Source organism: Phymastichus coffea, unplaced genomic scaffold, assembly GCF_024137745.1.
Source record: "Phymastichus coffea isolate CEN01 unplaced genomic scaffold, Cenicafe_Pcof_1.1 PCOF00074, whole genome shotgun sequence".
In the NCBI taxonomy this organism is placed as follows: Eukaryota; Metazoa; Arthropoda; class Insecta; order Hymenoptera; family Eulophidae; genus Phymastichus; species Phymastichus coffea.
Window position 1 is genome coordinate 1 of NW_026706885.1, and position 250134 is coordinate 250134.

General features: G+C 40.0%; 42 protein-coding genes and 1 long non-coding RNA gene across 94 annotated transcripts; 22 read left to right on the forward strand and 21 right to left on the reverse strand.

Annotated features, from left to right (window-relative positions):
- The first annotated feature begins 21297 nt into the window (after positions 1-21297).
- On the forward strand, positions 21298-32005 carry LOC131668112 (nose resistant to fluoxetine protein 6-like). Its single transcript, XM_058941990.1, has 14 exons — positions 21298-21373; positions 21522-21543; positions 22281-22611; positions 26757-26912; positions 27788-28008; positions 28728-28936; positions 29003-29258; positions 29338-29498; positions 29584-29752; positions 29830-30023; positions 30100-30229; positions 30308-30500; positions 30571-30716; positions 30802-32005. Exons 3-14 carry the CDS (start codon positions 22326-22328, stop codon positions 30964-30966), a joined length of 2286 nt encoding a protein of 761 aa, XP_058797973.1. The 5' UTR covers positions 21298-21373; positions 21522-21543; positions 22281-22325; the 3' UTR covers positions 30967-32005.
- Positions 32006-32037: 32 nt separating this feature from the next.
- On the reverse strand, positions 32038-36366 carry LOC131668113 (probable serine incorporator). Of its 6 annotated transcripts, none has more exons than XM_058941992.1 (10): positions 36090-36366; positions 35421-35585; positions 35101-35285; positions 34803-35012; positions 34642-34726; positions 34369-34552; positions 34036-34230; positions 33675-33713; positions 33202-33346; positions 32038-33122 (listed from the first exon to the last, which is right to left on the reverse strand). In XM_058941992.1, the coding sequence occupies exons 1-10, from the start codon at positions 36114-36116 to the stop codon at positions 32984-32986; spliced, it is 1374 nt and encodes a 457-aa protein (XP_058797975.1). In that variant the 5' UTR covers positions 36117-36366; the 3' UTR covers positions 32038-32983. The 6 variants fall into 6 exon arrangements, with proteins under 6 accessions (XP_058797975.1, XP_058797974.1, XP_058797976.1 ...); XM_058941991.1 differs by having other exon boundaries at positions 33202-33358; XM_058941993.1 differs by having other exon boundaries at positions 33202-33343; positions 36090-36365.
- Positions 36367-40729: 4363 nt separating this feature from the next.
- Positions 40730-43382, forward strand: LOC131668144 (sulfide:quinone oxidoreductase, mitochondrial). Its single transcript, XM_058942050.1, has 9 exons — positions 40730-40929; positions 41166-41279; positions 41409-41520; positions 41596-41820; positions 41890-42090; positions 42164-42373; positions 42458-42644; positions 42726-42972; positions 43046-43382. Exons 2-9 carry the CDS (start codon positions 41194-41196, stop codon positions 43131-43133), a joined length of 1356 nt encoding a protein of 451 aa, XP_058798033.1. The 5' UTR covers positions 40730-40929; positions 41166-41193; the 3' UTR covers positions 43134-43382.
- A 91-nt stretch (positions 43383-43473) lies between these two features.
- On the forward strand, positions 43474-48662 carry LOC131668145 (GATOR complex protein NPRL2). The gene is made up of 9 exons (XM_058942051.1): positions 43474-43713; positions 43916-44007; positions 44247-44403; positions 44485-44602; positions 44682-44916; positions 44996-45126; positions 45220-45389; positions 45468-45656; positions 48524-48662. Exons 1-8 carry the CDS (start codon positions 43591-43593, stop codon positions 45639-45641), a joined length of 1200 nt encoding a protein of 399 aa, XP_058798034.1. The 5' UTR covers positions 43474-43590; the 3' UTR covers positions 45642-45656; positions 48524-48662.
- On the reverse strand, positions 45412-48530 carry LOC131668143 (cilia- and flagella-associated protein 45-like). 2 transcript variants are annotated; one of them, XM_058942049.1, is made up of 7 exons: positions 48218-48530; positions 47961-48148; positions 47665-47884; positions 46707-47092; positions 46511-46643; positions 46150-46443; positions 45413-45896 (listed from the first exon to the last, which is right to left on the reverse strand). In XM_058942049.1, the coding sequence occupies exons 1-7, from the start codon at positions 48344-48346 to the stop codon at positions 45699-45701; spliced, it is 1548 nt and encodes a 515-aa protein (XP_058798032.1). In that variant the 5' UTR covers positions 48347-48530; the 3' UTR covers positions 45413-45698. The 2 variants fall into 2 exon arrangements, with proteins under 2 accessions (XP_058798031.1, XP_058798032.1); XM_058942048.1 differs by having other exon boundaries at positions 45412-45896; positions 47961-48530.
- Positions 48663-53330: 4668 nt separating the features above from the next.
- Positions 53331-69050, forward strand: LOC131668141 (uncharacterized). 4 transcript variants are annotated; one of them, XM_058942044.1, is made up of 11 exons: positions 53331-53530; positions 57638-58006; positions 59314-59776; positions 59857-60591; positions 60838-60976; positions 61448-61850; positions 63409-63914; positions 64088-64390; positions 64457-64702; positions 64782-65361; positions 66061-69050. In XM_058942044.1, the coding sequence occupies exons 1-11, from the start codon at positions 53479-53481 to the stop codon at positions 66423-66425; spliced, it is 4161 nt and encodes a 1386-aa protein (XP_058798027.1). In that variant the 5' UTR covers positions 53331-53478; the 3' UTR covers positions 66426-69050. The 4 variants fall into 4 exon arrangements, with proteins under 4 accessions (XP_058798027.1, XP_058798028.1, XP_058798029.1 ...); XM_058942045.1 differs by having other exon boundaries at positions 57641-58006; XM_058942046.1 differs by lacking the exon at positions 57638-58006 and having other exon boundaries at positions 66061-69049.
- Positions 69051-69214: 164 nt separating this feature from the next.
- On the reverse strand, positions 69215-70400 carry LOC131668146 (uncharacterized). Its single transcript, XR_009302243.1, has 3 exons — positions 70235-70400; positions 70092-70157; positions 69215-70007 (listed from the first exon to the last, which is right to left on the reverse strand). It is a non-coding gene; the product is annotated as an uncharacterized LOC131668146 (long non-coding RNA).
- Positions 70401-71275: 875 nt separating this feature from the next.
- Positions 71276-74611, reverse strand: LOC131668137 (uncharacterized). Its single transcript, XM_058942036.1, has 9 exons — positions 74428-74611; positions 73681-73888; positions 73241-73391; positions 73004-73184; positions 72764-72911; positions 72087-72296; positions 71859-72009; positions 71615-71795; positions 71276-71544 (listed from the first exon to the last, which is right to left on the reverse strand). Exons 2-9 carry the CDS (start codon positions 73878-73880, stop codon positions 71369-71371), a joined length of 1398 nt encoding a protein of 465 aa, XP_058798019.1. The 5' UTR covers positions 73881-73888; positions 74428-74611; the 3' UTR covers positions 71276-71368.
- Positions 74612-74907: 296 nt separating this feature from the next.
- LOC131668160 (glutathione S-transferase theta-3) lies at positions 74908-76372 on the reverse strand. The gene is made up of 5 exons (XM_058942083.1): positions 76162-76372; positions 75589-75852; positions 75368-75518; positions 75115-75298; positions 74908-75049 (listed from the first exon to the last, which is right to left on the reverse strand). The coding sequence occupies exons 2-5, from the start codon at positions 75786-75788 to the stop codon at positions 74916-74918; spliced, it is 669 nt and encodes a 222-aa protein (XP_058798066.1). The 5' UTR covers positions 75789-75852; positions 76162-76372; the 3' UTR covers positions 74908-74915.
- Positions 76373-76419: 47 nt separating this feature from the next.
- Positions 76420-82615, reverse strand: LOC131668149 (structural maintenance of chromosomes protein 4). Of its 2 annotated transcripts, XM_058942060.1 has the most exons (11): positions 82070-82615; positions 81663-81920; positions 81385-81576; positions 81133-81309; positions 80762-81054; positions 80402-80681; positions 79725-80321; positions 79289-79654; positions 78874-79218; positions 77282-78804; positions 76420-77206 (listed from the first exon to the last, which is right to left on the reverse strand). In XM_058942060.1, the coding sequence occupies exons 2-11, from the start codon at positions 81912-81914 to the stop codon at positions 76852-76854; spliced, it is 4380 nt and encodes a 1459-aa protein (XP_058798043.1). In that variant the 5' UTR covers positions 81915-81920; positions 82070-82615; the 3' UTR covers positions 76420-76851. The 2 variants fall into 2 exon arrangements, with proteins under 2 accessions (XP_058798043.1, XP_058798042.1); XM_058942059.1 differs by having other exon boundaries at positions 81663-82615.
- Positions 82616-83139: 524 nt separating this feature from the next.
- LOC131668158 (protein rogdi) lies at positions 83140-85101 on the forward strand. Of its 2 annotated transcripts, none has more exons than XM_058942079.1 (6): positions 83140-83381; positions 83788-83859; positions 84124-84258; positions 84336-84614; positions 84681-84890; positions 84964-85101. In XM_058942079.1, the coding sequence occupies exons 1-6, from the start codon at positions 83346-83348 to the stop codon at positions 85036-85038; spliced, it is 807 nt and encodes a 268-aa protein (XP_058798062.1). In that variant the 5' UTR covers positions 83140-83345; the 3' UTR covers positions 85039-85101. The 2 variants fall into 2 exon arrangements, with proteins under 2 accessions (XP_058798062.1, XP_058798063.1); XM_058942080.1 differs by lacking the exon at positions 83140-83381 and adding an exon at positions 83424-83541.
- Positions 85102-86894: 1793 nt separating this feature from the next.
- LOC131668155 (3 beta-hydroxysteroid dehydrogenase/Delta 5-->4-isomerase type 1) lies at positions 86895-90203 on the reverse strand. Of its 5 annotated transcripts, none has more exons than XM_058942074.1 (6): positions 90140-90203; positions 88605-88776; positions 88255-88521; positions 87747-88151; positions 87441-87682; positions 86895-87073 (listed from the first exon to the last, which is right to left on the reverse strand). In XM_058942074.1, exons 2-6 carry the CDS (start codon positions 88639-88641, stop codon positions 86915-86917), a joined length of 1110 nt encoding a protein of 369 aa, XP_058798057.1. In that variant the 5' UTR covers positions 88642-88776; positions 90140-90203; the 3' UTR covers positions 86895-86914. The 5 variants fall into 5 exon arrangements, with proteins under 5 accessions (XP_058798057.1, XP_058798054.1, XP_058798056.1 ...); XM_058942071.1 differs by having other exon boundaries at positions 87747-88184; XM_058942073.1 differs by having other exon boundaries at positions 87747-88148; positions 88237-88521.
- On the forward strand, positions 90118-92691 carry LOC131668157 (ester hydrolase C11orf54 homolog). Of its 2 annotated transcripts, none has more exons than XM_058942077.1 (7): positions 90118-90270; positions 90996-91113; positions 91189-91287; positions 91371-91549; positions 91628-91889; positions 91965-92131; positions 92314-92691. In XM_058942077.1, the coding sequence occupies exons 2-7, from the start codon at positions 91035-91037 to the stop codon at positions 92485-92487; spliced, it is 960 nt and encodes a 319-aa protein (XP_058798060.1). In that variant the 5' UTR covers positions 90118-90270; positions 90996-91034; the 3' UTR covers positions 92488-92691. The 2 variants fall into 2 exon arrangements, with proteins under 2 accessions (XP_058798060.1, XP_058798061.1); XM_058942078.1 differs by lacking the exon at positions 90118-90270 and adding an exon at positions 90299-90457.
- A 48-nt stretch (positions 92692-92739) lies between these two features.
- On the forward strand, positions 92740-94181 carry LOC131668153 (solute carrier family 35 member G1-like). Its single transcript, XM_058942063.1, has 3 exons — positions 92740-93149; positions 93223-93438; positions 93503-94181. Exons 1-3 carry the CDS (start codon positions 92832-92834, stop codon positions 94178-94180), a joined length of 1212 nt encoding a protein of 403 aa, XP_058798046.1. The 5' UTR covers positions 92740-92831; the 3' UTR covers position 94181.
- A 28-nt stretch (positions 94182-94209) lies between these two features.
- On the reverse strand, positions 94210-101998 carry LOC131668151 (zinc finger and BTB domain-containing protein 41-like). The gene is made up of 8 exons (XM_058942061.1): positions 101858-101998; positions 100952-101305; positions 100425-100877; positions 99984-100349; positions 99790-99912; positions 99480-99716; positions 99079-99406; positions 94210-99002 (listed from the first exon to the last, which is right to left on the reverse strand). Exons 2-8 carry the CDS (start codon positions 101266-101268, stop codon positions 97533-97535), a joined length of 3294 nt encoding a protein of 1097 aa, XP_058798044.1. The 5' UTR covers positions 101269-101305; positions 101858-101998; the 3' UTR covers positions 94210-97532.
- A 623-nt stretch (positions 101999-102621) lies between these two features.
- On the forward strand, positions 102622-106673 carry LOC131668154 (uncharacterized). 7 transcript variants are annotated; one of them, XM_058942065.1, is made up of 8 exons: positions 102622-102762; positions 103192-103322; positions 103406-103658; positions 103779-103857; positions 104006-104134; positions 104852-105198; positions 105277-105626; positions 105704-106673. In XM_058942065.1, the coding sequence occupies exons 6-8, from the start codon at positions 104861-104863 to the stop codon at positions 106219-106221; spliced, it is 1206 nt and encodes a 401-aa protein (XP_058798048.1). In that variant the 5' UTR covers positions 102622-102762; positions 103192-103322; positions 103406-103658; positions 103779-103857; positions 104006-104134; positions 104852-104860; the 3' UTR covers positions 106222-106673. The 7 variants fall into 7 exon arrangements, with proteins under 7 accessions (XP_058798048.1, XP_058798051.1, XP_058798050.1 ...); XM_058942068.1 differs by having other exon boundaries at positions 103821-103857; XM_058942067.1 differs by lacking the exon at positions 103779-103857 and adding an exon at positions 104179-104418.
- A 1630-nt stretch (positions 106674-108303) lies between these two features.
- LOC131668159 (uncharacterized) lies at positions 108304-111611 on the reverse strand. Of its 4 annotated transcripts, XR_009302245.1 has the most exons (7): positions 111464-111611; positions 111096-111381; positions 110536-110666; positions 110200-110452; positions 109684-109810; positions 108882-109077; positions 108304-108799 (listed from the first exon to the last, which is right to left on the reverse strand). XR_009302245.1 is itself a non-coding variant. In XM_058942081.1 (5 exons), the coding sequence occupies exons 3-5, from the start codon at positions 110296-110298 to the stop codon at positions 108324-108326; spliced, it is 771 nt and encodes a 256-aa protein (XP_058798064.1). In that variant the 5' UTR covers positions 110299-110452; positions 110536-110666; positions 111096-111236; the 3' UTR covers positions 108304-108323. The 4 variants fall into 4 exon arrangements, 2 of the variants coding, with proteins under 2 accessions (XP_058798064.1, XP_058798065.1); XM_058942081.1 differs by lacking the exons at positions 109684-109810; positions 111464-111611 and having other exon boundaries at positions 111096-111236; XM_058942082.1 differs by lacking the exons at positions 109684-109810; positions 111464-111611 and having other exon boundaries at positions 110525-110666; positions 111096-111236.
- Positions 111612-114059: 2448 nt separating this feature from the next.
- LOC131668152 (uncharacterized) lies at positions 114060-117251 on the forward strand. The gene is made up of 6 exons (XM_058942062.1): positions 114060-114506; positions 114587-114689; positions 114768-114852; positions 114912-114992; positions 115064-115153; positions 115228-117251. The coding sequence occupies exons 2-6, from the start codon at positions 114615-114617 to the stop codon at positions 116931-116933; spliced, it is 2037 nt and encodes a 678-aa protein (XP_058798045.1). The 5' UTR covers positions 114060-114506; positions 114587-114614; the 3' UTR covers positions 116934-117251.
- Positions 117252-117333: 82 nt separating this feature from the next.
- Positions 117334-118565, reverse strand: LOC131668156 (WD repeat-containing protein 74). Its single transcript, XM_058942076.1, has one exon. The coding sequence runs from the start codon at positions 118438-118440 to the stop codon at positions 117376-117378; it is 1065 nt and encodes a 354-aa protein (XP_058798059.1). The 5' UTR covers positions 118441-118565; the 3' UTR covers positions 117334-117375.
- Positions 118566-120345: 1780 nt separating this feature from the next.
- Positions 120346-121347, forward strand: LOC131668109 (histone H1-like). Its single transcript, XM_058941987.1, has one exon. It carries the CDS (start codon positions 120434-120436, stop codon positions 121118-121120), a length of 687 nt encoding a protein of 228 aa, XP_058797970.1. The 5' UTR covers positions 120346-120433; the 3' UTR covers positions 121121-121347.
- Positions 121348-122050: 703 nt separating this feature from the next.
- On the forward strand, positions 122051-128697 carry LOC131668075 (ARF GTPase-activating protein GIT2). The gene is made up of 13 exons (XM_058941920.1): positions 122051-122458; positions 122676-122809; positions 123201-123313; positions 123401-123587; positions 123661-123791; positions 123872-124061; positions 124137-124209; positions 124860-125057; positions 125198-125358; positions 126111-126281; positions 126355-126534; positions 126615-126848; positions 126952-128697. Exons 1-13 carry the CDS (start codon positions 122401-122403, stop codon positions 127150-127152), a joined length of 2031 nt encoding a protein of 676 aa, XP_058797903.1. The 5' UTR covers positions 122051-122400; the 3' UTR covers positions 127153-128697.
- Positions 128698-128848: 151 nt separating this feature from the next.
- LOC131668078 (dynein axonemal light chain 4) lies at positions 128849-130699 on the reverse strand. The gene is made up of 2 exons (XM_058941923.1): positions 130516-130699; positions 128849-130077 (listed from the first exon to the last, which is right to left on the reverse strand). The coding sequence occupies exons 1-2, from the start codon at positions 130573-130575 to the stop codon at positions 129829-129831; spliced, it is 309 nt and encodes a 102-aa protein (XP_058797906.1). The 5' UTR covers positions 130576-130699; the 3' UTR covers positions 128849-129828.
- Positions 130700-131063: 364 nt separating this feature from the next.
- LOC131668076 (probable cytosolic Fe-S cluster assembly factor AGAP009023) lies at positions 131064-133274 on the forward strand. Its single transcript, XM_058941921.1, has 7 exons — positions 131064-131415; positions 131501-131596; positions 131676-131831; positions 131898-132165; positions 132237-132485; positions 132566-132940; positions 133018-133274. The coding sequence occupies exons 1-7, from the start codon at positions 131350-131352 to the stop codon at positions 133257-133259; spliced, it is 1452 nt and encodes a 483-aa protein (XP_058797904.1). The 5' UTR covers positions 131064-131349; the 3' UTR covers positions 133260-133274.
- A 1286-nt stretch (positions 133275-134560) lies between these two features.
- Positions 134561-136080, reverse strand: LOC131668077 (josephin-2). The gene is made up of 4 exons (XM_058941922.1): positions 135689-136080; positions 135191-135405; positions 134922-135102; positions 134561-134858 (listed from the first exon to the last, which is right to left on the reverse strand). The coding sequence occupies exons 1-4, from the start codon at positions 135740-135742 to the stop codon at positions 134589-134591; spliced, it is 720 nt and encodes a 239-aa protein (XP_058797905.1). The 5' UTR covers positions 135743-136080; the 3' UTR covers positions 134561-134588.
- A 237-nt stretch (positions 136081-136317) lies between these two features.
- Positions 136318-139069, forward strand: LOC131668081 (uncharacterized). The gene is made up of 4 exons (XM_058941927.1): positions 136318-136661; positions 136770-137309; positions 137382-137586; positions 137657-139069. The coding sequence occupies exons 1-4, from the start codon at positions 136608-136610 to the stop codon at positions 138964-138966; spliced, it is 2109 nt and encodes a 702-aa protein (XP_058797910.1). The 5' UTR covers positions 136318-136607; the 3' UTR covers positions 138967-139069.
- LOC131668082 (mitochondrial E3 ubiquitin protein ligase 1) lies at positions 139004-141670 on the reverse strand. Of its 2 annotated transcripts, XM_058941928.1 has the most exons (7): positions 141229-141670; positions 140849-141069; positions 140395-140765; positions 140120-140325; positions 139864-140048; positions 139580-139784; positions 139004-139447 (listed from the first exon to the last, which is right to left on the reverse strand). In XM_058941928.1, exons 3-7 carry the CDS (start codon positions 140497-140499, stop codon positions 139120-139122), a joined length of 1029 nt encoding a protein of 342 aa, XP_058797911.1. In that variant the 5' UTR covers positions 140500-140765; positions 140849-141069; positions 141229-141670; the 3' UTR covers positions 139004-139119. The 2 variants fall into 2 exon arrangements, with proteins under 2 accessions (XP_058797911.1, XP_058797912.1); XM_058941929.1 differs by lacking the exons at positions 140849-141069; positions 141229-141670 and having other exon boundaries at positions 140395-140771.
- A 4863-nt stretch (positions 141671-146533) lies between these two features.
- On the reverse strand, positions 146534-166525 carry LOC131668071 (uncharacterized). The gene is made up of 3 exons (XM_058941917.1): positions 166250-166525; positions 151948-152229; positions 146534-148403 (listed from the first exon to the last, which is right to left on the reverse strand). The coding sequence occupies exons 1-3, from the start codon at positions 166365-166367 to the stop codon at positions 148027-148029; spliced, it is 777 nt and encodes a 258-aa protein (XP_058797900.1). The 5' UTR covers positions 166368-166525; the 3' UTR covers positions 146534-148026.
- Positions 166526-178776: 12251 nt separating this feature from the next.
- LOC131668070 (actin-binding protein IPP-like) lies at positions 178777-184511 on the reverse strand. Its single transcript, XM_058941916.1, has 7 exons — positions 184153-184511; positions 183166-183694; positions 182867-183032; positions 182457-182803; positions 182040-182386; positions 181732-181952; positions 178777-181668 (listed from the first exon to the last, which is right to left on the reverse strand). The coding sequence occupies exons 1-7, from the start codon at positions 184220-184222 to the stop codon at positions 181432-181434; spliced, it is 1917 nt and encodes a 638-aa protein (XP_058797899.1). The 5' UTR covers positions 184223-184511; the 3' UTR covers positions 178777-181431.
- Positions 184512-184849: 338 nt separating this feature from the next.
- Positions 184850-187362, forward strand: LOC131668066 (protein CNPPD1). The gene is made up of 5 exons (XM_058941902.1): positions 184850-185083; positions 185174-185270; positions 185374-185579; positions 185657-185785; positions 185930-187362. The coding sequence occupies exons 1-5, from the start codon at positions 185039-185041 to the stop codon at positions 186662-186664; spliced, it is 1212 nt and encodes a 403-aa protein (XP_058797885.1). The 5' UTR covers positions 184850-185038; the 3' UTR covers positions 186665-187362.
- Positions 187363-187381: 19 nt separating this feature from the next.
- Positions 187382-190356, reverse strand: LOC131668067 (transmembrane protein 65). 3 transcript variants are annotated; one of them, XM_058941903.1, is made up of 6 exons: positions 189815-190356; positions 189038-189163; positions 188236-188277; positions 187848-187915; positions 187577-187780; positions 187382-187518 (listed from the first exon to the last, which is right to left on the reverse strand). In XM_058941903.1, exons 1-6 carry the CDS (start codon positions 190143-190145, stop codon positions 187393-187395), a joined length of 897 nt encoding a protein of 298 aa, XP_058797886.1. In that variant the 5' UTR covers positions 190146-190356; the 3' UTR covers positions 187382-187392. The 3 variants fall into 3 exon arrangements, with proteins under 3 accessions (XP_058797886.1, XP_058797887.1, XP_058797888.1); XM_058941904.1 differs by having other exon boundaries at positions 188236-188268; positions 189815-190355; XM_058941905.1 differs by lacking the exon at positions 189038-189163 and having other exon boundaries at positions 189815-190354.
- An 880-nt stretch (positions 190357-191236) lies between these two features.
- On the reverse strand, positions 191237-193774 carry LOC131668111 (pre-mRNA-processing factor 19-like). Its single transcript, XM_058941989.1, has 8 exons — positions 193743-193774; positions 193204-193353; positions 192845-193113; positions 192571-192762; positions 192322-192477; positions 192015-192245; positions 191591-191931; positions 191237-191518 (listed from the first exon to the last, which is right to left on the reverse strand). Exons 1-8 carry the CDS (start codon positions 193756-193758, stop codon positions 191371-191373), a joined length of 1503 nt encoding a protein of 500 aa, XP_058797972.1. The 5' UTR covers positions 193759-193774; the 3' UTR covers positions 191237-191370.
- A 120-nt stretch (positions 193775-193894) lies between these two features.
- Positions 193895-195004, forward strand: LOC131668123 (ADP-ribosylation factor-related protein 1). Its single transcript, XM_058942008.1, has 5 exons — positions 193895-194083; positions 194154-194324; positions 194404-194485; positions 194565-194736; positions 194802-195004. The coding sequence occupies exons 1-5, from the start codon at positions 193991-193993 to the stop codon at positions 194899-194901; spliced, it is 618 nt and encodes a 205-aa protein (XP_058797991.1). The 5' UTR covers positions 193895-193990; the 3' UTR covers positions 194902-195004.
- Positions 195005-195485: 481 nt separating this feature from the next.
- LOC131668105 (AP-1 complex subunit gamma-1) lies at positions 195486-203317 on the forward strand. 16 transcript variants are annotated; one of them, XM_058941976.1, is made up of 16 exons: positions 196603-196723; positions 198318-198441; positions 198602-198663; positions 199162-199354; positions 199434-199580; positions 199657-199972; positions 200188-200205; positions 200684-201094; positions 201172-201402; positions 201480-201701; positions 201777-201904; positions 202028-202301; positions 202378-202642; positions 202766-202932; positions 203007-203099; positions 203178-203317. In XM_058941976.1, exons 2-16 carry the CDS (start codon positions 198422-198424, stop codon positions 203277-203279), a joined length of 2649 nt encoding a protein of 882 aa, XP_058797959.1. In that variant the 5' UTR covers positions 196603-196723; positions 198318-198421; the 3' UTR covers positions 203280-203317. The 16 variants fall into 16 exon arrangements, with proteins under 16 accessions (XP_058797951.1, XP_058797953.1, XP_058797954.1 ...); XM_058941972.1 differs by lacking the exon at positions 196603-196723 and adding an exon at positions 196742-196901; XM_058941980.1 differs by lacking the exon at positions 196603-196723 and adding an exon at positions 196742-196901 and having other exon boundaries at positions 199171-199354.
- A 2007-nt stretch (positions 203318-205324) lies between these two features.
- LOC131668106 (COP9 signalosome complex subunit 5) lies at positions 205325-206936 on the reverse strand. Its single transcript, XM_058941984.1, has 4 exons — positions 206519-206936; positions 206202-206436; positions 205862-206056; positions 205325-205777 (listed from the first exon to the last, which is right to left on the reverse strand). Exons 1-4 carry the CDS (start codon positions 206668-206670, stop codon positions 205334-205336), a joined length of 1026 nt encoding a protein of 341 aa, XP_058797967.1. The 5' UTR covers positions 206671-206936; the 3' UTR covers positions 205325-205333.
- A 1836-nt stretch (positions 206937-208772) lies between these two features.
- On the forward strand, positions 208773-210151 carry LOC131668053 (CDK-activating kinase assembly factor MAT1). Its single transcript, XM_058941887.1, has 2 exons — positions 208773-209222; positions 209315-210151. Exons 1-2 carry the CDS (start codon positions 209099-209101, stop codon positions 210148-210150), a joined length of 960 nt encoding a protein of 319 aa, XP_058797870.1. The 5' UTR covers positions 208773-209098; the 3' UTR covers position 210151.
- A 24-nt stretch (positions 210152-210175) lies between these two features.
- LOC131668054 (DNA-binding protein RFXANK-like) lies at positions 210176-211578 on the reverse strand. Of its 2 annotated transcripts, none has more exons than XM_058941889.1 (5): positions 211324-211578; positions 211076-211178; positions 210756-210976; positions 210462-210609; positions 210176-210392 (listed from the first exon to the last, which is right to left on the reverse strand). In XM_058941889.1, exons 1-5 carry the CDS (start codon positions 211558-211560, stop codon positions 210322-210324), a joined length of 780 nt encoding a protein of 259 aa, XP_058797872.1. In that variant the 5' UTR covers positions 211561-211578; the 3' UTR covers positions 210176-210321. The 2 variants fall into 2 exon arrangements, with proteins under 2 accessions (XP_058797872.1, XP_058797871.1); XM_058941888.1 differs by having other exon boundaries at positions 211046-211178.
- Positions 211579-211710: 132 nt separating this feature from the next.
- Positions 211711-212743, forward strand: LOC131668058 (biogenesis of lysosome-related organelles complex 1 subunit 5). The gene is made up of 4 exons (XM_058941892.1): positions 211711-211787; positions 211932-212014; positions 212312-212500; positions 212576-212743. Exons 1-4 carry the CDS (start codon positions 211769-211771, stop codon positions 212741-212743), a joined length of 459 nt encoding a protein of 152 aa, XP_058797875.1. The 5' UTR covers positions 211711-211768.
- Positions 212744-212765: 22 nt separating this feature from the next.
- Positions 212766-213645, forward strand: LOC131668055 (transmembrane protein 199). Its single transcript, XM_058941890.1, has 2 exons — positions 212766-213174; positions 213290-213645. The coding sequence occupies exons 1-2, from the start codon at positions 212766-212768 to the stop codon at positions 213538-213540; spliced, it is 660 nt and encodes a 219-aa protein (XP_058797873.1). The 3' UTR covers positions 213541-213645.
- A 39-nt stretch (positions 213646-213684) lies between these two features.
- LOC131668056 (chromatin accessibility complex 16kD protein) lies at positions 213685-214867 on the reverse strand. The gene is made up of 3 exons (XM_058941891.1): positions 214680-214867; positions 214298-214515; positions 213685-214219 (listed from the first exon to the last, which is right to left on the reverse strand). Exons 2-3 carry the CDS (start codon positions 214436-214438, stop codon positions 213854-213856), a joined length of 507 nt encoding a protein of 168 aa, XP_058797874.1. The 5' UTR covers positions 214439-214515; positions 214680-214867; the 3' UTR covers positions 213685-213853.
- A 437-nt stretch (positions 214868-215304) lies between these two features.
- LOC131668115 (cell division cycle-associated protein 7-like) lies at positions 215305-217177 on the forward strand. Its single transcript, XM_058941998.1, has 3 exons — positions 215305-215529; positions 215614-216312; positions 216487-217177. The coding sequence occupies exons 1-3, from the start codon at positions 215467-215469 to the stop codon at positions 216640-216642; spliced, it is 918 nt and encodes a 305-aa protein (XP_058797981.1). The 5' UTR covers positions 215305-215466; the 3' UTR covers positions 216643-217177.
- A 1108-nt stretch (positions 217178-218285) lies between these two features.
- LOC131668161 (probable elongation factor 1-delta) lies at positions 218286-225633 on the forward strand. Of its 8 annotated transcripts, none has more exons than XM_058942085.1 (9): positions 218298-218444; positions 220369-220486; positions 221040-221453; positions 222615-222713; positions 223341-223434; positions 224148-224323; positions 224696-224765; positions 224840-224965; positions 225032-225633. In XM_058942085.1, the coding sequence occupies exons 2-9, from the start codon at positions 220394-220396 to the stop codon at positions 225184-225186; spliced, it is 1227 nt and encodes a 408-aa protein (XP_058798068.1). In that variant the 5' UTR covers positions 218298-218444; positions 220369-220393; the 3' UTR covers positions 225187-225633. The 8 variants fall into 8 exon arrangements, with proteins under 8 accessions (XP_058798071.1, XP_058798068.1, XP_058798072.1 ...); XM_058942086.1 differs by lacking the exon at positions 218298-218444 and adding an exon at positions 218454-218597; XM_058942087.1 differs by lacking the exon at positions 218298-218444 and adding an exon at positions 219125-219260.
- Positions 225634-227301: 1668 nt separating this feature from the next.
- LOC131668064 (splicing factor 3B subunit 6) lies at positions 227302-228659 on the forward strand. The gene is made up of 3 exons (XM_058941900.1): positions 227302-227544; positions 228090-228208; positions 228300-228659. The coding sequence occupies exons 1-3, from the start codon at positions 227512-227514 to the stop codon at positions 228523-228525; spliced, it is 378 nt and encodes a 125-aa protein (XP_058797883.1). The 5' UTR covers positions 227302-227511; the 3' UTR covers positions 228526-228659.
- Positions 228660-228666: 7 nt separating this feature from the next.
- Positions 228667-232899, reverse strand: LOC131668063 (serine/threonine-protein kinase tricornered). Its single transcript, XM_058941899.1, has 2 exons — positions 231331-232899; positions 228667-231019 (listed from the first exon to the last, which is right to left on the reverse strand). Exon 2 carries the CDS (start codon positions 230873-230875, stop codon positions 229346-229348), a length of 1530 nt encoding a protein of 509 aa, XP_058797882.1. The 5' UTR covers positions 230876-231019; positions 231331-232899; the 3' UTR covers positions 228667-229345.
- Between the last annotated feature and the right edge of the window lie 17235 nt (positions 232900-250134).

A 250134-nucleotide genomic window follows, 5' to 3' on the forward strand; every position in this document is an offset into this window, starting at 1 on the left:
TGGATCGAATCATGGCCAAAGCGATTTGCAACGAGGCATTCGCGGAAGAGACAAAGGCAAACTGTTGCGACGATTGAGACGAAAGCCCAAAGCAAAAGCAAAAAATAAAAAAACCAAAGACAGAGACTATCCGGCATTGAGAGCAAATATAATACCGTGGTCGTCCTTTGCCTCGACGACCACGCACAATGTACTTTGATTCCATTGTGCATAGTTTGCGCTATTGAGAAGAAAAAAACGAACGAGCAGGCAAATAAACCGAAGGACTTTTGGATAATTACGCTCCAGTTGCCGATACAATACGAAGTGTACTCGTACGAATCGAGCGACGAGAGCGAGAGAGTAGCGTGACGAGAGAGCATAAAGACGTTCAACGAGCTAACGAGGAATACACCTAACGTCACGGCACTGCACAGCGGCCCTCGCGTACAACGTAACGGCAGAATTGCACGAGCACACGCGCGTATCAATAGAGAATACGGGACGAGTCGAACAGCTGTTCGCGCGCGGAGGACGCATCGTGCGCGTAAAAATAGACGTTCGCGCGCGCTTCCAGTAGCGCTCGCCCGCGAGATCACCCGAATCCACTTCTCGGTGTAACGAAGGCGAAAGACGCCCATGTTCGGGCGCGCGCACGATCGATATTTCAATTCGACGTTGCGGCGAAGATTAGCGAGCAGCGAGCGAACGAGCGAGAGGGAGAGGGTGACGAAAAAAAAAGAAAACAACAAAGAAAAATCAATGAGTAATTATCCGAACGCTCGAATGCGCGCTTCCGGAACAATGAAATATTCACTATCGCCGCCAGCCCGCGAGGGAGAAAGATGCGGTTAGTCATCGTTTTAATGACCTCGCGTCGATCGAATTCAAGAGAATACGAATAATTTGTCGCGCTAATGGCTTTCTTTTTTTCTTTCGTTTCGATAGCCTCGTGCAATTGATCCGCGAGACAATGGCAATATCTCGAGTTCTTTTCAGCCGAGTTAACCGCATTTGTTTTTCTCGCGGGTATATGCTATTCGCAATAGCTGTGGCTTAATCTTCGCATGCAACTCACCCGGAGATAGCGTCGCGTCGACTCGGCAGTTGTCAATATACAATCGCAAACATTGACTGTGCGAGAGAAAAGAACAAGCAGTGACCGATAGTTCGCTGATCGGATTGTGCATTACGCAAACGACGCGATTCCACGAATGTGGGTGCATATAACTCTATAGTGCTCGACGAAGAATAGTTTGGAATTAACGATGCACAAAGCGCTATTGTTTGAGTTACAGTCGAGTTTTTTTATGAATAAAGCACTGCATGGTAGCGCGGCACGCCGTGGTTATCTTTTTTTTATTCTTTCTTTATTGATCGCGATACACATTTCGTCCGCTTTACTAATTCAACATGACGAGGGTTAGAAACATTCAAAATTATAGGCTAGAAGATAACAAAAGGCGAGAACCACCCTTAAACTACCGGCGCTACCTTTTTTCTCGTTTGTCACCGTTACGGACTGTCTCTGCACGATGTTTTCAAATTTTTATTCGCGGTGAATTTAAATATGTCCTACAAAAAAAAGCTCATGGAAAGAATAGTGATTTAGAAAACACGATGACACGGTTGAAAACAAAAGTTTTGCAACTGAAGCATTAATGTACAAAACAAAGAAAGTATAACGGGTTGGTAGGTAACCTAAAAAAATAAGTTGTAACCGTTACACCACAGCAAGTAACTAGCGACAGCGAAGAAAAACCACACTCGAGTGTGCGTGCAGAGAAGATTGCCGCACAACACTTGTAAAAAAAGCGCGCAAACCAGGCATCACCGTCGTCATTATATTTTTTTTTCACGGTCAAATCTCATGAATTTGTGCGAAAGCACATGTTCTCTTGCATACGGACTCAAATCGACGAATCCCCTGTCTCCCGAAAAATTCGAAACGACTTGCCGGCGGTGACGTTGGTCTGTGTACGTGCCGATGCAATGTACTCGCGCGCCAAAGAAAAAGGCCTTCGAAACATTGCCGTATCGTATATCTCGCGCTTGTCGTCGCTTTAATCGCGCGCGTCCGTTAGATCTAACCTCCAAAACGCTTTTGAGAAGGCGAACGTGCATATGTGTGCGGACATCTGTGTGTATACACACGTATACACAATAGGGAAAGGAGGGAGAGACAAAACTGCTGCCGGTACACATCTTTGCCACGCTCTTCGCGGCGAAAACTCACCATCGATCTAGTTGCGCTCGCCTCACGTTCTGCCCGATATATTAGCACTGCACTGTTAATTTTTCTTCTTGTCGCATGTGACGAGCGACGACCACGAAAAAATAGTAATAACAAAACTCGGTCACACACCACGGCAAAATATTTTAGGCTTGCGTGGTCAAACACACATTGGCGCACTGATGTATTTCGAACCCGAGAGCTATCTCGATAAAAAGCTAGCGGACGATTATTATATTCGTCTTTTTTTTTCGTCTGCTAGAGACGAGGCTCGTCGGTAGCACCACGCTCACGATCTGCCACACTGTGCCAGTAGAGAGAGAGACGGCTACATACTGGCTGCTTTCGGACGAGAAGAACCTGTATACGGCGGGCGCTGCTGGCGCGACGCCACCGGGCGCTCGCTGAATCGATATATACCGCCGCCACCGACGACGCTGCCGCCGCCGCCGCCGCCGCCGCCACGGCCGCTTTACTTTCCCGAGTGCAATCATCCGTGACGACGACAACGATTTCAATGAGGCGCCGTCTCTTGTGCAGATGGGGCTTGTTCTAATACGGATATCGCTCAATACTGTGCGTCATCAGAAAAGGGACAAGTTTCGAAAAATGGAGCACTTCGCATTGCAACATTTGAATTTGGTTGGCCGCGGCTGTAGTTCTTCTGCTGTAGATTGATGAGATGATTGGAAGAATGCGCACGCACTCGGACTGGCATGGGTATAAGTCTCGGGAAAGAATGGGCTTTACCAAAAAATACGAGTTCAGATTGATTTGGTAGCAATTATCGACTATCTTGTAATCTTCCATCAATTATCCATTTAATCGCTCTAATCTAGAATAAAAAATTGGTACTTCCGTTACACGTCAAAATCACTTTTTCTTCTTACTGTTGTCACAGAATTATTAATCAACTTTACTACCGTTTACTTATAGCGTTTATATATATATATATATATATATATATATATATATATATATATATATATATATATATATATATATGTGTGTGTGTGTGCCAAAACTTATGTCTTCAATAAAACATGCACAAATACATTCTCTTTCCGAGACCATTCTGTAATAGAGCTATAAAAGTTGACGTGGGTTCAATATCAATTACACACGCGTGTATCTGTCAACTCTTAGGAAAAAAAAATTTTATTAGCGTTTCGTAGGTGATCTACAGTTATATCTCAGTATATCCCATGAAAAGCTATTGTTTTTGCTTTTCAAAATCACGTCAATGAAGATAAGGCACGGTATGTAGATGAAATATTTGGTGCGGACAGCTCAAATGAAAAGCTTAGCAAAGGCAACCTCACCGTTTAGTTGGATGTTTACTCGACTGTAACCGATAGCTACCAGATAAGTAAACACGCATTAACGACAGTCCCTCCCTCCCTCTCTGTCGAAAAAAAAGCGATATTAAGCACATCCGTCAAGTGCTACTTGAAGAGAATTGTAGAATCGAGTTGACGTCAAACGGGCAGGTTTAGATTGAAGACGGGGAAGGTGGCTGTGACACTGGCAATGCGTAGCTCCGTGATAATTCTATTAGCATTAGTTCGTGCGTCTCTTTTGCCGTCGAAGATTAGATAACAAAAAGCTCTGTCGCGCGAGCGGCTTCAAGTGGGTCAAGTTCGCCGTCAAATGCATTTCGCGTGTGTAGCGTTGCGGAATATCGGAGCAGCCGTAATGTCGTGTACGCACGCAGCGCGTGCAGCAGCTAGCTGGATCGCTTAGTCACTGTCTCGTCGCCGGGACGTGCGATTGTTCATCGGCGAGTCGCGCGTGCGCGGCTCATACATTCTCGGCATTTGGCCGCGACGCACGCCGCGCGCGCGCGCATCCCTCCGTCGACGCGGGGATCGCAAGCTTGCCCGCCGGTATTCACGTAGCGACGCGCGTGTCGCGTTTTTTCACACCCGTCGAGCCGACGCCCGGTTGCGTCCGCGGAAGCGCGCGCCAAATAAAACTTCCGTTCGTTCGAGCGCACAGGTAAGCACACTCGATTGCCGAGACCGTTTCCAGCTCCCAATTGCTCGGCGGCTGGGACTAGCTCTCGCTATCTCAGTTCGCAGCGTTGCTATTCTTTTCTTTCGCGCCAGGCTCGTCGCTCTGTCTGCCAATAGAATTGGAAACCTCCACGGTGCGTACAACGGAACCGAGACGACAGATACTCCGCATCCAATTTACATTTCACTTCGGAGAGCACGCGCGCGGCCCTAACGAAACGGTCTCGAATGTCACGTCTGCGCGACCGTCCATACATATTAGTTATATACGCCACGCTCGAAGGCAAGTCCAATTTCGTTTCGTTATTTTTCTTTGTTCGACTTTGTTGCTCGGTCGAGCCGCAAATCTAATTACGCGCCAGTCGGCAGCTCCGCCGTCAAAACAAAGCCAAATCCAATTTTGCAGCTTATTAATTGCCGGGCTGGCGCGCGTTCGTCGCCTGTCGCGGCGGAGGTGCGAGGCTCGCCGTAATTTACCGATGGACGCTTAGACAAGAGCGCGCTACTGTCTTTGCCTCGCTGCGTCATTCGGTTGCATAGTGGCAGGCGTCGCTCGACCTTTTACAGCGCGTGGCTACCGTGAACACGAACTTGACTACATCCACCGGCTATCCCGATTTTAACGTGTCGACTAATTCAACAAGGCCTTCGCTGGATTTTCTATTTATTTTTCTTTCTGAAACTAGTGTAGCAACTTACGACCACTGGTGGGTCCAAAAATCATTGAGCTGGACTTGGTATACTCGATTAAATGCAAATTAATAGGGACCTAGTCCGCGTCTAATTATTGTCACTTGCTCACCGACGCACTCATGAGAAATTCATGGGAACCGACACACGGGACGTATAACGTTATAAACTTGGTAATTGAGTTTTTGTCTGCAGTTCAGTCTGCATTATTTACGACTGAAACTGTCGTCGTACATTTTTCACTTTCTTACAATGTTTGCGGCCATTATCAAGCTTAAATTCAATGCAATCGTCGCCCCCGCACTAACCAAATCAAACTTTTCATTCGATCCGTTATATTCCACGTGCTTGTCCCTGAGAGCTAATTTATTCAGCCTATTTGCACGAAAACTATTTTGCTCAAGCACATTCGCAATTACTTTTTTGTCACTCGATTAAAATCCTACGTCACATATGGCAGCATTTGACGACGAGATCAACAAAGTATCGAAAATTACGCTTCTTTGCAAAAACAGCTTTCAACGGTGTAAAAAAAAACCTACCAACTGCATTGGTGGATTGCTTTCTTCAAGGTTTATTAGGAAATAATTTTTATACAACCCGTACAATGGCTTTTATGATTTCTTTAATTTTATTATTAATATTTGTCGTAAATATTTTTCATCGTAACGGAGAAACTTCGTAACTAATAAACTACTTACATTACCGTTCTACCTATTCGAAAAATACGATCCTGCTCATATATTCCAGTTAACTATTTCAACAGCTAATGCCGCCTTGTAACTGTTGCATTTCAAGATTCTTCACTGCCGAATTCTGACGCATGATGTTTGAAGACTGTACACGATACCTTAGATTTTTGCCTGTATTTTGTAGAAGCTTATTTGTTTGTGGATTTACGATATTAATTTCCTGCGGTTTAAAAGTTACAGTGCGATATCGTAACTTTCAGACGACGCTTGCAATAATTGGCGTATGCGTAACAACGCAATCTTCGACGGAAACGATCAGAACGAATTTCCGAACAGGTGCTAATATTATTGCCTTCAAAAGATTTTTCCTGATTTTGACGTACGCTCCCGCTCAATAATCTTTGCTCACCCGAGAACAAAATGACTGGAACTTTGAAACTTCATATCTTGGCTAGAAATGATTCTAAAGATCTATGCGAGAGCTCATTTGAAAGGAGATATTCTTCTTGCGTATAGCGAGGAAAAAATCAAAACAAAAATTACGAAATTTTTATCGTATCTTTAACCGTTCGCTATTTCGAGAAAAAAAAATAGGGGAAAAATTAATAATAACCATTTTGTAGTTGTTTCCTTGTAACGCATTTGTTCAAAAATATTTTTTACCCAAATTCAACTATCATATCAGTGTTTTCTTCAGAAACAATGTCTATATTCATTGCTCTTGATTTCGAAAAATTATAATCGTAGAAAAAAATTTTATCGAAAGAAATAGTTCTATTTTGTAAGAAAAATACACAGAAAAATTTTCATATGAAGACATATGAAAACATTTTTTTTCAGTAAAGCGGTCTAATTTTTTTCAATATTTCATTTTTCTTCACTTTGGAAGAATAGAAAAGATCATATATTCTTGAAGCTACTCTTTTTATTATAGGCAAAATTTAATTGTATGCATATAATTATAATTACGTTCTCAACGAAATCAACGAAAAATCTGACTCAGTATAACACATCTTTAGTGTAAATAGAATAGACAATTTTTTTGATTGGTTCTTAATATTTGTTACATTGAGTCAGATTTCTCGTTTACCGAGAACGTAATTACAAACATATAATTAAATTTTACCTATAATAAAAAGAATAGCTTCAGGTATATTTATGATATAGATATTCTTCCAAAGTGAAGAAAAATGAAATATTGAAAAAATCAGGCTACTTGATATTATGATTCAAAAAAACATGTTTTCATACGATTATGAAAATTTTTCTTGCTGAGCTTTGTACAGTACAAAAAAAAGAACTATAAAGTAGTTTATTTAAATTTTTTCTATAATTTTTTTCTTGAACCAACGAGCGGTTAGAGATACGACAAAAAATTCGTAACTTTTGTTTTTATTTGTGCCTTGCATGAGAAAAATATCTCAGCTTAATTTTAATATACACTACATAATAGGGCTTGAAAAGATCTTTCAAGCGAGCTCCCGTAGAGCTCTATAGGTTTTTTTCCGACCGAGATATGGAGCTTGAAAGTTACAGTCGTTTTGTTTTCTGGTGGGCAAAGATTATCAGGCGGGAGTATATACGAAAAATAAAAAAAAGATTCACTTCTGTCTTTTATTAACACGTTGTCGTAACAATAAATTTCAAGCCAAAATGCATTCAATTAAATATTTCATTAAATTATGCACATCAATTTTGAATAAGAGAATTTAAACTTTATGGAAATGTCAGTTTTATACGCACTCGTATAAAACTGATTAAGAAATAATAGAAAAAAAATTTTGCACCTTTATAAAAAAATTATTAATGTGCGGAAATTCCTACAGTAACGAAAAATACGTCACTTGAATTTTTTACATGAGTAATTATATATACATCAAATTTAAACAAAATAACAAAGAAATTATTATGAAAATGCCAGATAGATAAGACCTTACATAAAAATGAACAGAAATTTTAAGTAATAGGATAACAAGAGGAAAACCAGATTTGAAAGCTTCTCATTAATGGAAATGAAATAAAACTTCAAAGTAATTCTGCAGTATATTTGTATATTACTACATCTTGTAAGCACAAAAATAAAAAGAATAATTTTTAATTAATTACCGTAAAACTCCTCTGTAAGAGATGAAACGGATATGCGTGAAAGCATTCGCGAAGAAAATATCTATAAAATGAATGAATCCTAGAAAAGGTCAATAAATCGAGCCATGCAAACCTGACGAAAAATCCTATGAGTCATGTTGATTTTATGGCTAAAAGCAATTTATATGTATACGTGACGTGACGACGAAGACCTCTCACGTGCTAATAGCCAGAAAGGAAAAAAAAGACTACCGGGAGAATTGCCTGACTACTTCCTCGAAAATCAAAAAGAATTATTTAGTTTTCTTGTAATGCTGTTTCGTTGTTCAAGAACGCTACATGTTTCTTTATGATAAGTGTTATTCATTTTCGAGGCCATTCAACATTTATTATACATTATTTTTTATAAAATATTGTTGATATCGCCTCTCACAAGGACGACGACTATGCAGGAACCAGACAAAGCAATGCGTGACAGTTGTATTGATATAGCGAGATGCTACCCTTGAATGATGATGCCGAAAAATAATGATTTCTATATTTCAAAGTTATGAAAATCGGAATTTACGTAAAATTGAACAATAGAACAGTAGCACACTGATCGAACAAACACCGAAAGAGCGTGACACAAAATTTATACATTTTATAAAAAATTGTTAAAAAACGTAAGTACAATTTTTTTTTTCGAGTTTGGAAACTCAATTTATTTTGAGATACGTGTGTGACATATTGAAAATATAAAATTTGACGTTGTTCGAGCGAAACAAATTATATTGTCGATAAAACAGAATAGAAAATGAACATTGAAAAAAATAAACTTTCTTGAAAGATATTTAAATAATTTTTTATTCTCTACCGTTTTTGGTAATTTTTCTTTGGTGACCTACTAGTGCCAATTTTATAAAGTTTAAAAGAAATTTGTAGTCGTATACGCGGATAGTGTCATATTAAAAATTTATGCTTTTTTCAGTATCATGATATTCAGAAAAACAAGATCGTTGAAATTAAACATCTAGAAAACTGTTTCTAGCCATTACTTTGAAACGATATAAAATTGTCTAATGTACTAATTGAATGTCTAGAGTAAAAATCAGCATTGGCGAAAATCGAGCTCAAGTACTTGTGTAATATATAATTTTATATTATGCAAATGAAATACCTTTCACTTGCAGCTTTACGATACTTGTTTTCTATGATACCAAAATTGCAGTGAAATAAGTCCACTTCTTTCTTTCATTAATATCTTCCTTGTAATAAAATAACATTGCCTATAAAAAATAACAATATAATTCGCGAAACTTTGACAACATACAGTTTATTCAATTCTGAAGCAATTGCCGCGTTGAAAGTGATGGGTCATCAACAGATATGTTGCCAACAAGGCGCAGCGCCGATTCACTAAATTGCTTCTATAATTTTGTTTAATGAATTTTAAGGCCTTAAAAAGGACACGCACAATTTTGGAGCGTTGAAAAATATTGTAGTATTGAAAAAATAGGATGTTCGAAAATTCGCACAGATCTTTATCAAACGAAGTTCCAGGTTTCTTCAGTTTTAAGGTTACAATTTTTTCTCAATAAACAAAAATACGACTACAAGAAATCAAATACTACAGGAAGTCCTTCAAATTTTTTCGCTTCGGTTCATTAATAAATCGTTTTATTACGAGTTGGCAGATGAACACGAGTAGCTTTTTCTATTGCGCGAGGTCCTCTTCAACTCTATCCTGAGCTGAAGAATCCCCTTAAGCATCAACTACAGTTCATATGTAAGAATTAATTAGATACATCTGATGATGTAACAGTTTTATTCTCGGAATCATTTCAATTTTTTCTTTTAATTCATATGTACTCTTTGACGAGGAAACTTTGTCTTTGTGATAATTGACGAAGTGATCGGCTTTAGATAATATGCAGGATTGAAAATTAAATGTGTAATGTTTGTTCTCCGCGATTAACGGAATTACTGATCAAAAGCAACGTGACACTTGCGTCAAATGTATCAATGGAACTACAAATCTGTTTTGAACTAGAAATTACATGTCTTTGAATGTCACGAATAAATCTATGCGACATCAAAGCGACATGCGTGTACTGACATTTTCCAGCAGTATGCCAAGTTCCGTGTTTGATAAGATGCCCTTTGAACTAATAATAGCGCAAATTTCTATTCGTTACACGTTGATTATCGAACGAGGAAAAAGCGCACGATAATTTTATCTTTTATACGCATCGTGCACCTTTATGTTACAGCTGTTGTTCTTCAAATGGTTGTATGACGAGTGGGCAGCAATGACCTTAACACTCAAGTATAACACGATGAATGAATTATATTATATATATTAATTATGTTATATTTATAACCATTTGAATCTCAGATTGAAATCTGAGCTAGAAATCAAATGCTAGAGATTGAGCGTTGAGACGATACGGCTAATCGACGGTAGTCGCGTAACTCGTCAATTTTCCATTTCCTAGTGTGTACACACATGTGCCATCGTAGTCACGACGATAAAGTATAACATGATGGCAGTTACTGTGAAAATGGAGGAAATCGCACACTACGTTGGCATGATAATATCTACTTCTGCGTGATCAGCAGATCGCAGTCACGCGACGAACGTTACGTGAGAAGCAAATCAATGTTTCGCATCAATCAATTCACCTAACAGCATCCATGGAGGTGCTCGTCGGAAATCTCCGCTTGTACTTACGTACTCGTGCTGCCAGCTGCGAAAAGGATTAAAGATGTTTGCTGCTTTTATTTTTCCGATGCCGTATTTCGAACGGCTTTGTAATACGCAAACTTGTAACGCAGATTATGTAAACAAGGCATCAAACGCGAAATACTAGCTCCAAATGGAATACTTTTAATCTCAACAACGAATCTCTAAAAAAAAGGTCACCGATCAGCTTCAAATATATCACTCAAGTGATATACCCCTTTACGAAAATTTGCCGAGCATAAGCAACAGGATTTCAACTCATGATGTTCTCGTTGTAATATGCTAAAATTGGCGGTGATGGATATATATGAGTGTTCAACGAATCATTTGTTATATATCTCACATATCTAGTCCTTGCCCTAAGTGAGTCTGCTCAGGCGTCGAACACAAACGTTGTGTAAAATGTCCATGTCTTGGCAACGCTCGATACATCCGTAACAGCGAGTGGGATTTTATTTTTTGTTTCTCATTGCGTAGGCTAGTCACGCAGTCGGTGCGAAGCTTAGGAAAGCTTATTTTCTCCGTAGATAATGCTTGGTCTCTTCACCGCGCTTTTTTCGTAGTTATGACGCTGAAAAATCAGAACGCAGCAGCTTGCGGTCAATAATTCCCGAGAGAGAGAGAGAGAGAACGCTTATCAAACGTTTAGGTTATTATAAAAGGAACTAGATCATTTGTAATTGTTTAAAAAGTCGACAACGCTCCGAGATAATTACAACAAGCAACCACTCACCTACTTCAACACCTATGACCTTCCGCTTACTCGACCAAAGAAATGATTCGCTGCAGAAACAGAGAAAACCGAAACCACAAGCAAGCTTTGTTTTACCGTTAATTCCCTTCGTTACTGCAGACAGGCAGACGATTCTGTTCCCTCTCTCATTCACCCGGAGGTGTCTATTTCGAAGAGCGTCGTCCACCCACGCTTCGTTCCTAACGCGCATATCAGCAGATTGTAAATACGTCCATGGGACCGCGCATCCTGCGCACAATTAACAGATGGAGGCGCACACGCACACAAACATGCCCTCGAGGCGATCGATTTTTCACAGAGGGCTGCGCAAAGTGGATTCCGCGTAGGCCGAAAGCTTGCGGAAAACGAACACCACGGAGCACCGGGAGAGGAAGATAAACTTTGCTTTTCTCTACTCGGAAGACTTCGTACCACATGGCAGCTGCTATCAACAATTGACAGAGTGAAATAATTATGAGCGTATATATATCTTTCCCTCTTGTTTTCTCGCTGTTGAAGAGCTATATTGTGGTTTTTGCCCATCATCCGGCTTAGAGATAGTGACGCATTACTGGATACAATGACCGCCACCATGCTAGGACAAAATGATTTATTGGCAGATAAACTTTTGCGTGGAACTTGCGACATTAGACACATTTGCACGACTCTCTCGTGCAGATGGAAGTGATTTCTTTTTTTCAGGCGTCATGTCCACGGACGGCTCTGTGTTTGAACGAGAAAAAGAAGCGCGAATCATAAATTTAGTTCAAGTTGTTCCGCGAAGGAGAAAGAAGTCTTCCCATAGTTCCTTAGATTGAGAATGCACGGAATCAATGCGCGACCAGACTAAATATTTGCCGAAGAGAAAGTACGTACCAACTAACCAACCGGTATAACAAGATTCGCGATCCATTGTACGTGTTCGCGGGCGTTACACGATCATAACTGTGTTACGAATGATTTTGACGCGTCCATGTAAGCGACGATACTTGATGGGGTTCCCTCGAGTGCGAGCTTATATTCTATGAAGTGTTTATCTATTGGCGCTTATGACGTAGCCATCAGAGTCAACGGCAGTTAAAAACGAGTTTGAATCTTCCTTTCTTGTTGGAGCAAGGGTAAATAAAAGTCATTTTCGTCAATATATATTTATACGAAGAATAGATGTTTAATATTGTCCGAGCGTCACTCTTTTAAATCGGTGCGTCAGGGGAGAAATCCGTTACAATGTGATGCATTCGGTACATTGCAGCAGTATACAGTTATACCGAAAAATTTCAATGGAAACCGAAAATATCTACGTGTTGCATGTTTCGAGGGAGAAAGAGAAAAAGAAACACGTTAACCTTGTCGTTTGACCTTACGAATCTAATTTTTGACTTCTTTAAAGACCAAGCGATTAAATTGCGATTATTATCAATTTTTTTATTTCAATGTAATTGTATTGTTTTTATGTATTGTTTATGTACAGATGTACAATTATATGAAAAAAATTTATTTGAAATGTTATTTTCAGTTTTTTTTATATAAGTGTACATTTGCACTCATATCAAAGAGAAAACCACTTTAATCGAGCTATAAGAAATCACTCATCCGCTTTACTAAATTCAAACAGGTTGCCTGTTAATCAAACAGGTGCTTAGGCAGAGTTTCAAAGTGTAAATACAAATCATCTCTTTTTGACGCTCTTATTCGTAATAGCTTTGAATAATAAACGAGCTGCGGTATCTGTTTTAATCGAGAAAATGGGAAAAATAGCCAGCAGCGAAAATAAATGAAGGACGGTGTGAGCTACGAGGAATAAGGTCAGATTCGACGTTCGAGAGCGAATCGCGAATCGCGAAGAACCGCTCTCGGCGGTCCAGCTATCGAGCTTCACCTTCAACAACAGCTTTGGAGAGCTTGGGAAAGTCGTTTTCTTTCCGAAGTACCGTGGGCGTTTGACGACTCAGCCCGCAGACCGACGAACGCGTGAAATTAAGAAGCCGCAGCACTACATCGAGACGCGAGAACTGACACTTGCACTTTGCAGACGCGCACGCGCGCCGCTACAAACGATGATCGATTAAAACTTTTGCGCGGCTAGATAAAACTTTTCGACCTCGTTTGAAAGCTCAACGAACGACGAGAAAACGCTGTCGCCGCGCGCGGGGGTTAAAGCCGAAAAGCCGCTCCCCTCCGTCACCTTTCTCCACTCCCTTGGAGCACGGAGAAGACGTCACGGAAGCAGAGACACCAAAGTTCGCGCGCGTCAGTCGAGCTGCGATTCGTTAAAGCATTCGCCAAATGGAAGAAGCCGAGCGTGCCGGCCGGCGCGCTTCTCCTCGCAAGCGGATCCCTCTTTCATTTCGCCACTACCGGTGTAGGAGTTCTTGGTCAATCAATGAATAAGGGCGCGTCGATCGGTCTTGTTCCGAACAAGGACAAAGCAGCCGTACGGCTGAGCGCAGACGACAGCTTCCGACGCTGCCACCTGCGATCGACTTTTCCTCGCGGTGTCGCCTTTATTTTCTTTGCGTCAGTTGCGCCAGACCCGTTATCCCTTAGGTGGAATATTTATCGCTGCTCGAATGCCAAATTGTGGGTTTCGCGTAACCGAAGGGGCCGTTGCTATCCATCCGTAATTACGCAAAATACGAGTGCACGGTCCGCGTTTTCCTCCTTCTGTACGATAAATTATCTTGTACGTTAGCTTCCATCGCATATTTTACACGGATACATAAATACGCTAAAAGTACAGCAATAAGCCGTGAAAAACGCGCGCTTCTGTTAATAACCCATCGAACGTCCAATCTCGTTACATCGAGCAAGCAAGCGCGCTTGGCGCATTTGCAAGTCACTTTGTTCTCTCTCTCCCTCGCGCCTGTCTCGCCGATGCGCGCGCTTCCATTTTTCAGGGCTCTCGTTTCGCCGACTTCCATTTGATAGTCATTGTTTCGCGCGGATGTTCTCCTTTTTTCTCACTCGGCTGATGAGAAACGTCATCTGCGTGACGCGCGTCTCGATAGCCCTGTTGAGAGATTTTTTTTTTTCTTCTTCGGTGTTCGCCTTTCGGCCTTGAAAAACTACGAGGAAGAATCGTTTTGCAGGTTTATTGCCATCGCACGGGCGTTTCGTGGATCAATCATCTCGCGTTACAGTTTTTAGTGCAATCCATTAGCCAGTGGGACCGGAATCGTTCATTCCACGTTGCGGAACGAAAGTGATAAAACACAAGCGAAAAGAAAAACTCAATGAAATAAAGAATCCGCGGTGTGCGGTAACGGGCACAAAGGCAATAAACGTAAAATTAAAAAACAGACGGTTATGAACGAACTTGTATAATGTCTCGCTATATTCTGAACCGCATACTAGCTATACTTGCGGTCGCTTCGTTAAACCTTTGACGCTGGGAGGCCAATTAAACTCTCCATTCTAATAAAATCTAGTTTGTTTTTCAGTCGCTTGCAAAAAAATCACATGTGACCACTTTGAACGAGCCGATCAATCATGGCGATGATGTTTTATTATAAAAACAAAAAACGTTCTTTCCAGTCGGTTTCAGACGGAATAAGCGAATTAGGGAGAGCGATGGTTAACGTATCAACAAGGGGCCCATTATAAAAATGAGTAGCATCTAAAAAGACCATGCAAAAATAAATTTTTTTCAACGTCAAGGTGTCTTTCGTTTTCTATACACTATGCTACTAATGTGAGCCACCTAGCGACGTTGCTTTAGTGATTAATCAACGGATTGGTATGCGAAGACATACACTGTTGTGTCTGCGCATGTTGATATTATTTAATTAATTCAAGTGATATTTTCAACGGCAAACATGCCTTACACTTGAAAAGATACTGTCTGTAGAGTGGATTTTTTATTTTTATCTAAACAGCTGCTTAATAACATACAAAATTCATTGAAATTTAAAAAATTGGGTTAATAAGAATTTATTAACTTACTCCTGTACGATATTACCACATCTCACGGGCATTCGCAAGGGTGCCAAAAATCATATGAGCTAATTTTTTTTACTTAATAATTGAGTTGTCCATATTTTTCACGTCAACATACATTTATTTTGCATTCATCCAATTTTTAACGTAAAAATGTATAAACCCATTTATTGTAACAATTATCTATAATAGTACTCCAGGCCTTTTTTCCGACACTCCCCCATACAGCTCCATGTTAAGTATACTAATGTTAATTATTAATTTTTTCAATATTTTAACGAAAAGCCAACATTTTTTTGACGCAGTAGGAAAGTACGAATATTATTCTATTAATACATTAAAAATGAAAATATTTACGTATTTATTGAAAATCGCTGAGGCCTCTTTAAAGGCTACCAAGTTAGGTTTGCAAAATCGATGAAATCCAATTGGAGTATGACACGAAAAAGCTCGATAGATTGTCAAACTACATCTATAAACATTAAACGAAAACAGATCGCATAAGCACACTTTTCCTTTCGCGTAAGCACACGACAATTTTTTGAATTTTGTGTTTTCAAATCTGTGCGGGAAGTACAGTTCATGACAGAAATAGGAGGGAATTTCGCTTGACACCGATGTATGTCGTGTATGTAGCAAGTGCGGAGCTCTGTATACTCCTGCTCTGCAATGACGCGCATCCTGCGCTTCCATCAATTATTTATAAAACGCCCACTCTCTCTCTCTCTCTCTCTCCCTCTCTTTTTCTCCTGTTCGTGGAAAGACTGTGTCTTCAGTCTCCTTTTTTCTTCCACTTCGTTGACTTGAATGCTAAGCAATACAGCGATTTTTCTTCTTTTCATTTTCGACAAAATTAGAATTCTGTTCGGAAGGTTTTTTACTCAGATAGAAAGAAGACAGCTCCTCGAGAGTGTTTTTTCGACAACCGCGTGAATGACATCAGCATATTTGTATGAATATATTTCAAACTGATCAATTTTTTTTTTTTTTTTTTTTTTTCAAATCTATACGTTTTCTTTTCATCGCCGTGGCAACGTGAAAGGTCATTGAAACTCGTGTCAACGTGTATTTTTTCGAAGAGGAAGTCGAGTCCAAGAAGACAAGGAAAAATGCATTTTTCGTTGAGAGCTTGATGATTCAACACGTTCGCGTTCTCCTCCCAACGCAAGCTAACTGCAGATGTCGACCGCGTGAACGCGTCAATATTTCAGTAACTCAAGCTCTAATAAAACGCTTGAAATCCGTCAATTGTAACACGCACTGTAAAAAATACACGCTACACGCGACAGCTGCGAAATTGAGAGAATTCACACTTATTGTAACGCGTCGAGTCTGTTACGGTCGAGCTAGGCACGGGATTCCAATTGTACGCAGCGAGCTGCTACGAGTTTCAAATTGAATTTCAGAGTTTATATCTTGAGCTGCGCAACGAATTTTTAGCACTGAAACAGTTGCCACAGCGGCAATGCCATATCAATTTTGCTCTCAGTAGATACAGAAGACGATGTGGTCAGACGGTTCGTCCAAGCGAGCGCTTCCGCCATCTAGTTTTCTATTACTTCGTCAAAGGGATAAGGAAGTTTTCCGAATTGAATTTTCATGCGAATCAGTACCGCCGGGAATTAAGGAAAAGGAGCAAAAGAGCGGCCAATTGATGTTCGAAATATCAATCGAAAAGTTTGTCGTCGCATACGTATACGAAGGCGCGCCATCGGGCGAGTGCGTGTAACATTGAACGCGGGATGCACGTGCACTTAATCATCGAGCAGCAGTGTATTTCTATTAATGAGCGACGCGCATGCGCGTGCCGATTGATATTTCGCAACGCGATTACAATTGCAAAGTCGTCGTCGATAGTGCTCGGCACGCGAGATTTAGCACGGTCGAGCGCCCAGTTCTACGTCGCGCTAATGATGACTCTTTCTCATCTTTGTTTCACTGCACAGTTTCGCGCGATGGAAGTGGCGAGCGCGCCAGGATAAAAAACGATCGAAGACTAGGTTTTTGGAAATCCCAAGGAGGGAATGTCACCGACGGAGCACTCTTTGCGAATTAAAAATACAATCAAGTGCCCGCAGGCGGACGTCGTGCAAACTTGGCAATAGCATCAATTGAATTACTCAAGCGAGTCTTGTCTTGTCCGAGATATTATTAAAGGTCAAAGTTCGAAGCTATGAGAACCCATCCGTTCATCTTACAAGTTTCGCAAGACGCATCTCATCTGCGAACGATCAGCATACAAAGCGTGGACGGGTTTGGTAATTTCATCCGCTTTTCGATTCTTCTGAATGTTCAACGTGCCCCCATTGGCGATTCGTATTGTTTTCCCAGACGCGCACTGACAAAGACATTCTTATCCTCAAATAGACTATACTTTTTTAAAAAAAATGTCAACGGCAAATTAACGACCAAGCTGTCGGCTTGCTATCTTCGAAATTCCAAAAATAATCCTGCGGTATCAGTCGGCCAAGAAAACCACGCTGTCTGCGAAACCTGAATTCAATGCATACGATGTAAGGATAGATTTAGTCGCATAAATTGTAGCCTCGCACAAAGAAATAAAGATCGGCGCGGTCAGACACGTGGGATTCGATGTGTTTCGATAGTGTTTTTCAGGATTCGGATCACGACGTGCCATCATTCGTTACGATGGACGTGTATACGTATAGGTGCATAATATCTCTTGACGTAACCAGAGCGTACGTTTTGAATTTACTGAATTAACCTTTAGATCTTTCAATTTGGATTATTGGTTGTCCATTTACTCTCTGTCGTGACGTATGTTCAATGACTTGATTGATTTTCGATTATAAAGCATTAGCAAAATAATCATTTGCAAATGAACACAAATGATACGTTTCATACTGCTCTTTTAGTTTGATACTTTGATTTGTGACAACAATTATTATTTTGATTGGAAATTCCACGCCTACCCCGGAAGTAAGTATGTTATCCAAAACAGTGTCGCTTATTAAGAAGGAAAGCTTCCAACAGCAATAAAACTGTTTTTACGTGCGACTGTCCATTCCGTATATTTGTGAAATCATTATATCTAGGAATAATTCTTTTCTAATTATAAAGCAGATCCGTTCATTCATTATCAAATTATATTTACAAGGTCACTGTTATATTCAAAAATTGGAATTTGAATTTTCTGTCACACGTGTACTAATTATTCGACAAGTCCATTCGAGCCCTAGAGTTTTTCATTCTTTCTTATAAAAAAAAATTCTAAACGCTACGTAGATAATAACAAAAAGACTCGGTACAGTGACATAAAAGAGCGACATAATTTAATTAGGCAACGCGGACTGTGAAAACTAAGTGAGATGTTCGGGCGACAAGTGTCCAAGACGATTGTTCTGACCTCGCGGACGCGTACATCGATGTCGAAACAGCAAACGCGTTGTATACGCGCATCTGCCTTTTTGCGCAAGCTCGTGGCAAGGAGAATCCTACTTGCCCGAGATTCATAAATCCCAGTGAGTATTCTTATCTGGTCGCCTAAAATCGACTTGGTTGTCTGTCTATCTATTTTGTTAATAGGAAATCACATCGTTTTACTCTGAAAAATTGCATAAAAATCGTGTGTCGTGGGTGTGACCGGCAATAACAATAATTATCGCTTTCGACACACTTCCAAAACGGATTCACCGCAAGACGACTTTTATTGTTGAATTTATTAGCTCGATTTGTTGATATAAACATCGGGTGTTGTAATTGAAACGGGTCGACGGACTTCGACAATTAGTTTCAGTGTTATTCCTGATATCATTCAAGGTTAATTACTCTACTCGTTAAAATTGATTATTGTTTATCAAGTATCACTCATATGCGATGAATTTTTTAAATTTAAGCCATTTGTAATCTTTGACAGCTTTCGTACATTCAAATGAATAAGTCAGTTCGAGTATTCTCCAAATAATTATGATACTTACGATTAATTTACTTTTTTTTTATGGGTACAAAGTCTATTCTTTAATGTTCTAGGTACATCAACAGTCATGGATCTCATCGAGGTCAGTGATGTTATACAAAATGATTGGTAAATCATGAGCGACGCGCAAAATACTTCAATTTAGTATTTGCAGCGTCTTCTTATATAAATTAACTAAAAAATGAATAAATTATCTATCATATCCAAGATTATGTCAATTGCATGATGGCAGGTAACAGTAAATAAGATCCGTAGACGTTACATCACAAGATTCGTGGCTTGAAAATCAAAATCCATTTACCTTGAAACCTTTTTTCTCCTTTCTTCAATGAACTAGATAAATGATTTTACAAGGTTTGTGTGCAATTCACCTCATTCGACTGATACGCGTACGCGCACGCGCATGCACGCACGCATGCAGGCACTGACGTGCGCGTATATATAAAATTTATTAAAGAAAATGTTTATCGATATATTTCGAACGAATAAGTTACTAATTAAGCCATTTACGCATGCATCCATTAAAAAATATGTCAATAATATAGTAAACTCTCTTTTGACATATTGTGCATAAAGCAATATTTACTAACTATGATTAATTTTTTATTTTCCTTCATTTATATTTCTATGAATACGAATAATTAGGAAATATCGAGCTATTTAAGTCCAAAGCTTAGTCGCATCGTCGCACGTGTTTTGGCAAATATATATCTTCTCGGTCCACACCAAAGATTCGCTACCTCGTCTTTCACTGGCACGTTTTAGATGGTCACAGAAAAGAGAAGGAAAAAAAATCCTATCTTCTGTAGACTGGCGGAATATTGTTCTGTTAACGTTTTTTGCCAACCAATTGCGGAACTTATTGTTCACATATTATCTGTAGTCTGGGTTTATGCTAAAAGAAAATCATCTATCATCATAATAGCCAATTTCAAGTTATTCTTATGATAGTCAGATTAAAGACTCGCGAGAAACCATCAAAAATTACAAGTACAGGTTATTGCTCAAAGTAACGTGATCCGACAAACAAAGATTAATGAGTATTTAATGAGTATGTTATTTGTGGTATAGAGGCGCTGAAAAGCGATAACTAAATGACCTGGAACTCGTGATATTTTTCAAACAAGGAAGAACGCGGTCTACGCGATGACCAATACGAGTTGTAAAACTTTGAATTTGTCTAAAATTTGAATTTGTCGATCTATCTAAAATTTTTCTGTCATTTTACACATTTTTATTCTCATTTCAGTTAGTCGGTATACGTATTTGTAGAAAAAAATAGAGTAACGTAAAACCGTTGAGCGTAGACTTTTTTTTATGACATCGGCTCATCTTTACGTGGAGGTGTGTCTTTCAGCTACGCCTGATTATTTCATTATTACGTAAAGTCGACAACCTCGCACGTGTTTTTCCGATTCAAAAATAAATTTATATCTTTTTAAAACAAATAAAAAATGTTTTTATAAACGTCGAGTCACATCATTGATATTGCAATTACGGCGGTAATTCTGTGCTGTATGTGTCAAATGGCGATCGCAAAATAACCGTGCATGCGTGGCGATTACACTTTTTATATTCAGCTATAAAATAATGACCTTCAATTCTTCCTTAATTTTTCTCATAAATATTTAGTTTTTTTGATTAAGTTTCCTTTCCAATCTAAACGCAATAGTCTGAAATTTATAAATGCCCCAAACGTATCTTTTGTAATTTCTAAAAAGGAATTTTCGTTGCGTCTCGTAGGAATAGTTTAACGCATACTTCGTTACAGTGATGCCGTAGAACATTTTTCTATCAGTTAAAGCTGATGATATTCAAACATTCAAATTAAAAAATTAGATTCAAGCTCTATGAAATTCGAATGCACTATGAATATAAAAAAAATGAATTATTTCAATAGAATTTTAAGAAATACTTGGTAGTAGCCGAAATAACAAATAAGGTTAGAAACTGCTGTCCATAAAAGTATATAAACAGTATGTATCTACAGAGGAGAAATGAGACAACAGCACGAGGAATACAGTAACCAGAACGCGATGATTTTAGGTTTATTGACCACACGTCAGCGATCGAGAGACGGCATGACAAGCCGAAAAACCGAGTAAATATATCGCGGCAGCGGGAGCGGGATGGGGGGGGGGGGGGGAGTATCAAGGGGATAAGCGCGACAATCCATACTCCCTCTGCGCGCCAAAGGCGCAGAGATTCGAGCGAGGAACCCGCGCACAGGTGAAGCCTGATGATCAGCGGGTCTCTCCGTCACTCGCCGTATCGCGCTCAACTCGCGCGCTACTATAAACGAAAGAGCGGCCAGTGCATCGCCATAGTTTCGACATTTCGCCCGACCAGTGAGAACCCAAACGTGCTTCGCCTTCTCATGCCTCGCAGCCAGTGCTTTTGTGAATTGTTGCTTGTTGCATGAGGCGGCGTTCGTCTTGTGCGACGATTATTTATTTTTTTGTTTCTTTCCTCTTTCTTCCGTTTTTTTTTTATCAGTTTCGTCGAGTTTCGACAAGAGGTAAGTGTCTTCCAGTCTTGTATTACGTTCGGTAGGAACTCGTCTGTACGGCGACTGCTTTACACGATTGTTTTCGGCTCTTCACAATTAGTGTCCAACGTTTGCTTCCCTTAGCACAGATTTTGCTCGAAAAACTACCGAGAAAAAAATTAATAAGTGGCCGAGTAAGCGAAGTCTCGTGGTTGTGCCGACACCGTCAATGCGTATCAAAAAACGCGAATGGTGTTTACTTTCCGCGATACATTTTCACGCGCGACATGTGTTTGTACAAACATACGCGATTGTCGACGCTCCGAAATGTTTCAATGCCTTTTCCGGTCAATTCCGTCAACTCTTCGAATGCCGTCCTATCGCGTATACTTTTTCCGCGATCCTCGCTGCACTTCAGACTTTATTTTACGCGTGCTAATCAATAGCGTTTGCACGCTCTTAAAAATAGTTTACGCTAGGACAGATTTTCAAAATCACAGATCCTATCTATTCAGTGTACGGTACAAGAGAGCATGAAAATAATTTTTTTTAATTGGAAATTTAGTTATTTTAACCGCTTTTTCTCAACTTGTTACCCAAGATAGGATTTCGGAATCGAGAGTTTTGCGTTTGTTTTTATCGGAGTGTAAAAATAGTTTGACAGCAAGAAGTCAACAAGTTGTATCGTACAATGAGAATTGTAAAAAGTAGCCCATTTATCCATCCGCTTGGTCAACTGGTTAATTGATCAAAAATGCTAATTGCAGACAACGAACGACGGTGATCCTGAACCATTTGGAAGAGGAAGAAACATGGGCGTTTATCGGGACTACCTGTTGGTCTTTTTGACCTGTTCGATCCAAGTCTCGCTAGCTGGCCAATCGGTGGATATACTAAGAGGAAATCTTGGCTCGAGTATCGAGGAAAATGAGATTCTTCGCGTGCTAACCCACAATGACAGCGACACCGGCAGCTCTGAAAACTTTACTTTCGTCGGGCTTGTCAACGGTCTGTTTCAGCAGTACAACGACACCCTTGTCACGGACGAAGTTATCACTTACAAAACTCTCGATCGCTACACTACCAATCCTTACTATAGTGAGTACCATCTCCATTGCAACGCTGTCGATTAGTCGACTTTCGGAAGATCTTGGGAAATCTTTGCTCTGTTTTGCCTTATCAAGCAATTAGAGATGACAACCTGATATTTTCTGAAAACAACGCCGATAGGCACCCTCTTTCAATGTGGCGTTCGACAATCCTTCGGTACGCGCTATTCAAATGTCGTCCGAGCTCTTATATAATTGGTCCGTCCAGGTAGTTTGCCGAAGCTCTTTTTTCTTTCATCGCGACCTGAAATCAACGGGTATTGCGCGAGTCGTGGCCACGCGGAAAGCTAAAAGCTAATTACGATTCGCACCGCGGGCGAAATCACCGTTGCCCGACATCGATATCCTTTGTCGACACTTTCATTCAACCGTCAGAATTACGGGCTTCCCATCTTGTTCTCGCGCGCTCTTCGTTCATCCGGCTGCGATTCGCGGCAGTTTCGCCGTCGATCGAGTTCATCGAAGCTGCTTCCGAATATTACGCCATCAAGCGAGTACAGCGACGATTTTGCAAAGGTTTTGAAAGTGCGCGAGGTAAAGACCAGGTGGAGTTATCATTTCTGTCCCTTTTCTTTTTTTTTTATTATTTTTTTTTCTTTTTATTGTTTTCAAGTGCACCACTTGAAGAATACAATGAGAAAGAGAAGAGAAACAATTACGTCGGCTCGAGCGAAATGGCCGTGGCCTATACAGAAGCTCACAGCAGTCGAAAAATCTAGCCTCGTACGCTCTTTTTTTTTCGTAAAACTCATCAATCTCGTTACTGCTTGGTTGTACCGTCATTTGCAAATAACTCGAGTCTCAGCCTTATATTTATATCGTCTTGCACAATGCGTCAAACCGTTTAACCTAAATAATGTTTTTTTTTCTCGGCGCACGCAGGCTGGAGGCCCTCGTCTTCGACGCGGAAAAATAGTTCAAACAAACGCGCGAACTTATCGGAGTCTCGTTATCTCTCGTTCGATGAGCATTTGCATCGAATGACAATATTGGTACATCCATTAACGTTCGGCTTTTGCTTAGATTTCTTCGCTCTACCGCTCGCAAGAGCCTCGTTTAGCTGATTATACACCGGAAATCGCGAAACTCCAGCGAAACAGCTGTTGCGCCTGCTTTATATTATTGTTTGTTGGAAAAAAGAAAGGAGACAGCAGACTGGCCAGATCATTGTAACTGCGTCCATTTTTAAATAACTATTCGAAGCGAATTGTGGAGCAATGATGATTCATACCTCATGCAGAAGTGCAGTTGCAGAATGAAAGTTATTCATGAATTTCACTGGCGACCACGCGCTTGCAAAGTTATAAATCTTGCAGCACGGAGGGACATTTTCGAAATCCGTCTGTCAAATCAGCTTATTTGAGTCGATGATTTAAAACTAATGTAGAAGTTGTCGCTTCCATTTGTAAAAATATTGCAATGGAATGATGTGGTTCGTGTCGCCTAAATTCTAGTTTACAAATCAACTGTAGTACTGCTGTGTACCTCCCAAGGATTCTTCGCAAATCACTTCGTAAGCAGATTGCCAATGTGAGATCCAATCGACAAGTTAGATACGTAAAGCTCGAGTGAGAAATCAAAGCTGCAAACTAACAGTCCTTTCTGCACTCTGGACTCCGATCTTTTCTCATCGATCGGTCTTTAATGTTTTCTTCAAAGAGCATTTCCTCCTCGATTGTTAATGCAGCTGGCGTGCATTCGACTCTCCATAAAAGTCAAGTAAATTTTGCATTCCACTATTGCGTAACGCAATTATATGATACTCCCCGTGAAAAAAAGGAGAAAGAAAAAGAATTGTCTTCCGCAAACATTTGCAACATTGTGAATTTGAAACCGAAGAGTTGCTGTCTTCGATTACTGAACGAGATGGCAAAATCAAGACAGTGTACATTCCAATAAATTAGCGACAATACAGTGACAATTGAAAAAGACAAAAAGAACAGTAAAAGAGAAAACAGGTGCAAACATCCTCGTGTGGTGAAAAAAGTTGTTAATCATTGGCTGTGGCGTGTCCAACGATTCTTAACTGCATTGCCGTTGCGAAAGTGATATAGCCAATTGCGTTAATAAGCTCTCCAACCCTGGTACGAATATATCAATCTTTCGGCGAGACTAATCGCAAATTGGACACGCGTTGCTATCATCAATAACGTAATAATTTTTCAACAGCCGGTCAACTCGAGGCGACGATTCATCGATTAATTCGTTCGCATGCCTTGTTCTATCTCAATGCAGTGCCACATTCTTTGAAAACTGGGTTGCAGTGCTCTTTCGGTTCGTGACTGCCATTAGACTTCAAATTTACGGGGCAATAAGTCATAAAGTCTTAGCATGAATATTTATCTACACCATAATTTTGAGAATGACGTTCTGAATTTATATCGCTTGTGTTGTTTTTTTTCTTTCTAATGCAAAGTGATGCATCAATAATGTTTCGGGCATTTTTCATCGTAAATTAAAGGGATTACAAAAGTTCAGAGTAAAAAACTAGCCATGCAAAATAAACTTCATAGAGTTTGCTCGTGCGCCTACAAGACATTCTTCCGTCAATGATCGAAGAAAAACGAAAGTTCGTAGAGATCAAACTAAACATACTAACAGTAGAATAGTGTTCAACTCCCAACCAAGTTAAGATTTTTAAGTCCCTGAACAGATCCGAAAGCAAAAAAAAAGCACGGATTACGTGAGTAGTCATGAGTGTGATATACAGACAAATATTTACGGTATTTTTCTATTGTACATTGCGATATATTCATAAAAATAATGCCAATGTGTTTTCTCACGCATAATTACGTTCAACGCTGAACACATCAGATATTACAAGCAAAATATGTATTATTTTCGAAAGTAATTGATTGTATGTAATTTGGAATACTAAAAGTGTGACATAATTATTGCGAATACATGATCAAAATGCGCGACAAAAGGCATTCCGCACGAGATGTTCAGCCGTGCAGATCCACACACTGCACTAACAGACGTACCATGTCAATCCATCCAACATTTGGTAACTTATACGACGAGAGAATTAAACACAATGACAAAAAAATGCACTTTGCGTTCCCTTTTTTTTTTTATTTGCATTCCGTATACAGTACACGTTCGCGATTCCGAGGTTACTGCGGAGGTACGTCGTCATTGCATGTATACAATGTGCGTCGATCTTCATATTTTTATTTTCACGCTGCAAATTATATTTTTCGTTTCATTTGTTTACGCAGGCGATCTCGACACACTCGACACTCGACATAAAATAAAGAAAGAAAGAAATCGGTGCGAAGAAAAAATCAATTTCGACAGAAGGAAGCTCATATAAACGTTCGCGCATAAATGAATGTTTTAAAGGTTTTGAGTTTTGATAATAGAGTACACACAGTTTAAGCTATTCATACATGAACTTTCGCCGTTACGTTTTATTTTATTTTTTTTTAGTTTCAGAGAAAACAAGCAGAAGAGGCGTCCTGTACAAACGTCATTAGCATTATCCGGTTGCTCAAACGCGTCTACGGCAGCAACCGTAACTCATTGAACTATTGTAAGAAAAAAGAAAAGAGAGACGCGAAACAAATTGCCATTAACCATTGTACACAGTGTTTTAAAAAATTCGACACTCCTTTGAACGTCAGACGCCACGCTACGCGTTCCTATTATAATACGCAGTGGAGTGTTGCAAGCGTTAATGACATTTGGTCTATTATTAGTGATGAATTAGGTTGCTGCCGGAGAGAGTTATTGCGCTTCCCTCCTTTCTCATAATTCAATTATGATATGTGTGTGTATATATATATATATATATATATATATATATATATATATATATGTATGTATGTATACTTGGCGCTGCTCGCTCAAACCTGAGCGAGATGCAATCGTTGTATTATCGCTTGTCGATCAATCTTCATGAACACTGTAACTGTTCGCGTGAAACTCGGTATATTGTTTCATTCGGAAATTCATACCGTGTAAAATTGACATTGACTCGAGCATTTTATGAATCGCAACACCTCAGTGGCGAGGATTATTTATTTCCGCAGCGATTATTACCGTCGCAAAATCTGAATAATTATTCAAGTGTACACAATGGAATCTCCATAATGAGGAATATTGATTTTGGCATTCTCGTAACATTTTCAGACGCCTACACCGAGGAAATCGACCACGAGGCAAGGAAGTTGCTGCAAATTGTTCCGACCTTTGACCCGGCGGCCGGACCAGTCAGTGCCGAGTGCAGAAGACAATCCGACATCTTCCGCAGGGAGCTCAATAAATTCAGCCTTTGGGCTTTGAAAAGTAAGCCTGCAAGTGCAGTATTGAATTAGCGAAGAGACTTCTCGTTCGAATTGTACGCCAATCTTCATTGACACATTTTAGCATGCGCGTCTACGTGCCACGCGAGTAAAATGTTTACACGTAGCCAAGCGTGGCGAAGTTTAGATTATCGCTCTTCAATAATACATGGACAGCTCAGGCACATCGCAACATCCATTATCGCTACTAAGATGCCTCGATTGTTATCGCTCCCGCGCGACCAACGCCACGGCCCGCAGTTGAATATAAAGAGCTCGACAGTCAGCAACGCCAAAAGTCATTAAAGCGTGATTTATCACTGGGCCGGAGAGCTGAGCCAACGAGGCACCGAGCACCGGCAGTCGTTTTTTGTCTCATCCGACATGCGGCGCGAGATAACCGCGAGGAGCATTCAATTTCTTGGCTCCGACGTGGCCTTGGCCATGATGGTTCCTCGAGATTTTTCGCTTGTCGCTGCCAAATCGCGGTGTTTACATCGGATCGACGACCCGCATAAACGCATAAAAGCTTGCGTATCGCTAATTCGATCTTATATTACTGACTGACAGCGCTTTCCCTCATTTCGAGGCATAATACCCTCTAAACAGTAATCAAATAGCTCGCAGGGTTATGCGTAATATTCAAGACTAGATGCTGCAACTGCTCATTCGTCCGATTCGGCATCATATAAATCTATTTTTTTTTCTCGTGAAACTTGCTAATGCGTCGGCCTTTTTTTCAGAGACTGGTTTTAAAAAATACTTAACGGCGGTTGAAAACCAGGTTTTTGTTTTAAAATTCGCAAGCCTGTTGCAAAATTCCGGAACGGTCAAAACGTTATTTCCAGCAGAAAGAACTAATCCGAAGGTTATTTGCAGTGTACGACGCCACGGCGAAAATGCCATCGGGTTTGCTGAGCGGCAACGTCAATCAATTCGGTGACTTTGACGAGTGCATGGGTGTCGAGGGTTCGGCTGGCATTCGTGGCAAATATTGCCTTGCTTACCTCCAACTCGATGTCGACCAGTCGCGCGCTGATTTGCTCCATCTACATCGCCTGGTGCATTCGCATTACGCCTTCCGCAGTAACATAACCGATGTGAGTATACTTTTTAAAGGATGTTCGTAAGTTCGTGTTATTTGATGTTTTTTCGTTTGCTTTGGCCTGAGTTTGGACGCTGCAGTAGGGTATCGCGATGAAAATTCCTGTAAACGAAAATTGGATCGTGGAAATCTGTCTGGCGGCTAGGCGTTAGCATTTGAACAGACACGCGGAACCGCGACTGAATCGCTGATGCGTCGATATATGTTGCGTTAAAGCTGATTCCGCATGAAGCTCGTGAACCGAACGGTTGTAATTGCGTTACATAGCTACGCGCGTAGCGAGCTATAATCTAATTGCTCGTTTAAGAGTCCGTGAAAAGATTCGCCAAAGAGGATTGTGTTGCACGACGCTCGTTCCATCTTGTTTCTTTTCGTTTCTTTATTTTTTTTTTTTTTTTTTTTTTACTTCGTGCGTCGAATCCCAGGTGTCGCAAGGGGAATTGCCTCATATAGACGCGTTTTGTAATGGATCACTTACGAGTTTCATGACGGCGGCATCGATAAATTTCCAGTCGCATAAATTGTTTGATGATTTGAACAAGTGACATGAAAACTTATGAAAATTGACGTGCACTAGCGAAGAACGTGAGCTCGATCGCGAGTGATAAGCTAATTGATCGTGGACGATCTCGTTTCGCAACCGTGAGAGCCGAGCGAGATGCGCGCGCGCGAAAGCGAGGCCGGCTGATTTTGGGATTATGATCTACTCGACAGCCGGGGCATCGGGTTCCGCGCTTCAGCACGGTCAGCTGGGCGGTCTGCGCGCCGTCCGGCTGCAGCGCGCGCGACGTCGAGGCGTCGCTCAAGCACAGCCTGGTCAGGCACACCGAGGACACGGGACTGAAGATCACGGTCAGGGTCGACGCCGACATGTGCCAGGTCGAGAGCGGCGAGCCGCTGCCCACGGAGACCATTGCCGTCGGGTGAGTCGATCGCGGTATCTCGGGCGCCCTTATCGGTCGCAAGCAATCGCTCGATGAAACGCGCAGGCTGCTGTTCATCGGGATCCTGGCGCTCTCGGTGTTCGCCGGCGTGTGCGACCACTACCACGTGCCAATGAAACCCGCCGTCCGAGCGTTCTCGCTCAAGAGGAACGCGCTGAAGCTCGTCTCGTTGGAACGCGCCGACGGCGACATCGCCATCCTGCACGGCATCCGAGCTTTGAACGCCTTCATGCTCATTCTGTCGCACAAGAGCATGGCAATATTCTTCAATCCCTACGTGAACCGCACGAGCATGACCGAGGTGGCTTGCCATTACTGTCGCTCTATTTTCTTTCGCGTCAGTCGCGAACGTTGCCTGACGGCCGCTCATTTGTTGCCAGTACGTCGGCAAGCCGTGGACGGTCATTGGCCGCGCTGCCAGTTTGTACACGGATCCCTTCATAATGCTTTCCGGACTGCTGACCACCTACTCGTTCGTGGGCAAACTGAACAAGAGTGGACGGCTGAACGTGCGCAGCGAGTACTTGAGCCGACTGTTCAGGTATGTTCGATGTTCGACTCCGGGTCCAGCGTCGTCCTCGTCGTTCTCCTCTCGCGAGTCGCTTGACGATCGGAGCATTTTCCAGGATTGTGCCGACCTTGGCAGCCCTCGTATTATTCTGCACCTACGTAATGCCATTCATCGGTTCCGGGCCGCAGTGGAACCTCGTCGTATCTCAGCACGCGGATATCTGCAAAAAGACAGCTTGGCGCAACTTCTTGTTCATCCACAATTACTTTGGGTTTGAAAATATGGTATTTATCGAACCAACATTTCACGCCTGTCCGAAGAGTCACGACGAACCTCATGGTTTTTGCGTTGACTGCCGTAGTGTCTCACTCACACGCATCACGTCGGCATCGACACTCAGCTGTTCGCATTGTCACCGCTGATGGTTCTGCTGATCTACAGAAGGCCCAAATTAGGGATGGCTATCCTCGCTCTCGTCGCTACGATCTCGACTGCTCTTCGATTCTACGTAACTTACGCTCGGCGCCTCAACAATTACGTGTTCTTCGGCACTTCGTAAGTACTGCCGTTCTTATTCGTGCATGCCTACGTTGGCCGATGGAATTTGCTGGATATGTTCGACTGCTCGCAGGGTGAGGCAGCTATTCGATACAGCCAATTATTCCTACATATTGCCCACTCACAGGCTCACCGTCTATACTTTCGGAGTACTTTTAGGATACGCTTTGAAGAAAGTACCGACAGATTACAAGCTTAGCAATGTGGGTTCGAAATGCAAATTGCCAATTATATTGCATCGTGTTCAAAGGCTCATTTCTGATTTTCGACTGTGTTCATAGACTGCGCTGAATATTGGATGGTTCTTGAGCATACTGATGGCAATGGGCGCATTTTTTGGTCCAGCTCCAATGGGGACGGTCGACTACGTCTACAATCCTATTCATGCAGCATCTTACAATGCTTTCGCGCCGATCGGTTGGTGTGCCATTTTCATCTGGATGACTTTCTTGGCGCATACTGGAAACACTAACGGCAAGATTATTAGGTCACGGATTACTCGTAGACCAAGAACATGCTTCTATGTCAATTGCTATTTTTACAGGTTGGCTGACAAAGCTGTTCTCTTGGAAGGGTTTCCTCATCAGTACAAGACTGAGTTACGCGATATACCTCACGCAGTTCCCCGTGTTCTTCTTTAACGTTGGAGAGACCAGAAGCGCCGAGTACATTGGATTTATAAGGACGATGGTACTTATTGCGTTCTTTCAACAAGCTCTGCCATGAAATACATGATCCGGTCATTGTTGTAACGAACACTCCTTTGCTGTTGCAGTTGAACATCAAAGAATTCCTGTGGATCCTACTCACTTCCGCGATCCTCACTTTGCTCTTCGAAACGCCGTTCACTAACATTAAAAATTGTTACTTGAAGGGATCTTCGTCAAAAGACCAATCGAACTCTGCAGTGCCGACAATCAAAGAAACGAAAGTCGAATAATGCATTTCTTGTTAGAGAAACTGGTGAAACCTTGTCTTTTCTCTTTTTTTTATACTGACTTGTTTGAACGTCTACGGTTTTATATAGATGTATATTAACGGATATTAGCGAATCTTGTCATTTTTTAAATATGTCGCTCGTGCGAACATCAGTCTTTTCTTTTGTAAATAATCGTGAACGATTTTAGACTTTCGCTTGGCTCGACGAACGTTCACATAAGATGTTAATTTGAACGACGAGCGCAAGTGCATATTGATTGTAAGCGATTTTTAATAATTATCCGTAGTCTCTTATAATGATGATTATTTAAGCGTGTGATCAATAATGCTGTTTCTTTTTTACTTTTGGTATACGATATATCTGTACATAGAATGATCTGTTACGAATGACATATAACAGCCAAATTTTTAGCGACACTCCGTAAAGTTCATGAAATAAGTGATATGTAGTTTTTAAGAATTCGATGCAAGTATTGAGATTAATTATTTTTTAATCATGATTTTGTATACGTGATATTGGACTTCATTGACCGTGTGAATTTTAACTTATATTTTACACTGCGAGAGAAATTTGGAATAACTTGTAAACTGGTTCACAGGTATCCAAACCTAATAAATACGCAAGCCTTGACAAGTGTAATTACTTGCCCTCATATACAATGTATATGAAAGTCAAAAGTATGCCTTATCATAGTACGTATCAAATTGTTCCCTGCATACAAATTGTAAATAATTATTATAATTCATAGAAATAATTTTTTCCGCACTCTAATCTCCAAATCGTATCTTCGGCGTTGGTTTCCGGTTCTCATGCGAAAAAATATTGTCCCTAAATGATGCGAAAAGGCTTTTTGACGAAGTCGTTACAGCACTCGCCTTCGACTCGTGCCGTAAACTTCTCGTTTCACCAAAAAAGCTTTTGCGAACCTGTTAGGAAATGTACTATTTTTTTACAGCAACGGATTACTTGTATAATTTTATAATTACGACTAACACGATTATTTAATACTTATCTGATATTTACAGAGAATAAAATTCTATTAAATGAGTAACCTGTCTTTTCTTTTTTAATATTTTATTTTTGAACAATGAATGTTACAGCTTTATGATAAATACAATAGAAAAAAAAACAATACATCAACGGCATTGTTCGTTTATATCACATGAACGAGGAAGAGTTGCATTTTGCATCTTCGTGAAGTTACGATAAATACGTGTCTTTTACATACTTACAATCTAGATAATATAATTAAAAAAATTAATTTTTTCTCAAATTAACAAAGTAATTACAGATTATACGCTACGCACACTACGTTATATAGCGCTTACACATGCAGTAAATAAAGTATATTCTTCGGTTTAGCATTGATAAATAAAATTGACGGCTGTATTTCAAATGAAAGACAAGATCGATACATCTTTAGTGCTTTTACAAGCACACACTCAACCGAGCTTAACAATGGAAATAAATGTATAATTGGTATAAGAACTTATTGAAAGATTTCCTTTTCTCATCGGCATACATGTAGCATACAATAAAACTGTTTTGCTTTCAAAAATTTAAGTTGATCGAGGTAACATGGATTTCGAATTATCAATCTATTAACTATCAATTAGTTCAAATATATCACGTTTTGAAATGTGACAATCAACGGAAATTCTTACTTGAAAGCTATCAGCAGCGTAGTGAAGTTTTTAGAAACTACATTTTAAATGCATGCCGGTACGATTTTTTCTTAAGTGATATTTTATTACTTTTTCAATCGTTACTTTAATTAGCAAATTTATCGTAAAATCCAATTCAATGATTGTACCTCTAGTAAAGCACAAGATTTTTTTAATCTTTTTACGTTCGTTATGTATTACAAAAAACTTTACACTTTAATTCAATAGTATAGACTTGAAGATACATTTTTGTGCAGAAAACATTTCCCACAAATGAAATATTAGCTTCCATAAAACTTTATACAAGATTTTTAGATATTTGCGAATATTCATTTAAAAATAAACGATCAAACTTAAGAGAAATCTCGGTCAGTTAAGATAGCAGGTGCAACCATAGACCAGGTATAGAGTCCCATGCAAACCCATGATGAGATAATCTTGACCCACATTGAAGCTGCATTTGCATTTAGAGATTTCAAAGATGAATTAGGCCTGAGAATTGAAAATAATGTTATAAAATAAAAATATGGGTGAAACGATGATTAACTTCTTAGTGGTTAGTTTAACTTACTGATACCAGTTGGTGAGCGCCATCATCACGTACAAAGTAGCAAGAGCAAACATGAAGTGGAAAAAACTCCAATTATAAGCAACAGTGTCCTCCTCGTTATCCCAGACTTTGGCACCTCCTTCCTCGTCGTCACTGTGGCGTTCTACTGGAACATAATCTGAGTACGTTCGAAAGAAAAATGCCAACAACCAAAAACGATGCGGAAACAAAACAACGAACAATAATAACGCGGCAATAAGCCATAATGGATGATCCATGTGGCGAGAAAAAAGAAATCTCAATAAGAGCAGGCACACACTAGTTCATTCCTAATGAATGTGAATCGTCACGAATTGGATATGATGAAACAAAAGTAAACAAAGACAATGACAATAAAGTTTTTTCACATGTTAAAGAAACAAAGGATGTATTATGATTTTAACAAGGAAGAAGATAATCAATTGTGTAAAGTTCTAAGAGTGGTGTGTGCCTACCTTCATTGGCGATAAGAGACTGGTCGCCAGTGCTCCGCACTGTACGGAAAAAGCAGTGTTCATTAAGAATATGTTAGAGTAAAGTCAAAAGTAAGATGACTTTCCAAATTTTCAATAATTTTAGATATAAGATGCATTGTCGATCGTATCATTTACAATTAAAATACTACATTTATTCTAATAAGAGTCAATAAATTGTCGATGCATTATATTTACAAATTTTCTTAAATGATATTGATAATTTGGACCATTATCTTATAAGCATACTAACATAAATTTAAATTATTAGACAGAAAATAAGAAGCCTAAACAAAATTGAAAAAACACACACACAAATAGTAATGACAAATTTGATACTTACCAGCTCCATTATCTTGTATAAGAACTTTTTCCGTCATTGTTATTCTATTAGACTTGGACACAGTGCGAAGAGAACTATACAAAACGCAGCTGAGCCAGATAATCAATCCAATAATACTTTCTTTGTCAAATGCCATATTACTTTGATCAGCTACAGAAGAAGCAGTGTTAAAAATACCAGGATTACAGTCATGGTCTGAAAAATCATGTGTGTACATATATATATATATATATACATATATATATAACTATTTGTACTAATTATACTGTAGTACATTTTATAGAAAAGGTTATTCAATGGACAAAAATATATAAAATGAGTAAATAAGCTTACCTGGGCTGTTTGAAACACCACTCCATGTTAGATAAACGATGTACAATGATAAGACAGAAGATTGCAACAAACCACTACGAGGTTGATATTCTTGTACTTTGGGCAGAATAGAGACTACACTAACAATGACACAGAGAATTAAGTTGATGGAAATGAAGAATTTGTTCAATGAACAATCATCAGGCTGTAATAAAAATGAATAACAGTAGAACACGAAGTTTTATTAACAAATTATTAAAAAGTCTTATTATTTACGAAAAACAAATTAGTTACCTTAGTGGCATAAACATAAAGTAGCACTATACCAGTAATAGCCAGAATATAATTAAGAAAAGTGGTTCCAAGGAGAGCAACATACCTGTGCATTCATTAGCATATATATATATAATGAAAATTTTATTATTAAGCAGTCACATAAAATATGCTGTATTTACCATCCTTTGTTTTCAGTTTCTTCATAATTTCCAACCCATGATTCAGCCCAAGTGTGAGCAAAATCAATAATAAGAATCAATTGAATTAGTATAAACATAAAGCCACCGATCATTCCAAAATACATCCAAGTTGGGCCAAATGAATTTTCTGGAATGAAAAATGCTCCAATAACGCCACCAATAACCAGAAGATACTTAATAGCCCAAAATCTGCAACAAAATTTATCATTGTAATAGAATATTGTGTTATTGTTGCAAATACATAGTAGAATATAGAGAACGTCCTACAAATATTTACCCATTTTGTATAGGAGCTCTCGCATCTTTTGAACTCTTAACTCCAATCATCATGACTGACATAAGGACAAAGAATAGAGTCATGATAAGACTAATTCTGTATACAGCTAAATATCCAACTGCTTGTTCACAATCAATTGTTACAGGACTTAACGCAGAGTTGGAACTGTTTGCACAGAATGGCATCTGTTGGTAAAAGAAGTACATTTATAAATTTTATATAGTAAAAATATCAGTCATACTTGTTATATATACAAAAATATTTTATAATTAAGAAAATTATATAATGCTAGACCTGCCCAATAACAAAATTTATTTTACCTTTTTCAAAGTACTTTGAAGTCCAGGTGATAAGGTGATACATGATACTATTGTACCAAGCACCAACATCAAAGCATACATAATCCTTGAGCTGGTACTGTTGCGACATGAAGGACATTGTGAACAGCAAAAACTGCATGCTGTACTACCACACAGGCACGCCAGCTAAAAAAAGGATTATAAATTAGAATAATATGATTCATGTCAAGTAATAATGTATAAAGACATCCTATAAGATTTTGTTACATTATCAATTTGAAGAGGATATTGTATTTGGAGAGTGAGTCATACAAAAGTTAAGTTGACATGTCATTCAGATGAGCATTCTCTTTAAAAAATCTTGAGAAGCATATTTATCACTAGTTAGGAATTTCTTTTATTAAAAATAAATAATTAAATTAGAAAGCGTTGTGAAAATAATTCTTTAGTTACACATTTACATAAAACAAATATGCGCATTACTAATTGTTGTGATACGATGAATCACTCAATGAATATGATGAAATTACTTTTTTGAGTTCACCAAAAAAATAAATATAAATTTACAATTCCAATGAAAAGAAATATAAAGAAAAATAATGCAACGTAAACAATTTTCCAACATGTCAGACATAGCTTTAGAAAGAGTCGCAGATAACGTGGTACCTCGAATGAAAATCAGTAACGTACCTGTGCCGTCGAACAAACTAAGCCCATGATGAAATTTTACTGCTCTCAATTATAATTTCAATAAAATTGTCTTTTGCAACGAAAAAGATTTGACACAGACGTAGAACAAAGGAAAATTCCGTGACTTTGCTGAACCGAGGTTCTCGGAAACGAACTCTTCCAAATCCCTTTCTTGATTGGACTAAATATACAGAGGTAAAGATAACAAAACAACAGTTTATAGATAACGGTCAAATAAACGGTTGTAACTGTCACGATGATCTGTTTTCTTTCTTTCACTCACACAAATTATATAAACAATGGAAGAAAATGGAAGAGAGAACATAGCAGTTAAAGACGATCAGCAACGATTTGACCGTCATCTAATATTCTCGGTGTGGCGCATTTTTCATCGTCGTTCAAAATGATTCCGCATTATCAACATGATTAATTACAAAAAAACCTATTTCAAAATTGTTTTATAGATAACATAAAAGCTAAAAAATATTGAATAAACATAGTAAATTAAAATTTATTAGAGCCGATTTATATAAAATATAATTTTAAAGAATGTAAGTGGAACTGTTATAAAGCTTTAAGGTTATAACATAGGCAATTTTGTTAGTAGATATAAATATAAATGAATAAATATAATTATTTGATGCGAAAAATAATAAGTATTTTTAAAAGATCTTCGTGCCCATGCTGGGCCCGTTTCATTTCGTATACGTATACTATTTCTACACAAATTATTCTGCACGGCATAATCGTACTTAAACACGTATAATCTTTTCAAATATTTATTTGTTTATGAAGAAATATTTTATATAGAATAGTTTAGGCGATAATTATTTCCTAAACTAATTTTCTGTAGAAAGTTTACACATCTAATATATGATATCTTTCTTTTCTATAATAGTCACATTATTTTATGTTTTCCGTTCAATTAAAAAGGCATTATGTTAACTAAATTCGTGTAAAATATAAATTGTGTAACTTTGGTATATCGATCTGTACGAAACGAAACCGACCCTATATTCTGTGTATCGATTTTAAATAGTACATTACGATACAAGTGCGGGAAAATAGATTCTTGTCTCGTGTGGCGTTTACGCCCCAGCGAAGCGAAATATATATATATATATATATATATATATATATATATATATATATATATATATATATAATAAAACAGCTTTAAGACTTCAGTATCGAAACGACCCTGACAGAAAAATGATTGATTTAAAAAAATATATACCATTAGCTTCGTCTTAAGATTTAATTGATTAATTAAATTTAATTAAAGATTACAAATTAATTTGTACCACCCGAAAATTGCTTTTTTTGGAATTCGTACCCCCCCCCCCCCCCCCATTTTAAATAAAAAAGCGTAAAGAACGATATTTCGGAAAACTCAATCAAAAGAAAAAAATCAATGAAATTGAAAGTTATAAATAACTTTTGCTGTCTTCGTTAACCACGCGCAGTTTTTCTATAATTTTTTTCGATCGTTTTACGTTAACTTTTACATTTTCCTGTGTTATTTCAGAAAATAACCCATTCCTATTAATGCAGCTGTTATAACTTCAATATAATTTTGGATTTGGAATTTGGAGGGGTACAAAAAAGAAAATTTAGATAATTTTGAATAGTCCAAATAGATATAAAGCTATTTACTTAAAATTTTTTAAGAAAATTCATCATTTTTCTGCCAGGATCACAAATTTTATTATTTTTTTCCATTTTACTGTGTTTCTATGAAAAACGCTGTATAATTCAAATTCTACAGTGGTACAAATTATATTTTTGGATTTCGTAGATGGTATATGGGTAATTCTAGGCTATTTCGATTGACTTGTAACCCTTAGGTTACGGATTTTTTTTTAATTTGGCACAATTGTTGTACACATAAAACTGAGATTTTTCCCAAATTTTGGAGTCGATACATTAATTATATCAAAAGTTATTAACAATTAAAGAAAAATGATAAAAAATTTTCAAACAGCTATATTTTAAAAACTAATAAAGATATCGAAGTCGGATTTTTTTCAAAATACTTATAATGCCTTAAAATTTCGAAATAATTACAACAATAAACAATAAAAATTTTTTTTCGAAAGTTATTAACTTTTTGTTTAAACAATTGCTAATATCTCAAAAAGTATATTTTTTTTTTGAAAAATTCTTGCTCCTACGTATTCCTGAGGATTTTTGCTATCGAAATCAATCATAAAATTCAAGGGCCCGACATATCGGAAAGCGTAGCCCTAATCAAAAGAAGACGCCTCGGCGTAAGGCTGCGGTAGCGCTCCAGGTCGAAAGGTACTTTAGCTTTAATCTAAAAAACTAATAAAGATACCGAATCGGAGTTTTCCCAAATTACTTATAATACCTTGAACTTTCGAAATAATTACAACAATAAACAATAAAAATTTTTTTTCGAAAGTTATTAACTTTTTGTTTAAACAATTGCTAATATCTCAAAAAGTATATTTTTTTTTTGAAAAATTCTTGCTCCTACGTATTCCTGAGGATTTTTGCTATCGAAATCAATCATAAAATTCAAGGGCCCGACATATCGGAAAGCGTAGCCCTAATCAAAAGAAGACGCCTCAGCGTAAGACCACGAAGACGTCCTGCTGTCGTTGCGACGTACACTGAGGCATCTTCTTTTGATTAGGGCTACGCTTTCCGATATGTCGGGCCCTTGAATTTTATGATTGATTTCGATAGCAAAAATCCTCAGGAATACGTAGGAGCAAGAATTTTTCAAAAAAAAAATATACTTTTTGAGATATTAGCAATTGTTTAAACAAAAAGTTAATAACTTTCGAAAAAAAATTTTTATTGTTTATTGTTGTAATTATTTCGAAAGTTCAAGGTATTATAAGTAATTTGGGAAAACTCCGATTCGGTATCTTTATTAGTTTTTTAGATTAAAGCTAAAGTACCTTTCGACCGTGAGTCCGCTGGAGCGCTACCGCAGCCTTACGCCGAGGCGTCTTCTTTTGATTAGGGCTACGCTTTCCGATATGTCGGGCCCTTGAATTTTATGATTGATTTCGATAGCAAAAATCCTCAGGAATACGTAGGAGCAAGAATTTTTCAAAAAAAAAATATACTTTTTGAGATATTAGCAATTGTTTAAACAAAAAGTTAATAACTTTCGAAAAAAATTTTTTATTGTTTATTGTTGTAATTATTTCGAAATTTTAAGGCATTATAAGTAATTTGGGAAAACTCCGACTTCGATATCTTTATTAGTTTTTAAAATATAGCTGTTTGAAAATTTTTTATCATTTTTCTTTAATTGTTAATAACTTTTGATATAATTAATGTATCGTCTCCAAAATTTGGGAAAAATCTCAGTTTTATGTGTACAACAATTGTGCCAAATTAAAAAAAAATCCGTAACCTAAGGGTTACAAGTCAATCGAAATAGCCTAGAATCACCCATATATTAAGAAGAAGGCATTCATATATATATTTTTTTAAATCGCATATTTTTCTGCTGGTAGATAGATTTTCCGCCGCGCATGCACAGTAATACGTTAATTTGAATTGCTAATCTACCCTACGAAAATCTTTTTTTTCTCTATTTTTAAAGAGGGTACAAATTCCAAAAAAGCATTTTTCTGATGGTACAAATTAAAATCAAACTAGTGGTATTTTTTTCTTTTAAGATATCAATCATTTTTCTACCAGGAGTATAAGTTTTACGAAATATCGTTTTTTCGCTTTTTTTCAAAATTCCAAATTCCAAAAAAGCAATTTTCGGGTGGTACAAATTAAGACGAAGCTAAGACCCCGGTCCCATAGCTACGTATGAATGCGGACGGAGACGGACGCGAATCGCAACTCTAGTAACATCGCTAAAAATATCTAGTTCAGTTATTTAGTACCAACACTACCGGTAGTGAGCAAAAGTAACTGTTGTTTAAAACTGTAGCGCCGAACGTACCACATTTAATGTTCAAATGTCAGGTCTACAATTTACTTTTCAAATTCTCATGAATATTGCTTATTGATGAGTATGCTAATGTAAAAAAAGCTTTTGGGATGATTAATACATATCATTTATATATATTTTCTTCTTCTCATATATTCAAGTACTTCCATAAAATTAAGGCCTAATTCCATTAATTGTAGTTGAAAGTCTATCAATTCTCTATCATTTGCCATCTTATAGACTGCAATAATGTAAAGGTTAGATAAGCGTTCATTAAATGTGGTACGTTCGGTGCTACAGTTTTAAACAACAGTTACTTTTGCTCACTACCGGTAGTGTTGGTACTAAATAATCGAACTAGATATTTTTAGTAATGTTACTAGAGTTGCGATTCGCGTCCGTATCCGTCCGCATCCGTATGTATCTATGGGACCGGGGCCTAAGGGTCTGTCTCCATAGGGCCTGCCTGAGTCCGTCCGAGCCGGCCGAGATTTTTTATGGGCACGCCATCTCTATAATTTCGTGTTCATGCGTTTCTCGTATTGGCTGCGTCCGATCGGGCTCGTTTATGTAAACGCAGCCATTCACTATGAAACTCGCCATTGGATACGAAATTATAGAGATGGCGTGCCCATAAAAAATCTCGGCCGGCTCGGACGGACTCAGGCAGGCCCTATGGAGACAGACCCTAATGGTATATTTTTTTTTTTAAATCAATCATTTTTCTGCCAGGGTCGTTCCGATGTGATTCATTGTACAAACGCTCATGTAAAGCGTACTCGCGACGACAACAATAATTGGAAATAAATTACAACTTATTTTTCAACATTAATACGTTAAAGCTTTGATTCAACATCTATTCTTAATAATGTGTTGAAGTATCAACTACGAATATATGCATTAAAGCTGATGGTAGGCCGAAATTCACCTTAATTATAAATTAGTTTTTTTCATGAGATTATATTTTTTATCGTGAATGTAATGAAAATCTACAGTTTTGTGTAATAGTTTTTTGATTATCCAAAAGATAGCTTTAATGCATTACATTTTCAATAACTTGTCTTTAGTATACATGTGATAATATGTTGGAAATCATTGTGTTATTAAAAATAATAACCTGGATTTAAAGTTTTTGATTCTACTTTTAGGATAAAAATATATTTTTAAAAGGTAATCATGCTAAAGACTGTGACTATAAACAACACTTTGTTATCAGTATTAAGGATAAACAATATTTATCCTGTTAGATATGCACATCATATGTAAGTATATTTTTAATGTTGTGAATAACACCATAATTTCCTCAAATCTTATTCTTTTTTTTCAAAGATTACAGCTACTTTAAAATTAAATAAGTAATGTTTGTTGCAAGTTACAATTATGTCTTGTAGGTGTAAAATTTTGGTTGTTGGTGGTGGAACGGGAGGTTGTACAATGGCTGCCAAATTATCAAGAAAGTTTGACAAAGCACCAAATCATGTTATCGTTGTTGAACCAAGTGAGGTAAACGAAGATTTTTATTTTCTGTATGACTTCGGATATGTTTTTGTATCTATAGTCATATTATTTGCGATTCAGGTTCATTATTATCAGCCATTGTACACCTTAATAGGAGGAGGGATCAAGAATTTTGATGCATCAAAGAGATCAATGAAAGATGTCTTACCAGTAAAAGCTCAATGGTTTAAAGAGGAAGTTATATCATTTGAACCAAATGAGAATAAAGTAACAATTAGCAATGGAGATATTGTGCAATATGAACACATGATTGTAGCAATGGGCTTACAACTTTATTGGGATAAGGTTGGAATTAGAGTTTTAATTATTTCATGTAAATGATTATAATATTTCTTTAAATTTCTTATTATTTAGTTACCTGGCTTGCTAGAAGGTCTAAAAAATTCAGAATCTCAAGTTTGTTCAATCTATGGGCCTGATACTGTTTCCAAAGTATTTGACAAAATAAAAAATACAAATGAAGGAAATGCTATATTTACATTTCCAAATACACCTGTCAAATGTCCAGGAGCTCCTCAGAAAATTGCTTATCTTTCTGAAGACTACTGGAGACGAGTAAATTACATTTTACAGTAACTATTGATTGATAATTTAATTAATAGGGTCTTAAGAACAATTTATTTTACAGAAAAACAAAAGAAATAAAGTAAATGTTGTTTATAACACAAGTTTACCAGTTATTTTTGGTGTTAAGAAGTATGCAGATGCTTTATGGGAAGTTTGCAATAGAAGAAACATCAAAGTTAATCTTCAGACAAATTTAATTGAAATTAGACCTGACAAAAAAGAAGCTGTATTCCAAAATTTAGCTAAGCCAGAAAATAAGTATACAGTACAAGTAAATAAATTTTAGAATTTTATTTATATAGTGTAAAAATTATAAAGTAAAGAAGTGTTTGTTTATATTTCATTTTATTTTCAGTATTCTATGATACATGTAACACCACCCATGGGGGCACCAGAGATTTTGAAAAAACATACAATGTTGACAAATGAAGCTGGTTTTCTTGATGTCAACCCACAAACGTTACAGCATACTAAGTTTAAAAATATATATGGATTAGGTGATTGTACAAATTCACCTAACTCTAAGACAATGGCTGCTATAGGTATATTGAATTTTTCAAAAGCCTAAAATAATGTCAGTAATATTTTACATTAATGAATGCGTTATTGTTTTTACCTTTCAGCATCACAAAGTAAAGTTTTGTATAAAAATATTTTGTCTAACATAGCAGGAAAAAAAATGAAACATGCATACAATGGATATGCATCATGTCCTTTAGTAACGGCACCGGGAAAATGTATACTTGCTGAATTTGACTATAAATTGCAACCACAAGAATCTTTCCCAGTGAATCAAAGCAAAGAATTGTATTCCATGTATCTTCTGAAAAAATATTTTTTTCCATTTCTCTACTGGCATCTAATGCTAAAGTTGGTAATCATTTTGTTATGGCCCGTAATTTTATTATTTTATTAATTGATTAAATTTATTTCTACACTGCAGAGGATATTGGAATGGACCTGAAATGTTCAGAAAAATATTTAGTCTAATAAAAAAGAAAGATGCAATATCTGGAGCTATGAAACAGTAATTGTGATACTAATTTATGATCAGTAAAAACCAGAAGCATGAAAATGATCCACATTAGATATTAATCAAGTTACTGTTTAAGACTAATCACCATGATATCATGTAATTTATAATTTGCGTCCTGTGGTAGCTTTTACCAGTGATTATCTCCAATTTGTATGAATATTTTATATGAATATATATTTTATATCTTAATGCAAATCTATTAAAGCTTTTAATGTAAACAGTTTACAAATACATTTAAAAAAGTTTTATATATTTAAATAAATAAAGATTTTGAAGTTAATTTACAATTATTCATCTGGCCTTTAAATACTCGAATATATCGTTGGTTGTTTAAGAATAAAATTTTTCGCGCTCGTTGCGCGCGCAGCTAAAAAGCGTGGTAAACGAAACTGGAGCACTTGTCAAACGAAAAGATTGCTCCACAACAAAAATTATTTCCTCGAAGGAGTTAAATGACAAAGGAAAATATGTCTTTTCCCGCTACAAAGGCGGACGATACGGGTCAGGAAGGGCCAATTAGATGTATTTTCTTTTCGGAATTCCATCCAACGGCTGGTCCGAAAATTACTTGTCAGGTTAGTTTCTTGTTTACAATACTTTGATTTTATTTATTCGATCAATTTATTTAAAAAAATTATAAGAAAAATCATATATTTGCTACATTTAAAAGGTTTATGTTGTCTTTTCGTTTGTATTTGTAACTTATTCTTTCTGAAAACGAAATCAGCTGCTCGGGTCAAAGTGAACTTTTCACTACTGTTTATATTGTTTTTGTAGGTCCCAGACAATTTTATATCGAAGGATATTTTTGATAATGTCAGTGTTTACATTATTCCAAAAGCTCAACTTCAGAGAAGTACAATTACAGTGTAAGTAATAATTTATATATTAGGATGAATATCTGGAAATGATCGCGTCGATGAACCTATACATATAAGTACTCTGTGGAACGAAATGCTCCCCTCCTTTCCAGTTTGACCAGAAAATTACGTGCAACCGTACAGTAGCAAGATGATTGAACATTTACGTGATCCTTTTACGATCATTTTCCTCTTACTTTTATTGGTTTACGGTTACTTTTACATCACTCTCTTATATGCAATTCTAGAACGTTGAAGGACTGTAAAATACTAGGATTTCCCATCAAAATAGATAATAAGAAATATGCAAGAAATGCGTTCTACTTTAACCTCTGTTTTGTTTGTGATGCTGAGGCGAGAACAGTACATTACGAGCCGGTAGTTAAGAAAATGTCAGATTTTTTGGTGAGGATTTAATTTTGTTTTATTTAAAGAAAAGAGTTTTTTTGAATCATTTAATTATATTCAAATTGATCTTTGTTAAAGATGGCACTGGAGATAGAAAATTGCTTTTTGTCTGGCTTGGATGACAAAACAAGACTTTCTGAGATGTTGAAACAAGTAATGCATGATTTGAATCTTCATAAAATGTGCACTTTAACAGGTAAGAGAGAAAGTTAAAACATGAGATTATTGTAAACTTGCTTTATTTGATATTAAAAGTTTGATTGTGAATTCTTCAGAAGGTACAATGACATCGCATTTAAAAGTTGTAAGGCTAGCTCCAGAGCCCAAGCCAGTGCTTGATCATCAAGTACCAATATTTCTAGAAGGTAGGGAAGCATTTAGAAGCGATCAATGGGACTTAACTACTCAACAAGTGCTACCGTACATTGATGGTTTCAATCATGTTGCTCGTATAGCAGCAGAAGCAGATGTTGAGAATAATCTTGTGAAAAGCTGTGTACAAAATCTTGTGTGAGTGCAAGCAAGCCTTCTTTATTTCATGAGTTATGAAATAAAATGACAATTATCAACATTTTGTTCTTAATTCTAGTTACTATGGTGTAGTCACACTCATTCCAATATTTCAGTACGGTAATGTATACGCGACTACGCCGAAGCTGAGAGAGCTCGCTGAAAAAAAAGAATTGCAAATGCGATGCATAGAGTACACTTCGAAAACGCGTAAGTACAATGTCGAACTATTAAATATGTACGAGTTTTCTCCGATCGTCCAGGTGGTTGTATTGAATTGGTAATGTTGCTTCTCTCACATAGCCAGACAGCCAGCGTACTTGCGAGACATTTACCGCATGTACGCCTCTATGACACACGGAAGTAGCATGAGAGATCTGTGTCAACGACTGAATCCACAAAATTTGAGGATAAACGAAAGGAGGCTCGTACAATTTGGACTCATTGAAGGACTTATACGTCGTGTATACAAGGTAGCTCTAAATCGTTATTGATGTTATTTTGCGGTTGGATAACTCGAAGTAAATAATTTGTATCTCTCTGTTGCGCAGTATCCAATTCTATTGCCGGGTAGTACGAGCGAGGAAGGCCGTAATAATCCAGTTTACAAGCATTTCACAGGCACGAATAACTTGGATGAGATCTGCTGCAGTACAGGCCAGACAACTGCGCAAATCGAGGAAATTGTCGAGCGCGATCCCAGTGTAGTGATGTTGTGGAAGTAATCGTAGTGGCTTCAGGTACTAATGAAAGCTTGTTCATTGGCGCAGTACGTGCTGCTTTTATTTGTCGCTCTCGATCATGCGTTTGACCTCGTTTATGTAAACGTCTGGCACTTTATTCTCGCGCATCTCTTGACATTTGCGTTCCATCGCCTCGCGTAGGCGTCGTTTTCGCATCTCGCTCTCCGCTCGGATCGCTATACCTTCCTCGAACATCTTCTGTCGGGAAACTATCCTCTCTTTCTCTTTCTCGTTCACCTGCAATTTACGTCAAAGAACTTAATGAATTAATCCCCGATCGAACTCGTCCGACCGCCAGTCGCCAGCGATAAGCCGCGCAACGTTGGAGCACGTGAACCTCGACGATGCCGTGAAAATACACACGCAAGTCTTAATTGCAATTCCATATGGAACACTTGTTCGAAAACCCATAAAAATTTGCTTCTAGAGCGGGAGAGGAAGCACAGGACAACGACGCGAAAGACAATACAATTGATAGAAATCTCATCACCTGCTTGAGAATTTCGCTGCGATGGTCGAGCGCCTGCTTCCTCTTCTTTTCGCGCTCCTTCTCCTCGCGTGAGAGCGCCTCCTTCTGCATCGCCACGATCTTTTCGAATTCGCACTTCTCGCGCTCGATTTCCATTGCCTGCAGCCTGATCTTGTTATTGATCTGCTCGTCCCTGGCGCTCTTGAGCCTCTTCTGCGTTTCGGCGCGCCGTAGCGCCTCCTGCTTCTCGCGGCGTCGCCACTCGCGCTCGACTTCCTCCTGGACCCTCGCCGCGTTCAGCTCGTCGATCTGCGCCTGTCGATCGGCAGCGAAATAAGCGGCTGGTCGAACGAAGCTCGTACGCACTCGCCGCCTCGCCCACCTGCACTTGCCCGGCCAGCAGAGCTTGCTCGGCAAGTCTATCCTTCTCGCGCTCCTTCCTCAGCCGCTCCTGGCGCGCCTCCTCGAGCATGCTGGTCTGTCGCTCGGCCTTCTGCCGATGGAACTCCTGGATCCTGTCGGAGCAGCGGCGTCGAGTCAATGTCTCGGCGGAGGCGCGCCACGACAGCAGCACCTACCTGGCGTCGATCAGGCGTTCCTCCTCTCGCTCCATCCGTTTAACGTGCCTGAGCTGCTCATTGCTCTCGGCAAACTCGCGCCTCATCCTCTCTTGCTCGGCTTCGCGCTCGCGAGCCCTGGCCAGCTCCGCCTCCTGCTGGGCGACGCTGCTAAGATTGGCCAGTCGGCTCTCCTCGCGCTTGCGCTCGTACGCCAGCAGCCGCTCCTCCTCGTTCTCCTCGATCTGCTCCTTGAGTAGTCGAGCGAAGCGATGCCGGCGGGCCGCGCGCTCCTGCTCCTTGCGCTCCTCGGCTCGCAGCGCCGCCACCCTCTGCTGCTCCATCAGCTCGTTCGCGCGACGCTCCTCGTCGGCGTGCTCGCGCTCCAGCAGCCTCTTCTCGGCTATCTGCGCCGAGTCCGCTCCCGTCAGATGGCCACGCTCGCGTCACGCGGCCTCCCCGTCCTGCCTAGCCGACAGCTACGACCTTCGAGACGTACGCGATCGCACTCCGGGGGCCGAGATGTGTCTCTGGTCGAGATTTGCGCGGTTTTCGATCAGCGCGCAGCGTCCGAAGTTACCGCTGATTTCTGCTGTCCCACGCTCTCCGCCTCGCGTTCGCAGTATCTCGTGTCATTTCATCGCGTCAAAGGTTCAATTAGAAAGTCGGGCGTATCCGATCAAGCTCACTTTGCGTTGATTACCAGAACAGCGACGGCCACTTTCGACGCGAACCCCCGCGTGGCCTGTTTTCAGTTCGCTCTCAATTACCCCTTTTTGCAGTATCTCAATTAGTCGAGGAATTTAATAAAACATTCCGCGTGCGTACGCCTCTCTCGCTCTCTGTTCTCTCGTACTTTGTGGGTCGAGAAAAAACTCGGATATTAGTTTCGGCTGGCTGCGCTCGGTGGACGGAGGAGGGATCGACGAGGCACGCAGCTCGGATCAAAGAACGCGGATTGTCGGCCGCGCGGCGATACCTGAGCGTCGCGTATGGCACGGCACTTGGTCTCGAGTATGAGCTTGTTGCAGCGCTTGACCTCGTCTTGCTGCTCGAGCTCGAGGTCGCGCGCGCGCTGCAGCAGGCTCATGGTCCGGCGCCTCGCCTCCTCCTCGATCTCGTCCAGGCGGCCGGCTTGCTTCTCCCGCGCCCTCCTCAGGTCCATGCGCCGGATGCGCTCCTTCCGCGCCATGCTCTCTCTGCTCCGGCGGACAAACACACAGACCCGCGTGATCATCGAGTGAGCCGAGGGCGCCTCGCCCGGGGCGCGCGTACCGCAGCAGGCGCTCCTTCTCCCGTTCGGCGACGCTCAGGGCGGCCTGCCTCTCCTGGCGCGTGGGCTCGTGACTGCGCTGCACCAGTCGCGAGAACTCGCCGCTCGCGATGATGGCCGGCCTGGGCTCGGGCTCCGCCGACGGCACCAGCAGCTTGCGCTGGCCCTCCTTCTCCAGCACCCTCGTCACCTGGCACACGCCGGCGGCCGCGTTAGCTCGGCACTCGGCACTCGGCCAGCCCCGCACCCGCTCGCTCACCTCTTTGCCGTCGTAGGCGCAGCGCCTCAGGTGTATCGGCCGGCAGTTCAACACCTGCCGGCACTCGCCGGGCTTGTGAATCGAGTACTCGCCCGCCGGGAACAGCGAACCCGCCGATTTGGTCGACATCCTCCGCGAGGTTCGGCTCGCTCGCTCGCTCGCGCCCGAGAGACGCTTTCTAACCCCCCGACCGCGAGCTCGCGCTCTTTGTTTGTCGCCTAACCTCGCGGCCACGTCGACGAGCAGCGGCGACTCCTCGTTCAGCGCGAGCAGGCGGAGACTCAATGGTTGTTTGTTTGTTTGCAGCTGGACGCGGGACCACGAGCTGGAGCTCCGAACGCGGCTGCCGGCACTCGGTGTCTCTGGCACATTCAGGCGCAGCGCGACGCAGCGGGCTTGTCGACTGTCAGCGTCGCACGTTTGTTCGATACGAATCGGGCAACGTTGGAGGGACGATGCCACCCCGGCGCGAATCAGCCCGCGCGTCAGCCCGGCGGCACGGTTGGCATCGCTAGTCAGCCTCGGTTTTCACTCCCCCCCCCCCCCCCCCCCCAGGAGGAACGGAGTAGCGCTCGAGAAGCAACGCGCGCCTTCGCGAATATTAATTTGGCGCGCGCCGCACCGCTCTTCTGCGTTACTCCTGACAATATTGTACCAGCCTCGAAGACTCTCCAATAACAAGCCTGCAACAGTCGTAAATTATATATGTATATATATATATATATATATATATTCTGTAAATATAAAAAGAAGCAAGAAAGAGAACAAATAAAGCTGTGCGTATTAATTTTTGATACATGCAACCGAATTGACTTTATTGATGAGCGGCAGATCGACGCGCAATTTGCTTTCTCTGAGAAACCTATGAAACTATAAGAAGAGAAATAAAGGGCTGAAGAGCTGCTATGACATTACCTGAAAGCGGCGAGGATAGTCGATCAAAGTCGCAATTGGTATGCGTCTAGATTCTATGCTATACACGAACAATTGCAGCTTTCGCGCACTTGTCGTTCGAGACATCGTTTCGCGTGTCAACTGTAAAACAAAAAGAAAAAAGAAAACGCAGCACGAACGGAGCGATTTTCTGGGGAAGATGGCGCTAATCGCGCATCTATTTTTACAGTGATCGTGGCGAGAGAGGAACCCTGGGCGCACACGTGACGGGCTCGGCGACGGAAAGAGAAGCCGAGCGATGTGCATGGGTAATTATCTTATGCGCGCGGCCGACAAATCTGGCTGGCATTGTCATAGCCGCGACGAGAAGCGAGAGCTTGCGGGGAGCTTGGGCAAGGTGAGCCGAGGCTGTTCTATAAATAACCCTTGTGAATTATACAACTGCCGGCTATAGATCGGGCAGAGGGCTGTGTTATTCTTTTCTTTTTTCTTTTTCGCGGGTACACCGCTCGATACGTCGTGTTAATGCACTTGAAGCCGATGTCGATGACACCTCTTTCTCTCGCTCGCTCTCTCGTCGCTCTAAGCTGCGAGATCTCGATGCGTCGCGAGTTCGGTGGTTTTGGCTTCACCGAGCGAGATCAGCGCCGTACTTTTCGTAAGCTTCGGCAATGAGCTCTAGCTCCGGAGGAGAAGCTCCGAAGCTCCGGCTGGATTAGTCAGAGGCAGAAACCGAGAGCGAGCAATCGGCTTTATCTGCGCTAGAGTGCAGACAGGAATAACACGGTACGAGCACGGGAGGAGCAACGTCGAGCCGCTGCTTGGATTACCCTTGTCGTTCGTCGGGTCGTAAACCGGCGGTTTTTCACGAGAGCATGCAGCGGCCCCCGTATGAAAAGAAAACGCACGTACAATACGTAAGACGATGTTTCGCGCTGCATTCTCTCGTAAAGTTTGTATTTGCCTGCATTTTTAATAAAACCTGGCCTCGCGCTCACGTGAGCTTTACGATTGCATCGCGCGTGTGACGAAAAGAAGAAAAACGTTGTTGTATTTGTAAACAGAGCGCGGGATGGTGTATTCGTGTCGCGGATCGTCTGTAAATGCGCTTCTTATGTACAAAATACGCGGTGAAAGTTTGTAATCGCTCGCACGCGATGTCATTATTCTCGAGTTGTAATGGCAGCACTGATTTGCGAATGTAAGTACACTTGAGTACTATACATTTGCCAGCGTCGATCGAAAAGTAAGAGGTGAGTAATCGAGCTGTCCGTTTCTTTTATTGTAATGCACATGCGGAATGAGACGTAGGGCAAAGTTAGAGAGAGAGAGAGAGAGAGAGAGAGAGAGAGAGAGAGCTCGCTTAATTGAAATCCGTTATTACGCGAAGGGAAGATAACCTATTCGGTGATCGAACTACGGTAGATATCGCGTATCGTATAGCTGAAGTGCTATACGTGCCCGGCCGGATGAATAAATAGCAGTTTGATCCATTATGTGTGCGTAGTTTCGTCGAGCCGCGGCGCGTCGAATAAAGTGAATAGTTAATGAGCGAATTGATCGACGAGCCTGTGTGTCCGTGCGTACGTGCATACACGCACGCGCGCATTACAGGAACGAGCACTCGAACGCGCCGTGAGGTGCGCGTATCCTATTAATTTCTCGCGGCAGTGTGTATACGCGAAATCAATTAACCAGCGCGTAATTAGGCCTGACGAGCTGGCATCGCGCACATTAGCATCCATTATGTAGAGACGGCCAAACAAACAAAGAAGGCGCAAGGAGCGCGAACGACGTTGCGAGTCGATAATGGTGCTCGGCGCGCCGCTGAAAATGACGAGGTGCGCGGCTAATTAAAATCAGAGGAACGCGAAGTCAATGTTGCCGATTCGACGTGCGAAGCTCGTATCCGTTCGCGCGAGCCGTGGGGATGCTCGTTACTTCGATGCCAGTCGTTGCGTTTGCATTCGGATCGCCGTCGGGCTCGTACGAGTCGCGAGGAGCGCACTGCTGACGTCGCGTTTCGCGCGGCGACGACTATTCGATTGGCGCGCGACTCGCTCTCCTATATCGAGAGACGACTGCGCAATTACCGCACGCGCGAGCACTTCTGACTTCGACCCCACCGAGCACCAAGTCGATCGAATAAGATTTGTTTTGCGCTCCGTCTCTCTCTCTCTCTCTCTCTCTCTCTCTCTCGTTTGCTCGCTCATTTCTTTCGGTAATTGCGCACAGCGTTGATCTCTGGAAACTAAGCACGCGCACGATCGAATCACCGTTCGACGCGAGCAAACGAAGCGCAGATCGTACCTCGTCAAACAGACGCGAGGCGTTGCGCGAAAAGCATCGTTGCTCGCGCTGGAACGTCCATAATTCGCCGGTAGCGCTACGAATGTTTTCCGTCCTCCTCGCGGCTGTAAAATGAGGGCTCGTCTTCTTCCTTGAAACTAATCGTATTATTATCGGGTTCGCGTTTCCGAAGCAGCTCGTTTGTCTTCCTTCGAACGCTCGGGGGAGTTCGGCCGAGAGAAACCTCCATACCGCCGTACGTTTAATTGATCTCGCAGGAGCAAACGTAATCTTCGTAGAAGTTACTAACTTTTGCGAAAAAAAAAAAAATTGAACTGCTCTTTTTGGGATTCAATAGGACAATAAATGCGTTGTCTCTTTGCGCTCCGCTTTCGCATCTCGAGAAATTCATATAACACGTTTGAAAATTGTAAGTAAACTTGAGCTTAATCCGGGAAAGAAAAGAGGCTTGCACGCGTCTTACGATATGCGCCTAAGCGTGCATACATAAACTTCCACGCGAAAACGTTATAATTATCAATTCTACCGTCATGTAATGAATTTTGAATTCAACGCACGTGAATTACCAGAAAGTAATTAAATAACAAAAAACGCCTACATTTCGTGGCCAAGACTTTCCTGTAAAACGTTCTGTTTCATCATCTTCTAATCACTATCTTTCGCGCTCTTATCGTTTCTCTCTCTCCCTCCTCCCTCCCTCTCTGACCCGGAAGCTCCTCGTCGAAGTATGTGTGCGCTTCTCGTCGGCGATAAGTCGCAATTAAAATTAGCTCGATCGGCGTTGAAACGGAGTGAAAAGTCTCCCTGATTTACCCAATTCGCGCGACCTTTCACCGAATAGACAACGAGGCGCGATAACGCGTCGCAATAAAATAAATGCCGACCAATCGCGCATGATTCTGTAACGACGTACACGCGCACGCCAGCGAGGATCGCTCGTTTTTCTTCCTTCAGCCGATAACAACAGCAGCAGCAGCAGCAACATCAACAAAAAAGTGATTGCGCTTGTACAAGCTCGACGATCAATATTTAACCAGGGGAAAGAAAAAGTCTTCGATATCTGTCTCGGCGTCGCTCCCCTCCGCGACCCCTCGCCGACGCGCACAAACACGCGGCTCGCGCGCAGAAGCGAGTCGCGATCGTCGAAAAATCGTCTTGATTCGACATGTGCGCAATGTTTCGGCCGTGCGTTCGCTTACGTAAGGCGCTCGGAGTGAATGGAGCGCGTTATCGCGCGTCGGCTTTTGCGACGCAGGCCGCGGTCCGACTCGTCGCCCGCGTCGTCGTTGGGACTCGCCGAGGCCGACGGGCACGGCGCGCGCCCGAATCCCAGCTCCGCCGCGTCCCCGCGGAGATCTCGCGGCGATCGGATGCACCCGGTGGCGGCGGCGGCGGCGGACCGGGGCAGACGAGCCCGCCACGGGGAGAGAGAGAGCGAGGCGACCTTTGACCACCACGTGGCGCACATGGATATGGGGGAGGCGTCGGCGGGGCGCTTGCGCGCGAGAGCTCGCGAGTCAGTCCGGCGCGCGGGCTCGGAGATACGTCAGTCGAGCTCGGAACGCGGCTGACATTCGCGTGTCGCGCGCCGCACTCGCCGCAGCGCCAGCCAGCCAGCCAGCCAGCCAGCGCGCGATCGACGATACGATGATTTGCACTGTGCCGAGCAACATACGCCGAAGCATCGCAGCCGCGCCGAGCAAGAGCCACAGCGACACGCCGCGTTCGAGCAACGACAAGAGCGACCGGCTGCACCTGATCGTGGCCGTGCTCAAGCTGCGACTGTACCGGCGCCGCTCGTACCGCCTCGACGAGTGAGTCCGCGGCGGCGGTGGTGGCGGGCGCGCGCGCGCTGGTGCGCCGGTGAAGTGCGCGCGATGACGACGGGCCGCCGCGAGCGCGCGCCCGAGTGAGCAGCGAGCGCCCGCCGAGCAGTCGTAGCGCCAGCCAAGATTGCGCGGACGAGGAGCGGCCGGAGCAGGGGCGCTCGGATGAGGCCCCTGGTCAGTGCGACCGAGCAGCTGCGGCGAGTGAGGCGCCAGCCCAAGTGACAGGACATGGTGGAGCTGGTGGTCGCGCCGGAAGAGAGCAGCCAAGTCTGCGCCACAGGTGAGCTTCGACGCGTCGCGCGCGCGCTGTCGGCGGGGATTGGCGTGCGTACCGAGCGGCGCGCGCGGTCAAACGAGCGCCCGTAGCCGAGGGAAGTTGACTTGGTCGCGCGAGCGCTCGCGAAAGTCCGAGAGGAGCGGCCGGGACCGGACGCGCGGGAGGCGAGCGCCTCTCGGGCAGCGAACGCTCATCCGTCCGGATATTTTCGTCGTGAAGTCAGCTCCGATAATCTACGAGCGATAATAAAGCTGGCGACCGCATCCGCGCGAGCGCTGTTCTATCGGGCGCCTTTGCGCCGTCCGTTCCTTCTCCGAAGACGCAATGTTTTACGTGTTCGCTCTCGCAGGCCCCGCGCTCACGGGAGCAGGCCATTAAAATGCAAATGTTTCGATTGTCGAGGCAGATCGATCGGTTGCATTTCGTTGCTCCGCGAGCAAATCAGCCGGCACGGCAGACGAGGGATGAGGAGCGCGACACGTGGCCGCGAAAGCGCGCGGACCCGTCGCGAGCGGCACGCTCGAGCTCTCGACGAGAGGTTGGCCGCGCGACGGCCTAGATTTTTCCCTGTCGCCCTTGTGCCGCGGGGCCGTTCGTCGCCGTTCTTGCTTGGTGCGCCGCGCGTCACGTGTACGCGCGCGAGTGCGCACGTCGCTCGCGCAAAAATGTGAGTGCGCGCTCGCGTATCTCGGCTCTTTTGTGCAGGCGCGCACGATAGAACACGCGCGCGTCCCGCACGGACGCGTAAAATAACAATACTCATCGATTCACGTCCACGCCGATAAAACTCCGCGTGGATATCGGTGCTACAGTGCGCGTTATTTTATACCGCGTCGATAATTTCACGGTAGCGACACGCGATCGTCCTGATCCAAAGTTAATCGCGTGTCGCCAAACAATTGGCCCGCGCGCTGGAAGAATAAAAGAAATGAGGAAGGAAGAGGGAGGACGGACGGAAGAAAAAAAAAATAAAACAAGCCGAATCAATCGATCGGCTTTATTGTATTTTCATTAGCTACAAGAACTTTCCTAGTCGTTTCGATAGTCAACAGAGTGCAACTTTTTCCCTCCTCCGCCCCTCGAACGACGCGCAGGCAAGGAAACTGAGGCAGCTAACTTGCTCGCGTAAAGCTATACACAGAGAGCGATAAAGAGAGAGTGAGAGAGAGAGGAGTTTATCATTTATTCACGGCACACGGGTTATAGCCGCTCGGATCTACCGACGAAGAGAGCGAGAGATAAAAGCTGCGCGCACTTGGAAAGGCGAGCTTGCGCGCGATCGCTAGATTTTCCGCGTAAGCGGCACGACCTCCGCGCGAGATGTTTCCAGCAAGATGCTGGATCGCATCGGCCGAGCTGTCGCGGAATAATCGAGCGCGGGCAGCAGAAGGATTCGCAATTAGAGCTGCTCGTTATCGCGACGCGAAAATGCCGAGCGGCTAGAGGCAGAAGAACTAGGCTGACGCGCTATCTGCAAAATTGCAAAATTGCGCTGACGTGGCCATCGCAACGGGGTTAATGACGTCACATTCTGCCGAGCGACGTTCGCCAATTACGCGAAATTGTCGCATCGACGAGCGTTCGACGTTTTTAGCCTTTCCCGCGCGTACGGAGTCGCGCGATGACCCGAATGATAGTCCAATGCTAATACTTATTAAGGGATTGAGATAAGGGTAATGGCCCGAGATAACGCGAGCGAACGAGTGCAATTACGCCCGATAGCGTATATTGCCTACGTGTGTATTTTATATAATGGCCGACGGGTCCGTTGCGCGCGCGTCGAGTGCGCTCCGTTCGAATCGTCCTCGCCGTCCTCGTCGACGCGCAACCGACTCTCGCGCCCGAGCGCGACGTTACCTCGTCCTGGCGACGACTCGCCTCCACCTGCGAACAACAGTTGCCTCGCGCCGATCCGTCGGCTTTCCGTTTTTCTTTTATTCCTCTTTTTCAAACTGCCGCGTTATTACGAAGCGCTCCCCGTCGGCTCTCGCGCGTGAGTCCCGCTCTATAAAATTACTCGCTCGAGAGAGCCAATCGGACCGCGGCGCGTGTCGCGTCCAATTATTCCGGCTCACGGCGACTCCCTACTCCCCGACGATCGAGCTTCCGATTTTAATTGCCGGCCGACTGTAAACGCCCAAAATAATTATCGAGGAAATTCGATGCGGCTTCGAATAACCGTTGCGCGCACGGCAGACAAGAAAAAAAAGAAGCAGGAGAAAAATCGAGCGATATGCTTATATACCTCGAGCGCCGTAACTACAGCCCGCAGAGAGAGAGAGAGACGAGCCCTAATTGAGCATGATTGCATCGCATTAAGCCGATATCATTACGCCCCGCCGATAATTTCAGCTTATCGTCTGTATTTTTATTTTCGTCTGTATATAAAGAAACGCCAGTTTGGTTCTCTGCTTAGACGGCGCGGGCCTGTTGACGGCGAGCAACGCGAGAGATCGACTGCGATCCGAATGCGCGCAAGTTTCAGCGATCGCAGCGTCTCCGTTATCTTCCGCCGTGATCGTCGCCTTGCAGCGAACGAAAGCTTCCCCCCCCCCCCCCCCCCTCCTGCCCCGACATCGCCGCGTGACTTACAAATAACCTTTCGCGTTAGCGCGAAAGCATCGTGTTTTCTCTGGGAATTCATGAGGCAAACACGCGGCTGCGCTCGAGGATGAGTAAGTAATACCGAAGGTTTGTTTGTATTTCACGGCGACGCGCTTAGCGATGACACAAGTCAATAGCCGTCGCGCGCGGCGAGATATAAACGCGCGGCACGGTGATCGTTGTAGCCGCGCGCGCGGCGGAGGGGCCGCCGCTCGAATCTCAGCGGGAAGCAAGCGTTCGCGTTCCGGCGGCGATAGTCGGGCGCGGATGCGCTTCGTTCGGCGCGACGCCCGAGAGGGAGAGCAGTACTCCGGCTGCGCCCCGACCCGGTTCGAGGCGGTCCCGGAGGCCGCCGTCGTGCGCGAGTCATAAATAATTGCAGGCGCCGCTGAGCGCTGCAGCGCGCACTGCATACTCGCGGGCGTTTAGTTGCAATTGCGAGAAACGTGAATTGTTAACCAGGGCCGCGCGCTCGAAGGCGAACACGTCTCCATTATTCATCCGTACGCTGGTTGTAACGACAACGACGTCTAGTCGCCGGGGCAAGAGCCAGCCGAGACGCGTCCGACGGCGAAAATCGACGGAAAACGCGTGGCTTTGCGCGCGACTGTCCCGATCGGCGCCGCACTCGACTTCGTCGTCTCTCTTCCGCTCCATGGCTACTTTTACCTCGCGACTTCGCGATGAGCGGCGGAATCACGGCGACCAAACAAGCAAACAAGCCGTCGAGAGATTCGCGCGCGAAGTCGTTCCTAGGACTAGTCGGAGCGTCGTTCGAGCGTGTCCGCAAAAATAGAAGAGGGATCGCGTCGATCAGCGAGATTCGCGTGAAATCATTTGGCAAATAAAAATAGAGAGAGAGAGAGAGAGAGAGAGAGAGAGCGAGCAGACCGTCGCTGTTTGCCGGAAGAACCAACAAAGCGCTCGCGCGCGGCGCGTATGTAATCGGGCTTAATAGAGCGATTACGTGGCGCGAGCGGGGAGGGGAGCGCGGGGCAACATTTGAAAAATACATTGGCGCGGGGCTAAAAACAAAGGCCGCGCTCGTGAATGATTGAGGCGGGCGCGGGCGAAATCTGCGGAAGAGAAGACGCGCGCGTCAATAATAAATGGGCCTGGGTCCGGGGAAGACGAGCGGACAGAGCCCGCGCGGCGCGTTCGGCGCGTTATACTTTAGCGCGGCTCGGTTAATGCATTTATGAGAGAGCGTCGCGACCGCGCGGCCGGCTGCCGCGACGGCCGGAAGCAATTACGCCAGGCTAGACGAGGGGCGGCCCCGAGGAGCAGCCGGCCGCGAGACTAGGTGAACGGAGGGGTGCCGACGCGATCGTCCTCGTCCGCGCGCCCCCACCCGCGAGCGGCGCACCGCCGCCTGACGTCGCTCGGCGCGCGCGCCCCGCGCCACAAGCCCCGGGAGCCCCGTCCGCGGTCGCCCGGCCGCCCGCGATGCTCGACCCGCTGCCGGCGACGAGCCGCCGGGCACTGACGAGCCACTCGCCTCCACAGCAGACACGCAGCACGGCGCCGGCCGACGGCGCCAGCCCTCGACGCCGGCCACGACGACGGCGACGACGACGACGCCGACGACGACGCCGACGACGACGACGACGACGACGACGATGCTGCGGGAGCCGGCGGCGCGCCTGCCGGCAGCGAGCATCAGCCACGCCGCGACGGCGCTGGACTGCTCCGTGCAGCCGAACCGGAGCTTGCCGCTGCGGCCCGCACCGCCGGTGCCGCGCCGCACCCACTGCCGACCTCAGCCACAGCAACAGCGTCGCCTGCTGCCGTGCGACGACCGCGGCTCCGGTGGCGCCGCAGCGACCGCCGAGCTCCAAGACCATCGACGGAGGGAGAGCGCCGCTTCGGACTACGGTAAGCGCGCGCGTTCGCGGAGACAGCGAGTTCGCGATCGGACGGCCGACGCGCGGGACGCCTCGAGACTCGGATCTTCGGATCTACGCTCGGCGGACCGGCTCGCCGGGCTTAGGCGGGCGACTGAGGAGGTCCGCGCCGCCCGTCGCGGCTTTTATACGAGCGCGAGCGAATCGCTTATCGTCGCGGCTTATCAGCGCCTCGGCCGCGCTCCTCCCGCCTGCGCCTCGGCCCCACTCGAGCGCCGAGCGAGGCGCGCTCCCAAACGTACGTACACGCGCGGCGCTCGCGGGCCGCGCGGCCCGCTGCAGTTTTTGCTCGGGCGAGCCGTCAAGAGGAGCGTGTCCTCGCGCTCGTCGGTCGCCGCGACAAGTGCCGCGGGAGCGAGCGATAACGCGCGGCCACGTAACCGCTGCTGCGATCCGTCCGCGGGGCACGTGCGCGCCACGAGGGACACAGCCCTGCCGCCAGCTCGCCTCCGCGCCACGGCCGGCGTCCGCGCGGACGCGGGCGCCACGTCCAAGCGAAGGTGATTCAGGGTCGATGGCGCAGGTGACGCGTGAGTGGCCGCCCGTCGCGGCATTACGTAACTGCGCGCCAAGGCGCCAAAGCACGTCGCCCTCGTGCACCGACGCGGGTGTCGCTTCCGAGGTCGCGCCTCGCTCGGGGAAGCCGTTCGTCGAACAATTACGCGGCCACTGGCGCGGAATCAACGCCAGCGCATATTATCGGGACAACCTCCCCCTCCCCTCGCCCCTCGCGGCCCGCGCACCATTATCGTACGCGCCGTGCGGACGTGTGTGGATGTGTGTGAAGCACGCGTTCGCGGAAACACGACGTCGTGACTCGCTAACAGCGACAGCGGCAACACTAGACCGACGCGACGATCCAAACTTTCTTCATTTTCCCGCAATAACTTTCGTCGGCGGGCAGGATCGAGGCTGGGCGCCGATCGAAAATCGATCGTTCGTTTGGCCGCAATTACGGCCCTGATCGTCGAACGATAGAAGTTAGCGTTACCACAACAAACGCCCGTCCCGTCGGAAACGCCCGCGCTCAACGACCGCGCTCAACGACCGCGCTCAACGACCGTTCACACTGGCAGTACATTAATCAGCGGTACCGGGGCGATTTACCCGGGACGATGCCACTGTTAGCCCGATCATCGCGGCGACGTCGCTGGCAGTCTGCTCGAACAAACGCAACGGACGCGAGCGCTAATTGGCCTTTTCACATTGCCGACACGGTCACGCTGACAGTCGTGCAACGTGGCAACGATGTTTAATCGCACTGCGTATGAATTTCAGCCAAAGAGCCGAGATACCAGCCGAAGAGATACCCGAGCCAGAACGCGGAGAGTTGCTCGTTGTCGGCAGCGGCGCGCAACGGCGATGGGCCGCGCATCATCAAGGACATCGTCGTGGACGCCACCAAAATGGTACCGCCGCTGAGACTGAAGAAGCTAGCCGCGGCTGGTCAGCAGCAGCAGTCTCAGCCACAGGCAGAGCAGAGGCAAAGCGAAGACGAGTCAAAGTACTGTATCGTCAAGGAGTCGACGAGTGCGTCAGGTGGCGAACCGACGACGCTGAACGAGCTGAAAATGGGCGGTGAGAGAGTCGTCGGCGACGAGCCGAAGAGCATCGAGATCGTCATCCCGTCGATACCCGAGCTCGGCATCAAAGAGACGCGGACCGACATGAGGATCAACGTGGCGCAGGACAGTTCGGCCAGCAGACCGTTCATCGTCAATTACGTGCTCTCCAACGACTGGTTGGTATCGCGTCGATCGACCGGACGCCGCTGCTCGCCCTTGATCTCTCTCTCTCTCTCTCTATCTCTGCCTACTGCAGCAAGTACCCCACGATAGTGCCACTGAACGCGAAGATGCCGGGCCAGACCATGCCCACGCCCGAGCCGGCGGGCAGCGGCCGCGGCGGCGGCAAGTCCGAGCCAGTCAACCTACCGCCGAGCCCGGCGAGCAGCAGCGACAAGCTGTCGGTGCGCTCGATGCCGCTGCTCGGCCTCGAGGACGCCGACGAGGTGCAGATCATCCTGACGACGGCCTCGCACGAGAGCAGCCCGTGCAAGTCGAACGCGGCGAGCAGCCACAGCGGCAGCGAGGTGAGCGTGTCGGAGCGCCGGCGCCGCTGGTACGTGCGGCGCGAGCAGCTGCGAGAGAAGTTCCGCGAGCTGCGCGCCCAGGCGCTCGAGATGCGGACGCAGATCGACGCGTCGCGCAGCGTGCTGCCCGAGGACAGCGCCGACCGGCCCAAGTTCCAGACTATCATCGACGACTGCGACGCGCGCATCAACGACCTGTCCGCCAAGCTGCGCAAGCTCAGCGAGGCGACGTCGGCCGAGCGCTTCGACGCCTACTGCGAGGAGACCGGCGAGGACAAGGTCTACGACGATGCCGACGACGGCGAGGACGACGTCGACGACGACGACAACGACAACGACGACGACGAGAACGAGGCGGCCGCGCCGACGCCGCCGCCGCCAGCGCGCAGGCGCTCGTCCGCCGACGAGTGCCGGCGGGTCGCCGAGGAGGCTGCCGTCGGCCCGAGCGACAAGATAGCCGCGCGGTGAGTGTCTCTTATCGGGCGCGATTGCGCTGCACTGGCTCTCGCCCTGCTTCTCGCCCGCGCTATCGGAGGCAGAGCCACTCGCTCGCGCTTATCAGTCCAGCGCGGCGCGATAGCTAACACGTGTAGCGCTCCCGGCGAGATCGAGTAAACAGCGCCCGAAAAGCGCGTCCGAGGACTGGGCGCCGAGGACTCGGCGAAGCGTCGGCTCGCGATAACGCCCCGTGCTCTTCTGTTCGAACGCAGCTCTGGCGAGGCGGGCAAGGCGTCGCAGGCGTCGCAGGCGTCGCCGCTGGCGGAGCCGCAGAGGAGGACGCCCAACGGCTACTACGCAGCGATCCCGAGGGAGCTCGACAGACCGACCGGCTACGTCGTCCGGCCCGCGGTGAGTCTCAACGCCGCTCTCCTTATCAGTCCTCCGCTCACTTCTGCGTCTCCTCGCCCGCAGCTCGACCGATCGAGCCTCCGATAAGACGCCAGATAAGATACATCCCGAGGCGAGAGTTAAATCGCGATTCGCGCTCTAGAAAGATGCTTATCGCGAGCGAGCGCTGCGTGCCGTGCTTCATCTCGGCTCTTTGTGCCGCGAGTTTAATCAGCTGCCGGCTTTCTAAGCGTCTTCTTTCTTGATCGTCGATCGCGAGTACGCGCTCGCTCGATTGCGCTCTTCGTTCACTGCTCTCTCTCTCTCTCTCTCTCTCTCTCTCTCTCTCGCTCGGCCACCAATTACACTCGGTTATCTGCCTCTTTGGCGTCGCAGCTTCGTCTGCCCGCGTCCCAAGTCATTCGAGTCGCAATTGACTGGCGCAGAACCCGAGCGTGATCAAGGAAACCCGGCCTTTTTATCTTGTCGCAGAAAGCAGTGAATGGCGTAATAGTGGAGCCACGAGCCTCGGCGCAACAGCATTATCAGCGTCAGCAACAGCAACATCAGCAGCAGCAGCATCAGCAGCAGCAGCATCAGCATCAGCAGCAGCAGCAGCAGCAGCAGCAGCATCATCATCAGCAGCAGCAACAACAGCAACAGAAGCGCGGCTACTCCAGTTTTCTGATAGACGAGCTGAGCGCGGCGCCGCGAACCAGCGCCGCGCGGGTGCCCGCCAACAGCCCGCGCGAGGCTCTCGTGCCGGGGGCGTGGGTTGAGTCGCAGCCCGGCGCCAGTGCCGTCGACGCGGACAAGAGGCCTCTCGATCTGGCCACCAAGAGATCGGCCTCGCAGGAGGAGCTGATCAAAGAGGATCGCAGGAAACGGAGACGAGGTTGCCCATCCTCTCTTTACCGCCCATGCCCTTTGGAATTTGAACGCCGAGCCGCCGCGGCATCGCTGGGACAGCGCGCGAATATCCGATATAGGAAGGCCTCCGACGAATCTCGAAATTAATAGCGAAACAATGAGGGCCCGCCGATACCGCTCCCCGTAGCCCTCCCTGCCCCTTAATTGCTCGTCCGCTTGAATGCGCCGGAGCAAAATAATTATGTATCGGATTACCGGGGCCGTTGCATTACGTCTTCATGCGGCGCAACGTTATTACGACATGCGCATCTCCGTACATAGGAGAAAGTATGACGTCGATGCGGAAAGCCCTTGATCCGATTTCCTCGCTTTCTCGTTTCCTTTTGTCACCACTGTATCATTGATAGCGCGTTTTATATTCTTTTTTTTTTTTTTTTTCAATTTCGCGCAGTTCGACACCGACTCCGTTGATTTAATTAAAAGAAGAGTATTCTTCACTCGGAAGCGCAGCGGCAATTAAAAAGAAATTAGCCACGAGTGGCAATATCGTTACTTTACCCCCTCGTGCAGGAAACAATACGAAGCATTCGCTAGAATACTCGATTAGCATGTCGAGCCCTCCCTACTCCCTACGTTGCTCTCTCGTTCTCTCTCTCTCTCTCTCTCTCTCTCTCTCTCTCTCTCTCTCTCTAACTTGATTTACATCCAATTGAAGTAGCCATGGCTTCGAAGTTTAGCACTGCTGCTGATGAAAGTAGAGAATCGTATACATTAATTTAATCAAAGTTTGAATCGACTTGTGACCGCCGAACACAATTGAACTTATGCGTTTGAATTCATTCGATGCCTTCGTCCGAGACGAAAAGCAACGCGGCTCATTTGATCGCGTTATTTATTTATTTATTAATTTTGGGAATGAAGCTTGTTTAAATGAAGAATCGAATCGACCGCGTACCGGAAATAATGCTGTTGAATAGCGCCGATACATGCTATACCCTGAATAATACCTATTGAAATTGCCGAGCGGGCTTCGCGAAGTGAGATTAAAGGAAGAGCACAATACACCAAATAATAATAATACGGCCAGCCCTGCGCGCAATTTCCACGATGAATTTTCAAATCAATGCGCGCGAGCGCGAGCTCGAATATACTGCTAATTAAATTCCGATTTGATCTGCAGCGGATGTTTTTCTCTATTCTAGGCCAAACGCGAACGCGATTCTAAGCCAAACGTGAAACTGGCGCCGCATCGGGATCGCCAATTACCTTGGCGAAGCCCCGAGCGCGACTCTCGCGTTCCGTGAAAAGCAGAATTGCGCCGCTGAAAACTTATTTACTCATCTTTCGCGAGTGCAATCTCGACAATCCAATCTTCGGCCGTGCAAGTCGACGAAGCCGCACTTCATAAAGTGCAATGGATCCCAACTGTTGTTCGGGCCAAACCGAACTCGGCCTGTTTCTGTCTTTTGCGTCATTGCCGACCGACGCGATGCATTTATGCGCGCCGGAGCTTCGAGACGGGGCAAGCGTTTGGGCTCGCTCGGCCGGAAGACGCAAAACCAACTCTGTCGTTCGCATTTCAGTGTCGGACGTGTCAAGTCACTGGCCGGCAGCGGCAGCATTCCTGCCCGCTCAACCGTTGATCCATCCGCAGCAGCAACAGCAGCAACAACAGAATCAGCAGCAGCATCATCATCAGCATCATCATCATCATCATCATCAGCAGCAGCAGCAGCAGCAGCAGCAGCAGCAGCAGCAACAGCAACAACAGCAACAACAGCAGCAGCAACAGCAGCAGTTGCCATCGTCGCCGCAGCGCAGTAGTCGCGAAGTATTCCCATTAGCTCAGCAAGCGCCACAAATTTATCCTTACGTACCGGAGGCAACGATTTGGTCACCAGGTGGGATAGTGGCTCAGCACCTCGAGCAGTCGACAAATCTGACCGAGCGTATCGTTCGCACTCACGACTACCGTGCGCTGTGGCACGACAAGTCGATGTCGAGTATCGTCAACGAGAGACAGTCGCTGCCAGGCGACTACGCGCTAGCCGTGCAGAGGGTACACGAGAGCGCCGTGACGCCCGATCAAGTCAGTGCATCAGACACCTCTCTAGAAACTAGCCCTCACCGGGTATCCGTCGCTGCCGTTCGTCTGGCACGTTTCATATTGCACGCGACGCGAATGGGCACGTCGAACGCAGCGAAATTCACAATCGACCGAGTGCTCACGAAATCCATGTCCGCGTGTGCCGACGCAAGCAGGTGAAGCCGCAAGATATCGCAGCGGCCAAGTCCCAGCCAGCGCTGATCCAGCACCAGGCAAAAGTGCTGAGCGAGATAAAGACCCCGGGCCTGAAGCTGCTGGAACAGGCGGCGGCGAGCGTGAACGGCAGCGTGGACCATCAGAATCAGCAGCACCAGCAGCGACTGCTGGCCGAGCAATTCCCGAGCTTGCGCATGTGGGTGGACGCGATAGTGAAGAGGCAGACGAGCGAGGGGGGCGTCGCGCTGAACAAGAACGAGGCCGGCGACGGTCGGCAGCACTCGCAGCAGGCTTACTACCAGGTAGGTGCAATCGCGCGGCCCCCGCGCGCGCGCCAACGTTTCTCACCAACCTCGGCGATGCCGCAGATCGCCGTGCCGACAGTGTATAAGCCGATGCCCGTGGCGGCCAGCAGCGAGTTGCCGCCCGCGGTGCCGACCAGTTACGCGACCAACGGAGTGCCCGTGCGAGGCTGGCCGCCGGCCGGCGGCGCCGAGACGCCCGCGCGACAGGTACATCAGGCGCAGCCGAGCGCCAGCCAGGTCGCCGCGGCGCAACGCCACCAGCCCTACTATCCGACCGCCATGGCCCTACCCTATCCGCACAAGTTCCCGGTAAGGTCGTCGCGCCTACGGGGCGTCGTTTCGTTTCGCCCGCTCTTGACCGCCGCCCTGTCGCTTGTCGCATTGCCAGTTGGAGCTCTACCAGAAGGCTCCGGCGCTGAGCTTCCCGAGCGCCTATCAGTACGCCGCGCCGATCACCTACGCGCGCCTGTCGGGCGGTGCGCTGGAGGCCCCGGCCACCATCACGTCGCAAAGCCGCGTGCCGCCGCTCATCCCGCTGGCGCCTAACCAATCGCCGTTGGCCAGAGTGCAGCCGCAGTGGGAGCCGGACAAGCGCGGCGCGGCGCTGGCCCTACCGACGCCCCAAGCACCGGCTCAGCGCCACCACCACCACTTCTACTCGCCGCCGCCGGGGCCGCAAGCCACCACCGCACCGGATCCCCGGTACGGCAGACGCGCCAGCCTGGCCGACTACGCCAATCCGATGTTCGGCGCCGAGCAGGCCGCGCGACTCAAAGAGGTTTACGAGCAGCAGCAGAGGCACTATCGTCATCAGCAACAGCAGCAGCAGCAGCAGCAGTCGGCGGCCGAGCAAGCCACCAGACAACAGCAGCAACAGGCTGCGGCGAGGGCAGTCGCAGCCCCGAGTAAGCCCCAAGCTTACGTCCAGCAGCAGCAGCAACCGCAAGCGCAGAGCGCGACGAGGAACGGTGAGAGCTTCGTTCGTAACGCGTCGCCCTTTCATCCTTCCGCCGCTTCTGGCCCCAGCTACGCGTTGCCACATTGCCGCACGCCCGTCGCTTCCACGTCGAGCGCCAATTGCATTTCGCTTCTCTCAGCGTCGTCGTTGCCGTCTTCGCTGCGACTGTCGTTCGATCGCTTGCGTCACGGGATTCTGCACTTCACTTTGAAGCGCACCGGCCGTCGCGATTTACGCACGCGTCCGCCTCTCTCTCCCTCTCTTGCTCGCTCTGTCTTCTCTCTTCGCGCAATTGTTTTTTCACGATTTCTCGCGCACTCGTGAATCCCCGAAAGCTGTTGGCGATAAGGAAACGGCGTGAAAAGTATAAGCTTCGCAGGAAAGTAGGACACGCGCGTTTAAACAGCGGAACTTATTTTTCTTAATAGCTTTTCTTTCTTCTTTTTCTTCTTTTTCTTTTATTTTTTCGTTTTCTCTTTTCGTTGGTTCGTTGAAAGTAAACGGCCGCGTTTATCGCGTTGGGGAATGCGGACTCTTTGCCCGGCATATCGCTGCTCGGCAAACACACTTTTGTCGAGAAAATGACGTTTTACCCAGCAGCCAACGAAGGCGGTCGTTTTCCTCGTTCGGCCTGCGTCTCTGCTCGACTCGAGTTCTCCCCGTGGAAGACGGCGTGAAAGAGATAACGAGGGAGCTTGCCCATTTCTAGGAACGTCGACGCCGTCGGCGATCCCGATCAGCCACTACTCGTCGTCGTCGTCGTCGTCGTCGTCGTCACCACCGGCGGCGGCGGCAGCGGCGGCGGCAGCGGCGGCGGTGGCGGGTTCCCACGCCAAGCAGTCGAACGGCAAGTACGCGCGCGACTGTCTCACGCCGAGCCTGGGCGAGGTGAGTCGCAGCCCGAGCGGCGCGCAGAGCCTGCGCTGCTCCAACTGCGGCGCGCCGGGCTCCAGCTTCGAGTGCCTCGGCTGCGAGACCAGCTTCTACTGCAACGAGGCCTGCCAGGCGCAGCACTGGTCCGTCCACGGAGCCCAGTGTCCCAAGATCATGCCGCGACTGAAGAAGCTCGCTTGAGCCCAGCGCCTCTCTCCTCTGTCTTTTCCGTATGGATATTACCTGTAGGCGTGCCTGCAACCTGTCTGTTTTTCTGTCCGTCTGTGTCTGTCTGTCTATCCGTGTGCGCGTTGACTCATAGATGTGGCTTTGGACGTGCGCGCGAATACGTCTATCGAGCGCTGGAGCCATACGATTGTGTTCAATATTTTCCCCGCGCCCCCCTGGCCCACCCTTTTTCCCGTCGTTCAGCGCGAGCGGCTTTAGCCGTTGAATATCGTAGTTTACTTGTTCCTCGTCTGCTCGTCTGTATATAAATGAAAAAAGTTCGACACGCCGGTCGGAAAGTGCAACTGTGCCGAGCGCTCGGCGTAAAACGTGCGCCCGTGGTCGTCCTTGACGCGCGTCGCACTCGTAAAGTATCGCGAGGCGACGTGTTCGCCAGCGCGATTCCTCGTCTTTGCCGCGCAATCTAGCCGATGAACTACGATGACGAACTATTTTCGTTTCGGTGTATATAGTTTCGAGTTGATAAGAATTCTGTTGACAGCTGTGATTTCTCTGCCAATGAGTTTAAGCTTGTAGCTCGTATAGACACTCTCGGATATCAGTCAATTAGTAAGAAAAAAAAGCGAGACGCGCCAGAGCCCCGTAATAACATGCTATGGCCAGCTGCGCGCCTCCTATATTGTATAAGGCCTATATATACTTGCAGTGTGCGCGAGAGCTGACGGTGATTTAACGAATTTTTGACACGAGGCCTTAAGATATATATTTTGTGATGCGACGTCCTTTTATTAAATGCAAGTCGAAATCAAAAATAAAGTAAATCAAAAGAAGTTTATTGTACATATATTTATCGATGAATAGAAAATGATATTTTTCTATATATGATGAGTTTTACTCGAGTATCGACAAAAGCTGTGAGCAACTAAAGCTCGTATACACATATATATTTGTTCAAGGCCTACGTTGATGACAAGACGAAAATTTTGTTGGTTTTCCTTGATCTTTTTTTTTTTTTAATTATTGAACAACGTTTAGGCGTTTAGAATTTAATTTTAGATCTTTTATCCTTCTTTTTGTCAAGCTTTGAAGGTCGCGAAGAGCTTCTTCGGATAGTTGAAATATAGGATTATATGCGGATAATGTAACTTATCGTCGATATTCTAAGTCAATTGAATAAGTAGTTTTAAGCGAGAAGAAAAACAAATTTGTGATTAACAACAATGAATCCTCAACACTTCTTAGTGATCGTTCAAAGTTTAAGTGTTTTGCGTGTTCGATGTGCACCTCCCCGCGCGGAAAAGCAGAACGCAATGTAGAACGTGAGAGAGAGTGAGAGAGAGAGAGAGAGAGAGAGAGAGAGAGAGAGAGAGAAAGGGACGAGAACAGAAAATAGAAAAAGAAACGTAAGGAAAGACGTATTAAATATTACTCAGTTTAGCTAGACCAATGTTTCAAAGACAAATGATGTGATACAGAGTTAAATGCAATATTTAAAGTATACCCGTTTTATCTCCATGATGTGTTTAGTCCCTCCTGTAAGTGTATGACCAAATACAAAGGCGATATGCAACGTGGGTGTCCGCTGATCGAACGAAGTAGATGAGATGTCTATACGTGCCCCGCGTTTCCGGTCGCAAAAGCCTCGCAAAGCCGTAAGGAGTTGACGTGCCCTCGACGAAAGTCCAAGGCTACTCGTCCCCCCCTGCCCCATCCATCCCTACGTAATTCCTGCATTTCAATAGATGTTGACATTTTTCGTGTGTCCGTGTGCACTGTAAAGCGCTGTCACCGTGGTAAGATCCGTCGCTTCTTACTTTTCCTCTCGTCGACCATTACTTTTCCTTTCCTATATACAAATTCTATACGTATCTTTATATATTTATGAATCATACGCGAACATGTGTGTAACTTGATATTTTTGTACTATGGATAATTTATGTAAAACTTTTCGTACTTAAACGTGGCTCTTACGATAAGTTGCGATAGATTGTCAATTATTTATGATGATGCCCGGCGCGACAACGCCGCTGGTTTCTTTTGTATTTTCATCAGAATGTTTACTTTGAAATAAAGATAAGAATGCGCTGACAGTAAACTTATTTGCTTGTTCTTCTCAACGTCTCGCACGAGTGCTCTGCATCTTTCACCCCAGGACTACTCGCGTTTATACCACTTTTACGCGCGCTGATGGCGGCTTACTCATGCGTGCGCGCATCGCATAGTTAAAGAAATATCGTCGGGAAAGTTTGATATACCGCGCATACGAATTCGCGCCGCTTTTCGACGAACTACGTGCAGCAGCAACGAAGCGAGCTTCGCGCTTGTCGTACACCGTTTGCTGACCCATGAAACGTAATATCACGCAATATATGCCGCATCGATCACGGTGGCTCTTACTATCTGGTCAAAATTAACGTTTGTTCGTTGCCATGGCTATAAATTGCGAGCGGGGTTCGACACGGGCATAATGTTCGTTGGATCTCGTTAAAACCATTTTCAGATGATTGCGCACTTGGGCAATAACATAGCACCGACGACTGGATTCGCGACGCAATGTTTTTCATCTCTTGGAAAAATTCATCTATTCGGTTTTTGGCAAGTACGTGTAAACGTGCGCAATGTTTGATGCGCGAGCTCGGTAAAAAGCCATGAAACTTTTCAACATTTTCATACTTCGACGCACGGAGCCTTGTGCGATAACTGCAGGAGGACTGATGAGTAAAATTTCTTATCGTTTATCCGCCGGATCTTGTTACATGCAAGTTCTTTCGATGTTACACATGGCAACTTAATTGAATTTCAGATTATAAAAACATCTATAAAAACATGTCGAGTGTCCGTTTTACGTGCTTTTCGAGGTTTCAAATGCTCTGATTCATTAACTACGCTTAGCGTTAATTTTTCTCAATTATCGTCATTATAACAACTCAAATGTATCAAATATTTATAATGACTTGCAGATTGTTAGAAGAATAATGTTATGTATCAAATTTATGGTATATCGCACCTTCCCTAGATTAGGAATGTGACAACCAGCAAAAAGTACGAGTGTTTTTTTTAACACAAGTTTGAAAAAGATTATTTATCAGATCTAATTTGATTATTTTTCATACGGATTTGCTCGAAGTAAGTTATACGCTCCTTGCAATGGTACAACTATCATCGAAGCGCTTTAAAGTTATGTGAATTTAAGTTCTGTAATGGATGTGTCTATGTGAATAGAACCGGGTCGAGTATGTGAAGAAAAACAAGTTCGATTTTCTCGCATACTCAATAATTGAAGTCCGCGGTGTGTGGTTTCCATCAGCTCGCCTAACCTTAAAATGGCAAACATCTTCGAAGCCATTCGTGCGATCGAGGGTAGACTAGTTTCACTACGATTATAGGCAGGTTTGCGCTTCTTCTCAAACGACACGCGAGTGGTACGGCCAGTCGAACAAGTCGTCCCTTGAACAATTCAACGGCCGGCTGATGGCATGAGCTTTAGCGAAATGATTTTTTTTCTCTTTGTGCTGCCATACATCACGTATACGTCAACGGCGAGCGAATATTGCCTCGCGTAGCTGCGCAGCGAGTAGAATGACGTACATCCAGCTGCAAGTTCAACGAAAGAAATAACCGACGATTAGTTGAGATCGTGGAAAATATGCAGTTCAATATAATAATGCATCTCCATACCCTTGTTACAAGTTCGTGTCAATCGCCGCCGACAAATTGATGACGTACTGTCGTTTGCCGTTGCACCTACGTTGTCAGCGAGTCGCGTTTAAATGTGTTAGTTCTCACGAAAAATGCAGATCTCAAGAACAGTGGTGTCTTACGTTGCGGCACCGCCGTCCTTCCGCCAGGAACCTGGTTGAGATTTTAGGCGGCTAACGCAATATGCTGCTAATGATGGTGGTGACAGTGACCGTGTACGGCTTTCCCCTGTAGAGCTTGAACAAGCACGTGCAGTGACTTTGAACATTCTTGTTGTGAAAAATGTAAGCGAACATTTACGACGCAATAACACTGCGCGTTCTGGCGCGTACTGTTGTCGCGAATAGCGCACGGACGTCATCGAGGGATTCCCCTTGGTTCGCAACGAAGCGGACGCACCAAGCCCCGATGAAGAATGAGCGAGGGGCTTGCGACTGTCGCGGGTGCCAGCATTGTCACGAGAAACGTCCGAATCCCGTTGTCTTCCTCTTTTATCTTTATTTTATTTATTTTACTTTTGGTCGCGTAAGCCGAGAACAGGATGATGCCGCCCGTCATCGATAGCGAATGGTACTTTCGGCTTTCAGTGCAGCTGGAAAATTGACAGCATGGCGTCCCGAATCGACACTCCTGGGTACGGGATGCTTCGCGTACGCGTGCATGACCATGAAATATCGTAAAATCACGCGTCTAAGACAGAATAACAAGTGGACGCTATCCGTATTCGAAGCGCGCGGTAGAGGATGCTGTAGCTTTTGCTCTTGGGAAAGAACTCGCGAGCCGTGTTCCCGAAGCCCGAGGTGTTTACATCATATCCTGTTCGAGCTGACCACAGGGAGCCAAAAAATGCCTACACGTCGCGTTCGGCGTTCGCCAGTGTGCTGTTTACTCGTTCGACCTATCGCTGCGCAATTGCCATGTCGCGCTTGGAGCTTTGTCGGAATAAAGCAGTCGCGTGCAATAAAAACAGCTAGCTGTCGTTGTTGACGCTGGCATCCAAGGATTTTGCGCGTGCAGGTTGCAATCAAATCGCAAACAGCGCGATCTTCCATTGAGAACATTCGTGCTGATTTTCGAGAGTTTTGGACGAATAAATTAACTAAATTTGACTTGGGCGTTTTCATTTTCATCGGAACACAGTGAGGTGTATTCAAGCAATAGTACTTTAAGGGTTTAGTTTGTCCCCGTACCACAGTATTTTTATTTGCAACAATCCCAAAGCGAGGTTTGATAGCACGAAAACATTCGAAAAATCATCACTGATACATTTCGGCAATGGCGCAAGTGTGAGGTGGTCTTCCTGCAAATTTAGCGATAACGTTGTCGATGTACGTGTGTGCTTCAGCGTAATGGGGCGACGTTCGTTGAGCTACCCTCTCCAGCCAGTCGGTCAATTTGGGGCGATTCTTTCGTGGGTCGTAACTTGCCATTCCTGCATCGATTTAAATGTTCATGTTTGACCAGTGCTCGTCAACGAGGTTCTTGTTAATGCGAAAACTTACTTGTTTGCTCGATCTCGCAGGCTGCGAAAATGTCGGCCACGCTGATCTCGTTGCCAGCGACGAATGGCTGATTGTTCAGCCACCTGTTCTCGATCGCGTCCAGACTTTTCACCACGTCGCGTTCAAATCCTCTGACTGCTTCTGGCTTTGCTGGCCTTTGTCTCATCATGGGGTATAATACCTGTGTTTGACGAGTTGGAAATTAGCCTCTCGATAAACCGTCTATCTTACGAGACACACTTACACCTCCTAAGAACAGGCGGGAACAATGGAGCCGAGTGTTTAAATGTTGCCAAGCGAGGTACTCGTCAACTCGAGCTTGACCTATCGACGAGTTCGGATACCAGTGGTCGGGAATGTTGAACTCACGACTGAGGTAGCGCACGATACCAACACTGCAATAATGGTGCCACTATGCGTTAATCGATTTAAACTGAAATCTCAGTTTGACTCAATGATTCAATGACCTTACCTTTCAGTAAGTTTGAATCCTCTGTGAGTTATGACTGGAACTTTGCCGAATGGATTAATCTTTAGATATTCCTCGGTCGTGTTATCTCCATTGACTATTTGCATGGCGTGCGCTTTGAAGGGTATGTCACAGGTCTTTAGAAATATGTAAACTGCTCTGGATGGCTGGGATAAAAAATCGAAATACAACTCCAGCTTCATAGTCACGTATTAATCTGTAAATGAATGGTCAAGACGCTGTTAAGAATTCGCATAAATTTTATCAAATCATTCTTTAGATTATTTTTCTTTTAATATTAAAAGATCATAGCTATACACTTGGGGTATGAATAACAGGATTGCACACAAATCAAATTCTTATTATAGATAAGATCAGAGCTGTAGAATAAAAAATAAAGTGAATCTAAATCAAGTAGATATGTTGGTAAGTATTTTAATATAAAACTAGAAATAATAGCTTGACGTTGTATCTTAATCTAAAAGTGCGTTCATGCACGCAGGGAGAAAAAAATGAAGTCAAATTCACTTTCATTCTTATGATAGATTTATTGTTTTGTATGAAAAGTTAAAACGTAGAAATCACAAAAACACAATTCTTAAAACGGCAAAACAGCCGAGCTATCGATACAAAAAAATACAACGACGCGTCCCTTCCCATATTACACTGTGATATTTTACAGTCTGCTACGGCTCTCCTTGGCTTTATCGACGACTTTGTTAAGAATAACTTGAGCCTCCTGGTAATACGGAGCAGTTTCTCGAGAGACTCGATCCAGCCATGCGGCAAGATGCGGCCTTCCATCTCTTGCGTCGAAGCCAGCGATGCCTGTTGTAATAATAATCAAATTAGAATGCAAAATGCAAAGTCAGCAAAGCGGCGGAAAGACGAAAAAATAGCTCGATCTTGTTGTTACTCACGAGTTTGTTCTATCTCGCAAGCACCGAGGAGATCGGCAATTGTGATTTGATAGCCTGCGAGAAACATCTTATCGTATAGCCAGACTTTTTCAATCTGATCGAGACACTCGATCATCCGCTCCTCGTATTGTGCCACTTTGTTAGGCTTGGGCGGCTCGCCCTGCATCTTCGGCAACAAATACTGCAAAATAAACGTGTATCAACGTGTGTGGGACGCAACAGCAATAGAGTAATTACCTTGATCCAGAAGTACGACGCACAGTGCAGTCTCGTATTCAGATGTTGCCATTCCAGATACTCATCGACTCTCGCTTGAGCCTGCGAGTCTTTTGGATACCAGTGGTCGTCCACGCGAAATTCACGGCAGAGGTAACGCAATATCGCCACACTGCAAGCCAACCAATCGATTAATCGATTGCAGTTTACGGTGGAATATTCGTCTGATACTTGAAAACCCGCTGAAAACTGTGATACTTCCAAAAGATATTTTATGTAAAATTAGAGTTCGATTTTGTCGATACAAACTGTTTATTTGCCAGCGATAAACGCTATGTCATGCCTTTTAATTGGCAATCTTATCGCTGCTTTTACGTAAACCTAATTTATTTTTGTCCGTATCGGCGTCGATGGACTCGTACAGCTCGATAACAATTGAATACTAGGGGCATTTCACTTACCTCTCAGTCAGATGTAATCCTTTGTGCTCAATCACCGGAACTTTCTTCATCGGATTAATTTTCTCGAATTCAGGCTGCAAATGCTCGCCTTTGCCAAGATTGACCAGTTTTTGCTCGAACTGTATGTGGTTCTTTTTCAGAAATATGTATAAAGCCCTCGACGGTTGGGACATGAGATCGAAATAGAGCTTCAAACTCATCTCCGATTCTGGAACAGAACGTCTCACGTCAGCGTTCTGCATGTTTGAAATTTGCGCGCCACTTTATACGCTATAGTTAGTCACCCCGAACACTGAACTCGGTATACAGTGTACAGAGAGAGAGAGTGTATGTGTCGTTGATGCATCTCCGTTCGTCTGAGCGAGACCCGTTTATTAACGATGTCTTTCAAAAGAAAAAAAAACGTACGATCAATATCTTCCTAACAACGTAGCTCTTATTAAATTGCTTTATGCGAAATTATTGGAGCGATTTTTCGTTTACTCGATTCCTATTTCATTGAAGCAGATTATGTCGAATCATTATATTTCTTTAACTAGCAGTTATTATTGCCTACGTAATAAATGAGGCTATTGAATGTTATAAATGTTATGCGTCGAAGAATTCTCAATGTGAAAAAAAAACAAAATTTTATTTGGATTTCCATGACAGAACACTAAAGTCACCGAAACAGTGGCAACTTGTTTCCGGAATAATTCATCCTAATTACAAGGCATAACTAGTAGCTAATGACCAAATGACACTTACATTATTGCTCTAAGTGTCAATTGAATTAGTTTGGATAAACTGAGGTGGCCACAAACTACTAGCCGAAGTTCGTCGGCACAGTATGGTTATTCTTGTACCGAAGCAGCGACAATAAAAACAAGCTTCCACACTGCACTGTAAATATGTGCTCACACTGGTGAGTCTACTAGATTACTAGCACTTACACTTATTCTTCGCGTTCTTTGACGGCTCATTCCGGCGATGCGTGCGCACGCAAGCCGGCATCGCATACTTGCTCGATGTGTTTTCATGTTGTTTACCTTGATAACCTAACGGCTTATATAGCAGCATACACGTATCGTCGTGCTGCGACTCTCTATGGTTTTGGAGTTGGAAAAAGATATACTTGAGGCTAGCGAGTAATTTATAAAAAATGAATGATTTATTGAAACTCGTTGGGTGAAAAATTGGACGTTGTATACTGCTCGTCTAACGGGATTTTGTCTATTTTAAGGACAGTTGGTTGGTTACTTATATTTGCTGGATACTTCGTTCACGCCAGCGTGTGCATGGTTGTAATGGGGCGACAATTCCTTAGATACGCGATCAAGCCATGCGGTCAAGTTTGGTCGGCCTTCTCGTGGATCGTAATCAGCAAGTCCTGCGATAAAAATGAAATTATGGTGTGTATTGATAAATATTATTCAAGTGCAAATGAAGACTTACGCGGTTGCTCGATTTCACAAGCAGCAAGGATATCGGCTATGCTTATGCTGTCGTTCGCTATAAAGGGCTTATTATCTTTCAACCAAATATGTTCAATGTGATCCAAACATTCGATCATCGATGCTTGCAAATCTCTTGCAACGTCCGCTTTGGCTGGCTTACCAGTTCTCAAAGGGAGTAGATACTGTCATCGATAAGTGTTATTATGAAAAGTAGTCTCACACGGAATAACAGTGTATAAAAGAAGCAGTACCTTGACACGAAAATACGTTGTGCAATGCAGTCTCGTGTTCAAGTGTTGCCACTCCAAATATTCGTCAACTTTCGCTTGCAGTTGCGAGTCTTTTGGATACCAGTGGTCATCTACTTTGAATTCACGACAAAGGTAGCGAAATATACCTACGCTAATAATTCACCGGTTATTAATATTTGAAATTATATCTTTTTCAATGTATGCTATTTGGATTCAAGTACCTCTCTGACAGAAGGAATCCTTTGTGTTCTATACATGGAATTTTCTTCCATGGATTAATTTTTTCAAATTCTGGTTTAAAATTCTCCAATTTCCAAAGATTCACGAATTGGGGTTCAAAAGGTATGTTACATTTTTTCAAAAATATATACAGCGCTCTCGAAGGTTGAGAGAGAAAATCATAGTACAATTTTAATCTCATTTTTGAATTGTAAGATTTTGCAATGTCTAAAGGATATCGAAGTTCCGTTTTTGAAATTCCCGCTCTGCGAAAAGAAAAACGTCAAAGTAGTCCAATCGGGATCGAGCTTGGAAGAAAAGCAATTCAGTATTTACTGAATAATGGATCGTAATATTCTAAAAATCATTAAGTTATAGCCATCATTGCATCATAGACGATATTGTTAACTTTGAATTTTTCGGTATACTCATTTTTATTAATTAACACCGCCCAAAGTCTAGTGTAAACATTATTATCACAGGGCTTTTTACATACGTTGTATAATATACTTCTACGAAAGTGTTACTATAATTTTGAGTAGAATAATAAAAAATATAAGTTGACAATTACTTACTTTATCAACAGTGTAAATTTCGGTATTTAAATGAAAACATTGTAGACAAGACGAAACTGTTACGATCGGTATATGGTGTAATATTTGGTATGTGTCGATCTACCTCCTTTACTTACATGAGAATCAAACAAGTGTTTAACGCCGAGTGCAGTCAGCTGTGAATTCGTGAAACGAATGCGTGCGCATCTATGTCTGCTATTAAATTTGTTTTCAGAAAATTATTTGTTTACATTTTTTTTATTAAAATATACAAGGATATTGTTACAAATATAAATTTTATTGCATATTTTTACAAGTGCCGTTTCACGTCAAATTATCAAATATTTCTAACGCATGTTAACAGTGAACTTTGTCCCGAAAAAATTGCAAGTAGTTTTCCAACAGCAAGAAAAGTACATGCAAGTTTGAAATGAAGTCTACTTATAACTACTAATTTTATTATGAAAGTATTCCAATCATATATTTAAATTCATTTAAGCACATTACGTGCATCTTGTGTTAACATCTGCGCAGAGATCTCAAAAGTAAGTTTATATTAATACTATAAGTAATCGTATAAAATATTTTTTTACCCAAGATTTAATTTAAAAAAGTATAGTACTGTACAGTAATAAGCTTTATAAGCACGATAAATGAGAATTTTTAATTCATTCCTTAAATATTAATAAGTAAATCGAAACTCAATAACTTTCATTGCTTACGACGTTTTCGTAACGACGATGTTCGACTCTGAGCTTCTTCCACAAATTTATTTTTTTTCAAATTTCTTGGCGTTTTTCTAGGTGTTTGAAATTCATCGAGTGACTTACTAGATCTTCGCAACATTCTAGAATTTGTCGATTTTCGAGATTCTTGTAAGTTTGGCTCTGAAAGTGTCTCGAGAACTTCCGATACCTGTTGCAATTCAGTATCGATGTTTCGTCGCAGGCTCTTTTGTCTTCGAGGTGATGGTGTCGATGAGGGTGTTTTATCCATGTTCTTGCGTTTTTTCATGGATGAGGTCGGGGTTTTCACAGGAGTCACTGGTAAACTAATATCACCCAACCTGTAAATATAAAAATCATCATTAAATTATAAGTACGAACAAAAAATCGGATCTAATCATATTTTAATACATTACCTCAAATCGAGGTTTGTTTCGCTCTCGTTTTCTCTATTGGAATCCTTATTGTCAGCTTCTCTGTTAATTTTTTCCGGGCAAGTAGCTGGTATTACAGGCCCAGCATGGTGTGACATTGAGCCTGGTCTACTATCTGAGTTTTGGTTAATCACTGGAGTTGGTTGTGACAAGAAAATTGATCTGGTATTGTTAGATTGATTGTTATTGGTAGTGGTAGTAATGTCCGGTATTCCGACTATTTTATTAAATTTCTTAACATCAAGTACTGCGCATTTACTGCAATTGTATATCTTGTAAATGCCTACAAGATAATCTGCAAGCTCGAACATATCGGATCTGTGTGAAATGACGATAAATTGAGCGTTCTTCGTTCGATCCTTAATGTAATTTGCTACGATGGAAACGTTTTTAAAATCGAGAGCCGCGTCAATTTCATCCATAAAGTAGACAGGGGTAGGTTTATAATGGTGAAGAGCAAAGACCAATGCTAAGGAACTTAGAGTCTTTTCACCTCCACTCAAGTTCTGGATGTATTTCCAAGATTTCTTGGGCGGACGAACGCTAAACACGATACCTTCGCTAAATGGATCTAATGAATCGACCAATTCCAACTCAGCATCGCCTCCCAAAGTAATCATTCTGTACATTTCCTTGAGTTTACCGGTAATCAAATTAAAGCCAGCATTGAACTCTTGCATTCGTTTACGCGTAGCTTGGTTATAAGTGTCACGCATTTTGTTTCTCTCTTCCGTGATCTTTTGTAATTTCTCAGATCTCTTCAGATACAAAGCATTCTGTTCTTTGTATTGCTCGATAATCTGCATGTTCGGTATTTCCTTTGGCAACTTTTCCTTTGCTTTCTGTACTTGAACAGCAACAGTTTTACTGTCGGTTTCTTGAAGTTCTATTTCGTTAAGTTCTGTAAGAGTTTCGGACTCTTCATTTGGAATCTCTTGAAGCTTCAATTTCTGTATAGCAGTCTCGATTTCAGGCAGTTTGGTTCGAAGATCTTTGAGAATCTTATTTTTTTCGCTCATTTTTTGATCTAAATCAATCTTGACAGCTTTCATTTTGTTTTCTCGAGACTGCATTTGCTCTAGTTCAGTCTTCAATGTTGCAGCCAACTCATCTCGTTCTTCAAGTTCTTCACCTAACTGTTTAAGCTCTTCCAACATGTCTTTAGCTACTTCTTCAAATCCTGTCTTCTCTTTCTGTATATCGCGTATCCTTTGTTCACAATTCTTAATATCTGTCTCCAAAGTTTCAATTTTTTGTTCTATCTTCTTAGCATTTCTTTCAGCAGTTTTAATGGCCACTTTTAATCGGCAGATTTCTGCTTTCGTCTTGTCAATAGATTTGGTTAAAGATGTTATTTTCTTTTGTTGTTCCTTGACGCGATTACCTGATATTTCTTCTATTTCCAAATTAATTCGTGCGACGCTATTTTCCGTTTCTTTTGAACCTTGCGAAACTTCTTCGAGCTTTGCCTCGGCATCTTTGACAATTTTCATCAATTGCTTAACCTGAGAACAAATAATAAGATTTTTTTTTAATTCTACTTTTCACATTCTTATCTTAAAAAATAGTCATACTTTTGCTGGATCACAGATAGTAGACGCAGCTTTCTGTTGTTGTTCTTTCAACTGTTTTCGAAGAAATGGTTCTTCCATGCTCAGTTGATTAATTTCTATTTGATACTTTTCCTTATCTTCAATCATATCCCTCAAAGCCATATTAAGGGTCCGAATTTGATTTTCAAGTGGTGGCTGTTTAGCTTTGATTTGATTATACTCTTCATATACTTCATCCAATTCCCTTTGCAACTTCTCAATATCGTGAGCGGTGGGCTCGCTTCGCGCTACTTTTTGACCCATACGACCACGAGATACGTGTTTACCACCACCACTCATTGTACCTGCTATTTCAATCAATTCACCCTAAAGGAAATCATTTTACTTGATATATGATGAAAGATATGTTTATTTAAAAAGATTTTTTGTTATGTACCTTGAGCGTGACCACTCGATATCGCTTGGCTCCATAAGCAATACGAGTCGCTTGATCTAAATCCTTAGCAACTAGAGTATCGCGAAGAGCAAAGTAAAAAGCAGGTAGAACTCGTTGGTCCTCTACATTGATCAAATCAAAGAGCCTATGGACGTTCTCTGGAGTATTAATTTTTTCTCTGCATTGGCGAAGTAAGTGTTGTTGCTTATCCAAAGCTATAAAAGTGGCTCGACCAATGTCATTCTGTTTAAGGAATTTAATGCACTCTCCTGCGGTATCCGCAGTGTCTGTAACGATAAAATCCAAAGGACCACAAGCTGTCGATACGGCTATGTCAAACTGAGCGTCGATTGCGCCAAGATCACCCTAAGAAATATTTAAATTATAATTTAAATGTATCAAGGATATGTGACAGGGGAAATTTTTAAGTACTTACGAGTCTGCCAAAAATTCCAGGAAGCCGACCTTCTCTTTTTTCACGCATCAAAGAATTGAGTACATGGTTCCTAGATGTGCCAGCGTGCATGGCTGACTTCTGTTCATCATATTTAACTCGAGTGCTTCTCAAACGTATATTTGCTTCATTTTCACGAGCCTTGAGAGCGTCTAGTTCTTTCTGAGCATCTTGAAGACTCTTTTTTGTCGCTGGAATTTTTGGCTCTATAACTGCTAACTTGTTTTTACACTCGGCTAATTTCTCACCAGAAGCTTTCACTGCTTCTTGCAGTCGTTCTAACTTGTTCTTTTCATTTTGCTCTTCAGACGTGTATAAATCTAACTTTGATTTGGCAATATCAAACGCAGATTTAGCTTCGTCTACGTACTTTCTTTGAGTTACAAGTTCTTTTTCTAATACAGAACGCTTTTTCATTAGAGGCTCAGTCTTTTCTTTTAAACCACTCATAAGAGTTGATAATACAGTTTCTTCTTTCTCACGATCAGCTACTTGCCTTTCCTGTAAACGCTCATACTCTGCGATATCTTTTGCATTTTTGGTTGGTACTCTTTCCAAATCTTGTAATTGAGTTTTTTCCTATAATTATTAAGTACATAATTGATTTTTTATTTTATGTACAACGTTGTAGAAAAATATTAATTGATTTGAATACCTACAGTTTTTACAGTAGCAATGTTTTCTTTTCTACGTTTGTTTGTTGCTACAGACTCAGCATGCAATGCTTCATCTTTTTTCCTAATTTCATTAAATTTAATAGTCAATGTATCTTTTTGCTGTTGTAATTTATCCCACTTTTTTGATTTGTCCTTAAAATCTTTTGTCTTTTGATCCTTATTAGTTTGAACTGTTTGCATTTCTTTCATGAGTTTATTATAATCTTCATCTAATTCTTTTTTACTTTCCTCTTCTTTATTCAGGTCTGCAGATAATTCATGCCTATAAAAGGTAATTACTTTATTAGTTCATTTAAATTATTGGATTGGTAATTTAATTTATTTTGATTATGTTAATGTTACCTTTTGCATTGCAAGTATTTGTGTTGGAATTTAATAATAGAATTTTCCAGTCTTAAATACTGAACTGCTTCTTGCATGGGTTTTTCCAAATCGGTTCTTGCCTTTTCAACTACTTTCAAACGTCTTAATTTTTCTTCTCGTTGTTCAGACAAAAATTCTACTTTCTGAAATAATTTTTCCAAAGGTTCTTTGTAGCGATTGGTACCAATAATATCTTCTAAAAATTCTAACATTCCTGTATCTCCATCAGCTTGACCTTTTGGTTTCATCAAAGCTATTTGTTCAACTTCACCCTGTAAATGCAATATTCAGAATACAGTTCATTATTAAACACAGCATTCATAATGTTAAGCAATGATAATACACTATACCTGAAGAATTAAAAACCGATTATGATCTAAATCAACATGATGAGATCTTAGACATTGAGCAATCTGTTTAAATTGAACTTTCCTACCATTGAGTTCATAATATGCTGAGCTATCTTTGAATGCTGTTCTTGATATTACAAATTCACTATTTTCAACCACATCAAAATCTGCCCCAGGCTGGTTATAAAGAAAATTGCAGTTAAACTACATAGTACTTTTAATTAAATAAAATCATTTAAAATAAAACCATACTTTATCAATAATTTGTTGAAAATGAACAGAAACTGTACAACTTGAACAATTTGGATGCTCATTTGAATTGTGTATCAGTTCAGCTATCTTCTTTGATCTGATTTTGTTTGCACGATAACCAAATACAAATAACATAGAGTCTATAGCGTTACTCTTACCATTTCCATTTGGACCGACAATAGATGAAAAACACTACAAAATAGAAATTTTAGTTAAATAATTGTTTACTATTTAAGGTGAAACTATATAGCAAATATATGTTTCATTGATTGACGAACTTTATGAAATGGACCAATTTCTACAGTTCCAGCATAACTTTTAAAATTTTTGGCCATAATTTTGACGATCATTAATCTCGGTCCTTTTGTATCATATTCACCAAATATCACAGGTGGTGGTGGAATATAAATTTCATCAGATACTCTCCATCCTCCTTCTTCATCATTTTCACCTCCTGCATCTTGTTGTAGAGCATCAACTTCCATATCATCATCAGAGCTCTTACTATTTGGTTGCTCTTCCGCAGTCATTTTTTTCTGAAAATAATTAATAACAAAATACACTTTGTAGGTTAGAAGTTTTGACATATCGAAGCAAAACAATAGTAGTAAAAACAAGATTGATTCGGAACGATAATAAAAATAGATCTTGTTGAATTGAAAAACAAATGAAAATGTATACTTACTTTTTAGATCAAAGTAATAAACACACTAAACAACAAAATACATCGTATTTAAATACAGAGAGTGAACAAAAGTGGCGGGCAAAGCGACGCTTCATTGAAATATTTGAAAATTAACGATTATTTGGGAAATAATAATCATGGCGGACGCGCGTGAAATGAATTTCGAACTGTAGAAAGCTGACATATTTACCTTTTTTAATAATTTGAAGTCCAATTACTTTGCGCATGTCATTCTAATTTTTATGTAGCTGTATATAATACACGAAGATCTGTTCATATTATTTTCATAAATTATAATTAATCAGTAAAATTGTTTTTACAGTCATCTGACGTCATGTGTTCGCCATTGAAAGCTTCGATCAATCGTTTCATTTAAAAATGATTTCAAAATTACAAAATAAATTTGGTGAAGTAAAATAGCTCTATAATAGTAAACTGTAATTCTTGTATAATTTTACAATTTTCATCAATTTGCCTGTCACTAGGTATTTTACCACAAAATTTACAGTGAATCGTGAAATTGAATGAAAATTGCAACTATCTCGAATCTCGATATAAGGTTGACGTCGATTGCAGGCGGGTCATTTAAAATTGAAGGCTATTAGGTATGTTGAAATTATCGCTGTATAGTATTGCAAATTAATTCAAAAGTATTATTACAAATAACATTTTTTCTGGCTTAATTAAACAACAAATTTTGTTAACATATAATTTAGCTTAATAAACTATCGTACGTGGAAAAATATGCAAAAATATTAACATATTTTACTAATACGATTGCTTTTATCAAATTCTTGGAAAATTTTCGTAATAAAACTCTGATATATTTTAGTTAACTTATTATAGTTATCTGTATAATTGTAATAATTTTTATTTAATTAAACAACATTAATCAGCTAAAAGAGCCCAGATAGTCAGTGACTGCTCCAAAGTAATAAAAAAAGTGAATACTTCAATTTACAAGAACAGAGAAAGCTCTATCCTGCAGCTATACATAATTTTTTGTAATGAACGATAAAAATTATTGCAGAGTGAAATAAATTTAATTAATCATTAGCAGTTATAACATCTTTAATTGAAAGTTGACGTGTATCATTGATCTCCTTGCGCACGGCAGTCCATCTACCCACACATACACATACCTATCTACTTTCGCATATCATAATAGTCTGCGCAGATGATATTTTAGGCGCACGCGATACAACAATAGGGCGCATTGATGAATAGGAGGTCAGCAGCTGTGAGAGTAGCAGCACAGCAGCACTGCTGACTGAAAATGGCTGACTGCGAGAAGGAGGAGGCTCACAATCTCGTAAGCAATTTGCTTTTGATCAGCTTTTATCTAATCGTCGGTCGCTCTCACACGACTTGTTCCCCTCTCGGTATTTAGTCAATTGATAACTCAGCCCCGCTGACAACTTACATTATCGCTAGGGTAGTAGCGCGCGCTCTTGACTATGACAGCTCACGAGGTTAGGTGCAAGTGTTTTACTGACAAATGATTATTTCTCTTACATATTTTGATCTTTTTTCGGGACTGATTTTTAGGTTATAGACTAGTAAATTTTCAATTTCTCAATTTCTCCGTGTTTTTAGATACAATTTTCTGTTTGTTTTAACAAGATCGGGCCGAAAGTGATACTTATCTATTAATCGCTTAGAACTTGTGTTCGTTTAGTAGATATAATAATAATGGTTTGTTTGATATGTTAATATAGCAAATGGAATTCGAATGGGTCCTCCATGAAGAGGTACACAATTCGCTGTCGCAGCTACGCAATATTCTAATGGTAAGTTCGAATGTTATTATGACAAAGGTAGTTTATTATGGAAATTTTTAAGTCATTAAAATAATAAATTAGGTTAGATGAAAAAGTAGTTTTATCTAAATTTTTTAAATATTTTTTAACATTTTGTAGACTAATTGCAACTTGTAATATTTTCTGAGTATTTCGATTTGTTGAAAAAAAGGGTATTTGTAATATACGTTATTTATATTTTATTTATATTGATGCTAAACATTTATACTTAAAAAAATACATTTTTTCCTAAAGGAATGTGCGCAGCGATTCCCATTAACACTCTTTGGAAATGATCAGCAGAACAAGACTGACAGATTTGTATTCGCTGCTCCCCATGACCAGGTTAAGTGTATTGCAGTTCTCACAGGCGACAGTATTACAAATGCTGTGAGTATTTCTATCAGAACTAAATAACTAATGTAGGCTTGTTAAGCTTAATAAACTGTTAAATATTGAAATTGTAGGAAGTGACCTTCAAAGTTCAACGTCAGCAAAACGTGAACATGAGAACCATGATACAAAATGATCATCCTTGGAAATTGCAACAAATTCAGGATGCTGCCAATCACTTACAGCAAGCAATCGCACACATCGACAATGTTGACAGACATTACTCTTTCAAAACTTCTGACGAAGTCATGCATGTCTTGGGTAATATTTTAGGTTGCCTTCAACGCAGTAGAACTAGTTTAATTGTTCCCAGGAAAAAAAATTTAGATGATCTTATCAAAAGTCGCAATATGGTAAGCAAATTACTTGCTTTTTCAAATTGTTATAAAAGCCATAAAAAATTATTTAATTTCTTTCAGAAATCCCTCAACCCAAATTTGCCTGAAAATTATGCTATTAGTTTTTATATTCAAAGCTACAAACTGGTACTTGCAGTTTACCAGTTAGAAAATGCCCATGGTAATGTAAAATATGAAACTCAGCAGGCTGAGTGCAGTGTTCCTTGGCTAAATGAAGCTTTGGTACTCGTAACAATTTCACTTCAGCTTTGTCAAAGATTAAAAGATAAGGTATAATATATTTTATATATTCATTTTTTCCCGCACTTGCATCGTGTATAAATGTCGCTATTCTATTTTATAGATCTGCGTATTCTCTCAGTATAAAGACTTCACCGTAGGATCGCGTGCTCCGTCAGTGATGGGGTTACAAGAGTAGAGACGTCCAATAAATTAAATGATTTGACGCCATAACGGCCATAATAACTAGTCGGTAATTCGCACCGTGACAGGAAGAAAAAAAGCAAGAGTGTACTTTGCCAACTACGTGCCTAGTTTCACTGTTCATTTTTTCGTAGTGATTACAATACGCAATTCTACAGACGAGAAAGAGAGAATTACGTCTTAAAACGTGCCGGTGCAGCCGATTCGTTACGTTTATGTATTCGTATATATACACCAACGATTCGGATATCTATATTTAAAAACGAAAATATAGAAAAATAAACGAGTAATGCAAAGTATGCATCGATTGTTGGAGCAGTTTATCAGAGAGACAAAATTTATCGATTTAAAATCATGCCATTAACTATTCTTTTTATCTACGATTTTATCTCTATGTGTTTAATGTTAATCTCTACTTGGTAATTTTTACGGCGTAGCGCGTGTGCTTGTTAAGTTATTGAATATTTATAGTTTCTTTATGTATATGTATGTTTTATTATTTAGTTGTTTTAACGTGTCGAAAAGAGCTGTGGTCCATCGTAATGGTAAATTGCTTCAACAAAACAAAAGCAGCAGTAGGCTAGATATAAGTAATTCGTAAATCGATCTCGTAAGAGATTGTTGTTAATCGATTATTGTTACGCCAAAGAGGCAAGCGATTATTATCGAAGTAATAGCATTTTAGCGGGGCTTTTGAAAAGAAAATAATAAAAACCGTAGAAAGTGTCAATTAAATGATTTTCCTTGTCGGTTTTTGTCAGATATTTCACTTCTAACGATAATTTTCGGTGCGATACTTTTTCTATATAATATTATTTGAGACTCATAGATTTTGCTTGATGCAAAATGCATATTATAATACGTACGAATATATATATATATATAATTTCCGAGTGCATCCTATAGCAAGGCTACATGTGAAAAAAGTACTTATATCGAACATGACCTCGCGCACTGCTTGAGTTCTGAATATTATAAGGAAATAGACGAATGTAGGAAAAGAAAAGAAGGAAAAAATTGAAATTTGAAAGATTTTATTATAATTCTATATATTGTAAATACACTTTTTCGCTATTGTTAACTAAATGATTCTGATTTAGAGGAGAAATTTCATTTGGAAAATCAAAATTTCTCAAATCGGTGTTTAACGAGTAAAAAACTATATGTGATACTACACCCCCCAAGTATTTATAGCATTCACACTTTGAAAATAACAAGCACTATATTGATGAAAAATAAAAAAGACAGTAAATAATCTCGCTCAGAGTATCGGCTGCACGCAAAGAAACAATTAACCCTCGTGTGTGTATAAGTATGTGTGTGTGTGTCTGCGTAGTCGTTGCATGCTGAGAGCGACCCTGTACTTTGTTCTCCACGTTGACTTTTAAATTTTCAAGTTGAACTATTCGTCGTTTTATTGAAATATATAGTATATTATTGCTTTATATACCTCGAGCTTGTAATTTATACAGCTTGTGAAGAGATACAGCACATCAATATCTTTATGCGAACAGTTACAAATTGTATGATATTTGGAAGAAAAATGTCATGCTAGGCGCTTTTTTTCCTCAATCAAAAGTCGTCTCGATGATTATCGAGGAAGAAAAAAAAACTTATGAAATCCGACAATAATAATGGTGTAGAGGTGCATCGAGGTGCTAGAAGCCAGATTGCACTCTGTTTTCATTGTTAACCAAAGTATTCCACGTTCGTGTAATAAAATTCCGATTAAAAAAAAACCACAAGGACATTGCTTTTGCTTTCGGAACGACCTCTTTCCTTTTCTTTATTGACAATTCTGACGAGCCGCTAATAAAAGCTCTTATTTCTAATTTTAATATCGCTCGTTGGTATAAACGTTGATTTATGGCTCATTGTTCGCGAGCGTAAAGCTCGGAATAATACTTGGCGGCGAGTGCAACAGCCTCGTCGTGTTTGTATTTAGGCCAGTAATTCATGTGAATGGAGGCGCGAGCTCGATTGTACAAAAGAATCGAGCCCAGGAACGCGTAGACGCTGCTCGTCGGTGGCTGCAAGCAAATCAGTTTTGGTCAGCCACGAGGCTTTTTCAGATTTAAAAATATCGACGAATCGCACTGTCTCCACTTTAAAAGCGCGAAATGTCTTTGCAACTGTCGAAAATAAGCGTCATTGGCGCTCACGTCTATTATTCGATATTAATTGATGTCGCCCAACGCGATTTCACTTATCGCTACAGAACTTTATCCGAGATAAGGGGCAGTTATCGAATAACGAATAGAAAATTGAAGATGATAAAATATTTGGCGAGCCGAGGGCCTGTTTCCGTAATTCGACAATAGGCGATCCGTTCGGAAGGCTTTCCGTTGCGACAGCAGCATAATGCATACGCGAAGAGTGCACGTCGCACGCACGCACCTGGATTTTGGAGATAAGACCAAAGCGAGAGAGAAATTCAAAGAGCAGCGCTCCGAGGTAAGACAAGGCTAGCGGCAGCGGCCACGACGAGACTCGCACCTTGCCGTCGGTGACGTGCTCGCAGAACAGCGCCAAGTAGTCGACCACCGTGTCGTCCGTCACCGTGACCGGCAGCCCTGCTATCGCCAGAGGCGTCTCGCGCAGAGTGTCCTTAGCTTTGATAAATGCCCAGGCAGCGTTGCCTGCGGGAACGAATTCGGTGGTTTCCCAGGTGTGTCCTCGCTTCCAGCGTAATTGCAAACTCACCCACGTAAGTGATCTGCTGCTTGCCGGTCGTACCCCAAAACCTGGGCAAACGGCCGCCTCGGCTCTTGGCGTAACTGAGTATTTTGGGCAGCAGGTGCGGGTCGCCTTCGCCGTACATCAAGGTGGGCCTTAGCGCACTCGTCGACAGCGTGCCCGCGCCGTTCCTCAGCGGGCTCCCGTGCGACTCGAGCACGATCTGCTCCGCTCTGAGCTTGGTCGCCGCGTAGTCGCCGAATATCAGCTTGCTGTCGCTCGGCACCTCCAGCTTCGACTCCTGCTTGTAGATGCTGATCGCCACGATGCTACCCGTGAAGCATGGCTGCAGCGTCACCTCCGTCGTGCTGCAGTGAACTAGTCGCGGCACGTTCTCCTCGATGCACAGCTTTATCACGTTTTCCGTGGCTGCTTGCAGACAAGCGAGAGCAAAAATTGCCAAACCTGCCTGGCGGAGGCAAAGACTTTCGATCGAAATACCTCTGCTCTATCTCACCGAAAATATTGTTCTTACGAAGCTCGTCGACGTCCGGCGGGTAATCGTAGTCAACCAGAGCGGCGCAGTGCAGAACCACGTCGGCGCCGCGAAAGGCATCTCGGCAAGATTCCGCGCTCACCAAGTCGCCGTGATAAAGCCTCACTTTGCCCTCGCTCTCCTTGTAGCCGAACACGTCGTCGTCGTTGTCGTGCGGTATCAGTTTGTCCACGGCTCGGATCTCGCTCACCTGCTCGTCCTCCACGAGATACCGCAGTATCCGACTGCCGAGAAAACCGCTCGAACCTGCGTGGGAACAATCATCGCGTTATTTTATTTATTTTTTAAATGTTTCGGCGAATAACTAAAGTGACAAGAAATATGAACACCTGTGAGAACGACCACTTCGCCTGTCGAGTGATCCATGTCGACGTCAATACTGACGAATTTGCTGACGCTTCTGGCATTTTTAAATGACCAACATTTAAGCAGCTTAACCGTGCAATTTTCGTGGTTACGACGCAACTTCGACGGGGAACCGAGGCTTGGTAATCTAACGGGCTGAAAATTGTGCTGCCGCTCGTATAAAATATTTATAGCGTGGGTTGGATTGTTTTTTTTCTTTTGGGAGGGAAAAAGCACAGTTGAATATTTTTTAGTTTGGTTATTATTTCAATTTGCATTTATATTTGCCAAAAATTCTTTTCTTTGGCATTACTTCTGACGTAAAAAAATATTACTCACGTATATTTGATCAGGGTGTTTTGAATCTTATATTGCGGTTTCCATTGATATGGACAATTAATCTTCTACAGCTTTTATAATAATTATTTTTCATTGTTTATAAAACAGTTGCGCAAAAACATTCAATGTACGAGCACATTTGTACAATATTCACGTGATGAAATCATGTTGCTCGTCCGAGGCAGTCAATGAGTCGTGGAAAATGTGGGGAAAGCTCGATACGCGAGCGAAATAATAAAAATAAAGAGGAGAAAAAACACTAATTGTTTATTAGGTATGGAGTATCTGCTATATAACCAAATGATCTAGCATCACTTTCTTTCATTTAACGATTAAAAAAAATTTATATTTAATTTTAGATTAAAGTTGCTTTATTAAATAAAGAAGAAGTCTTTGACTATATGTATAGATATCCATCCGGAAGCAGATGAAAAGAGCCAAAATGAAAGATCTTACATGACTGTGAAAATCGAGAGCTCAGTCATTTTTGTGGAGCGAGTGGATGTTTTTGCCAAATTTTTCGGCAAAATCTGTCATCGCATTGTAAATTATATATATTTCAAAAAACTTTATTGAGAAAAAGTTAATCAACAAAGTAGCAAAACACTCGTTAAAATCCATGAGTATATATCATTTCTCGTGGTCAGGTCACTACATAATTTTTTTACTCAAGCTTGGATGCATCAATTTATTTATTTAGTAAGCGAATTTTTATGAACATGTTTACCAGAAGTTAAAATTTTTTAAAACGTCGACAGGAATCGAAATGACGTGGCATAAATTATAGGTCGATCACCTCTCGTCAGTACGTCCACCGTCATTTAATTGCTTCTATAGGTATATCCGCTCGCAAATTACCAACCGCGGATCAAGAGTATGACGTCCGTTTGACAAACGAACAATATTTCTACAAGAACGATATGAATCATTAAGCGGATAGATCAAGTTTGTTACGTAAAGTTATTCGCAGAAATACGAGGTTACGATCAATTTCTTGTTTCTCGGCGATCACATTTTCATCATTGCAAGCGCTTCTCATTTGAAACTCTTATAGAGAAAACATTTGGAGAAAAATGAAAAACGACCGCATCGGCAAATTATTTTCGAATGTTTTCTACGTCTCCCGCCGTCCGCGCCTATATAATTCGAGTGTGCGCACTTGCCTTGTTGTTCTACTTACATTCACATGATATGTTCAACAAGTGTGCCTCCGTGCTACTGCATTCCAACACTGTAATTTTGCTCTACAACAAAAATTGATATACTCATCTGCTTAGGTGTCTCGTGCGTCAGGGTGTTTTTCTCTATTTGGTAATACCAAACATTCATTTTGTTTGTAAATAGCAATTAATAAGCTTTCGATAATATAATTTGCGATTAATCAAAAAGCTACACCGTTTGAACGAATGATTCGTTTGCCCGTAACAAATTACAATTACTGATAATATTGTTTTTCTCCTGTGTGTAAATGCTATGTGACAGCACGTGTGAGACGAAGGTAAACTGTCAAAGATTTTACATTTCTTACTAAACGTAAAAAAGTGAGAATTCTTTCCTGTTTTAATTGGAGTGAAATGAACTGGAGACTTTATATGTAGTAAATTTGCAACGAAAAATTGTTTTACTCGTGTGATGAGAAATAGACTAACTGCATAATGGTTCTGCGTGTTCGCAATATTATTGCATAACGTTAATTTGAAAAGAAGACAAGTAGTTATATTGTTGAGGTAGTGCTACATCTTCAATCACATAATGGCCTCCACTTTTTTTATGTAATTACTTTATCGACACAAAGACAAATATTCTGCTCTAATAAGAGATAAAAATAAAATGATGTGATTGGCTACGTTGCTACACCCTGAAATATTCGCGAGTTATCAGTCGACATTTTTTCCTGTCAAAGCCACAAGTGCAAGAGAATAAGATAACAAACTCTTGTTTCATAAGTGTTTCTCTCTCCCACTAAGTCACTCCTTTCAGCTACCAGCAGCATATCAATCAAATTCTTTATTAATTAATTATTTTACTTGTTCAAGGAACGGATTATTGCGTAATTGATAGAAGATACAGATATCATGACAACTTTAGATCCGAGTGACATAAAAGTTCTGAAAAGAGAGCTTCACATTCCAACTCTTGATGAAGTGAAAAATGGTGAGTCAATTTAATTACATATTCATGATGTTATATAAATACAGTAGAATGTGTTCTAATTAAAAAAAATTATAGTGTTCATAACTGCTTTGAAAGAAAATTTTGCCGAGGCTGAAGTTGAAGTTGTTGATTGTCCAGATTTGACAGAAGAGCCTTTCACCTTGGCCTCGCAAGGTAATTTATTACAATAGCAATTTTCTGTCTTTCCAGTAAAACAGTAACTGAATTGAAATACTGTAGCATTTGATATATTACAGGTTTGGGTGGTAGATTAAATATTGTTGAAGTTGGTGGACCACCTTATCTTCTTCCTAAAGTTAACAAGACTAAAGTCTATGATATTCAACCTCTACTCAAGCAGTTTAAGTATGGAGATAGAGCATTTATTGCTGGTGCAGGTGCTGGACCTTGGCCTTACTTGAACTGTAATAGTGAGGTAAACATTTTACAAAAATAATATTATAAATAAGACTGAGAGTAGAATGTATTGTCTTTTTTTTCTTTACATTCTTAGTTGATGATGAATGTCATGATTGACTGTGCTAAAATTAAGAATGGTACACGAGTTGCTTCAGTAAACAAGAAAGATCAAACTTGTGTCCTGGGAACATTGAAAGGAAATGAAACCAGATTTGCTCTTCTTGCAAATTTGTTTATGTGTGAAGGTATTCCTGGTAAAGTTTTAAAAGTATATGCCAAAAAAAGAATTGGCAAGAAAGACTTTATCTCTACTATGCAGGAAGCTTTAGCAGAGCATTACCAAGATAAACTTGTTGGTAAGATTTCAATTCTTGTGATTGAGTGACATTTTTGAAAGTAACTATTCAATTAAAATAATTTTTATTGAACAGGTTTGGGAGGAACTTTTCTGATAAAAGAAGGCAAAGCCAGACAACATGTAATGCCAAACTTTTCTGATAAACCATTGAACAGTGTAAAAGAATTAGACAATTGGCTACAATTTTATGAAATGTCTGCACCACTTGTTGCAGTTGGTACTTTTGTCTCTGCAGAAACGGTAAGTTGGAATAATTTTCGAAAAAAAATATACTTTATATCAAACAAATATTGCTTAATTCCTTATTATAACGACTAATTATTTTTGTTATCAAAACGCGATAAAAGCAAGTAAATATAGATAAAGTTTTAATGTTATCAAAATGGAAGGTATATCTAAAAATTTATTATTTATCATTGTAGGATTTAGATTTGAGAGTACAACACTTTCACAGCTTTTCTCATCATGGTGAAGGTGGACACTATCATATTGATACAACACCAGATGACGTCGAATATCTAGGCTACTTTAACCTTGGTGAATCCTTGTACAGAGTAGATCAACCACCTAACACACTCCAGTTTGGAAAAGACTAAGCACCTTGTATTATTAATATGTTAAGTTTTTTAAATTTTATCTCATAAATAATTATAAATGGTTCAGGTGATTAGGTGATACAAATCTAAAGTGCCTAAAATGTCATTCCATACACAAGAATTCTAGAAAAACTGTGATTATACCAGTCTGAGGTGTTATATAACGCCAATGTTTGCAACCAAACGGAAAATAAAATTTCTTATTCATGTATTCATGCAAAGGTCTTGTTAGATTTTCATTATATAAATCCTTGTCACCTCTCATCCTCTAGCAATCCAGTCAGAAAATACATAGCTAGTAGTGATGTTTCAGATGCTCTTGAAGTATCTTACTGTGCTACAAAATGAAACTTAAAATTTATAGAACTGTTTCTTATGGAACTGTTGATAGTGAACCACCTGAAGTTCAAACAGAAGTTTTTAGCAATAATGTAGAAAATTACCGTGAAGGTACTAAATGGAGTGGAATATTCCTTGCTTTTTTGTCAGGCACTTTTTTTACTATCAGTGCAGCACTTGTGAAAAGTATTAAAAATGTGGATCCCATGGTAGTGTTATCTATTCGTGCATTTATACAAATTATAGTTATGACAATTGTAGGATATATTTCATCAATAAATCTTATTGGACCAAGAGGCAGTCGGTTATTAGTTCAAACACAAGTAGGTTCACAAATAAGATCTGATATAATTCATCTGGAAGTTCTATAAGCAAAACTTTTTAAAAAATTTTTAGGGCATAGTTGGAGGCATGACCTTATCTTTGCTCTACTACAGTTTTAGAAAATTACCTTTAGGAGATGCAACAACAATAATTTTTAGTTCTCCAGTCCTTGTCATGGTATTATCATTTTTTTTTCTAAAAGAACCTTGTGGAGTTTTACGCATCACTGTTATTGGTGCCCTCATTACTGGAGTGATTTTAGTTGCACAACCACCTTTCATTTTCAGAGTAAGTTCAAACACTAAACAAGGTAACAATTTATTATAAAATTACTATATATTTATCATTGTAGATGCATCAACTGGGATATGATATACCTGGTTACATCTGTGCAATTTTGGCCACTTTTTTTACTGCTATAAATCTTGTAGTAATGAGAAAATGTTCAGATATTCATTATTCTGTCATAGTTTTGAATTTGTCAGCATGGACAATAGTTTCAGCATCACTATTATTTTCTATCGCACCAATAAATCCAACAGCTAATCCATTGATAGAACCAATCAATCAAGTTACTGATCAACCAATTATTAACGTCACAGATTTACCAATATTTCCTGTGACAGAGAAACCATTAGCAACCATCATAACAGAAAACCCAGTCAAAGCAACAACAATGTATACAGGAGTAGACATTGTTCCACCATGGCCAACAAACCAACCAGTGTTAACAGAACTGAATAGCAGTATATTTCCAAAAGATGGATTTACTTGGCTAATGATACTGTTAGTTTCAATAACTGGACTGATGGGTCAAATACTGGTTGCAAAAGCTTTGAAAATAGAAGGAGCCAGTAAAGTGTCTGTTACGAGATCACTGGATATGATTTTAGCTTACATTATACAAGTCTTTTTCTTTGATGAAATCCCATCCACCACTAGTATTGTTGGAGCTTTATTGATTTTCTTCAGTGTGATTTGTATGGGTTTTGAAAAAGAGATCTATTCAATATGTGACTACATACCGTAACTTTGAAAATAAATATGAACTGCTAATATTTTCTTTCAATATTAGTGAAAATGTGTCATCAACAGTAAATGAATATCTGCATATATATTCAAATCAAGCATAATCATGTTTTAACATTACTATTAGCAACTTGCTACTGTTAACAAGTCATTTGACTATGATTCTGAAAGTATTTCTACTTTTTGAATTCACAATGTTTCAATTAATGAACAAATAAATTTTTTTTTTAAATTAAACTATGCTTTTGACATATCTAATAATCATTTATTCAAAGGAAAATACAACTACAGTTAACAGTAAATGACGCCACCATATCATATATCCATAAGATAATATGTACAATGTATATTTTTTCTTTCTCCTTGGCAAAATATTCATTTTACTTCAGATAAAGATTTTTTTTCAATGCTTAAATATATTCATGTATATCTAAATATACAATGTATTTTAGATTACAACTGAAATGGTACATGTAATAGAGGGTTCTTTCTTAGAAACGACTTAAATTTGCTTATATTACGCTACAACACATTATTTATGCTGCGTGTGAGACTATGTATATTTAGTTTATATAATCTTAAGACAAGACCACCATTACTTACACATTTATACTCTGCTCCACAAGTTTCGATAAATGGTTTAACTATATCACTCCAAACATCGTTTTTTTTCTACAATATTTCGTTTTTTTTTTCAACAATCATTTGTTACTATTTACTTCATTTAACATCCAAATTATTTTTTATATGATTCAAATGTTGAATAAAAATATTTATGCTGAAAGATTTTCGTGAATACATGTCATCAGACAAAAAGGATCATTCCATGTAAATATCTGTATTTACATAGTAATTGAAACATACACTTATTATTAAGTGGTTTTTCATTTCAATTTCAATTCTTTTTGCTATAATATAAATTTCTGACAGTATTTACAAGGTATAAAGTAGTTCTAAGTAGATTCTTGTTTAATTTTTAATAGTTCTTAGCAGATTCATGTTTTAATTTTGTATTTTAATCATATTTGTTTTTTTCTTGGTTTTTCACGAAACACCATGTACTTATAGTTAATCAAAGAAAAAGTTATTTTTGTGTTGTTGATACATAAAAATAAAATATTTCGTTAGTAATAAATGACAGTAATTTCCGTTTGTTGGAGATATTTTAAGAAAACAACGTTTCATTGAACTAATATGAAATATTGTTCAAGTTACATTTTCTTTAATGATTTCCCTATACTTAGATTAATAACAAAGTACAAATAGTACAAAGAATCATCTGTTGCCAGATAAACAGTTATGCCTTTTTTTTTATCTATCTATGATCTATTTAACAAAATATTGTACCAAAATTTTTATTAGCTAAAACTGTACATTTTTGTACACCTACATTTTTGTAATTAAAATAAATATTTATAGAATACGTTAGTTTTGAAAAATTTTGATTTAGCAGATTTAAAATTATAATTTCTAAACTTACCATTGATAAAGAATGAAAATAAATTACAACCATTTTTACCTAAATGAAAATTTTGTAGAATTGACATTGCTAAAATTATATTTTCATATTAACGTTTCTATTTTTGCAAACCACGACGTAGTCTGAAAATGCAGAGGTCAACAAATAGTTTAATTTTATTCTAAAAATGAGTTATTTGTTAGTGGAATTCACTAAATATGGTTGTCTATTTTTACACGATTTATTAATATAAAGGTAAGCAAGCTGTTTATTTGGCTCATTGGTGCGCAAGGAAATATCGTGTGATTAGTACGTAAATATGGATACTTTGAATAAAAAAAAATTTTATCTTGTTATTTACAGATTTTTTATATAATTAACCAGGATATCATATGAAATTTACATTTCACATATTAAATATTTTCAAATTGTACGCGTGTTTGAAAACGTCAAACATATTATATTTAAAAAAAATGTTCATATATAATACATGAATGCAATATATACTATTACTATACTATTGAATCATATTTTCTTTTATCCGTTATATAATTTGTGCAGATCATGTACTTGCTTAAGTGAAATTTGATTAAGAATTTTTTTAATGGTCGCTAAATTGTTCAAACACTTAAAAAATTTGTACAAAATTTTGTCCAAAATACAATTATAACGATGGCGTGCCACATATAGTTCAGACACTTAGCATCGCAAAATACACATACTTTTTTGTTCACTTTAAAAATTATGCATTGGTCGTTCTGAAACGACAACACCGTTAAAATTCGTACGTCATAAACTGACGGTTTACGCGAAATCTTGCGATTAGTGTACAATCTAGAAGCTCGAAGCAATTAACGTGTTACATGCGTATGCGTTTAGTTCATTGGTGTGTGGCATATTAGGTGCGAGGAAATAGTTGTCTCTGTATGTTTTGTACACTTTGTAACGATTCTCGATTATGCACATGACGGGTATTGCTTGTGGGAGGTATTGGAATAACTTAAATCCTATAGCAGCAACTTAACTGATTTAAAGTGCTATACGATGATAAAATATATAATCGTAGAACATGCTCCAACCTATAGCTACTGATAATCTAACTATGTAACTTGTATAATATAAAACGTTTACCAAAGTTTATAAATATAGCAGTACGATGACTGTGTGTATGTATATAGTCAATAATCAAACCCGTTTATCAATGCAATTAGAGCTGTGGGATAACTATGTCTCTCCCTTTTTACGTACCGTTACCTAATTATTTTGATGCCAGCACGAAACATTTCTTTGATAAGAATGAATAAGGAGAAAACGTAAATACGGCCAAAGTAGAAAAAAATTGCCAGTAGACAATTATTTGACTCAACTTTAATTAAAATTGACTTAAACTTTAGAAATAGAAAAGTTTTTTGAACGAAAAAATAGGGTATGGTCAATGTTTCTACAAGCGAATGACTAACATTCGAAAACAATACATAGGAAATTAATTGCAGTTAAATTCGACGTTAGATGATAAGAAACTGCTTAGTTCGCGTGCCGAAAATGCAATCAAACATGAGCACTATTCAAGATCATAATTTACTGAATTAAAAAATCCGCAAGTTCCTATAAACTGTCAGTCCAAAGATTTTCATCTATTCGGTTAAACTGATTCGCGTACTTGCACAAAGATCAGTGTAAATACTGAAGGAAAAGTAATTCTTAAAGAAACATTTATCGCTGGAAATATTCAATCGCCGCTAAATTCATAAACAGTACCCATGTGAAATTGCAAAAAATCTCGAAGTTTTCTAAGTAAAAAGATAATCGCGCAGGTTGCAATTATGTATCTCTGTCTCTTTTAAATAACAAACCTCAATAGAACCACGAACAAATGCTTGACAAGCGAGCTGAATCAAATATGTATGGGTACATGTACGAGCAGTTCGGCACGCGTGGAGAACACAGCCGAACACATCTCGCAAGTATACTCGACGTTGTCGGGTATAATGGTTTCCGGCACGGATTCCTCCACCGACCCAATGAGACTGTGCACGTCAAGCAAACCGCTAGGAGCTGATTCTACCTTTACGCTTAATTTCACGCTGTTATTCGCACCGATTTCTTCGATGTGATTCACTTTGTCTAAATCCGGCAGTATTGACTCTTGCATCATTTCCACTTGTTCGGATACGACATTCGCTTCGAAAGCCACATCGAGATTATTACCATCGACCACCGACTCGAAAAGATGTGTTGGTTGCACTTGTTCTATTTCTTCGGGTAGATGGTGCTCTTCGGGTTGACTGATCGTCGACTCCTCGAGATCATTGCTTGATATTTCGGGAACAATAATTGATTTTTCTTTGGCTTTCCTTGTACCAAGGAATGTGCGTCGCTTGCCTCTCTTGGCGGGTCCTCGCTTTCTTGGCGACGGTTTTTCCATTACCACCTTCTCAGGACTTTCATCTTTCATATCTAAGAGGCTGCCATTGCTGTTTAGATGATTTGGAGTTGTAGTAATTTTCTGCAGCTCTGGTTCAATTTTTATGTTGACCATTTCGATGGACGGGGCTTCCACAGGTTCCAGTATTGGTTCATCAAGCTTTGGCTTGGGAAACGTTGCGGGTAATAAAGCTTGTCTACCCTCGACGTGATAACTAACATTTTTAGTTCGCGGTCTATTTCTCTCGCCACCGGGAATAACACCAGACACCTTCTGTTGTTGCTGTGACTGCTGCTCACCAGGCATAACTTTCGGCGTTCTTGTTACCATTGTTTTTGTTTTTTGACCTTTTTTTACGCCGTCAGTACCAGCGTCCACCAATACTCGCGTTTTTTGCGTATGGATCATTTTTGGTCTTCCAGGCTGATTTGATGTGGATGCATCCGCCATACCAGCTATGGTTACACTCTTTTTTTCCTCCTTCTTCACCTTCTTTTTAGGGGTTTTAGCTTTTGGTGTATAAGCCTTGGAATTACTGACAATCGAATTAATATTTTGCAACGAGCTTTCGAAACTCTTGAGCACGTTCTGGTAACCTTCTTCAACATTTGAGCGACGATTCGTTTTTTTCCCAAGTTTGCGTTTGGGATTCTCATCAGAATCAGAAGGACCATCAAGGAGATCGAAGGACTCGTTCATACGTGTTGTGAAATTTGTCTCATGCTTAAGTTTGCGTCGGCGCTTATACTTCCTCGGACCTGCTTGCGGTTGCCGCCGCAGTGCTGTGTTCTCATCGCAGTGAGCGACAATATGAGCAACCAACTCCTCTGACGAAGGCAATGTTTCATTACAAACTTTACAAATATACGGCGTTAAGCTGTTGTGGCACTTAGGATCAGGACCTGAATGATGTGCTCGAACGTGTTCACGTAGCACAACCTAATCATGAAAGTGAGTATTAAAAATCACACCCTTAATTAAAATTTAAAACTTTATTATAGACGATGTCACTTACTCTTTGATTGAAAGCACGAGGGCAAATGGCACAACCATATGGTTTCTCACCCGTGTGTATTCTTTCGTGTTTCCTGAGAGTGCCTCCATCCGCGAAGGCTTTCCAACAAAACCGACAGCCATAAGGCCTCTCACCGGTATGAATACGGATATGTATTTGTTGCGAACTGCGACTGCCAAAAGTCTTGCCACACTCTCGGCATGGGAACGTGCGACCACCAAGTTCCTTATTGTGAGAATGCCTGTGACTGACCAAAGCTCGACCATCCGGGAATTCTTCTCCGCATTCGTCGCAAGCAACCATTTTATTTCGATGGGACACCATGTGTCTAAAGTAATAACGATTAATCAAAACCATTTACATTTAATTATATATATTAAAATATACAAATGAAGAGGTACCTTCTTAATCTAGCTTTACTGTGAAAGCGTTTACCACACTTGGTGCAGCCAAAAGTTTTGTCAGTGTTGTGAATCCATGAATGTTTCAATAGGCTGCGCTTGTCTTTGCATGTCTTTCCACACAAAATGCATGTGTTTGGCGGTGCATCTTCCTCGTGTAATTCGCGAACGTGCTCAGCGAGTTCCGCATCATCTCTACACCTTTCACCGCACAATAAACACCTACGGCTAGGTGACCTACATACATTTATTAGTGATGTAATTTGATGAATAAATTAAGATAGTGGATAAACACAACAAAATAAATAACCTGGCGTGAAGTTCAGCATGCGCTAACAACGCTAATGCTTCTTCAAACCATTCACCACACACATTGCAAACGTGATGTTGACTGGAACCCTCAACATTGTCAACTTCTTGTTTTATGTGGATTCTATAATATTTACAATAAAAATGTCAATATTGATATAAAAAAGTAGAAGTTCATTTAAAATGTAAACATACTTTCTATGGCGTTTTAGAAGATCTATTCTGTGGAATGGCACCCCACAGGTGTCACAGAAGTATTCACCAAATCTCTCATCTCCAGCATATGTAGATGGCTCATTTTCTCCATCATCTGCATCAGACTGGCTCAAGCGCAAACCATGCTTCAGTCGCATATGCTCTTGAAGAGCATTTACATTCCAGAACATCTCATTACAAGATGTGCATTCGAATGGGGTGTCACCACCATGTATTCTCGAATGAGAGGCTAGAGCTTTTTCCCTAGCAAAACCAAGTCCACAAAACTGACACACATATGGTTTAGATGAGTCAGTAACTGGCCAACGAGGAATTTGTTGTTCTGTGGATAGCTGATCTGTCCATCTAAAAAAGTTCATAACAGGCAGTTAGGTCAAAAAATATTATTATCAATAATTCATCTTAGATTAAAAACCTTACTTGCTCATATCCAGTTTAGCTACATCATCAATAGTACGTTTGTTACCAGCAGGAGCTTTGCGCTTCCTAGGAACATTTGTTTGCACTTTCTTACGTCTACCTTTCAGTGGATGACTGACTTCATCTCCAGTAGCTAGAGGATCCTCTATTAAGCCATCGTCATCCAATCCATCTGTTGTTGTTGGTGCATAAGCATGAATTTTCATATGGTTCATTAAATCAGACTTCCTCACATATCTAGATCCACATAAATTGCAACCATGAGGTCGATCCGTTTGATGTGTAACCATATGATTCATGAGATTAGCCTTTTTTCTAAATCTCTTACTGCAAAAATCACATGGGTATGGTCTTGTATTAGTATAAGAATCTTGATCAATGGGTAAAGGTATTTCCATATCATCATATTCTAGTAAATTATCATGTGAGACTTTCGTTTCTGGTACCTCCATACTGAAAAATAAAACAAACAATTAATATACAGTAGCATATATTCAGCTTAAGAACAATTGTCTGAGAATACTTACCCATCATCAGGACCAGATCTGTCCCAATTATCAGTAATGACTTCTTCAGTAACTTGTATATTGAGATAGTCATGACCCTGGTCTTGCGGAATCACATATATGGATTCAATATCACTCTGTGGAACCATTAAAATCTCTGTATCTCCCATAGAAGTGTTTCCTTCTACAGCAGACTCTACAGTCTCTTCTACTTCTTCGCATGCTGCAACCACTTCTTCCACAGGAGTGTCCAGTTGTGCTTCAAGGTCGCATATTACCTCTTCAACATTACCCACTTCCTCGACCCATTGCAGGGTCAGATCACCGGCAACGTCCATTCTGATGAGCTGAGATGCTACTTTATCACTGTCACCACTGGAAAAAACAAGAGGCTATTGATTTTCGTGGCACTCGCGGTTAATTTCTGGGCTTTCTTGCATCAGATACCAAACTAGAGCGCCCGCAAAACAAAGCACATACCACGAGCCAGCCAAAAAAAAGTCGCTTTCTCGAGAGGAGTCGAAAGTCGTTTGAACACGATCACATAACCACTTGGACAAAACACAATCATCGTATATAAACAAAGCAACGTAGCCTATCTGCCAATGCCACCTCACGGACACGCAAGCCGCTTAGCGAATAACGATGCCGACCTTCGTCGCGAAATCATATTCACGAAAGAGACAGACGAAAACAAGCGAAAATCCGCAGGCTACATAAATTGCAAATTAAAAACTTTTACTAGAAGTAGGATTTGACATGTATAAGGTTATAGCAACATAGGTTATCCCCCGGGAAACGCAGTCTCGATGGAGGTGGCTGGCTGTCGGGAGGTTGCATAACCGCTCTCTTGCGAGGGTTTGCCCAGCAGGTAAATCCGGGAGCGAGATTGAATCGTGGCCCCGCCGCGAGCTGTTTCTTACTTACTTTTAACAACACACGCACGTCCGCTCTCCTCGCACGAATGGTGGTACCAGCGGCGGCTGCGGTGGCGGTGACGGTGGCGGTAGTTTCTACACACACACGGCAACACCTAACCAAAAAGATTAAATTGCACCGGCCCGACGAGCGAGCGTGATGTTGCACTAGGTCGCGCTAGGCAAACATCAGACGCGTACTATTGAGGGTCGCACAACCACTACGCCGACGACGAGGTGGAGGAAGGAGAGCGCCAACTTGCTCAGAGCACTTCTTATGCGTGCTGCTTTCGTTCACGCACAAAATGGCTGCCGAGCGCGCGCTTCTCGCTTCCTCGCTTTTAGGGTCTGTCTCCATAGGGCCTGTCCGAGCCGGCCGAGATTTTTTATGGGCACGCCATCTCTATAATTTCGTGTTCAATGGCGAGTTTCATAGTGAATGCGAGAAACGCATCTATGGAGTGGCAGTACCCGTGGTTTGAAGTTTCCTGTCTGGCTGTCTCTATGCTCTGGCTATCCTCCATGTTCCTGCTCCAATTTTCATTCGGTAAGTTCGTAATTAATAATAATTCGTAAATAATTCCTACTTTTATTTTCATAAAATTGCAAGTTTCATAATCCCTTTTTAGAGTCATATGCACGAAGAGTTAGGCTTTCGAAATCCGTCAACTGTCAAATGATAAGTAGTAGCAGCAGCAGCAGTAGTAGTTGTAGTAGCAGTAGTAGCTGAGGGCAGGTGGTAGGTGAGAGAATCACAATGGCAGCCGAAATCAAGCCCGCGCCCGGGATGAACCAGGACAAGTTCAGCTCCAAGAAGCCTATACTTCTGTCGAAGCTCGAAGGTTGCAATGACGACGTCAATGCCGCCGTTATCATTCCCAGGGTTGACGGCGTCATCAGCGTCTGCGACGACAGGTCAGACTCACTTTTCTATTGTGTTTGCAATGCTTCTGATACTCGATGCATATCTATATGATGTATATACGATTAATTTATTTACATCGCATGCTTCTAGCTCGACTCTTATTGGACTCATTGTTTATAATGCAAATAGCAATCGTACAGTCACTTGCATCTTTTGTTAGACTTTTTTCAGACTATTTTTTGCATTGTACATATTTTTTACTCCTATTTTTTCATGTAATATATAATTTAATTAAATTATAGGTAAAACAGCAAGCTTTTTGTTATAAGTAAATAATAATTGTATGACACCTGAACAATCTTTCTTTATCTGCAAGTTCTTAGATAGGATGATTCAGACTGATTGCTTTATCTATCTGGCCTTTAAGCAATGTTTTGCTGTATTTTAGTTATGAATAAATTTTCTAATTACTATTGCAGAACTGTCAGAGTTTGGTTGAAACGTGACTCAGGACAATACTGGCCAAGCGTATGCATGTACATGGTTGCAGCACCAATCTCTCTTGATTTTTGTCCTGAAACCAGACAGCTGTTTGTTGGATTAGATAATGGTAGTATAAATGTATTTATCAAGATCAAATTCATTTATAATTTTTTCAAAAATTGTGAATCAAACGAATTTTTGGTTTTGTAGGAGTTTTTATTGGAAAGCGATTACAATCGTATGACAGCCATTCGAGAATACATGGCTCATCAAGCAAGAGTTGCTGCAGTAGTTTTTTCTTTGAGCTGTGAATGGGTACTTAGTATAGGTAGAGACAAATTGTTCCAGTTCCACAGTACTGAAAATGGAAAGGATCACATCAAATAATATGTTCAATAATCCAAAAGGTAACGTCTACAAAAAGTTGCTGTACCACATGCATGGAACATACACCTACAACATGGTGAGCATTATTAATTTTAAAAATGGTTCAATTTCTGGCATTCGATCAATCTTGGTAGTTGCTACATTATTTTGTATTATTTTCATCAATTTCACGCTTTCATCAATGGCTTTTTGTAAGCCATCGCCATCATCTACTTTTCGTTTCCGACAAAATTTATAGTGTCAAGACCAAGCAATAAGATGCATAACATGAAAAGGTTAGATAGGTTAGAAATAATCAACTACAAGAGGTTTTATTTTATTATTTTAAATTTATTAATAATCATATGTTAAATCATTATCAGATGTTTAAACGTGAGAAAACAACCTAACATCTCGAATAATATTTTTGGCATCATCCCACAGGTGTCTACTGGTGAAACATGCAGCATGCCATTTTTCAACGAGCTCCTTTGTCGCAATAGGAGTTGAAGACGATTTAAGTTCCCTCAAGAATGCCCTCAATTTTCTCAAGGGAACATTAATTACATTCAGGTGAGTTGGCCACAGACTGCGGTATAAATTGCTTTGATGCAAAGACCATCTATTTGTTGTAGCATTATTTGATATGCGATTATCGTCCTCAATCGTGCCCAGGACTCTACATGTGCTTCCTCCAATTGTATTAATTTCTTGCATTATCTTTTTTAATACTAATCTATGGCTCATCATATTGATGTCAATGTCAATTATACCTTCATTCTCGTTGGAAAACCACAGAATGAAATTATGACTTCTCATATTTTCCAAATTGAGATTGACAACACGAAAAGCTACTGGTACGTAGCGACGAAAATCATTTTGCATGATGTACTGAATGGTGAATTTCATTTTCACGTTAAGTTTTTCTTCTTCAAATGGCTTTGAATGTAAAACATTTTTCACAGATAGGTTATTCATTATTAAAGAATACTTTCGGTCAGAATCAATCGGAATTTATTTCTTTATAAAAACTGCCTTGACACAATGAAGGTTCAATGCACACTGTAGTGGGCATGCACGCGTCCTGAAACAAAGAAAATAAAATCACCAATCTCGGCTTTTCATTGGATCATAACCCATTAACGTGCAACATAGGCGGTACAACTGAGCATTGCATACGCTATATATTTTTACTCATTATTTTTCATAAAAAAGTTATATACAATTATTTTTTATTCTAAACTTTGTGTTTATTCGCTGAATTTATAATAAATATTTTTATTTTTACAGATTTTAATTATGAGACTAGATGAACGAAAAGTTATGAGAATTTGGACATTAATGCAGGTTATACTTGTTTCGCTTAAAACATTAAAAGTTATAAAAAAAAAGAAGAAGGCCTTGCGGAGATGGTGGGTGAAGCCACATATCGTACCGAGAATAAGGAATATTATAGGAGCATTTGCTACAGTATGCCAATATTTACAAATCAATGATCACGAAGAGTTTACAAATCAATTTAAGATGACACCAGGCAATTTTCAAGAGTTGTATACGTTAATTGCTGATCAGTTGCAGAAGCAGTATCATATTAGAGAGCCAATTTCTGCATATATTCGACTGGCTATAACAATACAGTAACTATTTATATACAATTATGTCAAGTATTTTCATCTCATAATAAAAATAAATATTAATTTTTATTAAAATTTCAGTTATTTCGTTCAAGGAGGAAATGCTTTAACTTATTGCGCGCACTACCGAATTGGAAAAGCTACATTTTTTAAAATCATACACGAAACGTGCTACGTTATTACTTCAGTTCTGCTGCCAATTTACGTGAAATTTCCCAACGAACGGGATTGGTTACGTATTGCCCAGGAATTTGAAGACAGATGGAATTTTCCGAATTGTGTTGGAGCTCTAGACGGGAAGCACATGCGAATAAAAAGACCAGCTCATGCTGGAAGTGTTTTTTATAACTACAAAAAATTTCATAGTTTAGTTTTGATAGCAATCAGCGATGCACAAAGTAGATTTGTTTGGTTCACCCTTGGTGATGGTGGTAAGAATAAATTTTTTAAAACAATAAAGACAGAGTAATTTAATTAATTTATATGTAATAATTTCTTTATGTTGTAGGTTCGTTCAGCGACTCCAGTGTCTTTCAAAATACTAATTTTTATAACAAAATTTTGAACAATGAATTGAACTTACCTGCTCCAACAAAGTTGCCTAACAGTGACAGATCATCACCTTTCGTAATAGTCGCTGACGAGATTTTTGGTTTGGGATTTAACTTGATGAAACCGTACAATAGAAGATTGCTGCAGTCAAATCAAGAAAGAATTTTTAATTATAGATTGAGCCGAGCCAGATTCACTATAGAACGTGCATTTGGAATACTTTGTGCAAAATTTCAGTTATTGAATAGTGCTTTAGCTCATAATTTAGATAAGAATAAATTAATTATAAGCGCTTGTTTAGTGTTACATAATTTTTTAATTACGAAAAATGTAATCAACGTTGATGACGATTTTAGACACTTAGATAGGCAAATTAATCAGAATGTTATGCGAAACCCTATTTTTATTCGGCAAAACTTGGCAGAATATTTCAGCAATGAGGGAGCTGTTCCCTGGCAAAATAATTATATTTAAAGATAAATAATCTATATTAACAAAATAGAAATAAGAAGGCAGTTTTTATAAAGAAATAAATTCCGATTGATTCTGATCGATTGACTCCTCCATATTGTGTAGAAACTTGAAAAAAACAAAAAAACAAATGGTATATTAGTTTTAAGTATTTAGTAACAAATACATTAGTCTTAATTTTAGATATTTATGAAAATGAATGCGTAGCAAAGCAGTTCCGATAACCTCAAATTGACAATAGTTCTTCGATTCAATTTGCCATAAATAAAAAATGAGTGGAAACACTGAAAAAGATATACTACTTGATGAAGTTATCATACAAATCGTGAAACCAAATAATTTTATTTACGATAAGTCGAATGATAAATACTATACTGAATTTAGATCGCAACGAACACAAGTTTTCGAAACTATTTCCCAAGCGATTTATCAACTATACGAAGTGCACATTACAGGTGAAATTCATACACTATAAATCTTTATTTTAAATAAAAAAATATATATATGTATATATAATATTCATTAATCAATAATAGAAAAAGAGATTGAAGCGACATGGCTGTATTTAGTAAAAAAATTCAAAGGAGAAAAAGCAAAAAAACGCAAATACCAGCCATCTGGATCAGAAAGAAAACCCGAAGTGACCTGGGAATTGTATAATGAGATGTGTTGGCTTGATCCATATCTGAGTCATGAACCGCAAATTTCTTCAGACGATGTGGAGTTTATAACAAAATCAGAAATCACCGATAAATTTTGTCGGAAACGAAAAGTAGATGATGGCGATGACTTACAAAAAGCCATTGATGAAAGCGTAAAATTGATGAAAATAATACAAAATAATGTAGCAACTACGAAGACTGATCGAATGCCAGAAAGTATTCTTTAATAATGAATAACCTATCTGTGAAAAATGTTTTACATTCAAAGCCATTTGAAGAAGAAAAACTTAACGTGAAAATGAAATTCACCATTCAGTACATCATGCAAAATGATTTTCGTCGCTACGTACCAGTAGCTTTTCGTGTTGTCAATCTCAATTTGGAAAATATGAGAAGTCATAATTTCATTCTGTGGTTTTCCAACGAGAATGAAGGTATAATTGACATTGACATCAATATGATGAGCCATAGATTAGTATTAAAAAAGATAATGCAAGAAATTAATACAATTAGAGGAAGCACATGTAGTCCTGGGCACGATTGAGGACGATAATCGCATATCAAATAATGCTACAATAAATAGATGGTCTTTGCATCAAAGCAATTGATACCGCAGTCTGTGGCCAACTCACCTGAATGTAATCAATCATTAAAATAATAAAACTCGACGGTAGTCTCGGTGAAGGAGGAGGTCAAGTGCTACGAATTTCATTATGTTTGAGTGCACTCTATAAAATTCCTATTGAGATTAGCAACATAAGAGCAGGTCGTCCAAAACCAGGTTTGTCAGCTCAGCATCTTGAAGGAGTCAAATTTTTAAAAGAAATGTGTAACGCTGAAGTGCATGGAGCTGCAATAGGCTCAACCTGCTTAACTTTCATACCAAGAGACCTTTCTTAATAAAAAACAAGAATTTATAGTAGACACCAGAACAGCTGGATGTATTGGTTTGCTCATTCAAGTTACTTTACCTTGTGCTCTATTTTCATCTAGGGCAGCAACTTATATTCTCAAAGGAGGAACTAATGTACCTTTTGGCCCTCATATAGAGTATTTAAGTATGTTTTTAGACCTCTGTTGAACAGATTTGGTGGAAACTTTGAGCTTGATGTTTATAAGAAAAGGATATTATCCTCAAGGAGGTGGAGAAGTTCATATGCGTGTAAATGCCATTCAGATTTATCTTTTTTGTAAAGGTGTATAGTTAAAGGTTTTCCAAATAGTAACTAATAAATATAACTTATTCTGAATTGAATGGTTTTTTAAAGAAAAATTAATCGTTTTTATTATATACGTTCTTTATAATATTTAAATATTTTTTTATATTGTAATACGGTTTATGTCAGGATCTTTCAAACATGAAACTACTAATAATCAATATAAATGAGTTGAGAAAATAAATATATTAAAGAAATAAGAGCAGTTAGTCTTTATTTTTAATATTTATTCTTCATTAGATATCATAAACTTATCCATAATAGTTAATATCCCATTAACACATTCCAACACATGGGTTGATGGGACATACTGCAAACTTTGCTGTATACATAGTACAAAATTATCTTTAATCTCTTCATTATCACTATCCTTCATTAAAATGTTTATATTTTCCATAGCTGTACTTGTATTTTTTAAAACTTTCATTTCTAATTCTTCGAGATGAGTTTTCTTATTAAAGTAACATTGGCTTACTGGTGGAATGATTTTATCATTCTTTTCACTACATACTTCAATATCTTGAGTTTTTGATGTTGACGGCTCATCACTTTCTGTTGATCCCAAACACTGGTATTTTTTCATGACGTGAGGGATGAGAAATTGAAGTTCATTGTATAAGTAGTACTTGCTTAAATGAGGTTTGTTAAATTTTCTAACAAAAGTCCTTCTTATATTTTCCCATTCCTTTCTTACAATAGCACCTAAAACAAAAGTAAATGCAGTTAATGTATTTTCACTCTCTGTATATAAAAAAATACTATAATAATATAAATGATAACTTACCAGTCAATAGGACATTTAACTCTTTGTCAGAATTAATTTTAGCAGCTATTTCATTGAAAGCCTTATCTTTGACTTTTATTAAATAATAGTTTTCATGTGTTTTATCATACAAACATGAATAATTTTTCAAATAAACACAAATTTTTTTATCGAGATTTATATTTCTTCCAAAAGACTCCTCCATATTGTGTAGAAACTTGAAAAAAACAAAAAAACAAATGGTATATTAGTTTTAAGTATTTAGTAACAAATACATTAGTTTTAATTTTAGATATTTATGAAAATGAATGTGCAGCAAAGCAGGTCGGATAACCTCAAATTCAGGTGTAGCACAACACTCAATGTACGTTGTACGAGGTGAAAATGGATGTATATCCTTATTCAAAATTAAATGCGTAGCAAAGCAGTTCCGATAACCTCAAATTGACAATAGTTCTTCGATTGAATTTGCCATAAATAAAAAATGAGTGGAAACACTGAAAAAGATATACTACTTGATGAAGTTATCATACAAATGGTGAAACCAAACAATTTTATTTACGATAAGTCGAATGACAAATATTATACTGAATTTAGATCGCAACGAACACAAGTTTTCGAAACTATTTCCCAAGCGATTTATCAACTATACGAAGTGCACATTACAGGTGAAATTCATACACTATAAATCTTTATTTTAAATAAAAAAATATATATATGTATATATAATATTCATTAATCAATAATAGAAAAAGAGATTGAAGCGAGATGGTTCTATTTAGTAAAAAAATTTAAAGGAGAAAAAGCAAAAAAACGCAAATACCAGCCATCTGGATCAGAAAGAAAACCCGAAGTGACCTGGGAATTGTATAATGAGATGAGTTGGCTTGATCCATATCTGAGTCATGAACTACAAATTTCTTCAGACGACGTGGAGTTTATAACAAAATCTGAAATCACCAATAAATTTTGTCGGAAACGAAAAGTAGATGATGGCGATGACTTACAAAAAACCATTGATGAAAGCGTAAAATTGATGAAAATAATACAAAATAATGTAGCAACTACCACGACTGATCGAATGCCAGAAATTGAACCATTTTTAAAATTAATTGCATCTGGTTACAGTAAAATACCAGAATCAAGAAAATACCAATGTACGAAGGAAATAATTTTGTACATTGTAGAATTTAAGAAAAATATTGAATAAAAAAACGTGCATTTATAACCTTTAATTCTTATAGTTTTGTTATTTCATTGTTTACATATAAATATATATATATATATATACTATGAAAAACAAAAGGTTTTTTTATTATAAATTTTTAATAATGCTCACCATGTTGTAGGTGTATGTTCCATGCATGTGGTACAGCAACTTTTTGTAGACGTTACCTTTTGGATTATTGAACATATTATTTGATGTGATCCTTTCCATTTTCAGTACTGTGGAACTGGAACAATTTGTCTCTACCTATACTAAGTACCCATTCACAGCTCAAAGAAAAAACTACTGCAGCAACTCTTGCTTGATGAGCCATGTATTCTCGAATGGCTGTCATACGATTGTAATCGCTTTCCAATAAAAACTCCTACAAAACCAAAAATTCGTTTGATTCACAATTTTTGAAAAAATTATAAATGAATTTGATCTTGATAAATACATTTATACTACCATTATCTAATCCAACAAACAGCTGTCTGGTTTCAGGACAAAAATCAAGAGAGATTGGTGCTGCAACCATGTACATGCATACGCTTGGCCAGTATTGTCCTGAGTCACGTTTCAACCAAACTCTGACAGTTCTGCAATAGTAATTAGAAAATTTATTCATAACTAAAATACAGCAAAACATTGCTTAAAGGCCAGATAGATAAAGCAATCAGTCTGAATCATCCTATCTAAGAACTTGCAGATAAAGAAAGATTGTTCAGGTGTCATACAATTATTATTTACTTATAACAAAAAGCTTGCTGTTTTACCTATAATTTAATTAAATTATATATTACATGAAAAAATAGGAGTAAAAAATATGTACAATGCAAAAAATAGTCTGAAAAAAGTCTAACAAAAGATGCAAGTGACTGTACGATTGCTATTTGCATTATAAACAATGAGTCCAATAAGAGTCGAGCTAGAAGCATGCGATGTAAATAAATTAATCGTATATACATCATATAGATATGCATCGAGTATCAGAAGCATTGCAAACACAATAGAAAAGTGAGTCTGACCTGTCGTCGCAGACGCTGATGACGCCGTCAACCCTGGGAATGATAACGGCGGCATTGACGTCGTCATTGCAACCTTCGAGCTTCGACAGAAGTATAGGCTTCTTGGAGCTGAACTTGTCCTGGTTCATCCCGGGCGCGGGCTTGATTTCGGCTGCCATTGTGATTCTCTCACCTACCACCTGCCCTCAGCTACTACTGCTACTACAACTACTACTGCTGCTGCTGCTACTACTTATCATTTGACAGTTGACGGATTTCGAAAGCCTAACTCTTCGTGCATATGACTCTAAAAAGGGATTATGAAACTTGCAATTTTATGAAAATAAAAGTAGGAATTATTTACGAATTATTATTAATTACGAACTTACCGAATGAAAATTGGAGCAGGAACATGGAGGATAGCCAGAGCATAGAGACAGCCAGACAGGAAACTTCAAACCACGGGTACTGCCACTCCATAGATGCGTTTCTCGCATTCACTATGAAACTCGCCATTGAACACGAAATTATAGAGATGGCGTGCCCATAAAAAATCTCGGCCGGCTCGGACAGGCCCTATGGAGACAGACCCTTAGAGCTGCGCGCTGTTTAGCTATGTGCTCGCTTCATCTCTTTCTATGCTCACACTTTTTCCCTCTCTTTTTATTGTATGTAACCTGTGTGAACGCAGCGAGCGAACCTCTTTGTCCCCACTGCAACATAGATTTTACGACGTTGCCAGAATGTAATGATGTGACCGCGACCTATCAAAAAGCTGTTCGCAATGCTGTTGCATGACGTTTTCCAGTCACAAGAAACGGATTGTTTTGTCTTAATTACGATCAAACGATTTAATTCATTTATTTTCAATAATTCTTTTTTGACTTAACAAATTTTCATTGAATGTTTTAGTAAAATGAAATCTTGACGATCGTCATTTTATGATTGTTACGCAATTTTATTAATGATAATGGAATCATAGAACACATCTGACATCATATTCAATGAACTGTCACGATACAAAATAGTTAAACACACCGTTATGAAATTTGGTGCGCGCGCAACGAATTAATTATCTTTTGCGACATTTATACATCCTATAATAGTTTCTTAAAAAAGAATGCTTAGAAACAACAGTGATGCGAGTATCACAAGCAAATATCTGAGAATTCACCTTTGAATAAAAAATAAATTGTCTGCATTCATTATATGAGAATGAAATTAGATATTAATAAATAAGGTAATAATATCAATTAGATATTCATTTTTTCATATATTATATAAAGAAATATTTGATGATTTATTCAAAATGCATAACAAACACATGAATAATACTGATAAAATATTGATATATTATATTGCATCAACATTACGATTTGTATTCTCATACCATAAAATGAGAATTTGAACAATTGAATTCTGGCAACGCTGTAAAAAGTTAAAAAACGCAGTTTGAATTCAAAAGTTTCGTTTAAAAAGTTCGAAACCTTACACGAAAATCGTATGTCATCCATAAGCTATTCTAACTAATTTACCAATAATTGCATTGATCTTGATAATCTATCGGGAAATTCGATCTTTGTATTATAATAAAGTCTACTATTACTTTTTGCCTTTTCATAAAGTACACCCGTATGATGAAGCGATCCGAGCTGCGCCATTGCGCGATAGAAAAGCCAATCGTAGATTGTGCGTCTTTTACACGATTCTTCACGATTGGTTGATTCGGCTTGCGCATGCTTTGTAGGATTGTCTTATTTAATTCTCGCGATAAATATTTTGACGGTTATTTTGACATTGATTTATAATTAATTTGAAAAGCACTCAAATATAATGAACACCGCTTAAAGTAAATACTTGGCACAGAGGCAGACAAGTACACCCTTAGAGATAAAAATTTTGATCACAGCTCACTCACGACTATTGATTTAATAAAGCCAAAAAGCGCTCATATTTCGTTAAAAGTCATCACTGTGCCTATTTAGTTATAAATAAATTTCCGATAATATTCGAAATATATTTCTGACAAATATATACTGCATGAACTGATGTTGGACTCAGTGATGCCATGTATGTATACATATCTACAGTGATTTGAATGTTGATAATATTAGTTCGCTATAGAAGATAAAGAATCGTTAAAATTTATCTTCAAATTTTATAGGAAAAAATAAATATATAAATAATTAAATTGATGTGTATTCCATGACAGGAAATCAAATTGTTATTTAAATAGAATACATTACTGTAAGCTCCACAGGATTTTATATTACTTATGATTTAACTATGAGCACTTTATTCCCGTTAATGTACATTCGTTAGAAAAATAAAGCAGTACAGGTATGCAACATAAAAATATAGAGAATGAAACGATTATACTAATTTTTGCCACAATCGAAAAGTGAATGAAGACAAACACTTTATCAGAGCCCCATAAAATAGATGAATGAAACAAACATTCTGTCTCATCAGAGTCTAAATAAAATAATTTTGTTTTTATAATGATTCTGTGCCGAAAGTGAAAGTGTAAGAAATATTTAGTCTCTCTTTATATATAAATCGAATCTAAGCGCACCCGATATAATTAGGCGTTTTATGAGTTAGATTTGAAAAAAAGAACTAACACCCAAACTTATTCTTGGAATACTATTATATATTTCTAAATACTGCAATATAATAGTTATATTTTATAATTATTTATTATCCAATTAGGAATCAGCAAATGTATAACTATAGTTCATTCTTAACAGTTCAATATTGCATTCATTTTTCGATGCAAAATAGCTTACACGAATTAATTTTGACATATAATTTTGACGTACATTTGTGCAATATATGTGCATACTCAATATCGATAATCAATAAATCAATCAACTATGAACCAGAACAGAACCAGTGGTTTTCTAACTTTGGCAGATGGCGCTTGGACCCATCGACCGAGGAGCATGGAGATGGCGATAGTTATCACGGTGAGGGGAAAGAGACGAAACTACACATACACATAGTTACAGTAGTATCAGTATAGATATGTTTGCTTACAAACAAGTGGCGCGGTAAAATGCCAAAGCATATTAATAACAAAAAAACGCACATGCAGTCGCAATTATGAAGATCGAAGTTATTTTTTATCGAAATCAACTGAAATGTGAGCATTCATAGATGCTTTTACCTTGCTGACTGTCTTTAATACTTCTTAGTGAAACGAAAAACGAATGCAATACACGAGTGTTGAAACGGATTTGAAGCAAAATTGACTATTCGCGATTACAGTGAAATGTCAATAAACAAATATTTTGATTTGGAATTCATCGTAATATGCAAGCTGGTGTTTATTTAAATACATGAGTTTTCTAAGAATGTCAATTTAATCAAACTATTTGTTATTGTCACATTTAAATAACCAACGGAAAAATTTAGCTTCTCTTTACGACGGTAGGTGGCGATTGTTTGAAATTCAAACCATGTCAAATGTATTTAAAAAAGTATTTTTAATATGTTTTTATCATCTACAGGTGTAAATTTTTAAATTAAATCACCAAAATGGCATTAAATAAGAGTATTAAACACACTCCTGCTTCACGGAATGGATACTTATCCGAATTAACAGCTTCGAGTGTGAGTTCAATTGTTATCATTCAGAATTTTATCAAATAGTGAAACTAATGGGACATATATATTTGTATTGTGTTTTAGGGAAATAAAACTAATTTTTTACTTCCTGTGAGGATTAAAGTTACTCCAACCCATACTTGTCCACTTTCAGATGGGAAAAAGAATCGTAAGTTGAAAACAAAATATGCTAATTATATATTATTATTAATATTCTTTTTTAAATAGCTTCAAGAATGCTGCAACCAGTTTTAATAAAAGATTTATTAAGCTCCCACAAAGATAGAAATAGTTCAACTTTAACATCAGGTATTTGTTCAAACAAAATAGTTTATCTGATATATATATATATATATAAACTTAAATGTATATTTTTTTAGTATCTACACAAAAGAAGAAGGCTCGTCCCAAAAGATTGATGCAGCCATACTTAAATACTCAAAGTTGTCGTAAGCCAAAAAATGAAAATGGTAAGAATATAGCTTATTCAAATTATAGTATTAATAATTCTTAATCCCTTAAATAATTTAACATTTTTTCATAGATGAGGATTTATTTTTATTAAGTAGAAAATCATATGGGGAAAGTAAAGTCCGTAGACAGTTGTATCAAACTTTGGATTCTCCGCAAAACTTTGGGTTAGAAAATAAAGAAAATTCGAGCAAGACTGCAAAGCCAAAGAAAGTAAAAATTTGTAGTAATGAAGAATCTGAGTCTAGAAGTGCTCAAGCTAAGAACAAAAATAGACAAAGTTTTCTATTACCTCCTAATAGTATTAAAAACAGTTTCATAAATAAAACTGGAACAAAATCCAAAGTTCTGACTAGAGAAAGTGGAAAGAGTACTATTACAAATGTAAATAGACAAACAAATGGACCTTTACGTGTCATGGATACAAGAAAGTCACAAGCAGTTGCTCGAAAAAGTATCTTGTCAAAGGTAGAACAAAATGAAGTTGTAGAATCAGCTTATTCAACACCTGACTCAGGTGATAAACAACAGTCATTGTATACTACACGAGATAAATATACAATGACATCTCCTCTATTTAATCGCTGTACATTTTTATCGAAAAGTACATCTGATTTGAGAAAATTTGAAATCAGACCATCAGTTATAATGAGTCCTTCAAAAAGGAAGAGTGAATTGAACAACCGTAATAGTATAGAACTTCCTTATTCAAAGATGCAAAATCTGAGTAATATCAAAGAATTACAGAGTTGCCCTCAGAATGATCAAATTCATATTCAGAGATTTCAAAAAACAGAATTTGAATTTTCAGGAATTAATAAATTAGATGCCAAAAGTATGATACAGTTTAAATCTTTTCTTGAACAATCTATTGAAACTTGTGAAGCTCAAGTCTCAAATCTGAAACAAGTATTAAGTTTTGTTAATACTATGCTAAGCAGTAGTAACACAGAACCATGTATGAAATCAAATGAAAGTTTCAATGATACCGAAAAATCGAATATATCTAGTAAATTTAACGTTTATTATGATAAATCTGACACCACCGAAATTGTCGAAAAAAGTATAAAAATGAATAATTTAACTTTTGAAGCAGAGTTGTTAGGCGCAGAAGTTAGCCACGTTAAGCCATCAGATTTAGCAGAAAAAATACCAAAAGAAAAATTACCATTGCCTATAAAGATCTTGGTGAATGAAGTAGATAAAAAACAAGAAGCAAAAATGTCACCGGTAAATCTAAGCGACTTGGCTCGTCTGTCAACAATTGGTGAAGTATCGTGCGAGGGTGACGAGTTACACAAGTATGAATATGAAAATAAGGAAAATCAATGCAATTTGCACATCACCCCCACAACACCGAAAACTCCAAAACAGCTAGTACGAAGATCGTACTGCGACTCCTCCAACCGACGACGATCTGCCAGATTGGCAGCCAAGCGGTTGTCGATTTCAGAATCAGATAATCATGACAGTTTCACGATGCTGGAAAACGAGTTGAACGTTGAACATCCAACTTCTTCAAAGTCTCTACCTGCATCGCCAATGAAAGCGCCAATGGCATCGTGGAACATTAGACAGTGGGATAAGAAAGTTGAGCGACCACTTAAAGAATACATGGCTCTTAAAATGAACGGCACGTTCCTAGTAACTCCCGACGTTAAGAGGTTCCAGTCTTGTCTAGATCTCGAACCTACAGATACACCGCACTCCAGAAAGTCACTGTCACGCAAAATTTTCATGGAACTCTGTGACCTTTATGGCGAATCTCCTGAAAAGTGAGGGGGTTTAAATTTTTAATTCTAGAAGATTCGATTATTTTTCTAACAGTGTTAAATTATAAATTTTGTTTGTTTAATTTTTCTGAAGCTATAATTTCAAAGATCATTATGCATACCAGCTATGTTAAACTTCATTAGAGTAATTTATAGTTAATTTGACAATGAATATGATGTAAGGATTTTATTCATAATTTCTCTGTAGAGTACTATTCTTGAATAATTTATAATTATAATATTTTGCATAATATTTATCTGCAATTGAAGTCTAACATATAGAGATATTTTATGTAATTGAACTAAGATAAGAAGCTTTTTTCAGCCATTTACACAGGTTTTTAATGTTCAGAAATAAACATATTGAATTTATTAAAAATTGATATTTATTAACACTATGTACAAAAATACTCATTCACACTTGTATTCAACAAATATACTAATATCTTTCATATCTCTTCTTCACTTTCATTGTCAGTATACTCTATTTCTGAACCAATAAGATTGTCATCACTATTATTTGCAGCATTTTCTTCTTTTTCTGCCTCCTTTATAGAAAAGTCAGAACGTAATACCATACATGATAATTTTGATGTCAGATAAACTTTCTTCAACAATGCCTTTGAATTAATATCATGAACATACAAGTGCCTGTCCAAACCTACACTAACAACATAAGGCTCTATTCTGCTAACTCCAATACTTGTGACTGCACCAACTGGTCCCTTATATGTATTTAGTATTTTACCAACTTTCCTTAAATCTATCAAATTGATTCTACCTCTTCCTGTTCCACAAACTACTTGTCTATCATTAACACAATTTGACAGTGATTTCAAAGCCTCTCCTGTCATTTCCAAGTTGATAACAGGTCTCCTTTGAGCTTTAGTATCATACAAACGTATATGACCATATTTACCAATGGTAACAATCTTTGTATTGTCTGTTAAAAAACATATGTCTGTAACATTGACAGGTACTCTCAACTGTAGCCAATCGTTTGACATATTCTTAGCAGTGAAAGTATTAACATTCTTCTTCAAATCAAACAACTTCAATGGATTTTCATTTCCTCCCACAGCAATGATATTTTTCTGTTGATTAGATTGACGCATACGCAGTAAATTTCCACCAACATTTAGTACGTTTTCTTCCCTCTCACTGTTTTTCCACAACTTCACATGGCCAGAATCTACTGCAGTTAAAATATGACTGTCATACCTTGCAATCCCATTGATGTTACCTTCTCCGAGATCGCAAATAAACGACGTCTTGAAGGTATGACTCTCAGAGTCGTAAATCTTAATACTTCTCACACCTTTTGAACCGCACCCCAACAAAATCTCCATCTCGTGATCATCACCCCAGGACATACAAGTGACTTCATGATGATTGGTGATAGAGACTAAATTTTGTATATTTTTCATCACGCATGATTGTTCCTTGACGTTCACTCCTTTGAAAATCCCTGACTTTCCACCGACAAACACGTTAAAATTGTCTTTGTAAGACATTTTTGCCGATATCAACAAAACCGCAAAATCATAAATTTGATGAACTAACCACGACTCGAAGTTATAGGTATACTTTGACAAAATAAGCGTGGTCAACAGCAATGCTAACCTCAAATGTTGAGCGGAATCACATGGCTTTTACTATATATAAATATACATTATATGCGGAACCGATGCCGCGCTCAAGTTTTGAATAGGTGCGCTTCGCAGACGAGTTCTCTACAGTATTACTGCAAAACTCGTCTAGTTGCGACTGCCTTTATGTATTGAGTTGTCATAAATAACGTAAAATAATAAAAAAAATACAAATCATGAGATCCACAAGCAAGAAAATATAATAAAATGAAAGCGTAACTAAAATTCAGCGATGTTGCAGTAGAACTGGTCTACTTCAGTCAGGCAGCAATTGTTCGTATTATTGCGAATTTCATTCAAGTGGAGTTACTAATAAAGGATCTACCCGAGTAAATACATTTGAAGATGGAAGCAAAAGACGGGACGATAGCCGATCTCTAAAATTGATATAGTTTCTAGCGATAGTAGGTGTTAATTGCACGCGTGTACGCGTGTACGTAAACAGTTCGACGAATGACGCGATGTGAGAATGATTTTGTTGTCCACCAATTCGATAATTAATTCGGTGAATGTCACATGGCAACTTTAATATGTGCATGATAAAATGAAATATAAACGAATGAAAGAAAAAGTAGGCTCCTTTTAACGGACACAAAACATGATTGGTTCGTTCGATTTGCCTTCTAATTTCAGCACACATGCGACAGTAACTGTAAGCCAAAGTTGTGTTTTTACCACGGTTGAATTATTCATTTCAACGAATTGTTTTGAGAAAAACGTCATTTTCGATTTGGCTTTCGTATATTGTCAAAAGCGCGATATACGCAATTCCATAGTTCAAATGTTTATCTCACGAGAAACATGTTAAAAACTGAAAATAACGATTCGGTATCTTTAATGTTAGAGCAAAAACGCGCTTCTAAGCGAAATCTCGCCAAATCCGATACACCCTGTAAGAGTCCATATGTCACTCGACGCTCACGATAACCATCGCACCGCAGCAAATGCTTTGCCAAAGCTCATCAAGTACAAATAACATTTGAAATTATCGAATTTCCATTCAATTGCGTACAATAAAATCATTACCTTCCAAGCTCCAAGCTCGCCTACAAAAAAATTTACTTTGCGAAATTCCACGTGCGATCGTATATAGCGAAAGCGCAAAATGCTACCGAAACCGCTTAAATACACTCAACGCGACGTTGGTTTCCTTGAAATGTCTCGTTTAGGCTTGCAAGCTGATTTTTGAGTAGTCGCCGATGCCTCGGTCAGGTCACCCAATCAAAAAGTTGATGAAGAGCGAAATTATCGACAAATCCTAGAGAAGTACGGCAGAGTGTCGAAAGCTCTGGAGTTGCGAGCGCTCGAAACGAGACTCGACTGCTCACTTTGAACTTGAATAACTGGACGAGCAATCGCTCGATCGCCGAATTTGACGGTTCGGCAGTTAGTTTTGTCTTTGTGCTGCGAGTCGGACAGTCGCGCGCCAAGTGCGCCCAACTCGCAGAGGTAAACGAGGACGTTATCGTCCAGGGGTGCGACAACCCGCGAAAAGTGGAATCTCGAAAAAAGCGTCACTCGCGGTAGTTCGCGTGCGTTTCCGTGGGGATTTTCGATTAGAGGGTAGCCTGATAGTTCGAGCCGTTCAGCAAGAGCAGAGCAGTCGGGCAAAAGGTGCGGCGAGTGATGAAAAATTGGCCGGGAAGTAGCGAAAGTGTGCCGCCAGGAGAGCCGAAGATGGCCCGTCGGAGGCGCAAGTACGCCTGGGTGTCTCTCCGAGGTCCGCGCTTGCGCATGACCACCGAGTGCCGGAGTCGCGGCGCGCTCACAACTGACAGTCAAGCGGCGCAGCCAGCATCCTGCTATTTCTAGTATCCGCACACACGTCCGTTCGATCGAATCGACAACAGGCATCGCCATGGCAGACAACGAAGCAAACGCACCAGCTGCAGCCCCGGCACCGACGGCAACGAAAAAGGCAGCGGCCAAGCAGACCAAACCCAAGAAGCCAAGGACCAAGCCCAACCACCCGCGCACCTCGGAGATGGTTAACGCCGCGATCACCAACCTGAAGGAGAAGGGTGGCTCGTCGCTGCAAGCTATCAAGAAGTACATCGCCGCCACGTACAAGGTCGACGCCGAGAAACTCTCACCGTTTTTAAAGAAGTACCTTAAATCCGCCGTTGCCACCAAGAAGCTGGTGCAGGTCAAAGGCAAGGGCGCTTCCGGCTCGTTCAAGCTGTCGTCCGCTAAGACCGAGGCCAAGGTGGTGAAGAAAACCAAGAAGCCGGCCGCGAAGAAGACCAAGCCCACGGTCGCCGTGAAAAAACCGGCCGCCGCAAGCAAACCCGCGGCTAAGAAGGCAGCGAGCGCCAAGAAGCCGGCAGCCGCGAAGAAACCCGCTGCCGCCGCAGCGAAGAAGAGCTTGAAGACGTTAACGAAGAAGGCCAAGCCCGCGGCTGCCAAGTCCAAGGCCGCTCCCAAGCCTAAAGCGTCCGCTAAGACCAAGGTGGCACCCAAGCCCAAGGTGGCCAAACCAGCGAAGAAGGCTGCGGCCAAGCCGAAGAAACCCTCGGTGAAAAAGGCGGCGGCGAAAAAGAAGTAGAGACCTGTTGAGTGAGTGCGCGGTCAGGAGCAACAGAAAACCGGCCCTTTTCAGGGCCAACAATTAGCCTATATTTAAGCATAGAAGACTTATCACTTGGATTGATATTCATTCTATTTATTTCTTTTCGTCATCATTGATTGTACATATTGCATTATGAGGATACGAATATAATTTTCTTATTTTTAATAAATACTGTTTTTTTTACAAGATACATTAGCACGTTTTTATACTTTCCCCGCTCCTTCCATTTACTTTCTTATAATCTTTTTTAATCTCAACATTTCTATGATTTCATTCTATTTGTAAAGTTTGAAGTCCTTGAACTGAACTGGATTTGTTAAAAACAATACATATTGTTACAAAATAAAGGAATAAATAAACTAAGAAATAACAGATAAATCTTCCAGTTTCCAGTTTAAGCGTGAGTATGATAAATTGACTTCTACTACTTAAAATCGAACGTCGGCCCATGGCTGTTACTTGTACTACTTGACCAGATGTTTCGACGGTTAGCGAACACAAAGCCGCGTGATCAACCGTAAACTTTGGAGGATAATATAATTGTCAAATTTTTGTACCTCGTAAGTAGGATATATATCTATAAAGTAATATTAAAACGCTGGTTTAAAACATTTTTGAATATCATTGATAGAAATAGTTTTATTTCATAAAAACTATTTGTATGATATTTTAATCACAAAACGGTACTTACTACTAGAGTCTAAGGCATCAAATCAAAAAAGGAGAGAAGTATCTTTGTTTTCACAAGCCAGTGTTCTCATGCAGGGTAGGGGAACAAGCGCAGAAACGACAAGTCTCGCCTCGATAAATCTGAATAAGCGTAATTCGTTACAAGTACGGCGGGGCGCCACCTGGGCTCAACTTGCTATCCCCGTCTCTTTCTCTATTTCTGTTTCTCTCTCTCTCTCTCCCTCTCTCTTTCTCTCTCTCTCTCTCTCTCTCTCTCTCCCTTTCAAAAGAGATGGAGAGAGAGAGAGAAAGAGAAAGAAAGAGATCAGTACATCTCCTCGACTCGGTCTCGCTCACAGCAGTAGCGGAGCTAGCATTTAAATAGCCGATTCAGAATGGCGGTGTGGTGAGGGTGGGAGCTCCGAGTGTTTTTATTTGTCTCCGATATATACACACGCGAGTAAGAGAGACACGATCTCAGTTGTGAGAGCGTCGCCTTAATTATGTGAGGAGTCACAGCCACACTCGTCTCCTAGTTTTTTTTACTTTCGCGCGTCTCTACGCCAGTAGCAGCAACAGCAGTAGTCATGGCTCGACCGAAGCATCGGGCGAACGTCGATGTCTGCGCCGATTGCAGCTCTCCTGGTGAGTATGTGTGCCTCCTAGTGAAAGTTTGACACGAATGCGAGTGCTATGATTCATAGGCTCATGATTGCTCATTCTGGAGATTCGTTTTACTTTGTTTTTTTACGTTATTATATGCTATGTTTGATCCAGCGCCTCGGGACGACTCATGTTTTTATTTTGTTCTGTAACTAGCTAATCAAATGATTATTATTCATATTTTATATTTTTTTAATAGAGCCTGCATGGGCCTCAGTAAATAGGGCAATTCTGTTGTGCGATGAGTGCTGTAGCATACACCGGAGTCTAGGAAGACATGTATCATCCATCAAGTCATTGACTAGAGGTGTTTGGAGTACAAATATGTTAAATGTAAGTTATCTTTTATAAGTATTTTCTAGAGTTATAAATTTAGTCTTTTTTTGTTTTAAATTAAAAGCAATCGATCAAGTATTGTTGATTAGCTTGAGCAGTTAAAGTATTTTCAATGATTTACCAAATTAGTATTAGTATAATTATAGTAATTAATTGCTTTTGAAAGTTGAATATTCTAGAAGAATTAATTGATTTATAATAAGTAAAGTAAAAAAATATTTAAAAATATATTATGTAAATAATATTTTGGAAATTAGTATTGCAAACGTAAATCGTTTTACCTTATGTGCTTTAAGTTTTATAAGTCAATGATGTTTTTATTGATTTAAAATTAAAACAAGTCTTTTTTAATATATTTACACATTCATTTATAATTTATGTTTTGTAGATGGTTCGTACATTAAATGATAATGGAGCCAACAGTATTTGGGAGCATTCCCTCTTAGATCCCAGTAATTCTAAAATTAGCAGAAGGAAACCTCAGCCAAAAGATCCTTTACAGTTAGTGACTTTTTAACTCAGAAATAATATGAGCACTCAAAGATTTATGATTTTTGTAAAAGTTACGTTTTTCTTTTTGAATTTCAGCCCTGTGAAAGCAGATTTTATTAAAGCAAAACATCAAGAATTAAAATTTATTCTACGTTCATGTAAAGAAGATAGTTGCAGTGAAGAGGAATTGAGTAGGCAATTACATAGTAGTGTTCGTACAGGCAATTTGGAAACTTCTCTGAGACTCTTGGCTCAAGGAGCAAACCCAAATTATTTTTACAAGGTATTGAATTTTTTAAATTAATACTAAATTCATAATTTATGAATGACTATATCAAATACATTTTATGACATAGGAAAAAGGGACAATGCCTTTGCATGTTGCTGCTCGAGCAGGACAAGCTCTCCAGTTGGAATTACTTATTGCTAATGGTGGGAATTCTAGTCTGGTAGATTCAAGTGGACATACTCCTGCAGAAGTAGCAAAGTACATTATACAAAACTTATTATATCATTCAATCATTAATACTTATGAATTAGTATTTCATACAATTAATAAAACTACAGGTTGGCTGGTCATTTAGATTTATCAGAAAGATTGATTGAGTGCATGTATGAAGTAACAGATAGGTTGTCATTTTTTTTATGTTCTCGTAAACCTGATCATAAGAAAGATGAACATCTAATAATTCCTGAATGGGCATCTACTATCGAAAGAAGTGAATTAGCCTTTGAAGCACGAAATAAATTGAAAATGGTAAAAAAATCGCAAATTCAATCTTACCAATAGATAGTGGAATTTTTTATTTTTAAATTTAATTTAATCTTTTAGTTACCAAACCATTTATTGGAAGAACTCGTTTCCGATGTCTATGATGAGGTAGATCGTCGAGAGACCGATGCTAGTATGTATTACTCTTTTTCTTTGACTGAGTAGTTTGTAGTATAAGCCAGGTCCTTGAGTATTAATTATATAGATCTCGGTTGATTATGAAGAAAACACAATCTATCTCGTAACTTGTCGTCTTGGTTTTCCTCTGTATAAATCGATACCACTATTAAACTAGAGTCTATATTATCCCATCATCGCCATTACCATTTCAAAAATCATCTAGTCCACTGTTAACTCAATTAATTGTGCTACCTAGTTGACCTATCTATCAATGTTATTAATATATGCATGAACTTTTTCAAAATGCTATTCTCAAGGAGAGGTAAGTAGGAACTTATCGATTGTCTACTATTCATTCTCTATTTTTACCTTTATGCCATGTATAATAGAATAGATACCATCATTCAAAAACTTACAGCATTATCACACGAGTAATTTCGCTTCTAGAATTTGCACTATTAGAAAAATAGTACGTCACTCTACGCAGACTCAAATGATCATCGAATTAATGTTATTATTTTCTAGTTTTGCGAAAGCATGACCTATATTGTTTGAGCCCCACAATTATTATTATTATTGTCGCCTTGATGTGCCACTGCACATAGATCCATAGTAAACGAACATCATCAACATACTAATGAATCATTTTTGCTTTGAATCTAGTTTGGCTGTCATCAGCGACTATTCCTGAAAGATGTATAGTGCCATTTCTGCCGATTCATCCGCAGCTATCGTCAACGCGAAACCAGGGACGACAAAAACTCGCAAGATTCACTCCAAAGGAATTCGCTACACTGATCATTGATATTCTAACTGAGGCCGGCCAAAGGCAAACTCTCGCCAACAGTACGCCTCTGCAAGGTGAATATCATTACGATAACCTTGACTATCCTAATTATTATTTAGTAATGATTCCAAATCATTATACATTTCCTTGTATCTTTTTAAAGATTTTTCGTTTTCTAATCAATTATAATAACAAAAAGAAAACTTATTTGCAGATCCAGCGGTGATTATGTTACGTAAGGAGCAGTTAAAAAAACATGGATCCCAAATGTCGGACGATGAGCCACTTTACGATAGCGTCGCCTCTGACGACGACTATGCAGCACTTACCTCGGACGGCATCGCTGGATTATCCTCGATAACATCAGATAACGAGGTACCGTAATAGTTTCATTTTTCGTTTAAGCCAGACGCGCATATTTAGTGTTTCATTAGCTGCATATTAATACTTATAACTCTATGGAAAACGATCGAGAAACAAATCAAAACATATGAAAATGAAAAAAAAGTTAATTTCATAGTAACGTTCGTGGATCGATTATTTTATTATTACACACTTGAAGGTACTTGGAGAGAAGCAACGATTAAAACATCGACTGAGCACGTGGCTATTCTGTAGACAGTGTTACTAGGCAAGTTGGGCAGATTTAGTGTTTGTGCATGCGCCGCCAAAAAGCAAAAGTTGTTTATCGATTTTTTTTCAAATCTCATTCATATTTCATCTGTATAATACTTCGAATTATGTATTATTACGTCGAAAAAAATCCGTTCTCTCATCTATTGACAGTAGTTATATAAATTAATCATTGATGAAGGAGTTAAACTGCTTAAATAATTCATGATATTAAAGAAGAAAAAGCTTGAGCTTGCATAATGCTACGAGTAATGTAGGTTGGCGCTGAATTAAAAATAATAATGTAATTTAATTCCATAACTACGTGTCAATAACCATTGCAATTACTCAACCAATGTAATCGTTTCATGGAATTTATTTAATCCAACAATTATACAATTTATTTAGTCCACGTGCTCCTAACCCAACTGTCGTTATGTTCTTCAGACTGTAAAATATGTTCGCGAAGCGCAATTAATGAGCCATAACATTATAAATCGGTTATTGTTTTGCAGAAGGCACTGACTCCGATGGCAAAAGGTTTGCCATCAGTCGTGGAAGTATTGAAAAAACAATTGACTCTATCGGAATCCACGACGAGAAATCTAAAAGAGGAAGTTCGACGACTTCAACGAACAGTCGATCAACTAATGCAAGAAAATCGAGAATTAAAAATCGCAATACAAGTAAGTTCAACTTTATCAACGAATAACAATAATGCTATATATAATTTATAATTAGAATGTACTTCCTGCACAGGCACAAGCAAGATTACAAGTACAACCGGAAAAGGTAATAAACGGTCATATAGGTGAACACGATGAATTGGAGCCTGTCTTAGATGTCAAAGTCTCAACGCCTACAAAAGGTAGTCAGCGACCTGTATCGATGTACGAAACACGAGAGGGGCCCAGAAAACCATTGAGTTTTATGAATCAGGTATCGTCTTTTATCCATTTCGGTTAGCTTGAAGTTACATACAGTTGATTGTATTGTAATGTAATATATTTATTTTGCAGACTAAGAGAGAAACAGAAGGATTGCCGCGTCCTTGCACGACGCAAGGATTGTGGGAGTGTGGCCAAACTAGTCTACCACCCAGCGATGAGGTGACAAGACGAACGGAACAAGTTACAAGACGTATTCAGGAATTGTGGATGGCCATGCAGGATCCGTTACATCGCGAAGCTTTTGTACCTTGCGCGGAACGTATCCGCGTTGCTGTTGCTGAACTTGCAGCTATTTTTCCTCAGGTGTGCATATAATAATTATTAACGTTATTTAAGACCTGCAAATATTAATCTGATAAATGGGATTTACGTGCGTTGTACTCATAAAATTTGTCTATCGTTACAGAATCCGATAGATGACAATATCAGATCAGCTTTGCGTCAATTGAACGGTAACACGGGTCGGTTGCAAGCAGAGTGCAGCGCTTTGCAGAGATGTACCAGTGACCTCGATCATATGGATCGTTGCCTTCAGCAAGTTCGTTCCAGTGCCTACGACATCGCCAAAGCCACTAAGCTTCTTGTCACGCAATTTCAACTATCGTAATTTACACAGTCACGAACGTATTTATAACAAAAAATTACGGTTGTCAAACATATTTATAACAAAAATATTCATTCAGTGTGCAACGCGTGTATTGTTATGTATTATCGTATATATAGATATATTTTAATCGAAGAAACTGAAAAGATTCTATGAAATTTGATGAGCTGCGATAATAATTGGCTCTCTTCTAATAGAATGTTTTAAAGGCCTTTTTGCCATTACAGAATTATGACAATTACTCAGATTTTTCTTTCTATTAGATTAGATGTATTTTGTAAATATTCGTGTGTTCTTTGTAAGAGGAATTGATTTCATTCAGGACCGAATAATATTGATTCGGTTGCGAATTTGTTATTAACGAATACCTCTCGAAGGTGCAATTAAGACTGAATTAGATTTTTTTTGTCAATTTTCACTTTATTTTCAAATTCTGTCTGTCATTGATGCTAAGTGAAACGGGCTTCCGTTTGTGTATCTATTTTTGTAATAGCGTTAGTAAAAATTAACTTAGACTTTAACCACGTTACACTCGTTGAAGTAATTAATTGTGCAATAATAACAGTACCTTTCTCTAATGGGAAACTTTTTATCATTATCTTTTTTTTTGACATCGATTTATACAACATAATCTACTTAATACTGCATACATGTATGCTTAACTATTGTACCTACGAATTTGGTGCTATGCGGATAATATACGGCCTCAGAAAGAGTGTTACTTGTTGGTTGTCAAAAGATTACATGGCATTGCCTAGTAACTTAGTAACTTAGATGCTAATAAAAATTAATTGGATAAGCCTAACTTACAACTCGATGGTCTAACATATATATAATAATAATGAAAATATACTGATATTATTAACATGTTCATCGAATGTCGTTCGAAATATTTGACAAGTACGTTTATACTATGCCCATTATACGCTTTTATCGCTGTAGACTCACGTAAACAGTCTCATGTGTACACTTATTTGTAGAATTGTACATTTTATACTTTACAAATTCCATCACAGACCAAATCAAGGAAAAAAAATTGTTTATTTGTAAATTATATATGAAATTAAGCATACTTGCGTTTTATGTATCTATATATATTTTCTTTTCTTGCACTTTCTATGTATAAACCAGTCCATGTGTGTGTGTATATATATATATATACACACACACACCGTAATAATAAAAGTTTTTTTCCGAAATTCAGCGTTTGTTTTGCAGAACTCTACAATTGAACGTCATTTTTTCTTTTAACCTAGATAGGCAGAAACATTCTCAATAGCGATTTCTTAAATTTTGACAAGAATGGCTGAAGTAAGAGAAGAAACGGCAATTATTCACACGTATCCGATCGTCAAGGTACTCGCCAATGATCAATCAGGTTAAAAGAACAAGAACCTTTGCGACTTGGATTTCATCCCAGCATACAGACATGCAAGACGACATGAAACAGGAGGCGATGGAAGTGACAGTAACGGCAGTGGAGAAGTACTCGGACAACTACGAAACGGCCGCGCGGATGGTGAAAGACAACATGGACAAGAAATTCGGTGCCCCGTTCAACGTGGTCATCGGCGAGGCTTACAGTTTCAGCGTGACATTTCAAGAGAAAACGTTTCTGCTACTGCTCACTAACGGTAACGTTGCCGCGCTTATTTGGCGAACAGTGCCGGGTTATTGAACGAGACGATAGGCAGGTGTAATTACAATAAATTTATTGAACGATCAAGTCACAAATTACTTTTGTACGAATAGTGCATTTACAAATTAAGCATTTGTAAATCGTTATCTTTATGTGAAATATTATAGAATAGCGCCATAAAAATTTATTATATCACGTGTGTATATTGTAAATAACATCGATTACTTTTTTTCTTCCTTTTTTTTATAATAGAGATAACAAGTTCTTTGGATTGACGTTGGCAAACAATAAGCACGTTGCAAGCTCAGGCAATGAGTGAATTTTGTTTCCTTCCGCCTAATTTTAGCGTTGTTTAATTAATTGGACGTTTAGTTTCGTCGTAAGGCCTTTTTTTTATCGGACGTTCTCTCACCCTGCATAAAATACGAAAAAGAATTTTCGCGATAGTAAGAACAATGTTCGCGGTCAAACACATTCGACTGCGCTATATGACCTAACACCTAAATATCATGTGTATATAAATTGGTGTTACTTTTTCCTACGTTACAAAATGTAATTACGGTAAGCTCGCAGTAGAAATGACTAGTTCAGTGCATAGTGACTAAATATACTGTACTAATGTATAAAGATAGAAATATTAAGTTTAACGCACACCGTGAAATACTTTCATGCCATATTGTATTCCGGTGCGCAACTGTTATTTGGCAGTGCTCTTGTTATCTACTTTGGGAACTGCGTAGAATCTACGATCGTCGTCAAGTAAAGGAAAGCTCGAAATTTCTTAGAAAGTGATTTGTACTCTGGTAAATGTGTACGTATACGAGAGCCTTTTCGGCCAAATTGTCGAAAGATAATTCGAATATCGCGCGCAACTAACTGCAAATTGAAGAGATTGAGCGCGTAAATAAACTTACGACTGAGTCAATTTGTAATGACCAATAAACAAACTGCCATAAGTGAATATTTGTCTCAGTCGTGAAAGACAACAGGTGAATAAATCCGTGAAAGCTGTAGCTTGTCTGATCTGAGAACAACCAATATTAGGCAGACTTCCAGATGCAGATGGCGAGATTGCCGGCACAGTACATGTAGAGCAGGTGCTTAAGCTGATAGGTGATCTCGAAGCCATAGCCCTCGCCGACGACGGTGTGCCAGGAGGCGCCGAACTTCTTGTCCATCGTCTCCTTGATCATCCGGGACACCGACTCGTAGTTATCGGCGTACTTCTCGGCTGCGGTTACGCACAGCTCCATGGCCTCCTGCTTCATCTCGTCCGTCATGTCGCATTTCTGCAATGTGCCAATTATCGCTCAACAAGCCTTCGCTGAAGCGCACACTCGACGGCACGCAACGAGCATTTCGCGAAAGTGAATGGCAACGCACGGCGCACACCCCGGACGATTAGCCGCGTAGTAATTTGAAATTGCAAGAGATGCTCTGTGGGTGCGGACGCACGACGTGGGGCCTCGTTGTAATCGAAAAGTCAAACGCGTACTCGCTGCGACACGAGAAGCAGCGCCCGACTTGGCCAGGGGGAAAAGCAGGTGTAGGAATGAACAGAACGCAAGAGAGCATCTCTGTGGCTCTGTCGCCGCGCGTCTATCGGCAATATTGATCGCGACGCGCTGTTAACAACGGCGAGCGCGTCTCCGGAGGCACTGCTTTGCCATGCAATCTTCGCGTGCCAAAAAGTAGTGCCATCGTACGCGTCACGCACTGACACTCACCCGGCACAGCGGATAGGTATGGAGAATCTTGACGACCTCGTCCTTCTTCGCCTCGGCCATGCTCGCGCTTCGCTAACCGATCATCACTGACTCACGACATGCCGTCAAGCTCGCCGTCGCGACGCCAATCTTGTGAATGGGGGAGGGATAAGACCACGACATTTGCTCTGCGAAAGGGGCAGCGGATAAATTATAACCCTGCGATCGATCATTCTTACCCGGAAGCGCGCGCCTCGTCTCTCGCGCTCGAATTTTTCTCGTCGCTTCACCTTTTTATGCAACGATTTATTATTGTGCATTGCTTATTAATAAGAAAATCACTTTGCTGTTATTTATAGGAAATAGCGGTTGCTTTCGTCCCATTGAAGTCGCTGATAATAACTATACTGATTAAGTATAGTATCAACTTTTATGTGGGATAGTTGACAATTTACAAATTCGTTTTTTTTACAACTGAAATTTCCAATGTTTTATGTGCTTTCGACGATCACGATAAAATGTCCTACGTCAAAACGAATAGGGAGGTGGGGATTCGCGGAAGCATACTGATACGCTATATGCGATACAGACATGCGTTCAGTACAGTGTTTTCAATCGTAAATCGAAGTTCCGAAATATGAGGTTGCAGGTAGTTTAAACAGAGGATTTGCAATAAATTTGATCTCTGCAATAAAAAACAAATTTGCTTCACCTAGTTCACGGGCTGAAAACGATAAATTGAAACAGCGTGTAACAAGCGGCAATACTTATCTGTCTTTATTATTTCTTTTTCTACTAGTGTTGTGATAATTCAGCAGAATAAAAATTATTAACGATCCTGATTTATCTCGCAATATGGCATCGCGATTCAGTGGAGCTTTGCAATTAACAAATTTAGATGATTTCATCACTCCTTCACAGGTTAGAAAATTGGAAAATTATTACATGTCATTTCGTTGTATTTTATTTTGGCGCGAATTTCAAATTGTTCGTTTACTTATTTTAGGAATGCATCAAACCGATGGAAATCAAGAAAAACAAGGCAAAACCTGGATCAAAAATAAAAATTCAAGATGATGGATCTTACATGGAAATCTTAGAAGTATTCATTTTCACTTTAAGAAATATAATGTTAAGGCTATCTTATTTTCAGGAATTAATGTTTCCATATTTATTTCCAGGATGGTCCATTAACTAAATTGCAAAAAGTAGAAATCACATTAGCAGATTGTTTAGCTTGCAGTGGCTGTATAACTTCTGCAGAGAGTGTTCTTGTTACTCAGCAAAGTCAAGAAGAATTATTAAGGGTATTCCAAGAGAAATTGGAAAAGCAAAAGGTATACAGTAGCTAGATGTATATTTTTTCTAAATGTAATGTTACATGAGTTATATTTTCACCACAGCAAGGTGAAGACAATACTAAATTTATAGTGGTAAGCCTATCCATTCAACCAATTTTGTCCTTGGCTGAAAGATACAAATTAAAACCAGAAGATACAGCTCAAAAGTTGGCCGGTTACTTCAAAAGTGTGGGTGCTGATATGGTGTTGGATATGACTATAGCAGAGGATTTTTCATTGATTGAATCTGCCAAGGAATTTGTTGAAAGATACAAGGCTGCAAAGGAGGACTCAAAAAATCAATTACCAATGCTTGCATCTTCCTGCCCAGGTAAAACATGTAAACTAAGTTTAAAATTATCTACCACTGCATCTCATTAATTTTGTAAAATCATTTTGCAGGATGGGTTTGTTATGCTGAAAAAACTCATGGAAACTTCATTCTTCCATATATCAGTATTACTAAGTCCCCTCAACAAATTATGGGATCTTTAGTTAAATATCATCTTGCTCATGTAAAAGGTCTATCACCAGAGCAGGTCTATCATGTGACACTCATGCCTTGTTACGATAAGAAACTGGAAGCTTCAAGAGAAGACTTTTACAACAATTTAAAAGAAACTCGAGACGTAGATTGTGTTATTACTGCAAGTAAGTTAAAACGTGCAATTTCTTATAATTAGTAATCTTAAATAAATTATTAAGCTTTTTAATCGAATATTTATTTGCAGTTGAAGTGGAACAAATGCTAATACAACAAGAGAAATCGTTATCAGATTTCGATAACGCTACAATTGAAAGACCTTTTCAGTTTCAAGAGAAAAATGATAGTATCTTATTAGGTCATCAAGGCTCGGGTTCAGGTGGATACGCCGACTTCATATTTCACTATGCGGCTAAGAATTTATTCCAAGAAACTAACGCAAAATTAGAATACAAAAGCTTGAGAAATCCAGACTTTCAGGAAGCTGTTTTGGAAAAAGATGGCGAAGTGCTTCTAAGGTTCGCTGTTGCAAATGGATTTAGAAATATACAAAACCTCGTGCAGAAATTGAAACGCGGAAAAAGTCCTTACGATTACGTGGAAGTGATGGCTTGCCCAACAGGTTGATATCCAATCGTTAATTGATGCTATCCATCACAAATAAACTTAAATCAATTGTTTAAATTAAATCTTTTTAAGGCTGCTTGAACGGTGGAGCTCAGATAAGGTCACAAGACGGTACACAACCAAGAGAGTTAGCCCGAAAACTCGAAAATGAGTATTACAAACTTCCTAAAAGTGATCCTGAAAATAATACAGTTATTACGGAACTGTATAAATCGTGGCTGGAAGGCGAACATTCTGACAAAGCTGAAAATTATCTTCATACAAAGTACCATGAAGTTGAGAAAATGAACGCTACTGTTTCTATAAAGTGGTGACATGTTAAACGCTTACGTATTTATTGTTAATCAACACTTTTCCTACATTGTAAATATTTAAAAAAAATCATATTGTATCATAATTTGGGGAAGCGTCAAATGAATGCAACTGTAAATATAATGCACGTGGTATATTATCAATAAATACTTACAAATCAATAATAATTGATATGAAAATAACGTGTTTGCTAAAACAACTTATTTATAGAATAGAAGTCAGTATAACAAAAATAATTTTTTTTAAACGTATTGAATTATTTAATAGCATGACGCAAGCTTTCATTAGCATGACATTGACAAATGCAATTCATAGATTTTGTTTTTTCTAATATTGTCTCCAATCTTACAGTTTAATTCATTCAGAGAATCTCAAAACTTTTCATTAATAATCATTTCTATTCTAGCAGTAATACACAGTTATGTATTTGGGTCTAGTCACATATTTTAAATAGCAATTAAATACATTTATTGCTGATCATCTAATTTTTCTTATGGTAGGTAAGCTTAGAGTTTGTACACATAGTTACTAAGATATTTTTTTATAGACAATTAACTAAATTGTGTTAATAACTATGTTTTGACAACAGTTATATAGAATATAACATCAATTCAATAAGCTATTAAATCAATATTAAATAATTTAAGAGCTGACATTAATTATCAAAGAGTATACAATTGTTTGTAGATTATTTCTAAGAAATAAATACTTTCAAAAATTATATTTCTTTATATTCTCACAGCAAAAATGTCGAAAACAAACTGAAACAATTACATATATTATAAACACGCGTTCTCTAAGAAGTTCGTTAACGATTACATTTTTTTTCTTTCTTATCAAAATCATATGCAATGGAAATTGTAACAAAACTTTATAATTATAGTAGTTTTTTTTTTTTAATAACAGCTGAATGTGTATCACAATAAGAGATGATAATCATTTTTTTGAATTTTTTAAGATTTTTTTAACAATTCACAGTTCAAATAATCACACACACATTAAATAACATTTGTGCCAAGTTTTCAAAGTCCATTCATATAGAAAAACATATTCATTCAGCAGAATAAAGTATATTTCAGATGAATACGATTATGTTAAGCATTCAATTTGCAATAATTCCATTATATGGCCAAGTTGACTATATATTAATACATTCATACAAAATTTTAAATAGCAGTCAGCTGTAATAATCATGTAAGTTTGAAATTTCTTTCCAATTTGATAAGTACAGCATATATCAATATGAAATTTTGAAAACCTTCATAATGTGCAATTGTATAACTTGTATAAAAATTTTTATATGTATATAATAGATTTTAATTGAATTCAGACTATCTAGGACTTTGGTTGTTGCAAATGTTACCATTTTCATTGATTCTCTCTTTGGAATTGTTTAAATTAAAATCAAAATTTGCATTATCTAATATAGGCTCTTTTATTAACTTCGAAGTATCTTCATCAATTTTTGTAATTGAATCACTTTTTTCACAAGAATCCATTAACCAACCTTGATTACTGTCAATTTCACGCGATACAACCAGAAATAGTTCTTTCTCTTTACTTTCTATTTGTTCTTTCAAGTAAGTTAATAATTCAGTTTCCTAAAAATCAAACTTCCAGTTATTCCAACAAACCTTTAAGATGTTCATTAATGATATATGTACCTTTCCAATCAATTGTGGACAATCTAACTTTGAATCCAAATTATAGAAAGTACCATCAATTTTTTTTAATGCAATCCAGTGCCTCCGTTTCAATGGTAAAAGCACGAAACCAAATTTGTAGTCAGTTGGGACATTTAAAATAAAACCTTGGATATTATCGAGACATAAACATTTAGGGTCCCTATCATAGAAATATATTTGAATATTGAATAAAATACAATGGAAAGTAAAAGTTATATTCATAACAAATGCCTAAAGCAAATAACTACCTTCGTTTATCAAACCAAACAGCTTCACAACCCCTCTTTTGCAAAGCTGCCATAATAACATTTATGTCATAGTTTCCAAGTCCAAGCAAAGATTTGTGAGGATTAATCCAAACATCAGGACTTAAGCTATAACATATTTGATCCAATTCCTGCTTACTAAATCCCCTTTCTTGAAACAAATTATTTAGTGCATGGAGTGCACACAGTTCTCTAACCTGTGACACATTGATCATTGAGTAATTATGGTAAAAATATTGCATTTATGACTACATTATGATAACAAAAATACTGATAAAAACAAAATATTTCATCGATGACTACATTTTGATAACAAAATTTATGATAAAGACAAAAAGTTTTATAATTAAATATATATATACGTGACTACTAAATAATTTAACAAGAAAAAATAATTTTGATTAAAAAGAATAAACACATTATAAATTGAAATAAGGTTGAAGGAGCTAAAATCAACTTTATTGAAAATAGATTAATCACCTGGCGTTCATGATAAATAGAGCCAGGCATACCAGCTTTGGTACCCGCGACCATAGTGTCGATTCTTCTACATTACCTTAACGAACAATAAGACTATAATTTATTTCATTATTCAATTGACACGATGACATTCATTATTTGAGCAATATAAACATCGCAGAACTGAAATTTTGCTGAAAGCACACGATGACGATGATTTTATATCTATTCACTTATCCAGTATGCTAGGCATTCGATAAATGCTGATTCATTATTTATAACTTTGCTTTTATGAATAATTTTTGGCTGCTCGCGAATGGCCCGGGACGCATTAACAGATTCCCCCGCGCACGTTATTTTTTTCAACACTGAGTGATTTCCAATACATATATAGATAGATAGATAGGGTAGGGTCTCTGTCTCCCTCTACTGCTATGACTGTTATCGCTTTACGTTACGATACGCTACGCGATTAGCGGCATTAGTATGAAAACTATATATTAGGTGGGGATGAAACTAAAAGACGATCTGTTGACTTGTTCTATGATTCTCCGCTAGAGTACGCCACTTCTGAAGTGCACGTGTACACGCCTACACTAGGCTATAGGTGGTTTTAAATTTTTAGGTTATGTTATGGTGTTATGTTCAAATCTAGTTCATATCAGATGTCATTTTAGCGCAGCAGTTTTGCTTTAGCATCGCGTCGCGTCAGTCAAGAAAATAGAACAGAATTGAAAAGAATGCATTGTATGTATCCACAAGAGGACGTTTATATAAACAAATGTGCAATCAATATCTCTTTTATTTTTATTGTTGTTTCTGAAAATTCTTGACAGCAACATTTAAAAGAAAATATCTTTTTGACTTTACGTCTATTGTTTTCTTTTTTAATTGTTTTATTTTTCGTTTCTTACCTACTACTTATATCTATTCATACAAAATGCCTCCTCTTAAATGTAGTGTGATAACATGTAAAAGAAAACCGATATTAAAAGTAAGTAATTGTAATGTTTTTGTCAGCCTCTAAATTTTGAAAATGCTAAAAGCGATCATATCGATTGAAGAATATTTATTCATGTATTTTTACATACTATCTTTGCAGAGACCAAAAACAGGTGATACTATGTGCAAAGAGTGTTTTTACTTTTGTTTTGAAGAAGAAATTCATTGGACAATAATAACAGCAAAGCTGTTCAAAAGGGGAGACAAAGTAGCAATTGGAGCTTCGGGAGGAAAAGATTCTACTGTATTAGCTCATACTTTGAAACTGTTAAATGAACGCTATGATTATGGATTAGATTTGTATTTGTTATCGATTGATGAAGGTATTACTGGATATAGAGATGATAGTCTTGAAACAGTTAAGCAAAATAGAGACGATTATGGGTTACCTCTTAAAATCTTATCATATAAAGATTTGTATGGTTGGACCATGGATGAAATTGTAGCACAAATAGGAAAAAAGAATAATTGTACTTTTTGTGGGGTGTTTCGTAGACAAGCGTTGGATAGGGGTGCTGCATTAATTGGTGCTAATATGATTGCTACTGGTCATAATGCTGATGATATTGCAGAAACTGTTCTAATGAATGTTTTGAGAGGAGACATTGCAAGGCTTTCCAGATGTACAAACATTGTTACAGTAAGCAGTGGTATTGGATAAAATAGTCTAATAGATTGACATGTACTTTTATCAAATAAAAATATTTTTCAGGAAGGAGAAGGGACAATACCAAGATGCAAGCCTTTAAAATTCTGTTATGAGAAAGAAATTGTTCTTTATGCTCATTATAAAAATTTAGTATATTTTTCAACAGAATGTACATATGCACCTAATGCATACAGAGGCTATACTAGAGAATTCTTGAAAGAGATCGAAAAAGTTAGACCAACAGCCATATTCGATATTATACATTCTGGTAAGTAGTTTAAAAATTTTGGAAATTTCAATTATTGCCAGTAAAGCTTTATTAATGCATTTTTTTTCAGGTGAAACAATGAAATTCAAAGAGACAGTTAAATTTCCTACTAGAAGATATTGTACTCGATGTGGATTTGTAGCAAGTCAGGAAATATGCAAAGCTTGTGTTTTACTCGAAGGTTTGAATACAGGCAATCCACGATTGGGTATAACAAAATCAAACAAAGCTAAAAGAGCAATGGGTCTTAAAGTAGCAGATGGTTCAGAAAATAAAGGTAAAAGAAGAAAAGAAAATAAAGATCCTAATTATTTAAGTAAAAGGAAAATGAAAAGAGAACTTAGAAAAGAAAGAAGAGGACAATCAATGTGTGAGGATGGGGATACATTTACTTTTCAATCAAAAACAGAAATTACAAATAAAGAAAATGCCAAAGAGTCTGTATTAGAATTAATCCCAGAAGGTACTTCAGAAGATTTAAGTGACTTGATTTTGCCATTAGCATTATATTCTAGCGATGAAGAATCGGATGGTATCAAAGAAAAGAAAAAAGAAAAGTTTGTCAATAAAAATCAACGAAAGTCAACTTGTGGAGAAAGCTGTGGATTAAGTTGTAACACAAAAACTTCAGAGCCCTTGACAACAATTTTTAAAAAAGGTCAAACTTTTAGGAAAAACGATTTTCTAATAAGCTTCGATTCTTCTGACAAAGAACTAACTAGCACTACAGACAACAAAGAAAAATCAACAAATGATGGTCAAAGTAATATAACTAATGATGAAAACTATAAAAAAGCTACTCAGCCATCAACGTCCAAAAAAGGAATAGTAGTCATTGATAATGAAGGAGAACATTTAAAGGAAGATTTTGTAAAATCTTTAGATGAAGACTCATCAGAGGAAGAAGTATTTGATGCTATCAAAAGGATCAAAGAACAAAAAAATAATGATATTGAATGTGACTGTCCTGAATGTCAAGGAGATGATGAATTAGGTTCAGGATTTATCAATATAAAATTATTAAAAGAATTAATAAATATGGAAGAAGTACCCGAAGAAGAACGTCTAAGGATTAAATTTAACGGTAAACTTATTGACATAGACGCAATATGCAATGATACTTCTAAAACGATTATTATTGAATCTGAAGATGAGTTAGAGGAACAGATTAATCCAAGTACATCAGGTACAATTGATGAACAAGCGTCATTATTGACAAAAAATACAGTAAAGCAAGAATCATCCATAAATTCTTCTACAAATACAGAAACAGTTTCTGATGAAGAGCCAAACATAGTTAAAGCAAATCCTAAAAGGAAGGGACCGTCAATATTGTTGCCAGAAATGATGCATAAAGCTACCAATAAGTTGGATTTTTAAATTGTACTTTTTTAAATATTTCTGCAGAAAGAGAATAAATAGTTCATGTTTATATTTTTAAAACCTTAAGCTTCTTCATTGTTTTTATTTTTTTCATTTTTTCTAACTCACAAAAATACTCCCTAGAATTTATAAAACCAAACAATTTCATTTTTAAGCAATGTAGGCAGCACTCTTCTGCGTAATATTTTTTCGACAAACTGGACAGTTCGAGGTAACGTGTATCGAGCAGTCTTCGCATAAGCAAACATGACCGCACGGTAACAGGATAATTTCGCGAGGATTTGTGCAGCAAATAACACATATCTGATCTTCACGAAGTTCTCTATCTCGCACCCTTTGTCTTCTTTCTTTACGGGTATCTTCTAAAGATTTTTGTAATTCATTTTGCAATCTTTGTTCTTCTTTATCTTTTAAATAACGTTTCAACGCTATACCCCCAATAAATAATCCAATTGCACCAAACATTAAACATAACCATCTGGAACAAATAATACCAATTTTTTTTTTTCAATTAGTTTAAATTATATAGATATGCTAAATTTCCTACCAATAATCTAATAACCCAAATAAATCTAGTATTTGTACTAATATTATTTGAAAAAATACACACCTATAAATTTTCCTTTTGTCGTCTAACTTCCTAAGTAATGAACTTAAAGACATAGTTGTTAAGTAATACGGTGTACCATTGACTGGTGGTTGAAGGACTAAAGATTCTGCTTTAGATTGAGACTTTGATAATTCGCCAATCCCAGTTATAATGGATCCTTCCCTCAACATTTCTTCTGTAGATTGCAGACCACGTTGTCTTTGTCCTATAATATATGTTTTTTATAACATGATATAAGTAAGTTCTAAATAGTCATTGAAAAGAGATAAAAACTAAAAATTTACCAGTAAAAAAACCCCATAGGTAATCAACAAAGGTAGGTGCACTAGGTTCAAAGAAATCAGAAATTGTTTCCAAATCCAAGATATCAGCTGCCATTGCATCTACTATTTCAATCTGATTTTTGCCTTTTTCAAGGACAAATGGAACAGAATTATATACCTCTTGCATTGTATGTTCTTGGTCAGACCTGTTGAACGTTGAGTGATGAAGCTTTGACTAATCACAAGCGATTTCAAGTAAAGAAATAAATAAATTTACCAGTAACCAGAAGTTGTCCAAACAACAACATGTTCTTTTACACTAAGTTTTTGAACTACGCCGGTAATATCTTTGTTATTGATACTACGAATAGGTTCCCCAATGGGTTTCACAGCGCCTCTTATCGCAATGTAATCAATTTTATTATCTGCACTTTTTTCTATGAGTTCACTTAGATTATCACCAACTTCATGAAATTCTACATTCTAAACATAATGTGATTTGACATGATACAAGATGATGTAAAATAATACAGTTGTTTCTTTGATACTTACTTTTACAGCGTTTATCGAGTTTTTACAATAAAAATATTGCTTCATACAAATGCCAAATATCAAGCCATCAATGCCCAAGGCAATAAATTGACCAAGATAATCCATGATTAAGTTGCGACATTCAAAAATAAATTTTAACCAATATCCATTTTTTACCCAATCATATCTTCATCGTTAACCTTCTGATCTTGACGCTTGCCTTTTCATTTTGCGCTTTTTTTTCGAGTGACTAACAAATTTGTAATTAAATCATTGTTTATATTGATTTCCTTCTGCTCCTAACACTTATTTTTTTCTATCTACAAAAAAGCTACAAAAAATTTCGCGATATGGTCTTGGTCTGCAAAAAGGATGTTTTCGTACTCAGTTACCTACACACACAGAACCTAAAGTTACATTAGATAAAGAAGATTCGACGTCGTTCTGAAAATACACACCAGAATACGCCACTTACTCCGCTTTACGTAGCTTGTTTTTCTTTTGCATTACATAAAATGATGTGGAAAAATGATACGTACACCAGATTTTTCAATGATATTTGTACTTTTTATTCTTGAAATGTTTACGCATCAAATTGTAAGCCCTTGGAAATCAATCAACTTAAAACCATCTGAGCAAAGATGCGCGTATCAATCACTTTGGGCACAAATGTACTGCATATATCGAAGCACTACGCTACATGGAGATCGAGTTTTAAAAAAATATGCTGTCTTTTATAGATTGTCACTTTTAAATAAAATTAAATAGCCCCAGTCGTGTATATTTGTCGTTTGGTACACAAAAATAATATCCCTATAAAACTAAAAAAAAGAAAATAAGAAAGTTTTTACAAACCTTCGGGCGCGAGAGAAGACAAGTTCTCGGCACATCCTCGGTTCCACTTGGACCGTAGTCTTCTTTATTTTTTCGGCTGTCCACGGCAGCCAAGATTTCTGAAACTCGCGTATAACAACCTCCAAAAAGTTACGATGCACTTTTTATTTTAGCCCCCTCGAGTTCGTTAAAGAGGAGGAAAAAGAAAAGAAAGCGCGCTCGCGGTCGCACGCTCGCAACTAGCGCGCGTTCTCGGAAAGTTTATCCGAGGCGGCATTGTGCGCGAAAGCCCCGTGAGCGATCCTCAGCATTGGGGTATTATTAAAGCGACGAGATGCGAAAAAGCGCGGCGCTAAGAAAGCTAGAAGCCGAATCCATTGGCCCGTTCGCGCGTGTCGCGCGAATGTTCGGGCGGTGCAATATCGCGTCGGCGTACACGCGCGAGAGGTAGGGGCGTGCGTCGTAAAGCAGCCTCCTGGGAGCGCGATCCGGGGCTTTATTAATTTAAACGGTAACCCGCGAGTGTCTCCGCAAGCGAGCGCGGTCGTTCCCTCTTTTGTTCATTTCTTTTTTCCTTTTTTTATTATTTCGGCTCTCGTGCCAGCGACGCACACAAAGCGCGCAGCGTCGATGCGGCGTCCTTTGGCAGCGCGCGCTACGCTCCTCCACTCTCGTTTCGCGCGCGAGCTTATCGCTCGGAGCAGAGAAAGTAGGCACGTCGCGACAATGAGTGCCAGTTTACATGCGCGCGACGCGGCAGTGCCACATAGCCGCGGCTATTTACTCGGAGGGCGCTTGCCCCTATTATGCCAAATGCTTTTGGCCGGAAATCTCGGTGCGCCAATAGAGCTTTTTGTAAGACGCGCCTGCCGCTCTATCGATCGCTCGCGCATTCTTTTCCACGGCTATTAAAGCGCTCGTGGCGCGAGTCGCGATGAGGCGTCGACCACGTAAACCGCGTCGCCTGCAGTTTGTCGTGTTGCCGTCCACGCGATCGGCGACGTTGCAATTATCTTGCCGATTGTATTACGCGGGAATAGCGTAGCTAAACGGAATGGCGAGAGAGCCTCACGTCCAAATGAACGCAGTCGCGCGCAACAGGACGGCTCTTTTGTAAGAACGCAGGCGAGTAACGTCTCTAGTTCTCGTGCGAAGACTCGCACGGCTAAAGATCTGGAGAGGGAGAGTCAAATCATAACCCGAGTCGCGCAACTCGAAGCTGCGGCTGGTAAATGGCTTTACAACCGCGTTTGCAGTCGAGAGCGAAGCGAAGAAAAAAAACAGAGCTCGATATTTACAGCTTTATTTAGCGTGGAAACAAGGCAGAGCGAAGTCCGGCGAGGAATAAAGCGACGAATTTAATGCTGTTATCAGCGGAGCGGCGTGGCTCTCGGGGTCAGCAGTGGCAGCCAGTGTCGTAAACGAAAAATCGTAAAAATCCGACCGGGAGAGACCTTCGAGTTGGCTTGGAAACCAGTTTTTCAAAAGCAAATAGCGCGCTCTGCTACGTGGCCTCCCGGCGTACAATCTTTTTTCATTAGCGCGCTGCCGCCGCGTCGCGCTGGCGCGAATCTTCCTCTTCTTCTACGTCGTGTTTTTCGCGCCCGCGCAGCGTCGCTTCTCTCTCTCTCTCTCTCTCTCTCTCTCTCTCTCTCTCTCACGCTCGCTCTCTTCGCGCCGTGCGCGGCGACGGCTATTCTCGTTGCGGCAAGGTCCGCCGCGTCGCGTTATCTCTCTTGGTACGCGCTTCGCGGCGAACGGCAAGAGCCGCAGCCGTGGGGACGTATAGGATCGCGCGATTCTTTCGGGATCGGATGAAACTCTCGCCGGGAGAGAGCTCCTCGGGGACGCGCTCGCGCTTTTATTGCGCTTTTCGTCGCTAATGGAAAGCTCGTTACCTCGCTCGCGCGACACGTCGCTGCCCGCGCGCACGCGGACGCACTTTTATCTCTCGCTCTCCGTTTTGGCCTTTTTTTGCATTTTGTTTTTTTTTTGTTACCGCAAGCGCGGGCCTCTCGACGGAAATTGCGCCAGTTCGTCGAATTTTCCTCGCGTTCGCGCTCGAATCAAAAGAGCCTGCGCACCTACCTTGCGTGAAAAAGTGACAAGTGACCGTGGGGAGGGGAAAAGAAAATTAAAAAAAAAAAGAAAAAAGAAAAAAACAACGAAACGAAACTGGGTCGACGCGCCAAGTGCGAAACGCAACGCGTGTCATTGCGAACGCGCGTAAAGTATCCTTCGAACGGTTTCGCGTGGTCGTACGAGTATCGTGGCAAACAGCGGCCGAGCGCGCCAAGGAACGATTGCGACAGGCGCGTCGCCGTGTACGCTCGATCTTGGTCGCGCGCTCGGCTCCACGGCTGATTTTCGATATACACACACACACGCACGCACGCACGCGCACACACACACACACACACACACACATATTCGATATTGGACTGTCAGCGAGCGCGTCGGTACCTGCGCTGCTCTCTCGGCCGTTCTTTCTTCTGATCGAACGGGTCGCGACCTTTGAATGGAGCCGAACATCTTATTTTCCACGCGCTCTCCTTGGAACTTTTCCACGCCTCGGCTTCTCTCCTCGCAGTGTCAAGGATTCGCCTCCATTGAGATCGTTTAGCTGCGAGCCGCGCGTGACGATTGATACGAATATCGCGAGCGCACACGCGAGTCGCATTTAGGTCGTGACTTTCTTCTAGCGATAGCGTTTCTTCGCGTCGCTCTGACGCCGTGTTGCAAAGAAGACGAAAAAAAAAGAGGAAGAAAGCGTCGGTACGCTTATCGCTGTTGTAACAGAGCAGCCACGGTGTGTAAGTCCATCGCTACGCGCGAGGATTTAAAAGCAGCATGATTAATTGATAAATCCTTTCGTCGACACGGGCCCGCGTAGTTGCCGCTCGGTTTAATAAGCTGACGGCCGACGTTAATTATTTAGAAGCTGCATAGGCGGAAGGCGCTATGCGGCAAATCCAGTGGGGCGCAACGCCGCGATGGATTGGCGGCTGATCCTTAATCCGCAATGAAAGCGCGCCAGAGAGCTGCACCGTGGGTTTCGCTCGCGTCGCAACTGTCTCTCTCTCTCTCTCTCTCCCTCTGCCCTTTCGAATTAAATTCAATCGGGACGGGCGTTAAGGTTTACAGCTTTCGATTTTTCACAAACCCATCCACCCGCTGCTCTCTCCCTCTCTCTCTCTCTCTCTCTCTATTATATATATATATATATATATATATATATATATATATATATATATATATATATATACGTACATACATATGGACGTGCGGCAGCTTCTCTTCCGTTGAATTAGAACGCAATATATCTCGCCGATGCAGCCTTTTTCACTTGTTCGTTTCTCGGCGTTTTTTTATTCGATATCCATCGAATTCTCGCAATGCCGTAGCTCCAAAAAATCTTATCCCACGCGTAGAAAGGTAAATCATATTTCCCAATAGAGAGCAGCGCGACAAGGTAAACATTGATACCGATAAGAGAGTCGACCACTCTACCCATACGCGCGACAATTTAGATGAAAAAAAAGACGACCTCGAGATTTGTGAAAATTTTGTCGAGCGCTCGCGGCCGTTTATATTCTGATAAAGAGGTGATTTCTCTCTCTCTCTCTCTCTCTCTCTCTCTCTCTCTCTCTCTCTCTCTCTTTCTCTCTCTTTTCTTTTGAAAAACCGACCGCCGACGAACAAACGTCGCTGTTGAAAAGACGCTTCGTCACTCTCTCCTGCGCGCAGAGCATTTCCATTCTCTCTTTCTCTCTCTCTCTCTCTCTTTCCGCGGAGCTGCCGCGAGATAAGCTATCGCTGTCATTAGGAGCGCGGTGTGTTGCGTCTCTGTTGCCATTGTCGCGCGACGGAGAATTCGCGGCGGCAGGGGGATGGGCCGAGAGCGAGGGAGCGAAAGAAAAAGAGCCGATTCGCGGGCACTCTCTCTCTTCCCGGAATGTTCCAGCACTCGCGCGTGGCAAGGGGTTTGACGGTCGTAGAATGGCGATTCGCCGCGGCGGAGGGTCAGACAGCGAGGGCGCGAACTTCGTTTTCCGAGCACGCGTGAATTTTTCCTCTCTCTCTCTCTCTCTCTCTTTCTCTCTCGCGGCCGCCGCGCATACTGAGCGCGCGAACATCGGCGACGCGCGGCTACGTAACGAGGCAAGAATTTTCGCTCGAGCGCCGCTGTGTGCATCTCCGCCTTGAATCATGCGGCGGAGGCTCGTATCCCACTTGCGCGAGCTATCCTTGCCCGTGAGTCCGTTAGTCTGTCCGGCGTAAGCCGCTGCTTCGTGAACCATTTTTAATGCTCCACTCCACCCCCGATATTCCTGGTCGCGCATTCCTTGGTCAGCGAGGACGGGAATGTCGGTCGATGCGTTTTCCTTTTTGGTCCTCGAGCGCGGCCGACCGGACGAGGACGAGGCCTGTCCGCGCGTTCGAGCGACTAGAAAAGACGTCAGCGCGAAGCGTGAATCGGGAAAAAAAACGAGGCTCGATCGATCTAAATGGCTTTGATTGATAGAATGCGGCCTGTGACAATAATAATGCTTCTCAATGATCGACGCACGCGCGCACAGGCGTAATTTCGAAGCCCGATTGAACGGTAAAAACTGGAAAACGAGCTCGAAGGCGCGCGTCAAGCGAACACCTGCGTGGCGCGGGAAAACAAAAAAGTCAAATGGCCTCGCTCGTCGTGGCATCACGGTATTTATACCAGCTGCAGTCGCGCGCGCGCACATCGGTGGCTTTTATTAGAAAAGCGCAGATATACGCTTAGCTGGTGGACAAGCGCCAAACTGGGTAGCTGTCGCTCGCAGCTCGTGTCTCGCGAGAAGGAGGCGAGAGCGTTGGTGTTCAGCCATTTGGCAATTTCGCTGGAGATAAGAGTCGTCCACTTGGAAAATAGGGAGAGAGGGAGCGGAGCGTTGGTGGCATCGCTAATAAAGTGTCGGTAAAAGCGCGACTGGCTGCGGCCGTGCTCCGTGACGTAACTTACAGCGGAGCTTCGTACCTGGTGGCGTGCGGCAATGACATTGGGCTCAGCTCCCTCTTTCTCTCTCTCTCTCTAGACATTGGCGAGGGTCCAGGATGCGGCAGCGGCAAGTTTGTCTGCTCCCGCAAATTTGTCGTGTTTGTTGCCTTGGCTGTCGCGTCACGCCCTCTCTCTCTCTCTCTCTCGCTCTCTCTCCACGTACAGACACAAACACACACGCACACGCACATTACGTAGACAGAGAGATAAGCGCGTTCGCGATCAGCATTGTTAAAGAGAGGATGTGGAATGCGTGGAGGGAGGCAATTACATCGCTCAACTTTTTGTTGACCAAACGAAAATTTATTCTGGCATGCTGAATGCGAAAAAACATTCAATAACGCTCGGTATACACAGTTTCGGTAGTAATAATAGCAGCTCGACTACACGTTATATTATGATATATACAATACAATATACAGATACAGCGTACAAAAGTATAAAAAATAACTTAGCGACTCGTTTCCGCGCTGCGCTCGCTCATTCTCTCACGTCGTGCACTCGCCATCATCTCGATGTCGCGGCTCGCGACTGGCTCTCGATGCTTTATTTCATGCGGCAATACAGACGCGCGCGCACGTACACACATACACACACCATTGTACACGCGCCACGCGTTGTCTACATTGGCCCGAGAGCCGCTTTTCCCTCGAAAAGTATATATATGTACAGATACAGAGGCGCCGGCAGGCGAAAAATGCCCAATTTACATCTATGCACAGAGACTAGCTGAGATCGTGTAGTTGACGCCAGTCGATTTTCTCGTACGGCTTGCAGCTCGCCTCCTCGCAGCCTCTAGCCCACGACGGAGGCAAAAGAGCAGCGCGCAGCTACTCCTCGCTCGCCGCGAGATCAGTCTATTATTTCGCGCTCGCCTCCTCCCCTTCCCCCCTTCTCTCGCTCTCTCGCCAACTCTCTCGATGCGCCGGCGTTGAAAGCGCGCAAGTTTTATAATACTAAAGTGGCGTTCGAGCGCGCTCGCCAAAAAGACAAAAAAAATAATAAAAAAAAATGAGATTTCCATAATTGAGTTGGCGAGGCGCGCTTGCTCGGAATGACTTTATTTTTTTTTTTCTTTCTCTTTTAACCAGTGGCCCGCTTTTGTTGTTGTTGTCGTCGTCGTCGACGATATTGCTCGTGGCAAAAATTGCTTTTAACTAGGATGCGAGCGTGCACACACGCACACACGCGCATACGCGCGCGCAATACAGGCACGCGCAGCCGATGATCGAGGTCGAACGGAGCGCCGCGCGTCGGCCTCTCTCGCTCTCTCTCGCTCACTCTCGCGCGCACACAAATAGCGAAATTCTCTTTCATTGACCGCTGATTTATCCGTCGGCGGCTCTGCTTGCCGCGCACGTACGGCGCGTTCGCGATAATACCCGTTACGGCAGACGTGACGCGCGCTCACCGCCGAGTCGTACCGGCTTTCACGCGTCGGACCCCTCTCCTCTGCAGAAAAATGACACGATCCCGCGTGCTTTTCCGTTTCGCCGGCGAAGGAAAAGGCGGAGGCGGTCGGCCCGAACGCCGATGGGCCCTTCGGCGACGCGCGCGCGCGGTTAGAACCTCTCGCGCTGAGCGGCGCAGCCGTCGCCGTCGTCGTCGTCGTCGTCGTCGTCGTCCTCGTCGTCGTCGTCCTCGCGACTGGCGGTCAGCTGGAGCGGTAGCGCCGCGACGGGCCTGGCGCGCCTGGCGGGCCTGACTCTGGCGTAGTCGGCCGTGAGCATCAGCAGGATCCTGGTTCCCAGCAGCCGGGACTTGGCCACCAGGAGGACGTGTTTCTACGCGGGCGGCGGCTGGGCCGGCGCCGCCTGGATGGGCAGGCTGATCACGTAGATGTCCAGCTTCTCGCCCGCCGGCCCCTTGTCCGCGATCTCCGCGTAGTTGATAGAGTCGTAGGGCGGCGGCGCGAACAGGTGGTACGGCGGTGGCGGCGACTCCGTGACGACCGTCTGGTTGTTGCCCGCAGCCGCCACCGCCGTCGCATTGAGCACCTCGCCGCGCTGCGTGTAGGGCATGTTGAGCGGGCTGCGCGCACCGCGCCGGCAGCACCACTCGGAGCAGCTGACTATGAGGAAGAACGCGATGAGGCCGCCGAACGAGCCGATGTACCAGACGATCGACCATGGGTCCAGCGGACTCTGAGCGTCGGCGCCGTCTGTAACGGAAGCAGAAGAAAACCACTTGAGCGAGTCAGCGCGCGCACGCGACTTTCGAGCAAGTCGCCGCTTCGATCCCCAAAATTCGCCCAGTCATGCGCAACGTCATCGGCTCCTCGCGAAGCCCAGTTATTGCCTTCTGAAAGGCGCTCGCGCGCGCTTGGCTCTCTCGAAAGACTGATCGAGGAGGCGCCATTTGGGCAGCGGCCGAGTATCGCTTCGCAATCCACGAGGAGGCATTAACGCGCGAAAAATTCGACGCGAGCGAAAGCTGGGCCAACCGACCGAAACGCGAATCTAAAATGTGGACGCGAGGGAGGGGTGAGGAACCCGAGAGCTGGAAGGGAACGAGCGATCTGATCCCCTTAAATATGAATGAGAGCAGCCGCGAGACGAAGCTCGACTCCGTCTATGTACGCGTATACCGATATATACGACGGCAGGCGAGCGACAGACTTTCGAGTTATTTAAAAGTTTCGCGGCGCGCGGTTCGACGTACCTCGGGCGAGGAGCGCGAGAACCTTGGAAAGAGAGAAAAGAAGTCCGATTATTGAGTTTTGCGTGTTGCCCCCTGCGCCGCAGATTTACTGATATTGCTAACTTTCAGAGTGGCCGCAGCTCAAAGGCAATTGGCCCTTTGATCGCGCGCGTAAACTTTCAGATGTGATATTATGAATTACGTGACGCCTCGCGCGTATCTTTGAGTTAGGCGAGCGTGTAGAAAAGTTAGCGCCGATCGGTCCGATAATGATTTCACATCTCTAGGGCAATTGTGATGCAAAGGGAGCCGTAGCGAGGCTTGTACGGAATTCGCCGTGGCATAAGTCTGTCGAAGAAATTAGTTTCGAACGAACGAGCAGTGAACAGTTGGCAGCTACATCTTCAAACGTAATGAAATTTATCAGGCAGGGTTAGTTTCGTGTGCGCGACTAATTCGTAATCAGCTCACGCTCCGCCTGGCCCCGATCGACGCCGATTTTTTCTATCTCGCGGAGTCGTCGATAAATGAAAGTACAACCACGGCAGCTAGACTACACGCACTCTAGTCCACGTGTAATTCTTCATTTACATATTCATGCTGCCCTCGGCAACGGAATTGGTCGCGGCAAATTTTTGGAGCAAGCGTATTCATAACGTCGAGACAGAGAGAGAGAGAGAGAGAGGCAAAAACAAACGAAGCGGAGCGCGCCTCTCGAGCGAAATGTAAATGGCTTTCGGATGAGACGTCATCGTTCCGATACTGGCGGAATCTTGCGCGCGTCGGAGTCGAGACAGTCGAGGATGCGAGGCAGATAGCGAGCCGAGCAGAGCGAGCGACGTAATGAAATTTAGATGAAAATCGCAGCAATTTCGCGCGGCTTACGGATTGAATTACGAGATTGAGCGGCGCCTCGCGCGAACGTTACATCCCGCTGATTCCGACGCGCGTTACCTGTTGCCTCGAAGCCGAACAAAAGCTCGCGCGCGGCTTCGCCGGGGACGGGAAGCGGGTCGCTCCACGCGCAAGCGATGCGTGCGAAACGAAAGCATGCGCCGCAGCTCGCGAGCACTTGGGGAAAAGGAGGTTGGACGCTTGTGGGCGAGACCAGCGCGAAAACCTGTTGATAGCTCGTCCCGACTGCCGAAGATTCTCCGATGAAAAATGCATGCGATCACTTTCGGATGCTAATGGGGAGCTCTTATCAAAAATTTGCATCTCGCTTGCGTCCTTTTCACTCTCTCTCTCTCTCTCTCGACGATGCTACAATCTCAAATTCAAATCCCATTTCTGACTCGGCACCCGGGCAGTTGCCTTTTTCGCTGCTGCTGCTGCTGCTGCCGCCGCCGCTCGTTAAGAAGAGGAAACGAAGCTTTCCAGCCGAGCGCGCAGGGGTCCGGGGCGTAGAATCGATCCCTGGCGACGTGCTGCCTGCACGGAACGCTAAGAGCTCGAGGAGCGGAACGGAAACGAGCGCGCGTCGGCGTCTTACACGTGACTCGAGGCAATTATGCGCTCGCCCTGCAGCTAATTCGCAAGAAATGACCATCGCGGCAAGGCACCTGTACTTGCCGGTACGCTCGCTCCCCGGGCTCTCGTGTCCCAAATGGAAACGAGCGTACCGACAACGAGCCCCGGCGGATTAAGCTCCGTAATCGGGTTTTATTGCGATCTGTTACGCCGACGCTCGCGCTTTTCAGGATTCCTCCTAGACAGCCCCTCGTTGCCGCCTCAGCAAATTAGAGGCGAGCCGCGATAACAATGAAGCCGGCAAGCTTGCCGCCGTTGTTCGCGCTAATTTTTCAGATTAACTCGGCGACGGCGCGGCGCATTCCCTTTCTCCGACTCGATTGTTCAATTTTCACGGCTGTAACTCGCAAGCGCTCGAACCAACTTGCCGCGCGCTTTCTCGCTGCCGTCGGGATTACGGAAGGCCGACGCGCAACGCCACGGCCGAGCTCGCCGTTCAATTTTATGCGAAATTAGCCCGGCCGAATTTCCGGGCGCCGCCGGCCAATGAAAAACTCGCCGAGATACGTCGGAACTGTTGCGCGTACGAGGGGTCCAGACGCTCTGATCGATGGCTAATCCCGGGGCATAATTAACGACGCTGATTTTACGACGGGCCGGCTGGCCTGAGCGATAAAGCAAAACAATGGGTGAATTTCATTTCACAGCGAAACTTTTGCTAATAAAATTTGACGGAGCGAGAGAGAGAGAGGGGAGGAGGCACGGTAGTAATAAATTTTTTTTTTGATTTCGAAAATTGTTTGCACGCCGCTGTTTCGACGCTGCGCGAAGTTCGCCAACGCCGTAAAGGCAAGTTTGAAAATTTTTAACTACTTGCCTTTACGTACGCGTTCCCGCGCGCGGACGCATTTGATATTACCCGCCGAGGCGGACAATTCAATTTGACGGGCGCATTAATGAGAAAGAAAGGGAAAAATTGTACAGGCGACTCGTGGCCCGTGGTTGATTAAACGGTGACGGTTTTGGGTCGTTTTCTCGCTCTCTCTCGCTCTCTCTCTCTCTCTCTCTCTTCAATCGACTTTATGAATAAGGGATGTAATTTTGTGTAAATGAAGATTTGCAGAGTGCCGGCGCGGCCTGGGCGACTTCGCGCAGAACTACGCGGCAACTCGAGTTATATGCGCTGGCTACGGGCACGCCGAGAGTACTTAAAAGAAGATTGATACGAAAAGTTAGTCCTGCGCGCGCGCGCGCGCGCGTCGAGGCGTCATTGTGTATACTTATTCAAATTTCCCGCGCGCCCTGAAAATATCATCGCTCAACTTTTCGCGCGCGCCACGCGCCGTCGAATACAATCGGGACTTTATGAAAGTCCGTCTCTCGCCCGCAGGGGAATTCGCTCGATCAATTCCCGCGAGCGTGCAAGTTTGCTCTCCTCGCTCCCTCGCCGCACAAATCTCAGTCATCCGCGAAACTATTACTCGCGCGCGCCCACCAAACAAGCGCAGTAACCGATCCCAAATAGCGCAAAACATCGATGCAGCTGTGTTAGTTGATCTCGCATCGGATAAGGACAGTCGTGCGCTTTCCCTTACCATCGGACATATCCTTGCCGTCGCGGTTACGGTGACCGTTGCCACCAGCAGCAGCCTTTTCGGCTTCGCTCTCGAACTCGATCACGTAAACGGTTTGTCCACCTGGCGAGGCTGCCGCTTGCATGCCCATCATCGATGAAAAAGCATCGACTTCGTCGTCCCCCTCTTCCTCCTCCTTCTCGTCGTCATCGTTGTCGTCGTCGTCGTTATCTTCGTTCGCCGGCGTCCCAATGGGTTCGCGCGTCACTTCGTTGTCCGTCGTTACGAGACTGAGCGACGAGCCTGTAAAAAAAGACAAATTTAGAGGTTACATCTCGCCGCGAACATTCGGAGTCGACCTCGAGATTACATTAACCAAGTCTCGGGTTATTTCCGTCCGCATAACAATCGACGACGACCCAGTACACGCGGAAAAGCGTTTTTTTTTTTCTTTTTTTCTTCTTCCCACCGCTTAATTTACGCATAAAGAACCCACGAGCCTCCTCGCGAGAGCGTAATTGGTGCTCCGAGTGTTCCGCTGGAAAAGAAGAAAAAAAAGCAAGCGAAATGAAAGGGGGAATCCCGAATAAAATGAAATTTATTCGCAGCGGGTGGAGAGCGCGTAACTGTAAAAACACGTATCTCGAGAGTCGTAAATCCGCGCCGCTGCGGGCTCTCCTTAAACTCCGTCGTCGGTTGTCCCGATACAACGGCATCCGCGCAGCGGCTACCCGTTTTCTTTCCGACGCGTATTCTCTCGTTCATTGGGTCATTATACTCGCAGGCGCGAGTAGCTTTCGACTGTAGAAAAGTTCTTTTCTCGATCTCTCGCAAGGCACGCGCGCGCGCGCGCGCGAAGCCTTATCGGCCGGGCTATTTATAGGCCGAGCCGGCACACCTGCAAAGTGGCCGGCGCGCACAGCTCGCTGTTTTATTCATGACGGATTTTTCGACGAAGGCGGCCGCTGACGTAAGGCGCGCCGCGAATCCGTCTCCGGCGAAGGATCGTCGTGCGCCGCCGCTCGCTCGCTCGGACGTAATTGCCACTGAGTAGAGGACGCGAGGGCCGGGCGCCGCGCGCTCGCTCGTCCAAAAATATGTCCGACTCCTTCCTCGCTCGCATTCGTCGGGCTAACAAACGGAGCCGTAGAGTCGATAGGTCGCCGCGCGGACCGAGGGAACCGGTTGGGAGCACGGCGCGATCCCATCAGAAATGCGTCGCCTGAATGTTTGAAGCCACGCGAATATAAGTTAGAAACTGAGAGAACTGGAGAGAAAGAGAGAGAGTTACGGTGAATTTTTGATGACGCACCGATCGATCGATCGTAGAACAACCCGCGGGGGCCATTTTAATTTTTGATTCGGCGGCGCGCACTCGTCGAACGTTCGGCTTGATTTCACACCAACGGTCTCTCGTTCGTTTGTTCGTTCGTTCGTTTTTTTTTTCTTCAAATTGCTCTTGATCGTTGTCGTTAAAAAGAAAGATCGAGGTGGTGGGAAAAGCGCAATCGATCGGAAAGCTCTTCGGCAGCGACGCGTGGAATCATTAACCGACGGACGAGTATCGAGTAACTGGACGGGCGTCGACGGGCGTGCCGTCGTCCGCGAAGACGTCCGAGCGCATTAATCACCGATCTGCGGCGCTAAAATAAGCTCGGCACAGCTGGCTTCGTCGGCTACGAAACGGCAAGGAGCGACCGGTCTTCCGCGCACGGCTAATTATAGAACTCTCGTTGAGAGAAAACTGCAGTCGCGTGCGAAAAAGTCTGACGAAGAATCAAAGGAAACGTGCCACCGGAAAGAGTCTTCGTCTCTTCTCTCTCAAGTAGCGATTCTTGGTCGTCGTCGTCGCCGTCGTCGTCGCTGTATGGTCACGTTCGAGGCTGCTCAACAATTTTTTTTTTCCAGCCGATCGATCGACAAGAACAAGCAGCTTGATTCAATAACGTTTAGCGTTGTTTCGCGAAGGCGCGCACGCTCGTAATCGAGTTGTCGTCGAGGAGTGGAGAGGTGTTAATGAAAAGGGCTGCTTGCGCGTGGAAAACGAGCGAGAGAGAGAGAGAGATGAAAGAGAGAGAATCGATAATTCGTTTTTGCACGATAAACTTTGCAGCGTCACTAAAGGGAGAGCGAGATTTATGCTTCATAATTACCTTTGCACCCCACCAAATTAACTCGTAATGAGACCTGTTTTCAGAGCTTCTTTCGTTATCTAATTAGCGTGGAAAACTGCAAGCCAGTTTCCCCCTCTCTCTCTCTCTCTCGCTCTTTCTGTAAATGTGAGTGCTGAGATTGCGAGAGCCTGGCTACTTGGCTGAACTCCCGACCGAGTCCAAGTCCAGGTATCCGGGTACGGTAGCTGAGGTGAGAACTGAGACGGCCCACAGATCATATTTCAGATCATGGGTAGCCGTCTCTGAAATGCTCTCTCCTTATCCCTGAGACACCTCCCATTGCTAAGCTCCTTCGAGGAGCACGTGAGTACTTTCTTGAGCGCGACGTGTAGTACCCTGGGGGGTACTGCTGGAGCGATTTGACCTAATTCACATTTATTATTGATAACTATTCTCACTGCATTACTGGAATGACATACCACCAATTTACAAAATGAACTAATCATGCTGAACTGGAATGTTGTGTTTAGTGTGAACTTCTCTATGAATTATTTGAATGTTTGTCTTGTGAAGGTTATGAATGACTGAGAGAAGGTCTAGACTACGATTTATACTTGAATTTTTCATTTTTGTTTACATCATCGTTTATATTTGACTTTGATAGTTCCTTGACCAAAGTCTTGTATATGCGAGTTTATATTGAGCTAAAATATTTATATTTATATAAAAATAAAGGAATCTCAACCTCTCTCTCTCTCTCTCGTTTTCGTTGAATACGGCGACTTTCAACTTGCTAACGGCAGAAGTTTGGCGCAAGCAGCGGTTGTAGCAATGACGAGAATAATTACAATACGATTTTCATCGGTGGACGCTTGTCAAACGAGACAATTTCGTGGTAAGCTGAATAATAAGCGTCGCAGCCGAAATCGATTTAAGCCCTTGCGGCGCTGTTCTTCCGGTTTGGCAAAGTACACGACGCCTAATAAACTCGATTAGTCTTTAGAAGCTCCGTTGCCTGAAAAGTTGTTGGCCTCTTTCCTGGTTCTCTCGCTCGGTACATAAGGACACTACAGCGAGCGCTAAATCCGATTCAATGTCGGTCAACTTTGGCCGTTAATCGCGTTTACAGCGCGCCACCACCCATTTATCGATGCTTCGTCTCTCTCGCGCGCGCGGCCGGCCGTCCTTCCGCAATGAGGATGAACGGCCGGCGAAGGAGACAGAGAAAAAACGAGCGAGAGTTTTGTTGGTTTTGCACCTGCGCGTCGTTGCCGGGCGTTCCGCGCGCTGTTTGCAATAGCCGCTCGCTACACGCTGCAGCCGGGGACAGTCAATATTCCGCGGACCCGTCCGCGCTCGAGCTATGGATAATTTAATATTTTCATTGTGCGCCGCTCGAGCCTCGCGCGCGTTTTCCACCGAACGAGTCGCGCGCCTCGCTTGCTCGCGCCATCGCTCATTAACTCGCCGCTTAATCGGCGAAAACACACGCGTGTCGATTCGCTTATTCGCTTTGCTTTTTTCTTCTGCTTCCGGCCGCGCGTTACTTCTGCCGCGGTTATTAGCTTACTCCTGTTAGCCTGCCCTTTACTTTTTCGCGAATTTCCCGCGACCATAAATGTGGCCATTAGTCGGAAGATTACTTCGCGCGCCAACGTCTTTGCTAATGCAAATACTGCTTCGTCTTTAATAAAAGCGCATTTGGCTGAGCAGCCGCAAGCACTTAATGGCCCATAAAATAGTGCTCGAGCTTGCAATCTTTACGGCTCCGTCGGAGAAGCCGAGGAGGACGAGAAGAAGAAGAAGAAGAAGAAGAAGAAGAAGACGAAAGAAAAAAGAAAAACAAAACAAAAAAACGAAGCAACGTCTGGCTCGAAGAGACGCTCGGTTGCGTGTGACAATTTGAATACCTTTATCAGCCGCGCGCGCGCCTCGGGGGAAAAATTTTCACACGGGACAAAGGAAGCGCGGCGCCCGATTATTATGCCGAGTGTCTGCAGGACCCTCGAGTCCCCGCGTGTTATTATTATCATTATCTTTTTTTCCTCTTCCTCGCTCCAGCCCTTTGAGCGTCTGCTCGCGCAGTGGTTTGCGCCGGTGCGCCTACGCAGGCCGCGCTCGGGATCGCGCGAGCACCAAGGAGAGAAATATATCGGGGCCGGTTGGCAACAACGGACGCCGGCTCGATAACAGGCCAATCATAATTCGATCGGCGCGCGCCGGCGAGCGTGTCGGGGAATTAATGGGAGTCGATGAACCGCCATTTGCTCCAATAACCGCTGATTTATGGAGGCCCTAGACTTTTCCCCGTGTATCGGCTGTCTCCGTCCAACTCGCGCCCGCGAGAGAGGCCGTGCACCTCGTTATAGCGCGTACGTTGCTCGCTTTTCCGCGCGAATCTCGAAACCCCTTTTTCTTTCTGCGCTCCAACGATTATTCGCCGTACGTCGAATAGAAGAGAGAGAGAGAGAGAGGGATAGAGAGCGTGAGATTGTTCTTTGTTAATTGCTGCTTTATCGCTGACGAATGTCTAGGGCGCACTCGCTTTGGACTTGTCTGACGAGTTGCTCGTTGCACGGCTTTCGGGCTTATCGCAGTCGAGGGTAAAGGAGTGCGGAATTCGCGGATTTCGGTGTACGCGTGTACACAAGCCGCTCGTTATCGCGCCCTTAACGCGATGATTTCGCCCCCCCCCCCCTCTCCAGCTCCCTTGATTCGCGAAGTCGCGAGCATCTTGCGAACGCCAAGTATGTATTTAACGTCTTGCTCTTTGGTTTCGCGCCTTCGTGCTGAGAATAATTGCACTTTCGCGAGGCATCGAGCTCGCGGAATTCTGCCCCGGCTAACAGCTCCCTTGCCTGCTGCTTATTTTGTCTCTCTGCTTTTTAGGCTGCGCTCGTTGCGCAATTTTCGGGCGTAATTTGCGGATGATAGGATTCGCGAGCGCCTGATTTATCGCGTTAAAACCGGAATGCGCACTATGCGTATACGCGTGCCCCAGTACCTTGGATAATGTTGATTAATCCGCGAAAATTGCTGGATTTGCGACTTCCACCTGCATTCATGGCGCATGTACGCGCGACGAAAGAACAAAAATTTACCGTGACTGAGACGTACACGCGGACGCGCTTGAATTACGGCTAATCTGGAGCGCGACTCCTTGATTTTTCTTCCTATCTCGCGCGAGCGATGATGAAAAAATAAAATATATATATATATATATAGTCGGTTCGCGTAAGTTATCCGTCATATTTCTAATTTAACGGTGTCGAACCCAGAGGAATAACGGCTCGGGAACGAAAAATCTGGCACACGGATTTTGGCAGCGGAGCGCGATAAACTGGCCGCTCTCTCTCTCTCTCTCTCTTTCTCTTTCTCTCGTTTTTTTCATCCACCGCCATCATTCTACTCGGACTCGCTCTCCTCATTTTTTTCGCCTCTCTCTTTATCTCTATTATCTCTGCGCGCTATACACTAGCGCGCGCGCGAGAGAGACAGACAGAGAGAGAGAGAGAGAGAGAGAGAGAGAGAGAGAGAGAGAGAGAGAGAGAGAGAGAGAGTTTATTTTCGGACAGAAAAAGCAGAGGCAACAAAACGAATGTAGCTGTCTCGGATGCGATCGGAATATTGATTAGCCTTGATTATCGCCTCTGTTGGCTTTCTTTTTCCGTTGTTTTTATTTTCGGGGATGCGTTTTGTTGGTTTTGAGCCTCACCGTGCGCGAATAACGAACAGCCACGCTCGCGGTATCTGCTTGCTTGTTTGTTTGACGGCGCTAAGATATACTATTATCCGCGCGACGCGGCGATGCCGGGAAAAATAACCGGTCGAGGAAACGCTAGTCGGATCGACGCTATCTCGCGGCGCAACGCAGGACTCGAGTGCGCGCTCGACTCTCAGCACGCGCCGCCCGATCGCAGCTTTCGTTCGAGAAAGGGGAAACGTGGCTCGGCTCGCGAGCTTAATTTTACTACGCAACGCCGGCGTGCCCGAGCGGCAATTAACGATTCAAAGCCCTTTTTTTTTTCTTTTATTTTTAGACGGTCGTCAACGCTGAGCAATGTTTTCCGGAATAAAGCGCGCGCTGTAACTCTCTTTCCTTTTTCGGTCGTCGCTCGTTGTCGCTAATGACGCGTATATCTGAAACGTAATCGATAATCGATCGAACACTCACCGTCAATTTGATTCCAATTCGATATGTATACGTAGTTAGCTGAGTCACGAATCAACGAGAAAAGAAACAAAGGCAAAAAAAGAAAAAAACAAAAGAACAAAAAAGAAGAAGAAAATGTATTTGCATTCGGAAGAAAGAAACCATTCGCTGGCTACGGTGTCGCGACGCGGCACTGCGGGCAATAAAGTTAGGCAAAGCAAGAGAGCCGGGACCACCGGTTATCGCAGTGGAGTACGGAGAGCTTCAAAAAAGCGACGTCAAACGCGAGGCGCGAGCGTATCACACTCAGCTAATTGCTCGTTTTTTCCCCCACCCCCGCGGCGAAAGAAACAAGCGCGCTGTAAATCAGCCGACGGCGCAGGATAATGGCGCGCGGACGATAAATTGTTGTTTTATTTTATTTTATTTTCTTCTTTATCCTCGTGCGCGATTGTTTCTCAGCGTGCTGGAAGCTCCTTTCATTCGACTCGCGCCCTTTCAACGCGCTTCACGCTGCCCTCCACCTTCCCGATTCGCCTGCCGGTGTCGCGAACTCGACGACTCTGCCTCCCCGGCGTGCGTGCGTGCGCGTCACGCAATCGAGCCGACTACTTTTGCGCTCGTCTCTCGCTGCTCGCATGGCAGAGTCCGCGCGCCGCCCATTTTTAATTCCCACCTCGCTCCAATCTCCTGTTGTTATTTGAGGGAGAATTTTGCCGTCGTTTGGCGCTTCCCCCTTTTTTTATCGCTTTGGAGTTTAAGAGCGGATAGAAATGACGGGGCTTTCATGAGTTTTCGATAAATAGCTTAGCGGAAAAATCGTTGCGCGCCCCATCGAGAATTGAATTCAGTTTGTGAGAAAAAAAAAAAAAACAAAACAAAACAAACAACGATAAATAGAAATTCGCAGCCAATATCTTTCCCGGCCAGCCGCGCGCGCTCACGATTTTTAATTGCCCCGCGTCGTGCAGCACGACGAACCGCGAGCTTCGCTCTGGCGTGCGCGTGGCGCGACGCGCGTGCACTGCAACTACAACGTGTCCCGGAGCGAGCGAGAGGGTGGATATCCCTCCCCAAAAAATACATACACAGAACAATGATTGATCGCGCGAGCAACCAGCACGAGGGCCGCGGTCCACGCGACTCTCAACTCCATCCGTACAGGCTCCGTCCGCCAGTTGCCAGCCGAGCACGCACTAGGCCGCGGGGCAATCGCAGAGAGCGCGTTCCGATCGGCCTTTAAGTGCTCGCAAAAGCCCGATGCGCTTTAGCTTTCGCGGCTCATTAAATCCGACGCGAGCGCGGCCGAAGAGAAACCTGCATTCGGAATCCCCGGAGGTGTCGGATAACCCTTTGACCCGCGGCTTTTGTGGGTCGCGCATCTTCGAGAGCCTTTTTTTTTTTCTTTTATTCGCGTATATAAAGAGTATGCATTTACGAAAGAGGACTCTCGAAATCGATCTTCGACGGTCTTTGTTGCTCGCCTATATTGGTTCTCACGGCTGATGCGCGCTAATAAAAAGAGCCGATTTCAGCTTTATTGAATCTGGCTCGTTTTTTTCCATTCGAGGGAGCATCGATCGAGCGCGATATTATTGTACGGAGAGAAGTCGCGAGAGTTATATATAAATCCGAGGCTCTCTCCGAACGCACTTATTTGTTTTATCGCACGGCTGATGCCGCTCGAGGTTGTGGATAAATCTACTTTGGACATTGTCCAATCTTCTCGCTCCTCTGTCTATTATTTTTGATGCTCCGTCGGCTCTTCGAACGGCACGGCTTCGCGCGCGACTTGCTCTTGACTTTGGGGCCTCCGCGTATATTTTCGGAGCGTTTGGCTTTGAGAATAGAAGCGCTTCGGCTGAGAATAGAAGTACGAAGAGAGAGAGAGACGCGTTGATGTTGTTTTTTATCCGAATTACAGCAGCTTTTAAATTGCGTCAAAACTATGTAATTTCGTCCGAGCTTTTTCGTTCGATGCGCGAATAAAAGCACATTTTTCACGCCAAGGCATTTTCGAACTTTTATAATTTTACGCGCGCATTTTTGCGAGTTTGGCTCGCAACGGATACTCAAGCAAAATTAACAATTCAAACGCAAACAAAGGAAGAATCCGTCAAACGCAAACCTTCACAGTAAATCAAAACACAGATTAAAAAAAAAAAGAAAAAAAAGAGCTTCGTCGACGCGACTAACCAGACCTGAAAAGTTACTTTCTCCAATTGTGTTGTCAGTTTTACCATCGCTTTTCACTTAATGAGCCTCGCCCGCTGAAAAAAAAAGAAGAAAAACCTGCCCTCGTGTAAGTGCCATGAAACATCGGTGCGTCGTGGGCGTGCGAGCGCAATTCCGCCCTACGGCTAGAAATCGAAATTTCCGAGGAAAATAAAGAGGAAAAAAAAGAGGAGAAGAAAAAGAAAAGTGCACCGTAGCACATCGCCTCGAGCCAGGGAGTCGCCGCGTGGCTGCGATCATAAACAAGCCGGCGTAAATCTCTTTATCGCGCGTGCGAGGTGCACGATCAAAAGGAAAACGAGCCGTCGTCTAATTTCGTCCCGTGTAAATTCAATTCCGCTGCGCGAGAAACAAGCCAGTCGCGAGAAAGCACAAAAACGAGTATCACGACGCGAACGATGCGAAGACAAAAAGAAAAAAAAAAAGAAGAAGAAGCGCGCTGAGTGTGAAAACGATCGCGCGTGCACCGATGGATAAAGGAAGACGGCGTGCCTACGGGGGTGGGGGGCTATCGAATGAAATTAAACGTTAGCCACTGCAGCGCCGCTACAAATTCGCCTTTACGATACGCGCGCGTTCGATCGTGCAACGGACGCATAACGAATTTACGCCTTTTAATAGCGCGAGCCGCGTCGTTAACCTCGTTCCTTTTTTTTTCTCTTTTTACTTTTCGTTATAGGCTTTAATTAGAACGAGTCTGCCCGTAATAATGGAAAAAGCGTGTAGCTCCTTTTTTTTTCGTTTATTTTTTCTCTCTTTGTCGCGCGCAGCGTCATAGACCCGCAGCATCGGTAGCAAGCGATGCGCGCGCGGGGCAAGTATCATATACGCGACGCCGCTGGATGGGGCGAGGAGGAGGACCTAGTTCTCACTGGATTATGAAGTTTAATGCAAGTGCCATTATAAGCCCTCTTGTTCTTTGTGCGCGCTCGCTCACGCGTACGCGTGCTCTCCTCTCCGTCTCCATACGTCGCGCGGCGGCAAAGTTGCTCAAGCAAATGATCCGACGCCGTTAATTAAGCGCGTTGCGCATAATACGCAAGTTTTTGCCCGGGGATAAAAGCAGTTTATTAATTAACGGAAAGAGTGGAGCGCCGGGGCTGAATGACGAACGCCGGCTTTTGAGCTTGCCAGCTTTAATCCGACAAACGAACGCGAAAGATCTCGGCGGACGGAATTCGCTTTGACGAGACGCGCGGCCGTCGCTTTCTTTTTTTTCGGGGTGTGGTATAGCGCGAGCTGCCGCTCGAGCGTTTTTCGCCGGTGATGGACACGGCAGCGGAAGTAGCAGCTTACAGGCTGAGCGCCGCTCGCTCGAAGACGACGACGACGACGACGACGACGACGATAAAGAGGCAGCCGGCAGGCAGCGTCGCAGCGCGGAAGAAGCGAGGACGATCGCGAGTGTTCGACATCTGCCAAATATTGGCTTTCTCGTGGCTGGCGCGCTCGCTGGAATATGCATTGCTCGAGCTGCGCATTGTGTACGGCCCACGACAAAAGGATCCCCCCGATCGTCTTACAATGGCGCCGCCAGCAGCCAGCCGCCAGCCGCCAGCGCCGCGAGGGTTTATTTCGCTTTCAATTATGCATCGCGTGATTTGTCGCCCCCGTGTGCCGTGTGCCGTGTGCCGCGCGCGCATTGTCTTCGTGTGCGAGCGCGTCCGCGAGGGCCAATTAAAAATGTAGATTCGACTTATATTTGGGATCGTTTGGCGCGCAGCCAGGTGAGCGAGACACGTATACACGTGCGGTACACGCGAGTTTGCCTCGTTAACGCGCGCGCCGCCCGACAATTTGCCCCGCCGACTATCGATCTGATATCCTCGCGCGGCGCCTGCCTCTCGGCCACTCAACCATTGCAAAAACCAAGGCTTTCGTCTAGACCTGCGTCGCGAGCACGTCGACTCTCGTGCGTTTATTACCGTGCGTGCGCCGCGAATTGCCTCTCAAAAAGGCACTTTCGCAACCCAGCCAAACGCCACTGACTAGCGAGAGCGAACGAAAGTTAACAAGCCCAGTGGGCATGCCCTTGCACGGATAATCGAGGCGAGGCTACAAATAGCGCGTTAACGATCCGCTCGCTTGGCGCGCGTTCGACTCGTTTATTGTGCGCGCGCAAAATAATTTGGCGCGGCGAAATCCGGACGAAGCGGTGACGCATTGGGTAAGGAAGGCGCGACAGGTGCGCGAGCTTAAAACGTTAGCTCGCGAGCTGAAATGCGTTGGCTGGCGTGAATTTCCCGTATAATGGCGCGCTAATCGTGAAATTCGCGTCGCTGATATCGCGCGCCGCGCTAAGTGCCAGGTGCCGGGGACAAGTTCGCTCGCGGATTATATAAACCAGCGCGCGACAGCCAAAGCTGCCCGCGTCTCGACGATCGCGGGAGCTTCCTCTCCGAGCGCGGCCGGCGCGAGATCGCGTGCTCCCCCCGTCCTCCCCTCTTTCTCTCTCTCCGCCTTTTGCTGCATGCTAATTGAAAAGCCGCCGGGATCGAGCTCGTCGTCTTTGTCGGATTAATTATCCGCGATAAAAATCCACAAAGTGAGCGCTCAGCCCGTCGCTGGCGCGAGGGGAAAGGAAAAAGAGCGACGCGCGCGAGTTGCTCCAGCGTCGGCGCCACGAGTGCGGAAAATGCATTCCTCTGTACTACCGCGCGGTGAGCGAGTTGCCCGACGGCCACTTTCGAGGATCTCCCCCTGCCCACCCCCCCTCGCTCTCCCTCCTCTTTTAATTTGATTTGGCCGCGTCAACCGATTCGCGAAAGTTGGCGTGATTTATTTCGTAATGAGGGCCGGATAGAGATTAAGAAAGTTTTCTTTGTTGGCGAGCTTTTCGGGTGGAGGCGGCGGCGGCGGCGGCGGCGGCGGCGCGATACAGTCGCGTGCGGGATAGCAGTTGTTGAATTTCATTAAAACCGAGCGAGAAGCCTGCGGGGACCGACCTTTTCGCCCCGCCCCCCTTTCCGCTTTTTCAGCCCAAGTTCTGCCGGGGAAGCGTCGTAATGAGCTTTGCCGGAGATTAAGACAAAGCTACACGCTGCCTGCCGGATTATTTTTACGAAGATGATGCCCGGTCGTTCGAATTTCGCGCATTATCCCGTTAATTTATTATTGCATTCGCGCGAATTGGAATTCGGCGATGGCGCGATCGCTAATTAAACTCGCAGCCGCGAGACATTCGCGCATGGCGAGCGTGTAGCGCCGAGCTGACGATCAAACTCGAAACGTCAAATTGTTCCTATTATCAATTTTTATCCTCCGAATTAATCGGGATCCCCGTATCGTTGCAACTGCCCGACAATTATCACTCTGGTGACTACGCCGAAATTAAATTAGCCAGCTAAAGTAGTCGGCGCGCGAATAAAGTGGTTGACTCTCTCTCTGTGTTTCCCTGTCTCTGGACGCGTATTTGTTTAAAACCACCGACAAAACTGTGCAGGGCGAAGCGCCAGATAAAGGGATGTAAAAAAAGCAATTTCCAGGGTCGACGAAGAGAAAAAAGCAAGACGCACAATGGAAAAAAGTCCTCAACCTTTTCCACGTCTAATCGGGTATAAAAGCGTGCGGAGAACGGCTGAAAAAAGGCGCAATCTATTTTCATTCTATTTACATAAAAACGGAATCTGCATAGCATGGGAAAACAAAGAGAGAGAGAGAGAGAGAGAGAGAGAGAGAGAACGAAGAAACAGAGAGTACAGTCCACGCTCACGGTGGAAAATAAAACCGCCCGTCCGCCGAGGGAACGTCACGTGCTAAACTAACGTCAGCTGCGCGCCGCGCGCGAGTTTTATTTCGGCGCTATGCTTTCACCTTCATGAATGTAATTCGGCGTGGATCCGGTATTCATTTCTTCTGTTTGTATCCCTCTTTCTTTTTTTCCCTTTAAGAGTGCCATTTTAGTTGCTTTCTTTTCCAGCGACATTTGCCCCTCAAACACGAAATGTAATCTTCGTGCAACGATCTCGATCCAAAGGTTGTACGGCGATCACTTTGCCCAGGTAATTCACATCGTTGAGCATGACTTTGAGCTTGAAATAATTCGTCCTTATTCCCTCCGTAGAAATAAAAAAAGAGAGAGAGAAGTAAAAAAACCGTTCAATTACTTTCCATTCAAGATTGCGAGCTCGAGAACAAAAAATACCTTCCTAGATGTAAAAGCAGAATTAACAAATCAGTCGAGCTCTCGGAAGAGACAAACAAAAACACGCGTACGCGTATTCGTACGAACTAATAATCCGATTGCGATCGGCCGAACGCGATCGCCACTCGAGATAACAATAATTATGTAGGCGAGCACGTGTGTGATTCCCAGAGGCGATAAAACGGAGAACACTTGTCCTCCAAGCTGCTTGGATAGAGCTCTCGTGGCCCTCGAACGGCGGGGGCGAAAGAAACGACGCGCCGTATCCGCAGACGTACTGGCCCACATTTCTAAATCGCCCAGCGACACCTTGATCCGATCGTTGGCTGCCTCGGACTCGCTTGTGCCACTTGGGAAATCCGAAAATCCCGCGCGCAGATACGCATCGCCGTTCCCGACTTGCTTGACTCTTCACCTTTGCCGTGTCACCTCCCGGTGTTTACTTTTCAGTTGTACCGTTCGGCCCTCGCCTTCCGCGTTGCATTCCATTTTTATTAATCTCGTAACGCGGCATATTTGTCGAGTCACATGTATATCTGTCTTTATTTTATTTTTTTTTTTTTTCAACAAAAATCGATTGCCGTCGATGTAGCACTGTGAAGCGGCCTCGACTAATGCACAACAACCGTTCTCGACGTAATAACCTGAAAAATTCGTCAGTTTTCATTTTGTCCAACCGTGGCTACAAATCCGACATGCGCTTATCGAGAAAGAAAAAAGTTATCGGATCGAGAGGTTTAGAGTAAACAACAAAGATAGCGCGAGTGTTGGTTTGCGTTGGTTTGCGCGACGAGGGGCGCTAATTGAAACTCGCGTGTATAGCCACTTGTAGCGATCTCGGAATAGCTTGTCTCCTCTCTTCTTTATATTATTTCAGTTCGAGCGGCATAGAACGATCGAGATAGCGTTCGTCGTAGCAACTGCTACGCGCCAGCGACTTATCTGTTCGACTGTGAATTACGTGTAAATTGTCGGCACTCGGCCGACACATGTTTTGACGATTCGACCGTGAAAACTCGAGGCAAAATAAATATGTGGGCAATCGTGCGAGGACGAGAGAAAAAAAAAGGCCATCCTTTGAGAGGTAAATTGCACACTGCCATATTTTACGGACGCTCGGAACGCTTAACCATATCCGTCGATGAATTTCAAATAGATCTCTCGTCGAAGAGAGAGAGGGAGGGGGGGGGGGGCGCCGCACTCGACGTAGGAGAGAAATGCAGCCGGCGAGGCACTCGTAGGTGTTCGGCTGCTTGACCCGACTCCAATGCGCGCCACGTAATCCGCTGCTAGCTAAGATTGAGAGCGCGTCTCGCTTTCTTGATTCTGCGTAGTAAATCGATGCTCCCATTGTCGCGCCTCGTGCCCATTTCCCCGAGAATCTGTCGGCTACACGTACAGCGGCTTCTGCCTCGACAGCTATAATTAATTCGTTTGTTTACATACCGGTGAGACTCTCCCGATTGCTCAATCCGGAAAGCGCGACTCGACGAGTTTGGACGGCGAGCGACGTCGCGTGGGGCGCGTGGCACGGGGCTTTCGCCCTCGCGACTTTCGGCCGCCGCGCGCACACGTGCGTGCCGTCACGTGCGCGCCGGTTCCGGTCTCCGCCGCTCGCGTGCTCACCGGGGCGCTAACCCCTCCCCGGCTCCCCGAAACCAAGTCGTCTGCGTTTACCTGACTGGGACGACGGCGACGACTGCGGTCCCGTGGTGACGAAGCCCTCGGTCAGCGAGCCGAGCAGCGACACCGACAGCACCGTCGCCGCGATCAGCGACCACTTGCCGTTCGTCATCTCGTAGCCCGGCCGCACTCCGCGACGTCTGCCAACCGCAGCGGCACTTTTCCTCGGACTGCTTAGCTCTTGGCGTGGCGCGCAGCGCTCCTCGACAATCGGCCGCACGCGCGTCTCTGCTCCGACGGCTCTGGCGCTCGACTGGCCCGAGCGCTCGCGCGCGCGCCTCGACTACGCGCCCGCGATATCCCCCACTGCCGCCGATGGCCGCGAGCGCGCCGCACATGCCGCGTACGCGCCGAGCGCGCAAGCGTCGTTGCACCTGTGCGCAGCATCCCTAGCTCCCCCCGGGACGCTCTCTTCGTTGTTTGCCTTTCGCCGAGAAAGACGCTCCGTGCCTCCTTCTCGCGCGTCGCTGCGGCTTATTATCCCGCGCGGTTCCGTAACGACGCGAACTTTGACTTTTTTTTTGGCGATTGTTCGTCCCGTCGTCGCGCTCGGCCGGCGCGTTTATAACGAACGACGTGTGCGCGCACCTTGCTCGTCTTGTTGGTCTTTGTCGCGTAATTTGCCGACTCGCGAGTTTGCGTTCCCGCGGAGTATCTTATCTCGGCGCGTTGGAATTGCTAATGACGAGCTATCTTTGCCAGCTGTACGAGGTAGCGGCGTCGTGACAATTATTGTGGCCGCATGCGCGCATCGCGACCGAACGCAAAAGAAAACAGCCTCTTTTCGCATTTTCGATCCTCCGCGCAAAGTTCTTCGGAGATTTATAGGCTGCCGCGGCGTATCAAAGCCGCGAGCCGAAGAAAAAACGAACGAGGCGGCACGCAGTCATAAACGAAGCGCGCGGGACGTGCGCGGAGCGAGAATTTTTTTTTTTTTTTTTCAAAGTTTCCAGAGCAAAAAGAGCCCGAGCTTTCAGGTAAATTAGCCGGGGGAAGGAAGAGAGTAGCTAATTAGCGGCGCGTAAGACTGCGGGGGCATGGAGTGGGTACGTGCTTGATTCTCGCGCAAACAGATAACGATTCGCGACACGGGTGCGCGCCGCCTGTGCCGGCGCCGCTCGTCGATGGATACGGCGTGCCACCGCCGATTCAGCCGCGAGCTCTGCTTCGCCGCTCCTCCCTGACCGCCGAGCTAACGACGACTCGCTCGTTCGTTATTCAATCGGCGCCGCGCTCTTCCATCGTCTTTCCGGGTGAAGCATCATCGACGCGCCACGCGGCGCTGCCACTCGCGTAACTGCGCGAGTGATTAACTTGAACGCGAGTGCGGCTAATCGTCTATTTGAAAGTGTAATCGAGTCCGCACCGCGCGACTCGACTGTGTACGCGCGCACATAGCTGAAAATGATTTCTCGTTATCTGCAGGTAGTGATGTAAGCGGCGTTCGAGAAACTTTGACCTTCGCTCTCGCGACGTTAAACAACGAGGCGCGTGGATATAATACCTTATCCGAATCGATCATCGGCGAAACTCACGCGTGCAAAAAACTTTGACGTTTTTTTTTCTCTCGTCGTTTGCTCGAGAACTTCATGACGAGGAGCATTAGCATAAACGAGGGAGGGAGGCGGTGCTGCGAAGAAAAAAAAAACAGGACTATTCTCAGCGCCGCGGCTGGAACGTATTCGGATAATTTTGTTTACACAGCTGGAGCGCTTCAATTACCTTGCTCTAGTTTCTTGCACCCGAAGCAGCTCTCTCTCTCTCTCTCTCTGTGAGTGTGTGTATCTTTGCGACGGATAAAACTCGTGTGAATGAAATGGAAACTCTCACTCGAAGGACACGTATACGTGTCTTGAAATTTTGATGCGAGTCGATGCATCGAGCTTTTACGTGTCGCCCGCTGTTGATGTGCTGCGATCGAAGCGCAATTTATAATCGCGCATGACGCTCAACCAAGCTGCACGTGGAAGAGCAGTTATTTCTGTCCGGTCGCCGTGCGAAATGTCGATTCGTTATTCCCGATCGACGAGCACAGCTTTCCACACCGCGCGACCGCGCGCAAGCGGTAGACTATATTTTTCCACGCGCGCCGTGTAAAGTGACGACTGTGCGCCCTCCTAATAAACTACCTCGGGCATATGCGCGATGCGTCTCGCCTAACGGCTCGAGTAGTAAAACAGCGCGTCGCGCGTACGCGGCGCACTACGATACTTTTAGACAGCGAACGCGGTTCCGCGTCGTCTACCGAGGACGCGGCATCGGCTCTTTACGGGGGTGCGCCACGGGTGTACAGAAGACAAACCACGCACCGTGTGAAATGCATCACGCAGTGCACCCATCGCACGCTGCGCTCCCGCGGCGCATAATGCACTCTAGCTAGCTCGACTGTCGGGCGCGTCGCAACAGTTGCTCGCCCTTGCTGATGGTTACTCGGTGTGGATCGCCTCGCGCGCCTGACTTTACGTTGGCACCGAATCTCGAATGTAACAAGCGAGCCCTACGGGCAGCTGCATATAGCAGTGACAAAAGTTTTCGGCGCGATCCGCTGAATGTCAATGTGGTGTGGAATTGAAAGGAGATGGCTTCCAACGAAGACGTCGTTTGGGCGTTGAATATCTTTGTTTGAAAAACTCGAGGTCGGAGCGCGGGGCCCAGGCGTCGTCGGTCTGTCAAACGAAGCAATTGTCGGAGGCGCCAATGAATTGAAGCGCCTTCAACTCGATTAATTACGGGGAACAGAGACTTTGCGCGGCTGTCCTTTTTTTTTCGCACCTCGCGCGAGCGTAACGAAGCGCCAAGTTTGCAGAGAGTACGATCCTTTGAACGGTACGCAAATGGCATAGCTTTTCCATTGTGCCTTCGAGGCGTCGCGAGCCTCTTCGTTGCCGCAGAGCCAGCCGATTGTCGCAAGCATCGCCGAGATAATCCGAAACGTACTCGCTCGGCCGAGACGCGCGCGGACTTTTCTCCTTACTCGCGGTCCGTTAATTCGGCCGAAGAGTTTGTCGGCGCTCTCGGGTAATTGCGAGCGTACCACCGCTGCCAGCACCCTACAATACATAATTGCCCGCGGGAAATCCAGTTTCTTGCCGCTGTCTGCTCTTTCTCTCTCTCTCGAGCTTCTTTTTTTCGGACGCTATAAGCGCCGCTAATTTCCCAGAGATGCTGGCTGCGCTAAGTGCTGTTTGCCCACTGTTTCGAGGCTCTGCAATTATACTCCGGGAGAGAGAAGGCACTTGCACCTTTGATTTATAACAGTTGAATAATTGTTGGAGATGCCTTGGGAGAGCTCTTCGACGCGGGAATCGGTTTCGCAAAGCTCGCGCGAACAAAGCGAGACCGTTTTGTCGCATCCGGCGCGTGCGCGCGCTCGCGGTAACGAAGCTCCGGCGAAGAAAATTTGCATGGGCGATTATATTATAGTAGACATCCGTCGCGACGATCGAAAGGATGAATCAGCCAAGGCGCGCGCTTGACTCAGCGGAACCGACGCGCAGAAGACGAAGCCGAAGGAAATGGCTTTGAAAACAAAGCCATCAAGCCGACTACGAGCACCTCCACGCGCGCGTGGCTAATCGGCAAACAATTGGATGAGTTTTTCTCGAAGCTACGCGGCGTACACGGGATCAAGCCTGTCTCGCGTGCGTCAGCCTCTCCGTCTCGGCTGTGACTTCGGGGGCAAAGCGCTTTCGATCGCGCACGAGGAGTGTCGAGTCCCTCGCCCCCGCGGTCGACCGGAGCTGCTCGCGGAGACGCTGCGCGCGCGCCTTCGATGCGTGCGTCGATGTCATTGCCAGGCGCAGGACGAGCCGCTCGCGCGAGGATAACGCGAACGAGCGTACGCGCCGCGTGCCGCTTATATATGGGCGCGACCCACATTCCTCCGCGCCGGATCAATGCCATTAAAATTAAGGCGAGCTACACGCGTCACCGCCAAAGCCAGCGAGAGAGCGCTCTTTGCGCGCTGTGCTCGCGTTCGACGTGTCTGTGCGCAATATACTTGACGTTCTTTGGGCACCAGCCGTTCGCATCGGTAAAGAGTCCCTTTCAATTTGGCCGGAGTCGCGATCCGAAACGCTGACGGATAGAGGAGCGCTCGCGGCGCCCGGTATTCGCGAAAAACCAAAGTTCCCCGTCAAAATAAATTGACGACAACGGCAGCGAACAAGTGGCTTTCGACGCTTTTACGCTCGGCCGCGCTACTCCAACTAAACGTGAATCCTCTTTTCGACGAACATCCTCGTTAGCCTTTCGCTCGGCGGAATGCGAATCGCGAGCGCTCTCTTCGCCTCGGTCGGACTCATCAACGTCGGATCATCGACCGAGGAAGCTTGTTTCGCGGCTTTTATGAGCGGAGTCGATTGGCGTATCAGTCGCGCGTCGCGTAATGCGCGCCCAAGCGGAATGACTGCGACGGTGCGAAAGGAACACAGCGAGTGGCGAATCGAGAAGCCTCGAGCCGAGCGCGGCAAAAAGGCGGGCGTCACACCTGAGTGCGCGAAACGAGACACGCGTGGCTCGGTAGCAGCGGCGTCCTTCCCTTTGGCAGCGGCGCATGACTTATGGCAGCAGCACTCGACGCAGCGAGAGCAACGGCTGGGGACGATCTCGACGGCGCGAAGCTTTAACGAGCCGCGCCAGCCTCTGATCCGCGAGAGGCGGACTAACGAGCAACTCTCGCCTTTCCCCCGCATGACGAACTGCCGGCAGGCCGCGCGCGCGCACTCCCGGCGCGACTCTCTTTTTTCCTCTGATCTACGACGACTTATCGACGAAATATCCGTTGCCGCGCGCGGGTCCTTTCGAGGCGAGCAGCACGGTGTCGCGTGCGTGATTAACGGCCAACTCGGCTCGTTAAGACAAAGTGGCGCATACCGTTGCGCCGAGCTTCGGCTCTTCGCGCCCTGGCCCGCTTGGCTCTCGGCAACGTTGACGAGATGCTCGTCCCCGAGAGATTTACGAGGCAGAGACACACTGCCCGCGGCCCTTTTTCCTTCTTAATTGCGCGACGCTACGCGCCGGCAACACGACGGCGGCGACGGTGGCAGCGCTATCCCAGCGACGCCGCGCCCGATCAGCTTCGATCAGCCGCCGCGAGACGCCTTTGGCTCCGAATCGTTCGCGGCCTTAGCGAGACCCGGACGCGGCGTTGCCGTTGTCCGACCGAAGCCGAAAACTGTCGACGCCAGTGTCGCGGCAGAAACCAAAAATTGCGGAACCACCGAGTGCCGACAGCAATCACGAGGACGAGAGCGCCCCTCGAAATTCAATTGCCGAGAAGAAAGGGCGAGCCTGATTGCAAAATTGTCTTAAGCAGCGCGCGATGGGTTTGTATCGAGTAACCGCGGGACCGCGCGAGCCGTTACTCCTGCGGCGCAGTTCTGCGCGACTACGCAAATACGATTTTCACTCGTCCGCGTGTATCTCGTTCAGTAGCGCCGAGGATCGAGTGGCAGCAGCCCAAAGCGGCGAAGCGAGATATGCGCGTAATACCGTGGGCGCGGAGTGCCGAGGCGGGGGCAGACAGATCCGCTCGCCCGGGCGCTGCCAGCGCACATTTTGCCCCTGGGGGCCGCTATGCACGAGAGAAGTCGCCGACTTTTTTCCCCCCGGCCTCTGTTCTGTCTTTTCTCTCTTTGCGCGCGCTCGCGAGAACAGCGCGCGGCTTTGACTTCGTTTCTTTTTTCCCCAACAGCTGCTTACCGACTTTGCGGTCTCTTTTGCTCGCCTCCTCCTTGTACCCGTCCGTTTGCATATTCGCTTTTTTCTTTCGCTTCTCGTCTCTTCTCTTCTCTTCTCTTCTCTTCTCTTCTCTTCTCTCCTTTTTCTTTTGCTTTTCTTTTCGCGAATCCCGAACGAACTTGGAGTGTTGATGTGGCTTTAACGGTGTTGGATCCGACACAACTGGGAGTGTATCTACTCGGAAGGGAATAATTTGGCGTACTTGGAGCGCAATTATTGCCGTTGAACGTTTGAGAAAGCAATGGGCAAGGAAATCAACGGCCGCCTGATTGCAAAGAGTTAAGGTTGCAGCGAAGCCCGCTTCTCCGCAAAGTGCTCGAACGCGCCAGTAAAATCGTGATTGGATATCAGCGTGCCATTGATACTTAATACGAGACCCTCGAAGAAGTTGACGCAGGCGAGCGAGCAAACGCGAACGAGACTCGCGAGCACTCGAGCGCACGATTGTCTATGGCTTTAGCGACATAATGTTATGCGCGCGCCTGCATGCTGCAGCCTCATGAAAATTAATACGTCAGTAGTGTTCGTCTCGTCAGGCTTGCGTGTGCTATGCTAATTTTTCGCTCTCCCCCCTGAGCGCCGCCCTGGCCCCGACGTCGAACGACTCCGTCGACGGGAACGCCGCTGCACTTTTTCGCGCGAGACGATCGAGCTTTCCGACCTGACTCGACGGTTCGCCGGAGGGGAAAAAAAGAAAAACAGTTGGTAATTTCGGTGGGGCTGGGAGAAGCGTGACGTCGAGTACAAACTGGAGCGCGCGAGCGCAGCGGTAAATCCCAAAACTGCGAAAAAGCTCACGCTCGCGCTGTTTGCGCGGATTTAATGCCGGCTATCACGAAATGCCGTCGTCGGCCACGGCGAATAACGTTGCTATCTCGCGAGAGCGCGCTCGCGAAGGAACGAGCCGACGGGACGCGATTGGGCGCGGTTATCGCAGGCAGATGCCCCGGCGAAGGGGACACGAGGAATACGAGTCTCAGCGGGCGGCCCGCCGAGGAAATCGTCGCACCACCGCCGCCGCCGCCGCCCTTGCTGCCGGTCGCTCGTGTCTCGCGCCCAACGAGACAAGACGTCTCCGGAGACGGGACGTATATCCATATTCACGGTCGGCGCTGCCGGATAGCTTATCGCTCGCGAGGGCGATATATACGTCGGCGCGCTGCTCGGACCGCGAGTAATTGGCCCGTCCCGCGGGGATAATAGGCGCGCGCGGCAATAAGTACACTTTTGCCGAAGCGACGGCGCGGCCGCATTCCAAAGTACAACGACCAGCGCGCGCCCGCGCGCGCGCGATCGATACGACAGTCGGGGCGCGCGCGGCCCCCCGCTCGATTCCCCCCGACGACGAATCGCGGCGCGCGCTCGAAAGTTGCACGATCGCGCTGTCCGCTCATTTCGAGATTGGCTCCTGGCCTGCCGCTGCGGGATGGTCTTATCGCATTAAGCCCGCATGCTAACGAGATCGGCCGAGCGCCCCGGCTACTGGAATATTAAGGAGAGCGGAGACGGCTCGGATAGCGTCGCGTCTTGTTAAATAATAATCGCCGCAAAAGAGAGGGAAAGAGCCGACGTTGGCCTGCAGGCATTCGTAACGAGTTCGCGTTGACGCGCGACGCCCGACCGCACCACCGGACGTCTCGGCGAATTGCGCTTCGCGCGCCTCTCTGTGTGCTCTTCTTTCGCGGGATCGCTCGACGCGCGTCTTGTCTGCCGACCTGTCGCGCCACAATGCGTTCCGACCGATCGACAGCGAAAAAACAAACGGACAAAGAAAAAGCTCGAGTCGTCGGCAGTCCTCGCCTTTGTCAAAGTGAAAACGCGCGGCGACGGTGGCGGCGGCGCGCATTGTATATTAATTCGCAGCCACGACCCACGCATCGCCGAGGAAAATAAATACGCGGCACGCGCGCGCGTCTCCTCTTCTTGCGCGCTGCGCCTCTCGAGAACAACTCCCGCGCGCGTTCTCGGTACTTTCGACAACATCGTCCTCTCCAATCAACCTATATCGTGAGTGCGCGATTCGCGTAAAACACGCGCAGCCTCGTTGTTTTATTACTCGTAAATTTTCCGACCGAAGGGGGGGGGGGACCTTCCTTCGCGAGAGATAAGAATCGATTGCTCGTTTGTAGAACGGTCACTCGTGTATACGCAGTTGAATAGTACTGAGAAATTGAATTTCTTTGATATCGTCACTATACTCCATATAGATTATCTCCAGATAGACGTCGATTAGGTTCTCATGAAAGTGTCATCCTTATACGTTGATTAACGTCTGAATGCGTAGTCGAACTCGTGTTCAATGATATTTTGAAAAAAAAAGATAAAATAGAATGTTTTTATCGGAAACGAAACAAAAGCCAGTAACATTGATAAGGCAGGGTGAAATGGTGAACAAAAAAAGGAACAGCTGGAGATGGTCTCGGTGGGCGGAAGGAAGTGCCGCGCAAGCGGAAAATTCGAGGGTTTTTTTGCGTTGCCGGTGAAACGCCCGCGGGCGCGAGATCTCAGTCGACAGATATGAGCAGCGCGCGCGTGTATATGTATATATATATATATATATATATATATATATATATATATATATGTATATATATATATATATATATATATATATATATATATACACACATGTACACACATATATATCGGTCACGTAAATCTCTCTCGCTCCCCGATTAATACGAGCAGCCGCGCGCGCGGCCCTCCTGCGTTATTGCTGCCGCGCGAAACGCGACCTGACTCTGCGAGCTCTCGGTCTTTCGACGATCGCGTATGCTCTTTGTTCGGGTGCGAACGGGCAATCGAGCGCTCGACGGCCAAGCGTCCTTCCTCGAGGGCGCGACTCGCTGGTACACACAGCTCCTCATTATTACCGGGAGATCGCTCGAGAGCTTAATTGAATAATCACGAAAGTGACGAGTGTTCGCTTGTATCGCAACTGAATCTTGTTCTCGCGCTAGGCGAGTCGAGTGTTTACGATCGGCCGAGCGAAGTATCGCTATTTAGCGACCGAGCTATAAATATCTCGATAAATATCTGGATCTGCAGCGCGCGCGCGCGCGCGCAACCTTTCCCCGCCTTCCACTTGCAATTATTGAAAGAACGTAAGTCCAACGCGCATAGCAGCGCGTGCTTTTCGTGACTCATTCCTAATATTTATGTTCGTTATTGTTACGCGCTGCCACTGTAATTGTAGGCGCTGAAGAAGCGCCTAAAATTAGTTTAAAATGTTATCAAACTGCGAAGACGCGTAAGCTCTCAATTTTCGCGCCGATAAAAGGCAATTAAAAAATGAGGCTTCTGCAAACGATTGGCTCGGGCTGGGAGCTGCAAATTGACCCGAATTCTTTTTTTCGAGGCTGCAAGTTATTCAGGCTTCTGAGCTATTCGGGGCGTCGAGTGCGCGGGGGCTCGTATTTGTACTATTAATCAAGTCAGCGCGCAGAATACAATTATGCATGCTAATTTGGTATTTTTAGCAAAAGCTTGAAAGTCCATTAGTTCGTAAGAGATTGTCGCAAGTGCATTTACCGTGCGTTATCGTCTGCGCTCGCGAATCCCAAAACTAACTTTGTCCGTTCAGGCCGCAAATCGTAACTGTGGACTTTCAAAGCCAATAGCAAAAATTGAACACGGAGTATTGAACAAGAAAAGCGCGAAAAATCGCGATGTTTTTTTACGAAACATGGTATGAAATATAAACACGCTCTACATAATCCGAACACGAGGAACTAAAGAGATGAAAGTTGAAGCTAGATAGGAAAATATGTGCAATCTGAATGTTTATTGAATTTTGAAATGTAGGGCGCGATGTTATACAACCCGTCTCTTCATAACTATAACTACCTTGTGTAAACGCATTTCACACGTCGACAAGATGATATAAACAGATTAAAAAATTCGCTACGTTGTTGCTGTATTCTTTTTAATGCGAAACAAAAGAGAGAAAAAAAAAAGGAATAACAGCATCGTCATCGTACGTGCGCTCCAATAAGTCGCCGACCAACAGCACGACAAAATGCATGGACATATAATAAGCTACTCATCACGGCAGTTCGTTAAAGAAGCTAATTTTAGAAGGCAATAAAGGAAAGACGAAGAGGTACAAACAACAACGCAAAAACGTGAGTAATGATCGATTCAACGAGACGCGCGCATGCAAATAAGTGGCCAGCGCTCGCGAGTCTGAAAATCATTACGCGCGTTTATGAAATTGCGCAACTGCGAAAAAAAGAAAACCTTTTGTTTGCGTGGTGCGCGTGACTTGGAAGATTGAAAACGCAAAACAGCAGCCAGCAGCCAGGCAGATGCGCGTGTTCATTGGTGCCGACGCGAGCACATTGGTTTCTACCGCGCTAAACGCAAAGAAACAAACGAACCGAAGATACGCTCGCCGATTTGAAAAGCCTACGCGGCGATCCACGTCGCGTTTTCACGATCGCCGATAGCGGCTAATTGCCGTCGCGTCAGCTGCAAAGATTCCATCGGCGCGCGCGATCGGATCGAACATTGGATTGTCGCCTTCCTGGCGAGGGCGTCAAGGGTGACGCGGAGATTTGCGGGATCGATGCCTATAGCGCTTACGCGCGTAAAACTGTCGCACGTCTGACTCACTGCGGCCGAAGCGTAGTCGGACGATGCTTTCATCAGCGAGTCTCGTTCTCGTTGTCTTATCGGACGAGGGAGTCGAAGGCTGTGCACGCGGGCCACGTCACGAGCAACATCGACGGGCGCAACCATCTGCGAAACGACGAGCGAAACACCTTGCCCGCTGGGAAAAACATCGCGTCGACGGGACGCGCTCTGCAATACGTAAACATCCTTATCGAGCATCTGTCCGAAGTGGCTTCTGGAGGCTCGGCCCGCGGCAATCTAATCGAAGCCCGTGGCGGGCGCGGCCTAAAGCGCGAAGGGCCGCCGCTGGCTCGGGAATTGCCTGGCTCTTGGCTCTTATTCGCTTACCGTTGGCGCCCGCGGGCAGTAAACGAGATACGCGCGCGCGCACCTGCCTTGCGGCGGCGACGTCGACGACGACGACGATGATGGCGATCACGGGCGTTCTCCTCGTGCGACCGAACAGAGCAAAAGGATCGAGGGCGAGAGAGACAAATAAAAGAAACTCGGACGACCGCGTGCCTTAATTACGGTCGATTGTCCCGTTTGCCGCGCGCAAGATAAGCGTCGCCGCCGAGTAGATTAAGCTCCGAAGATATTACCGCCGAGGAGGGCGAGAAAGAAGTCGGCGGTTCTCGCTGCGCGCCAAGCTCTTCTCTCGCTCCCTCGGATGATTTACGAGGCGCCGTGTATAAAAGCTAAAGCCGCTGATGAAAATAAAATATCCTCGCGCTACCCGTATATATTCCAGAGGGAGGCGCGCGCTTTACGACGCCGCGCGCTCTTTCTCTCTCTCTCTTTCTCTCTCTCTCTCTCACTCTCTCCCTCTTTTAATTTTCGGTGAAGTGCTGCGTGGGCGAAACCACCCGGATTGCTTCTTTCCAGACCGCGGGCCGCGCTCATTCGCGCGCGAGAGATAGCGATCGAAATAAAGCGAGGCCGACCTTCAACGTCCGCGAAAGCGAGGATCCACGGGCGCCCGCGCGGACGCGTACCGCATGCACTCGCGGGCCAAGATGCGCGTAACCGTATTTCGCGAAGCGATATCATCGACCGCGAGCGACGTAGAGGGGAACCGACGACGCCATATAACAAGGGCTGCTCTTCTTTATTGTCGGACACGCCTATAAATAGGCCAGATGGTCGTTCGCGCCGATAGTCGTCGGGACCGTAAAAAGGAAGCGAAGGCAGGGCCGGGCGCTCCTCGCTCCAACGACAGTCTTCGCGACGAGAGCCATGCCTGTAGCTTTATTTCGTTCTCTCCGCTTTTTACATCCCCCGGCCGCTCTGGCTCTCCCTCGGATGTACCGCGTCTCGAGATTAAGGCGACAATCGAACTTGCCGAGCGCGGCGAAAAGTGACGCGCGAAGCGCGCGTCGGCGGATCAGCCGGCTGGGATATCGCGCTAGATCGCGCGCTAATAATAGCCGCGCGCGTGCGCTTATCGTCGTTTCCGATCGGCCCTGGCGTATTATCGTCGGGCCCGCGCGGCCGGGGGAATTTTTCGTTCGGCCGCTATCCTTTTGATGCGATTCCAATAGAACGATTATAGCGCTTCGACGCGGGCGTGCTAAGCGTTTTTCAATGTTCCGCGCCGACGTCGCGTTCCAGCTTACACGGGACGCAGCGCGCGCGCGAGATCAACCGGCGCGCTCGCGCCTTCCAGGGGAGGATCATTAGTGCGCCGAATGGTGCGTTTCGCACGCACGGCGAGCAACAGGTGCGACTCACTCACAGCATTTTCGTCATTTTTAAAGCACGCGTACGTATGCGTCTAGGTTTTTTTTTTCTGATAAGGTTGGAAAGAAGCGCAATCTACGTACGTAAAAGCTATAAATAGCAATGATCGACAGAGCTATTTGTAGAAAAATAATGAGGCGATGAAAACAAATCCAGTAATTGATCGCTTTCATGTCGATTCAATGAGCAGATTATGAAGAATTAAATTTACCCGTAAAGGCGACACGCCGTGTTTCTACTGATTTTCTCGATAAATATTAATAACAGTAATTCCCCGTGAGATAATGGTTGTTGCCGTGTCTACGTACTAATCAATAAATCAAGAAACTGAAATAAAACAGAAAACCAATATCTTTAAATGCTCGAATAAGTAAATACGCACGAATATTTACTTATAAAAACTTCAGTTTTTATTATTACAGCTTATACTAAGATTTAAATTTAGCATATAAGTTAAGTATTATAAACGCTTGCGCCGATTAATATCCATAAATAAGACACGCGGCTTCACGTTTCAAGTGAGTTCGCACATAAAAGGTACATCCTTACTGTCTTCATAAACAAAGCTCCGTCTCTTTTCTATCTCGTATAAAGAAAATATGCATCTGCTCGTTCGTGTTATTCGATTCGTGTTATCGCAGTTGCATTTTCAAATCTTATTTCGTATCATCATATACGCGTGTATATATAACTCATAATAAATTCGGCCATTCACAATGCATTTTGAATTCTTAATTAATTTATAACGTCCATTGTTTTCTTTATTCTTATTTAGCATAATTAATATCGATTATTTGATAGCCGAATACAAATGTTGGAAGAATGTCAATATTCATAATACTGAAAGACGACGAAACGTCTTTTTCGATTGGTTTCCAATATTTTTTACAGATTTCACAATAGTTCATGATTTAATCGAATGATGAACATAGCCGATAATTATCGGAATTCTTTCAACTTGTCATCTATTTTTGATAATCCCGTTAAAATTAGCTCATCTATTAAAGTATACTTCGACAATATTGTGCTTAAATTCTTTGCACAATGGGAATAACCTGTGATAATACTAGTAATGAAAGCTTGCTTTACTGATACTTTTTTGCTGACTGTTCTTTTTATAAAAAACGCGCATGCAGACATCGATTTTTGGAATTTTTAATTCGCACTATTAATATCGACGATAAACCACGATTGGCGTAAGTAAAAGAAATTTAAAAGTTAGTACAACTTCAAGCTGTACAATAACAATATTATTTGCTATGTATTATACAAAAGTGAGCTTAAAGCAATTCCGTGAGTTCCTCAGACTGTTTATTCATATATCTGCAGATTCGCTTTGAATACTGGTTTTATATTGTTACGTTCAAGCTAATCATTATATATGAAACATATAAAAGGCCATTTACTTATACATTTATGATACAGAGATCACCTAACTGTACCGATGCTTTAATGTGGATTAAAAATAGATGGTATTAATTGTTATTGCATTCAAAGAAGTATACATATATACACACACACACATATATATATGCATATGTATATATATAAATATACACCCACAAAATGAATATATAGATATTAGACGTTTAAAGGGGCTTTCTTTAATGTTTGATTATTTCTTTCAAATAGCTTAATTCTTGACTTCAATCCTACTATTTTTATTCAGTCAAACCATTTATTTTTATTTACTTTTTTCTATAGACTGGAAACGTAATAAATATTGATTACAAGAACAATAATATTATAACAAGATTTTCTTTATCGCGTCACTAGGCACTCAATTTATATAGATATTATGTAATCGCAAATCTCTGCAATGATGAATTTTTTATCCAGGATCTTCTTTTGTTTACATAAGCATTTTGTTAAGAGTTTTTTTTTGAATTGGTAATTGCACTCGACGTTTAACTATAAAATGGTGCTTTATTTACAATTAAGTTTTTTAAATGTCTCTCACTAACAACGGACGACATTGCTCAATTTTTCGTTATTATCAATTCCTGCCAAGGAACTCACTCGGACAACATGGAATTCCTACCTTCGCGTCATGTATTACAGTATTTAGGAACATTTAAGGATTATACTCGTTGAAAAGTGTATATTGGCCTGCGCTTCGTTTTTTTGGACTGATCATTGCAGAGATTGTTAAAAATTTCGTGACAGCCTCTCAAGATAACTTAAATATGCTAACTAAGGACTATAACAAAGATATTTTAGTAAGACGTTACATTATAGAAGGATACATATATAAAAGAGGACAATTAATTGATATGATTATTGCACATAAGAAATATTGAAAAAGCTAATATAGTGATTCTATGTCGTATGATTTCATATTTTGTTTGTTTCTATTTTGGTTAATACAATTCTATTTTTTCCCTCGATTTATCTATTTATGAGTAGATATTCAACGATAAGAGTATTATAAATGCCTATGAACTTTGATAAACGGTCAGTTCAGTATATATATATATATATATATATATTGCGTCAGTGTAAATACGTAAAAATAAGTTCATTAAAAGCAAATTAAGCACGACATTTGTAAAAATCGAATCCCCGTGATATCCGAATATAATGCGAACACTTTTACCGCAAGATCTATGTTTTATTTGTATTTACTGTGAAAAATTTCAATACGTTTTTAAAAGTTTGATATCACCAGTTAGATCAGTTTTTCTCCATAACTTCGGCAAAATCTATTTACATAACGAATACAATTCTCTATCGTACAATAATCAGAAATGGGCAAATTACGTCAAAATAGTGTACAATATTTTTAGGTTTGTTGAAAAATAGATTAAATACTCAGCATTTCATATTGTTTAGATTATCATCCATCAGACAATTCTAAAAAAATAATCAATCAACACCAAAAATTACTCATTAATCCGCACATACGTACAGAACAACCATTGGAAAAATGAAATGCCCATATCTGTGACAAGCAGTAAAACGAAGATTCATTTTAAAATTAATTTAAAACTAAATGCACCACAAAAAAGAAGATGTAAGTAGGCTTGTCAAGTACATTTGTTTAAATGATAAAAAGAAAACAAGAAAAGTTAAATGCCAATTCAAAAAGGAGCAATAACGGCAGCGGCCTCACCTCTGCTCGTCGGAAGAGGAGCACACTCTGTCCACTTATAAGAAAGCGGATCGTAACGTTCAACGGTGGATATTGTTATTTGGGTACGATAAAAATTAATTTCTTGCGGCTGATCACCGCCGATTACATATAAACGGCCATCAGCCGCCGCTACGGCAGGATATGAACGACCAACGTTTAATGGGGGAACCATGGTCCACGTATTCTGCAAAATAATTATTTTTTTGTTAATGTCTAGACAATAACGTTTCGAAAGGTTTTAGATTACCTCTTTGAACGAATATCGTTCCACGGAAGACAAGACTTCTTGATTTTTATTGGTTCCACCGACTACATACATGTAGCCATCGAGCACAGCAATTCCCATTTGAGATCGAGGTGTCAACATGGATGCCAAATTATTCCACTCTCTTGTTACTGGATTGTAACTCATCACATCCTGACGATGTCTGCTGTCATGTGTGCACCCTCCAACAATGTATATCAGTCCTAAAAATAGTATCACCGCGTCTATTATATATCATTTTTTAAATAAATCTTTATCGTCTAGTAAAAATGAAAGTGTAATCTACGTACCTTCATAAGCAATAACACCCATACTAAATCGGGGTTCGGGCAGTTTCCCACTGAGAGTCCAGGTATTATTTATCGGATCGTAGACTTCGATGGTACCACCGATGTCCTCGCCGACCCAGCCTCCGAATGCATATAGACTATTGTCCAAGGCACAAAAACCAAACTCACACCTCGGCTCAATCATGCACGCTATCGGAGTCCACACATTGTCGCGAGGATCGTAACACTCGCCATTTGCTATTATACAAGACTCTAGTTCGCCGCCCACTACGTATACTTTGCCGTCCAATAACGCTACACCCGGCAGTATTCGGCCTATTCCAATAGGCGCTACTTCACTCCACGTGCTAAAAACAAATAGCGATAGCATATAAACACCTGCATTTTTCAATTAGTAAAAGTATATACTTGACGTACTCGTTGAACGTGTCGTATTTGTTTATGGTTTCATAGGTACTTTCAGCTGGTCTGACCCAACCGTCTGTCGAATGCTCGCGTTTAGAGCCTCCTATCACTAAAATGTTTTTCTTAGCGCAGAGTCGAGGTTGTGCACGCAAGGGTACAAGGCATCCTTTATTGGTTATCAAGTCTTTTTGAATGGAGGTCAAGGCCACTATAAGACTGCCGTCATTGCATTCGTAAATTACTCGATCAAGGCGAGCCATCGAGCATAATCGTAATCTTATGTGGCCAAATAGTTCAAACACATAACAACGTCTTGAGGGTATGTCATGCATTATCCAATTGTATGCTGCTTGGAAGACCTAAACATTATATTGGTAGTGACTATCACTCCAAATATAGTCAAATTGGAAAAGAAAACGTACCTGAAATTCCGTGTCGATGTGAATATTTTCGCTACTAATAAAACGAACTAAATGCTCTTTTGGCAGATCCAAAAATTCCTCTTCTTTTGAAACTTGAGGAAAATTGACTTCAATAAAACGTAAGGCAGTCTCCAATAGGTCCACTCGATTGTGAGCTTCTGCAAATCTGCAAAATTATACACAAATTTTGTATTATATAAGCGAGGGAATTTATGGATCTGTTCCAACTATATAGAAATAAATGCTTAGTCTATATAGGTGTTTGGTATAGTTTAAGGAAATCAATAATACTACACTACCTATAAATTCCAAGGGCATTAGAATAATGTAGTTGTTCTTGTAAGTAAGAGATACAACTAGAAACTACTTCATCCAGTTCCAACATATCAGCTGCAGCAAAGACCTCTTGAACATTTTCTTGAGTTATATTAACATTCCCGGTGTAAATGAAATCTACAAGAATGGACAGGATATTTTCAGAGATAGTATGAATTTCTACAAGCTCTTGCTGTTCTTCAACCAGTCCTCCAGTAAACATAGCATTGAAGTAAGCACTGCTTGCTGCCAATACAGATCTGTGGGCTCTAATAATTGTATTTCCAACTACTAGACCCACATCGCTAAATTGATTCTTAAGCCTTTGTGTATTCAAATTCCTTAATACTTTGGGAGCATAATGACCTACAGCATAGACAGTGTTGGAATTATCTGCTGTTTCATTCATTGGTTCAGTAGCAAAACCCATGTTGTTGGTATTTATTTCGTTCTTTAATGAACCTACAGTATTTTCAGCCATGAAGCCATCGAGTTGACCTCTGTCGACAGCACCTAAAAATCATTATTTTCACATTGAGTTTTATATTTTGAAAAAAATTTCAAATTAAACTTCCACAAATGAGCATAGATATTGCAAAAAAGAATTATTTGAGGCTATGTAACACTCTAACATGCAGTTCTAAATTTTCTATTTTTAATACACTTATGTAATATTTGCATCAATAGCACCTACTGGTATTCGAGCATTCTGCACAAGAGAGTATAGATAGGCAAGGACTAATCATAAACATTGTATCAATTATTGGAAGATAAAAAAAAGGAACTTTAAGAAAATAAAGAAAAGTTCCGCGAACTACCAAACAAGCCATAAGCGTCAAAACTAAAACCCTTGAAGTACACTATAGGGCTACGAAGAACAGAAAAGGGAAAAAAGGTACGAGAAGAATAAATAGTATCGATTAGCGAAGACTTTTAAGCTAAAAAGTGCATCGCACTCGCTTTCTACTTACGACATATACGCGAGAGGACTTTATAGACACTAGGAAACGATTTAGAATTAGTTTTCCCTTTGAGCCGCATAATTACCACCTCATTTTTTTGTCCTCCACATTCGCAAACTAGCTTGTGTCTCCTGTACGCGACCTTTCCTTATCTGAGCCTCTGCCCCAAATCAATTCACCAATTTGCTAATCGACAATATGACATATGTCAAACAATGTCGTAGCACTTGAAGTCTGCAGCGAAATTGCTCCAATTCCATTTTACGTTCGTTGTACGAATTATTATCAATCACATGCTTAATTATTTTTCGCAATAGGTTCGTAAATGTGAAAAGAAATACTTGTTTTGCACTTGAAATTTTATGAAGGCCTTTACTAATTTGTTTTTCATTTTTTGGCGAATCCGCCCACTTTCGAGTGACGATCGATTCGATTTAAATGTTCTATATAAACTGTACCAATGTAATAGCACTAAAATTTTAAATCAGATAATTTTTCAATGTAAATTCATCAATTTCCATACCTTTATAAATAAAACTACACATCAATCTTATACTCTTAATCTATTTTTATATTAACCCAAAATGATTTTGAAAGTAAAGAACATTTTTAATTTTCAAATTTTTATTCTGTGCGATATTGGTATTACTTACACTTAACTCACATTACTAAAGCTCACTTCACTTCCCAGTCCAATATTCGCCAATGGGCTCTGAAGTCTGATTCGTCTTTCGTCGTGGTCGGTGGTTTTTGCACGATTGCGTAGTGCGGGTTATTTTTTATTTCAGTTTTACCAAATTAGTCAAAATTAACGTTCTTTCAGTAATTTCTTCTACGTTTTTATTTTTTATTTTTATCGGAGGAAGCGATTTTTAATCATTGCACTCTCACAAAAATGACGTATAAATCGAAGGACAAGAGGTCATACGCGAAGTTTACAGTAAGTAAAAATGCTACTTATTAGTGGTATTGCCTATTAACATACTTTGATTGTACCATTTATTGACTGATAACAATATTTTGTTTATAGAACTATGAAGGGCACGATGAATTTCTTAATCGAATATCGAAAACTTTGTATTACACAAAATTACCAGTGACTGATGGTCTCAGTTTACCTGTAACAGGTTTGTACAATAGTATTATCTCACATTATGCAATCATTAAATTTAAGTTGTTGCTAATTTATTTACAATCATGATATTTAAATTGTTGCTAATTCATTTACAGAATTGGCAGCTGAAATCTTCACTGAAGTAAAAAATGGACAAACTTTAGAACGCCTAGATGTTGAAGAAGCAAGTCAAATCTCTCGAAATGCTTGTGTTTCTCCTTGCTCTCTTGTTTTAGCATTACTTTACCTTGAAAGATTAAAAGACTGTAATCCAGAATATTTAAAAAGAGTTGCACCATCTGAGTTGTTCTTGGTCTCCTTGGTATGTACTGACTGCACATATCTAAAACCATTTCTTATTAGAGAAAGGTATTATAAAAATCTTTTACTTTTCTTTAGATGGTTGCTAGTAAATTTTTAAATGATGATGGAGAGGACGATCAAGTTTTTAATACAGAATGGGCATATTCAGGTGATTTAAGTACTACAAAAATAAATAAACTAGAGAAGGAATTTCTCGAAGCCATTGTAAGATTTATCTTTCAATATATTCTTCCTCTATTTTGTTACTATTAATTTTATTATTTTTATTAAAATCAAAAATTCAAATCAAGCACATATTAAAAAATTATATTTTATAATGTAGTAATGTTGATTTATTTTGATTTTTAGAATTGGTGTGTATTTGTACATAGTCAAGACTTTTGGGAACGATTGCAAAGGCTGGAAAGAGATATTGCCTATAAAGAAGCTCAGAAGAGAGGTTGGTTCTCTTACACAGAACTCAACTCTTTGCTTGATTCCATCCACTTAACAAGTGTAGTAAATCCAGTACTCAGCATATCTTCCATTTGTATGGCAACTTATGCTGCAGGATTGGTTGCTCTCCTTGGCTCAACTGTTTTTGCAACACATTTACCAATAGTTCTTAGAAAGCAAACGCAATCAACTTGCATGTCAAGTCTCGTTGACAGACCTTGTTCAAACGACGATTCTTGTACTGAACTTGATCAACAAATTGAAAATATCTTGTTAGATTCAATTTCCAATGATGCTGAAGTTTGTAATGAATCTCATGTTGAAATCTACATATATATGAAAAGCAATTATACAAATACAGGAAATGAGTGGGATTGGATTATTGATTCAGTTATGTTTTGGCTTCCAAACAGTTTAAATTTGAAAGCAGAATCTGGAATCAATGATTGGAAAAATGACTTCAATCAAAACAGTGTTCATGTTACTAAAACAGACTTTATAATTGAATCAAATCCGTTTCTACAGTATTCTGACAATGAAGTTAAAAACATCGTGAAGACAAAATCGCTAGATTCAAATTTCAAAATTGCTTCACATGACTGGACACATAATTTCGGATATCTATCTAAATTACCTCATGTAATCTGAAGTACCTCCTAAGTCATGGACAATGATATAGATCGTAATTCTGATTGTCTTGCTTGATTCAACACACACACACACACACACATATATATATATGTATATATATATCTCTTCAAATTTAATTTGTAATTTATAATTTTATTCAACTTACTTTATGCTTTAAATTAAATTTTATCTTTTATATTTGAATTTATAAACAAATTTTATATTCTTTAATAATTTTTCAATTAATTTATACAAGAGTTAGATTTTTTTAAAAACAATCTAACGTTGACGCTATACTATCAATTCCTTGACAGTTGCAAAGAATCCGATTAACGAATTAACTATTAACATGTACAACTTATTAAACTAAACACCGTCACTATAGAAAGATATATTTTTTGTACTTCTATTCTGTATTCGTTTGAACAAAACGTTTTTCAATAAAAATTATAAAGAGTAAGTACGTAGTTAAGTCTATTTTGCCAAGCATTAGTATACAAATACATGTAAATAAAATGTCGATTGATGCATATACTTCACAATCTAAAATAGTTTTTTAAACTATTCTATGCATTGCTTCAAAGTTTCTCTATGTACACATTTTAAAAATAAGTAGGAATAGATTTGCAGTCATAGCAAAGCGTTAGCCTTGTTTTGTCCAGCAATGGCTAATGCATATTTCAATTTTCTAAAATTTCATTATAGAATTTGTACAACATAAATTCGGTATTTACACATCTTGGACCTTATTTCTTCTTATCGTCTTGTTTCTCCTCTTTCTTTTCGTCTTTCTCATCTTTTGGATCACAATGTAAAAACAGTAATGGTAGCATTCCTAGCAGGCAACCAACAGTCACTCCAATAACTCGTCCCTTTTAATAAATTTAAGTAATTAAAAATAAAATATAAATTTGAAAAATGAATTATTACCATATTGGCAGCAAATCTAGACTTAGGTAAATCTAATTGAAGTGGTGTTAGCTTGGGTTGTTCAAATCCTATTTTTTGTGCAAAAAGCTCGACATAGTAGGCAGAACCTATTCCTAGAATATCAGAAATGGTATTTCCAAAAGCTGCAGCAGCCATAGTTGAAAGTGTTATAAAAGCTCCTAATGTTGCTTCAATAGAATCACCCTGAAAATTATTTTCAATGAAAAACATAGAAAAAAAAATCTTGGTAAAAATTTAAAATATTACATACAGCAATTATCATGATTGAATTGTCAAGAAATCCAAAGCCAATGAAAGGAATGGCATTTGCTACTGACACTGAAATTTTGTTTATTATTAGTTTTATTTGTATTTTTTACAATATATATAAATTATAATCAGTTTCTGAAAAATTGAATTTTCTAGACTGCAACACAGGTATTATCAAATTCCTATTCCTAGTATAATCTAATTTATTTAATTAGAATACGCATAAAAAAACAAAAAAAAAGTATTTTTGGCTCTACCTTGCAAACAGTTATAAGTGAAATTTTTTACAGTGTAAAACTTTAGTAAAATTAAAGTTAAAGTTCTGATTACTAAAAAATGTAATCAAATTTAAATATGAATAATAATGAAATTTGTACGATTTTTCTCACCTCGTAATAAATCTTGTCTGGATGGTGAAGGAACTTTTTCCACTGTAAAATGAAAAACAAATTTATGAAATTGCTAAAAATATTTATTTTATAAATTATTCAGTAATTGAAATAAATGTGTCTGTTATTCAAGTGTATTATTTTCTTAAAGTAATTTGCATGCAGTAGATAATACTGTAGGAAACAAAAAGACCATGTATAAAGCAATTGTTTTGAAGAGTTCACTTTTTAATAAACTTACAGAAAAGTTTTCCATAAAGTAGATAAAGCAGGAAGAGAAAGAAAGTTTATATAATGTTTGTTACATGGTTAGATATTCAAGGTACCAGCGTAGAAGATAGCACTAATACAGAGATGATAAATGTACATTCTTATTGTTCATTCCAGTGCTGAATATTATAGTAAATATAAAAGTTTTAATTAATAAAGTGTTTCAAGAACATTGAGAATATTTAAAAAACAATTACATGCAAGCTTATTAATCTGGTTTTTTTGTCAAGCCATGTAATGAAAAAATGTAATAAAATATTAATTGGAAAATTTTCACCGGTTCAAAGTATCTGATAATTATCATTATTATTATTATCATTATTATTGTTATTATTATTATTGTGATAGTGAATGAATGAATTTAATAATTTAGAAATAGATTGTGAAATGAATTTAGGAATGTAAAGAATATAAAATATGTTGGTTTATATAGTTGCCAAATTTTTATGCCTGTTTGATGTTTTATTTTATCAATTATGAAAATTAGAGCTCCTTCTGCTGGTTAATGCAATTGTTATTTCTTGTCTCATACCATATTTACGAAGCAACCAATCATCAGGAACCTTGCAATAACTGCCTGTGGGATCAACATCTCCTAAAGAAGGTACTCTGCTGGGTCTGCCAAATTTACTTCTCCACCTAAAGGCTGCAAGCTGACCTGATTGATGATAAAATAAAAAAAGGAAAAACTCAATGAAATGTAAAAGAAAAAAGTAATAATGTGAAGCATATAGTAGGGCTACAGGAGTGCTACCAGTATGGGGAAAAACAATGGATTAATGAAGAATAACAAAAAATGAGTCACTGATAAATCATTGTGAGCTACCTCTTCGTTACATAGTAGAAAATTCCGCACTCCTGTTTACAGCATTAATATCATGGTTGGCAAGCTGACGTGCTGGTCTCTCATATTGTTAGTAGAGACTCTTCAGTACAGATATCTGTGCACACAGCTCTCGTACACAGAGTCTTTATACTCTATATGAAAAATCACACGTGAAATCTATGCATGATAATTATTCGAATTGAATGATTAGCATTTTGTTTTTGAAATTATGCTGCTGATTCAACTACACATCAAAGAACAGCATTCAATGTCTATAGACATAACACAAGTGGGTTTGGTAGATGTAATAAGCCATTTAAGTGAAACAAAATGCAAAAATATTAATTTTTAAATCAACCAAAGATCTAAACATCTATGAAAAAAAAAAACTTATAGTCTCATGGAAACTCAACATGGATGTCATTATCAGTTGTAGACTTATAATGCTGTATTCCTATCTGCATACTGGATGATGTTACTTACCTACATACTCAGCCTTGAGCTTTTGAGACTGGCATTCTTGTAGAGCCGTAATCAGCACTTCTCTTTCATCCGGTGTCAAGCGAACAGCCAAATCTTTGGCTTGTTGCTTGGTCAAAACACCAGGAAACGCGTGCGATACCGCTGCCGCACTGCCGAATCTCTGTTGATCGAAAAAATTCGTAACGGCATTCTTGTCAATGCTATGCCTTTCTTGAGTCCATGAAAATCTCTTGCTTTGGTTGAATCTCGTAATACTCTTGATAGAAAGGCAAGTCGCACTCGACTTTTGTAGAGTTGCTCGGCACAACAGTGTAGACACGGAGCTAGACATTTCCGTCCACACTTGCACACTTGTTGAAGTCCAGCAAAAAAAGTGAAGTCAAAAACAGTTCAACAAAGCTCGTTTGTGACAGTAGAAAATTGGTTGAGTGCGACGAAGTGCATTATTGTATGGTTCGGATGACACTGCGGAACATTCGCTCGACGAGTCGATGAGATCGAGGACTGAAGTATGTATGGTTGAATCTATATATGTTCAATTGGAATAGCCTGCTGCTGCTGCCCCTGCGCCTGCAGGACGGAATCCCTCTTGACAACACACGAATACGCGACGTGACACACGTCACATCTCTGACGTCACTATACCACAAAAGCTGAGCCTCCCGGCGGGCGGCGCTGCACCTTATCTCGCTTTCTTGATCGTGCGCCGACCCTACAACTCGATCGGTGTTGGTTATTCTTACACGCGACGCCCTCCTTTCTTTCGCTCAATATTCTAAAAAGGTAAAGCCTCCTGCACGCGCTAGCATCACTAATAATGTGTAACATGCAATTTATTCAAACTTTGTTCGACACGCTTCCTTATGCTCTCGTCTTATTCATTATGAGACTTTCGAACATACATGCGGTTATTTACTTGCGAGCTGCTTATCCCCGCTCGAGCTATAATATAATGTTGAATTATTAAAGGCTTCCCGCTCAACTACGCGATTGGTAGATGTTTAATTATTTGAATTTGTTGCTGACCTTTGCCACTTTATTGTAACACGTTATCTAACGGAATTTCACTAATTTTATACCCATTACTATCATAATTGGAGTTGTTAATTTAGTGATAAATTTTATGACGACTGATGCAATTTCTAATTTCAAGATTTCATGACAATGACATTAATGAGAAAAGTTACAATTATGCGGTATTTGCAGCTACTTTATCGGGTTAAGGCTTTTTGAAATAGGTAAACTTGATATATCAGGTACTAAATATTTGCATACGAAATAAAATCAGTTCTACAGCAACTGTTTCAACACGTTAAAGTGATAATGCATCAACCAAATTTTGTAAGAATAGGAGAAAGTACGTTAGAATCTACGCTCATTAGTTGACTAGTACCTAAAATTGTTTAATATTAAACTTACATGGATATGTACAAGAGAGTATACATTCTTTTGATAGTAAAAAATTGTAACATTTATTTTATGATCAAGTTATGATTAAATATCTCACATAAAGTTCTTAAAATTGTACCACTTAATAACTAAGTAATAAAATAAAATTATCTACTCGTACCGTAAACTTTAAGTGTACGATCCATACTAGCTGAAGCTATAAATTCTGCATTTTTACCAAAACGAACGGAATTGACTGCAGCTGTATGATCATTAAACGTCTTTAATTCTATCCATTGTTTGCAAACGTATATCCTGAAATCAAATACATCGTATTATCAGAAACTATTCGATAATAAAAGTAGATAATTTTAAATTTAATTTTACCTGACATCAGAACCACAAACTGCTAAGTAGGTACCACTTTGGTCAAAGCAAATGTCTTTTACTTCGTATGATTCATCCAACTGGAGTGTTTTGAAGTTTTTCAATTTACGCAAATCCCAAAGTTTTACACAGGAGTCTTCAGCTGCTGTGGCTAAATAATAACCGTTTTCGGAAAAGCTAATGGCCGTAATAACTCCAGAATGACCTGGAAAATTAGCCACATTTGATTGTTCCTTTAAATCCCAAATTTTCACTTGCGAATCAGCAGTTCCAGTGCCGAAAATAAGTCCATCAGGATGAAATTGTGCTGTTGTTAATGGTTGACTTCCTTGTCCAGCCACCTATGATAAATTATTCAAATATAGTAAATTTTCACGTCGATTACTTAAAATCTGCGAATAATCTTAATTAAAATAAAATGTACCTTGGTAAGCAGTCTACCAGACCTTATATCTGAAAACGCCCAACAATGATCGAGAGCTGAACTCAACAAATAATCACCTGTTGGATGTAATGACAATCCTGTGACGGGCGCATCGTGCGTTCGCATGAGAAGTATCGTTTTAGCAGTGTCAACATTCCAAATTCGAATTGATGAATCAGGAGATGCAGTCATTACAACATCTTCGGTGGGATGATAAATTACTCGCGATACCTGTCGTTAAAATGACATAGTAACGTTAGTAAGACCAATTAAAACATAGTGATAATATTTAAATGATAGTTTTTACCTTCTTTGTGTGACCTTTCAAAATTGAAACAATTTGCTCTGTATCTTTATTGAAAACTGTGGCCGTTTTATCTGCTCCTCCTGTTAAAATTCTACTGTTATCTGCACTATGAATATCTAAAGCCAGTATACCAGGATTACTTGCAGAGTGAAGACCCTTGAAAAGAAAATAATAAATTGTATGATGTAACTGTTTCCATTGTATTTCACAGAAAGGTAATAATAAAGATAATAATTAAAGTTAATATACCGGATGAGATGCCAAAGTTTGGAATGATTTAATAGCATCTTGAGAAAGAAGATCTTCTGGCACAGATCGACCTCGTCGTTTTCGTTCTTGTGTAAGCACTGTTGCTTTTTCTTGCAATTTTTGAATAATATCATCTGTTATTCCAGCCTCTTCACTAGGTTGCATGGCTATACCACCAGCCTCTGCTAAAGCCTGTTAATGAAAAAAATATTATCATTATTTATCTATCTACAAATTATGATCTATGTAAAAAAATGTTATCATTCACACTTACTGCCTGTGGCATATTTGAAGCAGATCCCGGTTGTGGTTTCAGTAAAGCTAATGCCTCTTTTACTGAAGTAGATTCTTTAACCAAAAGGGCAGTTTTTCTACATACTGCATCATGTTGATACAGAACATTTAATGTTTCTTGGCGAGTTTTCTGCAAGCGTTGTCTCAGTAAAAATGAGCTCAATACTTCTGCATCGTACTCATCTCGTAAGCCTTTCAAAATGAATGGTATTGATGTTGAACTGGGAGCTTTTGGTTTGCTTGGTACATCTAAATTCAATAAATAAGTTTGACTAAACTTGCTTCATGTCAAAGTATAAATACTAATTAAATTATTCTGAATTCGCCGTTGACACTTACGTTTTATCTCGATTAATTGCTCTACCTGGAGTTGTTTGCCATTGATGGGATCGACTCCATTTTCTGCTACATATCTTGTTATTACACGTTTTTCAAATATAGAGCCAGATACTGGAGACACCACTGGCTCATCCGGCACTTCTTTAGAAACTATAAATAACGATATTTTATAAAGAATTTTAATATTTATGAATAATGAATTATCTTGCACTATTATGTTAAACACGTTTTTTGTTTACTTTATCAAACCGAAATAATTTGATACATAATTACTATCATTTCATTTTTGTAAAATAAAATGAAATAAACAATCTACAAATAATTACAATATCCAACAATTATTAAAAAACAAAAATATTCACCGCTAAGCATAAATATAACCCTATCTTGTGCGTAACTATGACATTTTCGGTAACTGTTTAAAAGTATTTTATAATTTATGGATTGATTAAGGTAATAACATATCTTAGGAAAATAAAAAGTGCATACAATTAATAATACTAAAAAATTTTTCAACGAATAAATGCAATTTTACTTACGCGCACACTGTAACATTTTCGTCGGCTCTCGGCTGTTAATTCAAGACTGCCAACTATATGGCACAAGTGGCAAATCACATGGCAATGTATTGTACCGCCACACTTGCCAAATGCAAAGTTGTTATTTGTCTGTTGTCTCATCTAAATTTTTACACGGCCCCAAATTGTCAGTCTGGTTGTCAATAGATCTGATGAATCCATAGTTTTTCGGAGATGATTTTAAGCAATTCGATAATTTCATATCTATAATGTACACTTTATTAAGTGGATTGTACAAGTATTTAGTCCAGAAAGATGAGTATTTTATACTTATACTAGGATTAGATAATGCTGGAAAAACGGTAAATTTTGCAAAAACGTATGATTTAACCTCGTTATTTATATTTTTTATTTGTGATTATTAAATTTTAGACCTACTTAGAAGCAGCTAAAACTAAATTCACAAAAAATTATAAGGGAATGAATCCCAGCAAAATAACTACCACTGTAGGATTAAATATTGGAAAAATTGACATAGCTAATGTGAGACTTAATTTTTGGGATCTTGGTGGCCAAGAAGAATTACAGTCCCTGTGGGACAAGGTATATTGAATTTTAATATTGTTAGATTTTGATTTCATTTTAAAAATATCTCATTAATTAATTTTCGATGATTTGATAGTATTATGCTGAATCACATGCAGTTATTTACATTGTTGATTCATCAGACAGAGATAGAATACCTGTTTCAAAAGAGACTTTTGGTTTGTATCAAACATTGGAAAGAACTGTTGGAACAAATTTTGTAAAACTGTTTCATTTACTAAACTGATGCAATTTCAGATAGAGTTATTTCATCAGAGCATTTGCAAGGAGTTCCATTATTAGTATTAGCTAACAAACAAGATATTCCTGATTGCATGGGTGTGCGAGAGGTAAAGCCAATATTCAATCAAAATGCTCATTTAATTGGAAGAAGAGATTGTATGGTTATGCCTGTTTCTGCAATTAATGGGTAAGGGTTTGTATTTTGTTTGTTTGTAGTGTTTTCCAAGCTAACTATTTATTTTTACGCTATAGTGAAGGAGTAGATGAAGGGATTCATTGGTTAGTTGATTGCATCAAAAGAAATAGTGAAATACGGCCTCCTCGAAATCAGGACAATAATTGCTTAACATGAAAATCATTTTGCATTCCATTACTAATTAATTGCATAGTCTATAAGGTTCACTGTATTTTTTACTTATTATAGAGATATATTTGTACCTAAAATACAATTTGTTGTGTTTTATACAGTTTGAAAGTTATTATTATTTAGTTGAAATCTTCAATTTGATAATTTCTTAAATCTAAACTACATACAAATTATTTTTCATTTCAACCAGTTTTCAATAAACTTAGTCATTACATCAATTAACGATTAATCAATATTCACTAACTATCTTCAAGTATCAGCAATAATTGTATAATTTGTTTTACAAATAATATATATGATTGATGAATCTGTCATCTAACAGTTGTAAAAATCTAAAATTAAAATAAGCATTAGAGAAGGCAGCATCAGGTTGGTATCAAAAAGCTATATAGTACACAATTGCTGATAGCACAGCGTGTATTGAGATAAGAGATAAGCTGTGGCTCCTCCTGCTTGGCTTTCTATTATATTAGTGATAATTGATAAAAGGTGTTGTATGCCACCTTTATGCAGTGATACACCAACTGTACGAGGTAGACGTTATTTTTTGTGTGTAAAACTTGTCTAGATTTTGCTTGCATTCACGTATTATGTGGCCTTATTATGAAAACGACGATTGGAGCATTCTTCCACCTGAGCTCAATAGACGGTAAGGCGTATAATCTATTTTTTAAAATACCGATAAAATTGGAGAAACATCAGCATTTATCATTAACATGGCTGATCACCGAAAACAATGGAACTATATATATCTCATGCTTTTGCTCTTTTATGCAATTTTGAGCAAAGAGTAACGTAATTCTTATTTCACTTGGCAGTGACGTGTTTATTTATGCTTATTAAATTTATGCAATGATGAAGTTTTAAACGTTTATGCAACCAGAGAAAGTTAGTAAGTGCCTAGCTCTATTGCTTGACATTTCAAACAAAATAAATAAATAAGATATATATAAAAGCTATCTATACAAGTCTGAATTGACTTAATGTGGTTTCTCATAGTGTTACGCGTCTGTAATCTGAATCACATGCAGGCTTTCAAAAATCATCGTTATATTAAATAAATGAAAATATGAAGATTATAAATGACGTATGAATTAGTCATGCTCGACTTCGTTTTGATAAGTCCTTCCGGTGATACGCAAAAATAACATTAACATATTGATTCTGTACAGATTATTATTTGAACTTTAGCAATTTCGAACCAATTAATGTCTACTGAAAATTCCCTTTCATTATTCGATATTTGTTACTGTTAAAATGCAAAATCTGACCAAGCTTCCTAAACAAAAAGCATAACAATATATGTAGTTCATGAAATATCATGAATACGTATGTATTCGAATGGAAATGGATTATTGTACGAGGATTTAAACTTGCTTTGCAAAGATATTTATTTATCTTTCTGCAATAGCGAATGTGATTACGATAATAGCGAAAGGGTCATTCGGATTTTCCCGCGACAGTTGCCGGCGCCACGTCCGTAAAAAAAGGCGAGCCGTGTGGCGGCGGCAACGTTGCATGCGCGAGTGTCCAGCACTGCCCCTGCATCTTAGGGTCTGTCTCCATAGGGCCTGCCTGAGTCCGTCCGAGCCGGCCGAGATTTTTTATGGGCACGCCATCTCTATAATTTCGTATCCAATGGCGAGTTTCATAGTGAATGGCTGCCTTTACATAAACGAGCCCGATCGGACGCAGCCAATACGAGAAACGCATGAACACGAAATTATAGAGATGGCGTGCCCATAAAAAATCTCGGCCGGCTCGGACGGACTCAGGCAGGCCCTATGGAGACAGACCCTTACAGCGAGTGAGTACAAGGCAAGAATGTAGTAGTATGGTGACATGTGTGTAAAATCAGGCAAGTAGTAGTGAGTGAAAGAGAGAAAGAGAGAGAGAGTGAGAAGTGTAGTCGTCGATGAGGCATTAGTCAGAGTGCGAGTGCCTCGTCTGTGGCACCGCCGCGGACGACGACAAACAGCCACCAGGTATTTGTTTAGCCACTGCCGGGTTTCCTATCACACTTTATCCCCACTCCAATACGCTCCGATTGATCAGGTCCCAATGATTCTCTATCGCCATTATAGTGTGACAAAGTTTAAAGGTACATAATGTGTATACTTGCGCTAGCTGTGGCCTGAAATCATCGTTTCTCCGACAATCGCGAGACGAGCGAATAAGTGTTCAAATATGTGTGCAAGAGTGCGTGTGCGTATGTGTGCGTTGGACATTTGCAGACGCGCCTGATGCGGTGAGGGCGCCAAACTCGCGGTAGTGCTGTTCGTCGACGTCGTCGAGGATCCGACGAAGGTGTGCGTACGAGACAGAAAGAGAGAAAGAGAGAGAGAGAGAGGGTCGGATAAGGTGTGCAGGTGGGCGCGTGCCAACGTGTGCATTCAGTAGCCCATACATTTTGATCGCCTCGCACGATAGCTATCTACTTTATTCTTCTTCTGCTTTTTTTTCTTTTGACCTCTCTTTATGGCTCGTTCCATTCTTGACTCGATATATTGTTGTGCAACTCGTCATTAAGCGTGGCACCCGCGACAGCTGTAAACCGGGGCTTTGGCTTTCGTTTTAGAGCACCTGCGCCTATCGATGACAAATGAGCTGTGACGATTGTGCGCGCAAGGGAGAGAAAAAGAGAGCGAGCGAACGACAGTTTATATTGACCTGCTACTGATGTACTGGTTTAAGCAGTTCATTTATTCATACATGGATTTATCTTTAGTTGAACAATGTGATTTTGCCTGTGTGAGTGCTGAAAGCGAATAGAATGAAAATTGATATGGTTGTTATTATGCTATTAGTGAACTATCAATGATGCGTTAGGTTGGCCACTAGTATGGAATAATTTATTCTCTATTAATATTCATAGATAATTAATTAATAAATAGATAGAGCTTTTTTTCTCAAATAGATGTCATGATTTACTGTAATTAATTTGATATTTGTCCATTGAATTTTTGATCACATTTGATAACATGGTCGATGCAGATTAAAATATTAAAATATGATGCATTGTTTTAAAATCACCTTGAAGTCTCTTACAAAACATTTCCAAAGTTGACAGATTTATTTATTTTGCAGATTTTAACATAGAAGAATTGTACAAATAGGTCTAGTAGAGGTACTTAAGCACTGATGTGTTGCCATCTTTTATGATTGAATCTTTTTTCCGCTATGAGTGATTGGTTTTATTGAATGTGTACATGTATAGTTACAGTTCTCTGTGAAACCTAATTGTAACAATCCATTTGTTGGAATGTCTTGTCGTGCTTTGTAGTTCAAAATCAAAGTACTTTAAATGTAAAAATACAAAAATAATAAGAGATTGATACTAATATAACTCATTTAAAGTACAATTATCACTTTACACATTGCCATTGGTATATGTCTAACAGGGTGAGAAGAGCTTAGCAGTTTTCTGTCCAGTAACTAACTGCAAGTCATATTTTGTTTGTGTTTGCAACAACAGTCTGCAGCGACCAAAAATATTAAGATAAAAATGAACGCCTCAGAACACGGGTAAATTATGCTTTTGATTTAATTGTTAAAACATGGAATTTGCTCCATTTGAATAAAGCAATCATTGCGTCATTGCCAAGTGTACAATAATAGCAGATTGGAGTTTTTTTAGTTTTAAGTGTGTATATAATCCAGCATGGGTATGTTGTACTTATTTCAGGTTTAATCCAGCGTTTAACATGGCCTCTATCAAACAAGCGATCAATGAGGCAGTGGAGAGAGGTAGGTTTTTTTTTTGACGACAACCTTCGACAATTTGTACTTTTCTTTTGTACCACTTAGTTATAGCACTATTTTTTTTTATAATCATTTGCACGGCTTTCAATTGTTTCTAAGCAATTGTTGATTTCTGTCTTTAATTTGTTAAAAATATTTTTGAAAATAAAATTTTACAGAATTCATTTAAAATTAATTCTTTATAACAATTATGTAGTCTCCAAATTGTCATAAAGATAAAAGGAAGCTTGTAAGCTCATCTATTGACTTTTTTTTCAATTGTTGAATAATTTCAGATCAAAACAAAGTCATGATATAAATAACATATGTTAATGCAAAACATGCAAAATATTAATGTATTTCATTTTTAAATTAAAACTTGTAAAGAAATCATTTGGTTCGAAAAACAATGTCATTACCATAACTCTTTCAAAATGCCATGCACCTAACACAACGCTCTCATCTAACCACACTGTGCACTGATAACATATTGTTAATTCCAAGTTTCAACAGTGAGAATGCCGGCACCAACACGTTTACGGGATCTCATACGGCAAATTAGAGCGGCTCGAACTGCTGCCGAAGAAAGAACGGTTGTCAACAAAGAATGCGCGTACATTCGTTCCACATTTAGAGAGGAAGACAGCGTTTGGAGATGTCGCAACATTGCTAAACTCTTGTATATTCATATGTTAGGGTACATAGATCATTTAATTAATTTTTTTCACACGATCGTTATTGTTCAATAATAGTTATTTTATTCGTAACGGTTACAGATATCCAGCACATTTTGGTCAGCTAGAATGTTTGAAATTGATTGCCTCACCAAGGTTTACAGACAAACGCATTGGATATCTCGGAGCAATGCTTCTTCTCGATGAAAGACAAGATGTTCATTTGTTGATCACAAACTGTTTGAAAAAGTAAATTAACATTGACGTCACATGTGCGAAAATGAATTACAATTTTATTAAATCAAAATTTTAATGGTTTACACAGTGACCTGAATAGTTCTACACAATTCGTGATTGGTTTAGCTTTGTGTACTCTTGGTGCAATAGCTTCTCCAGAAATGGCACGAGATCTTGCGGCTGAAGTCGAAAGATTGATGAAGTCGCCAAACGCATATATCAGGAAAAAGGCTGCGCTTTGTGCTTTTCGAATAATCAGGCGAGTTCCAGAATTGATGGAAATGTTTTTGCCAGCCACGAGAAGTCTACTCACTGAGAAGAATCATGGCGTACTTATAACTGGAGTTACGTTAATCACAGAAATGTGTGAGAACAGCGTGGATACACTGAATCATTTTAAGAAGGTGGGTTTGTAGCAATTTTAGCTGCTTCACTCTATAGATGAATTTTTTTGTCTGTGTAATGCGCAAAATTAGATAAATTAGATGTATTCGCTCTTGAAAATTAGTAATGTCTTGTATTAAATATGGTTCATTTTTTATCGATGCAAGACATTTGTTTATTATTTTTTTGGTTTATACATTTTCAAAACTATAAAATATGGTTTTGTCTTATTTAGGAATGCGGCCATCGAGAGGTAATTGCGAAATGCTAAGTGTTTATTGCATGACTCGCTTGGCGTGACGATGTATCGGCTTTGCATTTTATATCTTTATAAGTTTGTTAAAATCTATTACTTCATTGATCACAATACTGTTTCTACGTCGTCATTCTTAACATAATTCAATTGTTATAACAAACATATACGTTGAACAGTTCGTTCTAATTTTTAAAATAATTTGATATAACTTCGTTATAAATTCAATTAAAAATTCATTAAAATGAAGTGCACGTTAATCAGGCATATTTACACGGAATTCTTTTCAATTATTCAATATCTACCTACCAGCGCTAATAATCAACTTCAATTGCAAAAATTGTTTGTAAAATTCATCGCCATACCGTGCAAAATTAATGTTCACAGGCGTTTTCTTTTTTATTGCACTATATGTAATCCCGATGATGAATATGTTAGAAATATAAAAATCAACGTATTTTTATTTTTTCCTTTACAGATAGTGCCAAATCTTGTCAGAATCCTGAAGAATTTGATACTTGCCGGTTACTCTCCGGAACACGATGTTTCTGGCGTGTCAGATCCATTTTTGCAAGTGAAAATTCTGCGTCTCTTGCGAATTTTGGGCCACAATGATGTTGACGCCTCTGAAGCAATGAACGACATTCTCGCCCAAGTTGCTACAAACACGGAGACAAGTAAAAACGTTGGCAATACCATTTTATACGAAACTGTTCTGTCCATAATGGATATCAAGTCCGAGAGTGGCTTGAGAGTATTAGCTGTCAACATATTGGGTAGATTTTTGTTGAATAATGACAAAAACATTCGCTATGTTGCTTTGAATACGCTATTAAAGACGGTTTATGTCGATACTAGTGCTGTGCAGAGGCATAGATCGACTATTTTGGTCAGTGTCTTTTATAAGTGAAATATAGTTTAATGACTGTAAAAAAATTATTCTTAATGGTAATTATTTTATTTTAGGAGTGTTTAAAAGATCCAGATGTGTCGATAAGACGTCGAGCAATGGAGCTGAGCTTTGCTCTTGTCAATTCAAATAATATTAGAAATATGATGAAAGAGCTGTTACTATTTCTAGAGCGAGCAGATCCAGAGTTCAAAGCTCAATGTAGCAGTAATATCGTTATGTCCGCGGAACGATTTGCCCCTAATAAACGATGGCATCTCGAGACACTTTTCAAAGTTTTAATTGCTGTAAGTAGGGTACTTTTTTTTATGAAACCTTTTAGCTTTCAGTATATAATTTATAAGATTTCTTTTATTTTGCACAGGCTGGAAATTACGTTAGAGATGATGTTGTAGCTTGCACCATACAACTTATTTCCGAGACTCAGTCTCAACAAGCATATGCCGTTAGTGCTTTGTGGCGAGCATTAGAAAAAGATACGTCCGATAAGCAGCCTCTAACGCAAGTTGCTACGTGGTGTATAGGCGAGTATGGTGATTTGCTTTTATATGGGCCACATCCCGAAGATGCTGATGCACCGGTCGACGTAAGTGTATAACTGTTGGTTTAATAAATTAAGAAGTAATTTGAGAGTTACAACGTGCTTTTTTTATTCTCGTAGTTGACCGAAGAGGACGTTATTGATGTGTATCAAAAATTGCTTTGGAGTCCTCAAAATACAATTGTAACAAAGCAATACACGTTGCTGTCTCTAATGAAACTTAGTACACGATTCCAAAAAGGAAACGAGTAAGTCGAATAGTGATAAAAATGCCATTGCACACACATTCATTTGAAGCACCACTGTCACTAATGCTTTATCGTGTGTAAATGCATTTTTATATCCTATCTCTATAGTAACGTTTTTTGCAGTACGCTACCTCCATTTTTCAGGAAAATCCGTCAAATTGTCGACACATTTGGTAGCAATTTGAACATTGAATTACAACAACGAGGAATCGAATTTTCGCAATTATTTAGAAAATATGAACACATGAGACCTGCATTGTTAGAGCGAATGCCTCCAATGGAAACAGCGAGACCACAGGCTAATGGGATTATTGGTATGGTTAATGGAGAGCCGGAGTCTGTAGAGGAGAAGCCTTCATATAGCGAACCTGTAAATACTGCACCCTCATCTGATTCAGTACGCTCTTTATTATTACTTGAAAAATCCACAATTGTTTTATAGTTAATTAACTTGATTTTTCTAATTTTTGTAGAGTGCTCTTTTGGATTTACTTGGTAGTAGTGATTTAAGCTCGCCAGTTTCAACTGCGCCTGCTAGCAATATATCTGTTACTTCGACACCTATTACGAATAATAATGATCTGCTAGACTTGCTAGGAGGTTTAGACTTATCCACACCTACCCCAACGCCAACAGTACCTCAACAGCAGTCACCACAACGGATTTTCAGTCCCACAAGTACCTCTAATTATCTAGTAGATGGTTTATTAAACTCTTCGTCTATGCCAATACAAAGTGGTAAAATTCAACAAAATATTTACATTCTTCATCTCGCATCGATATATATATATATATATATATATATATATATATATATATATATATATATATTTAGATCATTTGTCATTGGTATTATTCCAGTTCCAGAGGCACCCAGTATGATCGTTTATGATAAGCAAGGTTTGAAAATTACGTTTAGATTAGAAAGACCAATGGACAATCCAGACTTGTTAGTAATAAATATGGTTGCTAATAATTCAGGATTGATGGAAATCACAGATTTCTTATTGCAAGCTGCTGTTCAAAAGGTACGAAAAGAAAAAATATTTCGCTATATGCATTTGAATCTTAAAACTTGATGTAATATTTCAAAATTTATCAGACATTCCAATTAACAATGTTATCGCCGTCGAGCACTTTACTTCCTTCTTCCGGACAAATTACTCAAGTATTGAAAGTTAATAACATAAATAGGGTAAGTTACTCTTCTAATTATTTGAAATTGCAACTTGTAGAAAATAAATGTAATATAATTTTTATTTTTTAATTGTAGGGAGCGTTAAAAATGCGCCTTCGTATATCGTATAAAGGACCGACTGGAGTCGTCCTCGAACAAGTTGACGTGAACAATTTTCCCCAAATAACGGTGCAGTGACAACTCGTCATGCCGAAGCCAATTGTATATATGCCTGCCTAAGAATTTAAGCGTGTCTTGTATAGACTGAAGAAAAAAGTAAATATACCAATCTCGCAATTACGTCGCTGCCAGGAACACGATGCCACCATAAAGTTCGACAAAGACGAAAGCGTGCAAGATGATTCTAGTGTATAAAAAAACAAAGAACATGAAATAAATTGATTGATTCTTTGCAGTCTCTTCGCGTCGATCAGGCTCAAAGTAATCGGACTTATATGTATATTTTAAAAGGTTTATTCAAATACCGTGGATACTGTAGTCGTTTCATTTTTTACTTTGTAATTAACGATATTGTGAAAAAAAAACAAAACAAGACTATAAGTGTACATATTAGCTAGAAAAGCGTTCGCGCGAAGACGATCGCAAGACTTGACAGAACATAAAAACATGAACTATTCTTTTTACTGTTTTCTTACGTGAATCGTATACAACATCTTGAGAACGCTCCATGCTTTCGCGTAAGCTTTCTTAACAATTGTTTAACTTCCTTTCTTTTTTTTTATATATATGTTGTATTTTTTTGCGTTTGTGAAACAACTACGCTCTGCTATATATTGATGGAACGAAAAATTCGATAGGATTCATTGGAATGCGAATAAGTGTTTTTTAAAAATGAAAATGCTGGAGAAATGAGTAGCGTTTATATATATTTTTGAATACGTTATAATTTGTCGAACATTGGAGAGCTGTTTACTATTTAGAGTCTATCTTGTTTGCTGTAGTACAGCGTCCGTGTTGGCCCATTTAGCGATTCTGTATTTAGTGTGTGAATTGCATATTGTGATAAGTTATATGCGCGAGATTGCTGTTATTTACAAGCATGTGAATTGTGTACAAAAGTGAACGTTGGCCAGGGATTAAATTTTCATTTTTGTTAACCACATGGTGCTACAGAAAAACGTATTGTTTACTACGATGCAAGATCGATTAGAAAAGCGTAATTATTTCTTTTACAAATTGTTGCAATACATTATGAGTGAAAAAAAATTTTTCGAAAACACCACTTATCCAGTTATAAAAGCAATTGCACTTAGCATGAGTACTTTAACGAAAAAAATAGTAATCAATTTATACATATCTAAATTTCGTTTTGGAATTAAACTATGCTTTGTTTTCGATTACAAGAAAATATTTAGTATCTGAGCTACGTACACTGTGATAAAATATGGTACAGAGACAATATGAATGATGCTGATAACTATACTAATGTATATTACTCCTGCTGTAACATTTCCTTTTCGCTAATTATATTAATTTGATGCTTTTCCTGCATACCATATATTATTCTTTGAGATTGCCTTGTACTTAAAATGTAATGTTATAAAGGTTATGCAAATGTTTAATTCTTACCTAAAAAATGAGCGGATAAAAAATAAAAAACTTTGTTTTGAATAGTTATTACAAATGATTGTTTTATTTATTGTATTTTACGTAAATTAATATCATTTAAAGGCCAAGAGTATGATAGAAATTGTCATTATAATGTTTTAGCTCCGTCCTTGTATAGTACGAGGGATTAGATGGTTATGTGTGTGTGTGTGAAACAGAAAAACCATTGACGAGGTAAAAATGCAAGTATTTTGAGGCCTTCACTTTCAATATGTATAATCAGAAACAGCTTTCCAACGTTGAAAAATAACTCCGCCTACTTGTTCTTCACTAATTGTGTTTTATAAATATATAAATATATTTACGTAAATCGATAATGAAAATGATTAATGATACAGAAGCTGTATATAATTTTTAGTGAGTCAACGTGTGAAAATAAAGTGTATTTTTATTCCACTAATGGGTCTCATTCATTTGAAAATTATTTTTATTACCTAGTTCTCAAAGATACATCAAACTACGACGTATTATTGTCGAAAAAAAAAATTAAATAATAATAACATCCAATAACAATAAATATTTATCGGCGTATTTACTTTGAAGTGCAATAGATGACATTTAGCAAAAGTTTTTCTTCCTTATTAAAATAGAAACTTATCTTTTAATGAAAAAATTACAAAAGCTTAGTGCTCCATACTCCTTTCTCCAACTTGATTGAAAAGTCTGTCTTTTATAATTTGAGCCATTAATCCATGAATCACTTCAATCGTGGTTTTGCTGCTATCTCTAGTAGCTTTGACTAATTTATCCACAGTCCTAGTATCGTGGGGTTCTGCTCCTCCGAAAACAAAACCACGTCCTAAGGCTTGTTCAGATTGTTCCAGTTTATCAGATAAGTCAAAGATCTGTCCTGTTGTGTAGTCAGTATTAGTTAACAAGCTGGATGAGCTCAATGTATTGACCCAGTACTTGTTCCATAAGGAATCCAATAACCTTCTATCTAATGATGACTTGAAATATGTTACTTCCAGTGAATAGTACTGTTTGCAATGTACACCAAAGTCTTCAATTTTGTTCAATGGTATTGTTTGATATTCTGATGGCTCTTCATTTGCTGGTTTATATCCCTATTAGAAAATGATGTATTTCGATGAAATGCACATTTTAAAAACAGATACATTGAAAAATATTGTTGCTAAAATCAAATGAACCTTTGGATATGTTCTAAAAGCACCTAAACAAACTTTTCCAGCTGATATTGTTCTTACAGGATCAATAACAATAGCCACAAATGGTTCTTGGAAGTTTTGATTCAACATTTGTGTGGATACATCGATACCTGAGAGCCAACATCCATAACCAGGATGGCTGTGATACCAACCAATAGCATTTTCTTGACGACCAACCTGAAAAAGAAAGAAAGAAAGAGATAGAGAACAAGAGAGAAAGAAAGTGAAAGAGACAGAAAGTGAAAGAGAGAGGAGAAAGAAGTAGGCATACAATATAAATTTAATATAAACTGGCATTCACTTCAAAAATATAAAATCATACTTGTTTAGCAGCATCAATGTATGCTGTCATGTATTCATATGCCTGAGCTTGTGCATTAACTCTAGTTTCTGTTCCTTCCACAGGTAGAGCAAAAGAATCCATCACAATCATTGTATTTGCAGTTACTTTGCCAAGAAGAAGTCCCATGACCTCGAGTGATCCACCAGATCGGGCATGCATAACCATTTTTAATAGAGCTAGTGCAGAGATTTTGATATCTTTGAAAAAATGTGGACTGAAATAATCGATGAAATATTAAAGGGACTTGTGGTGAGGAGTCATTAATGTTTCAAAATAACAATTTGAAATATTCTTACTCTTTTTCCCATGGTTTAGCAGCAAGAATGTCTTGTTGTTCTTTTCTATCATATCTATAAATCTCATCAATAGTGCTGATTGTTTCAACATTATTAGCCATTTCCCATGTTTTCTGTGCAGTAGAATTCTGATCGTTAGAAAAACCTGACATTGCTGCAATTTACGATGTTTTCTTATTAACCTCACAATTTGAGTCAATCACTTATTGAAAAATGTTCACGTTGCTGATTTGTTTTACTAATTTATAAATATAGCGTAAATATAACGTTGATTTATCGTTCTTTATAAATAAACTAAACTATTTATAAATAATGTAACCTAAAGTTAAACCGATTGTGTTAATACAGAAAACAGTAGAAAACGGGAAACAATGGAATGTCAGATGGGCATGGGAGTTGCGCAAATTCAGTGCCGTCAGTTCCATATTAGATAGCCCACCGCCATCTATAGTAAAGGAAAGGAAAGTAAAATCAATTCAATAATCAAATTCCATAGTTGATTCAAATTTTAACACTGTGATTAGCAACCGATGCGAAGCCAGCCCGTCACAAATAACATTTTAGAAAAAAAAATGATCACATCTCACGTATGTCTAATTGTACTTCTCGAAAAAATAATTATTTGTTATTGTACCATTATATTTCTCATAAAAAATAAGAAATATCCTTATCGATATTTCACCTCCTATTTATTCACATAAAAGACATAATTAAGCAAAAATAAATTCACAGAAAAATTGTACCTTCTGTAGTCTAAATTGTACCATCAGTACAATTCTATAAATTTGTTTCTAAACGAAATAATAGGACAATTACAAATTACCACTATTTGTTACATCTTACAAGGATGTCATCCGGAAATGCACTTTGCGCAGGCGTAGAGCTTTAAACAGCGGAAAAATTTTGAAACCAACAATATTACATACATAAATTTATATAAATTCAATTGATGATTTAGTATAGAAATAATTTAACTTGTCAGACAAAATAATTTTCTTTCATCTAGCTAATTATTTTTATATTATAAACCTCGAAAATCATTGACAAAGAGAACGATAACAGCTGCCCCGATTTGATTTCATGCTAATGCTTACTTTATCCAGATATAGCAATTTAAGGACAACTGTACCTCATTCATCGAACATCCGACTTAATTGTACCGCAATTAGTTTTTCAAACAATTAATTTGTTGCTTACTATTTATCGATTATTAATGAAGAATTTTCGATGCAGATTCGAGGTTAGGTACACCCAACGTGAATTGAATCGCGACCCCCCCAGTTAGGAGGACTGTGAAGATGGCCCCCGGGTTTTTATGGGAAATTGCTAGCGAAAATGGGAAAACGGCATTAATTCTGCTAATTGTCCCTGATACTCGTAGTAATTTCCCATTTTCGATTAGTCAACGGGAAATGGGTGAAAATTGGCATTTTCTCCTGACACCGGAAGTGGCCTCTTTCTTCTTATTTTCTATACTTCAATAAGTACTTTAATATATTGAAGTATTTCTATAATATGCTACAATGGATTATTACTTTATATTGTTAAGAAGAATGGAAGTAAAATTAAGTTCGTTATTAAATAATTCAACAAATATAAAACTAAGCTATAAGTTTTTGATCAATGATAGTTTTTTTTCAATTTTAACTAGTCAATTCAATTTTTTTATTACTTTGTTCAGAATTATGTTATTTTATATAGTTAAAATATTAATTATAAAATTGGCATGTTGACAAACTTATAGAAAACCTTAGAAAAAATTATTTATGTATATGTACATAAAATGTGAATGGGTAATTGAGTAGAATTTGAATTACTTATTATTATAATTACGCAATGTAGAACTCATATAGGGATATCTGGTGATTAGCAAACGTTTGACCTGTTTTATCGACTAACTGCCGCATATTACTAATTTTTACATTTTCCTCAATTTTGGATAGAATATCGACAAAAGGAAAATTGTTTCGTAATCCGGGAATAAGGAGCTATCATCCGCTATCGATATTATTTCTTTTTAAACAGGAGAAAAATGTTTAATGCATTTTGCGCGCTGTACGAACGCCCGATTTTTTTTCGCAATTTTCTTAAAAATGGAAAATCCGGAAATAAAATTTCAAGCGGAGACATAATCCGGAAAAAGGGAGAAAACGTTTTAGCTCATGAAAACTCAAAAATATGATTAACAAATTTTTTTGGGCGTCAGATTCACAAGTCTGCCTTGTGACAGATAATTAAGATAATATAGCAAACTTGTCAACTGTATACTTTTATTTCGTCTTTACCTTGCAACTTCACTTAGATTCACGCTGTTCTCATTATCATATCGTATAAAAAGTGTTTTATTAAAGAAAATAAATTATATAGTCATCATCAATGATAGAATAATAAAACATCGATTGTTAAAAAAATTATTCAAATGAAATTATTGTTATTATGTTCAGAGTCAAACTGTAAAGTTACAGTTAAACTAACCATTGAAATAACCTAAACAATGTCAAACTGTTTTGCTATTCAGTGATAATTAAAATCAACAAAAGAATTTTGATCTAAGCTGTGATATTAAACTTTCTCATAATCATGGAAGATCAAGCCTGTCCTCGTTGTAAAACAACAAAGTATCGAAATCCATCTCTCAAATTAATGGTAAATGTTTGTGGCCATACACTTTGTGAAAGTTGCGTTGATTTATTGTTCTTAAAAGGTTTGTTAATGAATATATTTGTTTTTGAGGTTGATTATTATTTACAATGCATTGAAACATGTTATCTTATTCATTATTTTTTTAACTTTTAGGCTCTGGTTCATGTCCAGAATGTCACACAGTATTAAGAAGAGTAAATTTTCGAATACAGTTGTATGAAGATTCTATGGTAGAAAAAGAAGTCAGTATTCGAAAGAGAGTTTTACGTGATTTTAATAAAAAAGAGGAAGACTTTGGAACGTCAAGAGAATATGATAATTATTTAGAGGAAATTGAAAACATTATTTTTAATCTTGTTAATAATATAGATATTATTGAAACAAATAAAAAAATAGAACAATACAAGAGAGAGAATAAAGAACAAATACTTAGAAATAAGTCAAAATTAGGTAAAAAAGAAAGTGAATTAGAAGAATTGATTGAGCTTGAAAAGATGCAACAAGAAGAAAGGAAGCTAGAGCTTGCTAAGGAAGAACTTGAATTGAAGAAGAAAAAGCTCAAAGAAAAAGAAGATCTAATCGATGAATTAATGTTTTCAGAGGGTGATGCAAGAAATATAGTCCAAACATTTGCTTCAGCTATCCAAGCTTCTAAAGATAATACCAAAGTAGCTCCTAAAGTTACAGGATTTAGTACTGGAATCAAATTTGGACAACAAGGAAATTCTAATTTTCTTCCAGTTCCGAAAATTGATGATGGCCCTGTATATAAGTATGTTCCTATTATACAGGAAATAGAAGGTCCTACTCCTCCTGCCAAGAGAGACCTTGTAAAAAAAGGATATATCACTTTTGTTCGTGCTGTAACTGACGCAGAAAAGGCTGGAGGTTTTGCTACTAACTATTCTTGTCTGAGAGCATTGCAAGAAGCAATGGCAGGTTTATATACTAATCCATCTAAAAAGTCAGAGGAAATTTCAATAGTTTAGTTATAAAAATAAAAACAATGTTTTTATATTATTAATTAATATTTATTGGAAGATTATTTAGAGATGAAAACAAATTGTTTATGAAAACAAGTCAAATATTTCTATAATGTGATAAAATTACTTAATTACATTCAACAATCTTTAAAATAGAACTATATACATTATTTGTATTTATTGTTGTGATTCTTCAGGTATTACATTTACAAGTTTTTGTAACAAATAATTGTCAATGACTGCTTTTGCTGAAACAAAACAGAACTAGACGAGTAAAATATTTTATATTGTTCTATTTAACAGATAAATATCAATACCTGTTGTGGAATTTTTAAGAATTGCAGCTTTATATGCACTAAGTCCATAGACATTTGTAGCTGTTAAATTTGCTCCTCTTGTTAAAAGCTCATGACATACATGAGGATGATCACCTTGAGCTCCATATATTAAAGGTGTATTCCCTTCCTAAACAATATTATTCTTTGATTTAAGTTTTATAAGCGATTTTTAATCGTATAATGTACACAAAAAATGTATAAATTGTATAAAAATTATTTTGATTATAAAATTTGAACTGGAAAGGAAATTCAACTATTTTTCATTATACTTACGTCTTCACTTGCATTAGGATCAGCACCATGATTTAATAACATTTTCACAACATCATGATGACCATAAGCTGCAGCAAAATGCAATGCAGACTGGCCATCAGATCCTCTGTAATCTTTATCTGCACCAGCTTTTAACAATAGCCTCACACTATTCAGTTGTCCATAGCCAGCTGCCCACATGAGTGCTGTCAAGCCATTTTCGTCTGGAATGTCAATTGATCCTGCAATCAATCATTAAATAAGTTATTATTTCTGAAAATGCTTTTTTATATAGAATATACTAAAATAACCTGAATTAATATTGTCTTCTGTAAGCTCACCCTGGCCAGCTAAAGTATAAAAAGTAACATTGCTACCATCCTTAGGTAACAGTATTTCAGTTTGTGTATTTCCTCTTTGTAAATTTGTTAATAATGTTGGAGGCTGAAATATTAAAAGTTTCATAAAATTTTATGTACAAAAGAAAAATATCATATTTAAAATTACTTTTACTATGAATAATAAAAAGTATATTTAAAGAATGTAAACAATAAATAAAAATTTTAATTCACACATTAAGTTTCACTACCTTATAAGGTTGAAATGCACTTGTTCGTGTATCATCTTGCCAAGCTCCAGGTGCCCATTGTTTTTTTTTATTGATAGGTTCTGATTTACCACTTGGAGCAGCAACATTTCCAGGCCTACATGGCCTAGGTCTAATACCAATGGGTGAACTTGTGGGTTTATCAGGTAATACTGCACATTTTGATCCCTTCGGACTTTCAGGCGGGTCTTCCATAAATTCATATTCTTCGTCTTTCATCGTAATTAATTATTAACTAATTCTTTAAAGCAAAACAATACGGAATAGTATCGTAATATTAAGTCTTCTTTAAAAATATAATCTAGAATTCAAATTCATTATGCACAAGTTTCTAAATTGGAATATTTAGAATCGTGTTGATCCTTCCCTTTCCAGTCTTTCCAATCAACAATGTCAAAACTGTAGTCATGTGTTTGGAATAACAAACATGGCGGCTGTGATAAAAGGTGCGGTAGTTCAGTAACTCGTTAATGATTTTAATATAATTTTAAACTTCGTTTTTTATATTAAATCGAAAAGTTACTCACTCAAACGATAATTTGATACATGTATTTTATTTTTTTTTACGTTTCTGTTCCCGTACAATACAGACGTTGGAGAAATATGGACTAGGTTGTTTGATCATCGACCGTTCATCCAGGGCGAAGTCACATTTTTTTTGCGAGAGTTCCAGGTTATTATATTTTTAACGTTTATATTGATTCAAAGGCAAAGATTGAAACATTTAAAATATTATTTTAAAAAACGGTAAAATAATAATTATTCTAATATTCGTTAGTAAATGTAAAACAAACACATCTATTTCTACTAAACACATTTTAAATAACTACATAAATTATCAATATTTATTGAATGATTTATTTTAGTTAATGGATATTAGTCAGAGATATTAAAAATATTTCACTGGACTTATCATAAAAATGTAAAACAAAAGAACCTGAAAGTATATATTTGTTTCTTTACCTTACAGGATAAAAGGAATAACAGAGAGGAATCTCGACTTCAAGAAGTTCTGCTCTACACAAAAGAACTTGAATACCATAAATTAGATTATACTGAAGAATTAGGTGATAATCATTTGCCAAGTTTAAAAGCAAATGTAGATGTTGCACTGATTATGTGCGATTGTGTTCTGCAAAAGGAAAATGAATTTGATAGTGTAAATATTATTAACAATTTGTAAATTAAGTTGATGGTATTCTACAAAGTTTGTATTTGTTGTATGTTGTTTCAGGAAAGCAAACTAAAAAAGAATAGAGAAATACGTAAATTAGAATGGGAAAAGTTTATAAATGATATGAGTGATAAATGTGTAAGAGTTGACGAAGAATTTCATAGCAAAGAAAAAGAGCTTGAAGAATTTTATGCAGATCTAGAAAAGAAGCTGCATTTAGTTCCTTAATTTTATCAAACACTGCCTGATAATGCCAATAGAAACTATTGAAGATCATCATATTAAAATAAAGCCTACTTCCAAGCTTATTGACTTTGTTAAGAAGATTAAAAGTAATAAGAGTACACCAGATAATATCATAGAACTGCAAAATACTGCAATAAATAAGCACAATTGCTGTCTTCTAACATTAAATGATATTAAGTGGATAAAATCATATATATCTGAATTTGATTCTGGTGAAAAAATTTGGATACATGAGCTTTTAGAAGGAGTTAATATCCAATTACCTAAACCAAAAGTGACACCAAGAAATCCTGAATTAGAAGCAAGAATAAAAAAATTACAAGCTCAACAAGATGCTAGAGACTACAAGGCTATGACTAAAAGTGTTGACTCTTTTAGGAAACATTTACCAGAAGATACTATTGCTTATCAAAGTAAGATTTCTAATTGCAAAAATAAATGTATTTAAAAATAATCTTAAACTGCATTTTTTCCAAGTAAATGCATTGTTTTAATAAATATAAATATTAATATGTATTATTTTTTTAGTGAAAATCATGAATTCACAACTTATTGCAGTTGCTCAGTTTGTATTTTCTGTGATAGCTGGCTTTGCATTTGGTTTCATTGGTCTTGAATTAATCATTGGCAACCTAGACTTTGGCTTTAGACTGCTACTTGGGATAATGTGTGCATTAATAATAGCACTTGCAGAAATTTACTTTTTAGCAAAAAAACTAAGTGAAGATTATGATGATATACCTTCTAGGCCAATATCTCAAAAGTTACATCAAGAATAAAATAATAGGTGTTGTAATATGCATGGTTTTTTGTAATATTCAATCTCTATGTAACATTTCTTTACCAAAACGATTTTATTTGAATAAAACATCTTTTTTTCACTATAAAAATATTCATTTTAATTGAATAAGAAATATTTCAATTCTTATTCAATGTTTATTTTTTAATACAAAATGTTCATTACTCAGTATTAGACAGCTTAAAAATAGAAGTTTAAATATTCAACTTATCTGATATTTTGTACATGTTTTAAACCTTAACACAAACATTCACATTAAAATATTTTTATTCAGACGTCCTTTTGAAACTAAATTATGTTTTAGCATCATCTTCACTTTCACTTCCACTACTTTCTTCTGAAGAATTATTGCCATTTTTTTTATCATTACTATCATGTGTACTATCAGATGAATTTCCATTTTCTGCTTTATCATCACTATCAGAGTTAGATTCACTATCTGATTGACTGTCACTGTCAGAATCAGAAGAAGTTTCTGCATTTCTTGCAGCCATCATTTCCTTGAATTGTCTAACTGTGATTTTTCTTGGCATTATTTCTCGTAAAAATTCTAATGTATCTGTTGTTTGAACTACTTCTGCTAAATGCTTATAATCTAAACTATTAGCCTTATTTGATTTTTTATGAGCTTCTTCAGATAAATAATGTATAAATAATTCCTATAAAGAGAAAAAATTAACAGTTTAATAGTTAACTTTATTATTCCTGATAAAAAAATATTTAAAAAAATGTTATACTGTTGCTTTTGCTACTAAAAAGAGACAGTCTTGACCAATGGCTTCCACCTGCGGTGAACTTTTCATAATTGTTTTAACCCTCGAAATTGGAAGTCTCAATTCTTTTAAGACTTTTGGTGGAGATAATTGTGAAGCAGTCATGTTGTTTTAATATTAATCAGAAAAATAAATAGTTTATAGCTATCGCTATAAATGTAACCTCTCAAACAATACTCTTCCTGAAATAATTTAATAGCAGCATTATGACAAGGGATAATTTGGGTATAGATAATAAAAGTATGATGAAAGTGACATACTTATTATTTCTTAAATGTTAATAATAACAACATGAAAAACATTGATAAATACAATATGTAAATTTAGGTAAACGTGCTCAACTTACTGTAATTTTATAAAACAACCGCTAATGCTGCTCAACTAAAAAGTCCGCAGATATAATATAATTAATTTTATTAAATTTATAAAAGAACAAAGATAAGTATTAAATTTGACTTTTTATATTTAAATATTTAATGAGCGTCTAACCCGGCGTCTCATATTTAGAGTATTGAGACTAAAAAACAGCTTGACCGCGGCTTAACTATTATAAACTGTTTGTACTCTGACATCCGGTACAAAAGAACATATATCTATTAAAAATAGAAATTATTAAATATATTTAGAATAATACATAATGGTAATTTTTAGTTAGTACTAAAATGCACTTTTTAAATATTTATATTTAACAATCAATGATTAGAATATTTTGATAAAAAGCATTAAATGAAAGAAGTAATGGAGTTTGATTTCCGTTATATTTGAACTAATTTAAAACAAATAATAAATTTTTCATACTTTTCATAATGATTTAATTAGTTCTAAATATTTCATTGATTTGGATATGACAATGAAGAAAGTTATTTAATAAATTTAATAATTAACAAATGTTTGTACGATTTTTCAGTAGTTTGAAAAATAAAGAATAACCGAACAGACTGTAGTTTGAAACACCTGCATACATGATCTTGATCAACGACTTTTGGCGGGATTCAGTTGCGGAGTTGTTATTTGTTTTGTTGTGTTGGCCTTGCAGCTCGTGCCGATTATTCAATTGTTGTTAAATTCATTTTTCATAGCCACGTAGAATTTAATAATTTTAGGAATCATTTTTTTATGTTTGTTTGATAACAATGAGTGATACTGAAGATTATGAAGCTCTTCGACAAAAGAATATTGCAGAGAGGAATGCGTTTGTAAGTTTATATAAACTTTTTTGTGCAACTGTAGTTGATTCGTTTTTATCGAATATTTCTTTAAAAAACACTTTTTCTCGGCAGTTAAAAGACTTTTTCAAAGAAATCAAAGAAGATACTGCAGAAATTCATAAGTTAGAGAGTCTCAGGTTAAACATAGTTGAAAAAGAAAATAAAACTCCACGTTCACCAAAAACAACAACGAGAAGACGTAGATCTCGTGTGAGTAGATCACCTACTTTTCAAGGTCCTAAAATACAACTGCAGAAAAAATATAACACTAGAAGTAAGAAACGGAAACTGGAAGGTGAAGGTATAGAAGAAAATGACGATGAGTTATATGATGATAAAGATATAATAGTTCCTAAAAAAAGTTCAAATATCAAAGTCATGTTTTCATGGGCTAGACCTTTACAGAGAGATATAGATCTTATGAAATTTGATGTGAGTGAAGAAGAGAACGATAGCGAAGAGTCAGATCAAGAGTTTTATATACCTCAGAAGAGGAGATCATATAAAGTGTCTAGAAGTACATATGATCCAAGTAGGATCCCATCGCCTGATGAAATTACACCTGCAATGTTGAAAAATATTGCTGATAGAGCTACTGGTAAAATTTATGATACAGTAAATGGTTCATCTTGTCACCAATGTCGACAAAAAACAAAAGATACTAAAACAGTATGTAGATCTGGTGAATGTATAGGAGTAAGAGGACAATTTTGTGGGCCATGTTTAAGAGGAAGATATGGAGAGTCTGCATATGAGGCCCTTCAAGATCCAGTAAGTATTTATTTATTATTTTTTATTTTCATCAACATTTCATTATAAACAGATATCACTTTTGTTAATAGTAGTAAATAATTGCTTCAGTCTAAACTTTTGAATCACTTTAATATTTAGCTTTTTATATTATTTAAAAAAAAATAATATTAAATAAATATATGTATGTTACAGCATTGGGTTTGTCCACCATGCAGAGGAATATGCAATTGCAGTTTTTGTAGAATAAGAAATGGTCAAAGACCTACAGGAATATTAGCACCTCTTGCAAAAGAAGAAGGATATAACTCAGTGAAAGATTACTTAGAAGCTCAAGACTATGAAGACTAGTGTTACATTTTTATGAAATTTTTTATATTTTTATACGAGATGATCTTATGAATGATTATTACATTGTATAGCTGTTAAGTATAGCAAGATTTAACCAATCAATTTGACATATAAATATCTATAGTATGAAATGTATTTAGCTTACAATCAAAGTTGCCATTTTTTATTGTGATATATTAATAAGTCGCTACATTGATTTTATTACAAATTCGTTAAAAGTTTTGATACTGCATGTTTGTAAGCTATAAAAGTTGGAGATATTTGAAATCATTTAATTGTTATAAGTCGAAATATATATTTTGGCTTTTATCAATTATTTGTATTTTGAAATGTTCTGACCTGTATAGTCGTTTTTTATATTAACATTTCAAATGATATTTTATACATGTGAATCAGTATACTTTACAAAACTTGAACTTACCACACTTATTTTCTATTATTTTGTCATCTAAATAAATTTTTGTGTGTGAAGGCAAATTCTTATTAGTTATAAACACTTTTTAAATCAGATTATAATTGTAAAAAGATAACGAATTTCAGGAAATAAAAAACTTTTATATACAATATTTTATGTGCATTTTAATTCACATATTTTATAATCGATTGATATTTTATTAGAACATTAAATTATTGGTACAAATACAAGTTTAATAATTTTTAATATTAACTTTTCATAAAAAATATTTATTCCTAATTAAAAAGCTAAAAATTTCTATTTATTTAATGGATAAAACTAAATCTAACAATTTTGAAAATGGCGAGTTAGGCCCTCGCCACATAGGCCCCGGTACGATATCTACGTATGAATGTGATACGGACGCAAATCGCAACTCTAGTAACATCACTAAAAATATCTAGTTCGATTATTTAGTACCAACACTACCGGTAGTGAGCAAAAGTAACTGTTGTTTAAAACTGTAGCGCCGAACGTACCACAATTTAATGTAACGCCTATCTAACCTTTACATTATTGCAGTCTATAAGGTGACAAATGATAGAGAATTGATAGACTTTCAACTACAATTAGTGGAATTAGGCGTTAATTTTATGGAAGTACTTGAATATATGAGAAGAAGAAGAAAATATATATAAATGATATGTATTAATCATCCCACAAGCTTTTTTTACATTAGCATACTCATCAATAAGCAATATTCATGAGAATTTGAAAAGTAAATTGTAGACTTGACATTTACGTAGCCTCAAAGAATTGTAAATGTAAATATGAAACCGATTGACGAATTGTTATAACAAAATGGTAATTACCTTAAGTAACTAATCAATTATATGTAATAAATTGAAAAATATAAATATTATCCAATTTAGGTTTTATGTCTAGAAGCAAATCTCAAAGTCGTTTTGTTAATAAATATACTAAGTTCAAATTGTTCAACATTCATTCCAATAAAATCTTGTTATAACATAAGATATATGTCTCTAATGTTATAACAATTAGTCCATCCCATATAACTATTTTGTTATAACAATTCGTCAATCGGCTTCATGTTTACATTTACAATTTTTTGAGGCTACGCACAATAAGAATTATGTCTTATCAATTTATGTTGAATTTCGAAGTTGGCAGCACTCAGAATTTCTTGATTTTACGCTTGCTGCGTGCGATTTACGTCTGTATTGGAGAAGCACCCTAAATTTCATTCACACAACACATTAGTAGATGATACCAACATACTCAACAGCGCACGCTTGATCGAGCTCTCCAGCAGCTTCTACTTTACTCTCTCTTGCTTGCGGTCTTCGCTTTCCCCAAGTTCCATCAACAGCCGCGTGTCAATCACCAGGTATTTAAATTTTGTCAATTTTTATCTCTTCCTCGATGACCTTTAGTTCAATTTTCCAAGTGAAATAATGTAATTCTCTTTGAGTTTTATTAATGTGATTGGAGTAAACCATTCTAAAAGTGTAGCACGCGAGACCGATCAATAAAGCACATGGTAACTATTTCAGAGGCGGCAAGTTTTTATTTGTTATTACAAAAAACCGCAATTTCGGTCAATTTATTAACTGAGATTAACAAAAATTTTATTTTTTAAAGTAGTAATAATTGTATTGAAAGAAGGTAACTATACGACATTCTGCTATATTAAAATTGTTCAACCTAACCTATAATCTTGGAATAATTGATTTGCGAAAATCTGTGAATCGAGTTTGACTCGATTCAATGATACAGAAGCTGATAATTTGATATTTCTTTTATAATAACTTTTATTTTTAGACATCAATTGATATTTCAGTCACAAGTTAATTATTTATAGCTACACATTCCTATAAAAGGTAAAGATCTTTTCGTTTTGTTTCTATTGTAGGGTTCTTATGAATCTTGCATCATGTCAACATTTCTTGGACTTATTGAAGAAATACCTGGAATTTCGATTGATTGTTTTAATGGAAAAAATTCAAATTCTTCAGCTTTTTTCTTGAGTCATTGCCATCAAGATCACATGAAAGGATTGTGCTATGAATTTTTTGATAGTTTAAAGAAGAATAATAACTATTTATATTGTAGTCATATAAGTAAAGTTATATTACAAAATTACTTTTTTGAATTAGATGTTTCATTAGTTGATGAATGTATTAAAGAATTGCCTTTGGATGAGGTAAAAATTATAGAATATTCACACAATGGTATTAATAAATCTGTCACAGTATCTTGTATATCATCAGGACACTGTCCTGGATCCATAATGATTTTATTTACTTTCCAAAATATTAGAATACTTTATACTGGTGACTTTAGAATAAATAAACATGATTATTCAAAATTGAAATCTTTACACATTTTTAATGGCAGTGAATATATTCCATTAAGTATTGACAAAATATATTTAGATACAACTTTTTTAAGTCTAAATTTTAGAGAATTTCCGTGTAGGTTAGATAGCTCAAAAGAATTATGTAAAACTGTTAAAGAATGGATAGATCTGGATAAAAAAAATATTGTTATATTAGAAATATCTGCTTTGTATGGTAGTGAGTTTATCTATCGTGAATTATACAAATTCTTGAATATTAAAATCCATGTAAAAGATAATGTTTACAAAGTTTATAGTCGAATAGATATTCTTTCAAACTGTGTTACTAATTTAAGCCAAAGCACACCCATTCATGCTTGTATGAATAAACGTAATAGCATGAAGAATATTTTAGGATTGCAATGTAGACCAAATGTTGTACAGAAAAATATTTTAACAATTGTTCCCTCTGTCTGGAAATGGGCTGGTAAAAACACATCTTGTATAAGTGAATGGGATACTAATAGAAAACAAACTAGAAATATTTGTTATTCAACACATGCATCATATAATGAACTTGAAGTATTTATCAAATATTTTAAACCAAAACATGTTTTTGCCTGTGTTTGTCCTGAAAATAATAAAAAAGAAATTAATGATTTATTACTTCACATTATGCAAAAAATCTATAGAAATAACACTTTAGAAAAATTGCATTCTAAAAAAAATTCGATATCATTTTCCACTCACAAAACATTTTCTAATAAAAAATTTAAATCTTCTGTTTTGAGTGATGATGAAGATACTTGACAAGAGTATTCTTTATACGTTAAATTCATAAAAGTATTCATTTATATATTATCTAATATAAGCAAAATTATAAATTATTTTATATAATTTTTATACATAATAAAAAATCAACATTAGTAAACTGTAAAGACTAATGTAAATACAACCTATCACTAATTTTCAGTTTACAGTCTCTACTTCCATAAACAATGGCAGGTTCAGCATTGGCACAAGAGAAAGTTTGGCTCGACAAATCATCCTATGATAAAGCTGAGTGCATTTATCAAGAGAAATTAGCCAAGGTAATGTTCATAATTGAATAATTCATCATTCATTGTTTTCAAATTCAGTTATCAATATCAATTAAGAATGTCTTCTCATAAACATGAATTTTCTTGATACATTAAAAGAAATTCAAATTTAAGCTCTTATCCTTTTTCTGGTCCCAGCATCCATAAATAGTAATTGCAAACATTTTTTCACAAGTAGTAACTAACTATTACTAACAACTGCTTAAGGGAATATCTGGTGGTTTGAATGCACAAATAAATCTAAAATATTGTTATAAAAATCTTAAGTAAAATACAATGCAGATTAGTTTTGTAATATTATGAGAATAATGAAAAGACTATACATAGGTAGATAAATAAAATATTTTCATTAATGCATTATCACCTAAAACAATTTTTGGCAATCATTTACTTTTTAAACAATTAATGTACATTCATATTCTTAATTCTATAATTTAATTGATAAGATTATTCCTACATATAGGAAAGAATTTTTATTTATAAACAAAAATGTGTTAGCTAGAATATTGGTGTGCACATATTTTTAAGCTAAAACTTTATAAAGGTGCAGCCAAGCAAGATTGTGGATGATATTAGTACTACTTATAAACCCACACCAATCGAAATTCAAGCAACAATGATTTCTAACTCTGTGCCAAAAACTAAATCCAAAAAAACTAAAGATAACAAATTAATTGCACAAGAAAATGTTACTTCTGAAACAACCAAAAATTCTAAAAATTTAAAGAAAAACAGTAAGAAAAAGGAAGAAAATGTTTCAGAGTGTAATAAAAATTATGAAATTGCTAACAATGTTAATATAAAGAGTGAGGATTCTAACATTAGTATTGAAACCATAAGCAATAAAAAGTCAAAAAATAAAGAAGCCAAAGAAAAAAAGCCTAAAGGCGAAAAAAAAATTAGAAATTTAGAAGAGAAAAATGTAATTGAAGACAACAAAGAACAATTAAATAATCAGGTATTGAAATAGTTGAATTAATATAGTTTGTTTGAAAGCCTGATGTATGTGATTTCAATTATTCTCTATTTTTTTATGCCTTTTAATTATGAGTTTTAGTACAACCAGTTAGATTTAAAAAATTCTGTCAAAATGAACAATAAAAAAATGATGTTTTTCAAAATAATTATATTATTTTGTGCTTACATATAATTGTTTGATTCAAAACAATTTCTCATTGCATGGAATTAGAATACTAACATAAATTATCTGCATGAGTTTAAAACAATATAAATGCACATAAATAACATTTTATTCACAATATCAAATTATGTTATAATATTAAAAGTCTATTTGACACTTCATAACTAAAATAGCAACAAACTGATTTGAAACCTTATTTTTAAATTATTATTTAAAAGATTTTTCAAAGTTTGGACCAAAGAACTACAAAGATTTTTTATTATTACTTTTATCCAACAAAAATTTTGTTTTTTTAGGTGATTTAGAATTATCCAAGAATGATTCATGCCTAACTGAATAGACATTAAGCATTGTTTTATTATAATAATATAAAATATATTTTTTCTAACAATTTCTAACTTGAATAATAATGTTTTTTATATGGCTAAAAAATCTGAATATTTGTATTTTGAAATAAGATAAATTCAAGTGACTTACTGTTACATAAATATTTAATTCGTAGCATGTTTATTAGATTATAAATAACCTATATTATATGGAATCTTTCCTTCTTTAATTATCCTTTATTTTTTAACTTCCCCATAGCACTGTCCATTATCCAACTGATAAATCTTTGCTTATATTTGCATGCCAAAAGTTGTACAGTGATATCTGCACTATAATTTATGAAATAGAATAGTGTAATTGTCGTTGTTGCATTTTAGAATTAGATAAGCTTATAAAATCGTCACATTTTTCGCATACTTACAGATGTATCTCCACATGCCCTTTTCAGAGTAAAATATTTATAATTAATAAACAACAAATTTTGATACTTAGAAGTTATGAGAGTTGTATTGCAAATGATTAATTACTTTATCGTTATCAAAAAATGTATCTGTCAAATGATTACAACGAAAAAATGCTAACAGTGGAGATATATTAGTAATTGCGGTAATTATCCTGGTGTGAGTTAAACTTCAATATCGGTGGATGCAGGGAAGTCAACCGTCCGTTTGCTCGATCTCTCCTGCTGGTGGAAGTTTAGCAGACGAGGTCGCCAAGGCTCGCCAACATATTAAACAATCTTTACAGTGTGTGAGTACTACACTCCTAGCTTGCCCTCTTGATTTAACAATATCGCTAGCTTATTAACTTTTTAATATTTATTTCTACTTGTCAAATGTTTTATGATTCGACTCCTTTATCCTATCCTTACAATTTCATTTTATTCATCGATTTGCTTTATTACATATTCCTGTCATCGATTCTTTCATAATTTCACACAAAAATTATTAAATAAAGAACTTGGCATGAACCATCGAACTTTAATTTTTGAAAAATTTTAAATATCGTCTAATTTTGAAAAAGGGTTAAGTTATTTTTATATTACTGTTTGACATATAAAAAGCTTAAAATTAAACACAAATTGATAAATTTTAACTGTATGTTTGTAAATTTTCAATGTTCACGACCAATTCTTATTGAATTATGAGTCTCACCGTAACGGTACCATAAATGCACGTATACAGAGCCTGTCTGTCCGTTGGAGCTTTACGTATTTGATGGACAGCCTCTAAACTTGAGTGCAGTTTGTTTATTGTATTATTTTTTTAAATTGATCTTGTTTTTCTTTTTCATTCCATTATTGTTTGTAGTTCGATAGAGTGAGATAATTTTTTGTATAAAAATTAGTTTTACTATATAAGATCATAATTTTTCCAGATGGACGGAATTGCTGCGTTAGCTGGTATCTCTGACAAAGATGTTGTATCACGGCTCGTAGCGCTAGAAAAGGAAAATCAAGAACTCCGAAATAGTATGTATCTTGCAAAAAGGTTGCAAAATGCACATATTAGTAACGCTTTCTCCCATGATCGCCTCTACCATAGTATCAAAAAAATGTCCATTAATAACTAATCATTAGGAAAATTATTATTTCTCATCATATTAACACTAACATACGATTAGTGTCGTAAAATTTTTACAAACAATACTGTACCAAATCACACAAGAGTCAAATCACATCAATTACTTATATACATATTGTCTCGCTATATATTTAAATTAAGTATTAGAATTCGTGAATCGATATTTCTATCTTTGTATAGTAATTGTTAAGTACTACATTTAATTAAATTATATGACTAAACTGGTCATAGCAGATAAAGGTTTGGTGATTCATGACTATCGCCAAACCATATTTGAGACACTCATTAAAAGTCTTCATATTTTATGTTTTCTGATAAATATGTGTGGTATATCAGTTGTACTTATAAAAATAAGATATTTTCCAACTAAAAAAATCCACTTTGTAAAGTAAATTGGAACTTGCTCGATTTTTTACGTTTTGCCATAATAATTCTTTTTACATTTATCAGCTATGTGTACACTTGATTTAAGTGAATAAATTAACACTCCCGTATAAGCATCTTCTCGATATTGAGTTTGGTCCTTGCTTGCAGATAATCATTCCAAATTAACTCATATGATAACATTACTTAGTTAATAAAAAATTATCATTACTATCAGTCGTTCAAGAACTTAAAAGCACAATCTCAAAATTGGACAACCGCGTAAAAACATTGGAAGGACAATCAGGCCAAGCACCAAAGAGTTCAGCTCCAGCTCCAGTAGCTCCAGCCAAACCAGCTAAGAAAGAAGAAGAAGAAGATGAAGATGTAGATCTGTTTGGCTCAGACTCTGAGGTAACCAATTCACGGCATACGCGTAATCTCAAAACTGTTACGATAAAGTTAAGAGTTGTAAAATAAGTTTGTTTCCAAGGAAGTTATCATGATTTCTTGATAGTTAATATTTCAAAGTTGACACCAGATATTCCCATATGTGTAAATATTACTTGATTATCCGTTATCGCATAATTTAATTCACAATTGTCATAAATTATGTAGATCAATCAATTTATTACTCTAAATCATAAGCCTTAGTTGACAGTACAGTTAAGGTATATTAATTATATTTTGTTTAGATCAGTAGAAATTAGTTTATTTTTCGTTAGTTCCCTTTAAAATTTTTGTTTCTTAGTTTTCATTTAATTACGCATTTAAAAAATATAATAGGGCGAAGATGCGGAAGCAGCAAAGATCAGGGAAGAAAGACTAGCGGCTTATGCAGCCAAAAAATCGAAGAGTAAGTTCATTTTCACCAAAAAGTTAATAAAATGGTACGAAAAAATCAAATTAATATTATTTTTAATTATTCAGAACCCGCACTTATTGCTAAGTCTAACATCATTTTGGATATCAAGCCATGGGATGATGAAACCGACATGAAAGCTATGGAAGCAGAAGTACGAAAAATTAAAGCAGATGGTCTTCTGTGGGGAGCAGGTAATTAATTTCTGCATACAAGTTGAATCATGAGAGTCGATGTTTATAAAACATTTATTCTTTCAGCTAAATTGGCGCCGGTAGCATATAATATCCAAAAGCTGCAGATCTCTTGTGTCGTAGAGGACGATAAAGTTTCTATAGATTGGTTGACTGAGCAAATTCAAGAAATAGATTTTTACGTCCAAAGTGTCGATATTGCCGCTTTCAATAAAATCTAAAGAATGTTTGTTTAACTCAATTTTAAAAATACAACTAAAAATAAGTCTTGTTCAAAATGGACAATGGATGGATATTGTGCCATTATTTTGTTGTTTCATTCCACTAGCAATACCAAAACTACTGCAAATATATTATTTACATGACTTTTACAAATATTTTTAAAAAATAAGAACCTATTTGTTGGAAAACGTGTATGGCATGCTGTGTATTAACTATATAGGGTATAGTTGATGCATCTCAATACTTTTCTATTTCTTGAATATTGTTTACTGTTTATTGTATGTATGAGTTTCAAAAGCGTTTTAAATTTTAACATCATATGTCATTATCCATGCACAAATTATTTCAAGCTCATTTGATTCAAATGATTTGTTGCTTTATGAAAAAAGCTTTAAAGTTTGTATGTATAGTTTGCTATCAAAAAGAAAATAAAAAACAATTTCATTGGCAGAAACTAAGAGTTTATTTTCTTGAAAACCTTATTTAAAAATTCTCAATTTATGGTAGTTGTAATTATAACAATGTAAAATATATTTTAATTTCGTTAATGCTTATTTTAGGAAATGATTTACATTTCAGCTGTCTATGTCATTTATACATATACATGTAATATAAAAATATGTGGCGTATATAAATTTGAAGTTACTCTTTGTTCTAAATAAAACTATTAGTAATTTTATTCAGCTGTTTATACGTAAGGTTGTTTATTTCCGACCAAATGACCAAATTCTATACCGTATCCATTTACAAAGGCGAGCAAGCGAGTTAAACTCGAACTGAATGTGATCACGCTAAAATGGCTCCTCATTGTTCAATCAAAATTCGATTCAAGTCCGATTTTGTGTTAGAGAGAAATCGAGTATACCAAAATAATCAAAACAAATGGGAAGTTAACCTAATGCAAACAAAAATTATATTAACACTGTAGTGAATATATCAATAATTTTTAAATTATCAATAGTGTAGACAGTGGTATAGATACTCATTTATAAATTGCATAAAATATTCAAACACATAGTAACTAGCACCTTTTTGTTTTTTGTTGCGCGCTATAATATTAAAATTAATATTAAAATTAGCTATTCAATCATTTAATTTGAGTGGACGTAGTGAACAAACCTTGTGTGGAGCGGTAGATTTCAGTAGTAATGGGCAATTATCACAAATGTAATCGATCGAACACAATCGATTACCAAACTCTATTCCAATCGATTAATCAGCTAAAATAATCAAAAACAATCGGATAATCGATTAATCGGTGGAAACATTGAAATAATTATAATTTATCCAGTGTTTATTAAATAACGAAATTTATCGAATCCAACTATTATTATTTACAAAGTTCTACTATACAATAATGAAATTGATCATGAACCCAATTAATTACAATAAATTTTTTCATGGAACTTTTATTTTTTGAGTTTAAGTAAAATGAAAAAGACTAGGTGCAGAACGTAAGTGACATACACAAATTGATAATCCCAATATGATCATTTACAACACGTGATAAGCTCAATCACAGGTTTTTGCATAATTTCCATCGAGATCTATCTTTGTCTTTTTGTTTTTCAGTTTTGTTAGTGAATATAGTCTTATCCAGATATTTTAATATTTTCATTGTTTCCAGTGATTTAATCTTCATCCTAGACGTTGAAAAAATGCATTAGTAAAATAAAACTCATTGAAGCTTGATGTATATTAAATTCAGTTAAATTATATTCAGAATACCATAATAAAATAAATATTTTTTTACTTACTACTTCTTAAAATAGAAATGATCAAATAATTTATTATATTAAAAATAAAATCAAAATTATAATCACACATAATTAATTGAATAATTAATTGAATATCTTGGATTTTTCAATGTCACCGGGGTGGGTTGGGATTTAATTGACTAGTCTTCCATAACTAAAAAATTCAAAATAATTTTAGTCGCGCACGCGTAATTTGATTTCGATTTCGATTACGAGTTAAAAATGAATCGAGCTACGATTAATCGGTGGCTCAAATAATCGACTCGATAATCGATTATGTACGAAAATAATCGGACGATTATTAAACATCGATTAAAATCGCCCATCACTAGTCTCCATGCGTAAAACAGAACAGAAGAACATTGAACACCGTACAGAACGTATTTACCAATAGTGCGCGGCATAGGGTTATTATATATATAGTTGATTTTGGCATCGTCAATAGTGACAATACTCAGTGGCATCAGCTCAAAAGGGATTGTTACAAATAGTTATATATTTATATCAACACGTTTTGGAAATACATTTATTTTTCGTTTAGAAAGTTAAACAAAACCCACGGTCAAGATGGCGATGGCAATGTTGCAGCGGCGTGCAAACGTAAGTAATTCTTATAAAAATGAAATAAATAGTTGAAATAACCTCAATATGTACACACCAATTATTTTATTTTCTCATTTAATTTACATTTCATTGAGTAAACTACAGGAGTATACATTATTATAATCATTTATCTATTTATTTATTCAAAATGTTCAGTTATATATTATTAATCATACTAGTAGGATTTAAGCACTAGTAGTTATCCAACTGCTAGTGATTGTGTGTTTTTTACCTTTAATAAATAAGAATCGAGGTAATAAATGCTTTATTAATTAAAACATACGGCTTCCTACAGTGAGTAGAATTAAAAATAATATTGTATTAAAATGATACAATATTATTATTATGGATTTCCATTTTCTTTTTTAATTTTAATTGATTTGAACATATTTTGCATTAATTTAAATTAAAAAGTCACTTTAAGATGACCAGCTGCTTGTATCTATACCTTATTAAGAATATTGTTGCATTGTAATTTCATAACCAAATGTTTTAGTTGTATATTTTTGATTAAAAATGTTTAAAAATTTGTCTTATTACAGGTAAGGTTGCCACCAGAAGTTAATAGAATCTTATATGTAAGAAATTTACCTTATAAAATCACAGCTGAAGAAATGTACGATATATTTGGGAAATATGGTGCCATAAGACAGATTAGAGTGTAAGTATTTATTAATGGAGAGATTCAATCGTTTTCAATGAAGTAAATCGTTTTCAATATAAATAATTAACCTTTATATTTTTTCTTTTAGTGGTAACACAGCTGAAACAAGAGGTACAGCATTTGTTGTTTATGAAGATATTTTTGATGCAAAGAATGCTTGTGATCATCTTAGTGGTTTTAATGTGTGTAACAGATACTTGGTAGTACTTTACTATCAAAGCAACAAAGCATTTAAGAGGGTTGATGTGGACAAGAAACTTGATGAAATAGAAAAAATCAAAACAAAATACAACTTAAATGAGGACAAGAAGTGAAGGAAATATATTGTATTTTCTAAACTCCTTTATTTACAATGTTAAAATACAAATTCACTTGAATATATATTTATTACAACATTCAGTAAATTAGATTTGACTAATTATAATAAATACAGTATATATATATATATATATATGTATGTATATATATATATATATATATTTGTTTCACTTCGGTATACAAATTATACAATGCATTTAGTTAAAACAAGGAAGATTTTTTCAACACAACTTTCAATGTATAATTCTATTTTCAATGTAAATACATTCAAAATTATTCTAGGATAGTACTTACTTATATTTTAAGCTAAATAAAGACTTGAAAATGTAAATATAATTTTTTTCATAAAAGCTATTACAATTTATGTTTACACCTAGTAAAAATTACCAAATGTTTAAGCAAAACAAATGGTTTCTTCGAATCATTTTTCCTTCCTCACTTATAAGCTTAATCAATACTTATGAATTTGCTAATATAGACAATTTTTTCTAGTTTTCATTTATTTCATAAACACTTTTATTTCTATTAACTATAAAAACTTGTAAAATAAATTAATTATGGAAGAACCAAACCCCAAAACTATTTGCAAATAGCTATTCGATGAAAAATGAGTGAAAATCTATATAAATAACACCTACTTGAAAGTTCAAAACATGTAAAAACAAAATTTTTCATATTACTTTTCACATTTTCAAAATTGATTGTATTTACATCAATGTTAAAATATATTCTATTGCCTAATATAATACAATTATGTAAGATAAAATAAATTCAAATAATAAATTTTCTTTACAAATCTTGTGAAATAAAAAAATCTTATTTTTTGTTTGGTGAACCACGCTGCGTCAAACCTTCGAATCGTTTGAATGTGTAATTAATAAATACCCAATCTTTATAGATTATTTCTCCGTCTTGTGATGCAGGCGCTGAAGTTATCTCGAGTTTGACATCGGGAAACTCATCAAAGTTTGAGGTATCGTCAATTGACTTTACTTCTACTGGAATGGCTGCTGGTCTTTCCCTTATATGATCCCAGTCAACTCCACGGAAAAAAGGAGCAAGTTTAATCTCTTCAATACCGCGTTGGGAGCCCAAGCGTTTATCAGCTTCCATACAAAACTTGGTGATAGTATCCTTAGCCTCTTCACTAATTGGTACTTCAGGTGGAAAAACAAGAGTTTCTCTCCAATTCATGACTTTTTTGTATGTTTCTTGTGGATTCTCGCTACAAAACGGTGGATAGCCTATCAGCATCTCATACATAATGACACCTAAAGACCAAAAGTCACAAGCTGGCCCATAACCAGTTTGAAGAAAAACTTCTGGGGCAATATAATCTGGAGTGCCAACTGTACTATATGCTAAGGCTCTTCTATTTCTTTTCCAACTCTCAGCCCTTCTTTTGCTGTCTATTGCGCTGTTACTTCCACCACTGCATGAAGCCATAAAATCGGATGGCTTTGCTTGGCTAAGGTCACGGTAAAAATCAGTTCTGTGAGATTTCTTTAATCCTGTACATAATCCAAAGTCAGACAGTTTAATATGGCCTCGAGCATCTAATAACAGATTGTCTGGTTTTATGTCTCTATGAATGAATCCAAGCTTATGTATAGAATCGATAGCTAAAGCAGTTTCAGATATGTAAAATTGAGTGCAATCTTCTGACAAAGTATCTTTTTTCATAAGAAGAGTCATCATGTCTCCTCCAGGAAGAAATTCCATTATTAAATATAAGTTTATTGGATCTTGAAAACTATAGTACATTTTCACCACCCACTGATGATCAGCTTCTACAAGAATATCTCTCTCAGCTCTAACATGAGCTACTTGCTCTTTTTCAAGCATATCAGCTTTTCGGAGGATTTTCATTGCATACACATGGCCAGTATCCTTTTTCTGAACTAATCTGACTTCTCCAAATGCTCCTCTACCTATCACTTTTAAGGGCTCGAAATCTTCAACCCCAAGTCTAGAGCGTTTTAATCTAAGAAATTCAGTTTCTTTTTGTGCATGTTGTATGCGCTTTTCTTGTCGTTGTTGCTCTGAGAGGGCCTCATCTTTCAATGACTCTTCTAATTTTGCAAGTCTTTGTTTTCTTTCTATATGCTGAGCAATGAGATTGCTATAATAATTTTCTAAGGTTACTTTTGCCTTAGTAGCTTTGTCAAAAGTATGACCACTAAATCTAATGGTGTTATCGGATGCTGACATCTCTAATATATTTTCAAAATTAGAATGTATGAAATTGGAATTGGAATGTAGAGAGGAAGGTCCTTCATCATCAGAAGCTCGACTTGATGCATTACAGTGTTGGCGGTTATCACTGTTTGTCATATCGTCACACATTTTGTCAATAGAAAATAATCTTCAAGCTATATATTTTTTTTTCTCAGCAAAATGATATCCTCCATACAATCAATACAGAATCCACGTCACATTTACAAAACGCTTTAGAAACAGCAACAAGTTTCACAAAATAGCTTGTCAGACCTGTAAAAACAATAATCACAATGCAAAGACATCAAATGTATAAAGAATACGATTTTTTTAACCTATCACCGCTCAACCAGGAAATGGCATACTCTAGTAATATAATGAATTGTGGTGGGTATTTTAATGTGAAATACACATTTTAATAAATGCAAAAAGTTTGTACATTAAATGTGGAACAAAAGGCTAAGAAATAGTTTGTAAAATGAAAATCAATTTTTTATGTAATAATCCGCATTAGGTCGCATTCTTTGATTGGGCGTCAGGAGATTAATGAAATCTAGCACAAATTACTGATGGCTCAATTGTACCTGGGTAGCGTTTGTCAAAAACAGTCTGGACAACTTGCAATCGTAATCCAGCGGAATAAAATAGTTGGCTTGTCTCATCATAGATAAGATGCCTCGGTAGTAGTAAACGGTGTCAAATGTCGTACGAATGTGATTGCAACGAGAAGGACCGTCGCGTTGGCAAAATGTTGGCCGATGTGCTGGAAGGACTAACTCAACAGCTACTAGAACTATTGCCACGGCAGTTACTCGACGAGCTCCTCTACGATGTCGATCCGGAAAAGTTGCTGTACACTGTCCTTGCCCTCGTCTCCTTCATCTTTGTGTTCGTTCGACTCTTTCGAGGTTAGGACGTCGTGTCGCGGCTACGGCTCAAGTTAATTTACTTTGTATAAATAATACACCACACATGCTCAGGTCACGCGCTTATGTGCGTGCAGCGACACAAACTGTAATGTCTGTGTAATGACTAACGCGGCTGCTGCTAGTGTGTACTCGCTCTTTATCCTCGTATTTGTGTGAATATATATAAAGCTTCGTTCCAGCTCTGATTATCCAACACCTAGATATCGGAGTGATTCGCTCTCTCGACTGTTGGTGTCGTTGCCGTCCACGACGCGAGTGCTAAATTTACACCAACTTGTGGTGATGGTTGCAAAGGAAAGGTCAACCGCAAAAGAAAGGATGCTATGCATGCATGCACACGTGCAAATTTTCTGGTATTCCCGTATGTAAAAAAATATTTAATCATGCTAAGATCTGCTCCAATATTATTTTATATTCATTTATCAAAAAAATTACATATCAACCGATAGAAGCTAAAGATAGATTGGAGCTTGCAAGCTATTTAAGTACACATTTTTGTATACTTATTTTGTATGGGCGGGATGACATGGACAAAAGATTATAGTTCAACTAAATTTTTCAATAATTATTATTGTTGAGAAAACATTCAAATTCATTAACGATTTAAAAAAGTTTCCTAAGTAAAATAAGTGATTATATTCTGAGTCATTGTAACAATTGCGAACATTGTCAAATCGGTCGAAGCTGGCCAAAAATAGACGTGACCTCGCTAAAAAAAAGAGCAACAAACGAACGAGGCGAGAGCGAGAGCATGCAAATGAAAGTGAAGCAGTGGCGGCGGCGGTGGTGGTGCGTAAGTGTGCGTGCGCGTAGTGGTAAGGAAGTGGGGAGGGAGTGCGTGTGACGCCGCACCGCCTCGGTATTGTTATTGTTGTTGTTGTGACGGCCAGGCCTTCGCGAGACACCGGCTTCAACGCCATCCTCGACGAGGTGGGTGTCGTCAACTTCCTGTTATATATTTATACTTTCTCAATTTTCTTCTTTTCTTTCTCATCTGTATTTCACTTATGTCTTAGCCGGTAAATGCGACTGCGTGTGTGTGTGCGAGCTTGTAGTTCAGCGACATGCAAATGCGTGCCTTAAGAATTCGCGAATGCTACCCCTTTTTTGAGGTTACATTTTTGCGAGTATTTTGGATTTTTCGCAAGAAGCTTGATATTCTTAAGTATTTAATCATCGGATCAACATGAGCGAGGTTTGTTTCAAAGGGCTTTTAGTACACTTGCTGTACTGAGCTTTCATATTGTATTGATTTTTTTCTACGTTTCATGGGGAGGGATATTTGACGATATAGGATAGACTTGATGCGTGGAAGCATGGGCAGTTGGAGCATTTTATTTCTATCAATGTATTTCTTATATTTCGCAAATACATGTTTTTTGCGAGATTTTATTTAAAAATTATAGTTGCGAGTTGATGCACTGACACATATATATTATTTTTATTTATGATATAAAGAATTAAACTTAATAAAATAGTTGCTTGAAAAACAGAAATCTATAATTTTATTTTATTTCGCCCTTATATATAACGATTATTCAAACTTTATTATGCAAGTAATATTGTAAAATAAATAATATCTAAATTACAAGCTAAGATGGAAAATGATAAATTAATGACGCTGTGTCTAAATGATAATGTGATGATTATTGTACTATATATTTATTTATAAATGTTAACAGCAATCTTACAAAAATATCGGACTATATTATTTATTTAATTAAATAATTGTTCACATTTCACGTAAGTTTTATATGCCAAGAATATTTCATCCCCGTTTGCTTTGTAGTAAAGACAAATAAATCGAGAAAAGGCCAAAAATAAAATTATATTATCTTATCACTGTACACTTTAACATGCAAGTTGATAATACGCATAATATTACTTGATGAAACGCAAGATGCTGCAACGTATTTTGTCTTATCTTGTAGTTTAGATACGGATTAAAATGTTGTGATAAAGCTCATCCGCCTCAAGTATCTGCTTATTTTTGAATTTTACTCTAAATTTTACAAATGTTACATTGATTTCAATAAAATAAGTTTGTACGTTTTAATTGAATCCATTTTTAGACCTCGTTTTTTGTATCAATTACAGAAACTTTTAAATAAATGACGTAATATTTTGAAAAAATAAAAATATTGATTAAGATATTTACAACATTTTGATTTATCGTTTCTGATAACGAGATATTAAACAATATTTCATACATATGTATTTTCTATTTTAAACACAATGCTTCTTTCTATTAAACTAAAATAAACTAATAAGATCAACATGATTTGTGTTAGTAAACAATGTTCTCATTATTTCAGATCATGAATAGTCGTCATTCGCATCACGAACAATGGGGTAAGTTCAAAGGTCGTTTATTGAAAAAACTGTCATTTTAAATTAATAACATTTTTTCTGTTAAAGTAAAAAAATATTCGGTAAAAATTTATTTCCAGCTCTTGCTGTATTCTTAGTTTAGCTCGAAATAAAAATTGATCGCATTATCTTATACTTGGCACTACATTAGCATCTTACACGAAACAAAATGTCATATAGAATAGAAACCGTCGTCAAAAAACAATTCTTTCAGCGAGGAAATGTGATATGTAAAAGGCCTGCTCATTTGGTATTCGTATCGTAATATAGAACAGCTGCAGAAAATACAAAATGCATGTCGTCGAGAGTTTTCGAATTACGATTCTAATGAATAAGTAATAGATTCGGCAGTTCCAGATTTCTCTACCACATCAATTCAATATTACGTAAAACGACATGTGCTAACTTTTGTTTGCAACATTAGCCTTTTTAACAAACACTAAGCGAATTTAGAATAAAATGTTTTTCACAGTTAGTGAAATAATTATTGAATTTAGGGGTAAAAATTAAAAAAAAAAGTTGTTTCTCACGTTCAATTTGTGACGTGATAATTTTTGCCGAAAATTGATTTGAAGAGAAAAATTATGGAATTCATACAAAACAATCGGTTCAACTTTCATTTTTAAAAACCTAGAAAAAAGCTGTACCAAATCGTATATTGAAAAAAAAACACTAAAGTTGATTCAAATACGTAGCTATAAGTCGACGTGGACGTTGTACAATAATTTTCCTACCGTGGAGGTGAAGGTTGTCAAAATATCTTTCAACTTTGAACGCTAGATCATCATTCTTGAAATAAATATAGCAATAGCCAACATTTCTACAGGGCAAAGGTAAAAGTTGACTAACAGCAATCGGCTGGTACTTGTCGAAGAGATGCAGTAGGTAAGCTTCGTTCAACCGTAGGTCGACATTGCCGACGATAACTTCCGATGCCTTAGCGTACACGATCTCCTTTGTAATTGAGTCTTCTTTTTTTTCTTCTTCTTCGTGCGTCGTGCTGCAGACAGATACTTTACCGTCCTCGGCTATTTCGATACTCTCGGAGTCTTCGTCCTCCTGCGACGTGACAAATTGTTCGTGTTCGTTGTTAATTGTCGCAGCAATCGTCTCAACACTCTCGACTTGATCAGTTTCGTGGGTGTTGTCGTTGAAGGACTCTAGATAATTTTTCACATTCAACCACGTGTAATCCAATGACTTTTCATCTTCAGTCAATTCATTCGTTTCACAATGATCTCCCGCGCCATTGCCATTAACAAATTTCTTTGTCACCTCATCGTCATCGACGTCGCTATTATGCTTTCCGTTACAAGCTGAGCTTTCATGACGTTGCCCGTTTTTTCTATTGTCAGCGTATTTTTCTCTTGCATAATTATGATCATTAAATTGTCTATTTGCTGAACGCCAACGGTTCCTTATATGCTGTCCTGCATCGTTGGCAGATCCTCCATTCGGCCAGCGATGGCTGTTATTATTATAGCCGCCATTGATGTAGCTGCGTCTTTTCTTGCGGTATACTTTCAATTGAATATCCGGATGGTCCTCCAGTCCATCGACTGCTCGTTTTGCTTCCTCGTAAGTTTCATAGGTGACAAAGTGGATGCCACATTGATTGCCAGCTTTCCTTATGCTTAAATACTGCCCGAACTCTGCAAATATGTAACAAATGTCTTCCGTCTCGAGTCCATTGACGTTGGAGAATAAAACGGTGTAGCATCCGTAACGATCTTCGCTTATTCGTTCATCGTGTCTTCCCAAATTTTCTGGAACTATGTATGGTTTGATTTTCACGATGTTTAATTATCGGCAAGATACTTTTTTCTCCGAGTTACATTGAAATTATACACTTACCACCCATCGTGAACTGAAATTTGTTCCAAAAACTACGATTTAGTTTTTTGATAAAAAAAAAAGGTGACTGGAGCAATCTAAGCACGAGTGGAACTGAACAAGAGACGAGCAAGAATCAAACTGACCGAAAAAAGTCCTTGTCACTTGTTTATGTTTTTAAATGTAAGTCTGAGAGGGGAAAAATGTAATTATATTGCATTCTTTGATTTAATAAAACTCGCGAGTTATAAAGATTAAATAGTATTGAATTTGATTCATGTGTAATTAAATTTTACATTGCTTTCAAATGAAATGTTCATTTTCAATGGGTATTTGTTGCTTATGCGTTCGTTACTTTTCTAATCCTTAAAAAAAATCGAAATTTAATTTAATTTTACAAATTTTTCAGTTGGAAATCACCTGAAAAAGAATGTAACAATGTCCATTTAAACATCAAAAAGATGAAGCACATTAATTAAAATTCAAAGCAAACAAGCGACTAATCTGCAATGCGGACAAGGTCGTCACATAGAGCTATACGCGCAAATATTTTTGCGATATAAGTCTTTCTGCGTATATACGACTCAAACATACGAATTGCGCGACGTACGAGCGATCATCGTGAGGCGTCGCCAGCAGCTAATGGAGGAGAATAGTCGCTGCCCTCGTTTCGCTGCTGCTGTGTATCAAATGAAAAAAGAGGGAGAGAGAGAGAATACGTATATACTGTAGCGATGAAGACAAATGATTGCTACGACAATAAGCACCTAGTAGTCTGATCATGTGAGCGTTTTTTTATCAATTGCTTTCTTTTACTTATTAATAGACTTATTTTTTATATCGTTTATGTATATGATAATTAATTTGTTATGATGACTTACGTAAGGATAAAAGTGCTGAAAATGACTTTCACAATGAAGTAGAAAGAAATCGTTATATTTTTCAAATGTTTCACTACACGAAAATTGCACGAATTATTTTATATTTTATCACTGAACACGCAAGATATAGAAATGACCTCTCATAGGTTAACAAAATAAATTGCTTTGAATAATACATCGATAAACGAAGAGTTTTCGTTTACGTAAGATACTCGTCTTCACAAAAAACACTCGAGTTTTAATTATCAAACGGCCGACAATGAAATAAAAATTAAACATCTTGAAAATATTCATATCGATTGCGTGGTCTTTTTGTACGCATGCCTAGCCAATGGGAATCCGCTTTGTCGAAATAGAATTATTCTGAGTAATTGTAAGCCGGTCAATGGCCCAGTGCATTCACGCAGATGCAGCGACTCGTTTTCTTTCCGCAAACAAAATTCTCGCCGGGCCGCTGCTCGTATACAGCCCCTGAACTGTGCACAATCCCCGCAAATGAAATCTGGCGTTTCTCGCGCGCTATTCCTCCTTTTTTACAACAAGCTCGCGATATATACACGGCGACACCCCTTTTTCTTTACACTTCGCTGGCCCACGACGACGGCAGACTAGAAAAAAATAAAGCGAGAAAGAGAGAGAGAGCACTACTTTGAGTGAACGCGTGTGAACGTATAGTTCAGTGGTACGCGACAGCGGCAGTAGAACTGGCGAGAGTAGTATATATATATATACATATATATACATCTCGCCGACTTAGTTTTCGCTTTCATATTCAAATTTCAAAAGCCCTGGAGACAATTTTTTTCTTTTTTTCTAAAATTTCGCCTCTAGTTTTATTTGTTAGCTTTTGTTTATTTTCGAGTGCGTCGAACTTAGTACTTACATAAAGACGTTTGTGTATTAATCGTTAAACGACAAAAGTAAACGTATTGGTTTTCACGTAGTGCTCGTATTAATTGATAAAAACAAATGATTTAGCAGACATCGCGATATGCACGTGACACTCTTGAATCTACGGATGAGTTAAAAGCTTTCAGCACTTTGGTGTAAATGAAGGGTAATCGAGCAAGGCCGAAAGCTATTGGAAAGAACGGGGAAAACAAGCTGAGCGCACTCATAAAATATTAAGATCTTCGTCGTAGCAAGAATATTGAAAAAAGGAAAGAGAAGCTGATCCTACAAAAGAAATTAAGACATGTATTTTCTAGAACAAATTGTTTTATAAAATACATAAGTATCATAAAGCAAAGTAATTTGCAACCTCAATTTAAAGAGGTAATTTGATAATTTAATGTCACTGTACATGTAATTATTCTAATGTCGGTCGCTATATTGAAAAAGTTTAAATAATACATTATTTGAAATAATCGAGGTGAGTAATTAAATGATTGAATAAACGGCTATTAATAATTCAATCAATGTGGATAGATTAAAGAATTAAATATTTTTATACTTTTCTTTTTCTCTTTTATTTTATATAATTTTATAAATTTCAATACGATTTTGAATGTATTGACTCAAGATAAAATTAGCTGGTTAAATAGATGTATCAATTGAATATTGTTCGCTCATGCAAAATTCTATCAACATCAATAAAGCGTAATTTATAAATTTTCGGCAAGCGACAAGTTCACAATTAATTCAACAGCAAAGCGTATAAAACTCTATTAATCGCAATCGAATACCGAAAATACATATATACTGCATAAAGTTTCACGAGGAAGCTTATAACGTAACATATGTATCTGAAGAAGCTATTTAGAGTGATAAGCGTACTTGTAGTATGGTTGTAACGTGCAGCATCCACACTGCGGTCAGAGTGCAATGTAACGTGCACTAAAGTTAGAGAGTGAGAGGTAGATTGGGTGTAACGGAAGTGGTCGACGCCATGGAAGTAGATGACCTCGGGCCCCTCTGCCTCTTTGGCCACGTAAAATAGGGATGGTGAATGTTGCATACATCCCGGACGGAGGTCAGTGACCAACCTAGCCCCCAGCCCCCAGCCCCCAGCCCCCCAGTAGTAACAAACACAGCGAAGCAGCAGCAACGCGCGTCTATCATAAGCAATGGGGGAGAGAAAGAGTCTCGGGGTTAAAAGTCTCACCCCTCGCCTACTTAATTTTACTCTCTCATCTCTGCTTCGACGCTGATGTCGTTCCTCAATTCGGACTCCGCTCATGTCTACCCATACATGCTACTTCTCTCTTTCTGGCTGGTTAATGTCAATTTTCTTTACTCCTGTCACTCAAGTTGCGTATGTCGAGCTATCCCGAGTCTCGTGCAACTTTAAAAAACAAAAAATAAATAAATAAAAACAACTAGCAGCGTACGTTTTGCTAAATTCGATGTGTTGCACATTTGAAACTGCAGATTTGAACGAAGCTCCGCGAATACCATGAAAACATTCAATGTAAGCTTGCTAAAAGAAGTGAAAGAGTTTGATGTTTTCCTAAGGCTTATTTATGGTCTTAAACATCACAGCATCATCTCTTCTTTTCTCATTTAGTTTCTGTTTAGCCGGATGCTCTGGCTTCTCCGGCCGCTTCCCCTGCCGTCTTCTTCTATTTCTTTTTCCTACCTTTTGAACTTCCGCCCTTTTCGCTTTTATCTATCTTGCGCACTCTCTTCTCTCGCTCTTTACCTCGTGCTGTTGCTTTTTCCCTTGTTTACGTTTGGGCTCTCGATTTTTTTCTTTGCAAGAATGAATATTATTTACTGTATGATAATAAATCTGTGCGCGCTGCAAAAGTCTTGGGAAAAACCATTGACAACGAAAAGTATAATTTAACAGATTTCCATGAGCAATGTCGATTCGATGTTGATTTGCCGAAGCTTCACAGACATTAAAAATAGTAATTGGCCGAGTGAAGCGAACAAAAGTGAAGGCAGCCTAGCAAATTGGCAGTGCTGAAACCTTGAAATTACATCGGGGAAGAAAGGAAGATCCGACGTGCACGAGAAGGGTTGTAAGAAGCAACTCGCTGCTAAAACATCGCTAAACACAAGTGTTTTCAAACCGTAATTTCTTGAAGAATGCCGTTACGACAGTTAAACTCATTGTTTCGGTCGGCAGACAACATCGTCCAAAAATTAGGCAGTACATCTTTTCATCGCGCACCCTTTCCGCGCGGAGACAATAGCCTGCGCAAGTTATATCGCGCCCGCACGGCAAAACCGTGCAATTTCGTTGGCGTGTATATAGCGCGCAAGAAAGAAACGCTAAGCTCCCGGGGCATCCCTTTCATTATATTGATCGAGCGAGCTGATTAGAGTGTGCATGCTGTCGATGTTGCGTGCGGGTGCATCGCAGCTGTCGCCCGAAACTCGCCAATGCTCCTGCTCTCTTTTTTTTTCTGTTTCCCCTCTTCCTTTTCAGATATCTCTGCTGCAGCTTGCGTCAAACCTGCAGGCTAACATCGCCTATTGATTGACGCGCAGATATTTGTTTTCCTTATGATTCGCCTTGATTTGCTGGTCTTAATTGACATGGCCTACTGAGCTTCTTTTTTCCTCGTCAGTGGAAATTTTTCACGTGACTTTCAAGTTTCGCTTGTATTGCCGCACCTGCCAACTTTTTTAGATTAAGTACAGGACCAAAGGTTGTTGCGATGCTGCTAAAAATATTTCTTACAGATTTAGATCGGTACAAGAAAGTGACCGTAACCAAATTATCATCAATTTATTGCTCTTGCTTCAATAATATTTCCTGTATCACGAAAAAGATATTATTTTTACGTAAATATTCATTTTCATTCAAAACATTCAAATATTCTAAAAGAAGTACAAAAAATGTATCAATACTATTACTGTACTTTAATATTTTGTCTACAATAAAGTAGCTAACATTAACAAGTATATTTTAAAGATATGTGTGAATGACAGGTTCATGTCTATGTAAATTGATAATGAGTAGTTAAGATATAGACCAATCTTTTTGAGTGATGCAGCTTAAGCAGGAGTATAATTATCGCTCTTTACGATAGAATTACTGGGAAATTACATTTCATTATACTAATATCTGTATAATCTACATATTGATTAATTTATAGATTTGGATTAAAATGATCGAAGTGAATGAAACACTTAAAAGGAATTCTTAATATCATTCACGGATAAATGTTTGTGAGTGACATCTGTTAAAAAATTGCGTAAGTGTATAATAATGAACGGTGAAGAAACAAATTCACAAACAAATCATAAGGTATCAAAATAAGTCGATGACAATTTTTGTTTCTCGCGGTGCATAAGAGTGCGAATTGAAAGCGATTAAAGTGACAATGCACGCTCGGTTGCGCTCGTAATCCGCGTGACTCTCGCACGTGGCGATAAAAGCGACCCCAATTTCCAAAGGATCTTGGAATTTTCCAATGGTAATACTGCATCACGCAGAGTCCAAGCAAGTCGAGGTCGTGCGGCTGCACACTAAATTTATGCGGCATAAATGCATAACACATAAAGCTAAAAGAGACACATTGCACTTTGACCCCCCCCCCCCCCCCCTATCTCATTCTCGCGTAAAAACTAATCAAAAGCATCTACAGATGCTCTTTGAGTTTGAAAAAAACTCAGACTTGTGTTCAATGCTAAAGTGAAAATCGTTAATGCTATCCAGAAAAGACAAATGTGTACGAAATAAAATTTTTTATCTAATCGTCGATCATTTTTCGTTGTTACTGTAAGTGCGTCGACTGTGATTTGTGACATATATAAGTTTGTTTCATACATCCTTTAAATATTAGACAAAATTGAAAATTTTTCTAAAAAAATAGTCAAAAACAAATCAAATTTAGGATGTATCGGATTTTACGATTGAACAATAAAAATGTCGTATTTATATCTAGTCGTTACGATCTTTTCATTGTTATTCACAATATTTAAAACACTACAGTTCTATACCGAATAAAAATTAAATCCAAGTAAGCGATATGATATTGTGCTACTGTAGAAGTTGATGGCTATGATATTCTAGCAGATAGGAAAAGATCGATTCTTTAAAACAACTTACGCGTAATTAAAAGAGAAATCTTTCAAATGAATTCGTTAATAATTCTCGAAATATTTTAACAGATATCGTAACACATAATTATTTTCCAAAAAAAAAATGTTATTAGAATGATACATAGAGTTTCTGGTCGTCTACTGCAGTTCCTATTCATTTTTTCACGTAAGCCGTATAAAAAGTTTTGAATACAGCATTCATTGAATGAAACTCAGCTTATCAGGATAAAATAGACCAAAAGCCCGAGGTTGGAAAGTAGAAATCTGTCGCCAAGCAGATACTTGACGTTTATTCATGCAGCGTCTATTCAAATGTACTGCTTTTTGTACTTTTATCTTGTCATTTTCCGCAAAATGTTTTTTTTGAAAGACGTACTCAAATGGAAAAAACTCCGGTTACTGCCCGAAGAGATGCTCAAATGTAAAGTAGTTTTATTGCTACTTATTTTTGCATTTCCGTGGTACACGTTGAAAAAATCAATTTCGCATGTATATTACTTGAAATAAATATCTGCAACATGTAGGTAATTTTTTATGGCAATGAAACTACTTGACAGCTATTTATCTGTGACTTGAGCTGACGATTTTTGTAAGTAGAATTAATTAAATTGATCGATAAAATTTCGTTAGCCACTTGAGATATATAGGTGTATGAAGTAGCTGAGAATGTAATTTGTCGGTTATTTAATCGCAATTTAGGCATTGAAATCATTGAAAATCCTGAGCTAATTAGATGTTCGTAGAATATCCTCTGTTAATGGAATAGTTAAGAGAATCGCAATGATTCAAAAGTAGAAAATTGTACCTGTAAAGCAATCCAAGAGCAGGAATCAAACATGAGAGTAACATAGCGAAAGAGCCGGTGTCACGTGTGGGAAGACGACAATGTACCAGCGACCTCGCGCCCGATATGCACTCACGACGCGCGCGCGTACCATTCCGTCTATAATAATTCTCGGCAAAGTGCAACGGACTAAACGGCTGCGACGACGAGGGAACCTCGTTCACGCGCCTTTTAAACGCCATTTGAATTTTCGTATAAGTATCGCTACCGTGTATTTGTTGACGTTACGCCAGCGTCGATACGCCAAACGATTGCTTAAATAGATCCTGCTCGCGTGGAATTTTTTTCTCATTCGCACTCTGGAGGATTTCCAAACTTTCTTTTTTTTACGTTGTAGACTTGGCTTTGTCGGCAAATTGTTGAATAAAAAAATCATCGTTTATCAATCATTGATTAACTTTTTTATGGTGAAGAATCGATCTACTATTATATGTTGTCCTCCAAACTACTCGACATTTTTATCGCGTTTCACAATGATTTTTTAATTAAATTTATTATTGAAAGCATCGGCTAAAGTACAATATTTATTTGATGCGATTTATCGGCGGAAGAAATATGAAAATTAAGATCGAACAAACATTGTTTGCGTATTTTTAAGGTTAATAAATATTGCACAAAGTCAAATAAAAATTAATGGATGTTTATTAAAATGGTTGAACGATTCATTCGAAAATTATTTTTGATGATTACAATCCTTTTGCCGGCTCATTAACTTTGCAGTACTGACATTTTGTTCGCCATGTTACTTGCTGGTTTTTAAAAAAATCGACTGGATCTGTCAATAATCATCGCGCTTCTTAAAATAACTCGCTTCAACTGAAAGTGGCACCTTCGAATAAATCTTAAAATATATAAGTTGCCGCGAAGACTAATTTTGTTGTTGTTATAGTTCGCGAAATTAAATGTAATTAAAGATGTCAAGTGGAGCTGACGCGATAAAAGGTATGTTTCGTAATTCTCGCGAGAACATAAAGTTCGAAAATTTACGATGCAGTCCCGTTTGTTTATAATGCCGGGTGCCTATACTAGTTGGCACTCGTCATTGAATACGTGCATTCACTTTTATATTACTCTTTAGCTGCCATTGGCATTAACAAGCATTCGCTAAAACGATGATGCAACCTCAGTAGTCGTATTTTACGCGCGATTCGATTTTAACTTTCAACCATGTGAAACGTATGAAAAGAGAGCCGAAATTTTCAAGTAATGAAAGCACGGCTGCGTGCCATAGACGCTTAGACTGCAACGGAAAGACCAAGTGCTAATGTAGGGATGCATTCGAAGCAAAGTGAAATTCAAGCGCGAAGACGAATGAAAATTAGAAGCTCGTTAGAGATTTTCCAAGACATTAAGCAAAGCAAAGCGCGAAACTATGGAATGAGGAAAAGACTCTTGCTCGAGAGCGTTGCCTAAGGAATACTAAAAGTCTGGGTTAGCAGTCGGTTCAACTATATATGGCTATCTACTCGTATTCCAGGCCCATGCGAACATTCTGGGGAGTGCGCCTATTTCCGTCCAAGCACCGCCACGCAGCAGCGACGCCCGAGACTATCTCTGAAACTTGAAAATTTTTTAGCTCTGCCTTTCAAAATACTTGGCACTGGTTTATGACTAGATGGCAATGTAGATGCGCGGAAAGTTTGATCGAAAAAATGAAAGTCTTCGTTTGGATTTGATGGGGATCTCCTGGCTCGTTTCCCGTAAATCATCATCGTGGATAATCACTCGCAGCCGTCGATCACTGAATTCCAACGAAACTAACTAATATAACAGCACCGAACTTGTAAAAGTTTCATGGAAAAGAGGAACTTATCTATTCTTGCATCTCGTCGTCGTGCGTACAACTCTCATCCAACATATATATTCTCGTCTCAATCGCGTTCTTCTTTCAAACAAACATCCAGTATAATTGCGTCTATCTCCTGTTTATTCCTTGACTGGCTGGTCGTCTATACACGCGCACAAGCAGCTTGGTATAAATGATCTCGGCCGGAGCGAGTGAAAGATCTGACCTACACGACGTCGTCGGGGACAGCCCTCATCGCCAAATATACAAGCACGGGCCCGCCGAGCTTTCGATTGACATTGACCGTAAAAATTGAAATGGCCCTGAAATATGATTGATGTCACATTTGTGTACAGCTTACTTTCATAAACGATGATTCGCTCGCGCGCGCCTGCCACATCCTCTCCTAACGCGTCTCGAAGATTGCTAGCTTCTTTCTTTATCCCCGTCTCTGTCCTTCTCTGCGTCTGCTCTGATTGCTTCTTTTTGGACGGCCAGCCATTGATTAAGCAATTCAAACTGACTTTTATTAGAATAATCTGGCCTGCAAGCTCATCGTATTTGACATACACACTTTTTCTGCTTTCAATGACGTTTTTCTTATTTCTATCAACTTCATTCGAAATACTGGTGTATTTCCGTGCAACCAATCAGTTGCTCACCATTAAATCTGCATCTGCAGTTGTTAAATTAAAATCGATTCATTCCTTTTATTTCTCCTCCTCCTATTATTTCCTCGTCGAAAGTTGGCACTTTGAGATGTTCCGTCTAGACATCGAATTGTGCGACAAGTTTTGAAAATTGAATGCTGATGTGACATGTGTTGGACGATAGATCGATTTGCCGTAACTGGTTACTGTATCCTACGAGTCTGAATATTTTATTCAACCTACCGTCACCGTTTTGCATATTTTTAAGTGATTCTCTAAAAAGCAATAAAACGCTTACATTTCAGTTGAATCGAGTTTCACCCTCAGTCGTAAGAATCGATTGAAACAAACAATGGACTTATCGATCTGACGAGAATAAGATTTTTTAATGCAAAATTTCAGAGATACTGCATATAGTTTCGGTCGAAAGACATTTAAACAAAAGAGAAGTCGTTCAAAAGTGAATGCCGTTCATAAGATTCATTTTATTTCAATGCCGAAAAGATTGATAGAGAACATAATCTTTTCTCTCTGAATATGGTTAGTATAATATCTTATATACACAATAACTGTTATCTAACAATAACAATAAATGTAACAATAAATATTATCAATAAAAATTATTGTTGTATATAGATATATAAGAAAAAAATGTTTGTATAATAATAATATAATAATAATAAATCTATGTCTTGTTCAATAAAAACTTGAAAAGATCGGCAGACCTTAGTCGATGAAACGTGGCAGAGAATTTTTTGCTTATTTCCCTTGCATTTAAAAAAACCCTGCCCTCGTCAGAATCGATTGTTCTTTTCAATCGACTTATTCAACGTTCACATTTCTTGGTTTTCTCTCCGCAATAACAATTGAATTGTTTGAGAGGCACATTTATTCACGCGTAGTTAATTTTCATGATTATTACATAACGAGGGAAAGATACAGTTCATTAATAAGCTTCTTATCCTGCCCATGCATCAGGAATTGAGTTTGCGCGGGGTCTAACGTGGATGCTGAGAAGCATTCGCATCTCTGGGAAATGCTCGTTGCTTCCATGATTGCTTCACTTGCGTTCCGTCGATGGTAAATGACGCTAAACAGGGGGATCGTCACATAACCTTTTTGTCACGACAACGTGGGATATATTAGATACGCTGTTTTTCTTTTGTACGTATGTGTACGAGATGCATCTTTGTCTGAGTTAATATAGATCGACGTTTTTTTTTCATCAGCACATTCGACACCGGTACCTCAATGGCATACGTAGGTTCATTGTGTCATCCGATAAGATGTGGTTTTTGAATAGGTCGTATCCATCGCTTTGTGGGTCTAATAATAATGAAATTCAAGAAATACATTCTTATAATAAATAATTTCGTTCAATTCACAATAGATCATCACATCGATATCTGGTTAAAAGCATTGCAATGCACAAAGCGCGCAGTATGTAACACGCTGTCTAAGCAGCATATGTAAGCTCGCGTTCCCTGAATAATCATCGTCGTTGTTACGAAACCCCATTGCTCGATGGCGCCAAATAAGCGTCGGCATAAGATCAGTCGTCGGCCAAAAAGAAAAAAAAAAAAAAAAGAAAACAGCGCAGAGAGAAAGATAGACGAGAGCGTTAGTTGGATCTGCTCGGTCGTTCCACATAGATGCGCCTTTAACCCTAGTAGTGTGCGCGCGCGTATGTCGCGAGCTGATAAACAGAATAATCAGATTCGCTGCGCTTGCGCTGTCTGCGATCGGAATTATTGCTGTTGATGCAAGTGGTTGACCTTAATTTCATTATTCCGTCGGAAAATGCGCTGTCGTTCGTTATTCTAATGCAAGTCGCGATGTTGTTCGATGAGTGCGTGTGTTATTTGAGGATGCGAAATGGAGCCGAGATGATATAGCCGTAATATTTCAGGCATAGGATTTTGATATTGAATGGGCTCTTGTATTTGAAGGAAAATAAAAAAGAAATCGAATTCGCAAACAGGTTTCGACGGCTAAATGTTCTCGAAGCCGCGCGACTGTGTATTTTCATTCATGAATCCGTGCGGATATCGGGCTAATTTGTTATTCAAATTTTTCTATTTGCCTTCCGTGAAGAGGACGTGGCGAGCAGCAGTCCAAAATATTATGTGCTAAAAATGCTGGATACCGAAGCATTGCCAATTAGCTTTATTCGTTACACGTCGACTTTTATCGCTAGATTATGTTAAATAAACGCGTCACTGCCAGGTTTAAAGACATAAGTTAAGTTTGATATTGGACGCGCGAGCTGCTGAAACCGGTCCTTCATTCCTTAACTCTACGGAGATTTCGATTTGTTCCCTAAGTGAAAAATCACTCGCCTTCAGTGTAGAAACGTTTCTCCCGTGCTTATACCGGTATGTAAAGTGTAGCGCCTCTGACGTTGGCGCAATAATTTATTCAAATTTCGATCGTAATGACTACGCGAGCGATCAGTTGAAGAAATTAAAGAGAAGTGCAGTGGCCCATGTGAACTACTACATGCGTTCTTAGAACGAAAAGCAGTCATCCAGTCATCCTTTTTCTGGGTGATAAAGATGCTCGAAAAAACAGTGCACTGATATTTCACGTGACAGATAGATAACAGCCTTATCAATATACGCGTTTACTATCGCACCAACTAGTTATGGGCGTGCTTTAATTCGTTCCTTTTACTCGAATGTTTATATACACAACTCGAGGATTTTTCGAGCGCGTAAATTGAAAATTGATTGCAGAGACTGCGGTTGCTTCCTGAGCTGTAACACGAACTAAATTCACTTGACTGACGTACCTTGAACCCGCAGCGAGCGCCGAAGCTCCGCTCCCACCAAGACACACGATTTGACTTTGTTGGTAGCGTGAGAGAAATCAGCTCGTCGGTTCGCTTCTTGCCGGCTATCAAAGGGCGACAGCCAGTCTCATCGTCAGGGGGATCCAATGAAGCTCGTGTCCATTTAAAGAGAGCACCGAAATTCAACAGTTGTGAGGGCAAATCACGCCATTAAGCGGCCAACAGATCTGCCCACAATAACCGTATCGTCATTTCCTAGTCGGCACGTACAAACAGAATGGCTGTAATTGGTTCAAGGGGTACCGCGCTACTGTGTGCGCCCGAAGCTCGTACAATTGTCGCTTCGTAACTACCCGAAAGAATTGTCAGCTCGTTTCATTCTATCGGCCGCTGATATACGTCAATTATAATTATTTCGTAATGATGTGAATCGCGTAAAGCACAGCATTACGTGCATTCGCAGAGCGCGCTAGGCGATTCCCGGCACCGTCAAAAAAAATCTTTCGATGCTCTTTCTACGAGTCTCTGCCGCTCAAGAGCTGAAGAGGTCAGATCAGAGGCGCGTCGATAACGCTCTTCCCGGGATAAAGATCTACGAGAAAATGACGCATCATCCCGAGACTCTCGAGCCAACATTATTAACTCGTTCCCAAAAGCCTCGCGGGCCGTGACGACAACCGAAATTGCCCGACAAAGGAAATACATGTCTCGCATAACGCTATCGGCAGCTGCGATCTTGAAACGAATAAAGAGAAAACATGGCCAAGACCATCATACGGCATTGGGCGTTGAACGATCGACGCATATACGTGCGCTCTCCGCAATAACATCCGAGTGGTGGCGCGCTCAATAAGTGCCGCGCGAGAGGGAAATTACGGCTGCGGACTTTCTCCTTGTGGCACATCTTTAGCGACTACTGCCACGCGGCCGAGATAAACTCGACCTTGGCAAATATCCTCTTGCCTTCGCGCGTCTCGAGGTCGAGTCTCCGAGCCTCCCCCACGGGAGAAACCGACGCGCTCGACATTTTTGCTCCTCTCTTTCAACGAAAGGGCGCAGAGCTCTCCCTTAGCTTTCTCCTCGGCTAATAGCCTCTCAAGAGCAGGCCGTGTCTTGGCAACGCTCGGGAAAATTGCCTTGACCGTTCGATAACTCCTTTTCGTGTTTTGAGCCTCAGTTCTCCCATTTCCGTAGCACGAGTCTGTCAATCGTAGCGCAATTGAAGTATACGGGAGAAAGTATATTTTACGTCGCGCCAACTAGTCCGCTGTGGCGTCAACGGACTTTTTAGAAAATGACAAACGGTTCGCTTCTGCCATCGTTCGATGCGTTCTTGCGCTTCGCGTCGCCACTGGCCGCACATCCATCCGCAAATAATGTCAGCGCTCGCTCGGAAAAAATACCCGGCACTCGCTTGCGCCGCGCGATTCGCTTGCAGACGGCGTGCGCTAAGCCATCTGGAGCAATCGGGTGTGGCGCCTGCGGAATTCGCTCCGCAAAGCTCTTCGCGGAAATCTCAGCTGTGCGCCGAATCGACAACTCGAGCTTGCCAATTTTACGGCGAGTTCGGCCTCCGCGCGGCACAACGAGAGTCGCACGTTCGTGGCGTGTGGCGCGTCGCTTCGTCTCTTCGAAAGCTAACGATCGCCCGCGGGCCAATTGTCTATCCGATATCACGACGAATGTCGGCCGCGCGAGGAGAGCCGCGATAACTCGCATTACGAAGCCGAGCGACGTCGCCGAGGCGAGAAATCGCAACGGGCGCCCGTAACAACAATTGGCAGGAAATCAGCGCGCCTTAAGAAAATCATTTAGCAAGGATCCGCACGGAGAAATGGAGGGAGAGCAGTCTTGGAACAACTGAAAGTGTGCGTAACAGTCGTCGAGAAAGTTGGCGAAGTTGCGGCATTACGTAAATGTGGCGTGCACGACAAAGTCGCGGAAATCGCGAGAGAGTATATAGCGAGTGCCGACGAATTGCTCGGCGTCGGCACATTTTGCGGTCAACTACTCTCTGTATCTATCGCGCGGGCTTTTGCTATATATCTCCCATTTGTCGCCCCGCCGATGATAAACCGAGCGCTCTTTTCTCTCTCTCTCTCTCTCTCCCTGCCAGTTGATTAGTTGCGCAACTGCAGACGATGACGATCGGCTGCTGACGAGAACTGATCGGGCACACAATTATGTTATTCTTTTCGTCGGCGGCGGCGGCGGCTCTCTTTTACATAGCTTCTATATCGCCTCGCGCAGTCGATTTAATTATTCTTTTCGACAGAATTTATTGGCATGGCGCGCGTCACTTTATA

Excerpts from the sequence above, each read along its gene's own strand:
- LOC131668112 (XM_058941990.1), top strand. The coding sequence starts at position 22,326 with ATGGGCGTTTATCGGGACTACCTGTTGGTCTTTTTGACCTGTTCGATC. Across the intron at positions 28,009-28,727 it reads TCCGCAGTAACATAACCGAT|CCGGGGCATCGGGTTCCGCG; the intron begins GTGAGTATACTT and ends TCTACTCGACAG. Across the intron at positions 30,230-30,307 it reads CAGATTACAAGCTTAGCAAT|ACTGCGCTGAATATTGGATG; the intron begins GTGGGTTCGAAA and ends CTGTGTTCATAG.
- LOC131668113 (XM_058941991.1), bottom strand. The coding sequence starts at position 36,116 with ATGGGCTTAGTTTGTTCGACGGCACAG. Across the intron at positions 35,013-35,100 it reads AGAGCTCCTATACAAAATGG|ATTTTGGGCTATTAAGTATC; the intron begins GTAAATATTTGT and ends ATTTTGTTGCAG. Across the intron at positions 34,727-34,802 it reads GAAACTGAAAACAAAGGATG|GTATGTTGCTCTCCTTGGAA; the intron begins GTAAATACAGCA and ends ATGAATGCACAG.
- LOC131668144 (XM_058942050.1), top strand. The coding sequence starts at position 41,194 with ATGCTAAAGACTGTGACTATAAACAACACTTTGTTATCAGTATTAAGG. Across the intron at positions 42,091-42,163 it reads CTGAAGACTACTGGAGACGA|AAAAACAAAAGAAATAAAGT; the intron begins GTAAATTACATT and ends TTTATTTTACAG. Across the intron at positions 42,973-43,045 it reads TACTGGCATCTAATGCTAAA|AGGATATTGGAATGGACCTG; the intron begins GTTGGTAATCAT and ends TCTACACTGCAG.
- LOC131668145 (XM_058942051.1), top strand. The coding sequence starts at position 43,591 with ATGACAAAGGAAAATATGTCTTTTCCCGCTACAAAGGCGGACGATACG. Across the intron at positions 44,008-44,246 it reads CAGAGAAGTACAATTACAGT|AACGTTGAAGGACTGTAAAA; the intron begins GTAAGTAATAAT and ends ATGCAATTCTAG. Across the intron at positions 44,603-44,681 it reads TAAAATGTGCACTTTAACAG|AAGGTACAATGACATCGCAT; the intron begins GTAAGAGAGAAA and ends TGAATTCTTCAG.
- LOC131668143 (XM_058942048.1), bottom strand. The coding sequence starts at position 48,346 with ATGTCGACCAAATCGGCGGGTTCGCTGTTCCCGGCGGGCGAGTACTCG. Across the intron at positions 46,644-46,706 it reads GAACGCCTGATCGACGCCAG|GATCCAGGAGTTCCATCGGC; the intron begins GTAGGTGCTGCT and ends CTGCTCCGACAG. Across the intron at positions 46,444-46,510 it reads TGCTGGCCGGGCAAGTGCAG|GCGCAGATCGACGAGCTGAA; the intron begins GTGGGCGAGGCG and ends GCCGATCGACAG.
- LOC131668141 (XM_058942044.1), top strand. The coding sequence starts at position 53,479 with ATGGTGGAGCTGGTGGTCGCGCCGGAAGAGAGCAGCCAAGTCTGCGCC. Across the intron at positions 58,007-59,313 it reads GAGCGCCGCTTCGGACTACG|CCAAAGAGCCGAGATACCAG; the intron begins GTAAGCGCGCGC and ends TATGAATTTCAG. Across the intron at positions 60,977-61,447 it reads GCTACGTCGTCCGGCCCGCG|AAAGCAGTGAATGGCGTAAT; the intron begins GTGAGTCTCAAC and ends ATCTTGTCGCAG.
- LOC131668137 (XM_058942036.1), bottom strand. The coding sequence starts at position 73,880 with ATGAGTTTGAAGCTCTATTTCGATCTCATGTCCCAACCGTCGAGGGCT. Across the intron at positions 73,185-73,240 it reads CGTCGTACTTCTGGATCAAG|TATTTGTTGCCGAAGATGCA; the intron begins GTAATTACTCTA and ends TTTATTTTGCAG. Across the intron at positions 72,010-72,086 it reads GGATTCAAACTTACTGAAAG|TGTTGGTATCGTGCGCTACC; the intron begins GTAAGGTCATTG and ends CCATTATTGCAG.
- LOC131668160 (XM_058942083.1), bottom strand. The coding sequence starts at position 75,788 with ATGAGATTAAAATTGTACTATGATTTTCTCTCTCAACCTTCGAGAGCG. Across the intron at positions 75,519-75,588 it reads GGATTCCTTCTGTCAGAGAG|CGTAGGTATATTTCGCTACC; the intron begins GTACTTGAATCC and ends GTGAATTATTAG. Across the intron at positions 75,299-75,367 it reads CAACGTATTTTCGTGTCAAG|TATCTACTCCCTTTGAGAAC; the intron begins GTACTGCTTCTT and ends TATCGATGACAG.
- LOC131668149 (XM_058942059.1), bottom strand. The coding sequence starts at position 81,971 with ATGTCAAAACTTCTAACCTACAAAGTGTATTTTGTTATTAATTATTTT. Across the intron at positions 81,577-81,662 it reads AAATTGGTCCATTTCATAAA|TGTTTTTCATCTATTGTCGG; the intron begins GTTCGTCAATCA and ends TCTATTTTGTAG. Across the intron at positions 81,310-81,384 it reads TTCAACAAATTATTGATAAA|CCTGGGGCAGATTTTGATGT; the intron begins GTATGGTTTTAT and ends CTTTATAACCAG.
- LOC131668158 (XM_058942079.1), top strand. The coding sequence starts at position 83,346 with ATGGCTGACTGCGAGAAGGAGGAGGCTCACAATCTC. Across the intron at positions 83,382-83,787 it reads AGGAGGAGGCTCACAATCTC|CAAATGGAATTCGAATGGGT; the intron begins GTAAGCAATTTG and ends ATGTTAATATAG. Across the intron at positions 84,615-84,680 it reads TTATCAAAAGTCGCAATATG|AAATCCCTCAACCCAAATTT; the intron begins GTAAGCAAATTA and ends AATTTCTTTCAG.
- LOC131668155 (XM_058942071.1), bottom strand. The coding sequence starts at position 88,641 with ATGGATCACTCGACAGGCGAAGTGGTCGTTCTCACAG. Across the intron at positions 88,185-88,254 it reads GCCGGACGTCGACGAGCTTC|GTTTGGCAATTTTTGCTCTC; the intron begins GTAAGAACAATA and ends TCCGCCAGGCAG. Across the intron at positions 87,683-87,746 it reads GCAGCAGATCACTTACGTGG|GCAACGCTGCCTGGGCATTT; the intron begins GTGAGTTTGCAA and ends TCGTTCCCGCAG.
- LOC131668157 (XM_058942077.1), top strand. The coding sequence starts at position 91,035 with ATGACAACTTTAGATCCGAGTGACATAAAAGTTCTGAAAAGAGAGCTT. Across the intron at positions 91,288-91,370 it reads TTTCACCTTGGCCTCGCAAG|GTTTGGGTGGTAGATTAAAT; the intron begins GTAATTTATTAC and ends GATATATTACAG. Across the intron at positions 91,890-91,964 it reads TTACCAAGATAAACTTGTTG|GTTTGGGAGGAACTTTTCTG; the intron begins GTAAGATTTCAA and ends TTTATTGAACAG.
- LOC131668153 (XM_058942063.1), top strand. The coding sequence starts at position 92,832 with ATGAAACTTAAAATTTATAGAACTGTTTCTTATGGAACTGTTGATAGT. Across the intron at positions 93,150-93,222 it reads GGTTATTAGTTCAAACACAA|GGCATAGTTGGAGGCATGAC; the intron begins GTAGGTTCACAA and ends AAAAATTTTTAG. Across the intron at positions 93,439-93,502 it reads AACCACCTTTCATTTTCAGA|ATGCATCAACTGGGATATGA; the intron begins GTAAGTTCAAAC and ends TTATCATTGTAG.
- LOC131668151 (XM_058942061.1), bottom strand. The coding sequence starts at position 101,268 with ATGGACGTTGCCGGTGATCTGACCCTGCAATGGGTCGAGGAAGTGGGT. Across the intron at positions 100,878-100,951 it reads AGATCTGGTCCTGATGATGG|TATGGAGGTACCAGAAACGA; the intron begins GTAAGTATTCTC and ends TTTATTTTTCAG. Across the intron at positions 99,717-99,789 it reads CATGCTGAACTTCACGCCAG|GTCACCTAGCCGTAGGTGTT; the intron begins GTTATTTATTTT and ends AAATGTATGTAG.
- LOC131668154 (XM_058942069.1), top strand. The coding sequence starts at position 104,861 with ATGAGACTAGATGAACGAAAAGTTATGAGAATTTGGACATTAATGCAG. Across the intron at positions 105,199-105,276 it reads CGACTGGCTATAACAATACA|TTATTTCGTTCAAGGAGGAA; the intron begins GTAACTATTTAT and ends TTAAAATTTCAG. Across the intron at positions 105,627-105,703 it reads GTTCACCCTTGGTGATGGTG|GTTCGTTCAGCGACTCCAGT; the intron begins GTAAGAATAAAT and ends TTTATGTTGTAG.
- LOC131668159 (XM_058942081.1), bottom strand. The coding sequence starts at position 110,298 with ATGGAAAGGATCACATCAAATAATATGTTCAATAATCCAAAAGGTAAC. Across the intron at positions 109,078-110,199 it reads GAACATACACCTACAACATG|TTTCTACACAATATGGAGGA; the intron begins GTGAGCATTATT and ends GTTTTTTTCAAG. Across the intron at positions 108,800-108,881 it reads GTTAAATGTCCTATTGACTG|GTGCTATTGTAAGAAAGGAA; the intron begins GTAAGTTATCAT and ends CTTTTGTTTTAG.
- LOC131668152 (XM_058942062.1), top strand. The coding sequence starts at position 114,615 with ATGGCATTAAATAAGAGTATTAAACACACTCCTGCTTCACGGAATGGA. Across the intron at positions 114,690-114,767 it reads CCGAATTAACAGCTTCGAGT|GGAAATAAAACTAATTTTTT; the intron begins GTGAGTTCAATT and ends ATTGTGTTTTAG. Across the intron at positions 114,853-114,911 it reads TTCAGATGGGAAAAAGAATC|CTTCAAGAATGCTGCAACCA; the intron begins GTAAGTTGAAAA and ends TTTTTTAAATAG.
- LOC131668156 (XM_058942076.1), bottom strand. The coding sequence starts at position 118,440 with ATGTCTTACAAAGACAATTTTAACGTGTTTGTCGGTGGAAAGTCAGGG.
- LOC131668109 (XM_058941987.1), top strand. The coding sequence starts at position 120,434 with ATGGCAGACAACGAAGCAAACGCACCAGCTGCAGCCCCGGCACCGACG.
- LOC131668075 (XM_058941920.1), top strand. The coding sequence starts at position 122,401 with ATGGCTCGACCGAAGCATCGGGCGAACGTCGATGTCTGCGCCGATTGC. Across the intron at positions 122,459-122,675 it reads CGCCGATTGCAGCTCTCCTG|AGCCTGCATGGGCCTCAGTA; the intron begins GTGAGTATGTGT and ends TTTTTTTAATAG. Across the intron at positions 123,314-123,400 it reads CAGCCAAAAGATCCTTTACA|CCCTGTGAAAGCAGATTTTA; the intron begins GTTAGTGACTTT and ends TTTGAATTTCAG.
- LOC131668078 (XM_058941923.1), bottom strand. The coding sequence starts at position 130,575 with ATGGCCGAGGCGAAGAAGGACGAGGTCGTCAAGATTCTCCATACCTAT. Across the intron at positions 130,078-130,515 it reads ATACCTATCCGCTGTGCCGG|AAATGCGACATGACGGACGA; the intron begins GTGAGTGTCAGT and ends GGCACATTGCAG.
- LOC131668076 (XM_058941921.1), top strand. The coding sequence starts at position 131,350 with ATGGCATCGCGATTCAGTGGAGCTTTGCAATTAACAAATTTAGATGAT. Across the intron at positions 131,832-131,897 it reads AGAAATTGGAAAAGCAAAAG|CAAGGTGAAGACAATACTAA; the intron begins GTATACAGTAGC and ends TTTTCACCACAG. Across the intron at positions 132,166-132,236 it reads GCTTGCATCTTCCTGCCCAG|GATGGGTTTGTTATGCTGAA; the intron begins GTAAAACATGTA and ends ATCATTTTGCAG.
- LOC131668077 (XM_058941922.1), bottom strand. The coding sequence starts at position 135,742 with ATGGTCGCGGGTACCAAAGCTGGTATGCCTGGCTCTATTTATCATGAA. Across the intron at positions 135,406-135,688 it reads CTATTTATCATGAACGCCAG|GTTAGAGAACTGTGTGCACT; the intron begins GTGATTAATCTA and ends AATGTGTCACAG. Across the intron at positions 134,859-134,921 it reads GTCCACAATTGATTGGAAAG|GAAACTGAATTATTAACTTA; the intron begins GTACATATATCA and ends TTTGATTTTTAG.
- LOC131668081 (XM_058941927.1), top strand. The coding sequence starts at position 136,608 with ATGCCTCCTCTTAAATGTAGTGTGATAACATGTAAAAGAAAACCGATA. Across the intron at positions 137,310-137,381 it reads GATGTACAAACATTGTTACA|GAAGGAGAAGGGACAATACC; the intron begins GTAAGCAGTGGT and ends AATATTTTTCAG. Across the intron at positions 137,587-137,656 it reads ATTCGATATTATACATTCTG|GTGAAACAATGAAATTCAAA; the intron begins GTAAGTAGTTTA and ends ATTTTTTTTCAG.
- LOC131668082 (XM_058941928.1), bottom strand. The coding sequence starts at position 140,499 with ATGGATTATCTTGGTCAATTTATTGCCTTGGGCATTGATGGCTTGATA. Across the intron at positions 140,049-140,119 it reads TGGACAACTTCTGGTTACTG|GTCTGACCAAGAACATACAA; the intron begins GTAAATTTATTT and ends AACGTTCAACAG. Across the intron at positions 139,785-139,863 it reads CCTATGGGGTTTTTTTACTG|GACAAAGACAACGTGGTCTG; the intron begins GTAAATTTTTAG and ends CATATATTATAG.
- LOC131668071 (XM_058941917.1), bottom strand. The coding sequence starts at position 166,367 with ATGACGAACGGCAAGTGGTCGCTGATCGCGGCGACGGTGCTGTCGGTG. Across the intron at positions 152,230-166,249 it reads GTCGCCGTCGTCCCAGTCAG|GCTCGTCGCTCAGTCTCGTA; the intron begins GTAAACGCAGAC and ends CTTTTTTTACAG. Across the intron at positions 148,404-151,947 it reads CGGCAAGGATATGTCCGATG|ACGGCGCCGACGCTCAGAGT; the intron begins GTAAGGGAAAGC and ends CTTCCGTTACAG.
- LOC131668070 (XM_058941916.1), bottom strand. The coding sequence starts at position 184,222 with ATGCGGCTCAAAGGGAAAACTAATTCTAAATCGTTTCCTAGTGTCTAT. Across the intron at positions 183,695-184,152 it reads AGTCCTCTCGCGTATATGTC|GTGCTGTCGACAGAGGTCAA; the intron begins GTAAGTAGAAAG and ends AATGATTTTTAG. Across the intron at positions 181,669-181,731 it reads AACGATATTCGTTCAAAGAG|AATACGTGGACCATGGTTCC; the intron begins GTAATCTAAAAC and ends ATTATTTTGCAG.
- LOC131668066 (XM_058941902.1), top strand. The coding sequence starts at position 185,039 with ATGACGTATAAATCGAAGGACAAGAGGTCATACGCGAAGTTTACA. Across the intron at positions 185,271-185,373 it reads TCTCAGTTTACCTGTAACAG|AATTGGCAGCTGAAATCTTC; the intron begins GTTTGTACAATA and ends ATTCATTTACAG. Across the intron at positions 185,580-185,656 it reads AGTTGTTCTTGGTCTCCTTG|ATGGTTGCTAGTAAATTTTT; the intron begins GTATGTACTGAC and ends ACTTTTCTTTAG.
- LOC131668067 (XM_058941903.1), bottom strand. The coding sequence starts at position 190,145 with ATGTCTAGCTCCGTGTCTACACTGTTGTGCCGAGCAACTCTACAAAAG. Across the intron at positions 189,164-189,814 it reads GCTCAAGGCTGAGTATGTAG|GTCAGCTTGCAGCCTTTAGG; the intron begins GTAAGTAACATC and ends ATCATCAATCAG. Across the intron at positions 188,278-189,037 it reads TTGGTTGCTTCGTAAATATG|TGGAAAAAGTTCCTTCACCA; the intron begins GTATGAGACAAG and ends TTCATTTTACAG.
- LOC131668111 (XM_058941989.1), bottom strand. Across the intron at positions 193,114-193,203 it reads GCAATTAATCGAGATAAAAC|ATGTACCAAGCAAACCAAAA; the intron begins GTAAGTGTCAAC and ends TATTGAATTTAG. Across the intron at positions 191,519-191,590 it reads GTTTGTGGTTCTGATGTCAG|GATATACGTTTGCAAACAAT; the intron begins GTAAAATTAAAT and ends ATTTGATTTCAG.
- LOC131668123 (XM_058942008.1), top strand. The coding sequence starts at position 193,991 with ATGTACACTTTATTAAGTGGATTGTACAAGTATTTAGTCCAGAAAGAT. Across the intron at positions 194,084-194,153 it reads TAGATAATGCTGGAAAAACG|ACCTACTTAGAAGCAGCTAA; the intron begins GTAAATTTTGCA and ends ATTAAATTTTAG. Across the intron at positions 194,325-194,403 it reads TACAGTCCCTGTGGGACAAG|TATTATGCTGAATCACATGC; the intron begins GTATATTGAATT and ends ATGATTTGATAG.
- LOC131668105 (XM_058941968.1), top strand. The coding sequence starts at position 195,507 with ATGTGGCCTTATTATGAAAACGACGATTGGAGCATTCTTCCACCTGAG. Across the intron at positions 199,355-199,433 it reads TTGTATATTCATATGTTAGG|ATATCCAGCACATTTTGGTC; the intron begins GTACATAGATCA and ends TAACGGTTACAG. Across the intron at positions 202,302-202,377 it reads CTGCACCCTCATCTGATTCA|AGTGCTCTTTTGGATTTACT; the intron begins GTACGCTCTTTA and ends TAATTTTTGTAG.
- LOC131668106 (XM_058941984.1), bottom strand. The coding sequence starts at position 206,670 with ATGTCAGGTTTTTCTAACGATCAGAATTCTACTGCACAGAAAACATGG. Across the intron at positions 206,437-206,518 it reads GCTAAACCATGGGAAAAAGA|TCCACATTTTTTCAAAGATA; the intron begins GTAAGAATATTT and ends CGATTATTTCAG. Across the intron at positions 206,057-206,201 it reads ACATTGATGCTGCTAAACAA|GTTGGTCGTCAAGAAAATGC; the intron begins GTATGATTTTAT and ends TTTCTTTTTCAG.
- LOC131668053 (XM_058941887.1), top strand. The coding sequence starts at position 209,099 with ATGGAAGATCAAGCCTGTCCTCGTTGTAAAACAACAAAGTATCGAAAT. Across the intron at positions 209,223-209,314 it reads TGATTTATTGTTCTTAAAAG|GCTCTGGTTCATGTCCAGAA; the intron begins GTTTGTTAATGA and ends TTTAACTTTTAG.
- LOC131668054 (XM_058941888.1), bottom strand. The coding sequence starts at position 211,560 with ATGAAAGACGAAGAATATGAATTTATGGAAGACCCGCCTGAAAGTCCG. Across the intron at positions 211,179-211,323 it reads GTGCATTTCAACCTTATAAG|CCTCCAACATTATTAACAAA; the intron begins GTAGTGAAACTT and ends TTAATATTTCAG. Across the intron at positions 210,393-210,461 it reads TCTTAAAAATTCCACAACAG|CAAAAGCAGTCATTGACAAT; the intron begins GTATTGATATTT and ends GTTTTGTTTCAG.
- LOC131668058 (XM_058941892.1), top strand. Across the intron at positions 212,015-212,311 it reads TTTTTTTGCGAGAGTTCCAG|GATAAAAGGAATAACAGAGA; the intron begins GTTATTATATTT and ends TTTACCTTACAG. Across the intron at positions 212,501-212,575 it reads AGGAAAATGAATTTGATAGT|GAAAGCAAACTAAAAAAGAA; the intron begins GTAAATATTATT and ends ATGTTGTTTCAG.
- LOC131668055 (XM_058941890.1), top strand. The coding sequence starts at position 212,766 with ATGCCAATAGAAACTATTGAAGATCATCATATTAAAATAAAGCCTACT. Across the intron at positions 213,175-213,289 it reads AGATACTATTGCTTATCAAA|TGAAAATCATGAATTCACAA; the intron begins GTAAGATTTCTA and ends TTATTTTTTTAG.
- LOC131668056 (XM_058941891.1), bottom strand. The coding sequence starts at position 214,438 with ATGACTGCTTCACAATTATCTCCACCAAAAGTCTTAAAAGAATTGAGA. Across the intron at positions 214,220-214,297 it reads TTTTAGTAGCAAAAGCAACA|GAATTATTTATACATTATTT; the intron begins GTATAACATTTT and ends TTCTCTTTATAG.
- LOC131668115 (XM_058941998.1), top strand. The coding sequence starts at position 215,467 with ATGAGTGATACTGAAGATTATGAAGCTCTTCGACAAAAGAATATTGCA. Across the intron at positions 215,530-215,613 it reads TTGCAGAGAGGAATGCGTTT|TTAAAAGACTTTTTCAAAGA; the intron begins GTAAGTTTATAT and ends TTTTCTCGGCAG. Across the intron at positions 216,313-216,486 it reads ATGAGGCCCTTCAAGATCCA|CATTGGGTTTGTCCACCATG; the intron begins GTAAGTATTTAT and ends TGTATGTTACAG.
- LOC131668064 (XM_058941900.1), top strand. The coding sequence starts at position 227,512 with ATGGCGATGGCAATGTTGCAGCGGCGTGCAAAC. Across the intron at positions 227,545-228,089 it reads TGTTGCAGCGGCGTGCAAAC|GTAAGGTTGCCACCAGAAGT; the intron begins GTAAGTAATTCT and ends GTCTTATTACAG. Across the intron at positions 228,209-228,299 it reads GCCATAAGACAGATTAGAGT|TGGTAACACAGCTGAAACAA; the intron begins GTAAGTATTTAT and ends TTTTTCTTTTAG.
- LOC131668063 (XM_058941899.1), bottom strand. The coding sequence starts at position 230,875 with ATGTGTGACGATATGACAAACAGTGATAACCGCCAACACTGTAATGCA.